Genomic DNA, 288,358 nt, shown 5'->3' with positions numbered 1-288,358 from the left:
AGTTGATCATATGACTACCCCCAAAGCAGTATCAGTCCAAGAGGAAGTCAATTTCCACTTTTGGCTTAGACCAACCATGACTCATTCTGAGGAGATGGTGGTGAAGCTTCCTACCTGGTGCCTGCACAAAATTGGATTCTATTAGTCAAGAAGGACTTGGAGTGCAGGAGGAATGGACGTTCCAGGTAACTAGTAGGATATGTCACAAAGACCTCAGAACGTTCAGGCATGCTCAGCAGTGAGGTGTAAGACCTATGCCTTCAGAGGCATGCAGTATGGAGGAAGAAGACTCTAGGAAGGGCCAAGTGAATTGTCCAAACCCACAAAGCCCCTAAGTGGTGAAGCTGTAATTCAAACTTGGGTTGTTTTGGCCCAATCTCTACTCTTCTAAGCTTTGAACCTCAATTACTTTGTGTCTGTGAATTTCAGCTTCCTGAATGTGTAAAAGGGAATGTCATTAGCTACTGAGGAAAATAAGATAACTTCATAGCAGAAAGGACAAAGACACAATATATAAATCTTAGAACTATTCTGGTTGTGATTTATTGAACACAGAATTTTGTCAGGCAGGGCTTTCTCATTCTTTGAAGGGAGAAACTGACCCCCTCCACATACAAGCCATTTGTCTTTCTTGAAACATCTATGAAGTATGTAAAAATATAAAATTCCTGGAATTGGAATCTAGGCATTTTAGTTTGAATCCTAACTCTACCTAGACAGCTTTGGGTAAATCACTTAAACCTTCTGAACCTAAGTGCTCTTTTCTGAAAATGGTTATATGTATACTTTTTTCATGAGATTGTTGCAATTACTAAGAAACATATATATGTATAGAGTATGTTGTAAAATAGGTGAGCAATAGTTGTAATAATAGAGCAATTAATCTTCAATGCCCACAATATCCTATCACAATTTTTGGAGGAAAGAAGGGGCTAATTAACTCCTAGTTTCTCTTAACCATGTTATATTCTCTGCAATGAGGAGTCAAATCTCACCAAATGCTCTTCTTTCTAGAGATGAGAATAAGGCATTTCTCCAGGAGAATTGATCTCTCTCATTAGAAGGGGTAGGAGAAGCCTCATTCAAAACGCTGAGTGTACTTCAAGTAGGGAAGGAAGAAGCTAGGGCAGAAACATGAGCTGAAAGCTCCCAGCTTCCCTAAATAAACTGAATTCCTCGCCTAGCAGTCACGAATCCATATTGGGCCCTGTGTGTGGGCATCAGGTTGGAGGCCTCCTTATCTGCCTTCCCCAGCTCCTGGCACAGAGTCAGGACAGGACCCAACTCCATTTTAAATAGCAGGGAGAGTTTAGTTGCTCCATCTCGGGGGACATCAACAAATTCATATCCAAAAATGTTTAGTGAACATTTTTGTGTGAGACACTGTTCTAAGCTCTGGGGATAAAACCATGAAAAAGTTAGACAAAATATCTATTTTGATGGAGCTTATGTGGTAATAAATTTCAGAACAATTAAACTAATAAAATAGCTTCAGCTAGATGTGAGTGCTGTGAGGAAAATGAAATAGGGTAATGTGAGAGGGTGGCAGGGCATGAGGACAGAACTCTATTAAATAAGGCAGTTGTGGGAAAACTTTTCTAAGAAGGCAGGTTTGAACAGAGACAGGAGAAATTACGGGGTAGGTCTTATTCCTATTCTGAATACAGGCCGTCCTCATTATACACAGCAGTGCAGGGCCATGACCACACACGCTGAAGAAAGCAGTCTTAACCCTGGAAAAAAATACGATTTCATGACCTTTAAAAATGTTTGTCAAAGCATTTCTGTCATTCATAAATGTAAAGAGAGATAAAATAAAACTAATAGTCCAATTTCCCTCCTATGTATATCTTCTCTGTGTGACAGAATTCTGTTTCTGTCCCATTCACATTAGATTTGCTGAAGACAATTGAATATGAGCAGAAATGACGATGTAACTTCTCAGCCAAGTTTTAAGAACTAGCCCTGGGTTTGCCATGTCTTTATTTTCTGTCCTAATTAGGGACTGCTCCATATGCTGGTAAAGTAAGGATAATGTAGACCGCCACATAGTGCTCTTGAAAGGTGAATGAGAAATACACCTTTATCATCCGAGGTGATGAAATTAGTGCATATCAGAAACACCCAGAAGGCTTGGTAAAGCAGATTGATGGGCCCCATCCTTAGAGTTTCTCATCAGTAAGTCTGGGGTGGAGACCAAGACCCTGCATTTCTGACAGGTCCCCAGGTGATACTGTTGCTGCTGTAAGAATTGCTGTTCTAAGCCATGAAAATCTGGGGATTCAGTTGTTAGCGCAGTGTAACTTAGCTACACTGACTGCTACAGAGGGGAAATAAAGCAGTTATGCACAGATTAAAAAAAAAAAGAGTAATTCAGGCAGAAGGTACTTCAGGGTTTTGGAATCAGATTTAAGTTAAAATCCAACTACTTACTGTGTGCCAGGCAGTACGCCAAGATACATGACGCTGAATGAGAATTCCTGCTCTCAGGAAGCTTATACCTTTTGGAATATTTATTCAAGTTAAAAAATGATACCTTAACTACTTCTGTCGCCCAAGAGAGTGACACTTTTGATTCTGCTAAATGACTTTATATTGAATCAAGATGAGTTAATTTGAGTATTTCTTCCAGAGATTTCAAATTTGGTTAAAGATATTCTGGTTACACCTGATCTATTATTGTAGAAAATGTTAACTGAAGATTCTATTGGACGGACATCAACAACTTCGAATGTGTAATGAGTAGAAAGAAAAAAATAGCCTTCAGTAGAATAGGGAGGAATTCTTCAAAGAAAACTAACATATGAGCTAGGGAGATTGTCCTCATGTCTTTCCAGATTCTGGCTCCAATTCTGTCCTAAGGCCCAGCTGTTTTCTTCTTCTTGGGTAGCTTACATGAGATACTTATGTATTTTTATAATGAAATCCCCCAATCCCTGTATCTTTTTTTTTTGCTTTAGCAGACCCCAGAGGATATTTATAACTTACGTCCAAAGAATCATAAGAATGAAATTTTAAAACAAATAAATGCAATACACCGTGATAAGCGCAGCGCTACTGGTCTATTGAATGCACTGTGAATGACTGATGAGCTGATCATGCTAACAACTCAAGCACATTGTCCTTATGCTCTAAAATTGCAAGATAGATGTAATGACATACTTCTTTGGCAGCACTTCAATATATAATAACTCACTAAGATATTATTTTCAACTGACCAGACACTGCTTTTAGACAGGATATCCTATAGGGAATTGTAGGAGGTGGAGTATTCTGTTTGTACTCAGAGCCAATGAGGGGGAAGACTTGAAAGGAAGAGGATTTATGTTAAGGCTTTACTAGGTTTTATTCACTGTCTAGCCCAATGCTCACCCTAGGCCTCAGAGGAGCCCCCTGCTTGGTTCCAGAAACCAACTTCAGCCCTGCTTCCTGCACCAAAGCACTCAAATTCCCATCTTGGTCACTGATGTGTAACATTACCTGCTGATGGAAATGTTTCTCTTTTTTTTTTTTTTTTCCTTGAGACGGAGTCTCACTCTGTCACCCAGGCTGGAGTGCAGTGGCATGATCTTGGCTCATTGCAACCTCTGCCTCCCGGGTTCAAGCGATTCTCCTACCTCAGCCTCCCGAGAACCTGGGACTACAGGCACCTGCCACCATGTCCGGCTAATTTTTATATTTTTAGTAGAGATGGGGTTTCACCATGTTGGCCAGGCTGGTCTCGAACTCCTGACCTCATGATCCACCCGCCCCAGCCTCCCCAAGTGCCAGGATTACAGGCACGAGCCAATGCGCCTGGCCTGTTGTCATTTTCTAACTGGTCTGTTCAGTGCACACACTACAAGGGGGATGATGAGGCATTACTGCCTCTTAAGGTGCATTCATTCCTTCATTTATTCATCCACCCATCCAATCATGCATTTACTTATTCTTTTTAAATGTAATTATCACCCATGTATCATGAGTCAGACCTCATGCTGTAGATATACAAATGCAATAGATATAAACAAAAGTAAAATATTATTTCTACCTTCCAAGAATCTGCAGTCTTATCTAGTAGATAAGAGCATTGACTTTGAAGTTTCTTCTTCTTTAAAATGACTTGTTTATTATAAATTGGTTTAAATATTCACTGAGATATCGCATGTAACTAAAGGATAAAGAACACTCTGGTACTTCGATAAGTGTTCCGATAGTATGTATTCTATCCTTTTACTTTTGGCTTATCTGCGTCTTTATATCTAAGGGATTTATTACAAAAAACAGAGTCAGGTCTTGCTTTTTCATCCAATCTGACCATCTCTGGAGTGTTATAACATTTTGATACAATGTAATTATCAATGTGGTTGGGATTTAAACCACTATATTGAATATTTGTTTTCTTTTTATTCTATCTTATTATTTTTTCCTCTTTTACTACCTTATTTTGAATTAATTAAGTATACTTTAGTATTTCATTTTGTTTCCAATATTGGCTTAATCACTATACTTTTGTTTTTGTTTTGTTTCTGTTTAGCTGTGGCTCTCAAGTTTACAATATACAACTTTAATCACAGTCTTCCTTCAAACGACATTATACAACTTCATGAATAGCATAAGCATTATATATCATTGCAATTTCTTTTCCCTCTTCGCATCCCTTGTCCTAGTATTGTTTTATCATTTTCTTCTAATGTGATAAACCCCATAATATGTTGTAAACATCTTTGCTTGAAACAGTCAATTAAGTTTTAAAGTGATTACAAAAATGAGGAAAAAAGTATTTCACATTTATTCCAATAGTCACCACTTCTGGTGGTATTTATTCCTTTTTGTAGACTGCAAATCCTATCTGATATCATTTTTCTTATGCCTAAAGAGCCTAAAGTTTCCTGTAATGCAACTTTTTGTAAATTGTCCCAGCTTGTACTTTTCCAAACAGTTTTCTTTTTAATTTTTGAAAAATATTTTCACTGTAGAAACCATATTTTCTGTTCAATCCTTTAAGTATATCACCTCAATGTCCTCTAGTCTGCATACACTTTGAGAAGAAGTCTGCTGGGATTGTTAAATTTGTTCCCCTGTATGCGATGTGTCCCCTCCCCAGCTGCTTTCATTTTGTCTTTATCTTCAGATCAGTTTTTTCAGATATTTAACTCTGATGTGTATTTACATGATTTTCTTCAAATTTCTCTACTCACTACTCATGATTCATTGAGTTTTTTGATTCTGTATCATTCTCATCAAATGTGAAAAATTTTTAACCATGACTCCTTCAAACGCTTTTCTAGTTTCCCTCCTTCTGAAATTCTACACATACATCATTTAGATTGTTTTACGCTGTCTCACAGAAGATTTTCTTGCACATGTTATAAAAGATTTGAGTTCCTCAAGCTTGCAGTTCCTAATCTGTGACCCCTCCATGCTGCCCCTGTGCAACTGTGGAGGCAGGGGTAGCTAATGCAGACCTGCAGCTCAGGCTGCCCGCTGTACTGGGAGCAATTGGGTCGCTTTGTCTCTGATTCAGGAGGCTCATGTCACCTGCCAGAATCTGGGAAACTATAGCAGTAAGGTGAAATCTCAGATACTTCATGGTTCTCAACAGTGGACACCACATCATCCTTTACACCACACAGCATAGGCCAATCGTGATAATTCTATCCCCCCGTGACAGAGATCCACTAGGGTATGAACATTAGGTCTGATTCTAGCCAATGGTATAAGAGAGGAATATTGTGGTGCTTCTGGACAAACTTTCTGTTTTCGAAGAAAGAGAAGAAAGAGGAGGAAGAGGAGGAAGGCAGGGACAGAGGCAGGAGCAGGAGGTGGAGAAGAAAATGGCAGCACAGGCTCTAGCCCTGTTTTTCTCCTGAGTGGCTATTTTTAATCAGTCCAAATCAGTCAAAAGATCCTGAAAATAGAAGAGCACAGAAGAACCTGGGTCCTAGATCATATGGTTGACTTAATGAATCAACTAACCCTGGAAGCTTCCTATATGTGAACTTTTCTTTGCCTGAAATAAATTTTCTTATTGTTTGTACCAGTTTGAGTCAGAGTCTCTGTTATTTTAAGCCATTATAACAGATAGAGACAGAGACAGAGAGACACAGAAACCATGAGAGAAACAGGAAAAAAAAGAGAGAGAGAAGAAAAAAGGAGAGAATAAGAAAGAAAGATATATTCAGAAGATCAATCCTGAGAGCCTGATATAGACCAAAAACTTCTTCCACACTCAAAGGCAGTAAAAACCAACCAGACAGAGAAGGAGACACCCCTTGAGATGGAGGACTGGGGACAATGAGAAAATTGGTCATCAAAAGACAGTTTTGGGGAGGTATTTTCTTTGGAGACAGGGGCCTGCTCTGTCACCCAGGCTAAAGCTCAGTGGCACAATCACTGCTCACTACAGCCTTGATCTCCTGGGCTCAAGTGATCCTCCTACCTCAGCCTCCAGTGTAGCTAAGACCACAAGCATGTACCACCATGCCCAGAGAAAAGTTTATTTTTTATGTTTTGTAGAGACAAATTCTATGTTGCCCAGGTTGGTCTTGAACCCTTGGACTCAAGCAATCCACTTGCCTCAGCCTCCCAAACTGCTAGCATTATAGGCATGAGCCACTGAGTTTGGAAAAAGACATGAGCTTTGTGGGAAGCTGGAATACCTTACCCTACATCTGCAGCCTCTTAGAGTCCTTTTGCTTGCAGTTATACAGTCCGTTCATGATTATTAATTTTACTGTTGTTGTTGCTGTTACTGTAACAAAAGAGCATGAGGGAGAGAGACCAAAGGTGAGAAAACATTGGTCCCACATCAAATAGAGCATGTTCTCAGTTCCAGTCTTCTAAGAGACCTATGAAGGCTGCTGATGAAGATCTCCGGAGAGCACAAAGAGGGGACCAGCAACACCTATGGCCTTCCTCTCCATTTACTGTCTTCTCAGCCCTCTACCACCACTCACTCATCACCCCATCCCAATCTTAGTCCCCACTCTGCCAGGGCTGGCTCTGGATGTAACTATCTCTGTGACGTTTCAGGGAATATAGGTTAGGCCTTCTGATTCTCAGTTATCATGGGTGTCACAGTGCTTGGCATGTATAGAACTCTCTATTGGATGGATGGATGGATGGATGGATGGATGGATGGATGGATGGATGGATGGATAAATGGGTAAGTGGATGGATGGTAGAATAATAATTAAATATCTGAGTTTCGGAATCAGGCAGAATTGGTTTAGAATCCAATTTCCTTTACTTACGACCTCAGTAATCATGGGCAGATGATAAAGTTTTTCCACAGTACGATTTTCTCATTGGAAAAATATTACCTAAATCATGGAGTAGAATATTCAGTAAATATTAGCTTTTCAGAAGTCACTACAGGAGCTAGCTTATTGGATGTTGAAGAACCTTCCTTGAAGATTATTTTGATAATGATGAACAGGATGAGGTAGATGTTGAGATAGGGAAAGAGAAGGAAAAGTATAAAAGATCATGTAAAATTCAAGAATGAATTAAATGATTCTTGGCATCTGAAGAGCAATGCTGAGATAAGTAGATTAAGCAACCAGCTACAGGGATCTCAATGTACATCCAAAAGTAATTTAGAGAGAAGGAAAAGGGAGAGGTATATACTCCACTTTCTCCTTCTGTAAACTTGAGAAGGTGAGTTTGGAAGTGGTTTCAGTTTTCATTGCTGATGTTCTAACTTGGAAAGCCATTGGAAAGTAGTTAACCTTAAAGGCTCTGATTCAAAATTCTTTGTAATTTCTCTCCCCATGGCCATAACAGGTAGGAGTCAGTGTCCAGGCCGGATGTGGTGGCTGAGGCCTGTAATCCCAGCACTTTGGGAGGCCGAGGCAGGCGGATCATGAGGTCAAGAGTTCAAGACCAGCCTGACCAATATGGTGAAACCCTGTCTCTATAAGAATACAAAAGTTAGCTGAGCTGAGCCTGTAATCCTAGCTAGTAGGGAGGCTGAGGCAGGAGAATCACTTGAACCCGGGGGGCAGAGGTTGCAGTGAGCCAAAATCACGCCACTGCATTCTAGCCTGGGTGAGAGGGCAAGGCTCCGTTTCAGAAAAAAAAAAAAAAAAAAAGAGTCAGTGTCCATACAGGAAGTCAGGAGCCACATTAGGTATTTCAAAAAGAAAAGAGGAAGTATAAAAAACTAGTTTTCAACATGCTGCCAAGGCCTAAATACAAAAAGAAGGTGTGATAACATGGTAACACAGAGATGATTAACTGCAGGGAGTAGCAACCACCCCAGGGCTGGAGGAACATGGGATGAGAGATGGCATTAGCAGAGCCCAGGAGTGTACCTGCTACAGCAGGGCTGGGATGCTGCGGGTCAGAGCTGGAGCTGCCCAGGAGAGATGGTCCTAGTCAGTGCTAGAGCCATGCAGGAGGGTGCTACTGAAAGAACTGAAGAGGGGACACCCTGCTGAGGCTATGGTCACCAAAAAGAGAGAAGCTGTGGCTAAAGCTTAGATTATGTAAAAGGATGCAACCCTTTCTGAAGACACAGCCAAAAGCAGGAAAATGGAACAAATTCAAGACTTTCCTCTCCCTAACAGTGTCTCCTTGTTGGCAAAAGCAAACAAGAAGCCAGATGGTAGGAGAGTTCAGGAAGTGTAATTCACACCGGCTCCCAGCTTTGACATTATAGGAAAAGGTACAGGAAGATCACCTCTACTGGAGAAAGGAGAATAAGCTGCAAGGAAGGAGATGATTACACTGATGATGGCCATGACAACGATGATGACTACTACAGTAAAAATAACAACGGCAACAAATAGCATTTACGACCAGGCACTGTTCTCTAAGCACTTTGCATTTATTGGGAGGGAGAAAGAGGAAAAAGGAGAGGAAACCAGGGGTAAAGAGAGTGAAGAAGGAGGAAACCACAGTGCCATGAGATTTAGCATTTCATCCCTGAGAAATTTCATTTTGTCCTTCCTCTCAATCACATCCCTCCTCTGTACAGACAAAGGAGGAAAAATTAACATTTATTGGATGACAGCTAGGGGCTAGGCACTGTGCTGAGAAATTTTACTACATTACCATATTCAATTTTCACAAGAATCCTGTTAAAAAGGAAAACAGGCTAAAGAGGTTAAATAACTTGCTCACAACCTGCGAATAGTTCACTGACAGTAAAATTTAGTTCTGATTCTATCTGTCTGAAGCTCATGCTGCTAGAAATTAAGTGGAAAAAGTAAAAGCTGTTCTCACTCAGACACCCAACCAACGCTCATCCCTACTTCTTCTCAGAATACTGCTTGGATCTACCAGGAGGCTCTGTGGCCCTGGTGCTGCCTTTTAACTAGGAATGTATGTAGCGAGTTGGAAGCCTCTAGCCTGGAGCAAGCCACGCTGCCCTAAATGGGATGTGCTTTGAGAGAGGGGTTTTGAAGTTGATAATGAAAGTAATTCTTCCCCTAATGGAGCCGAAATAGCAGACCTTGAAAGCCTGTCAAGCAAAGAATAGTTTAAAAGAAAAAGAAAAAAAAGACAGAAAAATTAGAAGTGCCACCATAATCCACTCCCTAAAAAGAGGAATATAATTCAAGAAACAGTAAGTTATCTAAACTGAATAGCAGGAAGAGACCCATCAACTGTCTTGCAAGGAGCTGCAGCTGTGAAGGCTCCCTGGTGTACAGGTGCCTCTGTTGGGAGAGTAGCAACCTGAACTGTAGTCGGTCAAGTACATGTCAATGTGAACAGGTTTAGTGTCCTTTACTGGAGAGACCACCTTGATAATGGAAGGAGATAGAAGCATTCATGCCCTAGTGCTCAAAGCAGGAAGCAAAAGGGACCACAGTATTAGTTTTCTATCATTGTTGGTTTCTATCACTACAGAACAAATTATGACACACTTAGTGGCTTAGAACAACCCACTTATTATTATCTCACAGTTTCTGTGCATCAGGAGTCTAGGCATGACTTAGGGTCCTCTGATCAGAGTCTCAAAAGGTGGCTATCAAGTTGTCGGTCAGAGCTGGGTTCTTGTACGAGGTCTCCTTTCAACCTCATGTGGTTGTCAGACAACACTCAATTCCTTGTAGTCGCAGGATTTGTGGACTTGCTTCTTCAAAGCCAGCCACAGAGAAAGAACAGCAGGGAAGATTGAGAAAGTCAGTCTCGTGTGAGTACACCAGTGGAACATGCCCTTATGCAACATAACGTATCACAGGAGTGAAGTCCGTTCACCTTTGATATACTTATTGGTTAGAAGCAAGTGATAAGTCCCATTCATAGTGAAGGAGAGGGAATACTAGAAGGACATGAACCCCAAAAGCCCCAGAGGCAGGAGTCAAGAGTCTGTCTTCCACAGTCACTGAGGCTGCAGACCAGAGTAGTGATAAGATGCTGATAAGAACCTCCCTGGCTTTCTTACCTTCTCTCTCTCTTCATCTTATCCTATACACCCACTCTTTTCTTACCTTGCACTCCCACCAACCCCGTAACACCATGCAGCAGCTTCTGATCTTTCCACATTTCCCAGGGATCCATTTGCCAGGAAACAACACCAGAAGACTTTGCTGCTCACGGCTTTCCTGGAAGTCCGGGAGAAGGAAAGAAGGCCTTTGGAGGGCTCTGTGTGCATCAGCAGATACATTTCTAGGGCCTCTGCCCCAGGGCCTAGTGTGGGAATGGATTAGCAGGTGATGAGAAGAGGCATGGCTATGTTTAAACCTTCTCACCTATCTAATCTCTTATTGACTGAGAAACATCACAGGGAGGTGTCTGGTAGGAATTAACACTAATTCCTTCCCAACTCTTCAGTGTCCTGGCTCACCCACTGTCTCCTCTGCTGGATGCTCCACGTGGGGTATGTCAGTGAGAGAGGATCCTGGGTAATTGATTAAAAGACTAACACCCCCCTTTGGAAATACATTATCCCTGATCCCACCAATGCTTCCTTAAATAAAACACAGTAAAAGTAAGATCTGGGGCATCCCAAATGAATTAAGAAAGAAAAATGAGAGTGGGGGTGAACACAGAAACAGCATGGGTTTTATTTAAAGAAGAAAGGAGAAGAGATCAAAGAAAAGAAAAATGAAAGAAAAGGAGAGAAGAGAAAAATAAAAGGACTAATTTTTCTCTTAAAGCTTAATTCTGCTGCTAACTGGATCAGACGAGGCCCCCAGGAACCTGTTCATTCACAGTGCATAGTTAGGCTTGCTAAAGGGTGGGATTCAAGGTAGTGAGGCTTCCAACAGGAGCCACATGGTCAGGGACAGGGTCCTGCTGATTACGAAGGTCCTGGCTCTTGTCTCCCAGGTCCAGATTTCCCAGTACATAGCCTGAGACAGAGGAGATATTCTGGAAATGTTTGTCAAATGCACCGGTATTTTGTTTCTTATGCCAATCTTGATTAAGTCATTCTCCTCCAAGGCTATGGTGACCCCATTTTTATGCACATATTATCTATTCATCCATTTATCAGATATTTATTAAGTGCTATGCTACCTACTCAATGTCAGTCACTGTGATGATAAATAGTGCTCTAATAGTGAATCAGCTGACATGGTTACTTTCCTAATGAGCCCCTGCTGTTGGGCAGAAATCCATACAACCTAAACAGTGTTGAAAGTAATACGTTTTAAGTTAGGCACTTAACCCCAATTTTATGGGATACAGAAAACATTTTGGAGCAAGGTACTTCTAAGACCTAGTTGGTGAAAACAGGCAAGATGGCTTAGCACAGGTGTATTTCATTTAAAGGGAAGAGCATGGTAAAAGGCCCAGATGTCAGAGCAGCTCAGTAGAGAAGATGAACATTATTTAGAAGGATGAGAGCAGGGACAAGTGCAAGCTTCCAAGTACAGGAAGGTGATATAATTTGGCTGTGTCCCCACCTAAATCTCATCTTGAATTGCCGTTCCCATAATCCCCATGAGTCGTGGGAGGGACTTGGTGGGAGGTAATTGAATCATGGGGGCAGTTACCTCTATGCTGCTCTCATGATAGTGAGTTCTCCTGACGGTTTTATAAGGTGCTTTTCCCCTTTTTGCTGGGTACTTCTGCTTGCTGCTGCCATGTGAGGAAGGACATGTTTACTTTCCTTTCTGCCATGATTGAAAGTTTCCTGAAGCCTTCCCAGCCCTGTAGAACTGTGAGTCAATTAAACCTCTTTTCTTTATAAATTACCCAGTCTTGGGTATGTCTTTATTAGCAGTGTGAGAACAGACTAATACAGAAGGACGGGGGTCCTGAGACACAAGCCTAGAGGAATGAGCAGCATTAGTCTATGTTTGGTATTTTCTTCTGAGAGAAATGGAGAATGTCCAGAGGACTTTAAGCAGAAAGAACTACATGATCAGACTTGTGTTTAAAAAGCTTTACCCCTGGCATGGGGAATAGATTAAAGGAGATAAAACTGAAGGTAGTCAAACTAGTTAGGAGGCTAAAAGAGAACAGTCCAGATCAGAGATAAAGGTGACCTGAATATAGGTAGAAGTGGAAGAGATGGGGAGAAATGAAGAGATTTGGTGGGGAGAGCGGGGGGGCGGGGGGGGGGAACTGCTAGAATTGAATGGCTAACTGGACTTAGGGGAAGTGTCAGGAATGACTTTCCTCCTGGTATTGGTCTTGTGTAACTGGGTGGAGGGTGGTGCCATTTACTGGAGGGAAGACAGATGATGGGCTCAAATACAGAGGAGCTCAGTTATCTATGGAATGTCCAAGTGGAGACACCCAGTAGGTTTCGGGAGGGAAGCCTGGACTAGAGACCAATATTTGGGCAGCATCAGCATGGGGTGGTAATGAAGGCCACAGCCCAAGTGAGTCTGGGCCAGGAGACATGGATCCTGCAGCCACGCCCCCACCTCTCTGCTCATGCATCCCCCCTGGGTCAGATTCTTGACTCCCAGCCCAAACAAGAAGTGTAGATATGGCTGAGCTCCATTAAAACAAATCTTGCAGCAGTGTTTTGGTCGGGGGACTTCCTTAGCATCAGGTTTGGGCAACAGAAAAGCTTTCTGCTGTTTCTACTGTGATTCCTAGAGCCAGAAATGTGTATTTGGAAAGTTGGCTATTTTTATACTGCCTATATTTGCTGCAATTATTTCCTTTCAGTTTCCCTTAGTGTTTAGTAAAAATCTTTCCAAAAATATAAGCCTGTCTCAGTTGTGTGAAAGGCACAGAAGTAAAGAAAATTTTGTCAAGCTTGGAGCCAACTATTTAAAAGGTGGCTGTGGCTTTAGGAGGCTTGGCTTGGTGTCACAGGAGGAACAAGCTGGAAGGAGACCCACAAGGAAAGTAAAACCCTGAAGAACAGAGTTGGGGGTCACTTGTGCAGCCACCCCTTGCCACCTGAAATTAATCTTCCAATCTGGTTCTCTACTACCACTTGTAGTGGAGTGTTGTGGAAAGATAAAAGACACTGGTGTCAGAAATGAATTTGAACCCTAACACAACCACTTAGCAAACTGAGAAACTTTGGGCAAATTACTTAATTATTCTGGGCCTCCATCTTCTCATAGGCAAAATAAAAATAATAACGAACTTGGAGTGTTTTTAGAATAATGCCTGCAAAACTCAAGGCTTAGAGCAAGCGCTCAGTATATGGTGCCTGTTGCAATTATTACCCTGTGGGTGGCCGTAAGTAATGAAAATGGCCAAGGACTAGAATTCAGAAATCAAAGATGGTCCTTAAGTAACAGAATCAAGTGGACCAAATGGCAAACATAATGTAGGTTAGCATCTGGTCAAAGCCAGGCAATGAGTTCAAACCCAAGAGGTCTGCAGGAAGCAGAAGGACAGAACAAAGTACATAAGCGTCCCCAACCTTGAAAAGATGGCAGCCTGAGATCATGTCCTGCTCTAGCTTCTCGCATTTCTCTTGCTGGAACAGAGGTCTACTCCTGGGCTTGGTTTCCCTGTGATCTGAGGCTGGTCCAATAGCCAGAGAGAGCAGGTGGCTGGAACATTATGGTTTTTCTGATATGCTGAGGTGCTCTCTCAAATCATTCATGCTGAGTCCTTGCTGCTTGCCAGTGGCTCTGAGTATAGCCCACAAGCTCTATTTTTCCTATCCACTCTTTCCCACAATCCCTAAGAAATTGAGCAGGATAAAACCTCAACTGCATTTCTACCTGAGCACCTTCCAAAGACTGGGTGAGTGACTACACAGAGAGCAACTCATGGCCTCCAGCCCATTTCCTCCCCCTTGCCAGTTGTCTCTGTTCCTCTTCCCACCTGCCTCCAGTGGGGGTGGATGGATTATAGTCACTTCCTAGGAATTAGAGCTGGAGAGATGACAAAATTGCTAGGGAGCAGGTGTATCTGGCATGGATTCACTCTTTTTGGTGGGGGGTAGATATTTACATCACTGGAGCTGAAAGAAATCATGAAAATCACAGAATCCAGGGGCTGCAAACTCAAATGTAGTCGCCTCAATTCCTCACTCCTTTGTCCTTGGGTCAGAAAAGTGCCCTTCCTGAGAGGCCAGCACATGGTGCTCTCCTGGGGGCACAGGTCTTAAGTTGTCAAAAGAGAATGAGCTTCAAGACTTTTATTCAGAGGAGGGGGATGGAAAGTCATGCCCCTGCTCCTGAATGTGAACGGGGAACCAAGTGGCCCCAGGAGCTGTCAGCATCTAGATCATTAACATAAGAAGTCAGCCTGAGATCAAAGGAAACCACAAAGGAGGGTAGAACCAAGAGATCTGGGGGCAAAGCACAGGAGGACAGGGTAGATTGGAGTTGAAGCCACAGATGTATTGTGAGCCCCTAAATGAAGGAAACTCTGAAACCTGCAGTGCTTTGGGAGTTCCTAGCTGGTGTGCCAGCAAGCCAGTTTGAGTCAGATTTTCCATTCCTTGAAATGTGGGAGCTTCTTCCTGATTTACTGAGGAATCCCTACCCTACTGTTCTCCTCCCACTTTAGATCAACATGGGCCCAGAGTCAAGGAAGCCCTTCTTGCCTTACTCCTTTCTGCACTCTATTTAGAATGCTGGCTGCCCTTTGACTTTGGGAAAATTACTTAAGCTTTTAGGGTTTCAGGTTATCAGTGAGGTGGGACAGTAATAGGCCCACCTCATATAATGTACTTAGCCCAGCACATAAGTGCTCAATGGATACTGGTAGTGGTGGTCATCATTGTAAGTAGTAGTAGTAGTAGTAGTAATAGTAGTATTGGTGTTGATATTAGTGATGCTTAATTTTATGTGGTAACTTGACTGGCCACAGGGTGCCTCAATTTAACACTTTCTGGGGGTGTCTGTAAAGGCATCGCTACATAAAATTGGCATTTGAATCAGGATTTGGGCTCAGAAAAGCAGATGGCCCTCCCCAGAATGGGTGGGCATCACCCAATCCACTGAGGGCCCGGATAGAACAAAAAGGTAGAGGAAGGAGGAATTTGCCTCCCTTTTTTTTTTCCTGCCTCATTGCTTGAGCTGGGACATGTCATCTCATCTTCTCCAGCAATCATGCTGGAATTTACACTGTCATTTCTTCTGGATCTCAGGCCTTCAGACCCAGACTGAATTATACCACTGACTTTCCTGGGACTCCAGCCTACAGAGATCAAGCAGGCTGCAGATTGGGGGACTTGTCAGCACTCATAAACATGTAACACAATTTATATATATATATATATATATATATATATATATATTATATATATTTTATATATATTATATATATTTTATATATATATTATATATATTTTATATATATATTATATATATTTTATATATATATTATATATATTATATATATTTTATATATATTATATATTATATATATTATATATATATGTTTTATATATATTATATATATAAAATATATATATTTTATATTTATATTTTATATATATATGTGTCTGTATCTCAGCACAGAAATAGAATATACTTATTTCATCCCTTTCCATTGAATATATACATACATTTTATATCTATTATATATATATAGAGAGAGAGACAATACATATATGTAGGTATATGGAGAGAGCAAGGGTATATAGTATATAAATTAATCTGTAAATATACGTTTTATAAATGTATATCTATATGTTCATATATACATATATAAACCCTCTCTCTCCATATACCTACATATATATGTATGTATATATTCAATGGAAAAGGATGAAATAAATATGTGTATATATATATATGTATTCTATTGGTTCTGTTTCTTTGAGGAACCCTAATACAGCATTATTACCCAAACCCTAATCCTGAGAAAGTTCTTCCAAATCTGCCATGTGCCCTCCCCCAACTTCCCACCCAATACAGGTCCATTATCATCCCTGCTCTACAGTCTGGGGTAAGTTACTGGGGTAAGATCAGTTAACTTCATATCTGTTCTTGCACAATCTAGGAAAAAGCACAAGGTTTAAGAAGGCCTGGAAGGGGAGACCTAGCAAGTTGCCAGTTGAGAAGAGTAATGGTGTGACCTGGGTGACAGCCAGATCAAGTTGTCTTATCAGAGCAGCTGACAGAGAAAACAGCTGAACAGACTAATCCAAAGCAAAGCCCTTACTGTTGCACTGCTAGCCAACCCAGGCATACCCAAGTCAATTAATAAGCCTAAAGATAAGGAGCAGGGTGAAAATTTGGGCGCAAATTGGAAGACAACTGGAGCAGGGCAGGAGGAAGAACAGATTCCATAGTGATGGTTATTCTGACCTGTGATCTTTGTTGAACTGAACTGCTTTCTCTAGACACCATTGTTACCAAAGGAAATAACACGTTCTCAGTCTACCTTACTGCTTATCGGTTGTGTGGGTCACAGGAATTGGGGGTGAGGGACTGCTTTAAAGGATCAGGATCAGGGTGAACAAAAACTACTGAGGCTTCAGTGTCAGTTATCCCAAAGCCCACATCGATTGTGTGATTCTGTAAATCCTAAACTAAATAGGAGCAACCGTCTCTGATATTTATTTTGTGCGACTGTCAACCTCAAATGCCATCCTGAATTCTGTATATGACAGTCACCAGCCTGCCTGATACCTCGTTGATCGACTTTTCCCCATGCTACCAAGCCATGCCAGGTGGACAGAACAATTCTCCAGGGAAGCCAAGAGCTATCACTTCCTTTTTCTACCTAATATATTTTGTCCCTGATAATCCATTTGTCATATCTGACTTTCTCCTTCCTGCTGGCAGCAACCAGAGACCCTCTCATTACACGACTGCCAGGTTTGCTTCAGCCTGAACTGCTGCAGAATTAACTTGTCATGTCCGCTCCACCATGGGAACCTGTGGGGAGTCAGAGCCTCAAACAGCTGAAACACCGGAGGGAAAGATTTCCTGCCTGTCTCACTTCCATCTACAGCACCATGGTGCACTCATTAAGGCGTGGGTTGGAAGGTGCTATAGACAGATACGCGCACTGGGAGGATGGAACCTGCTTTTGAACTTAAAACCATGAAGACACGTGTTTGTAAGACATTTTGCACCTTTCAAAAACATTCTCAGATGTGAACAGGCCATAGGGAGGTGATTATTTCTCTTTTCACAGAGTTAGTTGCCATGTTGCAGAGAAATCTCTGAACTCTAAATCAGGAGCATCAGTTTAAGTAATGTCTCTGCTACTAACCAATTTATCAATCTATGCAAAGTTACTTAACTTTTCCAATCCGCAGCTTTTTCAGCTCCAAAATGAAGGCAATAAAACCAATGTTAAAGGCACTTGATTAAATGAAGATATTAAATGCTTTATAAATTTTGAAGTACTATACACATCGATCCATTAGGATGATTATACTATGAAAGCGCAGCTCAAGCTGCAATGAAGCATCAGAGAAGGCAGGTAGGGCAGTGGGTGCCCCGGAGTTCTGGTCTCTACTCCTTTTTCTCACTCTGTGGCCTGGGGTGAGTCATTTAACTTTCTTGTGGATCCATTATTTCATTTATAAAACGGAAAATAATAAAAACTATTTTGAGATTAATTTTGAGGATTACATTAGATAGTGCAGGTAAAGTATTCTAGCACACAGGCTAGCATACCATAAACCTTCAACGAACAGTTCGCATCATCATCAGTATTAACTTCTGGTTAACTAAACATCTGGACCAGAGTCCATGATTTCTGGTTTAGTGCTGCAGAAGTTTCTGTTAATTTGATGAACCTGACTTCAAACCACAGAATATTAGAACTAGGAGCACACGATACCATAGCTACCTTTCTGTTTCTACAGACAAGAGATCTGGAGCTTACATAAGAAAGCGAATTGTTCAAGGTCATAGATGGAATAGGAAAAGAGCTCAGACTTCAGCCCAGTTCTGGGCTCTCAGTCCAGTATGCCTTCCACCATCCCATGGAGACAGAGACTCACAGATCTTGGAACCGCAAAGACTGTGAGAGATCATCTAGCTCATTCCATCGCCCATGGTGGAAGGAAGTCACAATGCAGAGAAAGAAAATGGCATGGCATGGTTACATAGGGGCTGGAAGTCATTTCAGTGTATACATATCTTAACACACCATACTGTACACCATGAATATACCCAATTTTTATATGTCAATTATGCTTTAAAGCTGGAAGAAAGGAGAAAAAATATATATATGATACACTTTGTCCGTCTGATTCCAGAGCTTAAGGACATATTTACTCAGTTTCTATTTTTCTCACTTGTGGAAACTCAGGCTTAGAGAGGCAAGTGATTTTCCCATGGTTTAACAGTGATGAAGAGAAGAGCTGGCAGGACTGCCTAGTCCTCCCACTCCAAGTTCACAGCAATTTCCATCAGGTAGTATTTCTCTTATGCAACCTTCACGTGTATACTTTCTGGCCAAGTCTTCCTTGGATTTAACATTCTGGGATTCACATACAAAGTGTTTGGAACATTGGGACCAGGTCATGGTGGACAGGGATTATGCTATTCTGCCTACATGAGAAGTAAGAGAAATGGGGAATAGGATTTGGCAGGTGTCAGGCAACTAGACTGTCAAGGGAATGAAAACTACTTCCTTTAAAACTGGTGTAAGGGGCTAGCTATGCTTAGCTTGAAGAGTAGAGTCCTACCTTTGTGTGGCAAGGTAGGTTTCCATGAAGTTTCCATGAAACTTCTTTACAAATTTTCTGAAAAATGCCAGGTAGAAGAGGAAATAGGTTAACAAACGTGTTATTTGGATTCTGGAGTCAGAGAGCCCTGGTTTTGAATTCTGACTTTACTGCTTCATAACCATGAAAGCTTCCTCAAGTCAGCTGGCCTCAGATTACCTACATCTGTCGCACATAATCCAGTATGAATAATGATGCCCTTGTCCACCTGACTCCAGAGTCCATGTGACTGCACTGAGGATTAAAATGAGCTAAATCCCAATCCAAGGTTCTTTCCACCTCAATGTTCAAAGACCTTACAAGGCCCTAGTCAATTTCCGAAGTAGGAGGTAGGATTACAAAGAATTTCCAAAGCCCTAAATTGTGTGATTATATGTGCCACTTCAATAGACTCAGATATAGACATCATCTATGTCACGTCTGTAATATTTGAGGGGGGAATTATGTCATTTAATGTGTATCAGCATCTGTAAATGATACAGGTGCATTTAATTATGTGGGTTCTCCGTAGAATTACTTTGCCCAAGAAGGTCGTCAGCAGTAGTTTTCATAAAACAACTCTAAAGTTCCTTTGAGACTTCCTGGTATGCAGAGATAAAAAGGCTAATTTCATTATTTTTCAAAAGGAAAAAAAAAAAAGTCTTACTCAGTAGTGGGAGATCTCCCAGTATTCACAACCTGGCACTCCACTCTAAAACAGGCTCCACTCAGGTGGGTGCGGTGGCGCACGCCTTTAGTCCCAGCACTTTGGGAAGCTGAGGTGGGCACATCATCTGAGGTCAGGAGTTCGATATCAGCCTGGTCAACATGATGAGACCTCCACCTCTACTAAAAATATAAAAATTAGCTGGGTGTGGTGATGTGTACCTGTAGTCTCAACTAGTTTGAGGCTGAGGCAGAAGAATTGCTTGCAGCCAAGAGGTGAAGGTTGCAGTGAGCCAAGATCATGCCACTGCACTCCAGCCCGGGTAACAGAGTGAGACTCCATCTCAAAAATTAAAAAAATAAAAAGGCCCCATTCCTTTCTTGGATTCCCCATTCCTTTGCTTCTGGTTTCTTCTCTGGGTTGGCCTATTCAGATTGATGTTTGGGTTCGTTGAACTTCATGATTAGTTTTCAATTTATTCTTCCTTGATCTGGCCCACCCCTGTGCCAAGCTCAGGTTTTCCCAAATCGTCTTCTTCTTGCTGCTGCTGCTGCTACTACTATCACTCATTCATAGAGAAGTTGCAACTCATTGAGATGGAAATAAAAAATGATTGTATTTTTTCAGGACCTCTCCCCAAACTCTGTTATATATATTTTACTGAAATTTTATGGAAATACATATATACAGAAGCATGCACAAATTAAAATAAATTCCACAAAGCGAAAAACATTTGTAATTACGACACAGGTCAAAAAATAGAGCATTACCAGAAAAATAGGAGCTCCCTTTGAGCTCTCTCATGGGCGCTATTTCCTCCTCTTCTCCAAAGCTAACTATTATTTTTACTTCTAACATCAGAAACTATTTCTATATTTTATGAAGATTACTATAATGGAGTTATACAGTATGCATTATTTTGTGTCAAACATTGTTTACTCAACATTACCTAATATCCACTCACATTGTGAATAGCAGTATTTTGCTCATTTTCATGGCTTAATAGTACTCTATTTTTATGCATATGCCGTAAGAGATCAAATCAGTCTTCTGTTGGACATTTAGGTTTCCAGTTTAGAGCTATTATAAATAATGCTGCTATAAAACATCTCCACATTTAATTTAGTGCACATATGTATACTTTTCTGTAAGATATATATCTAGGGGTAGCATCGCTAGGTCATAATATCTGCATATATTCTGTTTTAGGAGTTATTGCTAAATAGTTCACCAAATTGGTTGTACTAATTTACACTCCCACCAGCAATGTTTGAGAATGCCGATTTCTCCAATTCCATGCTAAAATTTAGTATTGTCAGTCTCTTTAAGTCATGCTGGTGGCTGTGTAGGATTATATTATTTATCTCATTTTATTTAATTTACATTTTCCCAATGAATAAGGAGACCAAGCACATTTTCATATGCTTCTTGGAATAGTTGAATGTCTTAATTTTTGAGGTCTTTTGAAGTTGGTTTATTGAAATACAGTGACATACAGAAGCATTCGCTTATTTTTCTATTGGTTTTTTTTTTAATTGACTGATAGGAATATACACATATAACATATATATTCTTTTTTGGTTTTTTGAGACGAAGTTTCACTCTTGTTGCCCAGGCCGGAGTGCAATGGCTAAATCTCGGCTCACTGCAACCTCCAACTCCTGGTTCAAGCGAGTCTCCTGCCTCAGCCTCTTAAGTAGCTGGGATTACAGGTGCCTGCCACCACGTGCAGCTAATTTTTTGTATTTTTAGTAGAGTCAAGGTTTCACCATGTTGGCCAGGCTGGTCTTGAACTTTTGACCTCAGGTGATCCACCCACCTTGACCTCCCAAAGTGTGGGGATTACAGGTGTGAGCCACTGCACCCAACCTACATGTATTTTATATATATATATATTCTGAACTTGAATTTTTATGTATACAACATACATATAGCAAATATCTTCATCCACGTAATTCTTTCAATGAATATAAATTTCTCAATTTAACGTAATCCAGTCTAGCAAAATATTGGTGTATTTTGTGTCCTAAGTCTTTGCCTGTCTTTCACATTTAAATCTAAAATCTCATCAATGATTCTTGTGAACAGTGTGGCATATGTCATTAACTTTTTAAAATTTAGAAATTCAGTAGACTCAGAACCAATTATTAAACAGCCTTTTCTATGTTGTAGGCCAGCTTTATCAATACCACACAGTGGCCCTTTAAAATTCCCAGTCATGAGGCTAACACTAACCCTAACTCCTGCTACTCCCTAATCCTTCCCCTTCCTGTTACATCACTGCCTAGAGCTTTACCTCTTTCACTTTGTCCTACCAAAATTCAATCTCCCCAGCTCCACCCCTCTCAACTGCCCAAAACCATCTCCTCCCAACATCTCACTCCTGTAGCTTACGTTGGAGGAAAAGGAGAAAACAGTTTTCAAAGAATTCTGATATCTGGTGTATTAATCCAGTTGGGTTACAATAACAAAATACAGTAGTTTCCCCTCATCAGCAGGAAATGTTCCAAGAACCCCAGTGGACACCCTGAAACCTTGGACACCACAGAACTGTATATATACTATATGTTTTCCCATACATACATACCTAGGATTGGGTTACATTTATAAATTAGGCATGATACTCTGTTTTGTGGCTATTGAGTAAAATAACGGTTACTTGAATTCAAGCACCGCAATACTGACAGTCAATCTGGTAATGGATTTGGCTGCAAAGTGACTAACTCAGGTAGCATGTACAGCATGGATCTACGGGACAAATGGGATGATCCACATTCCAGGGTGGACAGAGTGGGACAGTGCAAGATTTCATTATGCTGCTCAGAACAGCACATAGTCTAAAACTTATGAATTGTTTATTTCTAGATTTTCTCTTTTAATCTTTTCAGACCCCAGTTGACTAAGGATAACTGAAACCATGGAACACAAAACCTGAAATAAGGGGTGACCACTGTACCATGGGGCGTGGCTTAAACAACAAAAATTTATTCTCTCATAGCTCTGAAGTCTGGGAGGTCCAAAAGCAAGCTGCCACCTGATTTGGTTTCTGGTGAAGAATATATATGTATATTCCTCGTAGATGGCTGCCTTTTCCTTGTATTCTCCCATGGTAGAGAGAAAAAGAGCGAGCTTTCTGGTGTCTCTTCTTATAAAGATACTAATCCTACTGTATCACCCCCCAATTATGATTGCAATTAACCTTAATTACCTCCTTACAGACCCTACTTTCAAGCACAGTCACATTAGCAGTTAGGGATTTAACATACAAATTTAGGGGGAAGACACAGTTTAGTCCATAATATTCTGCCCCAAACCCCTCAAATTCATGTCTTCATCACATGCAAAATACATTCCTTCCATCCCATCTGCCACAAAGATCTTAACTCATTCCAGCATCAACTCTGAAGTCTGAAGTCCAAAGTCTCATCTAAATATCATCTAAATCAGATATTAATGACACTTAAGGTATGGTTAAACCTGAGACAAAATTCTTTAGTTTTGAAACTGTGAAACCAGACAAGTGATGTCTTCTGAAGTACAATAGTGGGACAAGTGTTAAGATAGACATACCCATTCCAAAAAAACAAATAGGAAAGAAGGAAGGGGCGATGGGTCCCTGATATGGTTTGGCTGTGACCTCACCCAAATCTCATCTTGAATTCCTGTGTGTTGTGGGAGGGATGCAGTGGGATCTAATTGAATCATGGGGCAAGTGTTTCCACTGCTGTTCTTTCGATAGTGAATAAGTCTCATGAGATCTGGTGGTTTTAAAAAGAGGAATTCCCCTGCAAAACTTGCTCTCTTTGCCTGCTGCCATCCATGTACGATCAGACTTGCTCTTCTTTGCCTTCTGCCATGATTGTGAGGCTTCCCCAGCTACCTGGAATTCCAAATCCAATTAAACCACTTTTTGTAAATTGCCCAGTCTCTGGAATATCTATCAGCAGCATGAAAATGGACTAATACAGTACATTGGTACCAGCAGAGTGGGGCATTGCTGAAAAGATACCTGAAAATGTGGAAGCGACTTTGGGACTCGGTAACAGTAAGAGGTTGGAACAGTTTGGAGGGCTCAGAAGATGACAGGAAAATGTGGGAAAGTTTGGAACTTCCTAGAGACTTGTTGAATGTCTTTGACAAAAATGCTGATGGTGATGTGAACAATAAGGTCCAGGCTGAGGTGGTCTCAGATGGAGATGAGGAACCTGTTGGGAACTGGAGCAAATGTGACTCTTGTTATGTTTTAGTAAAGAAACTGGCAGCATTTTGCCCCTGCCCTAGAGATTTGTGCAACTTTAAACTTAAGAGAGATGATTTAGGGTATCTGGTGGAAGAAATTTCTAAGCAGCAAACTATTCAAGAGGTGACTTGGGTGCTGTTAAAAGCATTCAGTTTCATAAGGAAAGCAGAGTATAAAAGTTTGGGAAATTTGCAGCCTGACAATGCAATAAAAAAGAAAAATCCCATTTTCTGAGTAGAAATTAAAGCCAGTTGTAGAAATCTGCATAAGTAACAAGGAGCCAAATGTTAATCCCCAAGACAATGGGGAAAATGTCTCCAGGGCATGTCAGAGGTCTTCATGGCAGCGCTCCCATCACAGGCCCAGAGGCCTAGGAGGAAAAAGTGGTTTTGTGGGCCCAGTCCAGGGTCCCACTGCTGTGTGCAGTCTAGGGACTTGCTGCCCTGCATCCCAGCTGCTCCACATGTGGCTGAAAGGGGCCACTGTAGTGCTCAGGCCATGACTTCAGAGGATGCAAGCCTCAAGCCATAGGAACTTCCATGTGGTGTCGAGCCTGTGAGGGCACAGAAGTCAAGAACTGAGGTTTGGGAACCTCTCCCTAGATTTCAGAAGATGTATGGAAACACTTGGATGTCCAGGCAGAAGTTTGCTGCAGGGGCGGGGCCCTCATGAAGAAGCTCTGCTAGAGCAGTGCAGAAGGGAATTGTGGGGCCAGAGACCCCACACAGAGCCCCTACTGGGGCAATGCCTAGTGCAGCTGTGAGAAGAGCACCACCATCCTCCAGACCCCAGAACGGCGGATCCACCAACAGGTTGTATCATGCACCTGGAAAAGCTGCAGACACTCTACACCAGCCACTGAAAGCAACTATGAGGAAGTCTGTACCCTGCAAAGCCACAGGGGCAGAGCTACCCAAGATCATGGGAACCCACTTCTTGCATCAGCATGACCTGGATGTGAGACATGGAGTCAAAGGAGATCATTTTGGAGCTTTAAGATTAGACTGCCTCACTGGATTTTGGACTTGCATAGGGCCTGTAGCCCCTTTGTTTTGTTTTAGCCAATTCCTCCCTTTTGGAATGGCTGTATTTACCCAATGCCTGTACCCCCACTGTATCTAGGAAGTAACTAACCTGGTTTTGATTTCACAGGCTCATAGGTGGAAGAGACTTGCCTTGTCTCAGATGAGAGTTTGGACTGTGGACTTCTGAGTTAATGCTGAAATGAGTTAAGACTTTGGGGGACTGCTTGAAAGGTATGATTAGTTTTGAAATGTGAGGTTTGGGAGAGGCCAAGGGTGGAATGATATGGGTTGGCTGTGTCCCCACCCAAATCTCATTTTGAATTTGTGTGTGTGTCATGGGAAGAGCCTGGTGGGAGGTAATTGAATCACAGGGCAAGTCTTCCCCATGCTGTTCTCATGACAGTGAATATGTCTCATGAGATCTGATGATTTCAAAAGGAGGAGTTCCCCTGCAAAAGCTCTCTTTGTCTGCTGCCATCCATGTAAGACGTGACTTGTTCTTCCTTTCTTTCTGCCATGATTGTGAGGCATCCCCAGCCATGTAAGTCCAATTAAACCTGTTTTGTAAATTGCTCAGTCTCAGGTATGTCTTTATCAGCAATATGAAAATGGATTAATACAGTCCCAAACGAATCCAAAACCTAGCAAGGCAAATTCCATTAGATATTAAGCCTCATGAATAATCCTCAGTTAGCTTGATGTCCCACCTTCCAAACTCACTGGAATGGCAGCATCACCCTCCTGGCTCTGCTGGGCAGCCCTTGTCCTTTAGCTGGGCGCAGCAATCCCCCTGCCCCTTTGTCTTGGCAAGATTTGTCTCTCAGAAGTCACCATCCATAAGGGTTTCTTCAAGGGCTCCCCTCCCAAAACCGAGGAGAAAACATCCTTGTCTCCTGGGCCTGTGTGGGAGTGGCAGCTCTGAAGCCCTCTGAATCTCTTTCAGAGTGATTTTCTCTTTTCTTGAATAATAGTGTATGTTTGCAGTCAGATACCTCTATGGTTTAATCTTGTAGATTCCAGGAAGTCCAACAGCTGTCCTTCACTCCATATTCCACTTTCTCTGCCTGCTTTAGTTCAAACTGGCAGTGTCTGCTGGTATCATCCCATCTCTATTCCTGACTTCTATTGAGATGACTGATTCGGTCTACAAGTCATATTCATGATCTCCTTATCAAATGGTTGTTTAGTCTCATATTTAGTGTTCTCTTCAGAACAAGGTTTCTTGTTTTTGTTTTTTTTCAATATGGATACTCTGAGAATTTTTCAAGTCTTCAAGTTCTGACTTGGTTTTGCTTAACAATCTCTTATTTAATCCATCCTTCTTCTTTCACAATTTACTATAAGCATTCAGAAGAAACCAAGCCTCTCCTTCAACACTTAGCTTAGGAAACTCCTCAGACTGAGTCCTACAGAAATGAATCCCATGTTGTTGCCCAAAAGTTCCACCTTCTGCAAAACACTAGAACACATTTCAGTGAAGTTCTTTGCCATATTATAACAAGGATTATTTTTTTCCATTTACAATAACAAATTCCTTATTTCCACCTGAGACCTTACCAGTACCTCCCTTAACATCCACACTTTTATAGTATGCATCTCAGAACTCTTCCAGCCTGTACGTCTGAGTTCCAAAGCCACTTTCACATTTTTTAGGCATTTATTACAGCAGCACCACAGTTCTTAATACCAAAATATGTATTAGACTGCTTGGGCTGCTATAACAAATTATAGATTGGGTAGCTTAAATAACAAAAGATTCCAGCTGATTTAATTTCCATTCAGAGCTCTCTTCCTGGCTTGTAGATGGCCACCTTCTTGCTGTGTCCTCACATGGTGGGGAGGACAAGCTCTCTGGTATCTCTTCCTATAAGGACACTAATGCTCAGCATCAGGGCCCCAGCCTTATGACCTCATTTAATTTTAGTTACCTCCTTGTAGGCCTATCTCACACTAGGGGCTAGGGCTTCAACATATGAATTTTGGGAACACAGTTCAGTCCATAGCATCTGTTAATAGAAGTCTTACCATTTTATTCTGTTTTATCAAGATTGTCTGGGTGATTCTCAGTCTTTTCAATTATTATATAAATTTTAGAATCAACTTTTTGATTTTCACAAAAATATTCTAGTAGTATTATTATAATTAACCTGTAGATCAGACTGAAGAGAAGTGGTATCTCAAAAATAGTCTTCCAATTTATAAATATGGTATATCCTTCCAATTATGTTTGGTACATTTTATTTGTGAATTTCTGTTTGTATATTTTGATGTTGCACTGTCTGATACATATTCACAATTGTTGTATCCTATAGGTGTATTAACCTTTTATCATATCTATTTATCTCAAATAATTTTCTATTATAAATTCAACATTCTCTTATATTAATATAGCTTTGATAGACTGTTTCCACTCCTCTAAATACTTTTATTTAAGGAATATCTCAAACGCAGTTGTGGCACTTAATTCAATTTTAAAATCCTAGTCTTTAATTGGAATATTTAATCCATTTACATTTAATGTAACTATTAAATATAAACCCAAATTTGAGATTATAACTAAAATCTTACTATTTGGTTCTTTTTTTCCTCTATTTTCTTTTTCTCTGATCTCTTGACTTTGGATTTAAAAAAAAAAAATCATGTCTCCTACTAGCCTGCCAATTGTATTTTTTTGCTAGTCTTTTAATGGTTACAAAAGACATCAAAAATTTATCATTTGCTTATCACAATCTAATAGAAATTATTTTTAAGCCACTTCCCAGACAGTGCAAAGGTAGAAGTATTTTATATCTATTTAACTCACTTGCATTTTGTATTACTGTTGTCACATATTCTACATAGAGCTTAAGCCCTAAGTATTATTCTTTTATTTTATTGATTTATATGTTTAAATCTTCATTTTTTCATTTACATACATATTTACTTTTTCTGTTGCTTTTCATTTCTTCTTTAATTCTGTGCTATTCTGAGAATATTTTCTCCTACATGAAGACATTTGGTATTTCATTTAACATGGGTAAGATGGTAATAAATTCAGCTTTAATTGAAAATGTCTATTTCACTTTAATTTTTGCTCTGAGCAGAAATTTAAGTTGGCAGTTATTTTAGCACTTTGAAATTTGTCTTCCGAACTCTGTCATTTCTATTGAGACACAAGTTTTCTTACTGATGCTCTTTTGAATGTAATGTGTCTCTTTGGCTACCTTAAAAGTTTTCTATTTGTCTTTGGTTTTCAACTAACTTACTATAATGTACCTACATGTGTTTTCTTTATATTTATTAATCTAGAGATCTGTTAAACACCTATAATCTGTGACTTAAGTTTGTCATTCATCAGTTTAGAGAAATTCTCAGCTAATATCTATCTATATATGTATAATATATATCTATATATGTATATATGTATATATCTATATATGTATATATATCTATATATGTATATCTATCTATATATGGATATATGTATATCTATCTATATATGGATATATGTATATATATCTATATATGGATATATGTATATCCATATCCGTATATGTATATGTATATCCATATCCATATATACATATGTATATGTATATATCAATATATCTATATGTGTATATATCTATATATCTATATATGTATATATATCGATATCTATGTATATATATCTATATCTATATATATCTATATATATTTTTTTTTTTTGAGACAGAGTCTTGCTCTGTCGCCCAGGCTGGAGTGCAGTGATGCAATCTGGGCTCACTACAAGCTCTGCCTCCTGGTTTCACACCATTCTCCTGCCTCAGCCTCCAGAGTAGCTGGGACTACAGGTGCCTGCCACCATGCCCGGCTAATTTTTGTTGTATTTTTAGTACAGACAGGGTTTCACCATGTTAGCCAGGACGGTCTTGATCTCCTGACCTCGTGATCCACCCGCCTCAGCCTCCCAAAGTGCTGGGATTACAGGCATGAGCCACCATGCCCGGCCGCTAATATCTCTTCAAATATTGTTTCTGCTTTATTCTTTCTCACCTCTATTCTGTGATTTCCCTTATACATGTTAGCCTTTTTCACTCCTGTATTGTATATTTTGCATTTTTTTCTGCATACCCCCATTAATTTTTCTCTTCATGCTCGTCTGGATTTTTTTAAAATAGATCATCATTATAGTCTTTCTTTGCTCCCATCTAATCTACAGTTAAACCAAGTAATCAAATTCTAAACTTTAGTTACTGCATTTGTGTATTCTAAAATTTTAATTTGTTATTTTTCTGGTTCCCAGGTCTATGATGAAAATTTCCAATTTGCCTAAATCTTTGAGCATGTTAGTATTCTTAAAGTCCATTTTTAATAACTTTAGTATCTATATCTCCTGTGCGTATCTTTTCATTATTGGTTTTTCTCTTGTTTTGTCTTCTAGTACACTTGGTAATATTTTATCGAATGCTGTTTTCCATTATTTTTAATGGGGGCTCTGAAAAATATTTTTTCTAAAGAGAGGATGTTATTTTATTTGTAATTGGCAACAAGGGTAAAGAGAGATCATCTCTGTTCTTATTTTATAAAGGATTTTGTAAAGGCTAGTCTATTTCCAGTTTTCTTTCTAGCAGAAGGCAGCCCTTCAGGATTTTTTTTTTAAGTCTCACTCTGCCATGTAGGCTGGAGTGCAGTGGCGCAATCTTGGCTCACTGCAACCTCTGCCTCCTGGGTTCAAGCAATTCTCCTGCCTCAGCCTCCTGAGTAGCTGGGATTACAGGTGCACACCACCACGCCTGGCTAATTTTTTTGCATTTTTAGTAGAGACAGGGTTTCACCATGTTGACCAGGATGGTCTTGATCTCCTGACCTCATGATCCACCCACCTCGGCCTCCCGAAGTGCTGGGATTAGAGGCATGAGCTACCGTGCCTGGCCACGATTCTTAATTAAAATTTATTTGTCTGGTTTCCAGTTCTATGATGAAAATTTTCAATTCATCTAAATTTTTGAGCATGTTAATATTTTTAAAGTCCATTTTTAATAACTGTAGTCTCTTTTTTAAATTAAAAATCCTGAACGGCTGCCTACTACTAGTGTGGTTTCTCCCTGATGAATCCTAAAAGTCTAATTATTTTCCCCCTCTATGTCCATGAGATGGGTGGAAGCTTTGCCTGTCTATGCAGACTTCTAACCACCACTTTTTGCTCAGCCTCTCAAGTCCCTCTTTTGAATCAGCAAATGTTACAGGGAAAAGTAGCACCCAAAGTCAGGTTGACTTCTCTCTGGAATCTTGACCCCTCAAGTCTTAGCTGTCTTGATAGCTCTCCAGTTCCTTCTTATTTTTGTCCAGTTTTTCTTCTTGTTCTTGGAGGGTTCATCTGAACAAGCTAATTCATATTTGCCAAAAGTAGAAATTCCAACTGTTATCACAGGAAGTCCCCTCTCCCCTTAATAGTGTGTTTCTTAATGGCATAGTGGCACCAACCCACCACTCTTTCACCATTTTAATGTCTAACACTTTGTGTCTCATTCAAAGCTCTTCCCTGTTTCAGAGCAGCCTAAGCTACAAGTGGGGTGGTGGGGAGAAATCCTCTATTTTACCTTGCTTCTTCCCCGAGTATCCTCTGGTGTTAAGCTAGCAGGAGAAACAAGGAGACAGAAGTGTCATTACATGAAGGCATATACCATAGTGAGTTGGCAGGTCTTTTTCTGTCAATAGCCTCTGCTCCTTGACATTGATGGGCTTAAGGATTCTTTGTGTAACAGTCATCAAAATACTGACTCTTTCATGAAAAACACTTGTTGGTTAATCACCAGCCCTGTGGGTCTCCAAACCCTAAATACATACACCATCTTGGAGAATGAAAGACCTAGATCAAGTTTGTGCTTTCCACCTTCCCAATCCCTAATACCACTGATATACTACATAAACTTTTTGTTCGTTTGTTTGTTTGTTTTTTTGAGATGGAGTCTCGCTCTGTCACCCAGGCTGGAGTGCAGTGGTGTAATCTCGGCTCACTGCAACCTCCACATCCCAGGTTTAAGCAATTCTCCTGCCTCAGCTTCCCCAGTGGCTGGGACTACAGGCTAGATTCCCTTCATCTAGACCTCAGTCTTACTGAGCACGAATTTAGCAAAACAGCTCAAGCCCAGTTGGCTTCTGGGGTTTCTTTTCAATCCATACGAAACTTATATATCTTATCCATGCCAAATAGTAGACTATGGAACTGCCTTGTTGGAGGAGAGAATAAGGCTGATTTTAATCAGCTCTGCCATCTCTCTCCTGTTTCTTTCTCTTAATCCCAACATTAGTAAACATTCTACAGATCCAGCGGCACTATAAAATTTCTAGGAGAGTTGTACTAGACCCCAGGGCAGAGGACAGAGGTGTCAGTATGGATATATCGACACTCTCCTTTGTCCCTCTGGTTTGAATGGAGAAGTGAAGTAATGAGCAATGGGAGAAAGCCTCTCTTCATAAGCAGTTTTCTCCCCAGAGCAGCTTGTCTCATTTGCAGCCCTCATCTAATATTGACTGTCTGAGGACTCTAGTGGGTGAGAGCTACGGACAGTGTCTAAACTGGTGCCTTGTAGTTAGCCCTCTGATATGGGGGCTGATATCAACTGATGGCAGTTTTGTTAAGTTGCAATATGTGATACTTATCTTCTTTACTCAGTTTTGGACCTTAGCCAAAATTCTAGAAGAATAGGAAAAACCCTGCTTGACACCCTTAGAATAGCAATTGTTATTAATAACACATAGGAAAATACAATACATATTATATTAAGCATGCTTCAAATACTTTGCAGTTCAACCTCTACCTTAATTTAATCTTTATAACCACCCTATGAGGAAGATACTATAGTAGTCCTCCCTTATCCACAGTTTCACTTTCCATGGTTTGTTACCTCTGGTCAACCATACTCCAAAAATATTAAATGGAAAATTCCAGAAATAAACAATTCTTAAGTTTTAAATTGCATGCTGTTCTGGTAGTGTAATGAAATCATAGGCCATCCTGCTTGAGTCATGAATTATCTCAGTTTACAGCATATCTGTGTTGTATACACTACTTGAATTAGCCACTTAATAGCCATCTCAGTTATCAGATTGACTGCCAGGGTATCACACTGTTTGTACTTACGTAACCCTTATTTTACTTAATAATGGATATAAAGTGCAAGAGTACTGTGCTTAATTTATAATTTAAACTTTATCATGGATATGTATACACAAGAAAAAACATAGTAAATATAAGGTTCTAGACTATCCATCTTCAGTCATCCACTGGGAGTCATGGAACCTATTCCCTGCTGATAAGGCTATCCCCAAGTTACTGGTAAGGAAACAACAGGATAGAGAAGAAATTATCCCCAAGATCACACAATTTGTAAAAAGTAGGCTGCATTCAAATGCAGTCACCCAAGATCTTCAACTCAATGCAGAAAGTTTCCACCGTCTGAAAGAAGTAACAACCTCCCATGCCCAACGAGGTCACCAGCAAGTTGACCAGAGCAGGTGGGGAATGCAGGTGCAATGAACAAATACATCCAGCTCCTCCGAGGACAGTTCCCCTTTCCCTCCACTCCCTATGCCCACAGAGGACAGAAATACATAATGAAAGCTGAAAAACTACTTTTCAAACACCTTAAACTCAACTGATAATGATGAATTATCTGAGGTTCTGTCACTCAACTGCAGGAGCACATTCTTCCCTTCTTCTTGAAAACATTTCTTTAAAAAATCCTGCTACCCATAGATGTTTCAACTCCACCTACTGCAGGTTTCATTTGCATTTCAAAAAGGCAAGGAACCAAATATCCTGTCATCTCCTGAGCATAGAGAAGAAGAAAATCCCTCTGCTTCCCTCAGGAAAGCCCACTGTGACCTCAACAGCCCCCTCCCCCATGAGGGGCAGAGGATGTTGCCTAGAGACAAGCCAGAGGCTGGAGCTGGGGACAGAGCCTGTGGGGAGTCTTGATGTAGTCTTGTCCTTGAAATCCATTCACGGCTCTGCTGAGATCTCGGGAAAGAGTCTCTTTATAAATATGGGTTTTTGTTTTTTCAAATTTTGGAAAAGTCACCTCTGGTTTTAAAACAATTACTTCCCGCTCCAAACAGATTAGTCACTTCCCAAGAACCATGCTTCTCTCTTTTTCTTCTCCTGTCAGAGTCACCTGGACTCAGATCCCAAAGGATGCTTTTCAGGAGAGGCACACAACAGAGAAGTCAAATTTTTCCCTTAAGGACAAAAGATGTTACAGCTTTATTTCTGTGAAAGTATCTACAAAATCTTAAATTGCAATGCGCGTATTCTTTGACTGTGTTATTCTACTCTCTTTTAAATAAGAAATATATGAAATGATCTTCATTGCAATACTGTTTATAATAGCAAAAAAAGCTATGATCAACCAAATAATGTAGTAATTAAATTCTCTATGATACACCTAATATATGTAATAAAATATTGTGTAGTCATTAAAGACAATGATATGCAGTAATATAGAAAATGTTCCATGATATAATTTTGGAGGGAAAACAAGATACATAACAGTATGTAGGTCTTTCAGTTCTGGTACAATGTTGAATTGAGATAATGCAACCATTCCAACTACATTTCTACCACACTCCAGTAAAAGCCATTACAATTTTGGGTAAACTATAACCCACCTTTCCCTCATGCCCTCACAAAAATTAATAGCTAAGTTCAAAAGAAGAGATAGTCAGGTACCAAACACGAAGAAATTAGAGACAGTGAGTTAGGTTTCATGCTGTATGAAGGCAGCCTGAAAAGGAATCAGATTCAGACATGTGTCATGACAGCTGGGGGCTGGAATCTTCATGTGCACGCAGAGATTTAAGCTGGGACTGAGAACCACACAACTTGAAGAGCTAACCCTCAAAGAAGAACTTAAAAATGATGCCAATGAAAATAAGAAAATGAATCTTATTTCTGCTTTGATGCTAGAGTGGAAAAAGAAAATTTCCTATGAGAACATAAAATCCCAAATCTGAGCTATACGTAAATATGAAACCTGAATATATGCCTTTCCAATGGTATAAGGATCTTCAGTTCAAGAAACTGATCTGCAATTGGCCCTATGCTTGTAAATATTTTTGGAGATCACAGAAGAAACTAATGTAGACCCATACTCAAGAGAAACTTCTATAACCCAGGTGTCATCAGACTATCCAAAAAAAATAAAATCCCCAAAGATGATGAGCTCACAGAAAAATAACTACAAACCCCTTCAGGTAATAATCCACCATGGAGGTTATTCAGAAGACATAACAGCTTCAGCACCTACAAGAACTTGAGTTAAGAGAACAATCTGTATGAGACCCTAAACAGTTATGTTTAAAATGACTAGAGAGATAAAAGTATAGAAACCATATGAAAAGACAGAGCTCTATGAGAAAAAATAAATAAAATGTTTAAATGTATAAAATAAGACTTTCAGAAATTAGGACCCTAGTAATTAAAATTCAAATTACTCTAGTAATTAAGAATTTTAAGTAGCCTTCAGTTTAAATATAGTCCATCTCTATTCCTAAACTTTACCACAGCAATAGTAATGTCAGAGGCATTTGAACCAGAGCAACTCCATCTTGAATAGGGGCTGGGTAAAATGAGGCTGAGACCTACTGGGCTGCATTCCCAGGAAGGTTAGGCATTCTAAGTCACAGGATGAGATAGGAGGTCAGCACAAGACACAGGTCATAAAGACCTTGCTGATAAAACAGACTGTGGTAAAGAAGCCAGCCAAAACCAAGATGGTGACCAAAATGATCTCTGGTCATCCTCAATGCTCATTATAATGCATTAGCATGCTAAAAGACACTACCACAGCACCATGACAGTTTACAAATGCCATGGCAACATCAGGAAGTTACCCTATATGGTCGGTCTAAAAAGGGGAGGAACCCTTAATTCCAGGAATTGCCCACCTCTTTCCCAGAAAACTAATGAATAACCCACCCCATGTTTAGCATATAATCAAGTAATAACTGTAAGTATCCTTAGTCCAGAGCCCATGCTGCTGCTCTACTTATGGAGTAGCCATTCTTTATTTCTTTAAAAACTTGCTTTCACTTTACTCTGTGGATTCACCTAGAATTCTTTCTTGTGAAAGATCCAAGAACCCTTTCTTGGGGTCTGGATTGGGACCACTTTCCAGTGTTAGTAAAATATAAAAATGTATACACTCAGAAGGTAAAAACATCAGGAGAAAAGATAACTTCAGAGGAAAAATGACAGCACAGTTTTTCAAAATGGAATCAACTTAACAAACTAAAGAAAGCTGAGACCCAAGATCCTGTAGGAAGGAAAGCCAAATAGAAGCAAACTGAAAACACCACTATGCATTTGCATAACCCCAGGAGAGCTTTAAAAATTGAGGTCCCTGATACCTGGGAAGGTGGGTGGGAACAAAACCAGAATTCCTTGAAACTCTATTTCAAGGGCCTTTGACCCCCAAATTCCTCATTAACTTTACACAGCCAAGTGACTCCCTCTCCTCCATTTAAACAGGAGAATGTACTACCTATAAAATTGAACTAGAGAGATTCCACCCTGTTACACAGGGCACAGAGAAAGAGTAATATAAGTGTTGAAAGAGGGAAGGTTAAAATATAGTTAGATTGGATGGATGGATCAATGGATAGATGGAGAGATAGATACATACATACATACATAGAGATAGATAATGATCATGATAAGGTACCCCACTTGGCTCCCAAATGGTATTAGGAAATTAGAGAATTCCTATCTGGAGAAAGAATTGGCAAACCCAAGAGAAGAGACCTACAAATACTGACATTTGAAAGCAGTCCACTGAATTGTATAGTTCCCTACACAAACGCTGTTTGGCAAAGCTTATCAGTCAACAAGTATCACCCAGGAGAGAGAGAGCTCAATGTTAATCAATATTAATTACTTCACACTATTAAAGTGGTAACAGACAGCAAAGAATAATCAGAATCAAACGGACACTCAAGACCTGCACAAAACAAAATCTGTAATTCAGAACTAATTGGATGAGTATAACAGCAGACATAGCATGAGTAAACTCAAAGGCAAATCAATAGGAAATATCTAAATCAAACCACAGATTAGAAAATAATGCAAAACACAAAGCAGAGTATAAAAGAGTTTTAAGATGTGGTCAAAATGCCTAACATCAATGGAGCTGAAGAACCAGAAGGAAACAAGAGCATCGGGTAGAAGAAATATTGTAAGGAATGATTTCTTAAAGCTTTCCAAATCTGATAAAAGGCATCAATACACATAGTCAAGAAAAACAAAACTCAAAAATAATGTCACAGCCAAACTAAACACTAATGAAGAGAAAATCTTTAAAAATTCACCCTCCCCACCACAAAAAAGAAAGAAATTGCTTTTGGAGAAATAAAAATGAGAAATATAACTCAATTAACAGATACTATGTGTCTTAATCAATTTTCTATTGCTTACATCTGACACTGGGTACTTTTTAGAGAACAGGAATTTATTTCTTATAGTTATGGAGGCTGATAAGTCCAAGGTCAAGGGACTATATCTGGTGAGAGCCTTCTTACAGGAGAGACTCCACAGAGTCCCAGGGCAGTGCAGAGTATCACACGGTTGGGGACTGAGCATGCTAACATGCTATCTCAGGTCTGCCTTCCCTTCTTATAAAACCATCAGCTCACCTCTCATATAACTCATTTGTCCATGAAAAGATCAATCCATTCATGAGGGCAGAGCCCACGTGTTCCAATCACCTTCTAAACGCCCTACCTCTCAACACTGGCACATTGGGGATTAAGTTTCAACATGAGTTTTGGAAGGGACAAATATTCAAAGCATAGCATTGCAAAAGCCAGAAAACAAAGAAATTGCCTCTTTAAAACTGTGAAGGAAAATGATTGCCAGCCTGGAATTCCATTCCCACAAAAATATTCTTCAAATATGAAGGTAAAATAAAGACCTTCCTGGACAAACAGAAATTGAGAGAATTTGTGACCTGCAGACACACTACAATAGATGAAGCTTTTCAAAATAAAGTTATTCCAGATGGATTCATGAAAGTGCAAGAGGAATTAAAAAGCACTGGATGGGGTAAATATATGGATCACTTTTTAAAATGTATTGACTGTTCAAGGCAAAAACAATGGCAATACCTTGTGAAAACTATACAGTATGTTGAGGGAAATGTGTGGTAATAGCAAAAAAAAAAAAAAAAAAAAGTCGGGGGGAGAAGATGTGAGTGGAAATACTGAACAATATGACTGCAAAAATCTACAGGAGATAAAGTGGACTGATAAAAATACATAATAAATACCCAAAAAGTGGTAAAAGGGAGTGATTGAACAAAGAACAGAAAACACAAATAGTGAGATGACACATTTGGTAAACTTAACCAATTATAGTAGTTAACTACAGTAAATGAAAATAAACATTCCAATTAAAAGATTATCAGCCTGGAGAAAACAAGATCTACCTATGTGCTGATTATAAGAAATGCATTTTAAACATAAAAGACAGATTAAAAGTGAAATGATGGAAAATATCTATCCTCCAATATACAAACACTAGCAAAAAAAGCATATATGGCTAATATCAGAGAAAGGTGATTTTAAGAAAAGTTGAGAGAAAAGTGTGACATATAACAAAAGAGTCAATTCAACAAGAAGATATAGCCACCCTGAAGTTGAAAGTACTTAATAATATAGCTTTAAAATATGTAGATTTCAAGTAGACAAATGATGAAAGAGCTAGACAAAACTACAACAGTGTTGGAACTCTTAACACACATTTCTTGGTGATAAAAAAAATTTAATCAGAGGAAGTTATATGGCTATAGATTTGAGCAATATGATTAACCAATCTAACCAAACTGAATACATCCAACAATGCAAAATGCACATCTACCACAAGTACACGTGGAACATGTACCAAAACTGACAATACCATAAGCTAAAATTCAAGTCTCAAAAAATGTCCAAAGAAGGAAATTATTTAAAGTGCATACTCTAATAACTGGGAGATTAAATAAGAACTCAATAAAAGAAAGATAACTAGAAAATCTCCAGATGATTGAAAATTAAATAGCATACCTCTAACCCATATATTAAAGTGTAAATCAAAATGAATTTTAGAAAATTTTAGCTGAACATTTCAAATACTAAATGTCTAAATTTATGAGATAAAACAGGACTGGGAGGGAAAGTAAATATGTGCATCTATCGAAAAAGAAGAAAAGTTGAAATTTAATAAGTAGGTTGCCAATTCATAAACTTGAAAAAAAAAAAAAAACACCAAATTAAGCCCAAAGTTAAAGGAAACAAAAATAAAAGCAAAAAAAAAAATTAAAGGGGAAAATAGACATACAAGAGGAATTCAATAGAATGAAAAGCTGAATATTTGAAAATATTAATAAAATAGATGAAAATATAACAAGACAAAGAGTAAATACAAATTACAAATATCAGGGGAAAAAAGGACATTGTTACAGAAGTTGCTGACATTTAAAGGATAAAAGCACACTATGAACATCTTTATGCCAATAAAGTTTAAGTACATGAAGTAGACAAATTCTTTGAAAACACAATTTATCAAAACTCATACTAGAAGAAATAGAAAATATGAATAGTCCTGTAACAAACTGGCTTCTCAAGTAGATTTTATTAGACATTCAGGGAATAAATACAAATCTTTTTGAAATTCTCCCAGAAAACAGAAAAACAGGAAACACTACCTTCTACTATGAGTTTGCCAAAACCTTATCCTAAAATCTGATAAGAACATTATAAAAATAAGGTCAATATCCTTCATGAATACAGAAGCAACAATCCAAAACAAAATCTTAGCAAGTCTAATTCAGTAGCTGATTTTCTTTATTCCAGGAATGCATTAAACAAATAAACAGTACAAGAAACATTATAAATAATTGAAGCCAATCTGTTGTGAAATAATAATAGAAGTTGGGGCAGGGCCAAGAGTGCCAACTAGAAGCAGCAGTGGTCTTGGAGACTCCTATCGAAGAAAACCATAATAAGTGTGTGAATCCTTCACTGGTAACCAAGGTATCCAGGTTCTCTTATCAAAATTGACTAGAAGGCTGGCATGACCCATGGAGAGAAGGAAGAGCAGTGTGGTGCAACAGCCCACCTGAGAGCCACACAGGGAAGGGGAACCCCCTATCCCCAGCCAAGGGAGGCAGTGAGTGAGCACACTACCCAGCTGGGGAAACTGCTTTTTCCACAGAACTGTGAAACCCACAGATAGGAAGATCCCACTTGCGAACCCCTGCCACCAGGGCCTTGCATCCCAATCCTGGAAAGTGCAGATACTTACAGCCTCTCAGCTGGAATCTGCGTAAGCCTACCAAATTCTCAGAAGGGGTGGGGCGGGGGGCATCCAGCATCCAGCACTGGCCTGCTGTTTAAGCCATTTGAGTTCCTTGTGGGAGGAATAGCAACTAGCACTGGGACTCACAACAGCCTAACACACTAAGCTCCCTGGGTGAGGGAAGAGCAGCACCCATTTCTACAGCTGCAGGCTGCACTTTTCCCCTGCTGGAGCCAGGGAGACTGGATGGCTTGGTCCCAAGACTTGTCCCCTTGGCCCAACACACCAGCTGTGGCAGTCTGCCACCACAGTGCCTCTTCAGGTCTAACTAACCCTGACCCATATTTCCTCAGTGAGCAGGGTTTCCCTGCAGGATCTCCAATAACTCCAGTCAGAGGCTCAGGGACAGAATTCTGATCTCCTTAGGCCTGATCCCCTAGGTGGAGGCGTACCCACAGTCTCTGCAGACTAGCAGACTTAGCCTCTCTTCCCAGTAGTTCTGAGGAATCCAGCCCAGATGAGTGGGTTTCTCCCCAGCGAAACATACCCTCTCCACCAAGGGACAAAGTGCTTCATTAAATGGGTCCTGCTCCCCATGCCACCCAACTGGGTGAGACCCTCCAACAGGGGTTGTCAGACACCCAATACAGGAACAATCCTACTAGCATCAGGTTGGTGCCCCTCGAGGTCAGAGATCCCAGAAGAAGCAGGCACCCATCTTTGCTGCTCTCCAGCCTCCTTGAGTGACATCTCCAGGCACAGGAACAAATCAGATGAATAAGTCCTGAAGTGAAGCCCCAGCAAACTGCGGCAGCCCTGAAGAAGAGAGACCTGACTACTGAAAGAAAAACAAGCAGAAAGTGACAAGAACAGCATCAACAACAACAACAAAAAGGCCCCCACAAACACTCCATCCAAGGATCAGCAGCCTCAAAGACAAACTCACAAAGATGAGAAAGAATCAATGAAAAAAATGCTGAAAACCCAAAAGGTCAGAGTGTCTCTTCTCCTGCAAATGATCACAATATCTCTCCATCAAGGGCACAGAACTGGACGGAGGATCAGATAGACAAATTGATAAAAGTAGGCTTCAGAAGATGGGTAATAAAAAACTACGATGAGCTAAAGGAGCATGTTCTAACCCAATGCAAAGAAGCTAAGAACTTTGATAAAAAGTTAAAGGACTTGCTAACTAGAATAACCAGTTTAGAGAGGAATATAAACGACCTGATGGAGCTGAAAAACACAGCATGAGAACTTCGTGAAGCATACACAAGTATCAACAGCCAAATCGACCGAGTGGAAGAAAGGATATCAGAGTCTGAAGTCCACTTACTGAAATAAGACATGCAGATGACAATGGAGAAAAAACAACGAAAAGGAATGAACAAAGCCTTTAAGAAATATGGGACTTCATACAAAGACCAAGCCTACGATTCACTGGAGTACCAAAAGGAGATGGGGAGAATAGAAAAAAGCTGGAAAACACTTCAGGATACTATCCAGGAGAATTTCCCCAACATAGCAAGACAGGCCAACATGCAAATTCAGGAAATACGGAGGACACGATTAAGACACTGCATGAGAAGATCAACCCCAAGACACAAAATCAGATTCTCCAAGGTCAAAATGAAGGAAAATATGCTAAGGGCAGCCAGAGAGAAAGGCAAGGTCACCTACAAAGGGAATCCAATCAGACTAACAGCGGATCTCTCAACAGAAACTCTACAAGCCAGAAAAGACTGTGGGCTGAAATTTAATATTCTTAAAGAAAATAATTTTTAACTCAGAATTTCATATCCAGCTAAGCTTCATAAACGAAGGAGAAATAAAATCCTTTCCAGACAAGCAAATGCTGAGGGACTTTGTTACCAGGCCTGCCCTGCAAGAGCAAGAGCTCCTGAAAAAATACATATGGAAAGGAAAAACTGGTACCAGTCACTGCAAAAACACACCAAAATATAACGATCAATGACACTACAAAGAAAGTGCATCAACTAGTGTGCAAAAAACCCAAATAGCATCATGATGACAGGATCAGATCCACAGGTAATGATACTAACCTTAAATGTAAATGGGCTAAATCCCTCAATTAAAAGATATACACTGGCAAATTGGATAAGGAGTCAGGACCCACTGGTGTGCTATATTCAGGAGACCCATGTTATTTATGTGCAAAGACACATACAGGCTCAAAATAAAGGGAGGGAGGGAAATTTACAAAGCAAATGGAAAGCAAAAAAAAAAAAAAAAAAAGGCAGGGGTTGCAAAATCCTAGCCTCTGACAGAACAGACTTTAAACCAACAAAGATCATAAAAGACAAAGAAGGGCATTACATAATGGTAAAGGGAACAATTCAACAAGAAGCACTAACTATCCTGAATATGTACGTACCCAATACAGGAGCACCCAGATTCATAAAACAAGTTCTTAGACAACTATAAAGAGACTTAGGCTCCAACTGTCAGTATTAGACAGCTCAACAAGACAGAAAATTAACAAGGATATTCAGGACTTGAACTCAGCTCTGGATCAAGTGGACCTAGGAGACATCTACAGAACTCTCCACCCCAAATCAACAGAATATAAATTCTTCTCAGTACCACATGGCACTTATTCTAAAATCGACCACATAATTGGAAGCACTACTCAGCAAATGCAATAGAACTGAAACCATAAACAGTATCTCAGACCACAGTGCAATCACATGGGAACTAAGGATTAAGAAACTCACTCAAAGCCATACAATTTCATGGAAATTGAACAACCTGCTCCTGAATGACTCCTGGGTAAATAATGAAATTAAGACAGAAATCAAGGAGTTCTTTGAAACCGATGAGAACAAAGAGACAATGCACTAGAATCTTTGGGATGCAGCTAAAGCAATGCTGAGGGAAATTTATAGCACTAAATGCCCACATCAGAAAGCTAGAAAGATCTCAAACTGACACCCTAACATCACAATTAAAAGAGCTAGAGACACAAGAGCAAATGAATCCAAAAGCTAGCAGAAGACAAGACATGACTAAAGTCAGAGAAGAACTGAAGGAAAGAGAGACACGAAAAACCCTCCAAAAAAAAAAAAAAATCAGTGAAGCCAGGAGCTGGTTTTTTGAAAAAATTAACAAAATGGATAGACTGCTAGCTAAACAAAGAAGAGAGCGAAGAATCAAATAGACACAATAAAAAATGATAAGGGATGGATATCACCACTGACCCCACAAAAATACAAACTACCATCAGAGAATAGTACAAATACTTCTACACAAATAAAGTAGAAAATCTAGAAGAAATGGATAAATTCCTGGATGCCTACGCCCTCCCAGGACTAAACCAGGAAGAAGCTGAATCTGCGAATAGACCAATAACAAGCTCTGAAATTGAGGCAGTAATTAATAGCCTACCAACCAAAAAAAAGCCCAGGACCAGATGGATTCACAGCTGAATTCTACCAGAAATACAAAGAGGAGCTTGTGCCATTCCTTCTGAAGCTATTCCAAACAACTGAAAAGGAGGGACTCCTTCCTAACTTATTTTATGAAGCCAGTATCATCCTGATACCAACACTGGGAAGAGGCACAACAACAACAACAAAAACCTTCAGGCCAATATCACTGATGAACATTGATGTGAAAATCCTCAATAAAATACTGGCAAACTGAATCCAGCAGCACTTCAAAAAGTTTATCCACCACAATTAAGTCGGCTTCATCCCTGGGATGCAAGGTTGGTTCAACATACACAAATCCATAAATGTAATACATCACGCAAACAGAACCAAAGACAAAAAACACATGATTATCTCAATCGATGCAGAAAAGGTCTTTGATAAAATTCAACATCCCTTCATGTTAAAAACTCTCAATAGACTAGGTATTGATGGACCATATTTCAAAATAAGAGCTATTTATGACAAACCCACAGCCAGTATCATATTCAATGGGCAAAAGCTGGAAGCATTCCCTTTGAAAACTGGTACAAGACAAGGATGCCCTCTCTCACGAAAACCGGTACAAGACAAGGATGCCCTCTCTCACCACTCCTATTCAACATAGTATTGGAAGTTATGGCCAGGGCAATCAACCAAGAGAAATAAAAAGTGTTCAAACAGGAAGAGGGGAAGTCAAGTTGTCTGTTTGCAGATGACATGATTTTATATTTAGAACACCCCATCATCTCAGCCCCAAAACTTCTTGAACTAATAAGCAACTTCAATAAAGTCTCAGGATACAAAATCAATGTGTAAAAATCACAAGCATTCCTTTACACTAACAATAGGCAAGCAGAGTGAGTGTGTGTAAATTGACAAGGTAATTCTAAAATTTATATAAAAGTAGAAAGAACCTCAAGTAGTTAAAAACATCTTGAACAAAATTGAAGCATTTTGACTATCATATTCCTATAATACCTATGAAGTTACAGTAAACATGAGGGTGTGATATTGGTTCAATAGAGAAATAGAACAACGGAAGACAACAGTGATTCAGAAATAGAGACTCATATACACTGTTATTTGATTGATTGGGCAACTCTGGGGGGAGAATGGTATTTTTTAAATGTGATCTTTAATTTTTTTACATTTTGTTTTTAACTGACAAACAATAATTGTATATATAAAGTACAATGTGATGGTAGGATGTATGTATACACTGTAGAATGATTAAATTAGGCTAATTAACCTATACATCACCTCACATATTTAACATTTCTTTATGGTGTAAATATTCAGAATCTACTCTTTCAGTGATTTTGAAATACACATTATTGAGTGGTGTTTTCAGTATATGATTTTGAAGCATGTGATTTACTCATATGAAAAAATAATGGTATCTTGGCTTCTGTCTCACATCAAAGATTAACTTGAGGTGGAACGAACACATACCTAAATATAAAACAGAAAAATATAAAGTTTCTGGAAGAGAACGTAGGATATCTTTATAAACTTGGGGAATAAAAAAAATTCTTAAGTAGGACACAAAACACTATAAATAAGAAAGATAATTTGCATTTCATTAAAATTAAGAACTACTGTATATCAAGAGGAATGATAAGAAAGTGAATAGGGAAGTCTCACACTAGATGAAATTCTCCATGCACGTATTTGACAGGAACTCACATCCAGAAAACATTTTTTTTTAAACTTCAACAACCCAATTTTAAAAAAGTAGAGCACTTTACACAAGAGGATATCCAATATATCTGCAAATGGCCAATCAGCACATGTAAAGTTGCTCAACATTGGGAAATGCAAATTAAAATCACAAAATAATACTACCACATAATCACCAGAATAGTTAAAACTAATAAGACAATGCCAAATTTTGGCAAGGATGTGGAGCTACTGGGTCATAAGGGTCCAAGCAACTCCACTTCTGTGTGTGTATGTGTTAGGCTGTTCTTGCACCTCTATAAAGAAATACCTGAGACTGGGTAATTTATAAAGAACAGAGGATTAATTGGCTCACGTTCTGCAGGCTGTACAGAAAGCATGGTGCTGGCAACTGCTCAGCTTTTAGGGAGGCCTCAGGGAGCTCTTACTCATGGCAAAAGGGAAAGTGGGAACAGGAACTTCACATGGCAAAAGCAGGAGCAAGAGAGAGGGAGGTGCCACACACTTATAAACAGCCAGATTTTGTAAGAACTCATTATTGTGAGGATAGCACCAAGAGGATGGTGCTAAACCATTCATGAGAAATACACCCCCATGATCCAGTTGCCTCCTACAAAGCCCCACCTCCAATACTGGGGATTACAATGCAACATCAGATTTGGGCAGGGACAAATATATATATCAGCATATACAAGAAATGAATGCACATGTCCAACAAAAGGTGGGATTCTCATGGTAATTTATTCATAACAGCCAAATCCTAGAAATGACTCCAATGTCCAACAGAAAAAGAGAAGAAATGTGTATATTTCATATGGAAGACAACACAGAAATAAAAAAGAATGAACCACCAAAACATACAACACAAATGAATCTCACAGATATTAGGTTGAATGACAGAAGCCAGTAGTTTTCATCTTCTGTTTGGACCCTGATTGATACAAGTACATACTATATGATAGAAGTTCAAAAATAGACAAATTAACCTATGGTGATAGAAGTCAGAACAGAAATTACCTCTGGGGTTGTGATATTGACTAGAAAAGGATAGGAGGGAGTCTTTTGAGGTGCTGGTGGTATTCTACACATTGGTCAGCTACACAGTTGTACACATATGTAAACACTCATTGACCTCCTCTTCACTGTATCCAAGTTAGACTTCAGTAAAAAAGAGAGAAGTTTGAACTGCCCTTTCAAATCTATTTTCCTATTATCTTTTCCTTGTCAAATCATAAGTATATTTTAATGTTATAGTGTATTATTAGTCTGTTTTCACGATGCTGATAAAGACATACCTGAGACTGGGCAACTCACAAAAGAAAAAGGTTTAACTGGACTTACAGTTCCACATGGCTGCAGAGGCCTCAGAATCATGGCAGAAGGCAAGGAGGAGCAAGTCACATCTTACATGGATGGCGGCAAACAAAAAAGACTTGTGTGGGGCAACTCTCATTTTTAAAACCATCATACCTCATGAGACCCACTCACTATCATGAGAACAGCACAGGAAAGATCCATCCCCCAAAATTCAATCATCTCCCACCAGGTCCCTCCCACAACACATGGGAATTATGGGAGCCACAGATGAGATTTGGGTGGGAACACAGAGCCAAACCGTATCATATAGGTATTATTTCTTGATCTATTAGAAGTATTACATTTTTCACATCTATTATTTATTAATTTGGTCCACTGATTATGTTTATGATTTTTTGTCATAGACAGTTGTTATATTTTATACATACAAATGTGCCTGTATTTTTTTATAGCTTCTAGGAAGTAACTACATATATATGAAAGATTTAGGTATATAAAAATTAGTGAATAAAAATCTTACAAATGTCCAGGAAATTACACATATAGTCTGGGAGACCTTGTGACCTTGCTAACCATAGCTAACCAAAAGCTATAACAGAAAAGATAATATAATAGGAAAATGGCTTTGAAAGGGCAGTTTAAACTTCCCTCTATAGAAATAAAAGCACGAGTACATAAGGACGTGAGTACTAGGGTGTTTATTTCAGTATCATTTTAAGTGGCAATGAACTGGAAATAACGTTAATATCCATCAATAAAGAAATGGCTGAGTAAACTGTGAAGCATTTGCACCATGGAATATTATGTAGCCTATTATAGAAAATAAATTAGAGCTATCTGAGGATTTGGAAGGATTTCCAAAAAGGCATCACTGAGTGAGAAAAGCAAGATAGCTGAAAGGTTGTATATTTTGACTCCATTTGTCTAAGTCAAACAGCAACAAACTTTTAATATGTACAGGTACATAAATGTCTATATATGATCATATGGATACTAAGAGAAATTTGGAAAAATTCAACCTACATTACTAATATAAGAATATAGTGACAGCAAGTAGAGAAAAAGAGATTACGTGTTTGGGGGAAAAAAGACAAGCCTAAGACAAAGGAGGTATAGGGCTGGGCACGGCGGCTCACATCTGTAATCTCAGCACTTTGGGAAGCTGATGCAGGCGGATCACTTTAGGTCATGAGTTTGAGACCATACTGGCCAACAAAGTGACACCCTGTCTCTACTAAAAGTACAAAAATTAGCCAGGCATGGTGGCAGGCCTGTGATCCCAGCTACTAGGGAGGCTGAGGCAGGAGAATCGTTTGAATCCTGGAGGCAGAGGTTGCAAGGAGCTGAGATCGTGCCACTCCATGTGTAAAATCATGTGTGTACAAATTTTTAAAAGTATTTTGACTTAAAAGGAGAAATATTAAAAAATTAGTAAACTGAAGTTTAAGCACAAGAATTTACAGTAAAAATCTTAGAAAGGATCAAACAACAGATAAAACATCAGAGATTAAAGAAATAGGAAAAAGGGCCGGGCGCGGTGGCTCATGCCTGTAATCCTAGCACTTTGGGAGGCCGAGGAGGGTGGACCATGAGGTCAGGTGTTTGAGACCTGCCTGATCAACATGGTGAAACCCCATCTCTACTAAAAACACAAAGATTAACCAGGTGTGGTGGTGGGTGCCTGTAATCCCAGCTACTCAGGAGGCTGAGGCAGGAGAATTGCTTGAATCCGCGAGGTGGAGGTTGCAGTGAGCCAAGATTTTGTCACTGCACTCCAGCCTGGGCAACAGAGTAAGACTCTGCCTCAAAAAGAAAAAAAAAAAAAAAAGAAATAGGTAAAAGAAATGATAAACATGAGTAATAAAATCAAAAGCTAACTATTTTAAAAGACTATGCTCTGTCTTTAATAAATTCAACAAACCTCTGGGAAGACTGATCAAGGAGAAAGGAAGAGTGACTGCACACACCAGGACAAAGAAACAAAGACACATCCGCCAAATGATGTAACAGATTGTCCTAGGAATCTAAGCTTGGAAGAAGAATTAAACATCACTTGCTGCAACAATTTACACAGTCACTGAATTCTTGCTCTTCTTAGGAGTATCTATAATCAGATGTGTACCTACGTAACTATTGCAACACCACAGTGGTCTTGCAGTCAGAAGATCTGGATTAAAGCAGACATCTGCCACAGCAGGACAAGGAAAAACAAAATCCACTCTCCTAACATTTATTGAAGGTTTACTCTCTGCCAAGCCTTATACTAAAAGCTTTATATGCACGCTCATTTAATCCTCACAACTCTATAAAGTAAGAACTATCATCATTACCATTTTACCCATTTTTGCAGATGAGGAAATTTCAGCACGAAGAAGTTAAATTGTTTGTTGAGGGTCACGTGGCTAATAAGTCAAAGAGCTGGAATCATCCCAGGTCCTCTGGGCCTTGGTTTCCCATTTATAGAAGGTGGCTCTATCTCAGAGAGGAGGACCTCAAAACAAAGACATAAGGAAGCTGAACGTAAATTGAAGACTATAAAGGGTAGATAAATATTACTTATAGCATAGTAGCTAAGAATGTGATTTTCAGAGTCAAGCAGACCCGGGTTCAAGTCAGTCTTTGCAATTAAAAAGTATCCTTGAGAAAGTGATTCTCTCAACCTAACTTTAAGGGTTGCCAGAGTTAGCAAAATACAAATACAGGAAGATGAGTTAAATTTGAATTTCAGATAAACAATGAATTTTTAGCATAAGTATGTTCCATATAATATCTGGAATGTAATTATACTAAAAAAAATTGTTCCTCTGCAATTTAAATTTAACTGGGCAGCTTCTGTTTTATCTAGCAACCCCTAACCTTGGTTTTCTCATCTGAAAAGATAAAAATAAATAACTGGTAATGTATCAGTGTCACCAAGTCTTCTACTTGTCTTTAAATATCCATCCTTGTCTTCTCCCTTAGTAACAGAACACTAAATTTTTAGCTGGGCTTGAAGCTACCCAACTAAATGATTACATTTCCTAGCCTCCCTTGCAGAAAGAAATGGCCATGTGACTAAGTTCTGCCCAAAGATGTGATGGAGAATATAGAGTAGAGAGATTTCTAGGAACTTGCCTTGAAAATAAAAGATTACATCCAGTTTTTGACTTCTTTTCCTTACATGGATGTAATGGCTGAAATTCTAACAAATTCCGTTCTAGGCCATAAGGATTTGCTGCATGCCCTGAGGGTTGGCAGACACAAGAGCTGAAAACATTAGGCAGTAATGACCATTGGCCACAGTCCTTACCTTGGCTGCATGTTAGAATTTTCTGGGCACTGTTGAAAACTCCCCATGCCCCAAACAATTAAATGAAAACTTCTGTGGACATCTGTACTTTTTAAATTTTAAAATTAATTGTTTCATTGATATAATTGTACATATTATTGCAGTACAATTTGATGTTTTGAGACTTATCTATTTTGGATAATGATCTAGTCAAGGTAGTTGGTGTATCCATCGCCCAGTGCATTTATTATTTCTTTGTGGTGAGAACATTCAAAAGCCTCTCTTCTAGCTATTTTGTAATATAGAATATCTTATTGTTAAACATTTAAAGCTTCCTAGGGTCACACTGTATGGCAAAGGAGAAAACAACTGCTTTAAGTTTTCTTCACTGATTTCCAAATAATACCCTACGAATAACAAGAATTGCTATGGCCATCCAATGGACATTACAATAGGGTAGTTTTCGACTGGGGTCCAGGATTCATGGATTGTTTTTTTAACCAAGCACTCCAGGTGGTGCTTATCTTCAGTCAGGTTTGGGAAGTGCTGTGTCAAGGTCAATGAGCATAAGAATCAGAATCACTTGGAGAGCTCATTTTTTTTTAATGAGATAGAGTATACATATCACAGAATTCACCAATTTCAAGTGTGTACTTAAAATTCAATGACTTTTAGTAAATGTACTGAGTGGCACCATAAATCATTTTATTTTTATATTTTGTAGCAACAGCCTCTCACTATGTTGCCCAGGTTGGTCTCGAACTCCTGGGCTCAAATGCTCCTCCCACCTCAGCCTCTCAAAGGGCTGGGATTACAGGCCCAAGCCTTTGCACTCGCCCTATAAATCAGTTTCAGAATATTTTCATCCCCCCAGTAAGATCCCTCCTGCCCATTTACAGTGAATTCTCATTCCCGCCTCTAGCCCCGGGAAACCACTAATCTATGTTCTGTCTTTATAAATTTGCCTTTTCTGGACATTGCATACAAATGGAATCATATAACATGTGGTCTCATGCCTGGCTTCTTTCACTTAGTGATGTTTTCATTTCACTTAGTAATGTTTTTGAAGTTCATTCATGACACAGCATATGCCAGGAGTTTGTTCTTTTTTTTGCTAAGTAGTATTTGATAATACCATGCAGCAAAAGTTTGCTGAAACCCAGACCCAGTCCTGGACTCCACCCACTTAGATATTCTTTCTCAGTTGAATTTGCATTTCTAACAAGCTCTCAGCTGGTCCTGATCCATAGACCACACCTTGAGTTGCACTGGTCCAGAAAATGCCAAACCGCAACTGACTCATTTAACACATCAGTCTACTAAGTACAATTTCCCAACTAGTGACAGAACTTCATCATGAAGTTCATATGAGTTCATCCTAAAGAGACTTATCGCCAGACTTTGCCTTTTATTTTTACATTGTCATCTACTGACAAAGGTGTCACTACACACAGATCCCTGCCAAAAGTTCAAAAGCCGTTTAGAAAATTAAAGGAAAATAAGATCATCAACACTCAGGATCATTACATTTGCCCAACAACTGCAAAGAAAATGTTTTGCTTCATTAACAATTAGTAAAGATAATTTGAAAAGACAAAAATTAAAATTATGCTAATACAGCAAACTGTCAATCATATACTTAAATATCAAATATTCATTGTTAATGAGAGTGCAGAAAAATAAGTGTTCCCATTTACAGCTGGCAGAAGATTAATTAGTAAAACTATCTTGGAGGATAACATCACAGTATTGTCCATATCAAGGTCTTTAAAATACTCGTGCCCCTTTCTCAGAGTCACAGAACTTGTGGTTGTAGCAATGATAGTTGAACCCAGATAGTCTCCAACGTCTGAGTTATTAACCACTACAGGACATTTCCTCTTAAAGGAGTTCACAGTCTACTTAGAGAACAGAGATTTCCACAGAGTAAATAAAGGAGCAAACTTTTATTTTTATGGAGGAAAGGCATGATAAAAATATAGTATGAATGGCTGGGCACAGTGGCTCATGCCTGTAATCCCAGCATGTTGGGAGGCCAAGGCAGGAGGATCACCTGAGGTCAGGAGTTCGAGACCAGACTGGCCAACAAAGTGGAAACCCGTTTCTACTAAAAATACAAAAATTAGCCAGCTGTGGTGGCACACACCTGTAATCCCAGCTACTCAGGAGGCTCAGATGGGAGAATTGCTTGAACCTGGAAGGTGGAGGTTGCAGTGAGCCAAGATTGTGCCACTGTACTCCAATCTGAGTGACAGAGCGAGACTCCTTCTCAAAAATAAAAAAAAATTAAAAATATCGTATGAATGGAACATGTAACAAGTCTTAAAATTTTCATATTAGAAAATGGATACTTGATTCCAATGGCTTTATGTTACCTTTCTGATAAGGTGGTTAATAGATCACAGATATTTAGAGTTGTATTAGGGAGTTTTCACTCCCATTTCAAAATGGGTAGATCTTCTGGACTGGCTGGACTCAGTGCCTCTCAGGTAGGCTTGCTTGTGTGTTTGTGTTCTGTTCTAAGGTTGTTGAGCACGGGTAGCTTGGCTGGACAGTAGCTAGTGTCAGCTGCCCTCATTCACATGTCTGGAGTTTGCTGGCTAGGAACAATAGGAGTGCCACATGCCTGTCACCATCCAGCAGGCTGCCTCAGGCTTCTTCACATGGCAGGCTAGCCCAGGCTTATTCCAACAGTGGCAGGTTTCAAGAGAAGCAAGAAAAGGCAAACCCCAGCGTGAAAGTCTTTTGAAGAAGAATCTGTGGCCACCTTTGTAATCTACCACAGTCCACCCTCTGCAAAATTTACATTCTACTCACAGACAAAATATGCTTGTCCCATCTCCAGACCCTCCAAAATATCATCCAATTATAGCATCAGGATTAAGCTCTAGGATTCTATTTTTAAAGATTTCTCCTAATGAAATAATTAAAAATGCACATACATATACAACACTGTTTGAAGCAGTGCTGTTGTTCATGTAGAAAAGCCAACTGAAACTTAAATGTTCAACACAGTAGAAAAGGGACTACACATACTTTAATATTTTCAATATGTTACAGATTCCAAGAGCCCTGATATTTGGTAAAAGTGATGAGTTCAAATCCCAGTTCTGCCAATTGTGGGCTGCACAACTCTTAATCTTTAAGAGATTAAGGAAATCACTTAATCGCTCTCTGCCTCAGTTTCCTTATATGTAAAATGGAAATAACAACACAACCTACCTCACAATATGGTGATTCCTAAAAATATTAACATAAAATTACCATATGGTTCGGCACATTTCTGAAAGCAAGAACTCAAACAGATATTTGTACACCCATCTTCATAGCAGCATTATTCACAATAGCCAAAAGGTTGAAGTAACCCAAGTGTCCAAGGATAAACAAAATATGGTTTATTTATACAATGCATTATTATTCAGCCTTGAAAAGGGAAGAAATTCCACATGTTACAACATGGATGAGCCCTGAGGACATTATGCTAAGTAAAATAAGCCAGTCACAAACATTGTATAATTCCATTTCATGAGGCAGCAAGAGCCAAATTCATAGAGGCAGAGAGTAGATTGGCAGTTTCCAGGGGCTGGGGGGACAGGAAATGGGGACTTGTTTAATGGGTACAGAGTTGCAGTTCAAGATGAAGAACTTCTGGAGATGTACGGTGGTGACTGTTGCACAACACTGTAACTGTACTTAATGCCACCGTATTGTACACTCAAAAAATAGTTAAATGGTAAATTTTAGGTTATGCATATTTTACCACAATAAAAAATGGAAAACATAACTGCCTCATAGAGTCTCTGTAAGAAATAAATGAGTTAATATATGCAAGCCATTAAAATAGTAGCTGGCACACAGTAAGCATGTGAGTGATACATGACAAATAAGATGCAATATACTTTCAAATATTAACATGTAAAAATACAAGAGAAGGTTAAACAGAAATGCAGAATACATTTTCAGATCATGCAGTGTCGGTAAAAATCTAATTTTGCTTCGAATATATATATTTTTTATTTTTTTGTGAGATGGAGTTTCACTCTTGTTGCCCAGGCTGGAGTACAATGGTACTATCTCGGCTCACTGTAACCTCCACCTCCCATGTTCAAGCGATTCTCCTGCCTCAGACTCCCAAGTAGCTGGGATTACAGGCATGAGTCACCACACCTGGATAATTTTTGTATTTTTAGCAGAGATGGGGTTTCACCATGTTGGGCAGGCTGGCCTTGAACTCCTGACCTCAAGTGATCCACCCACCTCGGCCTCCCAAAGTGCTGGGATTACAGGTGTGAGCCACTGCACCTGGCCTGCTTCAAATATTGTAAAGATCTATGTATATCTACACATAGGAAAGAAAGGATGCAAAATCAAGTGAAACAAAATGTTATCCTGGTTAGTTTTGGGTGATGAGATTATAAGTGATGTTTGTCTTGATATATTTCTGATTTTTTCTCCTTTGAGCAAGAATGTGTGTTATTTTTATAAGCACCACCCCTAATCATACTTTTTAGGAGTTTAAGGGAGCTTTTCTGGCCCAATATCCTGTTTATATGTCCTCAATAACTAGAATGTCTTTCTTTTTCCAGAAAAAGACACCAACCACATGCCCTCTCCATGTACTGTTTATATTCCCTCAAACTTCACCCATGTGCCCAGATCAGGGGTCCCTCTAATAAAACAGATCAGGGGTCCCTCTAATAAAGGCAGTTCTCAGAACATTCATTTCACGTCCTGTACTCAGAGGAATTCTGAGAAGCACCAGAGACAAGGAGACTAGAACTTCAAGGAGACTTTCTTGCCTGACTTTCCTGCCATGGATGCTGTGAACCTTTCACAGCTCGTGCTTTTATCACTGCCTAGAGTTATTCTCCCTATTCCACCTTTGTCAAAATACTTTCTATTTTTCAAGGCCCAACTGGATTTCCTATCTTTGTGCAGCCTTCCCCAATTCTCCAGGTTGAGAGGAGCTCCCCATCCTGAGTTGCAAAGGCAGTTAGCAACTACCCAATCAGTTCTCTTGATGTGTCTTCCTACACAACTAAAACTATGAGTTTCCTGAGAGCGGGGATGGTACTCACTCAGGTCTGCAGCAGGGATTCAATTAATACATATTAGATACAAAAAGTATTTTGTTTGGTTTTACCTTGGCTATGCCATATACCTAATGGTATCCACAAACTCATATGTTAAATGACAGACTATTCTTGTCAAGTTTGCATGATAAGAGAATGTAAAGATCCAGTAAATCATCTGAGGTGGCGGGGGTCAGACAACAATAAAACGTCTTATTCCAAAAGTGTCACAATTATCCCAAAGAATCATGATAATAAGAATGAGTCTGCCTGAATCCATCTCAGCAAGCTGAGCCCAAAACATTGTCCTGGTAAAGCTTTAATTTATACTGCAAGAAATGGAAATTTTTCAATGATATTCACCTGAATAATTGAATGGTTTATTGCTTTGGAGAGGAACAATTGAGTAGTGTACTTCATTGTTTGGAAGAGGACTGACTGAATGTTCCATAGCTTGAGAGGGGAACAATGGGGCATGAAACAATTTGGAAGAGAAATAATTAGCATTCCATTGTTTAGGAGAGGAAGAATATCCCATTCCTTAAGATAGGAACACTTAAGGACAGACTTCTACCAATTTAGGACACTATTCCACCTAAAAGTTATTTTTCAAGCCATTTATTTATTTGGAACAGAAAATATATTTACCTAAAGGAATCATGCTTGTAATTATGTGTGAGATCCAGAGTAGTACCTTCATCACCTCCAAAATCTATTAAGTTTCCATTATATTTGAAGTAGAGTGCCAGTTTCAATTTCATTTACATTATACCACCAATTCTAACATTGTACCAATAAACAAGTGTATTCCCAAATCTAGCTCTGGCTACCAAGAGGTTGCTTTACTGCCTTCACTGCAAACACATGTCCTCTTTCTCCACTGTCCCTGCTGGAAGTGCTTCCCAGGTGGACAGATTAGATACTTCAGTCAAGTCATTGTAACTCTCAAATATTCTGCATAAAGTAAAATTGACTTGTGTGTATTGGCATAAGAGAAAGTAACTCTCCAGGCTAGTCATTCCTTAGGGTGTCCCGAATGGAGCATTGACTCAAATGTTTTGGATCCAAAAGTCAGTGAGAAATTTAAGGCTAAATCTCAACGTTCTATCACTTTATCTTGTCTCCCAAAAGTACCATCTGCTCAGCCAATGGAACAAGATTTCAAAGCTCTCGTTGTCTTCAAGTTTTTTGCCACCATTTAGGAACTGAGATGAATTTCTGAAAGTGACAATATCTTTTGGATAGATTTCAAATAAACCCTTCCACTCTCTTCTATTTTAATGTCTGTGGTAGACTGTTTGCAAAACTGGCCACCATAGTTTCCCTCCCCTTAATCACACCCTTGCATAGCCCCCGCATAGCTCCCTACCCCACTGACTCTGAACTTGCCCATATAGCTTCATTAACTGACAGGACAGCAGAAAAGGCAATGCAAACAGAGACTTAAAAAGTGCTTATGCATTGCGGCTTGCTCTATTTTTTGTTGCTTTTTTCAACTTTTATTTTAAAATCAGAGGATACATGTGCAGGTTACAAAGGTATATTGCATGATGCCGAGGTTTGGAGTATGAATGAATCCATCACTCAGGTAGTACCCAGTAGTTTTTTTCAACCCTTACTTCTCTTCTTCCCCCTCCTCTCTTGCACTCCCATGTCTATTGTTTCCATTTTTATGACCATGTGTACTCAATGTTTAGCTCCCACATATAAGTGAGAACATCCAGTATTTTGTTTTCTGTTTCTGCATTTGTTTTCTTGGGATAATGGTTTCCAGCTGCATCCATGTTGCTGCAAAGAACGTAGTTTTTTCTTTTTAATGGCTACATAGTATTCCACAGTGTATTTATAGCACATTGTCTTTATACAGTCCACCATTGATGGGCACCTGAGTGATTCCATGGTTTTGCTATTTTGAATAACACTGCAATGAACATACGGGTGCATATGTCCTTTTTGGTAGAACAAATTGTTTTCCTTTGGGTATACACCCAGTAGTGGGATTGCTGAGTCAATGGTATTTAACTCTCAGCTCTTTGAGAATCTCCAAACTGCTCTCCAAAGTGGCTGAACTAATTTACATTTCCACCAACCGTGTTTAACTGTTCCCTTTTCTCCACATCCTATCCAACATCTGTTTTTTATTTTTTCATTTTTTTAACAAAAGCCAGTCTAACTGGTGTGAGATTGTATCTCATTGTGGTTTTGATTTGCATTTCTCTGAGGATTAGTGATATAGTTTGGATGTGTGTCTCTTCCAAATCTCATGTTGAAATGTGATCTCCGATGCTGGAGGTGGGGCCTAGCAGGTGGTGTTTGGGTCATGAGGCCAGATCCCTCATGAATGGCTTGGTGCTGTCCTCTTGGTTATGAGTGACTTCTCACTCTGAGTTCATGTGAAATCTGCTTATTTAAGAAGAGACTGGCACCTCTTCCCTCCTCCTCTTACTCTCGTCGTGTGATACACATGCCCCCTTTTTGCCTTCTATCATGGTTGTGAACTTCCTGAGGCCCCCACCAGAAGCCAAGCAGATACTGGTGCCAAGCCTGTACAGTCTGCAGAACTGTGAACCAAAATAAACATTTTCCTTATAAATTACCCTGTCTCCTTTATATTCATGCAAAATTGACTAACACGATGGTGCGCATTTTTTCATGTTTGTTGGCCACTTGTGTCTTCTTTTGAAAACTGTCTGATCATGTCCTTTGTCCATTTTTTAATGGGGTTATTTTTTGCTTAAGTTGTTTAAGTTACTTATGGACTCTGGATGTTAGAATCTTTGTCAGATGCATAGCTTGCAAATATCTTCTCCCATTCTGTAGGGTGTCCGTTTACTGTGTTGACAGATTTTGTTTTTGGTTTTCACTGTGTAGAAGCTCTTTTTAGGTCTCACTTGTCAATTTTAGTTTTTGTTGCAATTGCTTTTGAGGACTTAGTCATAAATTATTTCCCAAGGCCAATATCCAGAATGGTTTTTATGGTTTTCTTCTAGGATTCTTATAGTTCCAAGTCTTACATTTAAATCTTTAATCCATCTGGAGTTAATTTTTGTATATGGTGCAAGACAGAAGTCCAGTTTCATTTTTCTGCATATAGCTTACCAGCTATCCTGGCACTGTTTATTGAATAGGGAGTCCTTTCCCATTGCTTCTTTTTGTTGACTTTGTTGAAGATAAGATGGTTGTACACATGTGGCTTTATTTCTGGATTCTCTATTCTGTTCCACTGGTCTATGTGTCTGTTTTTGTACCAGTACCATGCTGTTTTGGTTACTGTACCCTTGCAGTATAGTTTGGAGTCAGATAATGTGATGCCTACAGTTTTGTTCTTTTTGCTTAGGATTGCTTTGGCTATCCCGGCTCTTGTTTGGTTCCATATGAATTTTAGAATAGTTTTTTTTCTAATTCTGTGAAAAATGGTGTTGGTAGTCTGATAGGCATAGCACTGAATCTGTATATTTCTTTGGGCATTATGGCCATTTTAATGATGTTGATTCTTCCAATCCATGAGCACAAGATTTTTTCCATTTATTTATGTCATCTCTGATTTCTTTCAGAAGTGGTTTTGCAATTCTCCTAATAGAGACCATTCATCTCTTGATTAGCAGTATTCCTAAGTATTTTACTCTTTTTGTGACTATTGTAAATATGATTCTGTTCTTGATTTGGCTCTCAAACATTATTGGTGTATATAAATGCTGCTAATTTTATATATTAATTTTGTATTCTGTAACATTGCTGAAGTTGTTTATCAGCTCTAAGAGCCTTTTGGTGGCATCTTTGGGGTTTTCTAAATATGATGATATGATGATACAAATCATATCATCAGTGAAGAGAGATGGCTAAACTTCTTGTTTTCCTATTTGGATGCCTTTTATTTCCTTCTCTTGCTTGGCTGCCCTGGCTAGGACTTCCCATGTCTATTTTAAAAACTCTACTATCATGTGACGAAGCCTGGTCTAGCTTGCTGGATGAGAGACACAGTTGCCTCAACTGACAGTCTGCCAACTGCCAGGTGTATGAGTGAGGTCATGACTATTCAGTCACTGGTTGGTCTGCCAGATGACAGCAGATTCATGTGCAAGCCCAGCAGAGGTCAGCCAAGCTGACTCAAACCAGAGGAACACGCTGATCACAGAATGAGGAGCAGAATGAACGCCAGTATATTTTGCAGTGGATCATTACACAGCAAAATCTAACTGGTACAGAAACTGCTACCTAAAATTGGGGTGCTACCACAACCAAAATCTAAAACATGTGCATTGTCTTTGGGACCAGCTGATGGAGCTTTGAAAAGAGGCAAGGAAAATGTTATGAGGACTAGACAAATGGTGAGCAAGCTGTTAGCAGAAATGGGAAAGTAGTGAGAAAACAGCAATGGAAATATGAAAATGTATTGACATGTGATATACAGGATGGAACAATTAGCAATGCTGCCATCTTCAGCAACTGGGGTGATAGCAAAGGTACTTAAACTTTTAGACACTGGCAAAATTATTTCCATGTATGAGGAAAGAGTTGACTGGCTTATTTAGGTGCCTATGATTAGATACAGGAAAAGAAAGAGTAGGTGAAGGAAGAATTGTTCAGTTGTAAGCAGAATTTAGAAGAAATAGAGTCAGGATTTGGTGGATGGTAACATAAGTCTGTTGTTCAATTCCAGGTTTTTGAGCCAGTCAAAGATTCTCATAGCAAGCAATGACCACCAGCAAAAGAAATCAAGGACGTGACTCTAAGACACTTTGTGAAGGCCTCTGAAAGATTTAATGAGCTGCCTATCAGAATTGTTGGCTAGAGAAAAGGGTATATAAGAACTTTAGGGTGATTTTCCCAGAGTAGAGACAGGCTTACGTGGAGTAGGGTATACTTATAATGGGATACACAAACCCACAAAGTGTTAAGGGACTTGTACCAATAAAACACTCATCAGTTTTAACTGGATGAGAGTGATATGTGCCTTTATATAGGCACAAATGGGCAAAAAAAGCTAGTCAACTACCAATATGTGTCCTTTCCAACAAAAAAAGGATGGGCTGGGTGCAGTGGCACATGTCTGTAATCTCAGCACTTTGGGAGGCCAAGGCAAGCAGATTGCTTGACATCAGGAGTTCGAGACCAGCCTGGCCAAGATGGCAAAACACTGTCTCTACTTAAATACAAAAATTAGCCAAGTGTGGTGGTGTGTGCCTGTGGTCCCAACTAATTGGGAGGCTGAGGCATGAGAATCGCTTGAACCAGGAGGCAGAGGTTGCAGTGAGCTGAGATCACACCACTACGCTCCAGCCTGGGCAACAGAGTGAGATTCTGTCTCAAAAAAAAAAGTCTCAAGAGGTAGGATCAAAAATCAAGATAATAGACCATTGAAACCAACAGACTTGGAGTCTCTCTCAAAGAATTAAACTGGGTCTTGATCAAGAAAAATCTCCTATCTCCAGAGTACAAGACAGAGCAATATTTGTCTGGCGAGATTTCAGAATTGCTATGGACCGCAACTACTACAAGCCTCCCATCATTTTCACTTTTATGGTTGTCTTTTCCTGTCTTACCATAGTCTGTTGGGTGTGTGGGGGTCAGATGTTTCTTTTAGGTTAAGGTCTCCAGATTACTGATACCCACATTCAAAGAACCATACCTAAGAAGGCTCTTCTATATCTGGATGTGATGTAGATCAGGAAGTCCTAGATAATCTTAAAATTAATACATAATATAGATGTACATATTTTAGAAATACATGAGATATTTTCATATATTCATATAATGGGTAAAGATTAAATAAAGGTAATTGGGATATCCATCATCTCGAATATTTATCTTATCCCTATGCTAGGAACATTCAAATTATTCTACCTATTTTGAACTGTACAACAGGTTGTTAACTATAGTCATCCTACTGCTTCTATCTAATTCTTCTATCTAACTGCATATTTGTACCCATTGATCAACCTCTCTTCATTCCCTCATCCACTTCCACCTTTCCCAGGCTCTGGTAATCACCAATCTACTATCTTCAACAGATTCACTTTTTCAGCTCACACATATGAATGAGAACACGCAGTATTTGTTTCTCTGTCTTTGGCTTATTTCACTTAACATAATGACCTCCAGCATGTTGCTGCAAATGACAGGATTTCATTCTGTTTCGTGGCTAAACAATATTCCATTTTGTATATATACCATATTTTTCTTTCTCCATTCATCCATTGAGGGGCACTAAGGTTGAGTTCATATTTTGGTTATTGTGAATAGTGCTTCAATAAACACGGGAGTACAGCTATCCCTTTAATACACTGATTTGCTTTCTTTTGGATATAAACCCAGTGGTGGAATTGTTAGATCATATGGTGGTTCTATTTTTAGGTTTTTGAGGAACCTAGATAGAGTTAGAGTTTTCTGTAGCGGCTGTACTAATTTACATTCTCACCAACAGTGTACAAGAGCTCTCTTTCTCCACATTTTTGCCAGCATCCATTATTCCCTTTTTAATAAAAGCCATTTTCACTGGGGTGAGATGATATCTCATTGTAGTTTTGGTTTACATTTCCCTGATGAGTGATGTTGAGCATTTTTTTCATATACCTATTTGCCATTTGTATGTCTTCTTTTGAGAAATGTCTATTCAGATATCTTGCCCACATTTTAACCGGATGCTTTGCTTTTTGTTATTGAGTTGTTTGAGCTTCTTATATATTCTGGTTATTAATCCCTTGTCAGATGGGTAATTTGCAACTATTTTCTCTCATTCTGTGGGTTGTCCCTTCACTTTGTTGATTGTTTCCTTTGCTGTACAGAAGCTTTTTAGCTTAGTGTAATCTGATTTGTCTTTCTGCTGTCATGTGCCAGGGGTACATGTGCAGGTTTGTTACATAAATTGCATGTTGCTACAGCTTGATGTACAAATAATCTCTTCACCCAGGTAGTGAGCATAGCCTTCCAATCCATATCCCCCTCTGCCCCTGCCCCTCAAGCAGTCCCCAGTGTCTGTTGTTTCCATCTTTGTGTCCATTATTTTTCCATGTTTAGCTTCCACTTATAAGTGAGAACAAGCAGTATTTGATTTTCTGTTCCTATGTTAGTTCACTTCGGAACAGCTACTATTAAAAAGTTAAAAAACAGATGCTGGCAAGATTGTAAAGAAAAGAACACTAATACACTGCTGGTGGGAACGTAAATTAATTCAGCCACTGTGCATAGAAGTTTGGCGATTTCTCAAAGGACTTAAAATAGAACTACCATTTGACCAGCAATCCCACTACTGGATATATACCCAAAAGAAAATAAATCATTCTACCAAAAAGACACATTCACTTGTGTGTTCATTGCAGCACTATTCACAACAGCAAAGACACGGAATCAACCTAGGTGCCCATCAGTGGTGGATTGGATAAAGTAACTCTGGTACATATACATCATGGAATACGATGCCGCCTTTAAAAATAATGAAATCATATTCTTTGCAGCAACATGGATACAGAACTAGAGGCCATTATCCTAAGGGTTCTTTACACCCTTTGCTTAAATTCTTTGTAGCTATTATAAATGGGATTTCTTGACATCTTTTTCAGATTGCTCACTGTTGGTGTATATAAATGCTACTGAGTTTTGTGTGTTGGGTTTTTTTTTTTTTTTACTGGGCAACTTTACTGAATTTATCAGTTCTAAGAGTTATTTGTAGAGTCTTAACAGTTTTCTTAATATAAGATCATGTCATCTGCAAACAAGGATAGTTTGACTTTTTTCTTTTCTAATTTGGATGACCTTTCTTTCTCTTGTGTGATTTATTGCTCTGACCAGGATTTTCAGCATTATGCTCAATAAGAGTAGTAAAAGTACGTGTCCTTATCTCGTTTTAGATCTTAGAGGAAAAGTTTTCCCTGGTCAGTACAATGTTAGCTGTGGATTTGTCAGATATTGCCTTTATTATTTTGAGGTATGCTACTTTTATACTCAGTTTGATGAGGTTTTTATCATAAAGGACTGTTGAATTTTATCACATTTTGTCACCATCTATTCAAATGATCACATGGTTATTTTTCTTGGTTCTGTTGATGTGATATATTTTATGTTGAATCATCCTTGTATCCCTGAGGTAAATTCCACTTGATCATGGTGAATGATCTTTTTAATGCGCTGTTGGTTTGCTAGACTTACGATTTTGTGTTTTACAGTGATACTGGCCTGTAGTTTTGTTGTTGTTGTTGTGTTCTTGTCTGGTTTTGGTAGTGATGCTGGCCTCATAGAATGAGTTTGGAAGTATTCCCTTCTCTTCAGTTGGTTTGAAGAGATTGAGTAGAATTGGAATCCATCAGGTCATGGACTTTTCTTTGATGGAAGACATTTTACTACAGCTTTGACTATTGGTTTCTTGAGGTTTTCTATTTCTTCATGGTTTAGCCTTTGTAGGTTGTATGTGCCCAGGAATTTATCCAATATGTTGGCATATAGTTGTTTATTTAATAGTCTCTAATAATTCTTTGTATTTCTGTGGTCTCAGTTATGTCTCATTTTCATTTATGATTTTTATATTTGGTTCTTTTCTTAGTCTAGCCAAAGGTTTGCCAATTTATCTTTAAAAAAATTTGTTTCATTGATCTGTATTTTTTAGTCTCAATTTTATTTCTCCTGTGATCTGTTTCTTTCCTATTACTAATTTTGTTTTTGCTTTGTTTTTCTAGTTCTTTGACGTGTAATATCAGATTGTTTATTTGAAGTCTCCCATTTTTTTGATGTAGGCATTTATTGCTACAAACCTCCCTCCTAGCACTGCTTGTGCTGCATCCCATAGATTTTGGTATACTGTATTTTCATGTTCATTTGTTTTAACATATGTTTCAATTTTATTCTTAATTTCTTCACTGACCCATTGGTTGTTTGGAAACAGGTTGTTTAATTTTCATGTGTTTGTGTAGTTTCTAAGGTTCTTTTTGATACTGATTTCTAGTTTTATTACATTGTGCTCAGAAAATATTTTATATAACATTATTATATATAATATTTTATATAATTTCTATCTTTTTGAGTTTGTTGAGACTTGTTTTCTGGTCTAAGAAATGGTCTATTCTGGAGAATGTTCCATGTGGTGAAGAAAATGTATATTCTGCAGCAGTTGGGTGAAATATTCTGCAAATGTCAGGTCTATTGGTCTAGTGTGTAGCACAACTCCAATGTTTGTCTATTTTCTGTCTGGATGATCTGTCCATTACTGAGACTGAGATGTTGAAGTCTCCTACTATCATTGTATTTCCGTCTATCTTTCCCTTTAAATCTATCAGTGTTTGCTTTATATTTTTAAATGCTCTAGTGTTGGGTGCATCGTAGACTTTAATCTTGATGCTGTAATTGGATAATATTTTGGAGAGTTTGGAGATGGGACAAGCATATTTTGCATGTGGGTGAAACGTAAACAATTTTGCAAAGGGAAAACTGTGGCAGATCACAAAGGTGGCCACAGATTCCTCTTCAAAAGACTTGTACACTGGGGTTTGCCCTTTCTCGCTTCTCTTGAAACCTGCCACCATTTGAATAAGCCTGGGCTAGCCTGCCATGTAAAGAACTCTGAGCTGGCCTGCTGGATGATGGCAGACATGTGGCACAGTCACCTTTATTGCTCTTAGCCAGCAAACTACCAGATACATGAAGCCAGCTGGCACTAGCCACCCTCCAGCCAACCTACCAATAACCAACAACCCTACAACTGAACGCAAACACATGAGCAAGCCCAGCTGAGATTCACTGAGTCCAACTAGTTCATATCCACCCAGCAGAAATGGGAGCAAAACTCCCTGATACATTCTAAATATCTATGATCTACTATTAACCATCTTGTCAGAAAGGTAACAATCCACTGGAATCAATTATACATGTTCTAATATAAAAACTTTAACAGTGGTTAGGTACATGCTCCATTAATACTTTATTTTGATGACTCCCCCTCATACATGAAAAAAAAAGTTTGCTCCTTTGTTTACCCTGCATAAAAATTCTATCGTCTTCTCTAACTAGACAGTAAACTCCATTAACAGGAAATGTGCTTAGTGGTTGATAGCTCAGACTTTGGAATATGACTATTTGGGTTCAAGTATCAATGCCACAAGTTCTATAAATTGGAGCAATTTACTTACCTCACTGTGTTTAATTTCCTCAGCACTGAAACAGGTTTTATAATGGTAATCACCTCTAGGACTGTGGAGGATTACAAGAGTCAATACATGTCATCTGCTTACATTGGTGTCTGGCATTATTTTAATAGAGAGTGATGTATATTACCATTATTTGATATCAAGATGAGTCTTAGCCAAGGCTGGGCACTCCTCACTGTGCTTTGAAGGTAACATATATCTATAAATAAATAATCAATAGAAGAGTTTGGGAATTCTAGGGCATTAATTAGACCATGAAGCATTGAAGCAAATGTAATATATTCATAAAGTTACCAGTATAAGGTATTTATATAATACTTTTGAGGATCTGAAGTATGCTCAGTCATTATCTTAACCAGTCCTGCCATCTGCCCTGCAAAGTTTTAAGCCTAAAATGGGTAGATAACTTTTTTCCAATATTGGTGCTTTGCTTTGATACCAGAATCTAATTCTCAGCGCAGGGGAAAAAAAAAAAACAGGAAAACAAATGCCCAAGGCTGACAAGAGCACCCCCGCCCCAAAGTTTACATCCCATCTTCCTCATAGAATCTGCCATGTGGTCTGTGGCTCTGCTTTTCACAAGACTTTTATCAAATCCTCAATCATTGGACAATCACGCAGTGCAAAATATTTGAAGGCAGAGCCACAATGGTGTTATTATGGAACAAAACTTGGGAATAAGTTCTTTATAAGCTAGTGCAAGTAAAATTTTCCTAATGAAAGAGGAAGAAATAACAAATTAGCAATTCCATGAAGAAAAGGAAGCTGCCTCAATGCAAAAAGTCATCTTCATCTCCTCAGATGTGACGTTTGTCAATCTCAAGTCACGTATGGATCCCAGTAGGAACGGGTAACATTGGAAAGTCAGGCATACCCATATAAATACCCATATTGATTTCATTGTTTCCTCTTGCAACCAGATATTTATAAAACGTGATTCTTGACTCTGCATCAGAATCTCCATGGAGTCAACTAAAAATTCTTATGCTGAGCCTCAATGCAGCCCTACCAAGTCAGTGTCCCTAAGGTGGAGAGGGCCTGGGAAGTGCCTCTCAACAATCTCCCCAGATGTACCCTGAGCACACTGATATGCAAGGTCAGGTGCTGGCTTGTGCTAGAATGGCAAGGAGCACCATTAAGAGATTTAAGTGAGGAGTCAGAGTGCCCCAAGTGTCCATTCTAAACAATGGCTTGCTGTGTTTCAGATGAGGGAGCTGGAAGAGGGAGAAGAGTGAGACAGAGAAACAGAGTCAGGGAGACAGAATGTCTATCTAGAACAGTTTTTTATTTCAAGACATAACACACCACATACTCAAACACATGCACTTACTTACCTGAAACAAAAGTTTCAGGAAAGAATACTTACTGAAACTACCTGACACAATTTGAGTATCTTCTATCCTTTATTATGTATTTTAAGAATCCTAGTAATATTCAAGGAAATTGTTTTATCCACCCACTAATGGATTTCAGAAAGCACTGGTGCAGAGAAATCAAGGGTGGTGGTGGTGGAAATAAAGACAGACAAGAATTATAAAAGCTTGAGCTTTTTCTACCACAAGAGCCAGTGATAGTTATGAATCAGAAAGAGGATATAATGGTATCTTTGCTCCCCCTGCCTCAGCAGTGACTGCTCTGTCCCTTTCATGAAATGGAAGTCAAGAATCCCCTAAGATAACTAATAGTCTTGGAAAAAACGAATTAAGAACAGGAATAGTAAGTAGTTAAGTAGACAAAAAACACACTAACCTAGGAGAAAATAGTAAAATAAAGGTAATTGTAGTTATTTGTAGAGATTCTTTGGTTTATACCAATGTTGCTCCTCATGTGGGGAAAAAACTATGCTTAAGTCAACATGAGTCTGCCAAAAGGAGAAAGGAAGTTGTGTACCTATAGCCAAAATACCTAGACTTCCCCAACATTCATTCAACAAATGTTTATTGAGTACCTAGTAGAGTTAGAGATACTGCAGTGGACAAAAGATACAAAATTCCCTGCCCTGCTGGAGCTCATATTCCAGTGGAATGAGACAGTTACCTTTTAATGAGTAAAATATATATGTTAGATGCTGGTCAGTGTTAAGGAAACAAGGAGGAAAGTGAGGTGAGGGTGTTAGGGGAGGCCCCACAATTTTAGATAGGGGTGACCAGAGAAGGTCTCACTTAAAAATGACTGTAGTGGATAAACGCCATCCCCCAAAAAGACACTGTTCTACTAGACCTAAGCCTAGGTAGCTGTGAATGTGACCTTATTTGGAAATAGTCTTTACAGTTGTAATCAAATGAAGATGCAGTCATTGGCCCCAAATCCAATGACTGGTGTTTTGTTTGTTTGTTTGTTTTGATGGATTCTCACTCTGTCACCCAGGCTGGAGTGTAGTGGCGCTATCTCAGCTCACTGCAACCTCTGCCTCCCAGGTTCAAGTGATTCTCCTGCCTCAACCTCCTAAATAGCTGGGATTACAGGCGCCTACCAACATGACTGGATAATTTTTGTATTTTTAGTAGAGACAGGGTTTCACCATGTTGGCCAGGCTGGTCTCAAATTCCTGACCTCAGGTGATCTGCCCACCTCAGCCTCCCAAAGTGCTGGGATCACAGGTATGAGCCACCAGGTGTAAGTTTATTAAGTCATACTTCGGGCACGTGGAGTCAGCAGATATGTTGGCGTGAGCCATCATGCCCAGCTTAGTGTTCTTATAAGAAGAAATTTGAATATAAACAGAGAGGAAAATGCCACCTGAAAACACAGAGAGACCCACAGAAAAAAAAAATGCCCATGTGGCAACAGAGGCTGAGATTGGAGTGATGGAGCTGCAGGCAGAGGAATGCCAAGGATTGCCAGCAAACCAGATGCTGGAAGAGGCCAAAAAGGATCCTCCCCTAAAGGTTTCCAAGAGAAACTGGTCCTCACAACAACTTGATTTCAGGTTTCTAAGCTCTGGAATTGTGAAATAACACATTTCCATTGTTTTAGGCCACTCAGTTTGTAGTACTCTGTTACAGAAACAAATACAGTGACATTTGAGATTATTTCCGAAGAGGGTATCCCATGTACCTACCTGGAGGGAAGCACATCTCAGGACAGGGGACAGCCAGTGCGAAGGCTGTGAGATAGGAGGGTGCCTGGCATGTCCAATGATGAGAATGAGGCCAGTGGGGCTAAACCAGAGTGAGCAAGGAATAGCAGAAGATGAGTTCAGAGAATGAATGGCGACCAATCAAGTTAGACCTTGGGGTTTGGTAAAAAGTTCGGTTTTTATTTTGAGTGAAAAGGGAAACTATTGCAGAGGTTTGGACAAAAGAGTGACTTGATCAAAAATAAAAATATTCTTTGGGCTTAAATATCATTATGAATACAGATTTAAATATATTCTGTAGTTATTCATTTTGCCAATAAATGCCTCATGAAGGTGGCTTCCATGTCTTCTTGACACATTGCCATAAAGTTATAATGGCTTCCTGGGTTCCAGGAAGATGATTTCAGGTACATCTTATTGTCTTTCCCAGACCTAGATACTTCTCTAGAGATTCCTAGTTGCTTTTATTGGGAAAGGTATTTAGAGACCACATTATGATTGCTAGGGGAGTTCACTGTTGCAGGGTACGTCACTGTATCTAGGCTCTATCAGTGGTTTGGGCTGGAACATAGGTGTGGTTGTCATTGTTGGTTTAAATGGAGAAATTCATTATGAATTGCTTAATGAATTCCAAGTCAAATTCGGGACTACAGAATTTTCACTTAATCTCTTCAATCTGACACTTTTATATCCTTTCCTCTACACTAATAATTCTGGTTCTCAATAAAGTAAGTACTTATCTCACAATGTTCACAAGTATCAGAATAATCAACAAGATCAGCACTACATCAACACTGACTACTGCAGATGCTTAAATTTATTTTATAGATATTTTTATCCACAGAGTATATCCCACTAGAGATGCAGTAAAATTACTGTGTTTCAAAATCACTTGAAATAATTCTCTATTTGGTTAGGCCATAATCCCAACACACACAGTTACGCTTATTTCTTTCACTTTGACTTCAATTTTTACAAATAGCTATTTTGTAAATTTGATTTTGCTTTGTGATTATGTAAAACATCTTCCTGGTTCCAGAGGTGAATCTATAAAGCCAGGCATATTCAGAGATATTTTGCTCCTTCCCCATCCTTCTTACCTTGTTTCTTCACTGACCTTATAGATATGTAATACCTTTTCTATTTGTTTTTGGTTTATCTCCCCATCATAAATATAAATATACATATATAATTTATTTATTCACCCCCACTTTAAGTCATGCATCTTTTTCTCCACTCTGTTTATTTGGTTTAATCCAGAATGTAATCTGAAGATCACTCCGCAGCTGTTTATAAGCACACTCCTTGTTACAGCTGTGAATATATCAAAGTTTAACTAGTGCCCTATTGATCTACATATACTTTTTTGCACTCTTTCATGCATCTTTTTGTCCAAGAGTATTTTTTGAGTCTCCTTTAAATTTTATGTAAATGTTAGATCTATAGACTACAGGAATCTCTAAAGACCAGTTTGGAGGCAACAGATGGAGAGAAATACACTTGGTTTATGTCTTATTTCAACTTAACAAGCGCTATCGATCCCATGCTACATCAAAAGCACTCTGCTACGTTATCATGGGAGACACCAAGATAAAGAGCACCATCCTGCCCTCAAGGGCCCCAAGTGGGTCAAAAAAAATAGACAAGTGTGTAATAAAGGGCAGAATGAGATCAGTGCTATAAAAGAAATAAAACGAGAAGATGAAGAAAATACAAGTAATGACTTACAGCTGGGAAGAATCAGATATTACTTCATAATGAAAGACCAATCCTTTTAAAAATTACAAAAAAATAATTGATCTAACATATGTAGAGAAGGATGAGCATTCCAGGAAGAATCAAGGGCACAAAGGAGAGGTCTGCTCAAGGGATATGCAAGCTCAAAAGTCAAGGGAGGCATTGAGAGGTGACATAAGGATAGAAACAGATAGAAATAATGTTAAGAACAGAGGCTTGAGAATTAAACACTGGAGTCCAAGCCCTGAACCTATCACTTACTCTGTGACCTTCAGCAAGTTCACACAACACGTGTTTATATGTGCTACCCTAGATCAGACATTGTGAGCTATCCCTTGTGCAGCTGAGTCCTAAAATAGAACTCTGCAGTGTCTGACATTGTTGATAACCTCATTTTTGAAACTCTCCACCTTGGACTTCTGAGTCAATCTCTCCAGTTCCAAAGATACCCTTCCTATTTTCTTCTCCTCTCACTGGCTGCCTTTCTCCTAAGGCCATAGAGAGACACAACCTCTGCAGAGGAGACCCAGCCTTTGTTCTCAGCACAGTATTCTTCTACCCCAGGTTCCCGCCTCCTCTGCTAGCGAACGTGTTGACTTCTATAGTAACCACCTCTGCTATATACACATCTCTTCCCCCAGACACCTCAAGATAACTTTCCCAAGCTTGGGATGCTGTTTTGCACCTGCAGCATCTCAGCCATCCTATAGATTATGTAAGTCACAGAAGTCTCCCCCATGCTTGTCTTGTCTTACTCCAGCACTACTTACTCTTTGTTGCCATGTCAAACGACTTCAGGCATTGTGATGTAAAGCTATGCTTCCTCTTTCCTCAGTAACAATAACAATAGCTGACATTTTAACACATATTCAGTACATATTTAATGAAGATCTATTTCGTGCCAGGCAATGTTCTGGGCACTGAGAATAAACAGTGAACAAAACAGACCAGGTGAGGCTGTTATAAATCGTGCAAAATATGCCAGGAATTCTGCTAAATATTTTATGTGGATCAGATAGTTGAAACCATTTTAACAACCTTCGCAGATAATTATTTTTGTTAGGCTTATTATGTAGGTAAATAAAATGAATGTTAAGTCAATTAACTAACTTGATAACTGAGTTTGTATCCTTCTTGTCCTCTGAGTAGTTGTCTAATTTTAGGCAAGTTTGTTATAACTGCTTTCTGACTCACTTTCCATATCTGGAAAACAGAGATTATAGTAACCACCTTATAGTGTTTCATGAGAAATAAATGAGCTCTTACCTGGAAAGAAAAGTAGAACAGTACCTGGCACATTCAATAAATGTTAGCAAGTATGACTGCATATTTCCACTCTTAGCATATGACATAACGTTCATCTGTTTAAGCATTTGGCCCATTAGATAGTGAGACTCTAAGGATCTGCATTTTAGTTTTTTCATCTCAAAATTCTCGTGTGGAAAACAGGGTTAATTGTACTTACTTTGCAGCTGAGTTACAGGATTAGCGACAGTGTTTATATAAAGTACTTAGTATAGTTCCTAAGATAGAGTAGGTACTCAGTAAATTTTCTACTCTTATTACTATCATCACTTAGTATTATTCTCTAGTGATTAGCACATTTCTAACAACAAAAAGATTGTTCAAAGAACATTTTGTGGATCACATAGAAATAAATGTGATAGAATTGCCTCAGAAGCACCCCCGTTGTCATTGGGACCTGAGGGATTACTATTGCCTCCCTCTGTTTCCTGAGTGGCAGGTCATCACTTGCTTTGGTTAACACTGAGTGGCAAGGGCTCATCCCTGCTAACTACTTAAAAGCTAATATTAGGTTTGCAAAAACTGCTTTTTAATAATCTTTAACGGCCCTCCAGGAAATCTCATTAGCAGACACCGAATCACTTGGGGCTGTGCAGAGGAAGGTTGGCACACATGGTCGGAGGTCGTCAGCTCCTATTCGGCTCTGATCAAAGGCAGAGCACGTACCATCTATGAGCTGCAAAGAGGCCCCTCCGCTAGATGTCTGAGAGCCATCTCTTCCCTTACCTTGTCCATCTTGTCTGGAGCCTCAGGCCTTCAGAGAAGAGTACTGCAGTCCCCTGCCAGCTGATCTAACAGATGCCAGTCTCGTCCTGCACAGCCAGATCCTCCCTGGTTTTAACAGGAGGCATCACTCCTCTGCTCAAACACCCACCATGGCTCCCTTTGCCTCTTCACAAACTCTGAGCTCTTAACCAGGAGCCACTTTCCACCTCCCTCACTTGCTCCTTGTGACTCCCCTACAATGAGTGACTATCCAAATCAAGAGAGTCAGGTTGCTTTGTCCCAGACAGAAACTTTGTACTGTTTCTTCCTGCTTCCGATCATTTTGCACATATAGTTCCCACTATCTGGATCACCACTACTCACTGCAGTTGTCCCTGTGGCAATGTAGGGGTGAAGAAACGGTTCAGGACATGGATGCTATAGATACGGATTCTTGTCCTAGCTTTACCCCTAAACAACTCTGAGAGAAGATAAATCACTCTCAGCCCCTATCTCTCCTCATTGTTCAAAATATTGCAGGGGTATTTCTAAACCTTGGTGATACTGACATTTAGGGCCAGATCATTCTTTCTTATTGGGATGAGAGTATTAGTCTGTTCTTGCATTGCTATAAACAAATACCTGAGACTGGGTAATTTTTAAGAAAACAGGTTTAATTGGCTCAGAGTTCTACAGGCTGTACAGGAAGCATGGCACCAGCATCTGCTTCTGGGGAGGCCTCAGGAAGCTTTTTCTCAGAGCAGAAGGCAAAGCAGGAGCCAGTACTTCACATGGTGAAAGCAGGAGCAAGAGAGAGGGTGGGAGGAGGTGCCACACACTTTTAAATGACCAGATCTCATGAGAACTCACTATCACAAAGACAGCACCAAGCTTGTCATGAGCTTATGATCTTATGAACCAACCTCCCACCAGGCCCCACCTCCAGCATGGGAATTACAATTTAACATGAGATTTGGGCAGGGATAAATATCCAAACTCTATCAAGGTGCTACCCTGTTCATTGTAGGATGTTGAGATGTACTTAGCTAATTCACCATCACATACCCAAAGAAGTGCTTCTATTGTCTCCATTTTAGAAATGAGGAAAATGAGTCACAGAAAAGTTAGATCACTTGCCCAAAGTCATAGGTCGGAATTCACTTCCAGGAAGCCTAGCTCCAGATTCCCTCTTCTGAATCCATAATGCCTCTTAGAATAAGCAGGTACTTTGAAATAAGAAAGACTGATATTTATATTCCAGCTTTAGCACCTATGAGCTTCAGCGTTTTGGACAAGCTGCAGCTCTGATTTCTTCAGTCAGTAAAATGGAGATAATAATACCTATGTCGTGAGACTGAAGTTTAAAAATAACACATATAAAGCTCCTAGGATAGAGTCGACCTATAGAAGATGCTTAATGCAAAGGACTGGTGGTGATGGTGATTGAGATAAAAAAGTGAGGGTAACCGGAGGGAAGAAACTATAAAATCCTTAAAAAAAATAGGTCAGCCCACGACTTTTTTCTTCTTTATATTTCCAGGGTTTGGACAGTGCCTTGCATAGAGGAGATAGTGTATCTCTGTCTTTTCAGGATCCTGTATTATGGCTTGGCAAACTACATCTCACAGACCAAGCTGGCCCACCATTTATTTTTGTTAATAAAGCTTTATTGGAACACAGCCATGCCTGTTCATTTATACATTATCTATGGCTGTTTTTGCACTACAGTGGCAGAGCCAAGCAGTTGTGACGGAGACTTATGGCCAACAAAGCCAAAACGATTGGCTATTGAGCCCTTCACAAAAAAGGTGTGTCTCCCTTTAAATTATAATTTGGATTGAAACACACCAAATGTGAAAATCTCCAATATCCCCTCCTGGATCAAAAACATTCTGTGATTTTTCTGAGTTCCCAACTCCAAGCTTACGTCTTGCATATTACCTTCTATAATTGACCTCACCCAGCTCAAGCTTCGCTGATTATTCTCTCTCATTGCCTCCCTTACACCCCAGATGAAGGCACTGCACTATTAATTTGCACCATCTCTCATGTTGTCAATTTGAAGGTGTCCCACAATTGCTTTCAGCAGTTGTTTCTGCAGACAAACCCCCAGTGCTTGCTCTAGGCTGGTGCCAAGGGCTGCCGCCTGAAGCTTGCTGACAGCCCAGCTGCTAACCTCCAGGTCAGAGAAATGATACCAACTTCACAATCAGAGGGAATAAGACAGAAGACTCAGGTGGGCCCACACTGGGCTCAACCTTTTGCTTCTTGATTTTTCCCCTGTCCTTCCTCATGGTTCCAGACCTGATTGTTAAGTACTACCATGCCTCTCAAAAGCTGTCTCTCTTAACCAGGTCTGATAGGACAAAGCTATCTTTCAAGAAGAACTCAAAAACTGTAGAGGGGAATAAAACAATTTTTAAAAATAAAGAAAAAAGTTGAGTCAAACTTTTGCTTCCTAGGGACTTTTACTTTATTTTATTTATTTTTGAGACAGGGTCTCACTCTGTCACCCAGGCTGGAGTGCAGTGGCACAGTCTTGGCTCCTTGGCCTCCTGGGCTCAAGCGATCCTACCTCACCCTCCTGAGTAACTGGGACTATAGGTGCACACCACCACTCCGGGGCTAATTTTTTTGTATTTTTGGTAGAGATGGGTTTCACCATGTTTCCCAGGCTGGTTTTGAACTCCTGGGCTCAAGCAGTCTCCCAACCTCCGCCTCCCAAAGTGTTGAGATTACAGGCAGGAGCCACCGCGCCCAGCTTAACTTCTAAATTAGCATTCAACTCAGAAATTCCAGTACTCCAAGCATTCACAAAGCAACGGTATTAGTCTATTTTCACGCTGCTGATACAGACATACCCGAGACTGGGCAATTTATAAAAGAAAGAAGTTTAATTGGACTTACAGTTCCATGTGGCTGGGGAAGCCTCATAATCATGGCAGCAGCCATAGAGAAGCAGGCAAAACGGAGGAGGCAAAGAGAGCTTGCGCGGGAAAACTCCACCTTATAAAGCCATCAGATCTCGTGAGACTTATTCACTGTCAGGAGAACAGCATGAGCGAGACCTGCCCCCAATTCAATTATCTCCTACCGGATCCCTCCCACAACACGTGGGAATTATAGGAGTATAATTCAAGATGAGATTTCGGTGGGGACACAGCCAAACCATATCAGTAACTGATAGTTACAGATACCAGTTTAACAAACCTAGGTCAGGACCACTTACCAGCTATGTGACAATGAGGCATCCTAAGTGCTTCTCTCTTCATTAGAGAAGAAATTCTTCCCAGAAACATCCTGAAACTTCTTCTTTAGCCCTACTGGCCTGTGCAGACTTATATGTTCTTGCCATATCTGCAAGGGGAGTCTGAGAAAGCGGGCAGTTATGTTCAGTTTCTGTTGTGAAAGGTGGTCTCTCCCAGAAGAGAGTGAGAGGAATGGAAACTGAGCAGGAGCCATCAGTGCTTGCAGTAGTGAGTTACTACCATCTGAAAATATGTGGCCGGGCGCGGGGACTCATGTCTGTAACCTCAGCATTTTGGGAGGCCGAGGTGGGTGGATCACCTGAGATCAGGAGTTCGAGACCAGCCTGGCCAACATGGTGAAACCCCGTCTCTACTAAAAATACAAAAATTAGCTGGGCATGGTGGCGGGCACCTGTAATCCCAGCTACTCAGGAGGCTGAGGCAGGAGAATCGTTTGAACCCAGGAGGCGGAGGTTGCAGCGAGCTGAGATCGCGCCATTGCATTCCAGCCTATGCAATAAGAGCGAAACTCCATCTAAAAATAAAAGTAATAAAACATCTTCTTTCTATATACAACAATGTATATCACTGTTTGCAAATGTCAGGTACCCAGAGGGCCCACCCTTTGAGCCCACTTTCATTTTTTGCTCCAAAAAGGACAGGGGTCTCTTCTTTCTAACGGGTGCTCTCTTACCCTTCAAAAGGCTTGAACTTTCTAACAGATTCCTCGGGTCGCCTCCCCATTGAGTGATGAGAGTAGCATATGCTGGGAATGGGTTAGGAAGGTAAGAAAGGAGGAGGGTACCTGAATACTCACAGTTCCCATGTATCACGCACTCTGTAATTAACTTTCCCTGTGAGATTTTATCTCATTCTCATCTCAACTCTATGAGGTAGACATAATCATCACCAGTCACTCCTCCACTAGAATGAGGCAGGTGTGATGCCCAAGGCTACACATTTAAGAAACCACTCTTTCTCAGGGTTATGCCTATGGTATCCCTGCACTGATATAACCTAGAGAGTTAGTGCCTCCTTAAATTTTGCTCACTAGGCTCCTCACTGGCCTGAACCTCATCTGGCTGTGATCATCACCCTTGTATAGTGAGAGGATCAGAGAGGTCGTAGCTTATCCAAAATTATATTTCTGAAAACCGACAGAGCTGTGATTGAAACCCAGTTTGCCTGACTCCAGAGAACTTGCCCTTTAACACTAGGTGATGCTGTTTTGAGTATGAGTGAGGCAGGTACCATGGAAACAGGGAGAGGGTATCACATGGAATCTGTTCAAAGAGCTGGGACCAACTGCTGGACAACATATCTCAGGAAACAGGACTCCACCCCATTGAGTACTCATCCTTCATGAGCCACATGTTGACCACAGCTGGTAGAAGGCAGCTGCCTTACTTCCCTGGCTCCCTGTCAGCCCCACCCATGCTCCATCCCCTTTTGCGCCATTCTTCTTGGGCAGCATTTACTGTCCCCCCCTGGTGGAATACGCCACAAGTCTCCCTTCACACTCCTGAATCCTGCTTTCAGATAATTAATTGAAAGTCTGAAATAGATCTTTACCCAACAACTCCCTAGTGTCACTCAGTAAGAGCTCTTCTACCAACTGGATACCTTGTTGTTTGGCACATCTTAGTTTAGATTTTCTGCATGGCAGGTATTGAGGAAACTGATATAGGGGCCAAGGGAAAACTTCCCCTTCACTCTCTGAAGGTTCACTGAAAATCACTGACAAAAGGCAGACTTATAGGAGAAAAGGCATGCATATTTATTTGATCATAGTTTTACATAACATGGGAGCCTTCAGAATGACGACCCAAAGATACAGGGAAAACTTTCCATTTTGTGCTTAGGTTCAACAAAGTATGGACAGCCATGCAGAAATATGACTGGACAAAAGGCAAATGATCGAATGCTAACAGAGTGGAGAAATCCAGCAAGGGCTGTCTGTCTAGATTCTTCTTAGATTCTCTGTGCAATAGTTCTTCCTTCTGGTTATAGGGTAGGGCCCTCTGGAATTAGGGTCTTATGACCTACAACCAAACAAGATAAGCCAGATAATTTCTTTACAGCCAATTTTTACACAGAAAGGTAGAGGGAAGTTATAATACTATTTTTAGGTTTTATGGCTGGCTTTGAGGAAAAAGTTCTGGTTTCTATGTCCTGCCTTGGGGAAGAGAGATTCTAGTTTCTATGGGTCATCTCAGGGAAGAATGAGGAGTCAGAGGCAGGAGGGTGGGAGAAAGTCACAGAAAAATGTTTGCTTCTGAGACTTTCATTGTGTGGTACTGCTTTTTGAGCCCTACCACTGAGTAGCAGAGTTCTTTATCACATTCAGGTGAATTTCACAGGACAGTTTATCTAGTTGTGCCTGTGTTCTAGTAAATCTTAAGCATACTGAGTATAGATAGAAATTCATCTGTCTCCTAGAAAAGAGGAAAAGATTCAAATTGTGTTTAATAAGAGTATTTGTCAATCAAATATTAAATAGAGATGAGGCACTGTGCTAGTCTCCACCAAGGACACAAGGACATAAGTACTGAGCTATTCAGGCTCTGCCCTCCCTCTAATTTGTGGTCAATTAATTTCTTCTGATAGGTCCATTCTATCAAACACCTGGAGACCAAATCTTTTTTTTCTTTGAGACTAACTCTCTCTTGTCGCCCAGGCTGGAGTGCAATGGCGCAATCTCAGCTCACTGCAACCTCCTGATCTCAGCTCACTGCAACCTCCTGATCTCAGCTCACTGCAACCTCTGCTTCCAAGGTTCAAGCAACTCTCCTGCCTTAGCCTCCTGGGTAGCTGGGATTACAAGTGCCTGCCACCACACCTGGCTAATTTTTGTATTTTTAGTAGAGACAGGGTTTCTCCATGTTGGCCAGGCTGGTCTGGAACTCCTGACCTCAGGCAATCTACCCACCTCAGCCCCCCAAAGTGCTGGGATTACAGGCGTGAGCCACCGCACCAGGCTGAGACCAATTTTTACTACCCTCCAAATCTATCCAGGCCCTGACTTCAGCTTTTATTCCCCTGGAATTGCAAGTATATTCTACCAGGGGGACACCAAATGCCACCCAAGATGAATGGAACAAAAGGGGAGGGAGCCATGGGTGGGGCTGACAGGGAACCAGCGAGGTAAGGCAGCTTCCTTCTACCACCTGTGGTTGACATGTGGCCCTTGATAGATGAGCATTCAATGCAGTGAAGTCTTGTTTCTTGAAGTGTGTTGTCCACCAGTTGGTCCCAGCTCTTTGAACAAATTCCATGTGATACTCTCACTCTGTTTTTATGGTACCTGCCTCAATCAGACTCAAAGCAGTTGCACCCAATGTTTAAGGGCAAGTTCTCTGGAGTCACGCAAACTGGATTTCAATCACAGTTCTGTCAGTTTTCAGAAATATAATTTTGGATAAGCTACGACCTCTCTGATCCTCTCACTATACAAGGGTGATGATCACGGTCAGATGAGGCTGAGGCCAGTGAGGAGCCTAGCAAGCAAAATTTAAGGAGGTACTAACTCTCTAGGTTATATCAGTGCAGGGATTCCATGGGCACAACCCTGTAAAACAGTGCTTCCTTAAATTTAGCCCTAGGCATCACACTTGGCTCATCATATGAAGTAGAATTTAGCCTTATCATTCAACAATCAAGCCTCTACCTTATGTCTCAAATTTAAGAAGCAGATCTCAGTCATACCCCACCAAAGCTCACACATTTCCTGACTTAACCCCTCTCCTATCCCTGGGTAGACCTCATGGTGTAATGGAAAGAACCTGGAGTTGGAGGGAGGGAGGTCCACCTGGGAAAGCCTGAGCTGAAACAGAAAGTTTCTTGGTCTAAATACACCCTGTTGATACTAGTTAATGCTCAGATCACACAGATCACATGCCAGGGACTACTCTAAGTGCTTTATGTGGATTGACTCATTGAATCCTCACAGAAGCTCTAAGAGGCAGGCATGGTTATTATGCCTGTCTGATCAATGAAGAGATGTAAGGCACATGGAGGTTAAATTTCTTGTCCAAGATGTTACAACTAGAGAGTTGTGGAGCCAGGACAGCCTGGAAGTCCAGCTTAAGAGACTGTCCTCATAATGATGATGCTTCACTGCTACTCAGATAGAAGTGTTAAGGGTAATGACAACAAAAATAAAAATGGGGACGTATTTTATTGCAATAAAAGATAATTCCAAGGTGCCACAAAGAGTGAATTTAAAGACAAAGAGGTGGCCAGGCGTGGTGGCTCATGCCTGTAATCCCAGCACTTTGGGAGGCCGAGGCAGGCAGATCATGAGGTCAAGAGATCAAGACTAACCTGGCCCACATGGTGAAGCCCCATCTCTACTAAAACTACAAAAATTAGCTGGGTGTGGCGGCGCACACCTGTAGTCCCAGCTACTTGGGAGGCCGAGGCAGGAGAATCGCTTGAACCCGGGAGGTAGAGGTTGCAGTGAGCCGAGATCATGCCAATGCACTCCAGCCATGGTGACAGAGACTCTGTCTCAAAAAAAAAAAAAAAAAAAGATGAAGAGGTGATCAGGCATTGAGATAAATATCCAAATTGGTATTAGAACAAAAATTGGGCCTTAGGGGCTGGGACCAGTGTTTTGATACCCACCCAGGAGCAGGAACTAAGATCTCAGGCCTGCTTAAGGCAGAACCCTGGAACTACTCTCACTCCATAAAGGGCATAGCCTGACTTGTTGTTCTGTCCATGAGACAGGTGTTAGAAAAACAGCCCTGACTTTTATCTCCAGATGAAATAGATGACCAAAGAAATCTTTCTGACACAGAATTCATTAAAATTCTGAATAAAATATAAAAACTAAGGAAATCTCCAGAGGTTTGAAAGGAGGGAAAATATAGTTCAGAATGAAAATTATTATTTTTTTCTAAGACTATCTACCAATTTCTGGGGACCTACAACTTAAGATTTAACAAACCATGCACCCGAAAGAATGGTAGACAAAACTTAGGACTTTCTCAGAGGGGACGTTGAATTAAGAACCCATAAGTTAAAACAAGATCGTCATAGTGATTTAGGAGAAATAAAATAGAACCATAAATCTGCTTTTCAGAAAGCAATGTGGGAATGTTTGCTTTTTTCTGGATAAAGTAGATTAAGACCTCCCAAAGAATTTCTACCCACAAGCCCAGCTGCACATAAGTTTGGGTTCAGAATTCACATGTGAATATAATCCAAAAAAAATTCCAAACCAAAAATGTAGTTGAAAGTAGTCCAGTGTTTTAGTAATGCAGAATATAAGTAAAATCCTCTTTTGAGGAGTGTACTTTAACTCAGGTCTGTGAGGAATAACATTCCATGAAATATGTACTCACAGTAACAAATTACATAATGTATAGAAGCAAGTCACCATGATTAAGACTAAAAACAAGAATAACAACAAAACCCAGATTGCAGAACTGACTCATAAAGATGATCAGTCTTGGAATTAACATAGGCAAGAAAAAAAATTAGGATAGATAACATATTTAAAGAAATAAGCATTGAAAGTATGAAAAAAGATATCCTCTTTCTTCCCAAAAGAAACTATCAAAATTCGTCAGAAAAAAATGGAAAAAAATCAAATGGAACTTTTAGAAATAATAAATGAATAAATGAGAATTACAAACTATGAACAAATTAGAGGGCATGTTATATAGAGATGATGACAATCTTGATGAACTGGAAGATAGGTTTAATTAATTACCAAGATAGCAGTCAAGAAAGACAGAAAACAACAAATGTGAAAAAGAATTCAGGAGTCATAAAGTGTAGAGCAAGATGGTCTAACAATAATTAATTGGTGTTCAAAAGGAGATAATGGAAAGACTAGAGAAAAGGAGGTCATATTTTAAAAGGTCATTATCTGAAAAATTTTCAAAATCACTGAAAGGTATTACTTGGTAGGTACAGAATATAATAAATCTCAGAAATCAAAAATTCATATTACTGTCAAAAGGCCTGTAGACTGCTGACTTCTCATCCCCAAAAATGGAGACAAGAAGACAATGGAATAGTAAGTACTAAAAAAAAAAATTATCAATCTAGAATATATGTATTCAAAGAAGCCATCTTTCAAGAACAAGGGTTAAATCATTTTTAAAGGAAAACAAAAAATAATAATATTTAGTGCCAAGAAACCAAAATTTTCACTTCAAAAAGAAGAAAAGCAAGCTTCAAAAGAGGCAGGAGATTAAAGGAAGGATAGCAAGGGGAAAAAAGTAAATATGGATAAATATAAACAATCTTAGAATGTGGAAAGGAATAAAATTATGCCTTATTTGTGATGTTAAACAAGAACTAAAATAAACATCATTTTTATCATTTGAGGGCAAGCAGCATAAAACATTCTATAGTTCTTTAATTGTGCAAGAAGATAAACTTTAGATTTGTTTAAAGTTAAATATACATGTGAAAACTTCCAGCGTAACTGCTAGAAGAAGAGAAAGTAATACCTTTAATATTAGTCACCAGAAAAATAGAATATGGTAAATCTCGATTCACAGATGGCACAAAAGGAGATAAATTATAGACACAGAAATTTCAAACAAAAATAAAACACATTACCTTTACTTTCTTCTACTACTTGGAGAAAGAACAAGGAAACTTGTTGATCACCTTAGCTAGAGGAAGAGAAAGTCATCACTGAGTAGTTAGTGCTCCAATTCTGTGCCATGAAGCATGGAATCCAAATTAACACTGTCCATGTTGTTCAGGAACTCCAAACTAGAAAATGTGTGAAGAAGTTGGTCCAGACAGGTGAATTCAATAAGTCCTCCATACAGGCAAATGCTAAACTACTCAATAGGACGTCTCCATAAATCAGGACATATATAATAGAATTTACAAAGGAAAATAAGTGCCACTACAGATGAGCTTGTAGTAAAAAATTACAAACTTCGAAATGACTAAATTTCAGTGAGTGCTGTCAGACACAGCAAATGTTGGAGTCACACCCTGGGAACCATGAATAATAATAATAATAACTAACAGCACTATTTTGTAGATATGGTAACTCAGTGTCAGGGAAATTTATCTGTCTTTCTAGCCATCGGTACGTTACATTTTACCCAGCATTCTGACAAGTTTGGAGCCAAGGATAGATTGGGATGGGCTTTCAAGTTAAGTATGTTTAAAATATTCAAAGAGATGAGGGAAGAAAGAGAGTCAGTAATTTAATGGCACAGTGAAAAAAAAAAATACCAGCAGATTTGAGGAAGAACCAAATACAAATTGTGGCACTGAAACATATAGTAATAGAATAAATAGATAGGCCAAATGGTAAATTTCTAACTAAATTTCAGTTATACCACCTATTAGCTATCCTTGGGTTGAGTAAGTTTATTTCTCTGGGCCTTAGTTTCCACATTTATAAAATGGTCTCATAATATATAGCTCATAAAGTTACTGTAGAATTTAAATGAATATGCAAAGACTGGCATATAGTTGGTCTTAACCTTGTTCCTTTTTCATACTTCTGCCTGGTGTTTTGTTTAATAATTGATACTTGAATTTTCCACTACTAGATTGTAAGTTTTTCACAAGCAAGGTCTAGTACAAAGTTTGCATATAGAAGGTTCCGGATAAATACAATTTTATATGATAAAATATTATTAAACACACATAATATAAGGAAAGTAAAATATATTTTAAAATAAAAATAAAGAGAAAATCCAGGTAGAAAATGAAATAAATCTAGGAGAAATGTCAGTATCCAAATACACTAACAAATTCTGAACAATTGTCCCAAATTTGGATTTACAGTTCCTGGAATTCAGCCATACCTAGGTAGATCCAGAGTCAACAAGCTTTTTCTGTCAAAGACCAGAGAGTAAATATTTTAGGCTTTGCAGGTAATATAGTCTCTGTTGCAACTACTCAATTCTGCCATTATAGTGCCAAAGCAGGCACAGACAATATGTAAATAAATAAGCATGGCTTTGTTCCAATAAAACTTTATTCATAAAAACAGGCTGCAGACTGGATTCAGCCCACAGGACTTAGTTCGTCCAATTCTAAGATAGGCTACATTTTCTCTATACTCTTTTGCCATTTAGTCCCCACTTTTATTAGTTCTTATCACATGATATGGACATTAAAAATATATAATGGCCTCCACAATTAGATCATGAATTTCTCCAGATTAGGAACATGAATGATTCATTTTTGCAACCTTAGTAGTAGCAAGCAAAGGCTTGGCATGGAATAGGAAATTTAGAAATATTTGTTGTGGAAATGGATGCTTGAGGGGAGGGTCTAATTGAATCTCTACTGGTCTTAGTGACTTACTTGACAAATAGAATTTGACAGAAATGACATTGGGGAAGTTCTGAAGCTAGGACATAAGAAATCTTATAGCTTCTGCTTGGGTTTCTTGGAAACCCTGAGCAGCTATGTAAGAAGTCAGACTGCTCTGTGGAGAGGCCCTGAGACTACATGGAAAAGGAGAGTGCCTGACTAAGTCAAACCTTCCAGCCATCCCCATCAAGGCACCAGGCACGTGAACAAGCCATCTTGTATCCTGCAGCCCAGACCAGCTACCATGTGAATACCATGAGTGACTCAAGTTGATGCAGTATGGAGTAGAAGAATCATCCAGCTGAGCCCTGTCTCAATCCCTGACCAATGAAGTCATGAGATATCGTAAAATGGTAGTTAGTCTAGGCTACTACATCTTGGGGTACTTATATAGAATCAGATTACTGGAACATTTGGAGATATAAGCACACCATTGAGGTAAGCTCCATTCATGTTTCTGAGTACCACTGTCTAAGGGCGTTCTTCAGGCAGTACTCAGAGTTGTCCTGCCCTGCCTTTGTCTTTCTCAGAGGACTTCTGGCTGCTGTTCACCTTTGAAATTTGGGCTTCAGGACCTACACTAATCCCTACTGCTTCCCAAAGGTTTTGTGGACTCTCCCCAGGCCATGGTCAGCACTTTCTCCTCTGCATAGCAATAGCATGTGTTTCCTGTACCATCCTTTGAAAATTCTGACATGACTGTTGCCTAAAATTGTGTTTAAATCTTACCTGGGCTTTTACATTTTTCTGTTCCTGTATTTGCAGGAGATTGGGCTGTATGACATCTGAGCTCTCTTCTAGCTCAGCAATTCCAGGATTACATCTAAGATATGTGAGCACTTACTCTAATCAGATCTGAACTTCTTCTTTTTGGAGATTTTTCAGGGATAAGGCCTGGGACAATCATCTTTTTAAGAGAGTCTTTCTCAGTCACCCAGGCTGGAGTGCAGTGGCATGATCTCAGCTCACTGCAACCTCTGCCTCCCGGGTTCAAGTGATTCTCATGCCCCAGCCTCCCAAGTAGCTGAGACTATAGGCATGCACCACCACCATGCATAGCTAAGTTTTGTATTTTTAGTAGAGACAGGGTTTTCTCATGTTGGCCAGGCTGGTCTCAAATTTCTGACCTCAACTGATCCACCCATCTTGGCCTCCCAAAGTGCTGGGATTACAGGTATAAGCCACTGCGCCTGGCCTGTTCTGCCTTTATATGGGATGAGCACGAAAGCGGCCTTGCAGAAAGAAATACACATCTCAGACTCTGGAACCAAGCAGACAAAGCCTAGGTATTTCAAGGTGCTCTGAGGATCACTAGGGATGATCACTTGGAGATCTCCAGCACCTGGAGACCTTGGGAAGTGGAGGTCGTGCATAGCCTCTCCTATCAGACGAGGGGCCCTCAGGCCCAGCTCGCAGGTTGCTAGGCAAACTGGAGAGAGCTCAGCAGGGTCACTGGGTCATTCTTGTCTGCACAGGGACGAGAAGGATACGCCTCCTTTCCCTCTCATGTCCACCAAACCTTGGTCTCTTCTATTTTGCCCTATAGTCTAAAACAATCCTAAACCCCCGCCTTTGTGTTGTCAGGCCCCATCCCCCACCAGCTTTGCCCAATGGAGAACAAACATGCTCTGTGCCTCATCCATGCTGTCAAGAATTTCTTTTTCTCACACTCTGCATCCTTGAGCAGTCCCTTCATGAAACCACAGCAGATGTTTCTCAGTCCTTTCATTTTCTTTTTTCAGAGGAATTGTAATCGGCTGCGCTTTAATTAGGATCTCCCCGAGGATACTTCGGCTTTCTTCCACACCCGGGAGTTTGCAGATTCCCTCTTAGTGCACCAGGCTGATTAGATTTCTTAATTCCCTAAAATATGCTGTCTCGAAGCCTAATACCCCTGTAGGGATGAGGTCTGTTTCTCTGCCTCTCCTCCCATTACAGTGCTAAATCCAGGCAGTGGTCTCCCTTACGGCACTTGCTTCTTCCCTGGCTCCGGACCCCTTTTTTGGATGGGTAAGTGGTCTCTTAAAAGCAACCTCTCTTTGCATGAACAGCCTCACGGAAGCTGAAAAGTGCCCTCTGCACAGATTTTTAAAGTCCTCTCCTGGGCACTAGGTTGGCACCAGTCTCCTGAGTTGGATCTAAATTGGGGTGGATACCTAGCATAAGCCTTGTTCAGGTTTAGTTGTAGCTTCTCATTTATTCACAGTGAATTATTGCATGAATTTTTATTGTGCTACTGACATGTGCCGTGGCGATATAATGGCTAACATCGTTCCTAATTTCATGGAAATGACAGAGATCAATAAGTGAAAAGATAATTGAATCCCATGTGATGCTGTGAAAAGTGCTTTGCACAAAGCACGACTCCTTGGCAGGTGTTTAAGTCTTTGAGGTACAGAGAAAGATTTATGGGAAAAGCAACGTCTAAATTGAGACTTGAATAGTAAGTAAGAGTTTTTGGAAGACTGAGAATGGGATGAGAAGGTATGGTAGAAGAGAGGAGAGCATTCTAGGCAAAGGGAGGACCCTAAGGTAAGAGACAGTGAGGCTTGTCCTGGGACCTGCAAAAAACTCTTTGTTGCTGGAGTGCAGTGCAATGAGCAGGGAACTAGGGCTAGAGGGAGCGGAATGAGGAGTGTTGAGAGATGAAGATGGAAAGGTAGGCAGGTGCCAGAGCATGCAGGAACTTGTGAGTCTTGTGAAGTCATTTGTGCTGCATCAGGTAGAGGTGGGTACCCTCCCTTATTTCTTTAATAGTGTGGAGATTAGCACCTGGCACATCCCAGGAATTGGGAAAGCCGCTGAGTACTCACACTGTAGTTAAGGCTGGTCCTGGCAGCAGATGCCACTGAAACCTAAAACATACACCATCTCTGCTCTTTGAAGCCTGCAAACCTTCTGACAAAGAAGCAGCCTTGAAAAGACAAAATGGATCCAGCAGGGAATTAGACAGAAAATATTTACAGACTCGGTGAACCAAGAGCTGGGTGTTCCGGGCTGTTGAAGAAAATGGAGTAATGGGATAGAAGCTGCTTTCAACTTCCTGCTGTAAGTATCACCACCACCACTTCCAAGCATGGTCCAATATCCACCCTAGGTGGATGCTATTGTTTTTTTGTTGTTGTTGTTGTTTGTTTTTGCTTTTTGTGTTTTGTGTTTTTTGAGATGGAGTCTCACCCTGTCGCCCAGGCTGGAGTGCAATGGCGCAATCTCGGCTCACTGAAACTTCCGCCTCCCGGATTCACATGATTCTCCTGCCTCAGCCTTCCGAGTAGCTGGGATTACAGGCACCCGCCACCACACCCAGCTAATTTTTGTATTTTTAGTGGAGATGGGGTTTCACCATGTTGGCCAGGCTGGTCTTGAACTCCTGACCTCATGATCTGCCCACCTCGGCCTCCCAAAGTGCTGGGATTACAGGCGTGAGCCAATGCACCCAGCCAGATGCTATTATTAATACGTGCCACAGATATATGGGTTGCCTTTTTTATTTTAGGAAGTTTTAAAAATCCACAGTTTGTCTCAAAATCTTTTTGGGCTAGAAACCAGAAGAATGGAAGAAGGAGGCAGAAAGGGCAGTTGTGTTTGTTATTTTTTGTGTGTCCATATTCAGGGTAAAGCAGAGGAATCAAGCTCTCCATTCCTTTCTAGGAGGACCCAAGGCCAGGAAAAAAGAAAATTTTTGGATATCAGAAATCAGAACAGGCCTGGAGTTGGGGAATAAATTAGGAAAGACACGGACTCAAGCAAAGGAAGACATCAGAAGTAGAGGTTGGCCAAAGGACAAAACTACAAAGCAGCAATTGCAGATTGAATCAAATCATCAGCTACTGGACATTACAACATTCACCATGGAGAGTAACAATAATATGCATTTATCAGAACTTCACTATGTGCCAGGCACAACATTTTATGGAAGATGAACAGGTAGATAGACAAACAGATATGAGTACATAGCTAGGTAAGTTGGTAGATAGGTAGCAGGATTCTCTGTCTCCCTATTCCTTCTGGTAAGAAGATAAAAGCTAATGACTTCAAAAGCATAACTGTGCATTCAATATTCATAGAAAGGGTCTGTGTGTGGTAGGAAAGAGACACAGGACAGGCATGCTTGTCAATTAAAAGATTACGGTAGTGTGGTAAACTAGCCTTATAAGCCTGGGTGAGGATTATTGGTGCAGTATTAACCCTCACAGGAATAGATACCCAGTTACGTTTTACTACTCCAGGCTGTTGAAGACAACTGGAATAAAAAGTCAAGGCAGTGGCCAGATGCAGTGGCTTAAGCCTGTTATCCCAGCACTTGGGGAGGCCGAGGTGGGCAGATCACCAGAGATCAGGAGTTTGAGACTAGCCTGGCCAACGTGGTGAAACCCCACCTCTACTAAGAATACAAAAAATTAGCCAGACATTGTGGTGAGTGCCTGTAGTCCCAGCTACTCAGGAGGCTGAGGCAGGAGAATCACTTGAACCTGGGAGGCAGAGGTTGCAGTGAGCCGAGATCGCACCATTGCACTCCAGCCTGGGCAACAGAGCGAGACTCTGTCTCAAAAAAAAAAAAAAAAAAAAAAAAAAATCAAGAAGGAACCCAAGGCAGATGGTTCTCAAGTCTTCCCCCTATGCCACTTCGCCTTTGCAGTTTTCCATCTCCTCCACCCAGCAACAGAAGCAGATGCAGGAATCCTGAGATACAAAAGGAGGCTGAAAACTCGATAATTGCTAGGGAATAATGATAGTCTAAGAAAGAAGGAGAGTAGGAGGGAAGGGGGCTTGGTGAGAAAGATGGGAGTCTGCTCCACATTCTTCCCTGGCTGGGAGATTGTCTGCAAGGGCACCTGGAGGCTGGCAGCTGGTACTATGAGCTGCTATTAAAGCCCTGTTATCCAGAATGATTAGAAACAGCTAGTTGAAAAGATGGTTAGAGAAATCTTTTAAAAATGAAATATACATACCCTAAAGCTTTTGTTTCAACCTAAAACATATGACTGCATATTTGTTTGCCTTTTACCATAGGGCCCACACCGTTCTTTGAGCCAGGGCCTGCAAATTGGATATCCCGATCTTCTTTTATGAACCTCCTTTACATTTCAATTCTAGTTTAAAATCTTTCAAAATGGGATGAGGATGTCAAGAAACACATGAAGCAATCTGAGTGAACAATCACTTCCCATTTTACCATTGTTTTCCAACTGCTTAGTATTACCTCACATACATCTGATGGCACAGCATTTTTAAATAACTTAGCTTTTTCAAGCTTCTCCAACTAATTTCACTTAGTTTCTTGGAGACACTGCTCTATTTCCTCGTACATGCACATTTTATCAACTTATATAATATCTAATTAGGTTAAAGTAACAAGAGTAGCAGGATATCAAATAGGACTTTCACTGTTAACCCAGAATTAGCTACTAAAACTCAAAGCAAATGGCAAAGTAGCCTCTAGTCACCCACATTCTAAAGGAAAATGAGAGTATTAGGAGGCCACACACACCCCCTTCAGGGTATCAAGGGGAGGCTAAAACCCCCAAACCTTCATTCTATATAAGTAGATGAATGACTGGAGGAAGAGATGGAATTCTAGGATATCAGCAGGACAATGACATGTGTGGGGGTCTATTTATTCCCTTCCTCCCCACAATGGGAGCAGAAGAGTCACTCCTCATTTCACAACATGAAAGGAAGACTCTTAGGCATCCCCAGTAGAGACTGGGGGTACGTGCAATGATGATAGTCTAGCACTTTGTTCTTTGGTTGGAGGATGGCTGGACATCATACTTTCTGATCTGCCCCTGCTCCATGCCTATTTGAGCAGAGGGAGAACAACATTTGGAGAAATACCAGGGCAACGAGGAGGAACCAGCAGGAAAAGGTGCACTCCCACAGTTGAGGATGATGAGCCTCTGTGGGTTTGTGGACACTAAAGACTGCAGCCAGGAGCTTGGGACCAGAGCTGGTTACTGGTGAGGGGTCATCCTTAGCAAAAGTCTACAAGCTGGAATATAGGCCATGAGCTGAGGGACGCCTATCTTGGACCTATGCATGTACCTCTGTAGCGAGTCCACATGGAAGTGCCTACCACACAAAGGGCATCTCTGGGAATCAGTGATGGACACTTGGCCTGTAGCATGATTCATTTTCCCCTTTTCCAGCTTGTACCCCTAGAGTTAAAAAGAACAGATGTTGTAATCATTGTGAAGAGGAAAGGAAGTACTTTTAGAAACTGTCTGTAAAACACATATAAATATATAGACACCTAACAGTAAAAATAATGATAGCAAATCTTTCTATGGCACCTAATAGGCACTATTCTAAACACTTAACCTATGTTAATTCATTTCTAAATATTGATGCTTATATTGATATTTAGGAATATATATAAGAACATACATAGACATATGTATGCCTTTTAGCCTGTAAAAATGAAACTTATTTATTCAAAAGTGGGCACACAAAGCACTGTTAGTTGCTTACTCAGCAGCCCCCTCCACCATTCCTTTTTTTCTAACAGAACTCAATTTTATTCTGGGTAGCCACATGCCCATCCCCAAGTGATGAATCATGATTGTTCTTCTCTTTGCCATATGACCCTGCTTTTTTGAAATAGGTGAAAAGTTTTCAGAAAAGTTTTGCTTTCCTGATTAAAGGGACGGATTGCTGGAGCTCTTCCTTCCTCCTTCTTACCCCTTGGACACAGATGTGGCATCTGGAGCTTCAGCAACCATTTTGCATTTATTAGGTAATAAGTATGAATAGGCAAAGCAAGCCTGCTAAGGATAGTAGAACAGAAAGATTAAAAGACACATAGTCTTTGACTGTATTACACAGCAGCTGAACCAACAACACACTTCTAAATGGGAGGGGCAGAAAGTGGGTATTGTTTAAACCTGGGTTACGTTTCATGTTATTCACAAATAAAACATTCATAATTAATAATATTCATCCCCAAATAGACATATACCTAAATTACAATATAAAATAGATTTAATAGATTTTAAAGCCCCTCTATTTTATTTAGTTGTATATTTAAGTGTATTATATCAGTGATCCAATGTAAGTGGACAGAACTGTGTCAATTGCGGTGGCCGGCACCTGTAAGTCCCAGCTACTTGGGAGGCTGAGGCAGGAGACTGGCGTGAACCCGGGAGGCGGACTCGTAGTGAGCCAAGATTGTACCACTGCACCCCAGCCTGGGCAACAGAGCGAGACCCCATCTCAAAAAAAAAAAAAAAAAGAAGGCCTTTTCAGAATAGTTGAAATGAATTCTTAAGAGTAATATATAAGTAGCACTCTAACCATGAACACTAACTAATATATAACTACTATATATATATATATATATATATATATATATATATGAAATCACAGGGCTTTACCACAACAAATAAAATTGTATCTCATTTCTCTAAGCACCTCTGTTCTAATTAGAAGAAGACAAGATTAAAAATGACACAGATTTAATTATTGTAGCTTTGTGAAACATTTTGAAATTAGGAAGTATAATGCCTCTAACTTAGTTTTTCTTTCTCAAGATTGTTTTGGCTATGCGGGGTCTTTTGTGACTCCCTTTGAACTTTAGAATTGTTTTTCCTATTTATGTAAAATATGCCATTGGCATTTCTATAAGTATTGCATTGAATCTGTAGATTGCTTTGGGTAGTATGGACACTGTAATAATATTAAGTCTTCCAATCCATTAACCCAGAATATCTTTCCATTCATTTGTGTCTTCTTTAAGTTCTTTCATCAATGTTCTATTGTTTTCCATGTACAAATCTTTCACTTCCTTAGTTAAGTTTATTCCTAAGTATTTTATTCTTTTTGATGCTATCATAAGTGGAATTATTTTCTTAATTTCCTTTTTAGGTAGTTTATTGTTAGTGTATAGAAATACAGCTGATTTTTTATGTTGATTCAGTGTCCTGCAATTTTACTGAATTTTTTTATTAGTTCTGTTTTGTTTATGTGTATGTGTGAAGTCTTTAGGGCTTTCTAATTATAAGATCATGTCATCTGTAAACAAAAAATTTTACTTCTCCCTTTCCAATTTAGATGCCTTCATTTCTATTTCTTGTCAAATTGCTCTGGCTAGGACTCCCAGTTCTATGTTGAATAGAAATGACTAGAGCGGGCATCCTTGCCTTCTTCCCTATCCTACAGGGAAAGTTTTCAGCTTTTCATCATTGAGTATGATGTTAGCCATGGGCTTTTCACATACGGCCTTCAAATTGGTGAGTTAAAATCCTTCTTAGTCCTAGTTTGTTGAGAGAATTTTTATCATGAAGCAGTGTTGAATTCAGCCAAATGATTTTTCTGTATCAATTAAGATGATCATATGATTTCTTTCCTTCATTCTATTAATGTGCTGTATCGTTGTATCACATTAATTAATTTTTGTATGTTAGACAATTCATACATTTCAAGGATAAACCCAACTTGGTTATGGTGTATGATCCTAAAACTACTCGGGAAGCTGAGGCGGGAGGATCACTTGAGCCTAGGAGGTAGAGACTGCAGTGAGTTGTAATTGCACCACTGCACTCCAGCCTGGGCAACAGAGCAAGACCTTGTCCAAAAGAGAGAGAGAAAAAAAAAGAAAACAGAAAAAGAGAGAGAGAGAGATGACCAATGGAACAGAATGGATAACCCAGGAATAAAGCCATGTGTATACGGTTAACTGATCTTTGACAAATGCGCTAAGAATACACAATGGGGAAAGAAAAGATAGTCTCTTCAACAAATGCTGTTGAAAAAACCCTGCTTTTTTCTTACTCCACACACAGGAGTCAACTTAAAATGAATTAAAGACTTAAAGATAAGACCTGAAAGTTCAAAACTCCTGCAAGAAAACATAGGGGAAAAGCTTTATGGCATTGGTCTTCGCAGTGATTTCTTAAATATGATACCAAAAGCACTGGCAACAAAAGCAAAAGTTAACAAGTTGTACTACATCAAACTAAAAAGCTTCTACACAGGAAAGCAAACAATTAATAGAGTGAAAGGCAACCTAAGGGATGGAAGAAAATATTTGCAATGCAAACCATATATCTGCTAAGAAGTTAATTTCCAAACTATGTAAGGAACTTCTATAAGTCAATAACAAAAGCAAACAAATAACCCAATTAAAAATGAGCAAAGAGGCTGGGCACAGTGGCTCATGCCTGTAATCTCAGCACTTTGGGAGGCCAAGGCGGGTGGATTACCTGAGGTCAGGAGTTTGAGACCAGCCTGGCCAACATGGCGAAACCCCATCTCTACTAAAAATACAAAAAATTAGCCAGGCATGGTTGCAGGCACCTCTAATCCCAGCTACTCAGGAGGCTGAGGCAGGAGAATCGCTTGAACCCAGGAAGTGGAGGCTGTAGTGAACTGAGATTGAGCCACTGCACACCAGCCTGGGTGACAGAGTGAGACTTCGTCTCAAAAACCAACCAACGAACAAAAAAAAGAACAAAGAACTTCAATAGACATTTGTCCAATGACATACAGATGACCAAGAGGTATATGAAAAGATGTTTATCATCACTAACCATCAAGGAAATACAAATCAAAACCATATAAGATATCAACTTACACTTGTTACAATGGCCGTTTTCAAAAAAACAAACAAACAAAAGGTAAAAGGTAGCAAGTGTTGGCAAAGACATGGAGAAATGAGACTTTTGTATATTGTTAGTGGGAATGCAAAATGTTTCAGCTGCTATGGAAAACAGCATGAAGGTTTCTCAAAAAGCTAAACATAGAATACCATATTCCAGCAATTCCATTTCTAGGTATTCATCCAAAAGAATTGAAATCAGGTTCTCAAAGAGATGTTTACACTCCCACATTCATTGCAGCATTATTTGCAAGAGCCAAGATGTGGAAACAACCTAAATGTTCATTGATGGATAAAAGATGGATAAAGAAAATGTAATAAATGTGTGTGTGTGTGTGTGTGTGTGTGTGTGTGGTTTATTTACATATACATATAATGGAATATTGTTCAGCCTTGAAAAAGAAGAAACCCTGCAATATTCATCAATGTGGATGAACCTGGAAGACATTATGCTAAGTGAAATAAGCCAGTCACAGAAGAGCAAATATTGCATTTTTCCACTTATATGAAATATCCAAAATAGTCAAATTTATAGTACCATAAAGTAGAATTTTGGTTTCCAGAGTCTAGAAGAAAAAGGAAATAGGTAATTGCTATTCAACAGATTCAGTTTCAGTTTTGCAAGATGACTATGTTCCAGAGATCTGCTGTACAACATCATGCCTGTAGGTAATGATATGATCTTGTCCATTTAAAAATTTGTTAAAAGGCTAGATTTCATGTTAAATGTCCTTACCACAATAATAAAAAGAGTGAAACAGAAGAGGTGTGCATAGTAGCTGGGTTTCCTTAAAGCAAAAGAGAGAGAAAGGGAAAGATTTAGAATTGAAAAAGAATACGTGATTTAAAAAAATAAAAAGATTCCTTCAATACTAGTTAGGAATAAATAGTAAGAGAAGTCAAACTACATGTTGGTCTTCATTAACTTTTGCTACCTCAGCCTTCAGATCAAGCCGTACAGGGTGGCTGATGTTAATTCACATTGTGCTTTTTCAAGCACCCTGTGTGTCTGTCTCCATTTTGGTGAAGATTTGCATCCAGCCCCAGGCTGGAAGGTACTCTCAGTAAATATTAACCGCTTGGCCCTAATGCACCTGAATGGACCATTCTTGACACAAATTAATGTGCTCTGAGGAAGGATTCATAGAACCTTCAAATTTTGAAAAGTAGAAGCCAGAAAAGTGTCTTGATCAAATCTCTTTTGATTGCAAATAATACAGCCCAACTCAAGCCAGCATTTAAAAAGGGGTCGAGGAGTGGCTGTTTGTGGTTCATTCAAAGGAAAAGATTTGTATTTAGTTTTAAGTAAGGCTAGATCCAGTTAGTCAGACAATGTTGACAGGATCAGTTTCTATGCCTTAACTCTGGTCTTTATTGCATTTGCTTAATTATCAGCCATGTCCTCACCACACTGGTAGAAGCAGCAGGGCCAGAGTGCAGAAGCTCCTGGAAGCTCCATGCTTACATGATCCAAGCTTCTAGGCAAATAGAAAGAGAAATTCTCTGTTCCAGAAGTCATACAGAAGTTCTATAACTGTATCTCACTGATTTTCAGATTGGGTTACAGGCCCATCCTGAACCAATCGTGGTAAAAGAGAGATCATGTTATCAGTGACTGAGCTGGGAGTAGGTACCTTTCCCTGGGGCTAGGGGTTATATCAGCTACCTATGACACAATGACTGAGTAGGCTGGGAGTGCTTTCCTAAAATATTGGACACTGTAATAAAGAGAAGGGGAATGGGTCCATCGTAGGAAAACTCAGATGTCTTATACAGATAAAGAAAGTTATTGAATCACCATTAACTGAGTGTGTACTATGTGGCTGAGGAAGCTATGAGCATTGAGTCTTTTAATCTACACCACACTTGCAGAGGTTGATGTAATTATCCCTATTTTACAATAGAAGAAACTGAGATGTGGAATATTTAGAAAACGTTTTCCAGCATCACGAAACTAGTAAGTCAAGTTGCAGAGACTCTAACACAACATACACATTTCATCCTAATGTGTCCACTCTCTGGTGTTTTGCCTTCCATTGCCCCATATATAAACCCACCAATGAGTCAAGCAAGTTCCCGTTCAGTCTGAGGTGGGACAAGCCTAGTGCTTATCTTCTGTTCTGCTTGGGGTCAGCAGGTTATTTCAAAGGCGAGTTGAGAATGAACAGTACCTTGAAGTGGGAACAGAGTTAGTAAATTGAGAAGAAAAGATACAAACAATATTGTGAATATTGAATATTCTAAATCTGTAAAAAATGTACCAAAAGAAAAAAGACTGGAATCATAAATCCAAAAAGGATGAGAATAAGGGCTTCAGGGAGTTAAGATTTGAGGAATTATTTTCTTCTTTAGATTTTCCTGATCTTTCCAAACATTCTACCATGAGAGTGATTTATTTTTAATCAGAGAAAAATCTATTTAAAACAATCTTGCAAGTATAGGGTGAAGAAAGGTAAAATAACCTCTATGATATTTGAATCGGGTTGATAAGCTGGAGAAAGCTGTAAAGATCTTGTCAGGTTTCTGTGAATAAATTTTTTTTAAAAAGGAAGCATTGGAGTTAATAGCAAATTCTCTGCATGAACAGAAGTTAATATTTTCATGCCCTCCAGCACTCAGGGACCAGCAGCACACAGTGCATGTATATATATTAACAACCTGGACATGGGTACAAATAGCAAGGTTGAAAAACTCGCTGACTCAGGTTGGTGGAGATGAAGCAAGGACAAACTTGGAGAATTCTTCCTGGAAGATTTTGAACTTCTAGGATTGTAGGCAGAAGAAAAGGTGAGCAGTGGATCCAGGGGAAAGAAAGGAAATAGGTTCTTCCTCTGGGGTGCAGGGCCCTGAACAATTCTTAGTGGGGAAGGGATCCTAGTTATCACCTACATTAGTCTGTGTTCTCTAGAAAAGCAGGATAGATAGATAGATAGATAGATAGATAGATAGATAGATAGATAGATAATAAATAGATGATAGATGGATGGATGGATAGATAGACAGACAGATAGATATTCTGTCTCTCAAAAACATCAAACTCAAATTGAGATATATTCTATAAACAACTGCCCTGTAAGAGAGGGAGAGGGAGAGACAGAGAGAAAGAGAGAGAGAGATTTAGGTATGGTCTGAGACAGATTTAGGTAAAGTCTGAGAGCTGGAGAGCTTGCAGATTTAGGTATAGATTCCAGTCCAAGTCCGAAGGTCTGAGAACCAGGAGGAGCACCAAGGGTAGATCAATGTTCTAGCCAAGCAGTCAGGCAGAAAGAGAAAGAGAGAGACTCCTGCCTTTCATCCTCCTTTTGGTTCTATTCATCCTTTTTCATTCTTTATTTTCTATTCAGGCCCTCAGTGGATTGGATAATACCCACCCACACTGGGGAGAGCCATTCCCTTTACTCAGTCTAACGATTTGAATGCTAATTTCTTCTGGAAACAGCCTCACGGACACACTCATAAATAGCATGTAACCAGATACCTGAGCATCCCATGATGCAATCAAGTTGAAACACACAATCAGTTATCATTCTCCCTGAAACCCCTTTACCCTGTGAAATCGAAGAATATAATCTTCATCACAATCAGAGCCCCTTGGATTTCCATTACACATCACAGTTTGCAAGCCACTTTCTCATTTGCTATCTCATCTGATTCCTGCCATCTCTTCATTGGGCTAGAATAGCAAGAGGAGCAAATCTCTTAAAAGTTTGGTTGTGACTGTCTCACATCAGAAGATAAAGAAAACAGAAAGCTTCAAGCTATGTTTTATGTTCATGTTCTGAACTGAAAGTAGTGTTTTAAGAAAGTCAAAGTGGTCTTGGAATTTCTAGCAATGGCTAAACTAAGTGTGTGCCTTTGTGCTATTGGTGCTTGTTGTACTAAGAAAAAAAAATGAAGTTGAGTCATTAAGAAAGAAGTCTCCCTCCACTAATGAATAAACCGGTGATCATATGCTGCCCAACAGACAAACTGGGAAGGACACAGCATCATTTTTGTGGTATTCCTGCTGAAAAAAAATCATAACCTCATGAATCTAGTCATCAGGCAAACTCAAATTGAAATGTACTCTATTATAAGCAACTGGCCTATATATACTCTTCAATAATAATTCATGAATGATAAACTGTGAATAACTGTTTCAGATTAAAAGACACTAAAAAGATAGCAACAATTTAATGTGCCACATGATTCTAGGTGGAATTCTAGACCAGAAATTGCTTTGGCTATAAAGTACATTATTAGGATAATTGGTGAAATTTGAATAAGATCTGTAGGTTAGATAAGTATCATTAAATCAATGTTAACTTTCTGATTTTGGTCATTGTACTCGATTATGTAAGATAATGTCTTTCTTTTAAGGAAATACTTAAGTATTTGGGGTAAAGAGACCTCACGCCTGTAACTTGATCTCAAATAATTCAGAAATAAATACATAGATAGATAGATACATACTTACAGAGTAACGGATATGGAATGGCAAAGCTAATGGGTAAAGAGACAAAGAGACAAAGCTAACGGGTACAGATACATAGATATAGATATAGATATAGATATAGATATAGATATAGATACAGATATAGATACAGATATAGATATATAGATATAGAATGATAAAGAATATTCATAATTGGGGAACTGTGAATACAAATGGTAGAAGAATTATTTATACTATTTTCTTGCAATTTTATGTAAGTTTTAAAGTATTTCTTTTTAAGTTTAAAAAGAAGGGAAAACAAAACAAACAAGCCCTCATTTCTGTGAGGGCAAATTTGGGATGGATGGGAGGTAAAAAGCAAGTCGCCTTCTCTTTCTGATTAAAGACGCAGGAAGAAGACAGGTGGTTGAATGTGGTCACATGCAGCACTGATGAGGTGTACATTCTGCTTGTTTGCTTGACTTGACTCTGTTCTTTTCCCCTCACAAAAACCACTGTCTGAGAGCACTCACTATAGTCACATGAGCCTCCAGTCACACCTGCTCCTGGAGAGACACCCTCTAGCCCATGAGACTATCATACCCCAGAACCAAGGATTGGAGAAGAGGAGGAATGAGCTACATATGATTCTCTAATAAACGGACATCAGTCTTAAGAGTATGAATGTTAAAAGCACTTATTTCAACTTGTCCGTGCGGATGGGTTGCTAAGGATGGTAACAAGCTGCTTTTGTAACTGAAACAATGGAACTTGCCAGTGAGCTGGCTGTGATGTCTAACACTTGAGCTATAGCAAAATGGCCCGACAGAGCCTGAATGATCCTGTCTTCAGCCTAAACAAAATGGATAGACCACAGAAACCCTGCCTCTGATAAGAGGCCAGTGTGGTGCGCAGACTAGGACAACATCTGAGGAAACTGGCACACAGAGACTTGTTGAATGACTTGTGAAACTTGTTCAGATGGGTGTAGTGGCTCATGCCTGTAATCCCAGCACTTTGGGAGGCCGAGGCGGGTGGATCACCTGAGGTCAGAAGTTCAAGACCACCCTGGCCAACATGGTGAAACCCCATCTTTACTAAAAAACACACAAAAATTAGCTGGGTGTGATGGTGGGTGCCTGTAATCCCAGCTACTCAGGAGGCTGAGGCAGGAGAACTGCTTGAACCCGAGAGGCAGAGGTTGCAGTGAGCTGAGATCACGCCATTGCACTCCAGCCTGGGTGACAAGAGCAAAACTCCGTCTAAAAAAAAATGAAAGGGAATAGAACGAGCTGCAATGTAATACACTGCGATACAACATGATGTGATGGAATTATACAACAGGACAGACACTGTCAAGCAGATAATAGAACATAGGTGACAACTCCTAACATTCATGGCATGAAACAACCTTGACCTGGATGGTGTTCTGCATACTCAAAACTGTAAGTGATTTAGTTCCATGTTCTTCTTCCATATTTTCTTCTCAGCTGAGAAGAGAAATTTATAATATAAATATTTGAGTTTCCAGTCAGAAAGATCTAGATTTTTCTATCCTGGCTTTACCCTTTGCCAGCTTGAAAACTTTGGGAAATTCATTCATGTCTTTAAATTCCAAACCCCTCAATGGGGAAAATATGCTTGGGTCACAGAGCTTTAAAGAGAAAATCTGAGACATATAGTAAACATCAAAGTGCCCAGAAGACACGTTGGCACACAGAGGTACAAAATACTTTTTATTCTGACTGTCCATCTTTACTTTCTCAGCATTTGTCTACAGCACACATTGTGTCCCAGAGGGACTAGAGAGTTGGGCCCTCTGGAAGGCCCTCATTTCACCTTTAATCACTAGGTAACTGACCACATGTGGCTTGAGTCTGGGATCATGAATGGATGGGGCTCCTTCTGGAACGTTATCCTCTTACACACCAAGTGAACATTTTGGAAATATTTTTATCCAAATGGATGACAAAAACAGTAGTGAATATAATGGAAAATATCCTGATATGAACCCCTTCCTTTCTTAACTAGGCCACAAAAATGAGGCACCCTTATTCATAATGGGAAGTGATGCTTTGTTGCATTTGACAATTTTTGATTTTATATTTATTCTTTTTTTATAGTGTCTGTCTCCCCTTTAGACTGTAGTCACCATGAGGCAGGAATGATACCTCATTCATCAATTCCATAGTGCCTACCACAGTGTTGCCAGTGCATGGTAAATGCTAAATAAATGTGTGAATAAATGAATGAATGAATATAATTTTCTAGGTTTGGAGGGGCTTCTTAGAAGTCACTTGGAGCACTCTGTGTCTATTGTCTGGATTATACCCATAGAAATTCCACCTGTCCCTTCAATTCTAAAATATTATCCATGAAAAATTTCTAATCTTGCCCAACCTTAGTTCCCTAGGACTAATCATGGAAGGATTTGCCTCCAACCTCCTAGGGTGCAGCCAAGTTGGAAGACATTCTCTGTGTCCCGATTCTCAAAAGAGGAAGATGAGGCTCCATTGGATTGGACCAGGAATTATGTGCTGGGGTGAGGCTGTCATCTCCAGCCTTTTACCTGTGCAATAAAGTGACCAAGTAGGAGAGGAACTTGGAAGCCAGAGAAGACCTGAACAGGAAGAGTGAGATGTCAAAATCCACCTGGAGAAGAGAGTAACATGAGTTCCTACATCCTGACTAAGATAGCTCCAGGGAGGTGAAATTGTGGGTTCTAGAGTCAGATAGACTGGGTCTGAATCCCAGATCCACCAAGTAAGTGCTCTGGGACCTCAGAAACACTCCATAAATCACGTGTGCCTCAGTTTCCTTCTCCTTCAAATGGAACAGGACAATATAGTACACAGGATTACCATAAATGAAGTAATATGGTAAATAAATTCAAACAGAACCAGATTCATAATAAGCATTCAATCTTTGCTCTTTTTATGGCTATCCAGGGTAAAGAACAAGCCTGTGTCAACAAGAGACTGAATAAGAAACCCTCAAGGAGGAGACGTGGGAGTTGCCTTCATTCATTGGATAGAGTGCCGCAGGACAGGATGCTCTGAGAGGCCAGCACCACACCCTCTTGACCATGCTGTAGCCATAAATGTTCCAGAGGCATCTGAGAAAACCACTGCAGAATACACAGAGCACAGCTGCATTTTGTCTGCTCCACCTACAACAGGGTTTGCTCTACCCTGCCATATCAGAGGCTCCTGAAAAGACCAACTCACAGCACCACAGGATGTGATTAAGCCTTGGAGAAGATTAATTACCCACTTTCTTAGGAGTCGGTCTCTCCTCCCCACTCACTCAAGTTCCTTTACCCCCCACTAAGCCTCTGAAAGAATCTAACATCATAAACAAGGATCTCATTAGCAACTTGAATTCGGGCTGCAGATCTTTTGTGAAGATTTGGTTACAGATGCTGCTTTAACTTCTGAGGATTATTCTTCAGCATCCAGAGAGACTCCAGTTGCTCCCCTGGGAAATGTTCCCTCACTTGAATAACTCATCTGTTCACCCATTGGCATAACTGCTGCCAGTTCTAAGCACCTGCTGAGGAGTGGACCCAGATTAGGCCTCTGGCAGGGCTACAAAGAAGGCATTTCAGTGTTGGACTTCCCATTCCATTTGCATCTTCAGGGGAAGTTAATGTCCCACTCAAGTTTCTCTCAGTTAGGGTGACAGGGAGATGCAGTTCTTCAAATGCTGTCCTCAAGTAGAGAGGGAGACCACAGAGCTCCGACTGGCTTGCCAGCCCATGGAGCCATTTTTTCTTTGGTGGTGGATGCTCTCGGTGTGGCCTCTAGAGCTCCTTTCATGATCCTTTTCTCTCTGCATTCCCACTGCTCTCCCCTCGGGTGGGTCCACATCACCTCTCGCCTGGACCTCAGTCTGTCTCTTCTCTGCTAACCAGGGTGTCTTCACTTCTCTGCAGCTTTCACACGGCAGCCAGATTAATGTTCCTCAGTGCAGCTTTGATCACACCACTGTGCCCAAACAAAATCTTTCATGGCCCCCAGCTACCCAGTGATCAAAGTCCAGGGTCCTCACTCCAGCATTAAAGAGCCTCTGTATTGTGGATCCCAAATCATCACATGCCCCACCTCCATCACCCATCTGTTCCACTCCCACCTACCTCAACCTCAGTTCTAGTCCTTCAAGCTGCAGGCAGCAGCTCATTGAGAAGGTCATGAAATCAATGAAGTATGTGACGAAAGCATTTTAAAATGAAATTTATAGCAAAAGAACAAATATGTATATGGCTTTCTATATAGCAGGCTCCATTCCAAATACTTTGCATAGACTCACATACTTCTCACACTGTCCCTAGGGAAATAAGCACTCTTGCTATCCCTGTTTTACAGATAAGGACACAGACCCAGGGAGGTTAAATAAGTTGTCCAAAGTGATTAATTCTGGCTTGAACCCAGAGAGCCTTGTATCAGAAGCCACACTCTGCTATACTCCCCATGATGTACTATATGGAATAAAACTATATTCTAGATTTTGTAAAACCATATGGAACAGAATAGAAAATTTAGGGCATTCTGTATATACAATGGTAAATGTTCCATGAAGGTCTGTTGGAGATAAATATAAATGTATACACACAAGACTACAGTAGAAAATGTGTATTGTGCTGAGTACACAAGGTCAAGTGTTTGTCTTACTGTGGCTTGTGGGCAAAAACATGTGAAACCTGTTGTTCTGGCTAAAACCAAGGAACTGCCAATGATCTCTCATGCTTCTTTGCCTCTACATCTTCACCCACACTGATCCCAGCACTGGAAACATCTTTCCCCGTCGTTTCTCACCTGTATCTCTGGTCCAAACATGTCTTGTCCATGGAGTCTTTCTTAATTCTTCTCTTTATTCTGTCTTCTAAATTATAAGCTTCTTGAGGGCTTAGGTACATACATTTCACAATCAGTTCTTGCTTCCTGACAAAGAAGGAAGCATCTTCCAGGAGGCTTTTACTCCCAACCTACTTTCAACCCCCATTGGTGTGATGAGATTTCTGATATTCGTCTTCTTTCTGTGATAGTTTGGGACAATGGTTCTCAAAGTGTGGTCCCCAGACCAGCAACATCAGCATCGCCTGGGACTTGTTAGAGATGCGTATTCTCAGGCCCCATCCCAGACCTACTGAATCGGATTATCTGAGGGTGAACAACAGCAGCGTGTGCTACAACCAGCCTTCCAAGTGATTCTGATGCTTGTGCAAGTTCGAGAACCACTGGCTTAAGAAAAAGCCATTCTTATTCAATATGAGAGAAGGGTTTGTTTCATGACTCTGGGCCAGTTGGCTGCATTGTATTGCTTATGAGGACAAGGTCAGGGGATCAACTTTGTGTATCCAAGTCAGCAACATGTCACACCACACATTGAATCCCCCAACCCTAGCTTTTGTGCAATTGCAAGCTATTTAGTCCCAAAAGAACTATGGATGTCTCAGTGCCAAAGCTAACTCACCTAAATTACTACTGTCATCGCATTAATGGAGCCAGACTCACAGCCACGAGCCATCAAGCACCCTGCAGGGGACAGTAAAAGCAGAACCAGGAATGGACAAAGACATTGTTAGAAGTCAAGAGAACATGGACTTTCTAAATACCAAAGCATTTTAGAAGGTATGGCTAAAACAGATTGCAAATGATGAAAGGCAGTAAAAATCCAAGTGGGTTTAGGATGGGAAATTTCAAATTTCATAGGAAATCCAAGGTCACAGAAATAATAAACCAGAATGACCTAGGAGCTAGCACTTGATAGATTCAGGAGCATTTCCATGGACAGACATTTTATATTTGAAGAAACTCGAATCTATATTCCAAGAAGTTAAGAAACAAGATCATGCAATGAGGAAATAGCAGAATAGAATGCAAACCAACTTTTTTTACCCAGGAGTCTCAACTAAAGGTCTGCCTGCCCTGCCGAGGGCACTCCCCTCTCTGCGGTTTCTCTTCTACACTCCTGCCACACTGGCCCCAGTGCTGCCATGTCCACTCCCAGGGCTCTGCACTTACTCTTCCTTCTCTTTTAAGTATTTTTTCGCTAGCTGTTCCCAGAGCTGCACCCTCCTCATCCTTTAGGCCTCAACCCAAATGTTACTTACTCAGAGAGTTCTTCCCTGACCACCCAGCCCACACTTCTGTGACTGTACAAGTTTCCTGGGGCTGCTGAAACAAATGACTGCAAAGTTGGTGACTTAAACCACCACAACATAAGTTGGCTGGTTGTGGTGGCTCACGCCTGTAATCCCAGCACTTTGGGAGGCCCAGGCGGGCGGATCATGAGGTCAGGAGATTGAGACCATCCTGGCCAACGTGATGAAACCTCATCTCAACTAAAATACAAAAAAATTAGCCGGGTATGGTGGTGTGTGCCTATAGTCCCAGCTGCTCAGGAGGCTGAGGCAGGAGAATTGCTTGAACCCAGGAGGCAGAGATTGAAGTGAGCCAAGATCACACCACTGCATTCCAGCCTGGACAACAGAACGAGACTCCATCACAAAAACAAAACAAAACAAAACAAAACAAAAACATAAGTTTTTTCACTTACAGTTCTGGAGGCCAAAAATCCAAACTCAAGGTGTCGGCAGGGCCATGTGTCTCTGAAGGCACTAGGAGAAAACCTGCCCCATGCTCCTCTCCTAGTTTCTGGAGAGGAGCCACTCATGACATTTCTTGACTTGCGGCTGCATGACTTCCAGTGGCACCGTCCTCTCTGTGTCTGTGTTAAATATCCTTCATAAGAACACCATTCATCGGATTAGGGCACACCTTAACACCATATGGCCTCATCTTAACTTCATTACATCTGCAAAGACCTTATTTCCAAGTAAATCCACATTCATATGCATTGGGCATTAGAACTTTGACACATCCTTTTTGGGGGAGGTGGGGAACAACTCAACCCACACACAGCCACAGACATTTCCTACAATACCCTATTCTATCGTCTCCATACTGCTTCTCAGTATGTGACATTATCCTATTTATTTATAAGTGTATGTGCTCATTGCCTGCCCAACCCTTCCCCAACTAGAATAAAAGCTTCTTATAGCCGTGCACCTCTCTGTCTTGTTCACAGATGAATCTCCAGCACGTAGAAGGGGGGCCTGGAACAAAGCACTGTTTTACAAAGATTTACTAACTGCCTGAACTGTCTCTCCCACTGGGGTCTTTCATTACATGGTCCCACCTCACCAACCACAGGGATGAATACGTGACCTAAGCTGACTTATCAGAACCATTGTGAGGACAGACCCTGTGAGAGAGGGAACCATGATGTCTCCTCTGAAGTCATTGCTGTGAGGATGATGTCATAGTGTTGCCAGATAAAATACAGAATGTCCAATACTCTTTTAGCATAAATAAAGATCCCATGCGATATTTAGGACAGTGCAAATACTACTTGGGACCTCCTTCTTCTGAAAAAAGGTATTTGTTGTTTATCTGAAATTCAACTCAACAGAGCCTCCTTTACTTTTATTTGCTAAATCTGGAAACTCTATGGTGTCAGTCTCAAACTGCCAGAACCTTGTTGTCCACACAAGGAAGGAACAAAACCTCCCTGAGAATGAAGCCTTTGTAGAGGGAAGCAGAGTCAAGAGATAAAGACTAATTCCTGGTCATATTTCCTAAGCCCCTGCATCCAGCCATGCCTAAATGCTTCCTTTACCTCTGAGGCTTCTCAGTAATCTGTGTCAGTAAATCCCTCATCCATCTTATATTTTTCTCTCCTAAGCTATTTGAAACTAAGTTTTTGCTACTTGCAAATGAAGTTCTGGTGAATGTAAATCACCTTCCAATCAGTGCCAATTCTTGCCTTCATGATCTCCTAAAATCCATAATCCCTTAGTTTCCCTCCTAGTTTTTCCACTACTTTCCCCAATGATGCCCATTCCACTCTTAGTTAAGAGTAGTCTGATGTAGTCCTTTGTGTTCAGGCCAGAAAGGTCCATCTCAGCTGTCTCCCTCCAATCTGTATCATCAAGTCCATGAAGATGCAGAGGAGAGCCCCAACAAGACACAAACCCTCTCTCTTACTGATGCTGACCACCCTATAAAGCATAAATGCAATGTCTTATTATGCTAAGAGGTCCCCTTTTGATCAGGTGTGAAGAATAAAAGCAAGAAAAAAAGGGGAGAAAAAGGCAGGAAACCCTATCCTACTCTAGCCAAAATGTTTCTCCTGAGCCTCCAAAGAAACGGGGCCCATTGCAAGGTCTGGGTGCTGTGGGTTTCTTGAGCAGCAGAATCCCAACCTTTCATCCTCTTCTCCAGCTTTACTGCAGAGTCTTAAGAGCAGACCCAGTTGGTCATACAAAAGTGACAGCAAACGAGAAGGTCCACAGAGGTGAGACAGCACCCCAGATGGTATTGCCTGCAGATGACTTGTGCAGTGTTCCTGCTGTCACACATATCCCTTTGGTCCTACATAATAAATCTCCTCTTGTTGATGGGACAGACAGCTAGGATTGCTACTTTTACTTTTGGCAGATCCTGATTTGCTAAAGATTGGCCCCTCCATTCCAAGCAGAAAAGAAGGAACAGGCCAAGTACCAGGGTGCCAATCCCTTAGCATCTAGGCAGGAGAAAAGAGAGAAAACTCATATCCTTGCCAAGAGATCTGTCAAATGGCCATAGGCAGGGACATGAACCTCCATCCAAATTAAACACTCAGCCTTCTGAGCCCGGTAGTTGCCAAGCATACACTTTGTAAATCAAGACAGCATGTATTCATCCAGCAAATATTTATCAAGATCAGGCAATATGCAAACACTGTGCTAGGCACTTGGGAAAAAAATAATGAGAAAATGTAAACGTGGTTTGCTGTGGTTTGAGGGCTTATGGCCCCTCAAACATTTATGTTGAAACTTTTTTTTTTTTTGAGATGGAGTTTCGCTCTTGTTGCCCAGGACTGAGTGCAATGATGCCATCTCAGCTCATTGCAACCTCCGCCTCCTGGGTTCAAGCGATTCTCCTACCTCAGCTTCCCGAGTAGCTGGGATTACAGGCACGCACCACCACACCCAGCTAATTTTTGTATTTTTAGTAAAGACAGGGTTTCACTATGTTGGCCAGATGGTCTCAGTCTCTTGACCTTGTGATCCACCCTCCTCTGCCTCCCAAAGTGCTGGGATTACAAGTGTGAGCCACCGCACCTGGCCTATGTTGAAACTTAATTCCCAGTATGAAAGTATTAAGAGGTGAGGCTTTTAAGAAGTGAATAGGTCATGAGCACATCACAGTCATGGATTGATTAGTCACCTTATGAAAAGGCTGGAGACAGCTAGCTAGACCCCTTTTGCCCTCCTGCTCTTCTGCCATGGAAGGACATGATGTTCATCCTCTTCAGAGGACACAGCCACAGGAGTTACCTTGGGAGCAGAGAACAGCCTCTCTCCAGGCACCAAACCTGATGGCACCTTGACCTTAGATTTCCCAGCCACCAGTACTGAGAGAAATGAGTTTCTATCATTCATAAACTATCCAGTCTCCAGTATTTTGTTACTGCAACAGGAATGGAATAGACACTGTCCCTCAACCTAGCAACTTCTCTAGTTGGAAAACTAGGCATCAGCCACATAAATGCTTAAGTAAATGAAGATGTTACTGTGGTAACAGAGAGAAACAGAAAATATGAGAAAAATTACAAAGATTCAACGGACTTCATTCAATGTTCAACAAATATCTGTTGCACCTCTGCTGGGTGCCAGACATTGGTGTGGGTGCTGGGGTGACAACCTCACTTTATTCAACAAAAGTTTGGATTGAATTATTAACTGGAATTATTTACCCACCTGATGTAGAAGCTCATTTCACTCTCAGCTTGTGCAATGAATGTTCCTCCCATCAGGTTGCTGGCTTTCTGGTTATCTTCAGCCCAGAATGTATGCCTGCAATACCTATTAGTCTAAGCTCACAGAAATCAAGGGTCTGCAATCAGTCACTAGGCTCTTGGGAAAGCAGGGCACAGGCAAATGAGAACTTGAATCAGAATGGAGCAGGCCGTTATTTTGTTTTTGGACTCCATCTGTGACACTGGTAGAATTTAGAGAATTACAGAGTAGAATTGATGTAGTATCCAACTGGTTAGCATTCAGGAGCTCTACACTTTGCTGATGATTCATGAGGTGGGAAGTTGGGGTTTTAACTGTTTCATATTAGCATTTGCATCTTAAAAAATATTCCGGGCCGGGCGCGGTGGCTCACGCCTGTAATCCCAGCACTTTGGGAGGCCGAGACGGGCGGATCACGATGTCAGGAGATCGAGACCATCCTGGCTAACACGGTGAAACCCCGTCTCTACTAAAAATACAAAAAAATTAGCCGGGCATGGTGGCGCGCGCCTGTAGTCCCAGCTACACGGGAGGCTGAGGCAGGAGAATGGCGTGAACCCGGGAGGCGGAGCTTGCAGTGAGTCGAGATCGCGCCAGAGCCAAACTCCATCTCAAAAAAAAAAAAAAAAAAAAAAAAAAAATTCCTAGATTCTACAGCTTCTCTCCAAGTTTAATGGTCCTGTGAGAGTTTGACTTCAGACTCACCAACTACAGTCAGCTGAGGAAAACCCAGTGGTTATTTATTTGCCATGAAAGTGCCCTTGCTCTGCCTACAGAGCATTCTGGCTATTTGCCCCGACTCAAAATTCTCAAAAGTGTGTAAACTTAGAAAGCATTCTCCAGCTGCTCTGGACTTCAGCATCTCAGGTTTTAGTTAAGAGTCTTTCAACTGCATGTGAAACAATCCACTTTAAATTAGCTTAAAGGAAAAATGTAAAGGGGGAAGGGAAGGGGTTTATTAGGAGTATACAAGGACATCTCACAGAAGCCAAGGGAGCAGAGCCCAGAAGAGTCCCCTGAGGGTCTGGAACCGGAAATTGGAAAAGCCCACAAGAAATAAGATAACCACAACTCGATCTCCCCTGTGACCCCAACAACTCTCATCCCGGCTGAACTCTGCAGCATCTGGTTCATTCTTTTGTCTCTGAAAAAAAGCATGTCTCTTTGCTCTGTGTGCAAGATGGAAAATGGCTACTTTATAGTTCCTGCATTTCCATCCTTTCACCTTCAAGCCACATCAGAGACCAACTAGCTGCCATTTTCCTCTAAAATTCTAAAATTCTGTCACTTAGTAATTCAACCACAATTTATGAAGTGCCTACAATGTGCCAGACTCTGTCCTAAGACAGTAGAAATAACCACTCATTGAATTGGCCCCTCAAAAACCTCAACGCATCAATGTTATTAGGATCTTATGATTGGGTCCAAGACATAATATCTTTCCACACCTGTGTACTAAATAAGTTGAGAGACAAGAAGAAGAATATCAGGCCAAAATATAATGTTCATTATTAATAAAGACTAGGTTGGAAGACAAGAGTTCCATTCACAGACAGATGAGACCTCTAAGAGTTCTAATCCTAGACAGGTGAGCCCTCTAATTCTGAAATCCAGAATTTAAGCGATGTACCCTCTCAGACACCTATCCCAGCAGGGGAGAGGTTTCAAGCCCTATGCAGACTTAAGACTCACTGCCCCAAGCAGCTGCTTAGAACTCATTTACCCTAAGGGCAGTTCATGTTCAAGGAGAAACAGAAAGAGCTGAGCTGAGCATGATAACTTCACTTTTCCTATTTACCAAATAGAGAAATCACTTCACCTTTCCTAGGGCAAAGTACCTAAAGAGGCAGAGAGAGGCCAAATGTGGTAAAACTGACTGAGCTGCTTCCACATGGAAGAAAACATTAAGAATGGGAAAAGCATTTCCCATCTCCAAACAACCATATTTAATATGATTCTTTGCTTTTATCACTTAAGCTTCTTAAATCTGTCATTCAAAAGTCTGAGTTCCTTTTCTTTCTTTAATTGAGTGGACATGTTTTTCTGCTGATATTTTCAAAGGTTTGATTTTTTGGTTGTTATTATTCTAGTGGTTGTCTTTATAACTATTATTCCTTCAATACTTATTCTTCTATTCTCTAGTCCATGCCTGGCAACTCCCCACCATATTCCCTTCTTTTTCCTTACCACCATATTTTAGTGGATTATTATATGTTTAAATATTACATCTGTGACATGGTATCTTTTAACCTCTGGCTATGAAGGATTAGAAAGGCAGTGTACATAGCGACATCTTTTACCATTCTTTTCCCCCTTCTCCTTTCAGCTTTTCTTAATAAAATCATTTCTACACTGGGAGAGCTTATAAGGTTTTGTTCTGCAATCATAATCTTCAAATTTACTTTAGTCTTGGTCCCACTGTTACATGGAATTTCACACTCACCGTAAGTCTTATTTCCATACTTCCAGCTTTCATTCTGAAGTTCATCCTCTAGTGGCTTCTCAGGAAATACATTCTCTAAGCTATTGCATGCTCAAGAATATCAGTCTTCTGCCCTTATACACAAGCAACAGTTCTGCTGTGTTTTTAAAAAAGTATCATTTTTTTCTTACAGATTTTATAAGCATTGCTTCCTTGCTCTCCAGATCTGAATTGCCATGGAGAAGACTGAGAACTTTAAGTGACTTGATACTTTCCTTGGTTGCCTAAAGTATTGATCCTTACCTTTGAAGTCTAGTAAACCTAACCAATACATGTCTCAAGGTTTATCATTGTAGGCCAATGTCTCCAGGGTATGTCTGTCACTTCATATATAAATATGCATATATATATGTGTGTGTGTGTGTTTATATATAATTATTTTTCTGTTTTATTTTAAGGATATATTTTATCACCATGTTAAAACAAACTTCAAAAACAAAATAGAAATGTCCACTACATGTATGTTGTATCTTCTTTATTCATCTTCCATTGCCATCATTTTTTTTCTAATCCATTTTAATGCTCTGTCCTTGTACATTTTACTTAAATCACTTTTCTTAATCCTCTCCTCGCGGTCACTTATTATGTTTTTAGCCAAGCATTGTCTTTATTTATGTGTCTCTTCCAATAGGAAACCTCATTTTTGTGAGGGTTTTAGTTTTATTCCTTTCCTGAGTTCTGCCAGTACATATTTAAACTTTTGTTTTATTTTACCTTATTTTCTATGAACTATTGTACAGCCATTTTACACTCTGATTTTATGAAGGCAATTGTTTCATTGGGGTGTTTTTTAAAACCTAGTAATAAAATGTCTTTTAAAGTTTACTACTTTTATGATAGAATTATAAAGCCATCGAACTTTGCTTGATCTTGAAAAGATCAACGGTTCAACCACCGCCCCCTCAACACACACTCACTTACATGCAAAGAAAACATTTCCAACCTCACCACCACAAACTTCCTTGGAAATCCACATCATCCCTATATTCCTATTTATGTTAGATACCACCAGAATTCTAAGATTCTCTGCATATCATCGCTTATCATTTGGGCTCTCAATTCCACATGGCAAAATATGTTCTTTAACCACTCACCTATCTTCTTTTCTGGAAAATGTCCTCTGGAACTCATAGTCCATTATCAGCAAAATCTCTTATATTCTCAACATCTCTGAATTATCCCTTCATCTTCCTCCTCTAAGTGAAACCTGGCTACATCTAAGGACAGTTTATCTCCTACAAAGCTTTCCAAAAGTGGCTGATCTTCACCATATTCCTCTATATCATTGAACATGAAGGTATGATGTTTGTCCCTTTTGTTTATTGTTGCTTTTTTTAGACAATTTACACCCCTTCCCCCTTAAAAAAAAAACTTGGATTTGAAGATTATACTCTCAGATTGTATCACTCACTACCTCTCCTTTTTGTAGTCATCTATACAAACCTAGGCCAATCCCCTTCATCCCTCAAGGATTTTAGCCTCAAGACCATTGCAACTCCCTGCAGTAGTATTCTGAGTGATTTCAATATTCTTTTTTTTTTTTTTTTTAAGACGGAGTCTCACTTTCTCGCCCAGGCTGGAGTACAATGGCATGATCTTGACTCACTGCAACCTCTGCCTCCTGGGTTCAAGTGATTCTCTTGTCTCAGCCTCCAGAGTAGCTGGGATTACAGGCGTGTGCCAATACAACCAGCTAATTTTTGTACTTTTAGTAGAGATGGGGTTTCACTATGTTGGCTAGGCTGGTCTCAAACTCCTGACCTCAGGCAATCCACCCACCTCAGCCTCCCAAAGTGCTGGGATTACAGGCGCAAGCCACCACACCCAGCCATAATTTCAATATTCTTATGTGTGATCTTCCCAGTACCATGGTCTCCAAGGTTCTCTGTCTATTCTATTTCAGTAGTTTAATTCTCCACTTAACTTAGTTGCTCATTCTTATAATCACAGGTAGATCTTATCATCAATATTAATTGCACCCACCCCACGTTCTTGAACCCAGTTTCAGGCATCTTTAGTCTTACTTTCTTTGAGCTTTCCTGCTCATTCATTCTATTATCTCAACATCACTAATTACTTAATTTAATGAGGACTTTCAATGTACTGATTCAACCACCATTTGACTCCCACTTCACACACACACACACACGCACACACACACACACACACACACATGCTGCCTGGGTTCACCTTAAGCTTATCACCCCTAAATTCACATCAGCCCTTTAAAAGCACTCAGTAATCATAATTTCATTAGCTCTTTCATTCTCCTGCCCTCCTAGACAATAATTTTGCCTCTTCTTATTTCTCTGCAAATCTCCCACAACTCTTTCATTACCTTACTCTCAGTTTATAATGATGCTTTCTTTATTTGAAAAAATAAAAGCAATGAGAACTCCAACATACTCCTTTCACCACATACATGAAACTATCAGGTTCATTCTCATATACTGTGTTTCCTTCTGTTGCCAAAGATGAACTGCACATGTTCCCATCAAAAGCCAAATCCTTCTCCTGTACAAGGGATCCCATCTTGTCTCACCTCCACGGCACCATGGCGCATGCCTGTAATCCCAACACTTTGGAAGGCCAAGGCGGGCAGATCACTTGAGGTCAGGAGTTCAAGAACAGCCTAACCAACATGGTGAAACCCCGTCTCTATTAAAAATACAAAAATTAACTGGGCGTGGTAGCGTGCCTGTAGTCCCAGCTACTCGGGAGGCTGAAACAGGAGAATCACTTGAACCTGGGAGGCAGAGGTTGCAGTGAACCTTAATATCACCATTGCACTCCAGTTTGGGCAACAAGAGTGAAACTCCATGTTAAAAAATAGAAATTTAAAAAAAGAAAATAGTTTTCATATTTGTCTTCCCTAATTCCTACATTATCAAAATCTCTCCTATAGATAATTACTGTCAGCACACTAACCTGCTTATGCTCCTCAGTCACATCTTCCTGCAGCCACTACCCTATTACTCTGTTCCCCTTTGTAGCAAAACTCATGGTCATCAATCTTGGTTAGGCTCAGCTAACTAGTTCTTCTACTGCACTTAGTTGGGCTCACTCATGTGTCTAAGGTCTGCTGCTGGCCAGTTTGGCAGCTCTGCTTTTTGAGACCGTGAAACTCATGGGGGCACTTCTTCACCTCTCATTCTCTTTTGACCTCATCCAGCTGGTTTCCATCTCCACCAGTTTTCCACATCCCAGTAAATGTCATTTCATCCTTCAACTTGCTCGGTCAAAAAAAAAAAAAAGGATGGGGGATGGCTATGTTTTGTCTGCCTTGCCTTACATGCAGACTGTCTTCTGAATTTACGATTCGTCTATGTGAATTTTTTTATTCAGTCCTGTCTTCTCTTTAGGCCAAACTGGGCCACCAAAGCTCCTGACATCAACCACACTACCATTTCCATTGCACCATATAAGGGCTTGCTGGGTTTGCCCTCTGGGTGTGCCGGGTATTTAGAGAAATGTGTTTGGCAATATTCTCCTGATATCTGCAGCTCTGAGCATCTTTTCCCTGTGCTTCCTCATCTTATTTGATCTTCACTGCATGTGGCAGCTATTCTCTATATATTGTGGTTTAGGGTTATGGATGTCCCTTGGTTTCATCAGAAGTGGACAGCTCCTTTCTTTCCAGGTGGTCTTTGTTGCTGTGAGGGTGATCTCCAAGAGGACAAAGAAGAAATACTCTCTATATTCACTATTTTAAAACTAGAAATCACAAGAAATATGATTAGTAATTTACTTTTAAGAAGATAAATCTGACCACAGTATGTAGCAAGAGGCAGGGTATATTAGTTTATCAGGGTTCTCCAGATAAACAGAACCAATAGAACAGATGAAAGAAGAGAGAGGGGGATGTTAAAGTATTGGTTCATGTGATTACAGAGGCTGAAAAGCTCCACAATCTGCCCTCTGAAAGCAGGAGACCCACCAGTGATGTAGTTCAAAGGCCTAAGAGCTGGAGAACCAGTGGCATAGATTTCAATCCAGTGCTGGAGGCCTGAGAATAGGAGTGCTGAGAGCAAGAGAAGATTGATGTTCCAACTCAAGCAGTGAGGCAGGTGAGAATTCAGTCTTCCTCCACCTTTTAAAAAATCTATTCAGAGTTCGAGACCAGGCTGGCCAACATGGTGAAACCCTGTCTCTACTAAAAATACAAAAATTAGCTGGGCATGGTGGCAGATGGCTGTAATCCCAGCTACTCGGGTGGCTGAGGCAGGAGAATCACTTGAACCTGGGAGGTGGAGGTTGCAGTGAGCAAAGATCACGCCGTTGCACTCCAGCCTGGGCGACAGAGTGAGACTCCATCACACGCATACACACACACACACACACACACACACATACACAAATCTATTCAGGCCCTCAATGGACTGTTTCATGCCCACCCACCTTGCGGAGGGTAATCTTTACTCAGCCCACCAATTCATACGTTAATCTATCCATAAACTCCCTCACAGAAATAATGTTTTATCAACCATCTAAGCATTTCTTGGCCCAGTCAAATTGACAAATAAAATTAGCCATCACTAATTTTGGGAAAGCCATCTGGTAATAGCAGAAGATCTAAAGGAAGCTATTGGAAGTAGAGCCTGAAGAAGTCAGAGGAGAATTGAGCCAAATGGGAGCCTTCGATTCCTTTAGAGATGTGGCCACTCCAATATGCCAGTAAGGTTTCAAAGGTAGGTGACGAAAAAACTAATGCAGTTTAATTTTTTTTAAAGGCAGGGGGTGGGGGTGTATGTGAGACAGGAAATCAGAAGCTTATGAAATCATTAGAACGGCTGAAGAAATAAGTTCTAGGTAAGAAATGATTTGGAATGTCTCTAGAAGAGCATCCCAGAACTGACTCGCCAAGAGAAACTCTGCAACAGTGGGGCTGTTAGGGAGACAGAAAGCCAGTGTTCTAAGTACTGCTTCCAGGATCTCATCATGTGAGCCATAATCTAGGCATCTGGGGCCCAATGCCAAACTTATGGGTCCAGGAACGATTCTCCTTAAGGGAAGTTTGGGGTTCAGGATGCTGCCATCAGAATGTTGACCTCTAGAGCCAGAGTAAGTCCAGATCCTGGCAAAATAAACACTTGATTTATTTCCTCTGCCTCCTTCCACTTACATTGGTTGTGAACCCAAGCCTCACATGTATCTGGCTGGGATAATCTTACATCAAAAATTATACCTTCAATTGAGGAAGCAGTCTTTAGATGCCAAACTGTCAAATACAGAAAAGCACATAAGAAAAAATTTGGAGCGGGTGATGAACAAAACTACCCAAACTGCCCAGCTTTGGTCAAATTTTCTTCTCCTCCCTGCTGAGCTCACTTTATCAATCCTTTAGCTGCTATAAACACCGATTTCCTCAATCCTCTTTCCCTAACCCACAGTCCTCTCCCACAAATATCTCTGTTACTCCATATTACATATTGTCATGTTTGCTTATTATGATAGCTGTAAGTATTGTTAGCCCCCATTTTGTGAATGAGGGTACTGAGGTCCAAAAAAGTGAAATAATGTGTCCAAGGTCACCCCGCCAGTTAATGATGGAATTGAGACTTAACCTCATGATCTGACTCTAAATCTCATTTTCTTTCTTCTACCTTTTAAGTCAATGAACGTCTATGACTATGTCTCCTTCTAAACTGAGAAGAAAACCCAAAACCAGCCTCTCCTGGGCAAGCAAAATAAATGGGTTTCTTCATCATTCTTTCTTTCTGAGGCCTCTTTAGGCTGAACCCCTCAGTGCTCATGCCCAGATGGTTAATGTTGCTGCCAGCCAGGCTGAGGGCTATACATAACATTACTCTCTTCTTAAGGGGCTGCCATCTTACATTGTATTTTGCCTGTATGGACCATCAATCAAGTTTTCCCTCACTAGAAAAAGTTATTGATGACCACTTGCTCCTGAATATCTAAAAAGAACCTTCTGGTCTTTCCAAGCCACAGGCCTTATTCAGTCAGTAAGCACTGATTAGAGCCTTTCCTGGTCCCAACCTTTCCTGATAACCGTAACTTTCTTCTATGAACCTCATCAAGTTAAACTTCTCGTTATTCCTGAACATACCCCTGGTTTCATGCCTTTGCTGATACTAGTCTCTCAGCCTGGATTTTTATTTTCCTTTTCAATGGCTAAGAATCTAGTTCTTAATCCATCTTGCAAGATTTAATCCCTCCCTTTTCCACAATATTTCCCTGGAACTCTATAACAGTTAGAATTGAATTCTTCTACTTTTGAACTATTTTGACATTTCTATGTATGTCTCTCTTACAATACCCCTGAATTTCTACTTGTTATTAAATAAACAGGATGTAAGTTGAATTGCCGGCTGCAAATGTTTTATCTCCCTTTGGTAATTAATGTTATATAACCACACTTTTGGCATAGCCAGGAGAACTCCACTTTGGGCTTGAATAGGTGACTTGCTTTGGCCAATAGGATTGTTAGAGAATGTATGATAACAAGAGGCTTGAAGTGCACTTGCATAGTTGGGCCTGGCCTTTTGCATTTCTGCTCTTTGCCAGGAGAATGTCCTGAGGACAGATGTTGGTCCAAGGAAGACAAGAGGCACATGAGAGTATCTGCATCCAAACTATAGCATAGAACCAAGCCTAGCCTAATCTAGATTAGCCAAACCCCACCCAATTCAACATATATGTGAGCAAAATACGCAGCAGTAACTGACTGAAATACCCATCAGTGCAATTTTATCTCTTTTACTAGATTGTGTATTCCAAGAAGGCAAGTTTCTATCTTACTCTTTCTACAGCTTTGTAACAACATCTAAACATTATAGGAAGCTTACTATCCATCATGTGAAAAAACTGAGGGCCAGCAAGGTTTAATAAGTTATCTCAGGAAAATGCAAATCAAAACCACAATGGGATCACCTCACACCTGTTAGGATGACCAGTATTAAAAAAAAAAAAAAAAAAAAAAGATAACAAGCATTGGCAAGGGTGTGGAGAAAAGGGAACTCTTGTACACTGTTGTTGGAAATGCAGATTGGTGCAGCTATAATAAAAAACAATATAGAGGTTCCTAAAGACATATCATATGACCCATTAATCCTCCTTCTGGGTATAAAGCCCACAGAAATGAAATCGCCATCTTGTCAAGATGTCTGCACTCTAATGTTCATTGCAGCATTATTCACAATAGCCAAGATATGGAAACCATCTAAGTGTTAACAGATGAATGAATAAAGAAAATGTGGTATACACACACACACACACACACACACACACACACACACACACAATGGAATATTATTCAGCCTTTAAAAGGAAGGAAATCCTGCCACTTTAAACAACATGAATGAAACGATTATGCCTAGTAAAACAAGCTAGATAGAAAGAAAAATGTCACGATCTCAACTACTTGTGGAATCTTACCAAAAAAAAAAAAAAAGAAATAGATACACAGAAACAGAGTAGAGGTCAAGCATGGTGGCTCATGCCTGTAATTCCAACACCTTGGGAATCAGAGGTGGGAGGATCACTTGAAGCCAGTAGTTCAAAACCAGCCTGGGCAACACAGTGAGACTTCATCTCTACAGAGGAAGAAGGAGAAGGAGAAGGAGGAGGAGGAGGGAGGGGGAGGAGGAGGGAGGAGGGAGGAGAAGGAGGGAGGGGGATAAGGAGGAGGAAGGGGGAGAGGGAGAGGAAGGAAGGAAGGAAGGAAAGAAGGAAGGGAGGGAGGGAGGGAAGGAAGGGAAGCAGGGAAGGAGGTAAGGAGGAAAGGAAGGAAGGGTAGAAAAGTGGTTGCAGAGGCAGGGGAGATTGGGGATACCTAAGCCAAAGAGTGAAAAGTAGCAGTCACATAGGATGAATAAGTCTAGCGATCTAGTGAGGACTGTAGTTAATATTGTATTCTACACTGGATATTTGCAAAGAGAGGAGATTTTAGGTACTCTTAGCACAAAGAAAGTAACTATGTGAGATTATTTACATCTTAATTTACTCCACTGCAGTAATCACTTCACTATGTGTGTGTAGGTGTGTAAGTATGTGTGTGTGTGTCATTTTGTACAGCTTAAATATATACAATAAAAATTACAGTGGTTATCAAAACTGCAATTGTTGAAAATTTTAATCGTCATTAATAAAATAGTAAATTAAAAATAAAGCATGATGTTTGTAAATAATAAATTCTCATTATTTTTAAAATTTGGTTTTATAATTTGTCTGTTAAATTTAATAACTGAATCACAATTAAATTAATGTAAAAATTTAATATTTTTCCCAGATGCAAGCTCTAGGTATAAAAAATATTGCATTGTAATTTGAGTATATCAAGTTAAACTTAATTTTTAAATTTCAAGGTATGCAAACAAAAACATGAGGAATCTGGGGAGAAAATTATTTTAAAACAAAAAATAGATTAAGTAAATGAAGGAGGGAGGGAGAGGTGGAAGGAGGAGGGAGGAGAAGGAGGGAGGGGGATACCATAAAAAATAAGTTATCTAAAGTTACATAATGACGTCGTAACAGAGATGGGGTTCAAATTCAGGCAGCCTGACTCTAGAGGCTTGATGCAATACATCTATCTAAATAAAGGATGTTCAAGAAAATATTTGAGGATGGGAAGGAGAAAGGGACAGAGAAAGGAAGAGCGGAAATACAATAATTTTTTGTTGTATTTTTAAAGAATATTTCTATATTTGCTACTGAGTTTTTTAAAGCATAACTGTCATTATAATTTATACCCTTAAAGATGATGCTTATCATTAGACTGTCCAGGAATTTTTTTTTTTCTGTACCAGCTCCTGACTACCCTTTTTTTTTTTTGACGGAGTCTCGCTCTGTGGGCAGGTTGGAATGCAGTGGCGCGATCTCAGCTCACCACAACATCTGCCTCCTGGGTTCAAGCGATTCTCCTGCCTCAGCCTCCCAAGTAGCTGGGACTACAGGCACATGCCACCACACCCAGCTAATGCACCTGACTATCTTTTAGGGAGCACTTTGACCCACATACCTTGGAGAGGTATTCTCCTGGTAAGACCCTCCCACTGCAGAGCTTCTCTCTAGATACAGAGTCTCCTTCCTCCTACAATAGTATAGCCAAGGGCAGGGCTTGTGACCCGAGCTGACCAACTGGCTGCTCTCTCCAGGACTCAGGTGAGTGATGGAAAGAGGAGATACAATCAATCATCACAGAAATAGTGTGCATGCCAGACTCACTTCATGGGAACCATGGTTGGGGCTCCTGCTGTGAGCTCCCGAGCTCCCCCAGCTCCTCCCAATTTCCCTGCCCAGTCCCCCAGCCTCCCTTAGATCTGTGGATTCTCCATATTCTTCCAGTAAATACCCTTTCACTTTAGAAATCCAGCCTTGGCTTCTGTTGCTTGCAACCCACAACCCTGATTGGTTTCATTTCTTTTTCCCAAAACAATCTCTATAGTTTATGAAACTGGATGCTCCATTGGCCTGAACTCAAGAAAAGGCCATGAGAAAGGCTGAATGACCTAGGTTCTAAAAGAAGCAAGTTCATAGGCAAACTTGCTTGTGAGTTGCTCTTTTGCTACTGTGGTCAGCACGACATTAGCTCTGGGCCCAATACCCCAGGGTCTGAATACATCCCATGAATACATGAGATGACAATCAACATGATCTATTTAACATCTTCTGTCACTGATCACAGAATGTTAAAACTAGACAGAATCTTAAAGAACATCTAGTCCACCTCCCTTGTTGAACAAATGAAAATAAATGAGGACCTGTCCAGCATTGAAAACTAAGCGGCAGAGCTGAGACTATCTTGTGAGCCTCTTGATCCCCATCCGGGTCCCTTTTTGCCCCACCACCTGCTGTGCATCTGCCAGAATGTTTTGCTCTTGAATGTTTTGTTCAAATACTGAAAAAGTAGTGTTGTGACTAAGAGCACAGTTTGCGGGGACAGACCACTGGGCTCATATCTCAGGTACGCCATTTACCTACTCTCTGGAAGAATCACTTGCCTGTCTGCACCTCAGTTTACTAATCTGTCAAATCGGGATAATGAGAGTATGTACCCCATAAGATTGTTATGAGTAATAAGTACCATAAATAGCTGAGTACTGCACATATAGCAAGCACCCAATGAATATTAGAAATATTTGTGATTACTCATAAAATAATTGATCTGGAATATCAAGTATTCTTTATTTGGGCAAAGAGAAAATAAGGTGCAAAGATAAAGGGACCTGACCAAGGTCATATTGTTCCCACAAACCCTGACTAAAGATTGTGTGCCCCCCACAAATTCATAGGTTGAAATCTAACCCCAATTGTGATAGTATTTGGAGGTGGGGTCTTTGGGAAGTGAAAACAACTTTGGTATGTGATCAGGTCATGAGGATGGAGCCCTCACGAACGGGGTTAATGCTGTTATAGAAGAGACCCCATAGAGCTCCCTTGGCCCTTCCACCATGTGAGGACACAGTGAAAAGATAGCCATCTGTGAACCAAGAAGTGGACCATTACCAGACGCTGAATCTGCTGGTGACTTGGTTTTGGACTTCTCAGCCTCCAGAACTGTGAGAAAGAAGTGTTTGTTGTTCAAGCTGCTTAGTCTGTGGTATTTTTCTTATAGCAGCCCAAATGGACTAAGATACCATGCATGTCCCATCCAAGCCTAGAACACTTTCAGGAGCAATTGACAGAAAATCTCAGTCTAACAAAATAATTATTGACTTCTGTAACTGAAAAGGATGCTTGCTGATTTGAGTCATGTTGGGTCCAATTCCTTACATAATTACCTCTCTGTCTCTGTCTGTCTTTCTCTCTCCTTCTACCCCCTTCCCATTTCTTGGCTTTATTTCCCACTGAGCTGGCTTCACCCTTAAATCCTTCACTCATGGAGATTCTTGCATCCCCAAGCTTAAATTATCTTTATAGATAATGATCCCTGTGGAAAAAAAAAAGAGCTATGGTTTTTTATTATCCCTGAAAAGTTCTGGAATTCATGCCAATTGGGCTAATTAAAGTGAGGTGTTCAAGCATGAACCAATCATGCTGACCAGGGGCACTTCAGTGACTGGCCAAGCCTGACTCATGTGCTCATTGCTGGATCTGGGTAGGATGGGGCCACTCCCACTTACATCACATAGACAGGGTGTAGGAAATGGAGCCAATGCCAGAAGAAGAGAGGATGGAAGATGTGTACTGGCAAATGCAGCCACCATTGGAAGCCTTACCTTTTGAATCTTCTCCATTTTGGAAAGACCCCAAAGGTACCCTGTTTACCATCAATTCTCTTCCCCTTTTGCTTTCTCCTTTCTATTCCTCAGTCTGCTTACATTGCCTCCTTAGGACTTAAAACTCTTAACTCCTCTGTAGATTCCTACGGGATCTCTAGTCCCAAATATGAACTCCAGCCACTAAGTACAACTCCCTGCACCAAATACAAATGTGGTAACCAATAAGCACAGTTATGCTCAAAGCAGGTCTGGAGACTTAGCAAAGAGGGTAACTTACTTTTCTTTAGCACCTCAGGTCCCTTCTGGGTCAGAGACTGCTGGCTCCAGCACTGGCCTCACACCCCAGCAGCTGGGATCCTCTAAAGATGAAACAGTGGGGGCTCAGATGTTCTAAGAGCCAGCATAGCTTTGAACACTGCAGGGAAAAGACAGAGTCATGCTCTCCTACTGAGAATAGCATTTTTAGAGCAAGCACTGCTACTTGCTTATTCAGAAGGCTTAGGGCCATGGGAAGAGGCATATGCTTTGGAGGTGCACATTCTAATAACAGGTCTGCTGGTCTGTAGTCAGGTGACCTTAGGGAGGGCTCCTAGCCTCTAAGAAGTCCCAGTATTCTAGTCTGTAAAATAGGAGCATGATACCTACCTTCCAGGGGTAATGGTGATGTAAGCATTAAATGATAAAAATGCATGTGTTGACCTCTAGAGGTTACTCAACATGCTTTGGTTGCTACCTGCTTTCCTCCCCACCCCACTTTCCCCAGCATACATATGTATGCTCTTTAGGGGTGAGTCAGGATCTAGGAAAAATATCTCCACCCCCTTCAAAAGGAGAGGTGCCAAGCTGGTGAATTAGATTCCAATGCACAATTGGACTATGCATTCTAAGGTATAGATGAACCAGGTCTCTGCTCCTCTTTATATCTTTAGGGTAAGGGCTGGGACTGCCTCTGAATTCGAGGCTCTCAATCCAGTTCTCTCTCTCCTAATGTCTACGGGTCCCGGTTAGAAAGACTAAGTCTGGCAGTTCCAGGCATTGTAGCTGATGGTTTTCTTCTGTTCCCCAACTTTATATTCTCCACAGCTGGAGAGAAGCCTCATCTCATTGCAGTGGCATGTTCTGATGCTCTGGTCTGAGCTTAAGAGACATAGCATTTTGCTGCTCCAGTTTTGGTTGCTAAGCTGTCTTTACAGAAAGAAACAGAAGCTTCTGCTTCAAGGGTTGGCCCTTGGGTCAAACAGGGCCCAACATGGGTATTTGGAAATAAAGTTTCACTGGAACACTGCCATACCCATTCATTTACAAATTGTCTACTATGGATACTTCTCTGCTCCAGTGGCAGAGTCAAGTATAATATCTGCAGGAGACCATATGGCCTGCAAGACCACAAATATTTATTATATTTTCCTTTACTGAAAAATTTTGCTGGCCCCTGACTTATATAACCCAGCCCACCCTACTAGACTTCAACTTTAGGGTTTAGGACCAAGCCCCACCAACTAATAAACATCACTTTTCTTTCTTTCCTTGATCATATCACTCTCCTTATAAGATTATGTAATTGGCCTTAGACAGGATTTGGACATATCTAGGTCTCCAGGCTATAGGGTCTAAATTTATCATCACTTTCAATAATATTAAAATGCTTACTACTTTATTTTCACCAAAATTGACAGTTGTTATTATTTTATTCATTCACAGATTCATGGTAATGGGAGCGAGGGGCTTTCTAGCATGAATGTAGCCCGTTGTACGATCTGGAGAATCTCACGTGGCTGAGTTCAGTAGCAGCTCTTCTACTTGGTAGCTATGTGACATTGGGCAAAAACTTAGCCTTTCTTGGCCTCAGTGTTCTCTTCCATAACGTAGAGATGAATGGGAATGGACTTCCAAGTCATTATAAAGATATGTGATATGAAATTACAGATGCCATGCAATTAGCACAGTGCTTGGCATATTATAGATACTAATTATAAAATTATAAGTCATTTACCCTTTACTCTAATTACCCTTCTGGTAATATGATGACACCTATCTTTTTTGTTTGTTTGTTTGTTTGTTTTGAGACGGAATCCTGCTCTGTAGCCCAGGCTAGAGTGCAGTGGTACAATCTCAGCTCACTGCAACCTCCACCTCCCAGGTCCCGGTTCAAGCAATTCTCCTCCCTCAGCCTCCTGAGTAGCTGGGATTACAGGCATGCATCACCATGCCCAGCTAATTTTTGTATTTTTAGTAGAGATGGAGTTTCACCATGTTGGCCATGCTGGTCTTGAACTCCTGACCTCATGATCTGCCTACCCTGGCCTCCCAATTATGTGATTGAATCTTCAGCCCAGTTCCATGAAATGGCCACTGCTAAATGTATGTCCTGCCCAGACGGTGCCCAGGGCCCAGAGCCTTCCTTTTGCTCCACTATCACAACGTGTTTGCCAGTATCCTGTCTACTCAGGGCTGTGCTCTCTCATACCAGCCAATAGGATTTTCCGAGAGGCATTTTTTGTATCTCCATGATGACATTCATCCCATCCAGCTTTATGGTTAGGGGGAAAGAGTGCTAGACTTGCAGCCATGCAGTCTTGACTCTGCTAAGTACTGGCTGTGTGACTTTGAGCATCTCACTGCCTCTCTGCCTGTTTTCTTTAGTGAGATGGGGATAATAATACTTTCCTCGTTAAAGTATTGTGAGAATCCAGTGATGGTTATGGCATAAACCCGTATACATATGGGACATTATTTGATACATATTTATGAAAGTGTTTTCTACAAATTTCTCTACTTCTCCTACTACACATAGAATTCCTTAAAGGCAATATATCATTGCATCAATGTATCATTCATTTGAAGGCCCACAATTTCTAGCACAGAAAAGATATCTGATTCATCAAATGATTAAGGTGGATTGATGGGGATTCTCTTATAAAATATATTTTAATTTATTTTACTTACAGGGCGAGGAATTTTTCTAATTCATTTCTGCATCCTTATGTCTAGTAGCTATCCAGTAAATATTTTCTAGAAAATAAATGAATAATAGAAAAGTCATATCTTTCTTCTCTCTATTCTTTCTCTTCATTCTCTCTTCCTCGTACATGCATTGGTCATCTAAACTCCAAGCCCCTGGTCTACGCAACTTATTTCATACACTAAGAAAGTACGTAATATATACTGCATAATAAAGAGGCAGTACAGTGTAGTTGTTATGATCATGGGCCCTGAACTAAGACTACATGGGTTTAAATTCCAAAACACTGCTAATTAACTGTGTGACCTTGGACTGGTTAGTAAACATCTTTAAGATTCAATCTCTTCACCTATAAAGTAAAAATAAAAGGAATTATCTCACAGAGCTTTTGTGAGAAGTATATAAAGCACTTAGAACAGTGTCTGTATATAACATGTCATAAGTTAAATGGTATCCCTCCAAAAAGTTATATGAACCTAACCCCAAGTATCTGTGGATATGACTTTATTTGGAAATAAGGTCTTTGCAGATGTATTCAAATTAAAATGAAGTCATTGGGGTAGGCCCTAATCTAATATGACTGATGACCATATAAGAAAGAGAACTTTGGGAATATATACATACATAGGGAAGACAATATGAAGACACAGGAGAACACCGTGTGAGCCGATTGGGAGGGAAAGGTTGGAGCATCTGCAATGAACCAAGGAGTACCATGGATTGTTGTCAAACACCAGAAGCCAAGGAGCAAGGAAAGAGCCTTCTTCAGAGCCTCCAGAAAGAGAGCACAGTCCTGTTGACTCTTCGATTCAGACTTTTAGCTTCCAGAGTCATAAGACAATACGTTTCTGTTGTGTTAAGCCACCCAATTGTGGTACCTTGCTATAGCAACCTTAGGAAACTAAGACAATTACCTATCATTACTATTGTGTGGTTTAAATGCTCATTGAATACAAGAATAAATTCATGCATTTCTTATGGAAGGACACCCTCTTTCGGTTTCCAGCATTTTGGGGGAAACAATAATATAAAGAGAATTCAGAGAGTGAACCGGTTTGCAGAATCTTAGGAGATTTTATTGGAACCTTTCTTCTCATGACATCATGGAAACAAGGCCATGAATATCTCCAGCCTGATTCACTAGGTGAATTTTAACTGAGGCTTACACAAGTCACAAAAAAATTCTGCTTTTTCTCTGACACTTTAGAGTCCTCCTACAGTTTCACCCCCAACACCCATCACCGTAATAAGCTATATCCCATGACAAACAACAAGCACATCATACAGAGAGATGAGAAGAGCCAGCCAGGCAGTGCAGCCTCTGTCCCATTTCAGAAGTGCTTGTCATCAGAGGTCACATCCTACCTGGTTTACTCTCTGCATTTGGTTCTCTTTCCCAGGAGCTCTGAAAGGGTTTCACTTGGAATCAGACTTCAGTCAAAATCTTTTCATCAAGTATATGACCTAGAAACTTCCTTCTCATCTTAGGGTATTTTTCCGTCATACTTCCTCCACGAAGGTAAGTATCTTCGTGGACTGATGCATACGCATAGTGGATACACTTGGCTGCTTCCCTTTGCATCTCCTCCTCCCTAACTGAACAGTAGTTGTGTTCAGCGACCGGCCCCTCCTCTACAAGACAAGGGCAATGGGAAACCCAGCCCTCTGAGTTCAGAAATTGATCCTAATTGGTCTAAGTGTGGTCTCAGTTCCCTGGCCAGGGGTTGCTTCAGAAATGGGCACTACCCAATTCAGGCATATAAAACAGGAGGGGAATTCTGCAGGTGCGCTAGTGAAAAAAAAATCTTCATTTCCAATCAAAGATGGGGAATACCGGGAGGGGGAGTATAGAGACAGGATTTAAAAAAAAAAGAGCACATGAATGAGCAAAGAGGGCAAGTAGTCTCATTTCTCTAGACACCACTGGATCTGGATATGACACCTCCAGCCTAAAGATGAAGACAACCCTGGGGATGGCAGAGAGATTGAGAAGAAGCCTGGATCCTTGATGAAAATGCTGACCAATAAATCAACAAATTTTAGAGCCTGATGTGTTTGGTGTTATTGTCTACTATATGAGCTAATAAATCTTCTGTATTATTTAAGTCAGTTTGAATCAGGGTCTGTTACTAGCAAAATAAAAGCATATCAATACATAAAATATAATTTTAAAACAAAGCTACAATATAAAAAATAAAGCTTGTTAGCTCACCTTTTCACTTAGAAGAACATTTTCCTATGTCAGTAGATAATTTTATACATTTAATTTTATAGGTACATTATAATATTTTGAAAGTGCATCATAATTTACTTAACTTTTCACATATTTTGAGTAATTCAGTTATTTCCATTTTTCACTATTATAACTAACATTGAGGTCAACAACTATAAACAATTATATTTAGATCCTTAAGATAGATTAGAGAAATAGAATTACTTATTTGAAAAAAATCTTTTTGAAGGTTCTTGATATTGCTTTCTAAAAAACTAAATCAATTTATACCCCTATTAGCAGGTTATGAGAGAACCTATCTCACCACAACATAAATCATATGCAATTTAAGATAAAAGAATAGTGTTCTCATCTTCATTGAAATGTCTTGATTACTAGTGATGCTATGTTTCTTTTTGTTTCACTGGCTACATATATTTTTCTTCAACGAATTGCCCATTCATGGTTCTACTAATTTTTAAATTGAGGTTTTCTTTATATTTCCTGGCAGAGTTGTAGGATTCTAGGACTGAGATTTGCCTAATATACGCAATAAACTTTACATTTATAATTTACTTTAATCATCAAAATAATTTAGCTTGGTAGGTTTGATTAAGTTCATCTTACAGAAGAGAAGATGAGGCTGAGAGGCTAACTTCATAGTAGTCATCTATGTGTTTCAAGTTCCAGTACAGATGCACACACAAATATCAATTTGACATTTGACATTTGGAGTGACTTAGATATCCTCTAACCTCTGCTCTTTTTCCTGCAGGTGAGCCTTTATATGAAGTATCATCTGGTTCTCTATGCAAAAGAGATACTGGCAATTCATTTTAGAAAAATATAAGGATGTAATTTTTCCGCTAGATGTGTTTCCTATTCATTTGATGACACATATAACCTCAACTCCCTGAGAGTGCCCTATTTATCACCATCAGAATGCCCCCTGAAGTGGCAACTACAGCAGTAAATCCAGATGTTCCTAATGTATGAAATCCAGCCAATAACTGACTGTACCACCTGCTCCTTGCTTGTTAGCAATTGCAGGGATAATTGCATCCCAAGCTTGAATTGTCAGACAATACAAGCAGTAATGGGACACTTTGAGCTCCCATTTTGGTAGAAATTATACACGTAATCCAAAGGAAGAAATCAGTGGGGTTTCTAAAGTTTGGTAACTATAGAGCAGAAGTTTTGAAACTTTATGTAAGAACCGCCAGGGAAAATTTTTTAAACCTCAGACTCAGACCTTACCCAGTACCAACTAAATTAGACTCTCCAGGGGTGGGATCCAGGCATCAGTATTTTCAAAAACTCCCCAAGTGATTCCAATGTGCAACCAAGTTTGAGCACTAGCACTATAGAATCACATCTCTAATTTCCTGTCTTGAAAAGAAACCCCTTATACTTGAGCTCCTGGAAGGCTCCAGGAGAGAGACAGAAGAAAGGAAGTGTTCTGGGAGAGCCTGGTAAGTTGTTAAGACCACGCTGGGGCTGTATTCCCACTGCATGCCTCAGCTCGAGGATGTCTTCTCACTGAAGATGTCTCTGCACTGCCAAGTTCATTGCAGAATTTTCACAACAGCCAAGATATGAAAACAAACTGTCCACACATAAATGAATAAGGAAATTGTGGTGCGCATACATATATATTATATGTGTGTGTGTATTTCTATATACATATAACAAAATATTATTCAGCCTTATAGAAGAAGGAAATTCTGCCATTTGCAACAACATGGTGTAGGGTAAATGCCCCTGATAGCAATAACTTAAGCATAACCTTAGAATGACCGTGTATGGCAGACACACCTGAGTGTGTATTTTGAGCTAGGGAATCCAGAAGGGCCAACCGGGAGATTCATTCCTTGTCCTGAGAAACATCTAAGTCCCCATCCCATCCTGTAGAACACGGGGTGTACAGGGGATTAAGGCCCTAAGTTTTGAGTTAAGTGAAAGTTGCCAACTGGAGGTTGTTAAGAGAAGGTTGTTAAGTGAAAATGCTCTGTAAACTGCATGCTATTAGCAAGCGGTTGCAGGTTTCCTGCACAGCCCACCACCACTGAGTCCTGCGGTTGTCTTCTCCTGCCCACCTCAAAGGGACTGTGGGAAGTTGGCTATGTTGTCCAGCCCATCACTACTGGACTGTAGGAAGGTGGATATGTGGTTGTGTCTGCTGCCACTGGACTGTACATAAGGCAGATACATTGTCCAGCCCGCCACCACTGGACCATAGATAAGAGGATTATGTTGTCCAACCTGCTGCCACTGAACCATAGGAAGGCAGATATGTTGCCCAGCCCACTGCCACTGGACTGTAGGAAGGCTAATGTGTTGTCCAGTCTGTTCCCACTGGACTGTATTTAAGGCAGATATGTTGTCCAGCCTGCCACCACTGGACCATAGGTAAGGTGATTATGTTGTCCAGCCCACTGCCACTGGACTGTAGGAAGGCAAATACGTTGTCCAGCGTGCCACCGCTGGACTATTTTTGTATGAAGGCAGTTCTCCTGTCCAGCCTGCCACCACTGGACTCTCTCCTGCAGGAGGAGTAAGCTCCTGATAAAACTCCACGTCTAGTTTGCTATAATAGCTCTGGGTCTCTTCTTTGACCTCTTGAACCTGGCTCCTTCCCTGTGCAGGCTCATAGCAGTTTTGCACAATGCATGGATGAAACTGGAGATTATGCAAAGTGAAATGAGCCAGACACAGAAAAACAAATACTGCATGATCTCACTTTTATGTGGAATATTTAAAAAAAGAAAGTCAAACTCATAAAGCATGGAGTAGAATGGTAGTTACCAGGGGCTGGAGTGGGGGATAATGAAAAGGAGAGATATTGGTCAAAGGGTACAAATCTTCAGTTATGCAAGGAATAAGTTCTAGAGACTTAATGTACAGCATGGAATCTATAGATAATAATACCGATTTTATACTTAAAATTTGCTAAAAGAGTAGATCTCAAGTGTTGTCACTGTCACAGAAACAAATAGTAACTACACGAGGTGATGGATATGCTAATTTGCTTGATTGGGGTAATCATTTCACAATGTATACATACATCAAGACATCACTATGTGCTCCATAAATATATGCAATTTTTATTTGTCAATCTTACCTCAATAAAGCTGGAGGGAACTAAAACAAAAATAAAGGCATATGCAGTTTTTTAAACAAAGTAAGATACATCCTCTTTCTTAGGTAACAAATGTTGAGATTTTCCCATCAAGCCTTTGGACAAACTCATGCATTGAAAAAGTCAGCCCATCATCTCAAGAGAAGGTTATGGGTCAAATGTTGAAGTAGGTTCTTGGCTTCCGACCAAGTCATAGTTAGGAGATGAGGCTTATTTTCTTTCTTTAAAATCTGTCTTGGGACCATGAAATGGAAACCAAGCTTGAAGGTGAGGAGGGCCCAGGGTCCCTCCTCCATGAGCTTGAGAATGCTATGAGCACTCCCCAAACTCAGTGCTTGTGTCTAGTCCTTCTGAGGGATACGGTCTCCCCGGGATTGAGGAAAACCACGGGAAAGTGTGCCCTCCCTCCATCAAACCAACCAAAGAGAAAAGAGCAAACACACTGAAGTAGCTACCACCTGCCTCCAAACATGGTGAACTCCCATTCATTCTTGCCCCCCTTGGCTCCCATCCTCCTCCACACTGAGCTTTTCCTGCTGCTAGTTAAATGGAAGCCATTTAGGCACAAATGTGCTTCCACGTTACTGTTGTCCCAGAAAAATCTTTCTCTCACATGATCACAAATCAAACTATTACTTTATCTTCCAGTAAACTCTGTATCTATGGCCATGTGATTCCTAGTCTCTTTTTCTTATCACTGAATGCAACTAGGCTCCAAAAGCTCTCTGGTGCAGAGCAGGCACTACAGTTCCCAATTTACACGTGGAAGAGTCCAGAGGCACGCCTGGGGTCCCAAAGCTACTCAGTGGATGAGCTGAGACATATTGAGATACAGCTGTGGCCAAAAAGCTAGACAGTAGCTCAAGGACAGGCAGAAAGCAGATAGATGTTCAGAGATTCAAAGAAAGAGAAAGGCATGGAGATTCTGAGGGACACAGAGACAGACACAGGAGAGAAAGATTCAGCGTAAAGACTAGAATGGCCTTTATTCAGAGTAAAGAACCTGAAGGCAGGTCTGAGCATCAAAACCCATTGATAGCATGCTGTTGGGCCATTTCCACCTCTCAGTTTCCCCCTGTGCAACTGCTGGGACTAGATCAAGGATGATGAATAAGTTTCATTTTGTGTGCCAACTCCAATCTGTCAGTAGTCACTTAAGCACTGTATTGAAAGGATCTGAGGCTACACCTGGGCTTATAGAGAAAGACTATAGTGATGGATTAGCAATGTCTGCCATTGATGTGGGCGAGGAGAATTACAACACACATGCCAGGTGTTGTCTGTCTCTGAAGTAGATTGCCTCTAAATTCAAATTTCAGCTCTGACATTCAATGATTCCATGCCACCATGACAAAAATGCAAGATCTTTTCACTAGACCAAGTTTTTCTCTAAAATTGCGGCTATTACCTGTCATCACTGGGTATGAAGAAAAAATATATACTACAAGGAATATTTAAAGAGGGAACATTTGTGGTTTTTCTTCTTTTCTCCCAGAGCTTCTAGAAATATGAACATTTTAGAGAGCTGGAGGCTGTTTTTTGCATCCCTTGGAGAGATGGAAGAAGGCAGACAGCTGGAAAAATTTAGGACAGTTGTAAATTATTTAGGACCCTTTGCTTTACTTGTATTTTCCAAAAGAACACAGGCACCAAGCTTTCAGCTGCATTCACCCTGCTCACTCAATAAGAAATATGGAAGCTTAGGCTGTGAAAATGAAATAACCACAGCGTGTGCTCGGAAACATCTGAAAGCTGGAGTTTCATGATTTGTGTTTTACAGTACAGGTAATCTGTCCTCCAGGAGCTGAAATCTATGAAGGAAGAGGGATGGTTGGCGAGGAGTTCAGACTCATGTTGTTTAGAGGATGGTGGTCTTTGGAAACAGAATTCTCCAGCCTGGAGTTTGGTACAAGTTTGCCTCTAGGGCTCTCACTCTCCTACAGTTTATAACAGAGGCAACTCTACAATGAGATGCTCTGGGCTGAAATATTTAGATTTTAAATATTTCAGAAATCTGCTCATTTCTTTCTGCCTCTTTCTGTTCTGGATGAAGTCCTCATCATTTTTCACCCAGATTCCTCCTAAGGTCTCTTATCTCCTTTCTTTATCTTTTCTTTGACTTTCTGTCCTATCAGCATCACTGCAGTCAGAGTGATCTTTTCAAAATGTACACCTAAGTGTTGCTCCTGCTTAAAATTTCTCAAGGACTCCTTCTACCTCCAGATAAAATCCAAGGTGCTGAAAACATCCTGAGAGATCTGACCCCTACCTATGACTTTAGACCCACACTTAATATGCTGCTAACACCAGCCCAGTTCAGCTTCCTACACACTGTGCTCTTTCTTGTCTTCATTCCTTTGCTCCTGTTGCTTCTCCTGAAATGGCTGATCCATGGCTGTCTGCCTGGCTAACTCTTTAGCTCTCCATTTTGCTGCCTTTTGCATACTTCTGCTGTTCCATATATACCTTATTTTGCTATAATCATGGATTTGTCTCTCTACTCTTCCATATAGGAGCTCCTTGGGTATGGGAGCCACATTCTAGTGATCTGTAATTTCTGCCATATGATTATGTGCCAGGAATCCTCCAAATCTTTGTTGAATAAAATGAGTGGATAAATGAATGAATACAATGAAAGTGCCTACCTCATACAAGGTTCTTATTCTTTAGCAAATTTACCCAGAGGAAGTTCTAGTGTATCTTTAAAGGATTAAAACAAAGTCAACTTGAAATTGAAAATGGGTTATACTGATAGCCTACCTATTCCTTCTCTAATCTTCCCATTTTGAGTTATTAGAAGATTTAAAATGTTAGCACTCATTAATAATGATGATTTTTGTGGCAGAGAGAGGAGAAAATCTGGAAGCAGAAGCATAGTTTGATTCACCAATAATTGATGATAATTTTTAAATGCCGGCCTAACACATTTATTTATTATTATTTAAATTGCCTGCATATCTAAATTTATTTTAAGTTATGGGATCTCAGTCTTTGTCCAGATTTTTTCATTTTGTTATTCCTTGAATATTGTTTAACTACTCTATGTGTGTGTGGCAGATGAGAGATATTCCCTTGTGTCCCTTTTTGCAAAGGAAATATTGATATTTCATTTTGTAGAAGAAATTATATGATTATACAAAGACAATAAATGGATTTATCTGGTTTCAAATGCTACTGGAAAAAAATTGTTTCTGCCAGATTCTTGACATTTTCCTGTTCCAGAAGAAATTCCCACTTAGTCTAATTAGGTTTTCTCTTCTTTACTGGGTCTCCATCACTCAGTTTCCAGCTGGGTGATACATTAGACAGGGTTTTCTAATTACCTCTGTTTTGTAGCCTCCTTACCTGCAAGTGGCCGATGAATGCTTGCCCAAGCCGGGTTGCTGATCTCCACTGACCAGTGACCTAAACCTCCAATCTGTTTGTTCTCTCTCTTACCATTAGGGAATAAAGCACAGAGACCCACACCGTACATTGCAAAGAATATCACCAAATATAGGCTGCTCAAAGAATCAACATTCCGGAGGTAGGGTTTCATTTTTGAACTTTCTCTTCTCAAAGCCTCTTTGGCACAAGATTTCTCAATCAGGTCATCCCAGCCCACCAGCAGTTCTTCATGCTCCACCTTATAGAACCACTAGCTGACAGCTACTAACTGCTCCTCTCTTGAACACATCAGCAGCTCACAGGAATTTTCAACAACTAGAATAAGTGTATAATTTATCATCCAAATTAGGGCACTTTTGGAAGTTGAAGTGGACACTATTACAATTACAGCAGGAAACCAAGTATAAACCAGGACAGCCCCCATCAATAACCCTATCAATAACTGACCTAAGCAATTTTATATTCCTCTTGTTAACCCCTGTTCTTGCTGCTCAAGTCCAGTTGGTAGGCTTTGTGGTCACGTCCCATGAAACATGACCCAGTTCTTGCTATGACTCTCACTATTTGCTTCTATAGCATCCCAGATCCTCTAATCACAGAGGTCTCCTTCATCACAAATTCAGTGTTTTGTGTTCTCCCCTAGACTAAATGTTAGATGACAGCAGAAAGTGGGTCTTTCTTATGTCCCTAAAACCTAGCACAGTTCCTAGAATACAGTAGGCCTTTAATAAATACTTGTTTTGCTCTTGAATAGAAAGTACCTACCATGTAACATGGCTCACTCTTGGCTCAGTGAAGACCTCTAGATCATGGTGATAAAGATGATGACAATGTACCCATTCATTCATCAATTTATTTTTCCAGCCATTTAAATAAATATTTATTGAGCACCTATTATATACCAGCCACTATATCTTCATGTGTGTGTAAACTAAGGGGTATTTGGTGTCTGTAACCTTGTTTTACATTCTCTTCTAAAGTGAATCAGCTGATATCCTGTCTATCTTCTCCCTTTCCATTTCTAAGTTTTCATTTTCCCTTTGCTGTTTTTGCTACCCAAAACACTATGCCTGTTTTCTAGTTATAAAGGTTATGTATATATTTTAACTCGGTCAGCAGATTTTGATCCTGATAAACCACAATGGGATAATATGATAGACTAAACCTAGACAGTCACAATTAATTCATAAACAGACTTAATTTAATTTCCCTTCTCCAATAAACCCAATTTACCTCAGTGGAGGTGTGACACGTTTGATTAGACACAGTGATGCTGAGAGCAGCTAGCCTTACAGAGAAAGGGCTGTGTGTGCAGAGCGATAAGAGATCAAAGCTGAGTAGATTCCTCGGCTGCGTGCTTAGTTGTAATTCTGCAGAACCTCCAGTTCAGTTGTCCCTTGGTTGCTCTTTAATTGGAGAGATAATTACGCTGGGAGGGGGTGGAGAAGAGGAGCCAGGGTCAATCCTTACTTAGCATCGGAATTACAGAGAGAGAAAAGACTAGTTCAAGGAAATAATCTTCCTAATTCTTGAATGCTAAACTCCAAGTCAAAGCGGTCAGAATTCAGTTCCCTTGGAGTCCTGCTGCGGAGAAAAGGATGGTGCTTCAAAGAGACATTTTTCTCAAGAGCGTTTAGACACTGAGCATTGTTAATGCAATTTCAATTTGTAATTGTACTATGCAAATTATTTTTTTAATTGAACAAGTGTTGATTAGGTACCTATATAATACATGGGGCACAGAGGGTTTGACCACAGTTTGGACCTACTCTGGATGTTGAGAGAAGAAAAATTAATAAGACACACCAGTTATTTGATTCATTCTCAAAAATTTAGGAGGTTGAGGGTCGCAGCTGGATTTCTTCTCTCCAATCATCATTGGTGAATTTCTTCCAAAAACCTTTAGATATTTGAGCACTTATTCTCTGTGGGGGTGTTTTAATCTTTAGTATTAATCCCATGACATGATCAAGATAGCTGACTCTGTATTTTAATTTCTTGCTTCTGCCCTGAGCTATGCAAACTTAGGCAAGCTACTGAACCTCTCTGAGCCTCAGTTATCTGCTCCAGACAAATGAGGATAATGACCTGCCAAAAGCAGATCAAATGACACAAGTAACAAAAAGTACCACTTCATATGTACTCAATAGAACGTAGTGCCTTTCTTTTCCAGGCATTGCTACAATGCTAACTTGCCAGGCCCTCATGTACTGCCCATGGAAATATTTCAGACAATTTCCAGATTAAGCAAGGAAGCATCACAATCAGGGGTCTGAAAATGATAGCAGGAAAAAGAAAGAAAAAAAAAACACCTCTTAATTGTGACTTTGTTGAACAGAACTGAATTTTAATTAAGCAACATGACGGGAGACACCATGCATTTCCGAGCAATTATGGAGGACCACAGGGGTGCTGTAAAATCCCAGCCTGAAGATTGAGTGGCTTTAGAAGTTTACCAACTCCCACTGAAACACAGAGCCCAGGATGTCTTGTTCCCAACAGGGAGTGTTATTTGTCAATGAAAATAAGAGAGAACCCTGGCAGCAAGACCAAGAGGGTCATCAGGGGGAAAAGTTGAATTCTTTTGTCTGAACAGAATGATCCAGAGCTTTTTCCATCTGGTGCTGAGAAAAAGCTCCTGATCCTGATGGATGGGTTTTAATATCTTGTCTGCAGTCAGCTCCACCCATGTCAGCACCAAGACCAGCAGCAAAAACAGAGCAGGTCGCGTGCAAGGAGGGATGGAAGAGCTGGAAAGCTAAGGCTGTCAGTGGCATAGTCAGTTTGCTAGCCTATTCTAAAAGTAACTCCTCCTGCACTTTGTTTCTTGCTACACTTACATCTAACTGCCTGTTTGCTAGAAAATTCCAAAGCCTGGCCAGGCACAGTGGCTCATGCCTATAATCCCAGCACTTTGGGAGGCTGAGGCAGGTGGATCACCTGAGGTCAGGAGTTCGAGACCAGCCTGGCCAACACGGTGAAACCCTGTCTCTACTAAAAATACAGAAAATTAGCTGGGTGTGGTGTCAGGCACCTGTAATCCCAGCTATTTGGGAGGTTGAGGCAGGAGAATCACTTGAACCTGGCAGGCAGAGGTTGCAGTGAGCTTTTGCAAGCCATTGCACTCCACCCTGAGCAACAAAAGTGAAAGTCCATTTCAAAAATAATAAATAAATAAAAGGAAAATTCCAAAGACCAATCTTAAAACAATCCAGGCATGAAGCAGAGATGACAGTTGCAATTTTCTCCCTTCTGAGAAGAAATCTGTGTGCCGTTAATCCATAACCCAATCCCTGCCGAGATGATGTCAACCGAGCCTCTGGATGGTCTATTACTCAAGGGAGACATCAGGCCAGGCGTGATGGCTCACGCCTGTAATCCCAGCATTTTGGGAGGCCAAGGTGGATGAATCACTTGAGATCAGGAGTTTGATACCACCCTGGCCAACATGGCGAAACTCTGTCTCTACTAAAACTACAAAAATAAGCCGGTCATGGCGGCACATGCCTGTAATCCCAGCTACTCAGGAGGCTGAGGTAGAAGAATCGCTTGAACCTGGGAGGCAGAGGTTGCAGTGAGCTGAGATTACACCACCGCACTCTAGCCTGGACGACAGAGCGAGACTCCGTCTAAAAAAAAAAAAAAAGAGCCCTCAGAAAATGACAAGCAAACCTACACCCCATGCCACTCCTGCTGAGAGTTTTCCTGCCACATATCCCCTTAACACCTCTATAGCCAGCCTGAGAATTTGAGACTTAAGTCTGGCCATCTCCCAACCTGCTAACACTTGAATAGTCCAAACTGCTTTCCTTCCACCAAACCCCGTTTCCTGTGTGTCTGCCTGTTCGAGTAGAGAGCAGCCCAATCTGAGTTCAGTCACAAGGCTGTCTGGGAGTCTAGGATAGTGAATCAGTAGAGGATATGGATGGAGCAGAGGAATGGGCAAACCCAGAACGGGTCCAGAATCTGGCAACGGAGGCAAAGTTAGGAACCAGGCATAAGTTCGCGAGTGGGAATGCAGATGATATTTCACTGTCCATTCATCTCCTCAGAATGATGCCTGCCTATGTGCCACGCATTGTGCTGAGTTCTTTATATAAATAAAATGAAGTGAGGCTCATTATACCCATTTAACAGAAATAGAAACTGAGGCTCAGAGAGAGGAAATATATCAATTTGTGAATTTCTCCAAAGTTATACAGCTAGTAACTGAAGAGTGAGGATTTCCACCCAAGCGTTTGATTCAAAACCTACAACCATGATCATTGTTATTATGAAATATAATCCATGCCTTCAGTGAAATCCAAAATTCAGAGGAGACTGTTTCAAAAGGAAGGCAAACTGAGGTCAGAGTGTATACAAAGAGTGAGGATGAAGTTGCCACTTCGATCAGGATCCAAAAAGTATGGCTAAATTTTTAAAGAGTGTTTAAATAGCCATGTAAGGCTAAAGATGGCATTCCGGACCATTCAGATGGTCCAGAATGCTCGAGTGTTGTCTGAGTAGGAGGAGTTAGGATCAGGCAAGGAGACCAACCAGCCAGGAGAAGCTTCACATTGTGTCTACTCTTTGCCTCAGCCTGGGAGTGCTGTATTCTCCCTGCTGAGAAGGAGCCTATCCTCGGGGTTTTTTTTCTCTTTTTTTTTTTTTGAGACGGAGTCTCGCTCTATCGCCCAAGCTGGAGTGCAGCGGCTCCATCTCGGCTCACTGCAAACTCCGCCTCCCGGGTTCACACCCTTCTCCTGCCTCAGCCTCCCGAGTAGCTGGGACTACAGACACCTGCCACCACGCCCGGCTAATTTTTTGTATTTTTAGCAGAGACGGGGTTTCACCGTGTTAGCCAGGATGGTCTCGATCTCTTGACCTCTTGATCTGCCCACTTCAGCCTCCTAAAGTGCTGGGATTACAGGCGTGAGCCACCACACCCGGCCTCCTCAGGGTTTTTTAACTACTCCCTGGAGTGCTTCTTTGCCTTGTCTATCCAGATAATTCTTCCTGATTCAAAAGCAGAGATGGAAAACCAGCAACCCACAGCACCTTGCAGCTGGAATTATTTAGCCAGTACACTGTTCTTTTTTTTTTTTCTTGAGACAGAGTCTCTCTCTGTCGCCCAGGCTGGAGTGCAGTGGAGCAACCTCGGTTTACTGCAACCTCCGCCTCCCAGGTTCAAGCGATTCTCCTGCCTCAGCGTCCCAAGTAGCTGGGATTACAGGCTCCTGCCACCGCACTGAGCTAATTTTTTGGATTTTTAGTAGAGACAGAGTTTCACCGTGTTAACCAGGATGGTCTCGATCTCCTGACCTCGTGATCCACCCACCTCGGCCTCCCAAAGTGCTGGGATTACAGGCATGAGCCACCACGCCCAGGCCCAATGTTCTTTAAAGCTTTAATCTGCATGCCCTTTGGAAAATACAGGTGTTCTCCAGTTGCATGAGGCATTCCCACTCCCTATTATCCTGTATCTGATCACTTTAAGTATTCATTTTTCCATCTTGGTTCCTGGAAACATCTAAGTTAGTAAGTCCAGTTTAAGGTACCCCCACCTCCATGAAGGTGCCTGTGATCACCCAATCAGAACCACATGCTGGCCTCCGCGTGCCCCCAGCACTTTGTACCGCACTCTGTCATAGAGTTCATCCCACCGCCCTTAAGCTTGTAGGTTTGTCTCCCGTATTAGACTGTGAGTGTGCGGGACAAGCTCCTAGCCTAGTTTATGTCTCCAGAACTCAGCGTAATTTGTGGAACTCAGAAGTGGCTCACTAAATGTCTGGTCAATGGATGAGTATATGGGCCTTGGAGAATTTCCCTGCCTAAGTGCAAAATTGTGAGACCCAGAGACAGGACGATTTTGGAGATGGCAACTCATTGGCTGTTCTCATAGAAATCTATACAGCCAGTGCTATTTTCAGCCCAAGACTAAGAGTTTGGACCTCAGATAATTGCCCTCTTGCTGTAAATATGCTGCTGATTACGGTAGAGAGTCCATCATTTAGCACAGGGGCTCATGGCTGGAGCCATTGACAATGGCGGACAAGCTGATGGGAGCCAATCTGGAACTTTCTCTATTCCCAGCTTCTTCTTGCAGACTGTGTAAGAGTCCACTAGAGGGGCCAGAATAAAATACCGCAGACTGGGTGGCTAAAGCAACAAAAATTTATTTTCTAACAAATCTGGAAGTTAGATATTTGAGCCCCAGGTGTTAGCAAGTTTGGTTTCTTCAGAGGCCCCTCTCCTTGGCCTGTAGATGTTCACCTTCTCATTGTGTCTTCATATGGGCTTTCTTCTGTGTGTGCACGTGTCTGTGTCCAAATTATCCCTTCTAATGAAGACAACAGTTTTTTTGTGTTTTTCCTTCCCAGTACTACCTTCTTTGAGACATCAGTTGTATTGTATTAGGGCTCACTTTAAAGACCTCACTTTAACTTAATTATCTCTTTAAAGAACTTATCTTCAAACACAGTCACATTCTGAGGTACTGGAAATTAGGACTTGAACATATGAATTTTAAGGGTACAAAACTGAGCCCCTAACACAGTGAGTATTGTTGCTGGCATTCAGCTTACATAAGCCCAGGAGGAAGATCCAGTTATATCACTTGCGTGCACACGGCCATCAGAAAATCATATAAATTAGATTAATATAGAAGTTGTATATAGATTAAGTCATCTAAATTAGATTAATATAGAAACTGTATATAGATTAAATCATCTAAATTAGATTAACATAGAAAGTGTGGGCCAAGCATGATGGCTCACACCTATGATCCCAGCAGTTTGGGAGGCTGAGTCGGGCAGATCCCTTGAGGTCAGGAGTTCGAGACCAGCTTGGAAAATATGGTGAAATCCCGTCTCTACTAAAAATACAAAAATTAGCTGGGTATGGTGGCACATGCCTGTAATCCCAGCTACTCGGGAGGCTGAGGTGAGAGAATTGCTTGAGCCCAGGAGGCGGAGGTTGCAGTGAGCTGAGACTGGGCCACTGCACTCCTGCCTAGGTGACAGAGTGAGACTCTGTGTTGAAAGAAGGAAGGAAGGAAGGAAAGGAAGGAAGGAAGGAAGAAGGAAGGAGAAGGAAGGAGGGGACAGAGAGAAAGAGAGAGAGAAAGAGAGAGAAAGAAAGAAAGAAAGAAAAGAAAGAAAAGAAAAGAAAAGAAAAGAAAAGAAAAGAAAGAAAATGTGGAAGTTATACACACGGCAGTAAGTGATACAGGTAGGAAGATGTAGTGAAAAGTAACCTTGGGCCAGGCGCAGTGGCTCATGCCTGTAACCCCAGTACTTTGGGAGGCCGAGGTGGATTGCCTGAGGTTGGGAGTTCAAGACCAGCCTGAACAACATGGAGAAACTCCACCTCTACTAAAAATACAAAAATTAGCCAGGCATGGTAGTGCATGCCTGTAATCCCAACTACTCAGGAGGCTGAGGCAGGAGAATCCCTTGAACCCAGGAGGCGGAGGTTGCAGTGAGCCAAGATCATGCCATTGCACTCCAGCTTGGGCAACAGAGCAAGACTCCATCTCAAAAAAAAAAAAAAAAAAAAAAAAGTAACCTTGGACGACCAACCAGAACACTTGAGATTGAGCCCAGGGGTACACAATAACTGTGTGAACTTTGACATGTTGATTAGCCTGTATGGGATATGTAGTGGGATGGTGAGGGAGAGCCACCAAAGACATAAAGTCCAATTCAAAATAGCAGAAAAAGGGATCTTGCTGACCTATGTCACAGAAAAGAAAAACAGGGGTAAATTGAGCTTCAGATATGCCTTGATCCAAGTTCTTGGGTGGCATCAATAGAAATGTTTCTTTTCATCTGTTGGCTCTGCTTTTCTTGGTGTTGACTTCATTCTCCGATGGGTTCTCTTCAATTGATTGCCCCTAGAAACCCCAGGCTTACATATCCCTGAACTCAATCCAGCCAAGAAGAGAAGTCCTTCCTCCTCATAGCCCCAGAAGTCATGAGATTACCTCTGATGCATATTTTGGATTACAAAGTTACATCTGGAGCTGGAGGTTAAGTCAGCTCACCTTGAACTTCACAGAGAAACTCTAGGCTTTGTCTTTGGTTCTCTTTGCTCTGTCTACAATTCTTCCTTAGGTGATTTCATCTAGTCCCACAGCTTTAAATAGCATCGATATCTGGAAGACTCTCAGTATATACCTGTAGCTCTGACCTGTCTCCTGAACTCCAGACTTGTGTATGGAACTGTCTCCTACACAAATTTGTGCTTACATGTCTATTATTCATCTCAAATTTTAATTTTTTAAAATGGTATATTTGGGTTGCAGCCCCATTCTTCTCTGAGTCTTCCCCATTTCATTAAATGGCACCACCATCCACCTAATTGTTCAAGGCAAAATCTGAGAGATCACCTTGATGTCTTTCTACCTCTACATTCCAAGTCCAATCCACCAGCAAGTTCTTTTAGCTCCTCCTTCAAAATACCTCTTACATCTCACTTTGCAGTATCCTCCCAACTGAACTCCTGGCAAAAAACTCCTCTTTTGCTTCCTATAGTTTCTTCTCCACATAGTAGCTTGAGTAATCTTTAAAAAATATAAATCTCCCTGCTACCCAAAACCCTCCAATGGCATACATGCCATTCAGAATAAGATCCAAATTCCAGCTGGGCACGGTGGCTCACGCCTATAAACCCAGCAATTTGGGAGGCTGAGGTGGGTGGGTCACTTGAGGCCAGGAGTTCAAGACCAACCCAGCCAATACAGTGAAACCCAGTCTCTACTAAAAATACTAAAAATTAGCCAGGTGTGGTGGTGCACACCTGTAATCCTAGCTACTTGGGAGGCTGAGGCATGAGAATCTCTTGAACCTGGGAGGCAGAGGTTACAGTGAGCCGAGATTGAGATCAAACCACTGCACTCCAGCCTTGGTGACAGAGGTAGACTCTGTCCCAAAAGATAAATAAATAAATAAGATCTAAATTCCTTTCTGAGACCCACAAGATCCTACATGATACAGATCCTTTTTTTTTTTTTTTTTTTTTTTTTTTTTTTTTTTTTTTTTTTTTGAGATAGAGTCTTGCTCTGTGGCCCAGGCTGGAGTGCAGTGGCGCAATCTCCACTCACTGCAAGCTCCGCCTCCCAGGTTCACACCATTCTCCTGCCTCAGCCTCCTCAGTAGCTGGGATTACAGGTGCCCACCACCACGCCCGGCTAATATTTTTTGTATTTTTTAGTACAGACGGGGTTTCACCGTGTTAGCCAGGATGGTCTCGATCTCCCGACCTCGTGATCCGCCCACCTTGGCCTCCCAAAGTGCTGGGATTACAGACGTGAGCCACTGTGCCCGGCCCAGATCCCACTTTTATCTCTCTGCTCTCATCTTATTCCACTCACCCTTCTTCATTCTTGCTCAGCAACACTGAACATCTTACAATTTCTTGAAAATGCCGAGCTTGCTGCCACCACAGGGATCCACACTTGCTTTGCTCTCTACCTGGAATGTTCATCCCTAGAACTATCCCTTACTTTATTCAGTTTTCCAAATCAGTGAATTTCCTCAGTGAAAATTCCCCAACACATATTCCTTTTCTCCAGTCTTCCCCAGTCAAATTCTACGCTTTACCTACTTTAATGTTCTTGATAAGATTGATCACTTCCATAAATTATATATTTATTTCCTGTCTTCCCCACCATCATAGATTCCATGGGGACAGGGATCTTATCTGTCTGGCTCACACTATATCCCTAATACTGATGATAGTACCAAGCATATCACAGGGCCTCAGCAAACATTTGTTGAAGGAAAGACTGAGGATGGGTAGTTATCTTTTGAAAAAAAAATTATGGTGATTATATTGGAAGAAGGAGAAATGAATGTTAGGGAGATACTGGCCACACTCTATCCCTACATAAAAATATCTAATAATCAGGTCAACCCAGTTCCTGAGAATTCCCATAACTAAGAGGTACCATATATAATAACACACATAAAAGTTCAGGCTTTTCCTCACTGATCCAAAATACTGGGTTTATTCAATAACTTAAGTTCAGGAAAAACTACTGAGGTTGATTGAGGCTGAGGCTTGGGGTTATACAGACTCTTGGCTAAGAAGTTCAAAAGTGAACTAGGAATTTGTGAAGGAGAAAATGGGAGACACCAGGGGTGAATCTGCTTGCACCACCCTCCATCATGCGTTTCGTGTTAGCATCAGAACATTTTGATTGGACATTTTGATTTTTTCTTTTCTACACAAGCAGAATGATAGGATGGGTATTTAAGACAGTAAAGAGTCTATCATTCTGAATGGGGCTGATTTGATTTCGTATATACAAGTTGAACTACTTAGAATACATGAACTAGATCATTCTCTTCCTATAAATACAACAGAGCAGCCTAACCTATTTTCAGATTATGTGACACCCTTTTTTTCCTCCTGAAGCTTGCATTGAGTCTGACTTTAGGAGCAGGTGATCAACAATGTGGCCTCATTTGCAATGATAAAAGGCTGACATTTTTTTTTTTTTGCCTGTTTTCCTTACTCTCTTTCAATCAATTGCCTTGAAATTTTAGAGATAGTTTCATTGATTTCCCAGATCTCTCCATCAACCCTTCTATCAATACTGAGTTCAAAGTTACCGGAGGTACCATTTGTCTTATTGATGTAATTCCTCCTACTTTTACTAGAGTAGCTTTAATCAATTTTCTTAATAATACTACTGGAATCTTTCCACATCCTTCCCCTCCCTCGATTCCCAACTACACTTCAACTTTAACTCACCTTAAAATCATTCACTCTTTCTCAGAACATTCTGAAAACCTGCACTCTCAAGAATGAACTGTCTCTTGATTATCTCTGAGCTGAGAGTATTCAATGTTCAATGAGTATTTTTTTTACACTATTTAAGAAGGTACGAGCTTAGGGAGTCTTTATTTCCAGTGTTTACATGTTCTTTTCATTGCATTGGTCCTAAAGTCCAATCTCACTTTATTTATCTTTCTACTATGAACAACCATTATTTTTACATATTTTAAATCCCTTTCTCTATTATAAGCTTTTTGACAGTAGATATTATGTTTAGCCACACTGCAAGACAGTGGTAATAAGGAAGTGGTTCTGAGACAGTGGACACTGGCTTACCTGCTTTGAGGATGGATGAGGCATCAACACACCCCATCTCCAACAACTGGCCAAAGCCCTCCACTAGAAGATAAGATAAATACAAAGAGCACAGTTCTGCAGAAAGGAGCCATTTTATTTTTTATTTATTTTATTATTATTATTATTAGTATTATTAGTATTATTATTTTGAGACGGAGTCGTGCTCTGTCACCCAGGCTGGAGTGCAGTGGTGCGATCTCGGCTTACTGCAAGCTCCGCCTCCCGGGTTCCCACCATTCTCCTGCCTCAGCCTCTCGAGTAGCTGGGACTACAGGCGCCTGCCACCGCACCCGGCTAATTTTTTATATTTTTAGTAGAGACGGGGTTTCACCGCGTTAGCCATGATGGTCTTGATCTCCTGACCTTGTGATCCGCCCACCTCAGCCTCCCAAAGTCCTGGGATTACAGGCATGAGCCACCGCGTCCAGCCCCTTTTTTTTTTTTTTTTTTGAGACAGGGTCTCACTGTGTTGCCCAGACTGGACTGCAGTGGCGTGATCTTGGCTCACTGCAACCTCTACCTCCCAGCTTCAAGTGATTCTCCTGACTCAGCCTCCTGAGTAGCTGGGATGACAGCCATACACCACCATGCTCAGCTAATTTTTGTATTTTTAGTAGAGAAGGGGTTTCACCATGTTGGCCAGACTGATCCTGAACTCCTGGCCTCAAGTGATCCACTCGCCTCAGCCTCCCAAAGTGCTGGGACTACAGGCAAGCCACCGTGCCTGGCCAGAAAGGAGCCATCTTCTTGTTGAACAGCCCTGGACTGTAGAGAAGGCAGACTCAATTGAGATCTGCCTCCCTCTGACTTTCATCACTGAACCCATTTTGCCCTCTGGAGTGATAGGGAATTTTTTTTTTTAAGTTTCTGACTTCCCTAGGGAGTGCTTCAGACATTTTAAAACCATGATTATATCCTACCTATGTATACTCTTTTTCAAGTTAAATCTATCATGTGTGCACTGCTTTATAGATTATAAAACACTTTCGACATATATTAATGTGCTTAACCCTTCCCACAGTCAAATGAGATGAGAATATTTTCTCACTTCGTAGGAGAGGAAACAGTTTCATGGAGGTTAGGTGGTTTTCTAGGACAGAGTTTAAATTCAAAGCCAAGAATTTGGAATGCATTTCTACCCCAGCTGAAGGAAGCACATGAAAAATTAGGGGCAGAGACACTTTGTATCAGGAACTGGTGGTTCCCAAGAATCCATTCTCCCCTTCTTCTATAACACCAAACCCTCCAAATTTTAGCTAGGCACATGGCCACCCAAAATAAAAACATTTTCTGGCCTCCTTGGCAACCAATTATAGTGTGTGACTAAGTTCTAGCAAAGAGACATAAGAAAGTAGTGTCTGATTTCTAGAATAAATCCATTCATAAAAAACCGTGCCCTTCTCTTCTGTCTATCCTTCCTTCTCCTGGTTGAAATGCTGATGGGTTGGCAGGACCTGAACAGCCATCATGGAGGCTGTTATTCTAAGTGAAGTAATTCAGGAATGGAAAAACCAAATATTGTATGTTCTCACTTATAAGTGGGAGCTAAGCTATGAGGCTGCAAAGGCATAAGAATGATATCATGGATTTGGGGGACTAGGGGGGAAAGGATGGGAGTGGGGAGAGGGATAAAAGCCTATTGGGTATACTGGGTACAGTGTACACTGCTTGGGTAATAGGTAAACACTGTTTTGAAATGGTAGATTAACTAGCTAGACAGGAACAGGTCCCCAGTGATCATACAACTGCCTTGTCCTCTTTGGATTAAATATGTTTATGTGAGGGAGAAATAAACTTTTATCTATTATCTTTAATTTAATATTATGTCTCAAGGTATCTGTCATTTTCAGCCAAATTGATTTTAACTGATATTGTTTCTAAACTTACAAGGAGACCAAACAGTTCAAAATCTTTAGTTTGAAAGGTGCAGGTGGTTTGCCAGAGTCTTGCAAATTGCCACAAACTGCTTTTGCTGCTTGAAAACTGTAAAAATGAGAGGATGTTAAAATCAGAGCTCTACTATGCTATGGAATAGTTATGAAAAGTTGAGGTTGTGTTATTAAAGAATTGCTTACATTAATGCTGCAGCATTCTATTTAAGTTTTTCAAAGGTCGAATCATTGCTTATTATAGAGGTTGATTAGATAATTGGGCTTTGTGTAGTCAGTTTATTTGGTAACAGTTTTATTGAGATACAAATCACATGCCATTCAATTCACCCATTTAAAGTGCACAATTCAATGGTTTTCAGTATTGCCACTGAGTTGTGCAACTATCACCATAATCAATTTTATAACATTGTTTTAACCCCAAAAAGAAACCCCATGTCACTCCCCACTCTTCCATACCCCTCTGCCAGAAGCAATCACTAATTTACTTTTTATTCTCCATGGATTTGCATATTCTGGACATTTAATATAAATGGAATCATACAATGTGAACTTTTGTGGCTGACTTCTTTCACTTATCATAATAATTCCAAGGTTCATGTATGCTATAGCTTGTATCACTCCTTCCTTTTATGACCTAATAATATTTCATTGTATGAAGACACCACATTTTATTTATCCAACCATCAGCTGATGGACATGTGGGTTGGTTCCAATTTAAGGGCATGATAAGTAACTTTCTGTTATGAAGATTCATATATTATTTCATCTTTGAAGATGTGTATTAATATTACAAAGTTCTTATTTATAGTAAACCACAGTTTAGCACTAAGTTACAACTATTGGTTTAATGTCATTTCTTGGTAATTATTTTAGGGGACAAAATATGTTCTTATTAGTAAACTGGAGTTGCAGTCATAGTGCCATGGGAAAAAAACAACATGTATGTAGGGTCAAAGAATAAAAACAGCAACAAAGATACTAATAACAATAATAATAGCAGCAACCCATTACTGAGATTCTTCTATTCATTCAGTTGATGGACCTTAATTTATTTAATAATTCTCCCATTGCTGGTAGATTTTGTTTCCATTTTTATTACATGAAGCTAAATATTTCAACAACCATATTCATGCAAGGTTTTTCTCTCTTCCAGAAATACTTTCTCAGGATAAATTCCCACTACTGGTAAAAACAAAAACAAACAAACAAAAAAACGAAGAAAAGGGTAAATCCTCTTTGAACCTTGATGCTAAACTGCCATATTGATTTTTTTTCTTTTTTTTTTTTTTTGAGATGGAGTCTCATTCTGTTGCCCAGGCCAGAGTGCAATGGTGTAATCTCGGCTCACAGCAACCTCCGCCTTCTGGGTTCAAGCAATTCTCCTGTCTCAGCCTCCAGAGTAGCTGGGACTACAGGTGTGTGCCACCATGCCCGGCTAATTTTTGTATTTTTAATAGAGACAGGGTTTCATCATATTGGTCAGGCCAGTTTTGAACTCCTGACCTCAGGTGATCCGCCCACCTCAGCCTCCCAAAATGCTGGGATTATAGGTGTAAGGCACCAAGCCAGGCCTGCCATATTGATTTCTAAAAGCATTTGGAAATGTTAATTTCAACACACTTCACCAGCAGTGGGTGCTAACTTTTAAAATGTTTACAAATACTGTCAGTAAAAAACACAAACCCTTCAATAATGTCCTAATTTGCATATCTTTGATTACTAGTGAGATTAAACCTTTTTTATTGTTTTGTTGAAGACTAAAGCTGGATTACCTAATAGAATCTTAAAAAAAAATGAATTTAAATGAGTACAAACTTGAACTCAATAGCCTCATGAACAACTGACCAAAGGGTGATAACATGTTTGATTTCAAGATGATTACCTGAAACAAGAGCAAGCCTCGGTGGAATTTCCCAGAAAGGGGTGCAAAGCTCAATTCCATTGAATGTTTCATCTTCATTAGTGATTTAGGAGGAAAGAGTAAACAGTGCTGAAATTAACTTCACAGATGGCTCTCAACTGAGAGGATTGTAAAAAGCAATGAATAATGAGAATTACACAGGGACCAGAAAGGTGAGAACTAGCAATATATAAAAACCAATCTATCCTGGAAAACAAGGTTGCTGGGGCAGGGAAACAGAGGCTTACATTCAGAGAGGTACCACACTTCCACGCCCAACAGACACTCATTCAGCATCTGCTAGGACCTTTGATTCCCCACTCACAACATGCCATCTCATGGACCTGACCACTCACAAATGCTGTTACCTTTGCCTTCATAGCTTGCTCCCTTTTTCATATTCAAATGACTCCTTCTGAGGCTCAGTTCAGACAGAATTTACTTCCTGTAGGTACCTTTCTTGACCTCCAAGCCAAACCCTCCCTGCACCCACTTCTGCACTGACTTTCTCTGCACTTCAACAGCAGCCTGTGTCGAAGCCATTTTAGGACTTCTAAAACCACATTTTGCAGTCCTGGAAAGACAGCTACTGATATATGGTAGTTTTTGAATCCCCTCCCATAAAAAAAATATATGGAGCAACTAAGAAAGCAAAGCCAAAATTCCACAGACAATATCTACAGCAAAACCAGGTGACAAGAAGTCCACACAAACACCAAAATAAGACCCAGAAATGACAAACCATTGCTATTCCTGCTGCATGGCATCAGCACCTGTGTGTAAGGCAGAAGGAAGCAACAGAGTAGCTGACAGACTGAGACCAGAACTACTCCCAAAATAGCATTACATATTCATTAATAAGTGCAATATATCAACTTGACAATAGCAATCGCTATGTGTTTCAATCCATTTTTATGCTGCTGATAAAGACATACTTCAGACTGGGAAGAAAAGGAGGTTTAATTTGACTTACAGTTCTACATGGCTGGGGAGGCCTCATAATCATGGCAGAGGACAAAAGGCACCTCGGCACCTCTTACATTGTGGCAGCAAGAGAGAGCGAAGAAGGAGCAAAAGCAGATATCCCTGATAAACCCATCAGATCTTGTGAGACTTATCCACTATCACGAGAATATCATGAGAAAGACTGGACCCCATGATTCAATTACCTCCCCTTGGGTCTCTCCCACAACACGTGGGAATTCTGGGAGATACAATTCAAGTTGAGATTTGGTAGGGACATAGCCAAACCATATCATTATGGAAGAATTGTTCCTCTATAATATCCGAGTGAATACAAAGGGGCTCACACAAGATCCAAAGGGGATGAAGTAGTGTGCTTTATGAATGCCCAAAACTAACTGGTCAACATATGATAAATACCCTTTCAACATCAAGTCTCACAATGGGGAGACATACTAGGAATAGAGTTGAAGTTGAGCAGGACAGAAACAACAAAGACAAAAGGCAACAAAGTCCAGACTAAAGTAGAAGAAAAAGAAGCCATGAGATCTCAGAATTAGTTAAGTCCTTGAATTTCTAACATTTTACAAAAACAGCAGAAAAGAGAACTCTAAAGCTCTAATACTATAAAATCCATCCTGACCTACCTCTTCCTCCAAAAATTGCAGAAAAATAACTTTCATATAAAAATGAGCATCAGAAAATGTTATGCTTAATTCCCATGCATAATTATAAAAACAGCGAATTAAGAGCAAAATAATGTCCTTACATATCATGAAAGCAAGACAAAAATTTTTGGAAGGAACAGATGAAACTGTTTATAACCTAATATTTAAAAATAAACAAAAATGAATTGGAAGCAATAATAGAAGCTATTAAGAAATAACATCACTTATCAGAATAAAATACACTAAAATGTAGAATGATAAAACTCAGGAAAAAATTAGAAACAACAACAAAAAAAGCTCAGAAATGGCCAGGCGCAGTGGCTCACACCTGTAATCCCAGCACTTTGTGAGGCCAAGGCAGGTGATCACAAGGTCAGGAGTTCAAGACCAAGACCAGCCTGGCCAACATGGTGAAACCCCATCTGTACTAAAAATACAAAAATTAGCTGGGCGTGGTTGTGGGCACCTGTAATCCCAGCTACTTAGGAGGCTGAGGCAGGAGAATCATTTGGACCCAGGAGGCAGAGGTTGCAGTGAGCCAAGAGTGCACCACTGCACTCCAGCCTGGGCAACTGGGCAAGACTATGTCTCAAAAAAAAAAGCTCAGAAATGAAGACTAAAATAGAAGACACTGAACAGAACAGTAAATAATAGTACTTTTTTTTTTTTGAGACACAGTCTTGCTTTGTCACCCAGGCATGCAGTGGCATGATTCCAGCTCACTACAACCTCCACCTCCTGGGTTCAAGCAATTCTCATGCCTCAGCTTCCTGAGAAGCTGGGACTACAAGTGAGCACCACCATGCCCAACTAAGCTAACTTTTGTATTTTGGGTAGAAACAGGGTTTTACCATGTTGACCAGGCTGGTCTCCAACTCCTGGCCTCAAGTGAGCTGCTGAACTCAGCCTCCCAAAGTGCTGGGATTACAGACATGAGTCACTGCACCTGGCCCAGATAGTACCATAAAAGAGACAGAAGATGAACAGAAGAAATTTTTAATTAAAAGAAATAAATAAGAATTCACAAGAGACAGTGACAAATATAGAAGATAATCAGATAACCCAACATGCGCATAGAGTGCTAGAAGAAAAAAGCCAAAGAAAATAAACAAAATAAATCCTAAAACTATAACTCAAAAAACAATTACTTTAAAATGCTGTTTTAAGCTCATTCAAGTAGCACATCAAAAACTTTTCCACCATGATCAAATAGGCTTTATCTCTGGAATGCAAGGTTGGTTCAACGGACACAAATCAATTAACATGATGCATCACACAAACAGAACTAAAGACAAAAACCACATGATTATCTCAATAGATGTAGAAAAGGCTTTCAATAAAATTCAGCACCTCTTCATGTCAAAAACTCTCAATAAACTAGGTATTGAATGAATATACCTCAAAATAATAAGAACCATCTATAACAAACCCATAGCCAACATCATATGGAATGAGTGAAAGCTGGACACATTCCCCTTGAAAGCCAGCACAAGGCAAGAATGCCCTCCATCACCAATCCTCATAGTATTGGATGTCCTGGCCTGCGCAATCAGGCAAGAGAAAAAAAAAAAAGGGCATCCGAATAGGATGAAAGGAAGTCAAACTATCCCTGTTTGCAGACAATATGATCTTGTATCTAGAAAACCCCATAGTCTCAGCCTAAAAGCTTCTTAAGCTGATAAACAACTTCAATAAAATCTCAGGATAAAAAATCAATGTGCAAAAACCACTAGCATTCCATTCCAACAACAGTCAAGCTGAGGGCCAAATCAGGAAAGCAATCCCGTTCACAACTGCCACAAAAAGAATAAAATACTTAGAAATACAATTAATCAGGGAGGTGAAATATCTCTACAAGGAGAAGTACAAAACACTGCTCAAATAAATCAGAGATGACACAAACAAACGGAAAAACATTCTGTGCTCACAGACAGGAAAAATCAATATCGAAAAAATGGCCATACTGCCCAAAGCAATTTATAGATTCAGTGCTATTCCTATTAAACTATCATTGAAATCATTCACAGAACTAGAAAAAATTATTTTAAAATTCAAATGGAACCAAAAAACAGGCTAAATAGCCAAGGCAATCCTAAGCAAAAAGAACAAAGCTGGAGGCATCACACTACCCAACTTTAAACCATTCTACAGGGCTACAGTAACCAAAACAGCATAGTAGTGGTACAAAAACAGACCCATAGACCAATGGAACAGAATAGAAAACCCAGAAATAAGGTCACACACCAACAACTATCACATCTTCAACAAATCTGACAAAAACAAGCAATAGAGAAAGGATTCCCTATTCAATAAATGGTGCTGGGATAACTGGCTAGACATATGTAGAAGATTGAAAGTGGACCCCTTCCTTATACCATATACGAAAGTCAACTCAAGACAGATTAAAGACTTAAATGTAAAACTTAAAACTACAAAAACCCTGGAAGACAACCTAGGCAATACCATTCAGGACATAGGAATGGGCAAAGATTTCATGATGAAGACACCAACGCAATTACAACAAAACCAAAAATTGACAAATGGGATCTAATTAACTAAAGAGCTTCTACACAGCAAAGGAAGCTATCAATAGAGTGAACAGACAACCTACAGAATGGGAAAAAATATTTGCAAACTATGCATCCAACAAAGATCTAATATCCAGCATCTATAAGAAACTTAAATTTACAAAGAAAAAGCAAACAACTCTATTAAAAGATGGGCAAAGGACACGAACAAACACTTTTCAAAAGAAGACATGCATGCAGCCAACAATCGTATAAAGAAAAGTTCAGCATGACTGATCATTAGAGAAATGCAAATCAAAACCACAATGAGATACTACCTTACACCAGTCAGAATGGCTATTATTAAAAAGTCAAAAATAACAGATGCTGGTGAGGTTATAGAGAAAAAGGAATGCTTACACACTGTTTTTAGGAGTGTACATTAGTCAACCATTGTGGAAGACAGTGTGGCGATTCCTCAAAGACCTAAAACCAGAAATACCATTTGACACAGCAATCCCATTACTGAGTATATACCCAAAGGTATATGAATTGCTATATTATAAAGACATATGTATGCGTATGTTCATTGCAGCACTAGTCACAAGAGCAAAGACATGGAATCAACCTAAATACCCACCAATGACAGACTGGAGAGAGAAAATGTGGTACATATACACCATGGAATACTATGCAGCCACAAAAAGGAACAAGATTATGTCCTTTGCAGGGACATGGATGGAGCTGGAGGTCATTATCCTTATCAAACTAACACAGGAACAGAAAATCAAATACTGCATGTTCTCACTTATAAGTGGGAGGTAAATGATAAGAATACATGAACACCCAGAGGGGAAAAACACACACTGGGGCCTTCCAGCAGGTGGAGAGTGGGAGGAGGAAGAAGATCAGGAAAAATAACTAATGAGTACTAGGCTTAATACCTGGGTGATGAAATACTCTGTAAAACAAACCCCGATGACAATTTACCTATGTATATATGATAGCAAACCTGCACATGTACCCCTGAACTTAAAAGTATAAAGAAAGATAAATAAAATGAAATGTTGTTTTAAGTTTAAGACTGCATTTCAAAGGGCACATCTTATATCTAGGTACAGTCAAACCAGGCCAAGCAATATAGAGAAATATTCTAACAAAATTCCTTTACTTACATAAAAAACAAAAAGTACTGAAGCATCCAAGTGCAAAGAGTAAGTCACATATAAGGGAAAGAATATCAGATGACCATCAAATTTTTTGATAGCAGTACATTATGTCAGAAGACCATAGATAACATATTTAATACATCAAAAGAAAGAAAAGAAGTGAGCCAAGGATTTTGTATATAGCCAAGCTAACCTTCAGGTATAAAAGCTGACAAATGGGCCAGGCACAGGAGCTCACATTAGTAATCCCAGCACTTTGGGAAGCCAAGGCGAGAGGACTGCTTGAGGCCAGGAGTTTGAAACCACCCTGAGCAACACAATGAGACTCAGTCTCTACAAAATACAATTTAAAAATATTAGCTGGGTACAGTGGCATATTTCTGCAGCTCTAGCTACTCAGGAGGCTGAGGTAGGAGGGTCACTTAAGCCTACGAGTTTAAGGGCAGTGAGCTTTGATCGTGCCACTGCACTCCAGCCTCGCTGACAGAGCTAGACCCTGCCAAAAACAAAAAGGCAGCTAAACAAATGGCTGTCATCAAAAAAGGACTAAGAGAATATTGTTCTCATGAGCCCTTCTTGGGTTCCCACCACGTGAGTGTGAGCTTCAGTTAGCCAAAATCGCTGTAGCAAAAGCAACACAAGGACTACATGTGAACGTTAAACACACATACACGTAGAGTAGAATATATCAGGACTCCTTGGAGAAACAACTGATTCCATGTCTGGAGCAGGAAATGGACAGAGAGCCTAACATTTTGCCATACGAGATTCCTAGGAAACCATCAAAGACTACCAAGACTAATGCTGAAAAAATCAGAAGCCAACTTGAAGAGACTCCCATGGGCCAAAAATGAACACTTTGAACAGGAACGAAAAATAACTTCAATGGATTAAAATACATCAAATGTGTTTTCACTCATGAGTACATAATGATGCCTAAAATTTTAAAAGTAATTGGTCATTACTGGAAAATACTAGAGAATTCAATTTACTATTTAAATACCTGCCTTCTTGGTAACCAAATAGTAGAGGCGATAAGTTGATTACTGGAATCAGTAATTTTATATTGAATCAGAAAGGAGCAATAGAATTAGAATGTTGCCATTTTGTAACCCCTGATTAATCAACATTGACAAGGAACACCAATGTCACAAAAAAGAGAGACAGCCAGACTTTACATGCCTCCTTTGGAAGAGTCTTGCCAAAAAATATTGAAGCTGAATCTGACCACATCTTGAGATCCAACTGCCAATGTACAGGAAATAAAGAGGACAGGGAAACATTTTTAAATATAACGTGGATATAATCACTCATGGGAAACTATAAAGGACAAAAGAGATAGTTGCGAGGGGAAAAGAGAGAGGAAGAGGAAGGAGGAAAGTATACATTAGATTTTAAGAGCCTTAAAATACATGTCAACCAGTCACAAGGTGTGGACCTTATTCAAACAAACTGTTAAAAAGTGACATTTATGGAAAATGGAAATTTGAATACTACCTTAATATTTGATGACATTAAAGAATTAGGAGTAACTTTTTAAGGTATGGTAATGATAATATTTTTTAAGGAGTCCTTATTTTGTAAACATATATACTATACCAATTTGGGGGCAATTGTATAATGTCTCAGATTTGCTTCAAAATAACATGGACAAAATACATCCACACACAAATGAATATAAGAATATAAGTAAAACTGAGAATATATGAATAAAATTGATAGATTGTATCAATGTCAATATTCTAGTTGTGATATTGTACTGCATATAGTTTTGCAAGAAGCTTGTGTTGGGGAAAACTGCATGAAGGATACACAGATCTCTGTGTTATTTCCTAAAACTTCATGTGAATTTACAATGATCTCAATAAAAATTCCAATTAAAAAACAATAATATGGGGGATACTGGTGGGGATAGAGACAAAGATGATGGCAATGAATTGATAATTGCTGAAGCTGGATGCCGGTCCAAGGGAGTTCATGATACTAGGTTATTCATACTTGAATATGTTCATAATTTTCTATAATCAAGCTTTTAGTGCACTTGTTTGTATATCTCTCCATTTATGAAATTTTCAGGACAGGTTTTGTGTCTTATTTATCCCTGTATGCCCAATTACTTACACAAGAATTGGCTGAAAATATGTCGGTTAGATAAACTCGTGGAGAGATGGTTAGAAAAATGGAGCTGTGAATGAGTGCCTAGATCCTAATGGAAAAGTACATACAAATGCTGAAGGATTTCATCCCAGATGTGACGCAAAACCCCAGTGGATATCAATTGTTGCCAAGCTAAGGACTTTATATAATAGGAGTATGGCAGACTATCTAAGTGCTTACCAACATCTGATTAAAATTATAATTCCAAATTCCATTGAAATCAGGTTTAAGACTTGTTTTGGCCAACTAAATATGACAAAAAGTCATTTGTGTTACTTCCAGGAAAATGTTTTAGAAACAATTCACCATGTTCCCTTTTTTTTTTTTTTCGTAACCTGTGACATAGAAGGAATGTTCCCTCTCTTTGTTTTTTGTTTTGTTCTGTTTTTTTGTTTGTTTGTTGTTGAGACAGAATCTTGCTTTGCTGCTCAAGCTGGAGTGCAGTAGCTTGGTCATGGCTCACTGCAGCCTTCACCTCCCAGGCTCAAGTGATCCTGTTGCCTTAGCACCCCTGACCCCCACCCCCTGAGTAGTTGGAACTACAGGCATGAGCCACCACATCCAGCTATCTTTTTTCATGTTTAGCAGAGATGAGGTCTCACTATATGTCCAGGCTGGTCTCAAACTACTGAGCTCAAGTGATCCTCCTTCTCAGCCTCCCAAAGTGCTAGGATTACAGGTGTGAGCCACCATGCCCGGCCCCTTCTCCTTGTCTCAGACAGAAACACCATCATTATTCCATAAGGTAGCTGCTCCATTCCAGAGTATGGCCTGGAGTAACGTGGAACAGAGAAATACAGCCAACTAGTGAGAAGTGTGTAGTGTGTGTGTGAGAAATAAGCCTTTGTTGCTGAATGCCCTGGGGATTTTGGAGTTCATTGTTTCGTTACACATATAAGATAGCATAACCTGACTGATGAGGGAGTCACTTAGGTTTTGCCTTGTTTTATTATAGCAGGAGTGAGACTAGCAAAAGCTGGGCCAGTAAAGAGCTGATGAGAGCATAAAGGAAGCCAGAGGCAGTGGAGAGGGATGGAGCTGAGAGATACTGTAGAAGTAGAATCTATGGGACGGAAAAAGTGACTGGATCAGGGAGAAAACTATTCAGGGAGGCTTCAGGGGATGGCTGTGTGAATGGTGCTGCTCTTCCTGAGAAAGGGAACCCTGGAAGAGGAGGAGCCTGTGTTAAGAGGAAGATGACAACTTTGGTTCTAACTTAAAAGAGATCATGCAAGAGACTAAAAATACACCTTGTTTACATCATCCAGCTGCACAGTAAGCAAGCCAGAATCTCAAATCAGACTGTGGGTATCAGAATAGTGAAGATGTGAGCAAAAGCCCATCCCAAGGTCATGTACATGGCCCTGCTTTTCAAGCTGGGCTGGGCCTGCAAAATCTCTGACAGATGGGTGAATTTCTGTCTCTCAACCTCAGCCAGGAAACCTCTCCAGGAACCTAGCAAGGTTCTGTCTAACAAGGCCAGTGGTCAGCAGGTTTTCTTCTTAGTAAGCAGGCAACCTTCACCCCTGGGGTAGATCAACCGCAGACACTTAATCAATAATCACTCCTACCAAGGCTTTCAAGAATTGCTTCAGAGGTAGGGGTTCCTTGTTTCCTGAAGTCTTTCTGAGCTTCATCCTTGAACAGGACTCTTTCTAGAAGTCTCTTTTCTTGTCAAAGGTAAAACAAGCCACGAAAGATCTAAGTAATACATCTTTATTTGGTAGCTTCCTACATTAGCCATCTCTTACCAGGAGTAGTTATAATAAAATAACAATAATAAAAATTACAATTTATTTAGTACTTTGTTATATGCCAGCTATTGTGTAAAAGGCTTCATATACATTACCTCATTCATTCAGGTAGCCCTCACATCAACAGTAGGAAGTTATAAAAAATAATGTGATAGAAAACATAGGCATTACTTACTGAGAAAGACAAAATCTGGTGAATACAGGGTTCTCTGTTTGCTGAGCAGGGTGATGGTTGTGGAAGGTAAGCTTGGAGGAATCAGAGCTAAATTATTCTAGATCATCAGGAGACAGGGAATGAGAGAGAGTAATGGAAAGGAGGAGAGGAAGAAGGTCTGGGAGTTGGAAGGCACCACCTAGATGTTGGAGCCCTGAGTGGGGTAAAAGAGAAAGAAGAGGCTGGACACAGTGGCTCACGCCTGTAATCCCGGCACTTTAGGAGGCTAAGGCAGGTGGATCAGGAGGTCAAGAGATCGAGACCATCCTGGCCAACATGGTGAAACCGTGTCTCTACTAAAATACAAAAAATTAGCTGGGAGTGGCAGTGCGCACCTGTAGTCCCAGCTACTCAGGAGGCTGAGTCAGGGGAATCACTTGACCCTGGGAGGCGGGGGTTGCAGTGAGCCGAGATGGTGCCACTGCACTCCAGTCTAGGTGACACAGCTAGACTCTGTCTCAAAAAAAAAAAAAACAAAAAGGAGGAGGAGAAAGAAGAAGACACACACACACACACACACACACACACACACACACACACGATGGGGTATCTGGAAATACCATACAATTTGGTGTTTGTTGCAGAGTGTACCATGTAAAGCCCTTCTGAATTCCCTCTACAAAATCTTGAGCAAAATTTTCATTGCTCACTAATACTTTGAAAAGAGGATTCTTTCCAGGAGTGATTATAAAGAGGTACTGAGTCCCACTTCAAGGTTAGGGCAAGGCAAAAACAGGATGTTCATGAGGTCTTTACAATAATAATGACAGAAATGTTTTTATCGGGCAGGAAAAAATATGCAAAGTTCTAAATGGATCAACAAACTGTGGCACATCCATACAATAGAACACTACTCAGCTCTAAAAAAAAAAAATTAACAAGCTGCTGATTCAACAGCAACATAGATACATCTTAAATGTATTTTGTCAGTTGAAAGAAGTCCAGAACCAAAATACTTCATAGCATTCATATCATATGATTCTATGTATACGATATGATAGGAAAGGCGAAGCTTTAGGAACAGAACACAGATCAGCGGTTGCCAAGGGTTGGGAGAAGGGAAGGGGGTGACTACATGGAGTCCATATAAGGGATTTTTCAGGGTTGTGGAACGATTCTCTGTGGCCCTGAAGTGGTGGTTACATGAATCTATGTATTTGTCAGAATTCTTACAGAGTCAATTGTACTGTACACAGTTTTTATAAAAAGCGACTAGGATGCCCAGGGAAACCAGGATGGAATCCAGGACATGAAAAATAAATCTAGGCCAGGCGCAGTGATTCATGCCTGTAATCTCAGCACTTTGGGAGGCTGAGGCAGGCGGATCACCTGAGGTCCAGAGTTCAAGACCAGCCTGGCCAACATGGCAAGACCCTGTCTCTACTAAAAATGCAAAATTAGCCAGGCATGGTGGCAGGTGCCTCTAATCCCAGCTACTACTACAGAGGTTGAGGCATGAGAATCGCTTGAACCCGGGAGGCAGAGGTTGCAGTGAGCTGAGATCATGCCACTGCACTCCAGCCTGGGGGACAGAGTGAGACTCTGTCAAAAAACAAAAAAAAAAGAAAAAGAAAAGAAATCTAACTGTATTACAAATATACAAATATATCATATAACCTCACCGATGGGAGTAGAAAAAAAGGGAGTTGACCTAATTAACCTTGAAAAATGGTGTGTTAATTGTATACTGGGATTAACAAATAACTAAATAAATTGTAGATAATGGAAACTACATTTTTTACTGTCACAGAAAAGAAGTTAAAAATAAGCAAAGAGGGGAAGCTAGAATAAACCCTTGAGAGTAGGCTGGACTTACTGACTCATCTCCAAGGATTAAATTATGGAGATGAGAAACATCTCTGACTTATGATATTTTGACTTTAGGATGGTGCAAAAGCAATATGAATTCAGTAGAAACTGTATTTCGAGTACCCATACAGCCATTCTGTTTTTCACTTTCACTATTCAATAAATTACACGATTTCATGAGATATTTAATTCTTTGTTATAAAGCTGGCTTTGTGTTAGATGATTTTGTCCAACTGTGGGCTAACATAAGTGTTTTGTGCATGTTTGAAGCAGGTTAGGCTAAGCTATGATCTTTGGTAAGTTTGGTGTATTAAACACATTTTCAATTTATAGCATTTTTCATTTACAATGGGTTTATTAGGATGTAACCCCTCATAAGTCAAGGAGTATCTGTACTACCCTTAAAGTAGATAAAACTGGCAGATACCACCTTAACCAAGTGATTAAGGTTAACACCAGCAGTGCTAAGTCATGTGGAGTTCATGGACCCTCTACATGAAGCAATAAGAAACACACTTTACATCAGTAGTTTTCTTCCTTATAGGATTATATCTTATACTCCCAGTTTCATAATGAGAAAAACATCAGAAAAACTAAAACTGAGGAATATTTTATAAAATATCTGATCAGTTCTCCTTAAAACTGTCAAAGTCATGAAAGAAGAAATGAATGAGAAACTGTCACAGATTGGAGAAGATTAAGGAAACATGATAACTGAATGCAATATGATATCCTGGATTGGATTCTGGAACATACAAAAGTATATCAGTGGAAAAACAAGGGCAATCTGAAGTCTGTTGTTTAACAGCAAAGTACCAACGTTAGTATCTTAGGTTTAACCAATGTGCCGTGATTACGCAAGACGCTAACATCCGGGGAAGCTGGGTGAAGGTTACATGGGAACTTTCTACACTATCCTTATAACTTTTCTGTTAGTAAAAATTATCCAAAATATTGGCATGGCCTGGGAGTAGATTATGTAATCTCTGCCCACATGCTGTTGGCGAGAACCCAGTCATGTATCTCTAACCTACCTGCAGGATAGCTGGGAACTATACTCTGCCTGCATGCACGAGAAGATGAATATTAAACAAGATTTTGTGAATAGTTAGCATTGTCTCTACCATCATAGAAGTACAAGCCAGAGAGAGTGGGCAAGAAAATGTTCACCACCACAAATTCAAGCAGCATTTTTTCCCCAAATGAAATGCGTTTGACCCTAGCCTTTAGCCATCCACAGAACAGCCAGAAACATTTTGGGAATACAATCGGGACTTAGCCACAGCTATGGTGTTGGGAAAAGAGTCTGTACAGCAGTGACGGGAACTAATGCTTTGAGAACCTAAACAGCTTTGTACTTTAAATATATTGTCCCATTTTATTCTCACAACTACCTGCCAGTTTCAGAAATGTGGAACCTGACAATTAGAGAGATTTCGGGGTTTTTGCCATATGGACTTACTGAAAATCAAGTTATGGATGTTTGATTAAAAAAAAAAAACTCTACTGGGTCTCCGCCATGGCCTAAATTGTATGTTGAAGCCCTAACTCCCAATACCTCAGCATGTGACTATATTTGGAGACAGAGTCTTTAAAGAGATAATTAAGTAAAGTGAGGTCATGAGAGTGGGCCCTTATCTAATACTACTGCTGTCTTTGTAAGATGAAGAAATTTGAACACAGACATGCACAGAGAAAAGACAAGGTGAAGATTCAGACAGAAGACAGCCATCTGCAAGCTAGGAAGAGACAGGTCTTGAAAGAAACCAACCCTACTGACACCTTGATCTCACACTTCCAGCCTCCAGAACTATGAGAAAATAAATTTTTGTTGTTTAGGCTCCCTAGGCTATGGTACTTTATTATAGAAGTGCTCGCAAACTAATATAGTCTCTCTGAAGTTGTTCCCTGGGCCATTGAGCTCCATGGGAAAGAGTGGAGAGTGAGTTTCTATTCTCAGCTGGCCTTCTCCAAATGGAGAATGCAACTTCAGTGAAGCAAGGTGCTACTCTCACCCACTTCACCCCATAAAAGAGCAGAAGCTTCATCCTGCCCATCCCCACTGCTGACCCCAATCGCCATACCAGAGAGGCAGTGTGATCAACTAGGACAAGCCCAGGCTGTTCCACTTAGGAGCTGGGCCACCACAATGAAAAACATTGGCAATACCTACCCAAGAAGGTGCTTGTTAGGCTAAGGTGGCTTAATGTTTGTGAAAGCGCTAAATACCATTCCGGGACACACTCAGTCAAAACATGCTCATAGTATTCCCATCACCACAGCTGGGGGACTCAGGGTTATTCTCTCGTGAGTTTGTAGTCAAAAGTCAAAGTTTGCCAATCAGTTACACTTGGGTGGAGATTTTTAGGCCATCATTAGGTGATCTTGGCTAAATCAGCTCTCTGAACTCTGCTCATCTGTTAAACGGGAACAATGGCAGTGGCTCCCTTCCGAGGACTCTTCCCAGGTCCCAAAGAAATCAGAAGTATAAAGATCTCAGCACAGAGGTTGGCCTAGCATAAGCGTTCATCAACAAGGGTGCTAGAATTTTTGGTTTGGTTTTCAAATGTCTCTTCCTCCACTCCCCCATAATGCATTGGCACAAGCACCAGCTCACCTGGACTCATCCATAGAGGTGACATCTTAATCACCAGACGCGTGGGTCTGAGGAAGCGGAGCTTGCAGCCTCATCACGTTATGACAACTCATGGAGAACATGATGTGACCCTGGACTGTGGTTTTAAAATGGTGTTTTCATGTCTTCTGGGGAACGGCTACCTCCTTACAATCTATTTTTTTCCCCCCAGGCTGGAGTGCAATGGTATGATCTCGGCTCACTGCAACCTGCGCCTCCTGGGTTCAAGCGATTCTCCTGCCTCAGCCTCCCGAGTAGCTGGGATTACAGGCACCCGCCTGGCTAATTTTTTTGTACTTTTAATAGAGACGGGGTTTCACTATGTTGGCCAGGCTAGTCTCGAACGCCTGACCTCAGGTGATCCACCTGCCTCAGCCTCCCAAAGTGCTACGATTACAGGCGTGAGCCACCACACCTGGCCCACAAATCTTTATTTTAGAGATGACTCTACTTAAAAGGGCAAAAAATGTTTGGGGAAGGAAGATTATATCCTTGTTCTCAGACATCACTCTGGAAAAGGAACAGAAAGTGCTCCCAGCAGGTCAGCATCAATACAATTCTATATTTAATACTGTGGTTTGCTTTTGTGAATTCCTTTTTAGCTGGTCATTAAGAGCATAATTGCTGATTGGAATCGGTGCACAGGGAGAGATTTACTTGCCGTCTGCTTTTGAATCTTAATTGTAAGGCAGATGGAATGAGTTTGTGTACTGACCTGGGAATGGGCCGGGAGACATCTTCTCAATGGAGTCAAAAACAAACAAACCCAACCCATATGCAGTCAGGCTCAGAACCTGAACAACATGGAAGGCTGCAGGGCAGAAAAACTGGACCAACTCCCCTGGGGCTGAACTCTGGCTCCAGCAACCAAGGCAATTGGAAGTCTGCATTGGTCACCAGAAAGGACAAAGACTGAACAGGCTCCTCAAATAGATTCGACAAACTTGTACTGAGCCCCTTGTAAGCATCCCAGCCTGGATGCGCCACCACCCATCAACCACATAAGCCTGGAAAAGTTCCTTACTCTCCCTGAGGCTCAGTTTCCTTAGTTGTAGAATGAAAATAATAATGCCTACCTAATAGAATTCCTGTGAGATTTGATGAACTAAACTGGTACGTGGTAATTGTTCAGTGTGAATAATAATACTCACAGGTAATATTTAAGTGTTTACTATGTGGCAAGAGTTGTATATGGGATAAATCGTTTAATACTAACAATCTTATAAATAAGCACTATTATTCTTATTTTTAAAAAGAAAGCCGAAAAAGTGGCTCATGCCTGCAATCCCAGCACTTTGGGAGACTGATAGGAGGATCACTTGAGGCCGGGAGTTCAAGACCAGCCTGGGCAACATAGTGAGACCCCCCCACCAATCTCTATAAAAAAAAAAAAAATTAGCCGAGTATGATGGCATACACCTGTAGTCTCAGCTACTTGAAAGGATGAGGCAGAAGAATTGCTTGAGTTTAAGAGTTCAAGGCTGCAGTGAGCTAGGATCCCATCATCAGACTTAAGCTTGGGTGACAGAGCAAGACCATATCTCTAAAAAAAAAAAAAAGAGAGAGAGAGAAGAAAAAAATAGAAGGAAGGAAGGAAAAGAAAAAAGAAAAGAAAATGATGTAAAATTGAGGCTTAAAGAAGTTAAGTAAATTTCTTTGGTCTCAGAGCCAGTAAGTATAGGCTAGAACCGGGTTTTCAGCTCAGGTAATTTGATTCCAAAGTTTTAACTCTTAATTACTATGAAATTATGGTTCATAGCAGAAGCAGGATCATCCAGCTTCGTTAATAACAAAACCCCAATCTTGGCCCTCAAACAGCTTGCACACTAATGGGGGCATAAGACATGTAAACAAACACACAAGTGACTAAACAATATGCTAAGTACTAGAAAAGAGTCATGAACAAAATGCTGCGAATATACAGAGTGGAGAAGAGCTTACCTGCCTGGTGGAGTTAGGCATCACAATAGAGGTAACATTTAAGCTGAGGAACTCACCAGGCAGAGAAGAAAGGATGAGAACGTTACAGCAAGAACAAAGTCATAAAATCACGGAGGGTCAGGTTTTTGTCAGGGCCATGATGAGAAGCCCTGTGTGCCCTTGACTCCAGAGAGCATTAGAGGGTTCATGAAGGATCTTATGTGTGCTGTGATGGTTAATATTGGGTCTCAACTTGATTGGATTGAAGGATGCAAAGTATTTTTCCTGGGTGTGTATGTGAGGGTGTTGCCAAAGGAGATTAACATAAGAATCAGTGGACTGGGAGAGGCAGACCCACCCTTAATCTGGGTTGGCACCATCTAATCAGCAGCCAGTGGGGCTAGAATAAAGCAGGAAGAAGAAAGAGGAAAGAGCAGACTTGCTGAGTCTTCCAGCCTTCATCTTTCTCCCGTGCTGGATGCTTCCTGCCCTCGAACATCAGACTCCAAGTTCTTCAGCTTTTGGACTCTTGGACTTACACCAGTGGTTTGCCGGGGACTCTTGAGCCTTTGGCCACAGACTGAAGGCTGCACTGTCAGCTTCCCTACTTTTGAGGTTTTGAGACTCAGACTGATCCACCACTGGTTTCCTTGCTCCTCAGCTTGCAGATGGCCTATTGTGGGACTTTACCTTGTGATCCTGTCAGTCAATTCTCCTTAATAAACTCCCTTTCATATATACATATATCCTATTAGTTCTGTCCCTCTAGAGAATCCTAATACATGTGGCAAGTGATGGGTGTATCTTGCAGAAACTAACGGGCTATGGCAGATTAAGCAGGACAATACACTTATCAAATGAGTGTTTTTTAGGAAAACTCCTCTAGCAGCAGTTTGGTATAGTGGAGACAGTCATTGAAAAGGTGAAAAAGACTAAAAATTAGATTCAAAGCTGGTGAGTGACGGATACTTTGGGACTATGGAGTCAGCAAACTGTAGCTTATACACCAGGCAGGATGGGCTCTCTGGCCCAAGAATGAAGCACATGTCCCCAGCATGGGAAATTCTGTCTGCCTAGAGGTCAGATACAATGATGGAGGAGGCCTTCAGATGATAAATGAAAGAAGGAAAGAATGCCAAAATCAAACCTTTTACCTGATGAAAACAAACATGCATTCAGACATTCTGCAGATTGTTTTTTTTTGTTTTTTTTTTGAGATGAAGTTTCACTCTTGTTGCCCAGGCTGGAGTGCAATGGCACCATCTCGGCTCACTGCAAGCTCCACCTCCCAGGTCCAAGCGATTCTTCTCTCAGCCTCCCGAATAGCTGGGATTACAGGCATGCGCCACCAAGCCCGGCTAATTTTTGTATGTTTTAATAGAGATGGGGTTTCACCATGTTGGTCAGGCTGGTCTCAAACTCCCGACCTCAGGTGATCCACCCACCTTGACCTCCCAAAGTGCTGGGATTACAGGCATGAGCCACCGTGCCCGGCCCATTCTGTAGATTCTTGTTAAGCAGTTAGTGAAACTGTAGGCACTAGGTGGAGGTATAGAACAAATTGTCATAGCTTCTGCCCTCAAGGAGCACACCATCAGTGTGTATAAAGAACATTGAGAGCCTGAGGTTCTGAGGGGCCACTTGGGAAAGCAGAGATGCCCAGTGGGATAACACACTCCAAGAGCATCACACAGCGACTTGATGAAACAGGATTCAATAAACGACAGCCAGGACATCAGAAAGTATTCCTTTCCCTTCAAAATGAAAAGGATACAGACTCTACAGACCAAAACCTGGTGAGCAAGTCACAATGGAGAATAGCACTTCTTATAACAATATTATAAGAAGATAAAATGGCTTTGCACCATATGAGGAACACAGGATTTGGAGTTTTGCCAACCTAGGTTACACCTCAGACTCTTTCACTGACTCTCAGACTGACCTTGGATTGGTTACTTCATCTTTCACCTGCCTCCATAATCTCTTGGCTTGGGAGATGTGGACAATAATACCTCCCACCTGGGTTTGTGGTGAGGGATACGTGAGGAGACATTGTAAAATCTCCATTAGAGGGACTGGAATGCAGCAGGTGAATGTTGGCATCTTTGAGGCCACCCAATAAATCTGCTTTTCCTCCCTGCCCAGATTTCTAAACAAGGAGGGAAATAAAACACAAGAATAGAAATAGAGGTCAAATATTAACTTTATTGCTGACTATCTGGTTATCTATTGCTATATGACAAACCACTATAAACTTGAGTGGCTTTTAAAAATATATATTTATTTTGCCCATAAAGCTGCCATTTGTACGGGCCCAGATGGTGGCTGGGGACAGGTTAGTGCTGCTCTACTCTGCATCATTTACAGCAGCTCAAAGTTTGAGAGCTAGAATCATCTGTTCACATACCTGGCAGTTGATGCTGTTGTCAGCTGGGACCTATGGCCAGGACACTGATACCTGTTGTCTCCATATGCTGGCTGGGGTCAAAAGCAAGCAGCCTCAGAGGACAAAGTAGAAGGCATATTGTCTTTTATGACTTAGCCTTGGAAGTCACGTGGCATCGTTTCTGCTATTTTCATAGTCCTACCCAGATTTAATGGAAAGGAACACAGACTTCCCACCTCTTGTTGGAGGAGTCTCAAGATCACATTTTAGGGGCACATGTGGGATGAGATATAGATGGGTGTAGCTATATTGGGAAAATGCCATCTGTCCCACTGATGGAAGCTAACCAGTCAGGCTAAGTTACAGAGGAGAGTTTAATGACGTGACTATTTCCAAGGGTGTGGGAAAGGTTTAGGAAAAGCAACCAGACCCAGTTACATTAGAAGCTGTTACTATGCCTGGGAGGGAAAGGACCAGGGGAGGGAGTGGTTACCTGATAGAGCCACAGACTCCAGTTAAGAGACTCAGCCGACCAACGGTGACAGGCAGAGAGAGAGAGAGCTGAGGGAATAAATACCCTGACCTTACTCTCCTCCTGCCTTTTAATCTCCTTCCAGAATTCCCCAGTCTGAAACCAGAGGGCAAAGTAGTCTGTTGATGCAGGATGTAGTTTGGAATGCAACAAGAATAGAAAAGGGTAGGAAATGAACCTGAAGGGGCAAACAAAAGTCATCTGGCACAAAACCCACGTTGGGAGATCTGGGTTCAGGCGGGATTGTTACATGGATCAATTATCTTCTAACCTCCCAATCCAGAACTAGGACCAGCACATCAGCAGGATGTTTGCGTCTGAGGAGCAGAGGCATTTACCCAGGCATTTGTCTTCTATTGATCATGTGGAGGAGGAAGGAGAGAGAGATCAAATTAGTCCCCGTTGCTACATTCATCTAAGCAGAAATGTGGTCCCCAACCGGATCATTCACTCCATCACTCTGGAGGTAGGAGGTGTAAAAGGTCTGGAGGTGCTGTTGAAAGTCCCCATCAAGAAAATAGTGGTAGAAAAAGGACTCCCCTGAGCAGGGTTCAGTCACCTCTTGCTTTTGTCTACCTGCCCCCTGCCTTTCATGGAAAAGGAAACAGTGACACCAAGGCCCTGTGAGAGGAGTACAGAGACAGATTTTTTTCTGTATTAAGCCAGCAGCATAATCTATCCATTTCAGATACAGCAAACGACCAATTTAAAACAAAAGACTTTTCATTAGATTTCCGCATTTCCCATGTACACAAATAACCAAAAGGGGCCAAGCAACGCCTGGGCATCTCAGTCTTACTCATTCCACAACCTGACATTCTTTGGGGCAACTTTTCAAATAAATAGCAAGGATGAACAAGAGGCAAATGCTTTGTGCAAACACCAGTAATTCTCATTTTAAGCTCTTACGTATTGACATGTTCAGGCTATAATCTCTCTCTCTCTCTACCTGTCCTTCTTTGGGGGAAGGCGAAGAGGTTAAGAGAGCAATTTCAATAACAGAGAGCTGATGAGGAAGAAGGGTGGCATTGGAGATACCAGCATGATGGTGGCCTCCTCTGGAACCCACCCCAGACCTCCCAGGCATGGTCGACTTCCTCCTGCTGTGCTCTCCCCACACGATGACCTCCACAACTTAAACACAGCTTTTCTCTGTGCATGTGTTCACCCTTCCACCCTTCTTAAGGGTAGAGGCAGCTCCTTATTGGTAGAGGTAATGTCCTCCTCACTTCTACATAGCTCAGTATACAGCTCATTCAGTGTGAGGCATTTAACAATATGGAGTGGGGTCAAGTGGAGTGAACATACCAGCTATGGAAAAAGCTATTTTTTGTACATATCTTCCATAGGAGATATTGTAACACTCTTCCCTTTCCCCACTTGTAATGCTCAAAGAAATGATACATGTAAAATTGCTGTACAAACTGTAGTTCCTGTAATGCACCACACTAGTCTAAGTGCTGAGAGGAACAGCAGTCAACTCTCAGAAAGACGGCACAATATTAAGAGAAACACTGCCTCACTTCAATCCTAGCTCCACCTATTACTAGCTGTGTGATTTTGATCAAGTCACTTACCCTCTCTGTGCCTTGGTTTTATCATTTGTAAAATTGGAAGTACTGTATACTGTGCTCTATCTCATACAGTAGCTTGAGAATTAAATTAGAATCAAATATATATCTTGGAACAGTGCCTGGCATTACCAAGCACTATATTAACATTAGCTACTACAGATAAGCATTCTTATTTTCATTATTGTTAATAACCTGTACCTGGCTACCATCACAATCTCCTACAGTACTGCAAGTGAAATAAATCTTAGATGTCCTGCATTCCAACCTCCTGCCACTGCACCCTTGATGAGTAAGTGGCCGGACACAGAAGGAATTAACCTTTCTCAAGTACCTATTATATGCTAAGACACATGCTAGGTGCTTTCTATACATCCTTACACTTTTGGCTCAATGAAGTGGATATTACTATTCTTCTATTTTACGGATGTGGGAAGCAAAGTGTAAAGGGAAACTTGCCCCCAGCCACAAAGCTAAGAAATGGTGGAGTTTGGATTCCAACTGAGACCTCCATAGCCTCAAATCTTAATGAACATTTTGTTAGCTGCCATCTTGCTTGGTGCTCGACTGGTTGCATGCAAGCTAGCCTTCTCTCTCCACCCAGACTTGCACATCTGCCACTCACTCCTGCTCATTCCTGTCTACCGACTCTCATTTAATAAGTCTAAAAATACTTTAACTGTTTCATATCTTCGTAATTTTCTGAACACCACTACACGTCAGCCACTAGCATGTGTGCAGTGAGTACAAAAATGAATAATACTTAATCCCTGCCCACCAAGTCTAAGGAACTCTGTGTTTCTCATGCTAGGTAACTATTAGGATGTTTCACTGATTGAGATAGAGGAAGAGATTGAGAACCACAGCAAATGCCTTAGACTGAGTTCCCCTTGGAAAGCAAACCCTGAGTCAAGGACTTGTGTGCAGGCAGTTTGTTTTGGAAAGTGATCCCGGGAGCAGAATGGGAGGCTGTAGATAATGAAACACAGAACAAGGGCATGATGTGTGATATCAAGTTGGTTGCCACAGCGGACAACTGGGGCACAATTCCCCTGGGACCTTCAGAGGAGAACTGGAGAATGCATCTCAGAATTGTCCACCAACATTTGTTCACCAGCTCATATCCCCTAGGGTTCAAAAGTCTGCCATGCCATGGGGGTACTAATTGCCTTGCACTTCCAGGTAGCACATGTTTGAATGCCAGGCACATTTGCCACAAGCATCCTACAATCCCATGCCACAAATCTAGAGATGCCCCAGGGCAGAAAACATGGTACGGTGCATTCACTGGGCAGTCAGTGCAGGAATGGGGACCAGCAACATCAGTGTCACCTGAGAACTTGTGAGAAATGCAAATTCTCATGCCTCACCCAAGACCTACTGAGTCAGACACCCTAGGGCTCAGCAGTCTGTCTTTTTGTTTTGCTTTGTTTTTGTTTTTGTTTTGAGTCTCACTCTGTGGCCCAGGCTGGAGCGTAGTGGCGTGATCTCGGCTCACTGCAACCTCCACCTCCTAGGTTCAAGTGATTCTCCTGCCTCAGCCTCCCAAGCAGGTGGGACTATAGGTGCCCACCACCAAGCCTGGATAATGTTTTTGTATTTTTAGTAGAGACGGGGTTTCACTGCATTAGCCAGGATGGTCTCCATCTCCTGACCTCATGATCTGCCTGCCTCGGCCTCCCAAAGTGATTGGATTACAGGCGTGAGCCACCGTGCCAGGCCAGCAGTCTGTTTTAACAAGCCCTCCAGGTGATTCTCATACATACTCAAATTTGAGAACCCTAGCCTATGTATTGTGGAAGAGGACACATAGGTGGCTGATATGGTTAACTACTCTTTATCCAGAATTCCAGCAACAGAAAGCTCAAATAACTTTAAGTTAAAAGGTAATCTCAGGGTTGCCTTCAACTCTTCCCTTTTTCTCAATTCCCATGTTCAACACAGCCCCTCCCATTCCTAAATCTATTGTCTGTTTCTACTTTCACACAACAGAGACTTCATGGCCCACACACCTAAAATATTTACTATGTAGCCATTTAAGAACTTTGCCAACCCCTAAAATAAGAGTCCAGAAATTGATGTGCACAAATACGGTCATCTGGTTTTTGACAAAATGTGAGTAGATTTATGCGGATTTCTTCAATTCCAGTTTCAAGGACAATGCAAATAATAGTCTTTTCAACAAATGGAACTGGAACAATTAAGTATCCATATGTAAGAAAATAAACATTGAACTATATCTTTTACCTTATAAAAGGTTAACTCAGAGTAGATTATATACATAAATATATATATATGAAAAACATAATCATATAAAGCCCCAAAGAAACACTGTAGCAAACCATCTTGGACTTTGGTTAGGCAAAACATTTTTAGACACGATAGCAAAAGCATGATCCATAAAATAATAAATTGAAAAATTATACTACATTAAAACTAAAAATTTTTGATCCATTGAAGGCAGTGTTAAGAAATGAAATAATAAGCTGGAGACCAGGAGAAAATATTTGCAAATCACGTATCATACAAAAAAATGTATTTAGAATATATTAAAAAACTCTTAAAAACTCACCAAGAGGAAAAAACCCAATTTATGAAAATGAGCAAAAGATTTGAACAAACACTTTGTCAAAGAAGATATTTAGATGGCAAATAAGCACATGAAAAAATGCTTAACAGCATTGGTCATTAGCAAAATGCAAATTAAAATCATGAGACACACCTACACATTTTGTAGTTTACTTTTGTAAGACCATGAGATTATCCCTACTTATTAACCTGTCGCCCAGGTTTTGAAGATTTTTCACATTCATTTGTTTATACTAGTTTAAGAGACAAAGTCAATGTCCACGAGAACGGCTAACATAAAACATTTTTTAAAAATTTGACACTACTAAGTGCTGGTGGGGATGTGAGACAATTGGATATTTTGTGCATCGCTCATAGGAATGAAAAATAATATAACCACTCAGGAAAACATTTTGGCAATTTCTTATAAAGTTCTAAACATATACCACCTCACCAAGAAATCACGCTCTTAATATTTACCCTAGGGAAATGAAAATATGTTCAGCCAAAAACCTGTACATGCATATTTATCACAGCTTCCTTCAAAATTGCCCAAAACTGGAGACAACAAAAATGTCCTTCACAAAAGAATGAATGAACAAACTGTGGTCCATCCACACAACAGAACACCAACCAGAACTTAAAAAAAAAAAAAAAACAGTTGCAGTCACAATATTAGATGAATCTCAAGGCGTTATACTAAGTGAAATAAGCCAATCTGAAAAGGTTCCACATTATAAGATTCCATTTATACAACTTTCTGGAAAAAAACAACTTAAAGTGGTAATCAAAAACAAGGGGTCAGGGAAGGGTGGGACTGTGAAGGAACACCATAAGAGAGAATGTTGAGATGATGAGGCAGTTCTGTGTCACAATTGTGAAGGTGGCTATACAAATCTATATATGTGTTAAAACTCATCAACTGAACAGCAAAATAAAATGAGTTTTACTGTATACATATTAATATTTAAAACCAGGAAAAAAAAGAGTAGAAAGCCTAGGAGAAATACTTAATGTAGATGATGGGTTGATGGGTACAGCAAACCACCATGCCACATGTATACCTATGTAACAAACCTCACATTCTGCACATGTATCCCAGAACTTAAAGTATAATTAAAAAAAAAAAATGAAGACCCAAAGATATGGAAGAAATTGTCCATTTTTATGCTTAGCTTCAATAACGAATGAATAGCCCTGTAGAAATATGACTGGACAAAAAGGCTATGATCTAATGCAGTAGACTGGGTTGGGGAACCCAGAAAGGCCTGTCTGTCTAGATTCTCCTTGGCTTTGCTGACCATGCATTGCATCTTTCTGGCTATAGGGCAGGGCCTTCCCTGGAATGGGGGTCTTATGTCCTACAATCAAACAAGTAGATCAGATAATTTATGAATAGTTTTTGCATAGAAAGGAGGAGGAAAAATTAGAGTAATAATTTTCTATTATATGGCTGGCTTTGGAGAAAAGGGGTTCTGGTTTCTATGACCTGCCTTGGGAAAGAGAGATTCTACTTTCTATGACTAGCCTCAGGGGAAAATGAGATTGAGAACTGGAGAACAGGAGAAGGTCAGAGAAGAATTTTGCTTCTCATGCCTTCATTTTGGGGGTGCCTTCATTTCTGAGCCCCAACATCCCAATCTTACAGATGAGGAGACTGAGGCATAGAAAGGTCATAAAATTCACCCAAGGTCACCAGAGGTAGTAGATGGCAGGGTTGGGCATTGAACCCAAAGGGTTTGACTCCAGAGTCTGTTCTTAATCATGTACTAGATTTCAGTGCCAAACATATATCATAAAATTGCAATTCTGAAGTTTATTCTTTAAAAAACCTTAACTTTATTCTCATTTCATAAGGGTAATATCCAAAGACAGCACAAATCACTATTTTTAACCTTCGGATTTAAAATAAAAGTCTTCATCATGTTTCTTAGTGATTTGGTTGTTCTGTGAGATAAGCAAGTAGATCCTTACTTCCATTGGCTGTATGCAATATCTCAATAAATGAAGTCAAATTGAAAAAAGAAAGAGTAGAATGTAGGCTCTGGGATCTCTTTGCCTATATTTTGTTCCCCGGTAACATTAACTGGCCGTGTGATCTTGAGCAAGTCACTCAAACCCCTCTTTGCCTCGCTTCCCCAATTTGTAAAATAGGGATAATATTTTCAACCTCATAGAGTTTTTGTGAGGATTCATTGAGAAAATCCACATAAAGCACCCAGACAGAGCTTGGCATTTAAAATAAATGTAATAATAATAAATGTTTACTGTCATTATTTAATCCAGCTGCTACATTGAATGGATTTGATTTTGTTGTCCAAAAACTTACCTCTTCAGTGAGTTTCCAAGATAATTTTCACTTAATTCTGAATATCCTATTTCTCATAGCAACTTTTTCATCTGAACCAGATTCAGAAGGATTTTATATATTTTGTAGTTTACCCTTGTAAGACCATGAGATTATCCCTACATATTAACCTGTCACCCAGGTTTTGAAGATTTTTCAGATTCATTTGTTTAAAATAGTTTAAAAGACAAAGTCAATGCCCAAAATTGGAGTCCAGAAATGGAGTGGTTTCATCTGTTCCAACACTGCACAGTTTGAATTCTTTCCATCTAGTCTTGAATGCCATCACTTTGATGGAGTGAATTGTAATTCTTGACACACAACAACCAATGCCTCACATGCTATTCCTTAACCATGGAATTTACTCAGTTATTCTTTTCTTTCCTGTCCTGTGGTTCTTGAAATAATTCCTCTTTTATATTGCTATTATCCCTCTGTCCACGGCCTCCCACCACACCTATCACTCTCAAGTAACAAGATCATGGCCTTTGATATGCCATCAAAGTCTTCAAAAGACCCAGCATCTTCATTGCCCTTCACAAATCATCATTAGCTTTCTTGAGCACATTTTTTCACAGGAGATAATTGTCATGACATGTCCTCAATTCCTTTCTAATGAAAATAGAGCGTAACCCAAGGCTTTTCCAAATCTGAACAAAAGAATTTCATCCCAGTCACACATAACACAGTCATAGCCAGCTGTCAGTTCAATGGCTTAACAAATGCAGATTGAACATCATTTGTGTCATGCATGATAGGTACAAACATGGCTAAGACACAGCCCCAGTGGAGCCACAGGGATTCTCATCTACTGGTAAGAGTGTAAATTGGAACAAAACTTGAGAAAACAGCTTGCCACTATTATTGATGCTGAAGATGTATGCTTTGACCCAGCAACTCCACTGGGTCAGTATTTATTCCAGGGAAATCCAGCTCATGCACTCCCAGAGAAATGTATAAAAATGTCACAGAAGCATTGTTCATAACAGCCCCAAACTAGAAACAACCCAAATGCCCATCAACATGTGAATGCATAAATCCATTGTTATATATTTTTTTCAGTGGAATACAAAGGTGATTATCAATTAATGGCAGCTGCAGACAACACTGGTGAATCTCATGAACAATGATGAAAAGAGGCCAGACACAAAAGATTACATAAAGTATGATTTAATTTATATAAAGTTCAAAAAGATATAACTAAATCACACTATGGTATGGTACAGGCAGTAAATAAAAGGTAAGTCAGGAAATAGTTACCATAAAATCAGAAGATAATGGTTACTTCTAGCAGAAAGGGAGTGAGTTGTCATGGAGGCTTCAGGACTACCATTCATATTTTCTTTCTTAACCTGCGGGGTTGCTTCGCAGTTATCAATTTATACTCATGCAACAATATATTTACACTGTGTGTACTTTTCTTATATGTATTATATATAATAATTAAAATGTTTTTAAAGAGGTAAATTTGTAAGAAAAAAAAGATGAAAACAACACACTCCCCCTTTACTTCAACTGAACGCAGAATTCATGGAGCACCTAAAGATTCTGAAAAGTAAATCACAGCAGGTGGATTGGAGAAGATGGGAATTTATGCCACCAAACCAAGGTGAGTCTACCATTGCTTTTCCTCCAGTATCCCCCCACCTGAATGCAATACAGGTTGAAATTGAGAAGTGAGCATGTGTGTGAACAGACTGAGCTCCAAAAGAGACCTTCTAGTTCCGGCTCCAAGCACAGGAAACAGAACTGCTCACACTCAGAGGGAGTGTGGAGATCTCCATTTCTTCCTTCTCTCTGTTTGCTCATACCCAGTCCACAAACCATCCTGTAATGTTGGTAACAGAGGCCTCTACAGAAGGTCACAGGAGCCAACATTCTGAGGGAGGGGACCTATGACTCAAGAGATGAGGCAAACACTGATTGCTTTTAAAAAATTAGAATCCTTCTAGAGTTACAGAAAAGTTGTAGTTTCTAAATATTCCACATCCAGTGTCCCTACTATTAAGAGTCTTACATTAGTCTCCTTTCCTTTGTCTTCCTGCAGCTCAACCCTGGATACAGGCACAGCTAAGTGCATGACAGAGTAAGGTAACTAAAGCCCCAAACTTTCCAGCTAGAGGAAGAAAAAGAGAGTCTGAGGCAAATGTAAAGTGCCAGAGACATAAAACAGAGGAGCTCAAGGAAGTGACTGCATAAAGTGGTTCATGAATTTCTGTACTCTTATCCAAGCCGTGCCTGCGTGGATTTCATCCTAATCAGCATACTTAATGAACTCAGAACTGAACTAACATACCACACGCCAGGTTCTTAGACTGACCACTGGGTGGTACAGACATCTGGTGTATTTAAGTATCACTACCAAAGTTTGAAAACTGAACTGATATTGGAACCACAGTCCACAGAAGAGGGTTTGAAACTTGCTACCTGAAGCTAACCAGATTGATTTCCTGCTGGAAAAAAAAAATTTCTATAGGAGTTAAATAAGGCCCAAAGTTGCATAATATCCTGTTCAAAATGTTCAGATCCAGTCCAAAATTATTCAGCATACCAAGAACCAGAAAATGCTTAACTCCCATGGGGAAAACAATCAACAGATGTCAATGCCCAGATGTCACAGATGTTGGAATTACCTGACAAAGACGTTAATGTAGTCATTACACAAACGTTCTAACAATTGTAAAAAAGTTTGAAATTAATTTAAAAAAGAAAGCCTTATTAAGAAATAGAAGATATATTAAAAAATCACATAGAAATTGAAAAATATAATAATCGAATTTTTTAAGAAAAACTCACTGGACGGACTCCACTGCAGATTGGAGATGACAGAGGGAGTATTCAGTGAATGTGAAGGCACATCAGTAGAAATTATCCAATACAAAAAACAGAGAGAGAAAAAGATTGAAAAAAAAATAACAAACAGACCCTCAGATACATGTGGCACTATAGCAAAACAGAATGTATAATATTCATATCATCAGAGTCCAAACAGGAGAAGAGAAAGCATGATGGTAACAAAATACTTGAAAAAATAAAGGCTTAAAATTTCCCCAAGTGTGGCAAAAGCTAAACCTACCGATTGAAGATGCTCACTAAATCCTAAACAGGATCCATGCAAAGAAATCCACATACAAAGATATATCACACTCAAACTGCTGAAACTGGGCTGGGCACAGTGACTCACACCTATAATCCCAGCACTTTGGGAGGCCAAGGCGGGCAGATCACGAGGTCAGGATTTCAAGAACAGCCTCACCAACATGGTGAAAACCTGTCTCTACTAAAAATACAAAAATTACCTGGATGTGGTGGCATGCGCCTGTAATCCTAGTTACTCAGGAGGCTGAGGCAGGAGAATCGCTTGAACCTGGGAAGTGGAGGTTGCAGTTAGCTGAGATCACACCACTGCACTCCAGCCTGGGCAACAGAGCAAGACTCTATCTCAAAAAAAAAAAAAAAAAACAAAACCACAAACAAACAAGAACTGCTGAAACTGGAGGCAAAGATAAAGATATTGAAAGAAGCCAGAGAAAAACAACATGTTACCTAAAGGGAAACAATAATTCAGATGACTACGTTTCTTATCAGAAATCATGGAGACCAGAACTATAATAGCACTATTAATGTTGGTACTATAATATTTAGTATTATAATATTAGTACTATAATATTACTACTTATGTAATACTACTAATAGTAGTAGTATGTGGTACTACTAATACAGTAGTAACATATATTTCTGTAGCATTAGTTCTCTAATATTTTTGAAATGCTGAAAGAGAAGAATTACCAATCTAGAATTCTATAGCTTGTGATCTATATAAAAAATGAAGTGAAAATAAAGGCATTCCCAGATGAAGACAAACCAAATTCCTTTATAACACTTCTTGAAAGCAACCTGCTTTAAAGGAATTGTTAATTGGGTTTTTTTACTTTTATTTTAGGTTCAGGAGTACATGTGAAGGTTTGTTATTTAGGTAAACTTGTGTCATGGAGGTTTGTAGTACAGATTATTTGTTAAAGGAAATTTGTCAGACAGAAGGGACATGAACCCAGAGTATCTTGGAATATTAAGAATGAAGATGGTAACTTGGTAAGGTGATGGATATGTTAATTAGCTTGATTTAAGCTTTCTACAATGTATAAATATATCAAAACTTCTCACCATAGCCTATAAATACAATTATTGTATTTATAAATATAATATTTATAAATATTTAATAAATACATAAATAATAAATAAATAAATACAATATTTATAAATACAATTATTGACAAAGAATACAATTATTCTTTGTCAATTAAAAAGGATGGAGGAAGGGCAAAATAAATAGGAAATATCAGGGTAATATAATAGACAATTCTCTCCTTTTGCATTTTAAAAAATACATTTCACAGTTGAAAGTAAAACTATATGATTTTTCTGACGAAAATTTTAATAAACTTAGATGTAATATATGAGATAAAATAAAGGTGGGAGGGTAAAGGGACCTATATGATGATAAGGTTCCTATGGTCTGCTTGGAGTGAGGAAACTTGATTATAAGTACATTGTGATAGGTTAAGTATGTATATTGTTATCCTTTTTTGAACATTAACATTGCTATAAAAAGTGATATAGTCAAAATCTACACATATAAATTAAAATAGAATATTTCAAAGTGTTCGAATAACCCAAAAGAGGGCAGGAAAGGGGAAATAGAGGAATAAAAACAAAGGAAAAAAAATAAAAAATAAAATGACACATCTAAACCAAAACATATCAATTATTACATTCAATGTAAATGGTCTAAATACACTAAATAAAACACAAGGATTTTCAGGATTTATAAAAACACATGACCCAAGTATATGCTGTATATAAGAAACTCACTTTTTATATAATGATATAGGTAGGTTAAAAGTAAAAAAAAAAAAAAACTAAAAATGACATATCATGCAAACATTAATAAAAAGAAAACTGGCGTGGCTATACTAAATGGACTTCAGAGCAAAGAAAATTATCAGGAGTAAACAGGGGCAAAACCTGATGTAAGGGTCAATTCAACACAAAAAATAATAATCCGAAATGTATATGTAAGCCAAAAAGTTTCAAAATACATGAAGTACAACTGACAGAATTGGAGATAGAAATAGACAAATGTACAATTGTTTGATATTTTAAAACTTCTCTTTGATATTTTAAAACTTCTAGTGATAGAGCTAATAGACAACAACTCAGCAAGAATGTCAACTGAACAACAATGTTAACAACTGGATGTAATTGACATTTATAGAGCATTCCACCCAACAACAGTAGAATAAGCATTCTATCCAGGTGCACATGGAATATTCACCAAGATAGACTACTTTCTAAGCCATAAGACAAACCTTAACAAATTAAAAAGAATTGAAATCATATGGGTTATGTTCTTTGACTATAATGGAATTAAACAATAACAGAAAGTCTGGAAAATTCCAACTCACCTGCATATTATCAGTACACTTCTTAATAATCAGTAGATCAAAGAGAAAGTGTCAAGAAAAATAGTAAAATAATTTGAACTGAATAAAAATATACTATACCAAATCTGTGAGCTGCAGTTAAAGCATTGCTTAGAGAAAAATTATAGTATTAAATATTAACATTAGAAAAGAAGAAAAGACTCAGATGAATAATTTTCACCTTAAAACCTAAAAAAAAAAAGAAAAGCAAAATGAACCCAAGGTAAGCAAAAGAGAAAAAACAAAGGGCAGACTCAATAAAATTGAAAAAAAAAATCAGTGAAACCAAAAACTGTTTCTGAAAGATTAAAAAACTGATAAGCCTCTAGTGAGACTGATTTTAAGAAAACAAGCCACTGTAATCCAAGCACTTTGGGAGGCTGAGGCGGGCGGATCACGAGGTCAGGAGATCAAGACCATCCTGGCTAACATGGTGAAACCCCGTGTCTACTAAAAATACAAAAAATTAGCCAGGCATGGTGGTGGGCACCTGTAGTCCCAGCTACTCGGGAGGCTGAGGCAGGAGAATGGCATGAACCCGGGAGGTGGAGCTTGCAGTGAGCCGAGATTGTGCCACTGCACTCCAGCCTGGGCGACAGAGCGAGACTCTGTCTCAAAAAAAAGAAAACAAGCCACAAATTATCAATATCAGAAATAAAAAACAGAATATCATTGCAGACCCTACAGACATTGAAAGGATTAAAAGGGATTATTATGAACAATTCTACTAAACAACTCACATAAATCTGACTAATCGTCAAAAATGGACCAATTCCTTGGAAAACCACAGACTACTATAACTCACTCAAGAGGAAATAACCCAAATAGAATTATAACTATTAAAGACATTGAATTCAGAGTTTAAAAAACCTTCCAAAAAAGAAATCTCTATGCCCAGATAGTTTCACTTGCAAATTCTCCCAAGCATTTAAGGGATAAATAATACCAATTCTACACAGTCTCTTATGGAAAATATAAGCAAAGGGAACACTTTTCTGACTCATTTTATGAGACCAGGATTACCCTGATACCAGGAAGAGTTCAGGGCTGGCAATACAGAATTGACAGTCAGCAGTGTAGTTAATAGCAAGGTAATGTAAAATGCATGCAATTAGCTGGGATTGCCCAAGAAGCCCATGTCTAGTGAAAGTAACTGAAGGCTATAAGAGAACACTGGGAAACTACCAGGGGCTGTGGCTGGCAACTGGAAGGAGGTAAATGAAAGAGACCCAGAAGTGGTCACAGTTGAGGCCAAAATAAGCAACAGCTTCAAGAAAAAACAAGAGGTCAGTACCATTAAATGAAGCAGCATGATTCAAGACAATAAGAAACATATCTGCAATTGTTACCCAGTTAGGCCTGTAGGCTTCCAAGCCTGTCATTGGGCTCAAATCTTTGCTTCACTATCTAACTCAGTTAACCTTGTTGTGCCTCAATTCCTTCCTCTATAAAATGAGACTGATAACATTCCCTAGTTCAAAGGTTGCTATGAAAGAGAAATGAGCTAATGGGAGCAAAGGTACTTGGCATAGTTGTCAGGAACAGCAAAAGTGCTCAATGACTATTAGCTGCAAATGTTACCGTGACCTTCCCAACAACTTTTCTGGCAAGCATCAGACCTAACAAGTGAAGGCAAAATGAAGTCAGCAACCAACCCCTCACCTCATGTGTTCTCAATGAGACCAGCAGGGGCCGGTCTCATTGAAAACATATCACTCTTGCCCTTGGAGTGAACTCTTCCAAATATAATAAAAAGGCAGTATGGTATTTAATATTTGTACAGGAATGGTAACCTACCTCTCCAAATATAATGGTCCTAGCCCTTGATTCTGCCACCAACGATCTGTGTGAACCTGGGCAACTCCATTGACTTTCTGAGCCTAGAGTCCTTCATGGATACTTACACTTATCCTTCCCATCTCATATAGTAGCTGTGAGGGATTCATCAGCAAGTAGTGCAGCCTCTTCCCCTCACTGGATATTCCTGAGAATCACAACGATGTGGTTGTGTCTGAAGTTGCCAGCCTGAGTCTGACCTGGGAGATTTTGAAGATCAGCAGGCCAGTTATAGATGACTAATGCAGTGACTGCGTTACTCCATGGAATTTCAAATCCCCCTGTAACATGCCTTCCAAGAGGTCAAGAGGCCATTTAGTCTCTCTGCTTCCATGCTATTCAGCAAGACTAAAACCCAAAAACCCGCTCCACATTGAAACAACTCTCATCCTCCAAAAGTCCTCCTTTAAGAAATGGAAGAAGAATCACCAACACCAGAGTCAGAAGACCTAGGTGCCAGGCCAAGTCTTAAAAACTAACGATTTGTGGGATCTTGGACAAGACATTATCTCTCCATGGAACTCTGTTTTCTCATCTGTAAAATAAGTGTATTGTCCTGCCTTCTTACAAGTTCAGTTCTGGCTATTGGATTCTTCATCCTAAGATGAAAGGAAGAGAGAAGTCCTCCTGAACTTTAATAAGAGACTCTTGTTGGATGAACCATCTAAAAATGAAACAGCTACAATGTTAACCATCAGTTTTTCAGGGTCTCTGGGAGCCACATAGGGAGCTAAATAAAAGCAAGGAAGTTTCCACTTAAAATACTTCATTGATTTTTAACAAGGAATTTTCCTCTCCCTTTCTCTCTCTCTCCCTCTCTCTCTTTCTCTCTGGTTAGCTTTTAACGTTCATGGAAGCATAGGTTTTAAACGTACCATGGCACAAATGCAAGATGACAGTGATGCAAAATGGTACAAGAGGAACTTATTTTCATAACTGCCTCTCATTCAGGGGCACAGAATGAATCAACACAGCATCATTGCCCAATTATTTCTCCTCCTGAAACTCATTAAGGCTTTCTCAATTCATAATCAATACATTAAAGTCTCTCTGTTTTATAAAACAGTTCATCAATATTTTATGGCTTTAATAATTTATGTTTTATTACAGAAGCAGATGGAAGCCTACAGCACACTTAATCTCTAGAGACAACAGGGAAGAAAGAAAACTTGAGTTGCAGATTCCAGACTTAAATAACCAGCTTTGCTGGGTCCCTGCCTCCAGTGTGAAGCTTTGTGGGGAGGGCTGGTAGCTGGGGGATAGCCCACCTGACCATAAACTTCATGAAGGGAGGGACAAGTTCCAATTATTTTTTGACCCTCTACCTAGTGTCAAATACAGGCTAAGTACTCAACAGGCATTATGTCGTTTAATCTCTCCAAGAGCCATACAAAAACAATAGTATCGTCCCCACAGCACAGATGAAGAAACTGAGACTCAGAGTTAGCAAGTATCTTAGCCAAGTCTACACGGCCAGGATATGGTAGAGCTGGGATTCAGGTTAGGTCATCTCCAGCATCCATGCAGTTAACATCTCTGCTATAACTATGATCAACATCCCCTCTTTTGGAACTATGTATTTATTGAGCACCAACTTTTGTAAGCACTGGGGACGCACAGATGAACTACATGGGCAGGGAGCTCTGACCTCATGGAGCTAACATATGAGTGGGGTTAGACCATAAGCAAGTAATGGTTTTTAAAAATTAAGAGAACTCAGAACTTCCACCAGATCTCATCCAATTCCCCCCTTGCAACAAGGCTCCTGCAGCCCATTTCACTACTCAAGCCATTGCATTCCTTGGCCATCTCAGTTGAGCTCATGTGGCCAAGAGCAAAGACCTGGACCGGAAAGAGGAGAGAAGACTTTCTACCGGACTAGGTTTCAAATAAGTATCCCATCAGGTACATGTTTTGATGAACACTTTCTCCTGGGATTATGTTTCCCAATGCACTCATGAGGGTTCTCCTGAGTGTTTATGTTTTCCCAGAGGCTGTTATTCCCAGGGGAGCTGTGGTTTGCCGCAGACCCAGGACAGCAGCTTCTTTCATAAACGCACAAAGAAACTTCAGTCTGGTGGGAGCATTTTGCTTCAGTTACCAATGTGAAGGCGAATGTACAAAGGCTCATTTCCCTATAGTTTCATAGTCTGCTTATGAATCTGTCTCCCACGTTAATTTCTTAAAACTGAGGCTTATGTTTCAGCCAGTGTTAGACCTCATTCCCTAACACAGTGCTTGACACACAGTAGGTGCTTCATAAATGTTGCATGAATGAATCATTGTTTGAGTTCAAAGTCAGGACTGCCCTTTACTTCATGTGCAAACTTGGGCAAGTTACCCAACCGCTGCGCATCAGCTTCTTCATATGTAAATTGGAGCATAGATAGTGCCTACCTCATAAAGCTCTCATGAGGAATAAATAAATTAATAGGTGGGAAACTCTGAGAAGAATGCATGACACGTGGTGTATACAAAATAAATGATAGTTTCCTCATTTTTACAGGTACATAGTCAAAGGCTGTTTTCATGATGAACATAATTTTTCTATGCATATTTTCCCAGTGGGTATTTGTTCCATTCAGGATATGTTTCTATAGGTATTTTTCATACTAAGTTTTTTTTTTTTTCTGGTAGACGTTTTCCTCTGCGCATCTTTTTTTTCTTTTTTCTTTTTTTTTTTTTTGAGACAAAGTCTCGCTCTGTTGCCCAGGCTGCAGTGCAGTGGCGCGATCTTGGCTCACTGCAACCTTTGCCTCCCGGGTTCACACCATTCTCCTGCCTCAGCCTGCTGAGTAGCTGGGACTACAGGCGCCCGCCACCATGCCTGGCTAATTTTGTTGTATTTTTAGTAGAAACGAGGATTCACCATGTTAGCCAGGATGGTCTCGATCTGACCTCACGATCCGCCCACCTCATGCATCTTTTTTGAGTCGTCATTTCTCCTAGTAAAATTTTTCCTGAAAGGCATTTTTCCTAGAAAGAATATTTCTCCAGTATGTCATCACCCTCCCTCGCTTTTTTGGCAATGATTTTTCCAATGGATACTTTTCCTATTAAATATTTTCACAGTGAACATTTTCATAACGAAAATTCTCCCTAGAGAATATTTTTTTCTTGGGAGGGGGGATTTTTAATAAAAATAATTTCCGATGTATATGTTTTCCAGTGTTTTTTTGCTGGAAAGTATATGTTTCCATGGGATATTTTTTCCAGAATGAAATTTGTCTTCAGTAGCTGTTTTTTTTTCCCCCGAATAGACATTTGTCCTACAAGTTATATGTATTTTCCCCAAGAAATACCATCCATGTTATTAGATTGAATTGTGTATCCTCCTCAGAATTGATGTTTTTCACATTGGACTTCTAACTCCAATGTGACTGTATTTGGAAATAAGGTCTTTAGGAGGTAGTTAGGGTTAAATTAGGTCGTAAGAGTGAGGCTCTGATTCAGTAGGACTGGTGTCCTTATAAGAAAAGAGAAAGAGACACCAGGAATGCCTGCACAGAGAGGAAAGGCCATGTGAGGACACAGTGAGAAGGTGACCATCTGCAAGGCATGGGAAAAGGCCTCAGGAGAAACCCACGCTGCCACGCCTTGAACTTGGACTCCCAGCCTCCAGAACTTGGACAAAATTAATTTCTGTTGCTTAAGCCTCCCAGTCTAGTATTGTGTTATGGCAGCCTGAGCCATCTAATACAACTTCCTGATGTCATATTTTGCAGTCTGGAGCTGAATCAGTGATAACCTCTCTTTTTTAGGCCGCTTTCTGCTGGTCACCCAAAGGCATGCCCTGCTCACCCCACATGGAACACTAAAGGGCTAACTCCACAGAAGCAGAAAGTCTATATTGACCTATGGCTCCTTTTTGTGCTGATGAAAAACTATGCTGTCCTTAATCCAATGTATTTTCCAGCTTGCAGCTCTCCATTACACAAGCCCTGCAAAACCAGCTCAATAATAAGTGTCCTGTTTCCATTAATGCAACCCTGGGGTTGTGCCAAAAAGGATGGCAGAATCGTGGAGATCTCCGGAGTGCAGAGAGGTGGCTTGGGTCCCTTTGCCTGGGTAATCATATTAGGGGAAGGGGTCACACCCGAGGGTTCTCCCCTCCAGGTCCCTTTCAACCAGAGTATGGCTCCCGAGACACGGGTGCATGTTTAGATCCTGTCCACTAGAGGGCTTCCAATGGTGACGGTCATAGCAGCGGAGAAGAGGCACCTTACACATTCAAACAGCAGACTCTGGATAAACTTAATGATTCTAGGTGAGCTTACTGAGAAATGCCAGTCAAAACAGCCTGGAAAAGCCAGAGCCCAAGACTGGATGGTAGAGACCACATTTGAAAGAGCTACTTGATCTTTAGCCTCCAGCATCACATTCTCCAGCTCTTACCTCCACCCAAACCCACCCCTAACACATTGTCTGATGGATTCCATTCCTTCTACACAACTAAACACTAAAAGTCCTTTTATTCTCTTCTTATCTCCATTAAATTTGTTCTCAACAACAAAAATAATCAAAAATTAATTCATACTGAAATTCAAACAACTGATAACAACAAATAATGTTACTCTCTTTCTCCCTCCTCCATTTCCTTTTTTTTTTCTCACACATTTGTTTGAAAGAATCAAAGGCTTATATTAAAGAAATAAATATCTACAGTGTGGGATTTCCAGGATTAGCTAATTGGGGGAGGGATGATTAGCAGGTGGCGAGACATCAGCTGTATGCCTCTCTCTCCCCATCCTGCATCTAGGAAATTAGAGGAGTAAACTTGTATTGTGTGGCATTGAAGTGGTACCCAGTACAGATTCTTCAGTACTGAAGAAGGCATGAAATACTCTTCCCAGTACCCAAGTCAGCACAAGGCATTTAATAGAGTGAAAACTCTGTGAAATCAGATTCGCCATGTGTAGTAGAAGGAATAACACCGCCCTCCCATACCCGACCAGAAGTCCACGTTCTGATCCCCAGAACCTGTAAATATGCTACCTTACATCACAGAGATGAGATGACTCTGGGTGATCCAGGTAGGCCCAACACAATCACAAGGGTCCTTGTAAGAGGAAGACAGGAGGGTCAGAGTCAGACAGAATTGCAAGGCCATGCTGCTGGTTTTGAGGCTGGATTAGGAGCCAAGAAATTCAGGTGGCTTCCAGAAGCTGGAAAGGGCAAGGGACTGGATTGTCCTCCAGAGTGTCCAGAAGGAACACAGTCCTGCTAATACCTTGACTTTAGCTCAGCAAAACCCATTTCAGACTTCTGACCCCCAGAATTGAAAGAGAATCCATTTGTACTATTTAAGCCACTAAATTCACGGCAACTTATTACAGCGGCAATAGGAAATTAACATGCCATGGTCCAAGCCACTGTCATGTGGATGCAGAATTTTTCAATCAGCCCAGAGCTGACCCTTAGATATCCCAGTACAGTGAAGAGTTGATCTTTCAAGATCCAGCTCAGATGCCACCTGCATCATCAGCCTTCTCTGCTGCAATGGGAGGAAGTTAACTCCCCCTCCTCCTGGCCAAAGAAAAGAGGACCAACATGCATGGAGCATAACAACACACTGTAGCAGCATCTTCAGAAATCCTCATTCCATCCCACCACTGCCTGAAGGATATCGCTGTCCTTCAGGTGTGCAGGTATTGCACAGGTGTGGAAATAAGCTCAGAGAGATTACGCAGGTCCAGAAGGCACAGTTAGGGAATGACGCCGTTGGAAGTCCACCCATTCTCTCCTGTTCCTCACCTCCGGCTGTCTCCAGAGCACCCTAGCCACCCTGTGGCATCTGTCACTTCCACCTCACCTCTAAGAACAGTCATGCATCCCTTAACAATGGGGATACACTCTGAGAAATGCATCATTAGGAGATTTCATCATTGTGCGAGCTTCATAAAGCACACTTCCATAAACCCTAAGTGGTCTGGCCTACTACACATCAAAGCTATATGTTGTAGCCTATTGCTGCTAGGCTACAAACCTGCAGAGCATGTGACTGCTCTGAATGCTGTAGGCAGTTGTAAGACGATGGTAAGTATTTGTGTATCTAGCTATATCTGAACATAGAAAGGGGATAGTAAAAACACACTATTATGATCTTATGGGATCAAGATACACAGCCTGTCATTGATGAAATATTATTATGCTGTGCATACCTGTATTTGTATCTATTTCTTGCCTTGAAATGGTAGGTCCTTGAGGGTTCATGCTTGCTTCAACTTGACTCTCCCCAACCCTGGCATCTAGCAGATGCTCACCAGATATCTGTGAAAAGAAAGGGGGTGATAAGCAGAAGGAGTGGGGAAGAAGGAAAGGATAGATGGAGACAGACAGGAAGGAAGGAGAGAGGGAGGGAGGGAGGGGGAAAGGGAAAAGGGAAGAAAGGACAGAATCAAAAGAAGCTTTGGGCATATCCCCTCTTGTCCGTTGTGGCATTTCTCTGGCCTGGCACCATCACTTAGTGCTTGGTACCCACTAATTCTGGTGGGTATGGCCAGTGCTCACCAATATCCATGTGCTCTTCAGGGACACACAGCTAGACTATATTTTCCTTTTGTGGCCACGACACTGAGTTCTGCCAGCAGCATGTGAGCAGAAATGATATGTGCCACTTCTCTTTTTTTTTTTTTTTTTTTTGTGACACGGAGTGTTGCTCTTGTCTACCAGGCTAGAGTGCAATGGTGTGATCTTGGCTCACTGCAACCTCTGCCTCCCGGGTTCAAGCGATTCTCCTGCCTCAGCCTCCTGAGTAGCTGGGATTACAGGCACCTGCCACCATGCCTGGCTAATTTTTTTGTATTTTTAGTAGAGACAGGGTTTCACTATGTTGGCCAGGCTGGTCTTGAACTCCTGACCTCAGGTGATCCACCCACCCCGGCCTCCCAAAGTGCTGGAATTACAGGCATGAGTCACCATGCTTGGCCGATACATGCCACTTCTATGTCTGACCCACACAAACCTCTCATGATCCTTACACTTTTTCTCCAGCTAAACTGAGATGTCTCTGAGGACTTGCAGATGGGAGGAGCCAGGAGGTATAGTAGAAGGAGCCTGGGTTCCTGAGGGACTCTGTGGAACAGAGCCCCTGCCTAGACACACTGGTCTGTGATGAGAGCAAGAAATAACACTTTATTTCAGGAAGCCACCAAAATCTGGAGGGGGTTCACCACAGCAATTTACTGGCCCTCTCTGAGCCTCAATTTTAGGATTAGTAAATGAAGTGATCACGTGATACCTAGGATGCCTTGTCAGTAAAAATTCTGCAGGTCTCTGACTTTCTCCAGAATTTAATCCCAGGTCTCAGGCAATAAAGAAAAACCAAGTGCATTCATCCACCAAGCGGGCTCTTAGTGTTACGTATGTTACTCTCTGAACAGATCCATTTCTTTTAATAATAGAACAGCAGATCCATCCATAACTGGCTCATTTTCGAAACAGGGTTTCGATTGACTGGGCCTCAGAGCATTTGAGTTCCGTAACATAAAATCAGTCAGCAATTGACTGAATTTAACTAATTTCCACTTGTGAGATGGCTCCTGATTTAAGTGCCCTTTCTTATCATTTTCCCCATCACCCAGCCTCTTGCCAGCTGTATACCTACATGAATATTCTACATCTTCCAACACAGCGGGCTCTCCAGGGGACCGTCCACCTGGAAGGAACAAACGCACACGTCTTGATTTCCTCTGTATGGGAAGTTTGGGGCATACCCAGAGGGAACGGCAACTCTTTCCCCAGGCTAAACTTATTCATCCACAGTAATGAAATCTTTCTGAGTTCCCAGGATATTGACTACAAGGGAGACCCACCAGAGCAGGAAAGAGAATAAAGGTGGGTTTTGCTTGTTTGATGATGATTGATCTTCCTAATGATCTCCCTGTTTCCCTGCTTGCTCTCTACAGTTTACTCTCAACACATCAGCCAGGGTGCTGCTGTCAAAACACAAGTCAGAACATGTTGTGCCTCTGCTCATAGAAGTCCAAAGAATTCTCTTACTCCAAGTAAAACTAAAGTCCTGGCCAGGCGCGGTGGCTCACGCCTGTAATCCCAGCACTTTGGAAGGCTGAGGCGGGCGGATCATGAGGCCAGGGGTTCAAGACCAGCCTGACCAATATGGTGAAACCCCATCTCTAGTAGAAATACAAAAACTAGCCAGGCGTGGTGGCGCGTGCCTGTAGTCCCAACTACTCTGGAGACTGAGGGAGGAGAAATGCTTGAACCCAGGAGGCAAAAGTTGCAGTGAGCCAAGATCGCGCCATTGCACTCCAGCCTGGGCGACAGAACGAAATTCCATCTAAAAAAAAAACAAACAGAAACAAACAAACAAATAAAAAACCTAAAGTCCTTGCAAAGGCACCCAAAGCCATACATTTTCTTGTCCGACCATATTTCCTTCTCGTCTCCCACTGCTCCCTCCATCCCTGCCACAGGTACCTCCTAGTTATGGTGGATCTGACTCCCACCTCAGGGCCTTTGCATTTGTTCTTTCTTCTTCCTGGAATGCTTTTCTCAAGATTATCTTCACATCCTCCCACACTTCCTTCAACCCTTTGTTCTAGTAGCAAGGTCTTCCCTAAAATCCTTATTTAGGGAATAAGGATTCTCCATCAATGACATTGCCGGTTCCCCTTTCCTGATTTTATTTTTCTCTCTTGTCTTGGTCACCTTATTATTTATGCTCCAGCAGACCTATAACCAATTCTATTGCATTGTCTGCCCACTCCCTCCTGAATGTAAGCCCCCTGAGTAAGTGCTACTGTTCTTTGCTGCCATTCTCCCGGCACCTAGCAGATGGGCTGACACACGGTGAGTGCTCGGTAAATATTTGTTGAATTGAATTGAAATTTTGTCCTGTCCTTGTATTTAGCAAATGATATTCTAGGCTCCTTGTAATTAACATACTGTATTATGTGCCTTGGACAGGTGTTAATTTTTGTTATTTTTATTGGGTTGGTGCAAAAGTAATTGTGGTTTTGCCATCGATTTTAAAGGCAAAATCTACTATTACTTTTGCACCAACCTCATATGGTAATTCCTCTGTAATTCCAGTTGTGTCACTGTCACTCAAGGGTAGAAAATGGAATGGCTCTTTGAAAAGCCAGCTTGGGGAGGAAGAAGAGTGTGGTGGGAGTTCCTGAATCACTGGGACCCCTTTCGCTCAGCACTGGAGATACTTGGATCATAGCAGAGGTTTCTAACCTAAGATGCAGGGACCCCCAAGCTTCAGAGGACCTGGAAACACCCAGCCAGGACTTTAGTTTTACTTGGAGTAAGATAATTATTTGGACCACCTGAAATCATAGGAAAAAAGATCTGTGTGTGTGTGTGTGTGTGTGCGCGTGTGTGTGTTAAACATAGATGTATGCTCACTCATTCTTCTCACAATATCTACTAGTGCCAACTCCTTCCTGGGCTCTTGAGCTACAAAGGAAACCCTGTGTAGCTTACATTCTAATGAGAAAAGAAACACTGAACGAATATATATTTCTGTAAATAATAAAGCTAAGAGGCTAAAGAATGTCCAGGCTGGCAGGCAGCTTTTTCAGGCAACATGAAATGGAAGCTCTCTTTGAGAAGATGGAATAGGAACGGAAATTCGAATTAAGTAAGGGAATAAACAGTGCAACTAGGAGGCAGAAAAGAGCAAATACAAAGACCCTGAGATGAGAACATTTTGGCAGGTGCAGGAAATGGGAAGAAGTCCAGTGGGGCTGGAGTACAGACAGCCACGGAGAGAACGGCAGGAGAGGAGGGCAGAGAGATTAAGCAAAAGGCAGGTAGCTCCTTGCAGAGCAATGTGTGGACTTTGCATTTGGATTTAATTGCCAGGATGATAGAAGTCCTGCGGAGGGGTTGTGAGTAAAGGTGTAACTTGATCTGACTTGTGCTTTAAAGGGCTCTCTCAAACTGTTGTGTGCAGAACAGACTGCAGGGGGCAACGTGGAGCAGGCAGATAACTGGGAGCAAGGCGGTGATCCACGGGAGACGGCTAGCCTGGACCAAGCAGTTGGCAATGGATAAGGTGAGACATAGGGCTGCTTGCTAATTGAATGTGGATGTATGGGCATTTAGCTGGAGAAATTCTTCATCAGACACCTGTTTCTCCTGACAGTCTGGCGTGCATTCCTGCTTCTTCTGGTGAAAGCATCTCTGCTTCACGTTTAGAACTATGCCGCCGCAATGGACGCAGTATACCCTGAACTGTTCTTCAGAGTTCCCAAACTTCCCCTGGCTGAGGAGTCAGCCCTGGACCTCAGCTAGGTCAGTGAGGCTCTCTTTCCCGGAAAACTGTCTCTTCAGTAGAGCGACATAGGTCTTAAAATGGAAACGTTCGCCCTGACAGTTGTCCCCTGAAGGGGCTGCCCATGAGTTCTGCTAGCCAGACCCTGAGGCTGCTTTGATCCTTTCCTTTCCACAAGGAGTCAGTCCATAGCCCCAGGTCAACCCTGTGGCCATTGATGTATCAGAAGCACTGTTTTAAAGTCCATGTGATGTAGGAAAACGCTATCAGACTGGGATTCAGGAAACCTGGGTCGTAGACTTGGTTCTGACACTGACTAGCCACAAGATCTTGACAAATATCTTCTCTTCTAATCCTCCACTTTTTTTTTTTTTTTTTTGATGGAGTCTCGCTCTGTCACCCAGGCTGGAGTGCAGTGGTGCAATCTCGGCTCACTGCAACCTCGGCCCCCCAGGTTCAAGTGATTCCTCCACCTCAGCCTCCCAAGTAGCTGGGACTACAGGAGCCCACCACCATGCCTGGCTAATTTTTTTTTTTTTTTTGTATTTTTGTAGAGATGGGGTTTCACCATGTTGGCCAGGCTAGTCTTGAACTCCTGACCTCAGGTGATCTGCCCACATCAGCCTCCCAAAGTGCTGGGATTACAGGCTTGAGCCACCGTGCCCAACCCATCCTTGCAAAAAAACAGAGGAGTCAGAGATGTGACCTATTGTATGCTCCTATGCCATATCCATGCACATGGCGTAGAACATTATAACCTGTAAAATGTCCATCTCTCCCACCGGCCTGGAGGAGGGGGCAGCTTTATTCATTCACAGAGAAATAGTTGCTGAGTCTCTTTCATGTGACAGGCACAATGCAATGTTCCAGGATGATTACCTGTGTCTACTCTAGCTCAGTACTAATGCTCAATAAATGTTTTCAAACAAATGATTTGATTTCAGAGTTCCTTTAGAAACTAATTAACACATTGAATGCATCTATAAGGTGATTCCAAATTGTTGTTATGAGAATTATCTCTTTAGAGATTCCTCTCCAGTTCCTACAGTCTATGAATCTATGAGTCGCTTATATGAAAGGTTAGCAATAATGGATTTTGTCTTCTGAAAATCACAGCTGCTCACTGGATGCTTCTCTTGAAGCGACACCATCAGCAGGTTATTCTGACCCGCTCATTAAGACTTCCTTAAAAGACAAGGATTAGTAGATAATTCACCTGTCTAGAAAAACAGGTGCTAACTTCCACTTTATGGCTAGGCTGGGGAGGGGGGTGGGTGGGGGGTGGAAATAAAAGCAACCGTTTCCATAGCAACAAAAATGCACACTTTAAAGAACATAGTGTCTTGCTTAAATCTATTTATAAAGAATGTGTAGGAAATACAATTAAGGAAACTAACAGCAGATGAAGTACTTGGGCTCTGGCTTAATTGTCTGTCTTCCATCATTTAGTACTTAAGAAAAATGGCTTGCTAAAAGATGGAGGGGTCAGCGGCACAGGAGGCGGCACAAAGAGGAGGATGTGACTTTCCTGCATCTCTCAGAGAGCCAAGCCCCTTCACAGCCCCTACATTCCCAACCCCAAAGTAGCAGCTCCCATTGCCCCAGTCTAGCCCTGTTCAGACAGTTTTCAAGGCCGGCATGAGGTGTGGGTTAGTAGGTCACCACCTTAGAGACCTGATTTAATTGTCCCCTGTGGCTCACTAGACTGCAAAAACCTTTACTGTTGACCTGAAATTTTCACCAGGAGATTCCTAAAGGTGCATTTGTAAGCCCTGCTTCATTTCCAGAATTCATCATGTTACCTGGATGCTTTGCCAGGACTCGAAACTGAAATCCAAAGTCAGCTCCTCTTCCTGAACAGCTGACTTCTGTCCCTTTACCCTTTCTGGCATTCAGGACCGATACCGCTCACATTCTTCAATCTTGCCCACTTTTTCTTCTCAATTGTCTCTGCAACCTTTCAACTGTCATGACCCAGGACTACACAAAATGCAGTAGAGATGGTCTCATTCAGGTCTTCCGAAGGATTTTTTTTTTTTTTTTTTTTTTTGAGACAGAGTCTCGCTCTTGTTGCTCAGGCTGGAGTGCAATGGTGCGATTTCGGCTCACCACAACCTCCACCTCCTGAGTTCAAGTGATTCTCCTGCCTCAGCCTCCCGAGTAGCTGGGATTATAGGCATGCGCCACCATGCCCACCAAATTTTTTGTATTTTTAGTAGAGACGGGGTTTCACAATGTTGGCCAGGCTGGTCTCAACCTCCTGACCTCAGGTGATCCATCTGCCTTGGCCTCCCAAAGTGCTGGGATTACAGGCGTGAGCCACCGCGCCCGGCCCTGAGGGACATTTTTTGGCTCCCTTCCTGGGCCTCACTGCTCTCCCACCAGACACTCTTGTCCTGGGCTCCAGACTCTGGGGGATTCCCAAGGGTCTAAGGCCAGTCTGCTAAGCAAAACCTTGACCCTGTGTTTCTTGAACTTCAGAGCCTACTCCTCAAGGATAAGATGCTGAAGCAGCCACGTGCTGGTGTTGTACCTTGGACAGTTCCATATGATGAGCTCAGCTTTCACCCATTCTGCAGGAGCTGTGGTTCTGCAGCTCCCTGACCAGGGACAGCTTCATCCTGCACAGGACCATGCATGCAGGGTGTGCTCAATCATCAGTGGTGACTGCCGAACTCCTTCCATCATTCTCACATGCTCCACAGCAACCACAAACACTTGTTTAACCTGGAAAGAGGAAAAGGCCACCCCGGAATAGTCATGCTTCCCTCTCACTGAAGTGAACCAGATGGGGCCACATGCAATCAGATGGACTCCTAAACAGAACAAAATGTCACTCTCCTTGTATCATGGTTGTCTCATGGGTTGACATACCCAACACTAAAAAATAAAGAAAAAAATTGTAAATACAGCAGTCTCCCCTTATCCATCCGTGGTTTTGATTTTTGAGGTTTTTAGTTACCCCCAGTCAACTGAAAATATTAAACGGGAAATTCCAGAAATATACAATTTGTTTTTTCTTTTTTGTTGTTTTTGTTTTTTCCGAGACAGAGTCTTGCTCTGTCGCTCAGGCTCCAGTGCAGTGGCGCAATCTCGGCACCTGCCACCATGCCCGGCTACTTTTTATTTTTTTTTTAAGTAGAGATGGGGTTTCACCATGTTGGTCAGGCTGGTCTCAAACTTCTGACCTCATGATCCACTCACCTTGGCCTCCCAAAGTGCTGGGATTACAGGTGTGAGCCACCGTGCCTGGCCGAAATATACAGTTTGTACGTTTTAAATTGTACATTGCTCTGAGTAGCATGAAGAAATCGCCACTCCGTCCCAACCTGATGTGGATCCTCCGTTTGTCCAGCGTATCCACGCTGCAGGTGTTACCAGCCCCAGAGTCACTTAGTAGTCATCTCAGTCATCAATTCAACTCTTGAGGTTTTAGAGTGCTTGTGTTCAAGTAATCCTATTTTACTTAATTTTTGCTTCACTACTAATAATTATTAGTTATTTCTGTTAATGTCTTACTGTGCCTAGTTTATATATAAAACTTTGTCAAAAGTATGAATATACAGGGAAAACATAGCACAGTATGTATAGGGCTCAGTATTATCAGCAGTTTCAGGCATCTGCTGAGGGTCTTAGAATGCATTCGCCACAGATAAGGGAGAATACTCTAAAAACACGAGAGAAAAACAGTGCCTTGTCCTTTTCTCCAGCACCCTCTTTCCAGAAAGAATCTAATTAGAAGAGTCTTGAATCTTTCTTTCTGCAATGGCTAAGGCTCTGCCATCACAGGTGCTCCTTCTCCTGCCCCAGGCCCAGCTGTCTTCCTTTCCTTCCTCAAACAAGCCAGGTACATTCCTTTGGGACACGCCACTCCCTCTATCTGAATCTCCCTGACCTAAATCATTACTTGTTTGGTTCTTTTTTCTTTTCTTTTCTTTTTTTTTTTTTAGAGGGAATTTCGCTCTGTCACCCAGGCTGCAGTGCAGTGGCATGATCTTGGCTCACTGCAACCTCAGCCTCCCAGGTTCAGACGATTTTCCTGCTTCACCCTCCCGAGTAGCTGGGATTACAGGCACCCACCACCACACTCGGCTAATTTTTTTTTTTTTTTTTTCATAGAGACGGGTTTCACCATGTTGACCAGGCTGGTCTTGAACTCCTGACCTCAGGTGATCCGCCTGCCTTGGCTTCCCAAAGTGCTGGGATTACAGGCGTGAGCCACTGTGCCTGGCCACTTGTTTGGTTCTTACCATCCAGTCCCCAGCTCAGAGAAGTCTTCCTGGACCCTGTTGAAAGTAGCCTCTTCCACCAGCCAAGTCTTTTATTTGTTCTATTTCCTCCATGACATCTATCAGTGTCTGCAATTATTTTGTTCACTTAGGGTTCTACTTACTTATTTCTACTTACTTATTTCCACCACCAGCATATAAATTTGTTGAAACAGACACACTGTCTGTATTGTACCCCTCTGTATCCCCAGGCTCCAAACAATGCCTGGCATAGAGTAGAAATTCAACAAATATGCATTGCATGAATGAATGCTTGCAGGAATTAATGAATGGTGGTGGTAATACAGCCTCATGGTTAGAACTACAGGCTTCAAAACCTGACATCTTTGAGTATGAATTCTGGATTGAACATTTAGTAGTTACCTGAACACAGGCAAGTCAGTGAACTGCTCAAAGCCTCATTTTCTTCCTTTGTAAAACAGGGTCAAATATAGTATTTATCTCGTAAGGTGGTTATGAGAATTCAATGAGAACAACACTGGCCAAGTACTAAGCACAGTGGCTGGCACATAACCTCAGCAAATGGGCATTACAATTATCCTCCTATTTTCCCCTATTCTGTAATACTCTTCCTACTATTGCCAATTAATGGAAACTACAATTCTTTTTTCTATCTTACCTATAGAAAGTCTTCCTGAGGAGACTCTGGTCTAATTGATTCTTTCTCTATTGCCATATTGAAGTTCCATCTGCTTGCAAATTACTGTAGAATAAGAATAGAATGACAATTTAGTTAGCATCTACTATGCTCAGGCATTTGATATATACTGGATTATCTCTTTCACCCACATGGAACTCTGCCAGGGGGAAGAGCAGACAGTGGCAATTGTGCCGTGATATCTGTTTGAAACGCTTGTTCTTCAGTGCTGTAAAGAAATAGCACTTGAACATAAATCTCAGCAAAGCTATTTTTATACTTTCTGCAGAAAGGGTACACTCACCAGCAGTTTTGCCATGAGAGTACACTGAACAAAGGAGACAGGGTCATTTATAACCTGACGCTTCCACCTTACTGCTGTGTCCGGTTTCTACTGGCTGGAATGGGACCTCACATTCTGTATTTGCCTTGATTGGCTAGCAACTTAGAACTTTTTAAAAGAGGCAAAGGCAGGGGAGAACAAAGGAAGGAGGAAGTAACTTGTGGAATGCTGAGAAAGGTAAAAACACCTTCAGATAAGGAAGAGGAACAGGCTATGACTTAATGCTTGCTTGGACTAGTATAAGCATGCCAGGGCAAATATTTAGGCTAAATTGTGGGAGCTAAGAACATAAAGCACATCGATTTCTTTATTATGGCTAGCAGATATTTAAGAATATTAGCACAGGTCTTTGAATAAATTTTGCTTTTAAGAGAAGTTGCTATTTATTCCTAATTAGACTGGGAGGAAAGTCTTTGAAGAGGAACCTCTACTTTATTTTTCATGTATCCATTCTACCTTCTTTTTTAGTGATAGAGTCATAATTGCTTGGGGAAGGAGGAGCAAAGAGAACATTTCTCGGACTCCCTGGCAGTCAGTTGTGGCCATGAGACTAAGCTGTGGCCAATTAGATAAAAGCAGAAGGAAACTGGTTCAGCAGGAAAACTAGCCTATATTTGTCCTTTCCCCCACCCCACCCACACAGTTCCTGCAACCTAGAATGTGGAGGTGGGGGTAGGGATGGTCCTTAAAGGTAGCTTGAATCTTGAGGTGAACATGAGGATGGATGAACATGAGGATGGTGGGGCAGAAAAATAAAAGAAACTTGCACACTAGCCCTAGAATCCCTACCTACACACTACATTTCTGGGAGAAATAAAAACCGCATTTCTATTTCATTCAAGTCAGTGGTATCTGAGCTTTTCTATGATAAGTAGCAAACCCTAATCCTAACCTTTACTATAGGCATCATAAGCCCATGGTATTAATGAAGACTTGGAACTCAGGAAGAGTGAATAATTTGTCCAAGATTACACAGCTAAAAAGCCACCAACCTGGTATTTGAATGTTGATGAACTTCATTCTAATAAACAAGTTTTTTCCATTAATCCTGCAAGTTAGGTCTCAATTCAGGGCAGAAAGGATCTCAGAGGGGTTTACCTCCAACCCTCAGGCAATAGGGAATCCTTTCTCCAGCATCCCTGAAGACCACCCCAGCCTCAGGCTTAATGGCCTCTGGGGACATAAAACTCATGACTCACTGTTCAATCCTTTATTTATTTATTTATTTATTTATTTATTTATTTATTTATTTTTGAGATGAAGTGTCTCTTTGTTGCCCAGGCTGGAGTGCAGTGGCACGACTCCAGCTCACTGCAACCTCTGCCTCTCAGGTTCAAGCAATTCTCCTGCCTCAGCCTCCTGAATAGCTGGGACTGCAGGCACATGCCACCACACCTGGCTAATTTTTGTATTTTTAGTAGAGACTGGGTTTCACCATATTGGTCAGGCTGCTCTCAAACTCCTGACCTCAGGCAATCCACCCACCTCGGCCTCCCAAAGTGCTGGGATTACAGGTGTGAGCCACCGCGCCCGGTCCTCAATCCTTCATTTTTCAGAAAGCTCTTCTTTGATGTAACAGCTGAAATTGACTTTTTTTATAATGTCCACGCCATAATTGTGAACTTTCAAACCAGTGAGACCTTGTGGTGTCCACTTGGCTCTTCAAACCTTTCAGGACAGCCTTCAGGTGTCTCTTGGTCTTCTGTATGCCAACTACAATGAATCCTCATTCATTCATAACACAGAGGAGGGATGCTTATGTGCCAAACACTGGGCTATGCACTGAGGCAGATGTGCTGGCTGACCTCAAGGAGTTTGTAGTCTAACGGGACTCCCTAAAAGGGCGTGGTCTCTTTTGGTCCCATTTAACTGTGCCAATTTCTTTCGGAAGAATGGTTCTTATGAGTAGTGTTTCCAATTATGGGGAGATAGACTCATAAACTTAGATTCTTTGTGTCCACCTATCTTAGCCCCTTTATATTTTCTTTTCTTTTATTCTCATCATACTCCCCCTGGAGAACTCAATCGTGCCTGGAATTTCAGTGGTAACCTAAACGCCAACCAATCCCAGGCCTTTATCTCTAAACTCTCTCTTAGGCTCCAGACTCAAATGTAAAGGTCTAATTGTCAACTCCACCTTGATATACTGCAAACCCCTCAAATGCAGTAAGTCCAAAGCTGAATCCATCGTCTCTCTCCCTGCCTCCCTTCTGCCTCCAATGCAGCCTCTCCTCCTGCACTCTCTGCTCTGGTTAATGTTACTGTGATCTATGCCATTTTCTAACCTCGCATGATCCCTTCCTCTAGCTTACACTCCACTTTCTTCCCTGCCATTCTCTTATAAATTCCCCACATCCCTCCCCACCTCCACGGCCACTGTTGAGTCCTGCATCATCATTTATCCAAACAATTCCAATAAACCCCCTGGCTAACCTTCCTGTTCCTGATGAAAACCCTGTACATTTCAATCTAACCTACACACTATCAGCATTGACCTCTTTAAATCAAACACTGGCTATAGCACCTATTACTTAAAAGCCTTCCATGCAACATGCCTGCTTATCAACTGCGAATGCTGTGGCCATAAAATGACCTCACCAATCAGGCTTCAATTTATGTTTCCAGCTTCATCTCTTCCCACTTCCCTGATCCAATTTTTGTTTGTTTGTTTGTTTCTGAGACGGAGTCTCGTGATCTTGGCTCACTGCAACCTCTGCCTCCTGGGTTCAAGTGATTCTCCTGCCTCAGCCTCCCAAGTAGCTGGGATTACATGCACCTCCCATGCCCGGCTAATTTTGTGTTTTTAGTAGAGACGGGGGTTTTGCCATGTTGGTCAGGCTGGTCTTGAACTCATGACCTCAGGTGACCTACCTGCCTCGGCCTCCCAAAGTGCTGGGATTACAGGCATGAGCCACCGCGCCTGGCCCCCAGTCCAAATTCTATACACTGAACCCCAGCTACAGGAAACGGCTCCCTGCTTTCCAACATGTCACATGCTTTTCTGACCCTGTGTCTTCCCTCTTCCTCTTCCTGCTGGTCCCTCTTTGGTAAAATGAAGTCTTCCCCAGTCACCAGGCTGAGCTTTGTCACTGCCTGTGTACTCCCTAGCTGATTGCACAACCTCTTCTAAAATCTTGCCACATGATCATAGAATGCTTGTTATATGACAGACTTTGTGACTATAAGGTCATGGGGGGGGCAATGATTACTTCTTACACACCTCTACATGCTCATGATTTACACACATCCTGCACACAATAATGGAGAAATCAGAGGTGATTAACCATTAATGAGCCCTAACTTGGTGTCAGGCCCTACCTTGGTCATGTCACACACCGTTCACCGGAAGACCATAAGGGGTTCTTGAGGTCAGAAAGCGCAGCATAATAATAGACTTACTGCATAATATTTATTGAACACTTACTGTATACCTGGTGTCAAAATTTAAAAGTGCACTGAGTAAAGTTCAACAGCAAGGCAGTAACTAGAAATGGAAAACCAAAAATCGTATGTCCTCACTGATATGTAGGAGCTAATCTTTGAGGACACAAAGGCATAAAAATGATACACTGGACTTTGGGGACTTGAGGGAAAGAGTGGGAGGGGAGTGAGAGATAAAAGACAATAAATATGGGGCAGTGTATATTACTCGGATGATGGGTGCACCAGGTTCTCACAAATCTCCACTAAAGAACTTACTCATGTAACGAATACCACCTGTACCCCAATAAATTGTGGAAAAATAAATTTAAAATAATAATAATAAAATAAATAAAATGTGGATGGGGAAACACCTGGCATTTCAGAAGCATCTGCACTGTTATTGACATGCAACATGGCTTCTATGGTCAATGTTAACTGTGTGATATTTTCCAAGTAATTCATTTGCAGTGCCTGTTCCAGAAAACTGGAACAAAACAGAAAAGAAGAAATTCAACTAGGTATATCAATATTTTGAAAAAAACAAAAACAAAAAAAAACAGCAAGGCAGGCTTTAGTCAAGGGTATTGCAATTGGGAAGAGAGGCCAGAACTCAATCTGAAGTCAACTGCACTGAACCAAAAGGGTAGAAGAGGTTGTTTTGCTTTGTTTTGTTCTAGGTTCTGGGGTACATGGGCAGGATGTACCAGTTTGTTACATATGTAAACATGTGCCATAGTGGCTTGCTGCACCTATCAACCCATCACCTAGGTATTAAGCCCTGCATGCATTAGCAATTTTTCCTAATGCTCTCTCTCCCCCTACCCCACCCCCCAACAGGCCCCAGTGTGTGTTGTTCCCCTCCCTGTGTCCGTATGTTCTCATTTTTCAACCCCAACTTACAAGTGAGAACATGCAGTGTTGTTTCTGTTGCTGCATTAGTTTGCTGAGGATAATGGTTTCCAGCTCCAACCATGTCCCTGCAAAGGGCATGATCTCGTTCTTTTTTATGGCTGCATAGTATTCCATGGTATATATGTACCACATTTTTTTTATCTGATCTATTGTTGATGGGCAACTGGGTTGATTCCATGTCTTTATTATTGTGAATAGTGCTGCAATGAACATACGCATGCGTGTATTTTGTAATAGAACGATTTATATTCCTTTGGGTATATACCCAAGTAATGGAATTGTTGGGTCAGATGGTATTTCTGGTTCAAGATCTTTGAGGAATCACCATACCATCTTCCACAGTGGTTGAACTAATTTACATTCCCACCAACAGTGTAAAAGTGTTCCTATTTCTCTGCAACCATCTGTTGTTTCTTGACTTTTTAATAATGGCCATTCTAACTGGCATGAGATGGTATCTTATTGTGGTTTTGATTTGCATTTCTCTAATGATCATTAATAATGAGCTTTTTTTTTTCCATGTTTGTTGGCTGCATGAATGTCTTCTTTTGAAGGTGGGGGAGTTTTTAAGAGCCAGGGTGAGTTGGACCATAGGTGACCTGTGCTTGCTAATTGGCCTTACCCAAAGGAAAATAAGCTTTCTTGCATCTTCTTGACAGGAAGAAATTTTACAACACAGAGCAAGGTGCCCACTGAAAGTTAGGCTCCTACCCTCCCATAGGTAGAGGGATTCTCTTCCATGATGATTACATTTCAAAAGGATGGTTACCAGGTCCTAGAGAAAGACATTCTTGGGTTGTCCACTGGCAAGAGAATTTTTTTTATTTGAAATTCAATTGTTATTAATATAATTGAGCCACATAACACAAATTCATTAACAATATGAGAATTTTTTTTTTTCTTTTGAGATGGTGTCCTGCTCTGTCACCCAGGCTGGAGTGCAGCGGTGCGATCTAAAAGATTTATGGTCGGGCACAGTGGCTCATGCCTCTAATCCCAGCACTTTGGGAGGCCAAGGTGGGTGGATCACCTGAGGTCAGAGGTTCAAGACCAGCCTGGCCAACATGATGAAACCCTGTGTCTACTAAAAATACAAAAAATTAGCCGGGTGTGGTGGTGGGTACCTGCAATCCCAGCTACCCGGGAAGCTGAGGCAGAAGAATCTCTTGAACCCAGGAGGCAGAGGTTGTGATGAGCCAAGATCACACCACTGCACTCCAGCGTGGGCGACAAGAGGGAAACCTCATCTCAAAAATAAAAATAAAAAGATTTACATCTCAAAGGGGCAGAGAAAGAATTCACAATTATGATTTTCTAAAGTAAATGCTCTAAAAAGGGAAGAGAAGGACCCCAAGTGAGAAAGAAGTCTGTCTAAAGTCAAGTCAAGCCTAGAGGAAAGTTAAGGCCATCTCCGTCACTAGCATTGTGTTGAGCACTTTGCATAAACCATCTTATTTAATAATCCTCACAACGGCCCTCTGTAGAAGAATATCAACTTCATTTCACAGCAAGAAGATGGCAGAGCTGCATGCCATAGCTGACAGATAATTCACTTCTCCAGCCTCAGTGTGTGATCAGTCTGGCAGATAAAAAGAACTGAGCAAGTCAGTCTGTTGAATGAATAAACGATCTTTGCTTTACACTTCTCTGGTATTTAGTTGACCAAATGATCGTATTATATGGAAAAGGATGGTAGATCCCATGAGATTCTATGAGATCTCAGTTAGCAACCTGTGGGTCTCTTCCCAAGTACCACAGACCAAGGGCAAGCACACCGCACCTGGGTAAAACAAGCAAGACATAGAAGAATAAGTAATAAAAGTGGGAACAAAATGCTGAAGGAAACTGACAAAGGCATGAGGCACTACAGAAGGTTTCATTTTAGGCAGCCACCTTGCTACTGAGCAGCTATTGGCAAGTGGCCAATAACGTTAGCCATTGTTGTGTGCAAGCCAGTGTAACACAGTGGTTAGGAGTATGAACCCTGAAGTCAGACTACCTGGTTATTACAAGAGTAATGGATTAGTTTGTTAAGGTTGCCATAACATAGTGCCATAAACTGAGTAACTTTTTTTTTTTTTTTTTTTTTTTTTTTTTTTTGAGACAGAGTCTCACTCTGTTTCCCAGGCTGGAGTGCAGTGGTGCAATCTTGGCTCACTGCAACCTCCACTTCCCAGGTTCAAGAGATTCTCCTGCCTCAGCCTCCCTAGCAGCAGGAATTATAGGTGCATGCCACCACATTAGGCTAATTTTTGTTTTTTTTAGTAGAGACAGGGTTTTACCATGTTGGCCAAGCTGGTCTCGACCTCCTGACCTCAAGTGATCTACCCACCTTGGCCTCCCAAAGTGCTAGGATTACAAGTGTGAGCCACCACACGTGGCCTAGACTGAGTGACTTACAAAACAGAAATTTATTTCCTTATAATTCTGGAGGCTGGAAGTCTTAGATCAAAGTGTCAGCAAAATTGGTTTCTTCTAAGGCCTTTCTCCTTGGCTTAAGGATAGCCATCTTCTCCCTGCGTTCCCATATAGCCATCCTTCTGTGTGTGTCTGAGTCCTAATCATCTCTTGCTTCTTTTCTTTGACAGAATCACTCTGTCATCCAGGCTGGGGTGCAGTGGCGATCATGGCTCACTGCAGCCTCAAACTCCTAGGCTCAAGCAATATTCCCACTTCAGCCTCCTGAGTAGCTGGGACTAGAGGTGCATACAGCCACACATGGCTAACTTTTTAAAAATGTTTTTTGTAGACACAGGCATCTTTCTATGTTGCCCTGGCTGGTCTCAAATTCCTGACCTCAAGGGATCCTCCTGCCTCAGCCTCCTGCAGTGCTGGGATTACAGGCATGAGCCACTATGCCCAGACCTCATCTCTTCTTCTTATAAGGATACTAGTCATAGATTAGAGCCTGCCCTAATGACCTCATTTTAACTTAATCACCTCTTTAAAGGCCCTATCTAGCTCCAAATATAGTTACGTTCTAAGATACTGAGGGTTCAGGTTTCAACATATGATTTTTTTTGAGGGAGATCCAATTCAGTCTGTAGTATTTAATGAAGTTAATAGATGTAATATATGTAAAATACTTTAAATTGATTCCTGCCACACAGTTTGTTCTGTAAGTGTTGTTATTATAATCATTATCTGTAATTTTAATAAATTTTATTTCCATGTCTTTCTCTGGCACATAGTGTTCAATAAATACGAGCCTTGTTGTTCATTTATTCGAGAAATATGTATTGATCACCTATTGTGTGTTAGCCACTGTTCTAGGTGAAGGGACGGAGCTATGAATAAGATGCATAAGGGGCCTGTCTTCAGGAAGTGTCATTATTATCATTATTATCATTATTATAGTTATTATATCTTAGGCATTTCATTATCTGCCAATCACAAAACTTTACTTTTAAAGCAAAGTTGTGAGTTTAGCAAGTGAGTATATATGTTAGCTGCAAGTGATTTGTTTTTCTCAAATGTCCATAAACCATCTCTTTGCTGTGTTGGAACTCCATGGAATTAAAGTTCAGTTCAGTGTGTTATAGTGTTCAGGTTACACTTTATTATAAATGGGGGCACGGCTGGGTGGGGCGGCTCACGCTGTAACCCCAGCACTTTGGGAGGCTGAGGCGGGTGGATCACCTGAGGTCAGGAGTTCAAGACCAGCCTGGCCAACATGGAGAAACCCCATCTCTACTAAAAATACAAAATTAGCTGGGCGTGGTGGTGCATGCCTGTAATTCCAGCTACTGGGAAGGCTGAGGCAGGAGAACTGCTTGAACCTGGGAGGTGGAAGTTGCAGTGAGGGAGATCGCACCACTACACTCCAGCCTGGGCAACAAGACCGAAACTCCGTCTGAAACCTGTCTCTACTAAAATTACAAAAAGTTAGCCGGATGTGGTAGTGTGCGCCTGTAGTCCCAGCGACTCAGGAGGCTGAGGCAGGAGAATCGCGTGAACCTGGGAGGCGGACGTTGCAGCGAGCCGAGATGGCGCCATCTCACTTCCTCCCCAGTGACAGTGCGAGACTCCATCTCAAAAAACAAACAAAACAAAACAAAACAAAACAAAAAACGGGGACAAAACATGCCGATGTTTGTTCTTACATTCCTTGACGTCTTGATTTCTAGGATCACTGACTTTGGCTCTGAGACCATCTGACATTCCTTCTAGCACCCTGGGATGCAATCTTTGAGGACTCGGGTTGTCACCTCATTTGGAGCAACCGTCTTCCCCCTTCCTCTCCGATGCCACCTGTGATCTCACCTGTACGGGGCTGCATTCTACCTCCACGCTGCTTATTCACCTTTGTCCGTTCATATCTTGAATTAGGCAGAACCCCTTTCATTTAAAAGCTAAAGAAACCCAGTTTCAAACCCCAACTAGAAAACAAAAGGATTTTATGGACTAATGTAAATAAAAGCCTAAGGTACTCCAGGAGAACTGTCCAACATCTGTCTCCATCTTTTGGTTCTGTTTTCCTCTCTACTGGCTTCAGTCTCACATGGGCTTGCCTTTGATGGTTACAAGATGGTCCCCAGCACGCCGTCTTCATTCTATGAGCTTGAAGCTCCAGCAGAAAGAGGACTTCTTTTTCCCAATGTTCCAGCAGAACTACAGGGCGTATTCTCATCAGCTTTGTCCGCATCATAAATCTGATCTCAGACTATTCACTTGATTCTGATGGGTCAGATCTGAGCATGAGCTGAAGTCACCTGTAGAGCCTCATGACTGAAGAGGAGAGAATGAGTGGTCCCCTGAAGATTCTGTTGTTAACACCAAAGGAAGGAGGAATGGATACAAAATTAGAGGAGCAAAAATTAGATGTCCATAATAAATCATATTTCCCACGTGGATATGGATGGAGACAATTCAGAATTGCATCGTCCTGAAGTTTATTTCTAACATGTGAGATGACATCATTTTTTTATTCCTCAAATAGTGGGCTTCTCTTTTTCCTTTGCCTTGCTTCATGTAATGCTGGCAGCATCATTTTTGTATGGTTCAGGATATGTAAGGATACGCTTGTTGTGAACTTTTCTCTCACATTGAAAACTCCACTTTTGAATCTGGCCACCATCTTCCAAAAACCTGAGCTTACTGGAGATTTTCCAATGGGTCTCTTAACATATCTATAAATTTTCTCCTTGTATTCATTCAATTTTTTTGAAGAAATTATATACATTCTTTCTTTCGACAATTATTAACTGAGCACTTACCCAGGAAATACTATCGAGGAAAGTACTATTCTAGGTCCTAACACTACACCAATGAACTGGAGAGAAACCATCACTACCCTGCCAGAGTCCATACTTCAGAGGAGTGGGGAATTAGGTAGGAATAATGTAGTGTTAAAATGCTGCCTTGATCTACTTTTGAGGCCCTAGCTGGAGGCCAGTCAGTTCCTCCTTCTTGAGTAGCTGCTTTAGTCCACACCCCAACCATCTCCCTTTTAGAGGTCACATTCTGGGCCACTATACACCCACCCTAATCATCCTAGGGTCAGGGATCAGACAACCAAGGACAGCCTCTATGCCCCAGAACCCACTGGAATTATTTAAATTAGTCAGCCCTAGCCTACTTGCCCTGCCCTGCTCATTCCTTCCCACGGAAGCCACGAGAAAGGCTCTTGCCTGGGATTTCCCTCCCTCCCTCTGCCTCAGGACCACCCCATTGCTTCCCCTGCATGGGTGCTGTCTCTGCAGGGAACTTCGCATGACAAAACTGTAAAACCCTTTCCAGTTTATCTCTCCTCATCTGTGTCTGGCCTCCTCAAGCCTCACCCAATATTATATGGTTAAAACTCCGGGGAAGTTAAATCTCTAGTATTTGATATCTAGGTATGATTGCCCCAACTTCCCACTTTTGGGGCCTAGAGAAGCCCTAAAACACCATGAACTTTCTGCAAACTCTTTGTGGTTGGGATTCCTGCATCCCCACGAAGAACTTCTTTTCAAGCGCAAATCTCCTTGGTCAAAAACTCACATTCTTTATCTACATCCAAAAAAAAAAAAAAAAAAAAAATCCACTCACAACTAGTTTTTGTAAACTTGTATTGAAGGCCAGGCATGATGGCTCATGCCTGTAATCCCAGCACTTTGGGAGGCCGAGGTGGGCGGATCATGAGGTTAGGAGATTGAGACCATCCTGGCTAACACGGTGAAACCCCATCTCTACTAAAAATACAAAAAATTAGCAGGGCATGGTGGCGGGTGCCTGTAGTCCCAGCTACTCGGGAGGCTGAGGCAGGAGAATGGCGTGAACCCGGGAGGCGGAGCTTGCAGTGAGCCGAGATCGCGCCACTGCACCCCAGCCTGGGCAACAGAGCAAGACTCCGTCTCAAAAAAAAAAAACAAAGAATAATGACAACTGCTACAAGATCAAGCAAAATCAATGTGGAAAAGCGTCCACTGAATTTAGTAATGTCCCCATCTTAAGAGATCTTCTCATGAGATATTTTAGTAGAGTGGTAAAGACAGATAAGAGTGAGATGCAGATTGACCAGGTGCAGTGGCTCACGCCTGTAATCCCAGCACTTTGGGAGGCTGAGGCGAGTGGATCACTTGACGTCAGGAGTTCAAGACCAGCCTGGCCAACATGGTGAAACCCCATCTGTATCAAAAAATACCAAAAAAAAAAAAAAATTAGCCAGGCATGGTGGTGCGCACCTGTAATCCTAGCTACTCAGGAGGCTGAGGTAGGAGAATCACTTGAACCCAAGAGATGGAGGTTGCAGTGAGCCAAGATGGCACCACTGCACTCCAGCCTGGGCAACAGAGTAAGACACTGTCTAAAAAAAATAATAATAATAAATAAAATAATAATAATAAAAAAAGATGCAGACTATGTGGGAGGTGAGAAAACAAATGTCTTCTCTAATGAAGAGTGGAAGGAAAATGTGGTGGGAGATGCATCAGCTGCCCCAGATTTTAGCCTTAGGGTCATGCCTAAGTGGCACAGAGAGAGACAAAGGTGCCAACCTTGCTATGGGAGTGTATCAATGGATGAGCTGGAGGTAGCGCTCTGGGCTCCTGTGGGCTGCATCTGTGGCCAAGGGACCATTAATACCTACATGCTCCAGTAAGAGGACTCAGAGTTTCCAAGGGAAACTTCTGCAGAGAAGCAGAAGTCTAAGGATGGAGCAAAGCAAATACAGAAGCAAATAACCAAGATCACAGACTCCAGCACACATATCCACTCATAAAAAACGGAGGCAGCTGAGTGCCAGGGCTCACGCCTGTAATCCCAGGACTTTGGGAGGCCAAGGTGGGCAGATCACAAGGTCAGGAGTTCGAGACCAGCCTGACCAACATGGTGAAATCCCGTCTCTACAAAAAATACAAAAATTAGCTGAGCATGATGGTGTGTGCCTGTAATTCCAGCTACTCGGGAGGCTGAGGAAGGAAAATTGCTTGAACCTGGGAGGCGGAGGTTGCAGTGAGCCCAGATCATGCCACTGCACTCCAGCCTGGGGGACAGAGAAAGACACTGTCTCAAAAAAAAAAAAAGAAAGAAAGAAAGAGAAAAAAATCTTTGCAAATTCAAACTAATGTTGTGTGATGTAACAGATTTGAATAAGCAAGTATACAATAGCAGACTATGGTAGTAGAGCCTGCAAGAAGGGAACCAAGGATTGCTAGGGAATACTAGATAAGAAAATACAGCCAGTGGCAGGAAAACCACCACTATAGCCAATGGAGAACTTAAAGAAACACACACACATACTCTGGCCAGGCACAGTGGCTCATGCCTGTAATCACAGCACTTTTGGAGGCTGAGGCAGGCAGATAATTTGAGGCCAGGAGTTCGAGACCGGCCTGAACAACATGGCGAAACCTCATCTCTATTAAAAATACAAAAATTAGGCTGGGCGCAGTGGCTCACACCTGTAATCTCAGCACTTTGGGAGGCCTAGGCGGGCAGATCATGAGGTCAGAAGATCGAGACCATCCTGGCTAACACGGTGAAACCCCATCTCTACGAAAAATACAAAAAAATTAGCTGGGCATGGTGGCATGCACCTGCAGTCCTGGCTACTCGGGAGGCTGAGGCAGGGGAATCGCTTGAGTCAGGGAGGCAGAGGTTGCAGTGAGCCGAGATCACGCCACTGGAATAGCTTGAACCAGGGAGGTGGAGGTTGCAGTGAGCCGAGATCACGCCACTGCACTCCAGCCTGGGTCAGAGTGAGACTCTGTCTCAAAAAGAAAAAAAAGAAAAGAAAAAAGAAATACAAAAATTAGCCAGGCATGGTGGCATGTGCCTATAATCTCAGCTACTTGGGAGGCTGAAGCATGAGAATCGTTTGAATCTGGGAGGCAGAGATTTCAGTGAGCCAAGATTGTGCTGCCACACTCCAGCCTGGGCAACAGAGTGGGACTCTGCCTGAGGAAAAAAAAGAAAGAAAGAAAAGAAACACACACACATGCTTATACACACACATATTGACACAGATAGAGAAAGAGGCACAGGAGGAGTAGGATGAGGTCTGAGCAGGCAAGGGTTAAAAACAGCCATCCAAGGAGAAATCAAGCACTACTTCTTCCATCGCCCTTGGAGACTAGGAGAACAGTAAAGACCCTAGGAAGTTGGAGCGTAGCGATCAGGGTATGTGGCTTACAATGTAGAATGGGAGAAACAGAAACAGATGGGCAGCTCCAAATGAAGGAGGTGAGCACTCACCAGGTGTCTAGACTCACATACTAACCACACTTAGTGAAAGTGCCATCCACAAAGAAAATTGCTTCCAGGCTTAAAAACCATGGTTCAGTAACCTGCCTGAACCACCATCCTATATTTGGTCTAGGCTAATGGGGATTCCTAGACAAACCTTAATATTCTTGAGGAAGGGAGAAACACAAAATTTTGCCAAAGAAAGAAGTGTAAGGAGAAAATGTTTAGTCACTCAACCACTCAACAAATATTTCCTGAGCAGCTACTATATGCCAGAATAAAGCTGTGAACAGAGCACAAGCATTTGATCTTGTGTTTTTCTTCTCTTCATCTCAATGTGAGTTTCCTCCCTGTCCACCAGAAGCATGCATATTGCCCAGAGATCTAAGATTGTTAGAAAACGTGAAAAAAAACAAGAAGTTGCAAACAGTAGGAGACTGATGAATAAAAGGATTTCTCCCATCCTGCCCAATGAATAGTCACTCTTAGAGAGTCTGTCCCAAGAATCTGCTTTCCTGAACTCAGAAATATACTTTGACTTAAACTGATGACTCTTTTTGGGTAATCAAACAAGGACTGAATTGAACACATTGGCTGAAAATTCGAGGTCCCACTGAACAGATGTCGGAGCTATTTTCCTTCCCCTACCCTAGTTAGGAGGTTGGTTAACTAGGAAGCCCAAATGAAAGCTGCTTTCATGGTATCTGGAATATAAATTGACATTCATGATCTGTTCTGCTAACGGCATTAACTTTATAATAGCTCTGAAGTGATTCTAACGTATAAGTAGGATTGAGAACCACTGCTATATAGCCCATGGAGAACTTACAGAAACACACACACATACTTACACATACACATATTGACACAGATGGAACAAGAGGCACAGGGTGAGTTGGATAAGGTCTGACCAGGAAAGGGTTAGAAACAGCCATCCAAGGAGGAATCAAGCATCACTAATTCTATCTCCCTAGGAAACTAGGAAAACAGTAAAAGCCCTACAAAGAGTGTAGTGATTGGGGATGTTACCAAGAGTGGACAATAAGTTCATCCATTATGCATTTCTTCTAAAAGTAATTGCTCCTACTTTCATTAAATCGTTATTTGAACACTTCCTACCTCCTACATACACTGCATACTCAAAAAACGAAGGACAAGCCTCCACCCTCAAATGGCTCACAATCTAGTGAGGAAGAGAGGCAAATAAATGGTCTGCAGTGGCACAGCTCAATTGAGCTGTGATAAGAGGAATTTGCAGAGAGGGAATGCAGCCAATGTCGAGGGAATTAGGTAAGGCTTTCCAGAAGAACTGACACCTGAACTGAATCTCTTGTCACCTTAATCTTGAAATTTCTCTTCTGTAGAAATGTGAAAAATAAACGTCTGTTGTTTAGGCCACCCTGTCTACGGCATTTTGTTGTAGCAACCCAGACAGATGACTACAGTCTAGCAGCAAAGAGAGGGAATGAGCATTCCAAGTAGCAGGAGCAGCACTCAGGGATGAGAGGGTGCAGGCGCAGTAGCAGAGTCCCAGAGGGATGAGAGAGTGTGGCATGTTCTGGAGCTATAAGCACTATTGATGCCTATAGCAATGATGATGACAATTAGAGAGAACTTCAAGACAGCTGATATCCAAGAACTAAACTGCCTAGTACCAACTCTAATTGATATGTGCATTCAAGGAAGGGCAAGGTCAGTGAACACCAAGGGCCAGGGCAGGGGGTGTTTCTTGGAGGGGGTATGGCAGCAGAGAGGCCCACTGTCCAAGGCTCAGAATGGAATCCAATACATTTCCATTTGCCTTCAACTGTAAAGTAAGCATGACCCTCCTCTCACTTCCCCTTGGGAAGTTTGCTTTCCAGAGGAAGCTGTTTAAGGACATGTATTTGCTTGAGGCAGATTGAAAAGGTGATGGCTGTGGTGAATGTGCATGGAGCTCATTCAAATGGGATGGATTCAAGTACATTTTGGAAAAAGGATTTTCAAACGCCTTTGCCAGGCCGGTTATACAGAGGCAGCTTGACTGATCATCTGACACTCTTTCATGTGTTGGGTATACATCTATAGCAACCTTTTAGGGCACTTACCCAGCAAAAAAGTAAAATTATACATTGAAGTGGAGGCGTGATATGCAAGAGAGAGACAACAGCATCTCTATTAAACCACTTAGCACCACCATCCTCAGCCACTTGGGGCCGGAAAGATGGTCTGTTGAAGGGTGGTGTTTAAAAAAACTCATTCCAGGCATGTACAGAAATAGTTTTTTTCTAACAATTAAGAAACATTTTCAGATATTTTGCTGTGGTGGGGTATTTCAGAAACATTTATGTCTTTAAATGCCAGATTCCTCAGACTGGTTAATGCAGAAGTATTAAAAAGAAATGTATTTTTTAAAAATTTGTTTCAGAATGCACTCAGCAGAAGTGGTTCAGCATGGGGAATTTTTCATTTTTATTCAACCTCTTAATACAACCAGGAGCATCTTGGGACCCTCAAGGACCTTAATGATTAATTCTCTACTTACTTCTATATTCTCTTCTCTAGAAACTCTTCAGGTGACCTGCTAAATTCAAATACTGTCAAAATGTCAATAATCAACCAAATATTTCATGGTGTTGTGTGCATTTGTTCTATGCTGTTCCCTCTACCTAGGATGAATTTTTATTACTGTTTGCCTGGTGAATCCTTTTCTAAACCCTTTGAAATAAACAGAAACATGGCTTCCTCCAGACTCCCAAGATAAAAGGTATTAATTTCCTCTCTTCTGCAGCAACAGCTTCGAGTTCAGCCCCCACTCTTGGCCATTTGGGCAGAATGCGTGAGCTTCTGCTCCTTTCCTTCCTACCTCATAAAGATGGAGTCAGAAACAGCTTCAGAACATGACCCTTCATTCCCACCTACTCCAGACATACACCCTCCTTAGCTCTGCCCAATGCTTATTCCAAAGCTCCATGACCCTTCATTCCCACCTACTCCAGACACACACCCTCCTTAGCTCTGCCCCATGCTCATTCCAAAGCCCCTTCAATCTCAGGTGGGTGTGTTCCTTACCTGGCAAGTGTCACTTCTGTGTATGTTCTCTTGATGGACACATCAGCACAAAGATATTCCTATAAAGATATCTGACAGTTATTGAACAGTTCATGCAAAGAGCTTTTCCAAGTTTTCCCTATGTCTTAAAAATTCCACAATGTGGAATTTTTCTGATTTCCAATATTTATAGGTCTGGAACCACATGGGCAGGGCAAACCAAAGGATCAGCCTCCTATGGGCCAACTGGCCAAGAGTAAGGACTGAGCTATAGGCATTCTGATGAGCACTTACTAGAGCTTGCCACAAAGTATGTGAAAGCACAGAGGATGGTATTGCTGATCTTGCCTGGAGGACAAAGAGGGCTTCAGAGAGGAAGTGCCCTGTGCCATCATTAGATTTATGACAATGTATCCCGCCTGGCAAAATGAGGCTTAGTTGTGATGTTTGGTAGTACATAGATAAACATTTAAGTTTTAAAATGTGTCCGTTTAGAGATAATAGATAGTATAGGCGGAATGTGGATCTCACAAAAGTAGAACAATTCAGGTTTATTACATGCCATTCCACTTGCTTCATTGACAAATGGCATTTTGCCTTCACTATGAGAAGGTCATTAATCTAAGTATTTTCAAATACTAATTTATTTGATCCTCATAACAACTCTAGGAGGTAGGTATTATACTGTTTTTGGGTCCATAAGACATCAGAGAAAACTAAGTCACAGAAATGTTAAATAACTTACCCAAGGTCATAGAGCTAGCAAGTGGGAGGACTTGAACCCAGGCAGTTTGGGGCTAGTACCTATGCACCTGGACAACATAATATGCTACCTCCTATGCAGATATGTGTGGAAAAACCATAAGCTCAAGAGAACGAGGGCATATATCTTTTTCTCTTCACTGTGTATCCAGCCTTTACATTAGAGCATGGCTCATAGTTGGAGCTAAATATTAAATGCCTTTGAATAAATGGATGATAGACAATAGAAGAACATTTATTTGGTTATATTGATCACACTATTGTATCTGTGTGTTTACATATCTGTCTTCCCTTCAGACCTTCATTCTTGTCACATAGTATTTGCTCACTAAATTCACTCATTCAAAAGACATTTATTTGCTGCCTTTGTGCTTCAAAAGTACGTATCATGTAATAGAAGATCATAAATGGTACTATAATGCTGCTCTAATAAATCGGGAGAATTTTTAAAATCAAAGATGGTTTAGAACTATAGTTGTGTACAGTCATACATCATCACAACAGGGGTACCTCCCTTTAAGAAAACCAGATTTTGGCTGGGCGTGGTAGTGTATGCCTATAATCCTAGCACTTTGGAGGCCGAGGCGGGCAGATCACCTGAGGTCAGGAGTTCAAGACTAGCTTGACCAACATGGTGAAACCCTGTCTATACTAAAAATACAAAAATTAGCCGGGCATAGTGGCACGTGCCTGTAATCCCAGCTACCTGGGAGGCTGAGGCAGGAGAATCGCTGGAACCCAGGAGGCAGAGGGTGCAGTGAGCCGAGATCATGCCACTGCACTCCAGCCTGGGTGACAGAGCGAGACCCTGTCTCAAAAAAAAAAAAAAAGAAAAGTAAAGAAAATCAGATTTTTTGTGAAAGAGAGGTTGACAGAGCAGTTATATTCCATGTTGATAGAGTTTGGGTGTTCTGTCCCTTCCAAATCTCATGTTGAAATGTGACTTCCAATGTTGGAGGTGCGGCCTGGTGGGAGATGTTTGGGTCATGGGAGCAGATCTCTCATGAAAGTTTTGGTGTTTTCCTCATGGTAATGAGTGAGTTATTGTTCTGTGAGCTCATATGAGATATGGTTGTTTAAAAGAGCCTGGAACTGCCTCCTCTCTCTTGCTCCCTTTATCACAGCATGAGAGAAGCTTACACTGAGGCCTGTAAGCTTTGTGAGGCCCTCGCCAGAAGCATGCTTCCTGTACCATGCTTCCTGTACAGCCAGAGAATTGTGAGCCAAAGTAAACCTCTTTTCTTTATATTATCCAATCTCAGATATTCCCTCATAGCAACACAAAACAAACTAATACACATACAGTTCCCCCTTTATATTGATTTACAATACATTAGGGTTCCATCTTTATATTGAGTGCACAAAAAAGCCCTTTCAAGTGATTCTACATTCAAAACTTTAACTTACACCAGCTTTATGAAGGTCAGCTCAGTGACATAAAGTGAGTGTATCCATAAATCAATCAACTTACAAGATGACACATATCTCCCAGTGATGCCCGTAAGAAAGGACAGAGAACATTCTCAACAGATTATTCATAATTCTTCTGACAAAATTATGTGATGGCTATGTTTTCAATTATAATTAGTGACATTATCTAATACAGCATGTTACAGAAGAGTTGAAAAAAAAATGAACTCTAAAGTTAGCTCCACATGGATTCGAATTCCAGTCCGCTGCTTCTGGTTGTGTGCCCTTGAACATGTGACTCTGTATTTCTTTCCTCACCAAAAAAAAAAAAAAAAAAAAGAAGGAAATTAACAATGCCCATTTGCACAGGGCATTGTGAGATCATGAAAGTCAAGTGCGAGACACACAATAGCTCTGAAATAAAAGTTCATTTCCTTTGCTTCTTTCCCCTGACCCTATACCATCTGACCCAGCAATCCCACTACTGGGTGTATACCCAAAGGATTATAAATCATTCTACTATAAAGACACATGCACACGTATGTTTATTGTGGTACAGTTCACAATAGCAAAGACTTGGAACCAACCCAAATGCTCATCAATGATAGACTGGATAAAGAAAATGTGGCACATATACACCATGGAATACTACACAGCCATAAAAAAGGATGAGTTTATGTCCTTTGCAGGGACATGGGATGAAGCTGGAAACCATCATTCTCAGCAAACTAGCACAAGAACAGAAAACCAAACACTGCATGTTCTCACTCATAAGTGGGAGCTGAACAATGAGAACACATGGGCACAGGGAGGGGAACATCACACACTGGGGCCTGACAGGGGGTGGGGGGCCAGGGGAGGGATAGCATTAGGACAAATACCCAATGTAGATGACAGGTTTATGGGTGCAGCAAACCACCACGGCACATGTATACCTATGTAACAAACCTGCACGTTCAGCACATGAATCCTAGAACTTAAAGTACAATAAAAAAAATTCAAAAAGTATCAGCTTCACATTATTAATAAGCAACACCAAATGTAGAAAGACATGCCTTGCCAATGTCTTGACCCCTTGAGTCAACCAGACAAGGATTCTGGTTGCCTAGGAGGAAGCTAAGAGGGAATAGCAATTGAAACAGAAAAATAAGGGGAACTACTCCCAAATACTAGGGCTTACTTGGGTCATTTCAGTGAGTTCCTTAAAAACTCAGCAGGGGATTTTCATTGCACTATTTCCCAGAGTGGTTGATGCAATCTCCAGTAAACTATAAATGAAATAGGCATGCACGCACATACCGAGTAGTGTGGTGTCATTTACAAGAATGTGCATCCTAGAGCCAGACTGCTTGATTTAAAGCAAGACTTCAACATGTATTAGTTGTGTGTCCTTAGTTGTGTGTATTAAACTTCTTTATGACTCAACTTTGTCATTTGTGAAAGGAAGATAAGAATAATATCTACCTCGTAAGGATGTTTGGAGAATCGAATAAAATAATGTATGTACAGCACTTAAAATAGAGCTTAACATATTGTAAGTGCCCAATAAATCCAGTATGTTATTAATATACACATTCATAAGTATTAATAGGCTTATATGAGTGGTGAAATAATGATTGATTCTCATTGCTTTACATTATTCTGTATTTTCCAAATCTATTACAACATTAGTATATTAATTTATAGTCTCATGCACGCAAAACCTTAATAGTGCCTCACATTTTGAAGTGGGATGTTTAAAACATCAGTTCAAAGAGTGGGACAGTTGGAGATTCCTACAGAGCCAATGGGTGGAATCCACAAAGAACCAACAATTGATGATTTGGTGATGTAGTCTAGAGCAATCCAGGGAGTGAGTAGCTAACAAAGCTTTTGCCCGGATGGCCTTAAACCACAGACCAAAGGAGTGAAAGTCCTTTAAAGTAGGGGTTCAGACTCAATTACCTACAGGGATGTTTTAGGTAACATGAATGAGTAAAGCCGATCTGATGTAACCAGTAAGGAGTGGTGGAACCCGGGACAACTGGACCACACTCATTCTATTTAAAGAGGGCAACCACCACCAGTTTCTGCTCACTGTGGCTATGCCGTGTTTCCAGATTTTGTAATTTTTAAAGTGAATTCAAAATTCTGGAGTTTCATGTAAAACATCCCATATTTTTTAAAATGTTGTATTTGTATGCATTCATGAGGTACAAGTGGAAATGTGTAACATGGATAGATTACATAATGGTGAAGCCAAGGCTTTTAGTATATCCATCACCTGAAAAACCAACATTGTACCCATGAAGGAATGTCTCATTACCCACCCTCCTCCTGCACCCCTACCCTTCCAAGTCTCCACTATCTGTCATTCTACACTCGATATCCATGTGTTACATGTTTAACTCCTACTTATCACTGAGAATATGCAGTATTTGTTTTTCTGGTGTCTGAATTCTTTTACTTAAGATAATGACCTCCAGTTTCATCTATGTTCCTGCAAAAGACATGATTTTATTCTTTTTCATGGCTGACTAATATTCTATTATGTATATGTGCCACATCTGCTTTATCCAAGCATCCATTAATGGACACTTAGGCTGATTTTATATCTTTGCTATTGTGAATAGTGCTGCAATAAACATACAAGTGTAGGCATACTTTTGATACAAGCATTTCTTTTCCTTTGGTAGATACTAAGTAGAGGGATTAATGGGTCGAATGGTAGTTTTATTTTCAGTTTTTTGAGGAATCTCCATGCTGTTTTCCATGGAGGTTGTACTAATTTACACTTCCACCAACACTGTATAAACGTTCCCTTTTCTCTGCATCTTTGCCAACATCTGTTATTTTTTGTCTTTCTAATAATAGCCATTCTGGCTGGTGCAAAATTATATCTCATTGTGGTTTTAATTTGCATCTCTCTGATGATTAGTGATGTTGAGCAGTTTTTCATATGCTTTTTAGCCATTTGTATGTCTTCTTTTGAAAAATATCTATTCATATCCTTTGCTCACTTTTTAATGAGATTGATTTTGTTGTTGTTGTTGAGTTGTCTGAATTCCTTATAAATTCCCAGTATTAGTCCCCTGCTGGTTACATAGTTTGCAAATATTTTTTCCCATTCTGCAGGTTTTCTGTTCACTCTGTTGATTTTTTCATTTGCTGTGCGGAAGCTTTTTAGGTTAATGTTGGAAGCTAACCGAAATTTTTTTTTAAATATTGAAAGCTAAACACAAATGTCATGAAGCCATCAGTTTACAACCAGTGCACTAAAGGCTTATCTTCAACCTAAAAAAATCTGTATGGAAAAAGAGAAGGTTCACATAAATCAACAGGATTCATGGGAAGTGTCCAGCGGACAGCGAAATAGGAAGTGGCAGAAGGACCTGGGTTCCTGATGACATTGTTGAGACAATGAACTAAACTTGGGACTGCCTACCTCCTGTCTTGTTAAGAAAACAACAAATGCTTAATGGTGTCATCCACGATCATCCAGGTTTTCTTTTATTTGCAGCCATATGCACGTTTACATATTCATACTTACATGAAGCAAAAGAAGATCAGGAACAATCTGGAGAAATAAGATGGTAGTAAGAACAGGCAATTGCCTTTGGGAAAAAAATTGTTCACTCATTCATTTTACAATTACTTATTCTGTAACCACATCTGCTGAGCTAGACCCAGAGGGTTTCAAAGATAAATCGGACTCAACCTCATGGAGCCCACAATCCAGTTGGCTTTTGCAGCTTGTCTAAGTCTACTCAGGCTGCTAGAGCAGAATACCACACATTGGATAACGTAAGTGATACTTTTATTTCTCATAGTTCTGGAGGCTAAGAAGTACAAGATCACAGTGCCAGCAGACTCAGTGTCTGGTGAGGGTCCTCTTTTTGGCTTACATATGGCCACCTTCTTGCTGTATCCTCATTTGGTGGGGAGACAGTGGGCTGCAGTCTCTTCCTCTTTATATAAGGACACTAATCCCATCATTGGGGCTCTATGGTCATGACCTAATCTAAAACTAATTACCTCCCAAAGGCCCCACCTCCAAATACCATTACACTGGAGATTAGGGCTTTGATATATGAATTCAGGGTTTGTTAGGGGTGTGGGGTGAACACAAATATTCAGTTCGTCACATGGCTCATCCTTTTAGACAAAAAGGAAAAAGAGAACTGGGTCAAAAACCAGGCAATGTGAATGGGCTGCTCACAGGTGCAATCCAGAGTACAATTTCATGCCAGGCGAGGTAAGGAAATAAATCTGTAGACCGGCCTTTGGCTGGCTGCCAAGAACATGGAGCCTGCGTACAGAAGTCAAGGACAGAGTGTGTAGACGGTGGCCCCCCATGCCTTATTTATAACCTGTTTTCATCTGGTTGCTATCTGGAAAGGCCCTGCCTCTCATCTCCTTGCCACCTTCTTGTACCATCCAATTTGACAGCATAATTTATAGTTCTCCCTTCTCAGATACTCCCTGGGCCTGAGGAAATGCAGATAAGAGCAGTGGATGACCAGGGAGAGAACTTAGGGAGGCTGGGGTGTCTGGGAGGAAGAAAAACCTGGCTGAAAATCACTCTGCCTTGTAGAGATGAGCAGGAAGCTGTTGTTTCTGCCCTCCTGTCAGTATCTCCTCCCTCTAATCTCTCCAACCATGCTCTCTGCATAGACACAAATGCCAACTGTAGGGGAAGATTGAAGCATGTTCAGCAGTCTCAGAAAGCCAAGTGAATTAATAGAAGAGGGTCAAGTGTGTCCAATAGGAAGGAACCTCCCCTCTCCCTGTCTCAGAGTCCTGATCCTCAGAAGTGGGGGTGGGCAGGTGGCACAAAGGGCAGAAAAGGTCATTTCTTCCATAAACAGCCCTATTTCCTTCTCCGAACACCCTCTCCAGGTAACCCAAAGGAAGAGATGGTCTTTGTCTTTCTCCCTCAGACCAGCATTTGCCTGAGATGGCTAAGGCTGGGCAGTGGTTAATTCATGAAAGCATAGAGAATACTGTTGTTAAGGCCCCCTCTAAAGTTCAAACATTCATAAAGTCTCTGAACTGGAAGCAAGTTTAAACACTCTCCAGCCTAACCCTGCACCCCATCCACTGCGTCAATTCATTCTGTCAAATCATTCGTTCATCCAGGCATTTCTTGAGCACCTATTTTGTGCTGTGCCAGGTGCTGAAATATAAGCAACACAGAGCCATGAACAAAACAGATGAAGAAACTTACCCAAGTGCCAAGTGGCTGTCCTACCTTAGTCTGACCAAGTAAATGAGATCTCATGACCTTCAGAGCCAGAAGACCCCTTCCTGGGACAGGTATGACTCCTCAAAGAGTCTTCCTCATTGGGCCCAAATATCCCTCTACTTTCATTCATTCTTCACATGCATTGAGCACTTACATGGGTCCAGGGCGCTTTGGGTGAAGCTTTCACCTGCTCATTGTTTCATGTTTCTCACTATTACTCTGTAAGGAAAATATTATTTCCATCTTCCAGATGGGACCTGAGCCACAGAGAGACAATGTGACTTGGCCAAGACCACCACACTGGCCGTGAAAGAGTCAAAACTGGAATTCAGGTCCTCCAACCTGAGGTCAGATACCTCGTCTGAGGCAGCTCAGACATCCTTGTTGGGTTTTGTCTGTGCAGAGGGGAGAACAACCTCCCTCACTGCGATGGATTCTGGGGGTGAAGGAGGGCTGACCCCTGTCAAGTGCAATTAATTTAAGAAGGGGCAAAGGATCTTTCTCCCATAAATATCCCGGCTTCACTGCTGCCTGGAAGCAATCTCAGCTGTTCACTAGAATCACAGAGCTATGCTTCCACTCTGCCTAAACTTGTCCTGAGGACCCCTTGGAGCCCAGGGTCACGCACTTTGCCAGATAATCCTGTAGGAATGAATTTCAAACAAGGGTGCCAGCGGGAGGAGAGGAGAGCCAGAAGACAGTGCTCTCCCTGAAACAAGCAGTGACTCACAAAGTGAGGTCAGGAGCTCCCTCCAAAATGCTCAGGCTCTCAGGGAGGGCCCAGAGGCCTTCTTTTTGCTGCTCAGTTCATCCCAACAGCCTCTCCTGCAATGTAGGGATTCAGAATCTCAGGAGTGCTTGGGTACAACTCCCTCATTTGACAGATACAGAAACTGAGGGTCAGAAGGCAAACTGCAGGCCTACAGTAACAGTCAGTGGGCTGAAGGGTCAGAAGAAGAGGTCAGGAGTTCTGAAGAAAGTCTCAGACATTGTTTGGGCAGATGTCACATCGGGTGAGTCTTTGGTAGCTGCCCAGACCTGGCCCAGGGGAGCAGCAGGGTCTCTGTGGCCATCAGGAGAAAAGGTACTGCCCAGAGTGTTCTGAAGTTACCCACTGCTGGAGTGACCTACTAGCTGTATCACCTTGTGAAATTTACTTAATGCCTTTGTTCAGCATCTTTGGCTATAAAAGGTAGATAATAATAATAATGATAATAATACCTCTGTCATTGAGTTGTGCAGATTCACTCATACAATGGTCTGAATGCTTGTATCCACCCAGTATTCACATGTTGCAACATAATCACCAATGTGATTATATTAGGAGGTGGGGCCTTTGGGAAGTGCTTAGGTAATAAAGATGGAACCCTCATGAATAGGATTAATGCCCCTATTAAAAGAGACCCAGAGATCTCCCTTCCCCCTTCTGCCATGTGAGGATACAGTGAGAAGACAGCCATCTAGGAACCAGGAAACGGGCCCTTACCAGACACCAAGTCTGCCAGCATCTTGATCTTAAACTTCTAAGCCTCCAGAACTATGAGAAAAAAAATTCTGTGGTTTATAAGCCACCCAGCTGACAGTATTTTGTCAACAGCCTGAACAGACTAAGACAACTGGAAAACTCCAAGTAAAGCACTTAGCACACAGCCTGGCCCATAGTAAGGGCTCTACTAACAGGGGCCATGATGGTAACAACAGCTGCGTGCACTGAGCACCTGTGATATGCTAGACATCACTAGTCATTTTACATGCATTATTTCAGTTCATCCCCTTGCTTCAGTGAAACCAGATGATCTGCTTTATTTCACTACCTGAGAGAAAACTGAGACCCACAGCTTCTCCAGAGGAAACTCTGATTCCAACATCAGACATCCAGTTAATGTCAGAGGCCAGATTAGAACCTGGGTATGATCAGATTCCAGAGCCTGTGCGTGTAACCACCATACCCTTCCTGCCAATGCTGCAAGGACTCAGTTTCCCAGATAAAACGCTGAGCAGATGGACCACATCCACACTAGGCTTTCTGTCCACAAATCTGTCCTTTTCTGGACTACGAACTGCCCAAGAGCATGTTATCACCCGTCTTGTTCACTACTGTATCCCCAGCACCTGGGCGCACCTGACACTGGAGTGCTCAGTGTTTGTGGGATAACTAATTGAAGGAATATAGCATCACAATCACTTGGAAGAAAAGACTGAAGGTAAAGAATGGCTGTTCACATCCACTTCTCCTCTCTCCCTGGAACACCCTCTCTCTCCCTCTTCTTTCTTTTCATTGCTGGAAATAACATAGAATCAAAGCTTTATGGAAATCTATCTCCTTCTTAATCTTCCCACATTATTTCTACTTCTGCTATATTTAGTTTTGACCAGTCATTAGATCCCTTCCATCCCTTTTCACAGCAATCTCCTAATCATCCTATGAAACCCAACTCAAATGCTGCCTCCTCTAGGAAGTCTTCTCCACTCTATTGAAGGATATCAGTTCTAGCCTTGGGTGATCCTGCAAGATTTTTATTGTTGTTGTTGTTGTTGTCCACGGCTCTGTGAACTTGCACTTACCAGGCTGAAACCTCTGCCTGCCACCAGTGGTACATCAGTTGTCCACCCCATAGAAAAAGTTACCTAGGGGCGGCACTGTGTCTTCTTATTTCTGCCTACAGAATTTATCTAGCACAGTTGCTGGCAGCAAGAAGGCACTCAGGAAATGTACTGAATGAATGAATGATCAGTTCTTCAATAAGGGACTCACTACTTTTAGGTAAGTAGCATTCAGACCTGCAATAGCTATTTCTTAAGTGCCTATTCTGCATTGGGCACACAAGCGTTATGCCCAGTGTTGGGCTGAAGCATTAAGCAAAGCAAGAGAGATAAGAAGCAAGTACAGAAATAAAGAAACAGGAGTTTGACGCCAGCCTGGCCAATGTGATGAGGCCCTGTCTCTACCAAAACTACAAAAATTAGCCAGCCATGGTGGTACATGCCTGTAAGCCCAGCTACTTGGGAGCCTGAGGCAGGAGAATCACTTGAACCTGGGAGGCAGAGTTGCAGTGAAACGAGATCACGCCACTGCACTCCAGCCTGGGTGACGGAGTGAGACTCCGTCTCAAAAAAAAAAAAAAAAAAGAAAGAAAGAAACAGGATATTTTAGAGAGGGATGAGTGCGATGAAGACAATAATGCAGAGATATGAGAGAAAGTCACTGAAGAGCTCTTATAGACAAGAGGTCAGAGCAGCCTCCCTGAGGAGGTGACATTTGAGCTGAGATCCGTATGACCAGAAGCAGCCGACGGGAAAATCAGCAACACTGGGCTAGGAAGAATGAGCATCCTGGGGAAGGGCTTTCGGGAGGAGCAAGCTTAGGGTGTTGGGGGTACGGCAAGGGGACCAAGGATGGGAGTGAAGAAAGGGCGGAGGAGATGAGCTCAAAGACTATGCAACAGCAGGACTGTTTGGCCTCCTGGGCCATGGTGAGCACATCAAGAGGGTTTTAAGCAGAACAGATGGCCTTATGTTTTGGTGAGATCACTCTGGCTGAGCTGACAAGAATGAGTTTTTGAAGCTATAGCAGGAGTAGATGCAGGAAAACCAGTTAGGAGGCCACTGCATTAGTCCAAGTGTGAGCTGACAGTGGCTGACCAAGATGTACTAATGGTGATAATGGGGCAGAAAATATTTCAGAAGTGGCACCTACAGAATTTACTGGTGTACTGGGTGCAGACAGTAAGGAAAAGACAGGAGTCAAGAGTGGTTATTGTATGCTCAGGGTTTCTAAAATAACACATCCCCATTACTCAGACGCCTATAGAGAGGACATGCTTCCATCTCTCCTCCACATCCAGCAGATGGTGCCTGAGTGTGAAATCTACCCAGCACGGCCCGGCTGCCTCTTCCTACTCCCCAACCCACCTTCACTTGAACGAGCATCTTTTCCTCCTCAAAAGTACTTCCTGAGCCTGAAAGTCATTGCTATTGATTTATCCAGCAAAATGTAATTTGGGAAAAGCTGGTGTCCTTCTCTTTCTGTAAAGAATCATTTGTACCCAAGAAAGCACTATGTAAAGGATGATGGCTTCCATCAATTACAGCCCCATTGTGGGGGTGGTAAAGCCATTTTTGTGAGTCAACAAAGCCAGGGGAGTGTTAGGAACCAAAATATTTTAATAATGTGCTGATTTTGAAGGAGGTTTGGTGTCTTGGAGGGAAGTGGCCTGAGCCAGCTGCATGCATTTTTGCCACGTGGTTGCAGGAGCCCTTTGAGAAGGTTGGGAGCCTCATTACCTCAATAGCCTATTGTAGATAGCGCACCATTAAATCCTAAGCTGGGCTGTGAAATTGATTTTTTGCATTTTATTTTCATGCTTTGCTGTGGTTTGAATGCATCCCCCCCCAAAAAAAAAAAGTTAAAAACTTAATCTCCAATGCAATAGTGTTGACAAGTGGGGCTTCATGAGAGGCGATTAGGCCATGAGGCAGAAGTGAGTAAATTAATGCATTATCATGGAAGTGAGTTCCTTGTAAAAGCATGAGTTTGGTCTCTCTCTCTCTTTCTCCCCCCACTTCATTCTCTCTGTCTGTCTTCCTCCTCTCTCTCTCTCTCTGCCTCTCTCCCTCTCCCTCACTTTTCTCTTCCATTCTTGCATCATGTGAGGAACAGTTTCCCGCAGTGTTCAAGGTACCATCTTGGGAAAAGAGAACAAGCCCTCACCAGACTCCAAAGCTGCTGACACCTTGATCTTGGACTCCCCTGCCTCCAGAACTATAAGAAATAAATCTTTCTTCTTTATAAACTACCCAGTCTCAGGTGTTCTGCTATAGCAGCACGAAACAAAACAAACTAAGACACATTTTAAATGACAGATATGGGAAGGTGGGTGGCTACTTACTTTGAGAAACCAAAATCCAAAGATGGAAAATACACTCCACCTCCTGATCCCATTCTTTCCTCCCCCACCTGGTACATATGTGGCAGGTTGAGCCCCTTAGCAGGTTGTCAGACCAACTTTGCTCACAACATATACCCAGCATGTATTAATTTAGTCCTGCAAACAAAATATGTTATTGAATGTCTTCAGATGCTCTGGGATTATAGCCATGAGCAAACAGAGGCAAGGTCCCTACTCTCATAAAATTCACATTCCAGTAGAGAAGAAGAGAATGAAATAACACATAAGATAATTTCATAGAGTAATGTAATAAAGATCATATAGCTGATTGCTATATAATAACTCCAGGGCATGGTCTGGCAAACCTGTCTTGTGAAGAGCCAGAGAGTAAATATTTTTGGCTTTGGGGCCACACAGTCTGTTGCAACTACTCAACTCTCCTGTTGTACTATGAAAGCAGCCTTAGACAACAGGAAAAGAATAATAGACAATAGTAAAGGAATAAGGAATGAAACAGAACAGGTGGCAAGCCAATCGCCTTCTCTAGGGGAAAGTGGAAGAAATATTTAGTAGGATGGAGTGAAAAGATGATGATATTTAAGGTGAAGTCAGAATGAGAAGAAACCAGCTACATATAGAAGGGAGGCATTTAAGACAAGGGAATAGCATGTGCAAAGCCTGAGTCAGGACTATTTCAAGAACAGAAATGTCTACTGGTAAGGTAGGGCAAAGGGAAGAGGAAGGAGACACAGCAGTGCAAATTCAGGTCAAGAGGTGGGCAGGAATTAGGTTGCAAAGGGCCTCCTAGTCCATGGTGAGGCCTGGCACATAATAGACCATCCTGCTGTTGCATAACCTCTGAGCTCGTCTTCTCCACTGTTTTTCAAACCCTGCTGAAAGAGACAATAAGAAACTAGAGAATTTTCGAGAAAGAAAGTACAAGACCACGATCCTTTATCCACTCTCTTGAAATTTTAAAAACTGACAACTGAAGGTTTTTTCCTAAGTTTGGCACAAAATCACTTGGCAGCAAACACTGTCTGAATGTACAGGAGGCTATTTATGGTCTTTATTTATCCCTCTTCATGTGAATATTCATGTATTTCACTCTTACATGTTTGGGTGTGGGGTACTGCCCATAGTACAATGCCAGACCTACATAATACACTACATCTGGCTATTCCTCCATCCAAAAGATTCTGAATTTCTGGAAGTCTCAAAGTTTTAGATAAAAGATTATGGACTTCTACCATGATCAGATTCATAGTCTTTAGGAGGAAAACTCTATTTGCAGTTTTAAAGATAAACTGGAGGAAGCAGAGAAGGAAGCTAGTTAAGAAACTACCGGAAAACCGGTGGTGAGAAATATGGAGAGTTGTACCAAGCTGGAGATGCTGGGGATGGAGGAGTTTGGGAGATATGTCCCAGGAGGATCAACATAACTCAGTGCCTGATTGGAGGTGGGAGGTAAGAGAGGAAGGAATCCAGGATGAGCCTCATGCTCCTCGCTTGTAAGAGTGGACAGATGGTGAGCCATCCCCCACAAGAGAAAGCCGAGGATGATTAGAATTAAGAAGAAAAAATGCTAAATGCCAGGTTGGACATGTGTATGTGAGGTTCTTCTGCATCCTGTGCTTGCAGACATGTGGTAGGGAATTGGAAATGTGGGTCTGGAGCCCGGGAGAGAAGCTGGTGTCAGAGGTACAGATTTAGGAGGTGTCGTGAGTTAATAGTGTTCCCCAAAATGACATGGCCAAATCCTAACCCCAGTGTCTGTGAATGTGACCTTATGTAAAATTAAAGTCTTTGCAGATGTAATTAAGTTAAAGATTCTTAAAGTGAGATCATTCCGGGCTTACAGTGGGCTCTAAATCCAATTATTGTTATCCTTCTAAGAGAAAGAAGAGAGGTTTGAGACAACACAGAGGGAACGCTACGTGAAGACAGAGGTAGAGATTAGAGTGACGCAGTGCAAGCCAAGAAATGTCAAGAATTGCCCAAGCTACCAGGAGCTAGGTGGGAGGCATGGAATGGATTGTCCCTCAGAGCCTCCAGAAGGAACCAACCCTGCTGACATCTTGCTGTTGAACCTCTGGCCTCTAGAACTGTGGGAGCATACATTTCTGTTGTTTTCAGCCGCTCAGTGTGTGGTCATCTGTTATGGCAGCCTCAGGAAACTAACACAAAAAGTTCCAGTCATGCAAGGCACTTTCAGTCTCAGAATATGGTGAGAAACAGCCAGGCACCATGGCTCACGTCTGTAATCCCCACATTTTGGGAGGCCGAGGCGGGTGGATCACCTGAGGTCAGGAGTTCAAGACCAGCCTGGCCAACATGGCAAAACCCCGCTCTACTAAAAAATACAAAAATTAGCCAGCCATGATGGTATGCACCTGTAATCCCAGCTACTCGGGAGACTGGGGCAGGGAGAATTGCTTGAACCCAGGAGGTGGAGGTTGCAGTGAGCAGAGATCGTGCCACTGCACTTCCAGCCTGGACAACAGAGAAAGAGTCCATCTCAAAAGAAAAAAAAATATGTATACATATATATGATGAGAGAGGAGAGAGGGACCTAAGGGCAGAAGTCAGACGACCCCAACATTGAGTAAACAACAGAATGGGGACTGAGAAAGGGCAGTGGGAGAGGTAAGATGAGAACTGTGAGAGTGGATGCTCAGAAAGTCATACACTCCAGGCAGGAAGATGTGCTCTACGGTGTAAAATTTTGCAGGGGAGACACACAGAATTAAGGCTGAGGAGGAATGCCAGATTTAGGATGCAGGTCATTAGTGACTTTGAGTTGGAGCAATTTCAGTAAGCTAAGGAATAAATAATATGTATGAAAAGTGAAATCAGTAAAGGATTCTTTCAAGAAGTTCATCAATAATGAAGGGAAGACAGTAGCTTGAAAGGGCTTAGGGTCCGGAGAAATGGTTTTAGGGTGGGAAACATGAGTGTGTTTACAGGCTGTTTGTAGGAACTAGTGCTTGGGCAAGATTGTCAAGGTAGAACAGAGGAAAGGAAATGAAGGAGCTAGGACTATGTAATAGATATAGTCAACTATCTGTCAACATTTGGGGTGCCTAGTACAGAGTGTTTCTTAGTATGAAGCTATTCTTGGGAAGCAGTTACCCAGTGAGAGGCAACTTTCCTCAGCACCCCCTTGTAGCTAGGTAGGTACATGTGATCATTTCTCACCAAAGGAATGGAGTGGAAGTGGTGAAGGTCTCCTCTGAGCCAAGGTGGGTGAGAAGCGGGTATACCTTCTCCACTCTTTCTTCTCCTATTCGCCAACTGGAGGCAGAGAAATTCACGGTCCTTGGGGATGGCAGCACCGCAAAACAAAAGAAGCCTAGGTTCTTAAATCACCACCTAGGGAAAAGTCTCCCATTAATAGGAAAATCAGTGTTATGTGGGTGAGAAATAAACATTGTCTTAAGTCACTGAAATATGGGAGTTTATTTGTTTTAACAGCTGGTGTTACTCTAATACAGTCTGCATATTATGTATACCCTGATCTCATACTGCTGGGCTCCTGCCACCTGCTAGAGAGCTCAACTCCTGCCAGACTAACTCCTTAATGACCATCTGCCTGGCATCTGTCCCTTTCCAACTAAAGGTCTTTCATTCATTGAACACAAATGTATTAATCGCCTACAATGTGTAATGCACTTGGAAGGAGGTAGGAATGCAGCCATGTACACGATGAATCTCTACCATCATGTGACTTATATTCTAATGGAACAGACAGACAGACAGTAAACACATAAACATAGAATATAATATCAGGTAGGACTATGATATGCTATAAGTAAATAAATAAAGCAGAATGAAAGGATAGAAAGCGGTGGGGAGGATGTGGTGCAATTGAAAATAAGTTGGTCACAAAGGCCACTTTGAGGACGTAATGTGGATGAAGAGACTTACATTAAGTCACCAGACAGACAAAGAAAGAGGTAGAGGAAATGTAACTCAGACAGAGGGAGCAGCTCACACAACAGCCCAGGGAAGAGAATATGCTTGGCATCTTTGGAGAGCACCATGGCCAGCACAAGGGGAGTAACTGATAGGAGGTGAGGCAGAAAAATGATTAAGAGCCAGATTGTAGGGGGCCATGGAAGCACTCTCAATCCTGTCCTAAGAAATAGGGAGCCCCTGACTCTGTTTAGCCTCAGCGGCAGGGAAGGCTTCACTAAGCATTTTCCAAGAGCCTGGTCCTTTCTTGCAGACATGTCCAGTTTCTAGGACTCAGCTCCTGTCCATCTTGTTCCCTGCCCTGTTATGTGTTCTGAACCCCCACCTCTCCCCAACCTCCAGCACTGACCAGCCAGACTGCTGGGTGCATTTGCCAAGGATAAGCAAGGTAAAGGTGTTTTTCATAGAGAGGTGACTCTTCTGCAAAGAAAATAAAGCTCATACATAGGCTTACGAGCAAAGCAGCAGCACCCACGAGGCAGTGAGCACTAAGTCTATATTTGATCTGAAAAGCATGCAGACAGGCGGGCGGGAGCCCAAACACAACTGCTTATGCCTTATGCGATTGCAAGTGAGTAATTTTGCCTCCTGGAGTTCCAGGAAGTTCCTCCAGCTCTGAAACAGAGCCATCCCTCATACTAGAAGGCTGCAAAAATACATGGAAGGGCTTTGGGGCCTCCACAGGTGGAAACACTTTCAACCGTCACAATAACTCGCTTTTGCAAACTGCACTTCACTCATTACATCTATGTCAACCTCCTGACATCAATCTAAGTGGGTAACTAGCCAATTTTATTTTTTAAATGAGGAAAATCTGACCTAGAAAGGGAAAATAATATGCCTAAGATCACAAAGCCAGGGACTGGGTTATTCTTGTGAACCTTAGTTTTAAAATGTAATTATTCTTCCCTGCTTGAAATTGTCCATGGGTACTTAAAATAAAATTTGAACCCTTTCCCGTGTCCTTCAAAGTCTTATACCAGAAATTAGCAAGCTACAGCCCATAACCTTATCTTTTTTTTTTTTCTTGAAACAGAATCTCACTCCGTCACCCAGGCTGGAGTGCAGTGCCATAATCTCGGCTCACTGCAACCTCCGCCTCCCAGGTTCAAGTGACCCTCCTGTCTCAGCATCCCAAGAAGCTGAGACTACAGGTGAGTGCCACCATACCCAGCTAATTTTTGTATTTTTAGTGGAGACAGAGTTTCGCCACATTGGCCAGGCTAGTCTCGAACTCCTGACCTCAGGCGATCCACCCGCCTCGGCCTCCCAAAGTGCTGGGATGACAGGCGTGAGCCGCTGCGCCTGGCCAATGTGATCTTATAAATAAAGTTTTATTGGAACACTGCCATGCCCATGTATTTACATATTGTCTGTGGCTGCTTTGTACCATGGCAGAAGTGCTGAGTAGTTGTGACAGAGGCAGCATGGCCCACAAAGCTGAAAACATTTATGATCTGTCCCTTTACAGAACAAGTTTGCAAACCTCTGATCCCCATGGTCTATCCAAGCCAATCTTTCCTTTCTGATCTCTTTCATTCTCCCTTCTACTCAAGAATTTCTAGTCACATTGGTTTTCCTTCTCTTCCCCAAACAAACCCGGATTTTTCTACCTTGGGGCCTTTGCACTTGCCATTCTCCCTGCCTGAAATGAATTCCCTCGCCCTGTGCTGGCTGCCTTTCCAACTCTCACACTGCTGACTCTCAGGGAGGCTTCCCATGATCTCCCCATCTAACATGGCCTGGTCCGACGTCAAACTCGCTCTGCTTTTATTTATGTATGTATGTACGTACGTACGTACGTACGTACGTACGTATGTATGTATGTATGTATGTATTTATGGCATATATCACCTTTTAAGTTATCTTATTTGTTTATCTACTTATTGCCAGAGTGTCGCACTAAAATAACATCTCCATGGGAACAGGCACTCTGTCTCAGTCACAAGGAAATCCATGATATTACAATAATGCCTGACACATAGAGGGTATTTCATAGCCAGGTGCTCAATGAATTTCATAGCCAGGTGCTCATAATTCATAAAGAATTAATGAATGCATCATAACTAATCCTTATTCTACACATCAGGCTTTCTCAACCTTGGCACTGTTGACATTGGGACTGGGTAAGTCTTTGTTGTGGGGTTGTCTTCTGCATTCAAGAATGTTGAGGGGGCATCCCTGGCACCTGCCTATTCGATGCCAGTAGCATCCTTGCAACCCCTCCCCCCTGGAATTGTGACAATGAAAAATGTCTCCTGACATTGCCAAATGTTCCCTGGGGGACTAGGGAGCCAGGAACTGAGCCCTAATTGAGAAACACTGGGCTACATGGTTTAAAATTTCCCTTGGAGCTTAAAATATAATGGCAAGCTTTTACCCAGGTCCATAATCATTCCAGATTTCTAATTAATTATAGCCTCGCCTATGGGTGACCTCTGCTTTAGGGCCAGCTCCTTGACAAGTTGATGAAATTGCTTCTTTAAGGAAGTATCAGCATTGTTTTGGAAACAAAAGTCCAAGTCAGAAACTACTTTAATGTTTTCAGTAAGGAATGATTAATAATGAGGGAGCCGGAATGTATAGAGCTACAAGTTATTACCCCATTCTTGACTGACATAAACGTAAAGAGATGTTGTTTTATTGCAGTGAGGATGGTAGAGGGGAGGAGGCAATGTGGACAGAGAGGCCAAGGTCCTCTCTTGAGGATTTGGCCATTTACAGGGGATCAGAATTATTAATGTGAGTGTTTTGTTAAGTCTTTTTCCACGACAAGAAGAAAAATGGATGAGCACAGAGATAAAGCAAATGCACGGACTGGCAAGGGCTGCCTGCAATCTCTGGGGTACACAGGCAAAGGGAGGATGTGGAGTCATTTAGTGGTCTTGTTTTCTGCGAGGAAAATGCTGAGTGCGGGGAGTCTGCTGGTGCTGCAACCTGGCTCCTGCCGCTGCTTTGATGAAGGGCTGGTCAATGCATTTTGCTCAGTTCCTGGGGATGGATTCTATTTTAATAGCTCTGGCCCCCCTGGGGAGTGGCTTAATGTGCCACCCAATGGATACGGCCATGTCTCCGAAAAGGATGGTTGCCCTTCAGCTGGTGACCCATGAGGAGGAACTCAGGCCAGGAAAGGCTGCCTTGACCCATAAGCAGCATTTTCTGATAAGAGTGAGAGTTGGAGGGGAGACATTGGGTAGCTCGGTCGGTGTCTAAGAACCAGGCCATTGAAGTAAGTAAATTTCTCCCAGACTGACTCCCCCTGGATCCTTTTTTCCCTTCTGACAGCCTCCGGGGACTAATCCTGCTTCCTGGTCCTCATCATAGCTGCCAGAACTTCCTGTATTTTTCACACTTTGTCTCTCACCAAAGACTAGTTTCAGATCAAGATACAGTCCTGACTCCCGATTTTCATTGAAGAAAACAAGCACACTGCCTTTTTATTCTTGGGGTTTCAGGGCTGAGAAGTAGACAGGGGTGAATGACAATAGTACAAAAAAGAAATGTCTTTGTGGAATATGTTGTTTTTAATTTTCTAGCACTCATTCCCCCTTCTAATTGTAACACTCACATTTGGGGGGAATCCACTGCTCCCTAACTCTGAGTCTTTAGGATCTGGGTCTGGCTAGCCTCAGCCACACTAGATTCAGGGGTAGGCACGAGACCCAGGCCTGCGCCAATCATGCTATTCCATCCTTCTGTTCATAGTCATAGGCTCACAGGTGGACAAATGGCCCAGGTCAATCCAATCATCATTAATTTGAGGGCTTATCCTGAAGGTGGGGAAGAGCAATGTTCCTTCTGCCTAATTTGGGGAGAGAACAGGATGAAGGCCAGGAGTTGACAGAAACCATTTTGCCACCACCACTGGGGAGCCAGCCAATGGCTTCAACAGTGGAAAGCAGAAGATGAGGTGGGACACCATGACTGCATCACAATGACCATGTGGGCCTCTGGGTACAGCCATGCCTGAAGCTATCCCTAGTCCTGAACTTGTCAATTACATAAGATATCAGTTATGTAAAAGGTCTAATTTTTTAATCAATCATATTAGGGTTAGATTTTGTATCTCTTACAAAAAAGAACCTTGTATTTTAACTGACAAGTTCCCAGATTCTCATAAATTTCTCAGATACATGGTCTTTAGTTAATGTTTGTTTACTTTATTCTCTGTGACTCCTGAGCCCCTTTCTTGAATAGTAGGTAGATAATCCTTCCTGAGAGGATTCCTTCTTTAATCTCAATACTGGAAGCTTCTAAATGTGTGTTTTTTGAGTACTTCATATGTTCAAGACACTATACTTGGTTCTTTACCTAGGTTTTTTTTCCCCATTTAACTCAGGTTATAAGAATATGTGGTAGATCTTCTTACCCCATTTAAAGATGAACAAACTGAGATTCAAAACACAAAGTATGTGGTGAATGTCAGACAGCTAATAAGTGGCAAGGTGAGCATTTAAACCCAGATCCCCTCTCTTTAGTCATATAAGCTCCTCTCCCACTGAAGCCTGGAGTTACAATCAGGCAGGGCAACAGTGATGTACGGCTTGATGATTCAGTAACGACAACACAATTCACCATTTGAGGACTCAGCATAAGTTAAAGCCTTGGGCTAAGTACATTAACTATAATATCTCTAGTACTCACACAATATTGTAAGATAGAAATTATTTTCTTGTCTTCATCCCCATGTTATGGACTGGAGATACTAAGCCTCAAAAAACTTAAAACAACTTGCCCGAAGTTATACAGTTATTTCAAGAAGAGATGGAATACCAAACCACAGAGACACCAAAGCCAGGGTTCTTCCCAGTAGGCCAAATTTCCTCCCAAGCCTCAAGTGAGAAATTAACCTCTTAAGAGCGTTGCTTTCTCCCTTCCCTATAAATCTCTGCTCCATAAAAGAAAGCTCTTCTTAGGAAATCCCATCATATGCCATCCACTTAAATGCTTGATACTGAAAAGCTCAACTTCCCAGTTAAAATGAAATGCTTGAAATCTGAGTCCATGACTTACACATCCTCCACACACCCAGAGGCATAGCCGGTGCATCACAAATACTTACTGAACAAATGAGGAAATCCTACACTGTTTCCTTAAAACCCTAAGTCTAGGTCTTTTGCCCAAGTGAAGGCCATGGAGATTTCCCTGGAAATCCTGCTGAAAATGCAGATACCCAGATATAAGCCCGGGCCTGCCGGATCAGAACATAAGGAGACAGTGCCCAGGAACCTGTGTATTAGCAGGCACCCAAGTGAGAGTTCTGTGCATCAAAGTGTCTCCTAAACAGCAGCCAATCTAAGGGATGAACCTGTGCCTTATTCTTTCATGTAACACATTTCTTGAGTGTCTCCTTTCCAATTTGTACCTTGCTGACTATTAAGAATAAACTGTAACCAAGGTCCCTGCCCTCAAGGAACTTGGAAGAGGAAAAAGAAAGCATAGAAACAATGACAAAAGCTATTATTTACTTTCAATTGTGTCAAGTTTCACTGGAACACACGATGGGAGGGTTTGACCTTGTCTCCGTTTATACGTTTGTGTAGAGGGAGCACTGTAGGCCTTGTGGGCCAAATTACTTACATTCTAGGCTCTGAAGATTGGGTATTAACTAACCAGATAAAGAGAGAGAAAAGTATTGCAGGCATAAGTAATAGCATGTGCAAAGGCCTTGAGATGGAAAGATTAAAAAGAAAAAGGTTATAGAAACTAAAGGAAAGGGAGAGGGTTTAGCTTGGAAAGACAAGGTAAAAATGCTGCATTGTAATGCTAGTGAAGAGCATCATGGAAGGGTTTGTAGACCACAATCAGATTTCCATTTTTAAAATATCCACCCAGCTGCTTTGTAGAGAAGAGCTAGGAACAGGACAGGAATGGAAGCAGGAAAACCAATGGGGAGGCTATTGTTACCCAAGCAAGAAATAAAAGTGATGTGGATAAGGGTGGTTGTGGACAAGGGAGAGACACAATATATATTTGGGAAATAAAAATGGCAAATCTTGGTGATGGATCAGATACCAATGTTAAAGGAGAAGAAAGAGTTGCAAATGACTCGATGCAAACACACCAGAAGGGAACCAGGGTTCAGTCAGGGAATATGGATGAGCTTGATTTTGGAAATGCTGAATTTAAGTGTATCATAGGCAAGGCTCAATTGCAGGCAACAGAAACCACTCTAGCTATTTTAAGCAGTAATGGATGTAATTCCCAGAATTATGTGTTCTCTCAGTTATCTTTTACCACATAACAATCCACTCCAAAACTTTGTGGCCTATAGTAAGAGCCATTTACTTAGCTCACAGTTCTACAGGCTGTTGATCTGAACTGGGCTTAAATGGTCAGTTCTTCTTGTCTTGGCTGGCCTCACTCTTGTCTATGGTCACTTGTAAATGAGCTAAAGCAGCTCTGCTTCTGGGCATTGACTGTCTACTGGTTGAGGGTGATGAGGATCACTAGGCCGCATCTTTCTCATCACTTGGCAGGGTAGCTTGGGCAATGCACATGACTCCTGGAAGAGCTGCAAAAGAGAAAATGCACACAAGGCCTCTTAAGGTGTAAGCTCAAATGGGCACAATGTCACTTAGTCTCATTCTGTTGGCTAAAGCAAGTTACAAAGCCAGCCCAAATTCTTCTTTTTTTTTTTTTTTTTTTTTTGGGAAAGAGTCTTGCTCTGTCACCCAGGCTGGAGTGCAATGGCACAATCCTGGCTCATTGCAACCTCTGTCTTCTGGGTTCAAGCGATTCTCCTGTCTCAGCCTCCTGAGTAGCTGGGACTACAGGCGCCCGCCACCATGCCTGGCTAATTTTTGTATTTTTAGTAGAGATAGGATTTTGCCATGTGGGCCAGGCTGGTCTCGAACTCCTGACCTCAGGTGATCGGCCCACCTCGGCCTCCCAAAGTGCTGGGATTACAAGCGTGAACCACCGTGCCTGCTCATCCAGCCCAAATTCTAAGAGTGGGAAAATAGACTACCTCTTGATGGAATGAGCTGCAAAGCCTCATTGCAAAGAGGCATAGACATGAAGAGGAAGAAGGGATTGTGGCCATTTTTGCAAACAATATACCCCAGGTACTTAGAAAATTACTGGAAGGACTGAGGAAACAAGCCCCATGCTCAGCCTCTAGCAATGAGTGAGAATTTGCCTGCTGGGGGAAATTCTGCCTCTGCCACAATCAGGAACCTGGAAAATCCAGAGGCCACAACCAGGACCACTGACTTTAACAATATGCCATTGTCATTGTGACCCAAGAATCGAGAAGCCACTCTTGCTGCCACTTCAGCAGCAACAGCTTTTCCACATCCTGGAAGGCGGTGATAGGAGCCTGGAACCCCTAAGAAGAAAAATCTAACGTCTCAGCTACTGAAGCAGGAAGATGGCCTTTACCTTCCAAATATCATGAAAGTGTCTATAATTGGAGGAACCTGATTTTTAACCTGATTTCACTGCAATGCCAGCTGCAAGGGAGTCTGGGAAGTATAATTAATATAATATATTGCTAGCTTTCCAGCCTCACTAGTATAGGAAGTTACTCTAGAAGGACTTTGGAATGAATGCTGGGTGCCAGACCACCACAAATAGCTCAAGGCAATTGTGAAAAAGCCACACAGAAATGATACAGAAGCAACTGGATAGACGTAACTATGACTCAGGTAGGAAGTCCAGGCTGATTTGATCTGGAACAAAGATCTGAGGAATTTATCATTGCCTGCCTAGGACTCATACCAAGACCAAACATCCTAACCATTCTGGAATATAGTTAGCATCCTATCCCATCCTCATTTCACAATGCTTCTTGCTTTCCTTAAATTACACTAAGGAGGCAGGAGTCTAAGCTTGCTACTCGATAGCTCTGTGAATTTGACAGTCCTCCTCCCTCCCACAGCCTTGGTTTTTTCCAAGTACAGCAAGATGAGGAGCATTTATCTGGATAGATGAATCTTAAAAGTCCCTTTTAACAATAGATTATATGAGCATTCCTTGCCTCCATTGCACAGGTACCATTTATCCTCCCGCTCCTGAGTCTCTTTGTCAAATGTATGCTTCCCAGCAGATGGAAGGGCTTATTCACTTGATACTTGGCAATTACAGCGAGGGAGGTGCCCTGGCTGCCTGCCAGGCTGTCCTGCTCCTCACCCCTGCTGAGCAGCAGCCATGACCCCAGGCCTGGGCTCCCTCCTTTCTCTTGCCTCATTTCACCCCTCCCACCTACACATACTGGTACCCACCCAGGACCAGACCTGGCCTCAACCTGGGGGGCAATTATAGGACATAATTCAATTGTCATACAGAGGCAGCTTAGTGGCTGGAATGTCAGTAAACCCCTTATTACTCAGAGGTTACTCAGAGAACAGCCTGGTGACTGGTAAAAATGGGAACCAAAGAGCTTCTTTCTGTTGGAAGTAAAGCTCAGAGTCTCAAAGAAAATGAGCACTCAAACAAAAGATTTCTCAGCAAGGCAAATTTACTTCTGTAGAAGGGTGCTTCTCGCAGGGCTGATTGCCATGAGAGCACTCCAAACAAAGGAGGGAAAGGGTTTTTTTTATTCCTAACGCAGCTTGTCCCTACTACTGTGTCCTGTCTCCACTGGCTGGAGTTGGACCACACAATCTAAACTGAACCCGATTGGCTAACCTGAAAGACAGCTTTGGTGGAAAAAGCCATTACAGTGGGAGAGGTAAATTATAGAGTGAGTAGCAGATGTGGGCTCTATAGATAAGGAACATTTGGAGAGTTGCTTACTGGAACCAGGAGCAGAGAGGCACAAAGGATAAGGAAGTTGGATCTTGAAAGCAGAGAACAAGAAACTAAACAAACTAAACCTTTGAAGAGGAACTTCTCTTGGAACTGATACTCCTATTGGACTATGCAATGGAACTAAAGGATCAACTGAGAGAGGTAACCAAAGACAGAAAAATCTAAACATTTAAAAGTTCTCTTTGTCTAATAATAGAATATGAGAAATAATTTGGCCAGGGTAATGCCCCAGACATAAAAATGAGTCACACATATCTCTATATTTGGAGACTACTCTTAGTGCACTTAGCAGAATGGTGGGCATCCAATGTTTTACTGTCCTTATTACGGGTTCCAAATTGCTTATTCCAGGAACTGACATAAAGAGTCCCCTCTCCCACCTCTTGTCTCAAATTTTAGTCCTGAACAGATAACTCCCCTATTTTCAGTCAGGGAAGAATCAGTCAGGAGTCTATTGCAGAAATTCAGGTAAGAGGTGATATTAGGGATGGTGGAGGCTCAGCAGAGGTAGTGGCAGTGGAGATGCTAAACAGTGGTCAGGTTCTGGAGGGAGGGTTAGCCATCAGAATTTGCATTTGTTGGGGGTTAAGTTCCCTTAAACTGAGAATAAAGGAATTTGGAATGTCTTCCAATTGTTTTGGCTTGAGCTACTGTATGGATAATGTTGACATCTGTTGAAATTGAGATGTCTAGAAGAACAACAAAGCTGGAGAGTAAAGGTGATAACTTTGCTGATGTTACACTTGAGATGTTCATAGGCTGCTGAATTGGACATGTGAAATAAGACAAATGGGTATGGGAATCTGGAACACAGGAAGGTCAGGATCAGAGATAATTTCTGCATTATCACCAAATACATAGTTTACAAAGGCTTGGACTGGATCACTCAAGGAAAGGATACAAACAAGACAGGAAGCCTAACCTAAGCCCAGGGGCAGTCTATTATTTTGAAACCAGTCAGAGGATAATAAGTCAGCAGAGGACAATTAAAAAGCTAGTGAGGTAGGAGTCTACGCAGGACAGGATGGTATCCTGAAGCCAAGAGCTTCAGCAGCCGAATAGAAGAGGACATAGAAGTCCAAATCACCCCTCCTGGAAGGACATTCGATCAGTGACGTCATCTTCACAGAGCAAGGGAAGCACTTGCAGAGGAAATGATGTTGAGTAAATAACTATATGATAATCAATAACCATATCAGGCAGAAGAACAATTTGGTTCAACAATAATTGTAAGCTAAAATTACAGATCACAGTTTGCATTCATTTTGAGAGCTTAAGCTGGAAAGCCTCAGTCCCTAAAATAGGTAGAAAACAAATGGACAGAAAAACTCACTGTGTACTCAACTTCATTCTTTGGCTAATATCTCCAAAGTTTCCACTAATTTTTCTAAAAGTCTTAATGTGCAACTTATAATTGTTTTGCGATGCTTTCAACTGTAGCTAATCAGTGGTAATTTAAAGTGAAATGAGATGCTTCTGTTACACAAGGCAGAAGAACACCAGAGAAAGGAGAGGGCTGATTCAGATTGTTCTAGATCCAGCGGTTCTTAACCTAAAAACCTTGGGGAGCTGTGGATAGAACTCGGGGGTCTATGAATTTGGATGGCAAAACATTTGTTCATCATTATTCACTAACCTCTGATATTTGGCATTTCCTTCAGTATCTTTGACTCTGTCACCAAAATCAATCACAAATATCTTTATATCATATTATAGTTGTTGCAGATACCTGGAAATACCATCTATACTCATCTACTTCAAAGAAGACCTGCATCTAGGTTTTTATTATTTAATGCATTAATAAAGAAACACATGCATTATTATATCATAATTTTGGTTTGTTTTCTTTTATAGCTATCTTAGTAACTGAATTTGAATATAATTATTTGGTACTCCTTTGTATTTTATCTTTCTTTTTGAGATGGAGTCTCACTCTGTCACCCAGGCTGGAGTGCAGTGGTGCCATCTCAGCTCACTGCAACCTCCACCTCCCGGGTTCAAGCGATTCTCCTGCCTAAGCCTCCTGAGTAGCTGGATTACAGGCATGCGCCACAACGCCCGGCTAATTTTTATATTTTTAGTAGAGATGGGGTTTCACCATGTTGGCCAGGCTGGTCTTGAACTCCTGACCTCAGGTGATCTGCCCACCTTGGCCTCCCAAAGTTCTGGGATTATAGGCGTGAGCCACTGCGCCCAGCCACGTTTTATCTTATGCATCTAAAATAATTATTCTGAGAAGGAGTCCATAAGCTTCACTAGACTGCCAAAGGAATCTATAATATAAAACAGATAAAGAGACAGTGTCTAGAAGAAAGTATGGCCCCAGCAGAAGAGAATTGCTTCAGGAAGACTAGAGATGATAGTGACAGCAGGAGCAAACTTGATCTCAAGGAGAAGAGATGCAAGAGGTGAGATACCACACGTAAGAAAAGAGAGACTGTGCCTCAGAAAATCTAGAAAACATCAAGTAGGAGAACTCAAAACATTATACTTCTTCATACACCTGGGTAACAAAAAAAAGGGGGGGGTGGTGTTCCTTTTTTTGGAATAGACTGAGGCAGAAAAGTCCAAATCAGCAATTTCATACTAAAGGTTAAAAAAGACAATAGTGTAAGTGAGGGATTATTATATGAACATTTCCCAATATAGGGATGCCAGACTTAGCAAATAAAAATATAAGATGACTAGTTGAATTTTGATTCCAGATAAACAAAGGATAATTTTTAGTATAAGTATGTCCCAAATATTGCCCAGGACATATTTATACTACAAAAATTAACAATTTTTAGCATGTGTATTTAAAATGTTGCATGGGGCATACTTATACTAAAAATATATATTCTTCACTTACCTGAAGTTCAAATTCAACTGGTTATCTTGTATTTTCTCTGGCAACTCTACCAATGAATCATGTCTCCCACTAGTCACACTTTTTCATAGTCCCCGCCCATATTACCTCTGACCATGTGACATGCTTTGGCCAATGAGATATCAGCAAATACGACACAGGGAGAGGCTTGATAAATGCTTGTGCAAAGAAACTAGTCCTCTTGGAATGCTGCTGCCACCGTGTGAGGAAACTGGGTGTTGCCTCTTAGAGGATGAAAGACCCCATAGAGAGAGAAGTTCAGCTGGCCCAGCTGATCCAGCCCCAGCTGACCTTCCAGCTGAATGTAGCCACAGGAGCCCAGCCCAGCCACAGAAATACTCAAGACAGGAAACCCACAGAACCATGAGGAATCATATCATAAAGCATTGTTGTTTTAGGCCACCTCTGCTGCAACTACCTCAGCTGAGGCTCCATCAGCTCTTGCATCACCTCTCACCTGGATTGCTGCAATATCCTGCTGATTGATTCCTCTCTTTCTCCTCTTGTTTCCATTACCTACACTTTATATAGCAGCTAGAGTGAACTTTCAATAAGATTATACCATTCCCATGCTTAAAATCCTCCAACTGAGTTTTAGAGGTAATTTATTATGTAGCAATAGATAAATGATATAGTACACCTTATTATAATTCACTTAATGAAGATTTCCGGAGAACCCAGTATATGCTAAAATAGGTAGATGAGCTATAATTCCCCAAGTGCTGTGATTCACCTACATCAGAATCACCCACACTTTATTTGTTAAAAATCCACATTCATGGACCAGTCCTATTGAATCAGCGCTTTAGAGGTAGGACTGAGTAATTTGCATTTTTAACAAACCTCCCTGGGAATTTTTCATCTTCTTTGGAGTTTGAGGATTACTGTGTTAAAGAGACACAAAAATCTATAGACACTACTGTGCCCTCAAGCTATGCAATCTAGGGAAGGAGACGGAAGGGTACACAGGTACTTATAATACAAGGCAGAAGAAAATGACTGCCAAAAAAAAAAGAGGTAAAAGGAAAACCCCATAAGCCAAAAAGAAAGGTGAGATTAACTCTGAGGGGGAAATACTAGAAGCCTTTGCAGAAAAAAGACCTCAGAGCTAAACCTTATAGTCTGAGTATGCATCAGCTCAGGGTAATGGAAAAGTGCTGGACTAAGAGCTTGGCTTTCTGGGTTTGGGTCTCAGCTAATGATAGCCATCATTTAGAGTGCAACTACTCTTTGTAAGGTAATGCACTAGGCTCTCTAGAACCACTCTTTAGAATAACTCTTTACAACAACTCTGCAAGATAAGTACTATTGTCTTGCGTTTCAATAAGAAAAGAGGTTCAGAAAGGCTGGGTGTGGTGGTTCATGCCTGTAATCCCAGCACTTTGGGAGGCCAAGGTGGGTGGATCACAAGGCCAGGAGATCCAGACCATCCTGGCCAACATGGTGAAACCTCATCTCTACTAAAATACAAAAAAATTAGCCAGGCATGGTGGTACACACCTGTAGTCCCAGCTACTCAGGAGGCTGAGGCAAGGGAATCGCTTGAACCCGGGAGGCAGAGGTTGCAGTGAGCAGAGATCGTGCCACTGCACTCCAGCCTGGTGGCAGAGCAAGACTCCACCAAAAAAAAAAAGAGAAAGAAAAAGAAAAGAAAAGAAAAGAGGTTCAGAGAGAGGGTGTCACTTGCCAAAGGACACATAGCTAGGAGTTGCTTGAGCAAGGGTGTAGTGCCTATCTGTCTGACTCTATAGCCCAGGTACTTTCACTATGTCACACTGCTGACCTCAAGGAGCCAGCTCAGCCTTCTGGGCCTCCATTTTTTCATTTCTGGGATGGGACACAGTGCACAAGATGATTTCTGAGGCCCCATTATTGGAGCCAAATCAACTCTACTCTAGATAATAATTGTACTTGCTGGTGAAGGGTAAGTGGGTTCAGTAACTAGAAGAATGAACCTCAACCTTAAGGATTTGTTGGTATGTATCCAACCCAGAAAATGCCAGTCGAGAGCTACCTGTCTGTCACTTTCAAAAACTGTAGCTCTAAAGACCCTGCCTACCTCTTGTGAGAGAATGAGAATGAGGGGGAAAGGTATGATGGTGGGAGAGAGGCAGGCTACTGAATATTTGAGTAACTGAAGGAATGATTGAAAGGATAAAGAAGGTAATGAATGAATGACAGGGAAACAGAGGGTTGGGGAGCTCTGATAAAATGACCTCCAATTCCTCAGTCAAATTAAGAGGAAGGTCATCTGCTTGAGAGTTGGGGAAATACACACTCCAAAGACAAGCAGAGTTTTGCGAGTGTCCATGAAGGCAGGCAGTATGACAAGGTGTGCGCATCTACCTGTGCAGCAAGACCTACCTGTGCAGCTTTGGCTTTTGATGGTCCAGAAGGAAAGGTGGAGAAAATTAGAGGGACAGAGGAATCCCAGGAGAAGGTGAAGGGGTCACCTGAGCCCTAGCACAGTGATGGCAACCCCAGACCAGCTGCCTCGTAATAAAGGCTGAGTGTAGGGCATGTGACACTCCCTGCCCTATGTTCTGTCCAAAGTGGGTGAGAAGCCACTAATTGATGATGAGATAAACAGAGAGTTCAATGCAAAAGGTCAGTGAGGACATTAAGATGCCTGGGTAGTGAAGCATTGGGATCATGAGATTCTGAGTCTATGCAGGTTAATGTGATGGTCAAGGATATCAGCCCATGCTGAGAGCCCTCAATTCCATACCAAATTAAGTCAATTCAGATCACTTAATTATGTTCTGAAGTTTTCTCTCACTTTGAAGAGAATAAAAATACTTCAATTTTATTCTGATTTCTGAGAAAATTAGACTGTACATGTAAGCACTGCAAAAATTAAAAAGTGTTTTTAAAACGCAAGAGGTTGCTGTTGTTAACCAAGGAAATCTTCCAGAGGGGGAGTAAAGAAACAAGATTTACATGCCAAGCACCAGGCACTTTATAAACTATGTCACATCATGTAATTGGCACACTCTGAAAGATGTGTTCTTGTCTCCACTTTGCAGGTAAGGAAATTGAGCCCAAAGATCTCTAGCCAATAAGAAGCAGAGCCCTGTACAACGTCTGGCTGGGTGCTTCCCGGGCTGTGATTTGTGTGTCATTGCTTGATTTCCCTTTTCAGGGTGCAATCCAGAGAGTTCATCTCTTCAAATATTTGCTGTACTACAGCACATTTTCCATTGCGAAAAGCCATCCTATTGATTGAACCCAATTAATAGAATCCAATTAACAAGAATCCAATCTAGCATTTGACTTTTCAATAATGTTTAATACTACTACTTCCTTCTAGTTAAAAGGATATGAGTTGGAAAGAAGTATTAAATCTGAACAGGCCCCTAATTGAGGCTCTCTTCCAGTAGTAATAATGATCAATTTTATTTACATAGAATGTTATCTAAAAAATTCAAGGCATCACACATTGACTTGCATGTTTGAAACTGAACCTTTTATTTTCTCCCTACACCTCTCCCACCCTTGGCTCCCCTTACCAGTCTTCCTCGTCTCAGCTAACATCACTAGCATTTGTTCTACTGCCAGTTCCATGTTTAGGGGGCATCATTTTCTTTTCCCTCACTCTTTCCTTGTTTCCCATCCAACCCTGGGTCCCATACCCATTCATTTCTCCCATCCTCGCTGCCAGTGCCACACCCCACATCTTTCACTTATTCCTCTGCCCAGGCCTTCTTTCTAACTGGTCCTCCATTGCCAGTCTTAGCCTACTCTGATCATTCTCACACAGTAGCCTAAGCTATCTCCTTAAAACATAAACCAAAGTAAGTCAACTCCCTGCTTAGAATCCTCCAGTGATCTGGAGTTACGAGTCTTGTGCCAGTGTTAATTTGTAGGTTCTGATCAATGTGCCATGGTTAAGTAAGATATGAACATTAGTGGAAACTGGGGAAAGAGTATCGGAGAAATCGCTGTAGTATCTTTGCAACTCATCTGTAAATATAAAACTATTTCAAAAGAAAATTTTTTTTTGAGATGGAATCTCGCCCTGTCACCCAGGCTAGAGTACAATGGCTCAATCTCAACTCACTGCAACCTCCACCGACCAGGTTCAAGTGATTCTCCTGCCTCAGCCTCCCATGTAGCTGGGACTACAGGCACGTGCCACCATGCCCAGCTAATTTTTTGTATCTTTAGTAGAGACAGTTGGCCAGGCTGGTCTCGAATTCCTGACCTTGTGATCCACCCGCCAAAATTTTTAAAAATGTTTTTAGTCCTCCAATGCTCCAAAGATGTTCCTTTGACTTGGACTAGGACTGACTCCCTCCCACAGCCTGCCTTATCCATTGATATGAGTTCTTACCACCTTCTCCTTGCTCCCCAAACTCCATTCACTGTGGCTTCCTCTCAGTTCCTAGAAAACACCAGGCTTCAAAGTCCTTCCTTACCTAGAGGTTTATTCACATGCTATCTTTTTGTCTTAGTAACTTCTTTCTCTGTTTTTCATGTTCCTTCTTTTTGGTTCTCAGGTCTCAGTTTAAAAAGCCCCTGGTCAGAGAGGTCTCTCTGAGCCCCACTCCCCCATCTAAAGTGGTGGTTTCCTCTTGATCCCTGCAGACACAATTTGTAACTAGTTAGTGTGCTTACCTCTGTCTTGTGTCTTGCACCTCACTATGGGTTCCATGAAGGCAGAGACCTTACCTATCTCTCATCACCCTCTTATCCCTAATCTCTAGCACAGTGTCTGGACTGTGGAACATCCCTGAAATGATTCTCCTGTCTCCTCCCCACTGACCTGCAATGCGGTTTCTAGATGGGCATTTGGTGTCTTTAGTGTTCTCTATGTCTGACACTAGGATTTTCTTCATACGAGCCCAGCCCTTAGGGACCTGGAGAAACATGTCTTCATCAGGGTTATCATAGATATAGATACATTGTAGAATTTACCACCTATATTTTAGAAAATTGACTTCTTGAGCAAGGTTGATTTTTTTTTTTTTTTAATGAGAAAAAACCCTTCCTGCATACTGTCTGATTCTTGTCCTATTTTATGCCCTTCCTCAACACAGCCCATTAAAAGGAGCTGGAAAACACAATATTAAGAGATGAAAGAAATCAGCCTGCCACTGAGACCTTCGTCCCTAATTTAGGAAGCCGTGTCTCAGGGGACAGCCTTCCATCATCCCCTGAAAGCTTTTGATATCTTGTGACCTTTAGCTCAGCATTTTGGTGCTTGGATTTCTTCCCTTCCCCCGTATTCTAGTTCTATGGATCAGGCAATTATTGAAATTACAAGGATCCTGCATATCATGCATGGGAAGGGGACAGCCTTCAAAATACATCGTGGTTCAGTTTAGTGAATAAGAAAATGTGATACAAATAGCTGCCATTTATTGCACACTTTATTGAATGCAAGCACTGGGCAAAGTGTTTGCCTTATATTAGCTCATTTGATTCTTCACAATGATGTTGTCCCAACATCTAGGACGGGCATATCATAGGTGCTTGATAAATATTTACCTAATAACAAATGAATAATCCTCCAACTTAGGTATTGTGAATATTCTCATTTTATAAATGAGGATCCTGAGCCTTAGAAGTACCAAGTAATTTGTGAAACATGACACAAGCACAAACTAGGAAATCCAGATTGAATCTATCTCGAGTCTTTCCAGTTTTAACAGCTCATCATCACAGCCCTCCAAATTCAATTCCAAAACTCACTTTGGATACAGCCTCATAATATTGCCTGCTCCTAAAGGACTTAATACTCCCTCAAATCTAAGGACTATCATCCTCATACCCAGGACTTCTCTACTGATGTTCCAGGTGATTGCATCCACATTCTGTTTTAAATGAAAGAACAACCTCATCAAGAGACCTTTCTTCAAAGTAGCATTTGCCCTTTAAATTTGAAAGCCATCTGACACTGTATTTCTTTCATTAGTTCAGGGTTGCTAGATTTCCAGTCGCTTTTACAGCCAGTAGCTGTATAGGGAATACTCAGAGGTTAGGAAGTCCAGATCAGTTTAGCTGAGTAGCCCAATGGTAAAAACACTGGTTTGACTGGTGTTTTCACCAGACTGCTGGTCAGAAACCAGGAGAGCAGAGTCAGCTAGCCCTCCTACCTCACAAGGCATCCAGCCTTCACATAGGGAACAAGAAGCCACAGTGGGGGAAAACCTAGGCAAGGAGGTACATAAGAGAAGCATCTCTTAGAAAATAAAAAAACAATGATTGAAGTACTATTTATTGAGCAGGACAATCATGTAGGAATCCAATGGGAATGGTGCCCCTGGAGTTGTACAGTGCAGCAGACCACTGCACTAAACACCTTATGCAGTTTCTCTCAATTAATTATCACAACAAACTTTTGTATAAACAATATCATGAGGAGCAATTTCAATGAGGAAAGTGAGTCTCAGAGAGATCAAGCATCTTGCCCAAGGTTACACAGCTACTCTATGAGAGAATTTTACCAACTATTATGAAAATCAGCAAGAATATGGAAAAGGCCTGTGTAGTGGTGAAATGGACTAGTAACATGGTTTGGATCTGTGTCCCCATCCAATCTCATGTTGAATTGTAATCCCCAGTGTTAGAGGTGGGGCCTGGCGGAGGTGACTGAATTATGGAGGTAGATTTCTCATGGATGGTTTAGGACTATCCTTCTGGTACTGCCTTAAAATAATGAGTGAGTTCTTGCAAGATCTAATCATTTTAAAGTGTGTGGCACCTCCCACATCTCTGTCTCGCTCCTGCTCCTGCCACGTGAGATGCTTGCTCTCCCTTCACCTTCCATCATGACTGGAAGCTTCCTGAGTAGTCCTCAGAAGGAGATGCCTGTGTTTTGCTTCCTGTACAGCCACAGAACCGTGAGCCAATTAAACCTCTTTTCTTTTAAAATTAACTGGTCTCAGGTATTTCTTTATAGCAATGCAAGAATGGCCTAACACAACTGGGCTTTGGGAAACCTGGATTTTAGTTCGAGTTTGCGTCTCACTTGGAACTTGTTCATGGGCTGGTCTCTTCCCTGCTCTGAGCCTCAGTCTCCTCATCTGTAAAAGTAGGAGACTGAATCATACTGGGCAATTTTATGGGGGTTTACAGACTGTGGATAGCTGGTGCTTGAAAAACAGAAGAGGGGAACCTAGAACAAACAGAAAAAGAGGGAAGACATACAAGGATCACAGGAGGTAATATTTGACCTAGGGTTTAAAAGACAAGTAAAAAGCTGGGCACTGGCCAGGCATGGTGGTTCACGCCTGTAATCCCAGCACTTTGGGAGGCAGAGGTGGGTGGATCATGAGGTCAAGAGATACAGACCATGCTGGCTAACATGGTGAAACCCTGCCTGTATTAAAATTCAAAAATTAGCTGGGCATGGTGGCACACACCTGTAGTCCCAGCTACTCAGGAGGCTGAGGCAGGAGAATCGCTTGAACCCAAGAGGTGGAGGTTGCAGTGAGCCGAGATCACGCCACTGCACTCCAGACTGGTGACAGAGTGAGACTCCATCTGAAAAAAAAAAAAAAAAATGCTGGGCACCGTGGCTCATGCCTATAATCCCAAAACTTTGGGAAGCTGAGGCAGGAAAATCTCTTGAGCCCAGGTTTTCAAGACCAGTCTGGGTAACATTGGGTGACCCTGTCTCTACAAAAAATTTAAAAATAACATAAAATAATAAAAGACAAAACAAGAGTTTGTTGAATCAGATAAAAAGGGAGATTGGGATTTCAAGCACTGAGGAAAGAATATTCTAAGGGATAGAAGTAGTAAAGTGGTAAGCATAATGATGATGAATACTGGTGGCTCTGAGGTCAGAAAGGCTGAGACACAAATCCAGCTTCACATTTCCCAGCTGGAGAGTTATCTAGTTACCTGGTTATCTCAGTTCTCTCATCTGTAAAAACAGGGAAACAGTAGAAACTACTTTATGGGTATTGAGAATATCAAATGAGATTATCTACATAGTTCCTGGTCTAACATAAGCACCCAATATTAGTAGCCGCTTTTACTATTACTTCAATTGTTGTCATTAAAGCCTTGAGCAAATGGCACATTCAGGGAAGGGCAAGTGGGTTGTTGTAGCTGTCCATTCACCAATTCAGCAAACATTTATTGACAGCACATGTGTATCAGATATGTTCTGAATTAACAGGTGGTGGTAGGGATGGGAGGTAGGGACAGTGAAAGGAAATAAAGTTGGTGGAAGAGGTCATAGAGAGCCTACTATGCTAAAAATAGGAAATTACCATTATCTTGCAACTATGGTGAAGCCTAGAAGGATTTTAATCTAGGGAATGACATTGCAGAAGAGCAGGTTGACTCTTCTGCAGGTTTGACTATTGCAGTATAGTCAAACTGGAGTCAGGGCAATTAGTTAGAATGCAGTGTATGGTCAGGGGAACTGAGATGCTGCCCTGACTTGGGGTAAATTTGGGAGCTGTAGGTGGGGGCAGTGGTGATTGAGATGAGACGGTAGATGCAAAATATATTAAAGAGGTGGGAACTACAATATCAAACATATTAATTGATAGGATGTTGGAGACGGAAAGAAAAGAATTTAGGATGTGAATGTATAGATGAATGAATGGATGGATGAATGGTAGGTTTAGATGTGAAGCATCTCCGTTGCTTCAAAGTATTTTTCATATCCCATGAAGAGGCATTTTTCAACCCCTCAATATTCTCCCAAGTAAGTGACCCCAATTTTACAACCAAGGATATTTGTAGTACACATAATCTAAAATACTTTGCGTTTCAAAATTATGCTTCCATTATTTCATATGTCAGCATCTGAAAAGCCCTGTGGGTTGCATTTTGAGAAAAGGATGGTCCACTGCAATGGAAGATGAAAAACCTCCACCTCTGCAGCCTATTAACTGGGAGGGCCTTGGGTGGATTGCTTCTCTTCTCTGCCTCTCTGATGGTGTTTGTTTGTTTGTTTTGTTTGTTTGTTTTTAATCTATGAAATGAAGTAATTTAGTTAGATGTTCTGGGAATTTCTACCCAGCCCTAACATTTCCTATGTAGAATTAGATGTCTTTATGGTATCTGGAACACCAGAAAGTGTGTTTTATTAAATTTATTTACATTAATAAATATGTCAAACATTTAGCTAGGTGTATCTTCTAATTAGGATAACTTTCTCTTTAAATGCAATACCTTATTTCAGTTGCTAGATTGCCCAGATTTGAACTTGCCCTGGAAATCACTAGCTGTAGAACCTTAAGCCAGTAACGTAGCCTTACTCCATGAATCTATTATTTTTCAGAAGATATTTGCAAGAATAAAGAAATGTGTCTCTATTAAAGGTTATAAAACAGGAAAGCTACTGGGTTAGGCTTCAGTTCAATTCTCTCTCTTCAACCTGCTCTTCTGCTCCTATAGCTAGAAAGACTTTGTCTTCAGTTATATTACTAAAATTAGATAAAAAGAATGCCTACATTTTCCCAGCATTACATTCCACCTGGAAACCTGAGGTTGGTTTGGTAGGTACACCAAACCTAGCAGGCACTGTCCCTTAGTATTTCACTCTACCCACAGCTGGACTCCAGAAAGCTTGGAACTTTATCCTACCATAACCTGAAATAATGATCACTGCATACTTTACAAACATATTTGCATGGCAAATTTGATTCATTAGAAAAACTTTCAATCACCATAGATGGCAGAGTGGCAGAGCCCAATCTTCAACATATTTTCTTTTTCACAAATCATTCTTCCTCACCTGTCATGTCACCTGAAAGTCCACTATAAACATCTGTTTTAAACAAGTCCTACTATAAACCTTAACTTTTTGCCAGCTAATGCCTGATTACTTTCCAAATCCACAAGAATGATAAACAGACACAAAAATGAATCTTGCTGTGAATTGATCAATTATAGGGAAAGGAGCCAATCAAAGGCAATTCCTACTATGGCACAGTTTTCCCAGGGGTTCAGACCAGGCTGAGAAGTGCAGAGAATTGTGCGCACAAACTTGAACTTCACTCTAGAGGTTTTGCTCATCAGAACTTAAATGACTGCAGAAACACAATGCCAAACGAACTCAATAATTAATGTATAAAAATGTCCAAAGACTAAGAATCTGGAATCAGCCATGTGAATCAAAGTCCTTTTTTGTTTCCTTCCAGTTGCCAAGCAATTTCCATGATAATAATGGCAGCCAAAATATAGCACCAACATGGTGTCAGGTATTAAATGTCTCTTCAGGTGCTGAACATTTGCACTGAATACACTGAGATAAAGCAGCAAATAGATCTTCCTCATCACCTTCTCCAAACTTTAACAGACTGAAAAAGAAAGAATATTTTCTATAAAAACTCACTCAGGCTATGGCTTATTAGCCCTTTGTGTCCTGGAAGCTAGAGAGGCACACAACAGTCTTTCAAAGCACAGTGAGGGTGGGTTGGCTGGAAACACTAGCTTGATTAGGGTTAAACTTCAACATAAGAAATAATATTTATCTCCAAGTGTGGGGCAAAATACATCTGAGATGGGTTTGGGAGGCCGCCTTTCTTCAAAAATCACCAGTACATACTTCCTACAAAAAGGAATTATCTGCCTCATATCTTAAGGAGTTTCATCTGAATGTTCATTACTTTGGAATTTGGGAAGATGAGAAGGGTTTTAAAGACACAGGATCTAATTCTGTTGGCGAGGAATTTTGACTACATTTCTGTGACTGCAAACTATGAGTCATTCGGATGAATGCTTTCTTCTGACTCAGATATCTCCTCAACCTTCACACCTTCTTCACAAACCTGGTTCCATGTGATGTGAAACCCAATAGCAAATCTACCAGGAGCTACTGCTGAAGAGGTTAATGAAAATGCCTATTCCAATAGACATGAACTGAAACTTCAGAGAGAAAATCGTGTCACCATTAATAGTTTCTGCTTTGGGTTCTCAGTTAGTAGTTCTATGAATTTGGGCAAATGAGTTGGCCTTTCAGAGGCTTATTTTTCTCATCTGAATAATGGAAATCAGAATATTCTCCCTGAAGGGCAAACATAAGTCTCAAATACCCTGATGTCTAGAAAGCACTCAGCGTGGTGCCTCGCATCTTATTAAGTGCACAATGTGCATAAAGTACTGTTGTGAGTGAACAGTGAAGAACAGAAAGAATAAAGTAGAATTCAGAAAATGGGCATGGCACCAGCTCTGCAGTCCTCTAGACTAGATACAGCCCGAGGCTGTGAACACCCCACCCAAAGTGAAAGAGAGAAAAGGAGAGTAGTTTTCTTTCTTCTTTTTTTTTGAGACGGAGTCTTGCTCTGTCACCAGGCTGGAGTGCAGTGGCGCAATCTCTCCTCACTGCAACCTCTGCCTCCCGGGATTCAAGCGATTCTCCTCCCTCAGCCTCCTGAGTAGCTGGGACTACAGGCGCGTGCCACCACACTCAGCTAACTTTTGTATTTTTAGTAGAGACAGTGTTTCATCATGTTGGCCATGATGGTCTCAATCTCTTGACCTCGTGATCCATCCACCTCAGCCTCCCAAAGTGCTGGGATTACAGGCGTGAATCACCACACCTGGCCAGGAGAGTGGTTTTCTATTGGAACTTCATGAGCTTGAGAACAAGACCCCCACTTTCCTATCTCTGTACCGTTAATGCCTTGTGCAGGGCTTGGCACATGGCAAATGCTGAATGAATGAATGAATGAATGAATTGAATTGAATGAATAAATGAATGAATGAGCCAGTCAAAAAATCAATGGCATTAAAACCGTGGTGATGATGATGATATTATTTAGTAAACACTATACATTTATTTAGTAAACACATACATAGTGTTGACTATATATGTGTCTAAAACATATATAGTGTTTACCAAATGCCAGATACCCATAGCAAGCACTTTAAATAGATCAGCTCATTTAATCTTCACATCAGCTCTGTGAAAAATATCTTACTATTATTCTTATCTTAGAGAAGATGAAACTGAGACACAGAGGTGGATATTAATCTTTCCAAGATCACAAAGCTAATAAGTAGCAGAGCTAGGATTTAAATCCAGGCAGCCTGGCTCTTGATTCCATGCGCTTAAATCTAAATGTTCCCAACCTTGAAAAAGAAATTTACTAATTTTTTTAAAAATCACTTAATTCTGACTTTGGAAAAATGGTAATGTTCAGAATGTTAATCTTTTGGTTTACTTCCTTCTAGGCTTTTTTCTGTCCTTATTTAAGCAGGTGCGAGGATGGCTTACAAATTCATATCCTGCTTTTAAATGGATTGGTTACATAATTAACTCTGCCACAAATCTCTTTGTAAAGAATTCGTACAGAGTAAAGACTAAAAGTACATTTATTACTGCTAGCAGTAGTGCCCAACCCAAAAGCTGGAGTTCTTCTCGGACCTTTTGTAAAAGGGTCTGTGATAGCACTTTTCTCTCAGAATTTGAATCTGGACTATGGAAGCTGATGATGTTTAATTGGTACCTACACCCTGATTTTATATGCTCAAGACCATTCCACTGCTCCCATCTCTGCACGACTGCCCTCCACAATCTGCTCAATGCCTCCTTCTCCCACTCCCCTCCCCATCTCCCAGGCAGGGGTCTATGTGGACAACTGCTACTGAGCATAGCAGGGTATAGTAAATAGTTGTTTTTTTCTTTGAGTTCTTGTTAGTTTATTCCTCTGGGGCCTGTGAGTTACAATTTACAGAAAGTGAGTCTGTACTTCTCAATAGCTGTTCATAAAGTATTACAGCTGAATCCGTGCATCCTTTGCCCATTGCTTCTATCCAAACGCAGCATTTCTTAAGCCTACAAAACATAGTGAAAGTAATATATCAAGGTACACAAGTTGGAGGCCTTTATTTTCTTCCTGATATTGGCCTGCAATACACAAGAAAGTCCCCTCATTCTAAACATTACTTCACCTAGGAATATATGGGCCAAGACAGTGATTCCAAACTTAGCTGATTGGTAGTATCACCTTGGTACTTTAATTTAAACACAAATTCCTGAATTTTCCCCTTCCCTACTGGATTACTGAATTGGACTTTCCAAAGATGGGACCCAAGATGTTATGTTTTGTTTGTGTTTTTGTTTTGAGAAAGAGTCTCACTCCATCACACAGGCTGGAATGCAGTGGTGCAATCTTGGCTCACTGCAACCTCTGCCTCCCAGGTTCAAGCGATTCTCGTACCTCAGCCGAGTAGCTGGAATTACAGGTATGTGCCACCACACATGGCTAATTTTTGTATTTTTAGTAGAAACGGAGTATCACCGTGTTGGCCAGGCTGGTCTCGAACTCCTGACCTCAAGTGATCCACCTGCCTTGGCAACCCAAAGTGCTGGGATTACAGGCATGAACCACCACACCCCACTCAAGATGTTATGTTTTCAAAACGGTTTTATATCTGACGGTCAGTCATGATGGGAACCACTGACCTAAAGCAAAGTTTAGTAAAAAATATTGGGGAACTGAATTTCAACTGAAATGTTAGCGTTAGACACAGCAACTAGCAATCAAGATATAATTCAACAATGAAAAGAGAAAAAACCCAGTTAAAAATTGGCAAAGGACCTGAATAAACATGTCTCCAAAGAAAATATACAAATGGTGACAATAAATCCATGAAAAGATCTCAACGTCATTAGCAACCAAGGAATTGCAAATTAAAACATAACAAGATAGCCATTAGGATGGCTATAATCAAGAATACAAATAATAACAAGTATTGGTGAGGATGTGAATAAATTAGAACCTTCATATACTGCTGGTTGGAATGAACTATGGTACAGCCACTCTGGAATATAATGTGACTGTTCTTCAAAAGATTAAACATGGAGTTACAATATGACTGAACAATTCCACTCCTAGGTACATATACGAGAGAAATGAAAATGTATGTTCACAAAAAAACTTGTACACAAATGATCACGGCAGCATTAATCATAATAGCCAAAAAGTGAAAGCAACACAAATATTCAAGTGAATAGTGAAAAAATAAAACATGCTATATCCACATTATGAAATAGTATTCAGTAATGAAAATAAGTGAGTACTGATAGATGCCACAACATGGATGAACATAGCTAAGTATAAGAAGCCAATCACAAAAGATGACATATTGCATGATTCCATTTATATGCTATTTCCATGTAGGCAAATCTATAGAGAAGAAAATAGATTAGTGTTTGCCTAGGGCTGAGGGAGAAGGTTATGAGAAGTGGGGAGTGATTGCTAATGGGTATGGGGTTTTGTGGGGGAGGGCTATAAAATGGCCTAAAATTGATTGTGATGATGGTTGCACAACTGTGAATATGCTAAAAACTATTGAATTATACGCTTAAAATAGATGAATTGTATGGCATGTGAATTATATTTCAATAAAGCTGTTAAAAAAACAGTCAAGACAACAGCTGGCTCAATCAGACAGTTGTTATGATTTCATCATTAAGATGGTCAGACACACCAATCAGACAATTTTGATTCAGCCTTTTCTATTGTCTAGATATGCTAATCATCCTAAAATACAATGTCCTAAAATGCTCAGCATTTATTTAGCTCATAAATTTGTGGGTTTACAGAGTGGTGTTCCTGGGCTGGGCTGGGCTGGGCTGGACTGAACTGGGCTGATCTTGGCTAGGCTGGCTCATGTATCTGCAGTCAGCTGGCCAGTGGCTGAGTGTTGGCTGGTCTAGGATGGTATGATTTGAAGTGATTCACCTTCACCTCACATGATTTTTCCTTTAATGCATTACTCTGATTTTGCTCACTTAGAGATGATGGGGTTCTAAGAAAACAAATGGAAGCCTGCCAGACTGCTTCAGCCCTAAGCTGAAACTGGAAATTGGCACGCAGTCACTTCTACCCATTCAACAGGCCAAAGCAGGTCATAAAGCCAGCCAAGGTTCAAGGGCAGGGGTGAGAAGCCTGCTGAATGAAATCACATTGCAAACGGCAAGGATAGAGGAAGGTATAAAGAATTAAAGCGATTTTTACAATCAGCCAGCCTATCACATAGTCTTGAGGGCAGTAAGTCTAGCTTTTAATTTCACATTAACCACTCATCTTGCAGGTAGCTTTGGGCACATTTATTGCTTCTTCTTGCAAAAGAGATAAGGCACACTTGACCTTCAATCAGATATCTTAGTTGAAATTCGATTTAAAACTTCTTTAGGCTACTTATTTCAAAAAAATGTGAGGTTAAATACAAAGAGAGCATTCCATACTTATTAGCAGGAAGTGTTTTATGATCCATGGGTATAAATAAGGTGGAGTTCAAACTATCACATACTAAAGAGACCAGACATTTCTCAGAATTAAAAATCTATTTAGGTAATACCTGACTTGGAATGAAAGCAGAATACAGGAAATTTTTATATATCCAGTGTGATTCACCCATTCAATTCATTACAATCCTGTATAAGACACTAGGGGTACAGGATAAAAAAGACCCTACTCATTACTTCTAGGAGCAGGTTGAGATAAGAATAGAGAAAAAGAGCTATAGCCTAGAATCCAGATTATGAGAATTTCAAGAAGGATGGAGAGTCAGCAGCAGCAAATGCATCTGAGAAGACCATCAGAGTGACAATGCAAAGGATGCATTGAATTTTGCAGAGCTCCTTCATTCTATGAATGTTAGCTAAATTATGGACATGGTTAGGCTTTGTGTCCCCATCCAAATCTCATCTTGAATTGTAGTTCCCATAAGCCCCACGTGTTATGGGAGGGACCCAGTGGGAGATAATTAATCATGGGCGCGGGGTACTCTCATGCTGTTCTCGTGATAGTGAGTTCTCACGAGATCTGATGGTTTTACAAGGGGCTTTTCCCTCTTCTGCTTGGCACTGCCAGAAGGACATGTTTGCTTCCCCTTATGCCATGATTGTAAGTTTCCTGAGGCTTCCACAGCCATGGTGAACTGTGAGGCAGTTAAACTTCTTTCCTTTATAAATTATCCAGTCTTGGGCATGTCTTTATTAGCAGCATGAGAACAGATTGATATGGTTACAATATGCTACAACCTGTGTGGAATTCTGATACACAGAATTAATAAGGCTCCCTGGCCTCACAGAGCAGAAAGTCTAGTGGGAGAGAACCGACATCAAAGACAATATCATGTGAAAAATGTTTACATGTACGTGATTGGTCTCCTTGCAAAGTACACGTTCAGTGAAAAGATAAAACAAAAGAAAGACCACTGCAGGTTGGGTAATGAGTGAGAGATAAAGACAAATCATAGCAATCAAAGAGAAGAAAAAAATCACCTTCCTCAAGGAGCAGCTTGAGGAAAATGCTGAGTTCCAGAAAAATTTTTGCTTTCTTTTAATCTTTGTAAGGAGTTTTTGCTTTCTTTTTATTTTCGTAAGGCGATCACCAAAGTACTTTTGGAGGCTAACCAAAGGAGCCACTAGAAATGAAGAGCTTGAAAATAGAAGAAAACAAGAAATATCATTGTCTCCTGAAAGGAAATCGGAACCAGGACACAGAGGATGGTTTATTTTGGAAAGGAGCGGGGACTACCTCTTCCTCAGAAGTGGTACGGAAAGCAGTAGACTTGGGCAAGTGCCCACATTTTTCCACTAAATATCTGAACACAAAGCAGTTTGTGTCATTTGGGGTCCAAGATAGGCAATCTAGGGACATTTGTATTCAGTTCAAAAATATTAGCATTTCGAAGGATTTCTAAGGTTTACTGGGAAAATAGGAAAGAATAATTAAAAATGAGAGTTTCCAGGAAAGCTGTGACACGTGCTTACTTAGAAATCTTCTTTGGAGATGGATGTGAGAGAAATTGAACAAAATTATGCTGGCATGTCTTCGTTTTCTTAGTGGGGTTGGAGTGAGGTCATCCACTGAGAGTGAGCAGGGTAGGCTGAAGCACAGGACATTATGGAGAGAGGCAATAAGTCTGAGCAATTGACACAAAGATGGGAAAGGGCACTAACCAGGAGTCAGCTCCCAAATAATTGGAAACTACTGCCAAGGGATTTATGTATTTTGGGAGAGACGCTGAAGAGGTCATGCTGGTTTATGGGAAGCCTAATTAGGAAAGTTAATCAAATGCAAAATTATCCCAATGAATTCTATGCATTGCAAAGCCAAAAAGTGATGATTCGAGGGTTGCCTGCTGTTTTAGATTTGTATGCTGCCAACTCTCCTCTGTTACTGCAGATAATTGTGCTGGCTCCATAAAGTGTCTTTCTATAAACACGTGCAGGGCGTGTCACACTTTTATGGGTGCTGGTTTTCTCTAAGCAAGCTCATTGCTTTTAAAACAGTAGTAGTATTTGCGGTGGCGCTTGGAAAAAGGACAGAACAGCCAGACACGAAGCCATCACAGCCTTCAACAGTGCGTGAGTGATAAAGGGTGACATCCTAATTCCTGAAAGTATGTACCATCTATCCCCAAAATATCAGCTCTGACGCCTCTTATTAAAATGTACCTTCTTGTTTGCTAGAAGCACAAATGGGTGAGGGAGAGAGCTGACATTTTTATATTTTTCTTTCATACCAGTGCAATTGAAAATAACTGCGCTGAGAAAGAATTACAACTACATTTAGTCATAATCTTGATGTAGTGAAAAAATCATTCCAGCACAGGTTTTGGAGTCAAACAGCTCTAGACTAGAAAACTGGCTCTGTTATCTGGGATCTGTTGAGTTCTCTAAGCTTCAGTTTTGTTTTCTGTATTATTGGGCTAACTATATGTACATAAATATGTGTAAATAGAAAGATAGATGGTTGATAGAGATACGTAGACAGGTAAATAATAGAGAGTAATGATAATGATTGTGATGATGATGATGGTGAAGATGAAGGGATGGAGAGAGGGAGAGGCAGTGAGAAGGAGGCAGGAGGAAAAAAGGGAGAGAGGAAGGAAAGAAGGAAAATGGACATGTTATTCATGATATGCGGGTTAAGAGCACAGGCTCTGGAGTTTGACTGCCTAAATTAAATTCAGGCAAGATGTTTCAGTTACTAGCTGTAGGACCCTGGGCAAGGTGTTCCTTATAGGAATGACTGTGGGGATTAAATTTAATAATCCTATAAAATCGCTGGCACATAACTGTATTAATAACCAATAGTTATTACACAACTACTCCATGTCGGTTACCCAACTAAGCAATCTATGTGCATTAACCTACCTAACTCTCCCATCGTTGCCATGAGGAAGATGTTATCCCTATTTTCAGATGAGATCATGAGGTTTCCAGCAGCCATATACAGCCAGGAGATCCATGCATTGCACAACTCCAGGACTGCCATTCACAAGGACTATATAGGGCTGGGATTTTATGGAAATTTAATAACTTGCTCAAGGTTACATGTAAATCAAAAAGTAGATGAATTACTTAAATTTAGGTGATGTGTATATCTGACACCTAAATATGGGCTTTTAACCCCAGACACATTCTCCCATAAGTATTTATTGTGTTACCCAAATTAGGCTGGTTGAAAAATCAATTAAGTGTTCAGAGAGTTAGAGAAGGAAAAGAAAAACTCTTGAAAAGATTAACTTGACATGTCTCCATCTCTTCTCTGTCCCCTCAGTATCAGGCACTGCACAAATTCCATTAGCAAGCCTATGAAGCCAGTTTACATGGGATTTAAAATTCTTTTGCACATAAACTCTGGTTATTCCCTAATCTTGATTAACTGGGTGTGACATGTTCTTTCCTAATCCATCTGCAAATGCCCCTTATTTTCCAACCAGTGTGCCATCAGCCACTCTTGACTCTTTGTCCATTAGTGTTTACAGAGGAAACAATAGCCAATTCAACCTAGCCCTAGGAAATCTTAATTAGGAAGTCAGTATGCTGTGCTCTTCCTCCCTGCTCTGAAAAATTTCATTGCTGAAGGCCTGGCCTCAGCACAAAGTCAAGAGAATGAAGACACCCATCAACATTTAGATAACCAGACCTGGAATTGACACCGACAGCACCACGTGCAGGTTCTGCCTCACCAGAAGTTGTCAGCATCCTACCTTTGCCTGCTCTTCTTTCATGATTTTAGCCCACTCTTCTCCTCATCTCCAGATTGGGCTCAAATCTAGCAAGTAAGAACACCATGAGCAAAACAGTTGAGGAACCCCTCTGTCCATGGTTCTGAAAAATTAATGCCTTGAAAGTGTCTTCCTTCCTTTCTTTTAATACAGTGACTTTTGTCCAGTGACTGGGAGGAATGAAGAACCAAGTGAGAGAAGAAGTGAATGGAGGGTGGGGGCATGAGAGACAGAGACAGACAGAGAGATAGAGACAGAGACAGAAGCTGTTAGGTGGTAGGGAGGAAGCAGACTATAACAACTAAAGAACACAAATTGTCAGGGAGAAAAACAGAATTCTAACATCACTTAAAAATAACTAAGTTCCTAAGAAATATTCTTCATTCTCAGAAGTTAGGGGACAATATAGAGCATATAATTTATAATCAGATACATACACAAATATATGAGGCACCCTTCTCACTACTCTGAGTGAGGCCATAAATCCTTTGAGGGTACCCAGTATCAGCATATGCACACCCAATGCCTACCGTTGAAGTCTCAAAGCATCTTCACAACGTCCAAAGCACCTAGGTTAGATCTATTCATTTACTTGCAGACCTTCTCTGTATACTAAGCCTCTTTTAATACAGTGACTCCTGTCCAGTTGCTGGGAGGAATGCAGAATCAAGTGAGAGAAGAAGTGAATGGATAAGGGGGGTATTCAAGAGACATACGCTTCTTGAAGTGAGTGCTCTCTTTGTCTTTCTTCTCTCATGACCTAACAGATTACCAATTACATATTAGAAATTCAATATATTTGTGCCAAATGAATGAATTCAAATTAGGACAAGCAAATAAGGAACTACAAAACAAAAAGACAACTGTCTTAATTGTGTATACAGGACAGAGTACAGTGGGGACATAAGAGGAAGAGTCTGCCTGGGACAATAGGGTAAGCATCATCAGTTAGGTCATGGTTAGGCTAGTACTTGAGGGATGAGTTGGACAGGCTGACTAATGTGTGTGGATGTTCCAGGAAAGCATGCACAAAAAGACAGTGATGCGGAAAAGCATGATTCCCTAAGGAAACTATAAGTGGTTTGATATTGGTGGAGGATTAAACATGAGGGAAGGAGAAGAGAGTGATAGTGGACAGAATGGCAGTGGCATGTGGAATAGCAGAGTGGAAATTTATCTTAAATAATTTGGCTACATGGATCCAGAGCTCAGAAGAGAGGTCTGATCTGAAGATATAGACTTGAGATTTATCAGCAAATATAGGGTATGGATGAGTTTATCAAAGGAAATTATGTACTAAGAAGAGATGTCTACCATGAACAGAGCCTGTGAAGCATGCCAGCTTTTAGGAACAAGGCATATGACCATAATGCCAGAATGAGGATGAAAAACATAGCCAGAGGTGGGAAGAATCCCAGGAGAGAGCACTTTCAGGGAAATATGTGGCCTTCAAAGGTGGGTGCACATGCCCCTGGGGATGAAGTCTTTTCAAGAAACGTTTGGACAGGCATAGTTTTCAAGAAATCAATGTCCTGACATTCAACTTCCAAATGTATTCTTTCCTAAAACTGATGTGCCTGAACAGGCTCCTGCAGAGGCCCTCTGTTTCCATGTTCTCTTTCAATCACCTTCTTTGACTTTAAAAGAAAGACATGCCCTTTATTCATCTTGAATTGTACCATGGTGTCTTGTCTAGAGATATGAAAACTTACCAGGCACTAATGGGCCTGGATGAAATACTGGAGTCTGGAAAGCCACACTAAATCACAGGGCTCCACAGGACTGCCTTGCTTTGCCTGTCCTGTAAACATTTCCGACAAGGGCAAAGCTTAATGTTAGAAATCAATACTTTGACCTATGCCTAACAATATTTACCTAAGAATGTGAAATATCCTGTTAACCAAAAATAAATTACTCTTGCATATTTTTAATATATGATGGTGAGTTTCTAATTGCTTATAGATACATTTAAGCACAATATGGCAGTTTTATTTTAAAATGTTACTATTTATAATTCACAGAAAATTTCTTCCTTGGCAACTATTTAAACTTAAGATACACATTGTAGGTGTCAATTCAAAACCTTTTGGGGGACATATTATTGTCCGCAATTATTTTTAGGTTTCATAAGTAAAAATATTCAAAGACTACTACTAAACCAAAAAAAAGGAGATACAATAAAGGAAAAAGCTGAAGGTGCAAAACTTTTATTTTTTTTAGGTTTAGTTTTAAGTAACTGCCACTCTCCAGCTGTGACAGCAAGCTTGTTCCTGGTCTGGAGATAACCCACAGGAAAGCACCAGAGGTGGACAATGCTGCATAGAAGCCCAACATGGAGGATAGGCACAAAGCATGGGCCTCTTCATGTGGATGTAACTTCTTCTTAAAGCACAGAATTTACACTCTTCACCTTCACCTCCTCCCTCTAGCCCTCTCTTCCAGGTTCTAGACTGTTGGATGCTGCTCTATAAGGCAGGAAAATATCAAGAAGGAGGAGATTATTTAAAAAGTTTCCTTCACTTACACACTAACTAACACGTAATTAGCAATAGCCTCTACTCCAGGCATGTTTTGAGTGGTGAGGAAGGCTTCTGTGTAAAAGTTCCATTTGAACTGAGACCTAAATGAAACCAAGGAACTAGTGATTGGAAGATCCAGGAAAGAGCATTTCAGACAGGGTGGACAGCAGGAACAAAGGTCCCAAAGGTGGAATTAACTTTAACATCTTTGATGAAGAGAAAGAGGACCAGCATGGCCAAAATAGAGTGAGTATTAAATAAGGTATGAAAATAAGTTAGAAAGGTAGAAAGGCACCAGACCATGCAGTGTCATGACAAGGAATTTGCATTAATTCTAAGTGTTAAAAGAAGTCATTTGAGATTTTCATCTAGGGGACATAATCTTTTGGGTCACATTTTTAAAAGACCATTCTGATGCCAATGTGAAGATTATAAAAACTCTGGGTAATCACAATGGGTTACACCCATGAGCAGAAGAAAGAGAGAGATGCATGCACACACAATTATTTTCTCTCCCTTGTAACTCCATTAAAAATATAATTAACATGGTTCCTGACTTTTTAATGATCACCATTCTAACTGGCATGAGAAGGTATCTCATTGTGGATTTTATTTGCATTTCTCTAACGACCAGTGATGATGAGCTTTTTTTCATATGTTTGTTGGCTGCATAAATGTCTTCTTTTGAGAAGTGTCTGTTCATATCCTTCGCCTACTTTTGATGGGGTGGTTTTTTTTTTTCTTGTAAGTCAGTTTAAGTTATTTGTAGATTCTGAATATTAGCACTTTGTCAGATGGATAGATTGTAAAATTTTTTCCCATTCTGTAGGTTGCCTGTTCATTCTGATGATAGTTTCTTTTGCTGTGCAGAAGCTCTTTAGTTTAAGTTTTAAGGTATACACCCAAAATAATGAAAATAAGGGCACAAAAAAATTCTCAAAGTTGGAAGTCATATGAACAAGTGGTAAATGACTTAGCAGATTCTTCTGCTGGAAGTATGGAAAACAGCAACCAACTTGACTTAGATAATAGAATACTCAGAAAGCTCAGAAATCGGTGCCATTAGATACTTTACAAGCAGGAGAAAAGAATATCAAAGTAAGAAAGATTGTGAAAAATTGTCTTAAGTTCACAGATATACAGATCACCTTTCTCTTGACACAAAGTTAAGTAATTGGTCTCCACTTTGAACAAGATTTGTTTTTGAAAAGGTTTGTTTCTCTGGAGAGGGTAAAATGAAGGAAGATCTTTGATAACCAACGAGTCAGTGAAGAAATTAAAAGGGAAATTTAAAAATATCTTGAGACAAATTAAAATGGAAACACAACATAATAAAACCTTTGGGAAGCAGCAAAAGAAGTTGTAAGAGAAAAGTTTTGGGTAATATATGGCAATATTATGAAAAAAAAGAAGAAAAATCTCGACAATCTGAAATTACTTCTCAAGGAACTAGGAAAAGAACAAAATAAACCCAAAGTTAGCAGAATAAATGAAATGAAAAAGATCAAAGCAGAAATAAATAAACTAGAGAATAGAAAAACTATAGCAAAAAAATCAACAACATTAAGAGTTATTTTTTAAACAAATTAAACAAAATCAACAAGCTCTTAAATGAATTAACTAGGAAAAAAGAGAAATGATTCAAAAAATAAAATCAGAGATGAAAGTGGGGACATTACAATAGACACATCAAAAAACAAAAAGGATAATAAGAGACTATTATGAACAACTATATGCCAAAAACTGGATAACCTAGAAGAAATAAATTCCTAGAAAGAAACAATCTACCAAGACTGAATAAGAAGAAATAAAAAGCCTGAACAGATTAATAACAAATGAAAAATTGAAGTAGTAATTTAAAACCTTTCAACAAAAAAAAGGTCAGACCAGACAATTTCACAGCTGAGTTCTACCATTTAAAGAAGAATTGATATGAATTCTTCTTAAACTATTCCAAAAATAGAACTAGAGAGAATACTTCCAAACTGATACCAAAGCCAGACAAAGATACTACAACAAAAGAAAACTGTAGGCCAATATCTGTAATGAACATACATGCAAAAATCCTCAATAAAATACTAGCAACTGAACTTAACAACGCATCAAAAAAAATATACATCATGACCCAGTGGGTTTTATCCCTGGAATGCAAGGTTAATTTAACATACATGAATCAATTAATATGATACACCACATTAACAGAATAAAAAATTTAAAAACACATGATCATTTAAATAGATGCATAAAAACACTTGAGAGAGTTCCACATCCTTTCCAAGATAACAATTCTCAACAAATAAGGTATAGAAGGAAATTTTCTCAACAAATTAAAAGCTATTATGAAAAGCCCACAGCTAACATCAAAATCAATGGGGGAAAATTAAAAGCTCTTCCTCTAAGATCTGGTGCAAAGACAAGGAGGCCCACTATCTCTGCTTTTATTCTACACAATCCTGTAATTACTAACAAGAGCAATCAAACAAAGAAAAGAAAGACATCAAAATCAGAAAGGAAGAGGTAAAACTATCCATATTTGCAGATGACTTGATCCTATATGTAGAAAAACCCTAAAGACTACACACATACACACATATACACACAACACACATACAACTGTTAGAACTAATAAACAAATTCAATAAAGTTGCAGGATAAAAAATCAACATACAAAAATCAGTTGCATTTCTGTGTATCAGTGTCCTGTCTGAAAAAATTTTTAAAAATCCCATTAATGATAGCATCAAAAATGAAATACTTAGTAATAAATTCAGTGAAGCTAAAAGATCTGTACACTACATAACTAAGATACTGATGAAAGAAATTGAAGAAGACACAAATAAATTAAAAGATAACCGATGTTCATGGATTGGAAGAATCAATCTTGTTAAAAATATTTAAAATTCCAAAGTGATGTACAGATTCAACTCGGTCCCTATCAAAATTCCAGTGGCATTTTTCATAGAAATAGAAAAAAATTCTAAGATGTTAAGGAACCACAAAAGATCCTGAATAGCCAAAGCAGTTCTGAGAAAGAAAATCAAAATTGGAGGCATCACACTACCTGATTTCAAATTATATTACAAAATTATCATAATCGAAACAGTATGGTACTGGCATAAAAACTGACACATAGACTAATGGAAAAGAATAAAGAGTCCAAAAATAAATCCATAAATTTATGGTGAATTGATTTTAGACAAAGATATCAAGAACACACAATGAGGAAAAGAATGTCTCTTTAATAAGTAGTTTCGGGGAAACTGGATATCCACAAATAAAAGAATAAATTTGGACTCTTATCTTAAACCATATACAAAAATCAACTCACAATGGATTAAAGACCTAAATATAGGACCTAATATTATAAAATTCCTAGAAGACAACATAGGGAGGAATCTCCTTGACATTGGTCTTAGCAATGATTCTTTGGATAGGACACAAAAAGTACAGGCAGCAAAAGCAAAAGATAAACAGATGGGACTACAACAAACTAAAAAGCTTCTATACAACAAAAGAAGCAATCAACAAAGTGAAAAGGCAAAATGAGTTGGGAGAAAGTATCTGTAAACCACGCTTCTGACAAAGGGTTAATTTCTCAAATATATGAGGAACTCACACAATTCAATAGCAAACAAAATAAAACTAAACAACAAAAAACCAATAACTTATTAAAAATTGGCAAAGAACCTGAATAGACATTTCTCCAGAAAATATGAGTAGCCAACATATAAGGAAATGCTGGACATCCCTAATAAGCAGAGAAATGCAAAAGAAAACCAAACTGAGATATCACCTCACCCCTATTCAAATTGTTATTATATAAAAGACAAGAGGTAAGTGTGAGTGAGAGTGTAGATGACATGATCCTATATGTAGAAAATAAAAACGGGAATTTTTGTACACTGTTGGTTAAGAATGTAAATTGGTACCACCATTATGGAAAACAGTGTGGATCATCTCTTAAATATTAAAACTAGAACTACTGGCCAGGCACGGTAGCTCATGCCTGTAATCCCAGCACTTTGGGAGGCCAAGGAGGGCAGATCACCTGAGGTCAGGAGTTCAAGACCAGCCTGGCCAACATGGTGAATCCCTGTCTCTACAAAAATACAAAATTAGGTGTGGTGGTGTGCACCTGCAGATCCAGCTATTCCGGAGGCTGAGGCAGGAGAATCACTTGAACTCAGGAGGCACAGGTTGCAGTGAGCCGAGATTGTGCCACTGCACTTTAGCCTGGGTAACAGAGCAAGACTCCATCAGAAAGAAAGGAGAGGGGAGGAGAGGAGAGGGAAGGGGAGGGGAGGAAAAAAAGGAAGGAAAGGAAAGGAGAGGAGAGGGGAGGGGAGGGGAGTGGAGGGGGAAAAGAAAGGAAGGGAAGGGAAGGGCTACCATACGAGCCAGCAATGCCTCTTAAGAGTATATATCCAAGTTAATGAAATCAATATACCAAAGAGATATCTGCACTCCCATCTTCACTGCAGCATTATTCACAATAGCCAAGATACGAAAACAACCTAAATGTTCTTATGGATGAAAACATTGGGGTGTATATGTATACAATGGAATATAATTCAGCTTTAAAAGAAGGATATCCTACTATTTGGGACAACATGGATGAAACTGGAAGAGATTATGTTAAGTGAAATAAGCCAGACACAGAAAGAAAAATACTGCATAATATCTCTTATACGTGATTTTTTTTTTTTTTTTTTTTTAGAAAAAAGGAAGACACTCTCCAATACACAGAAAAAAGAAGGTAGATGGTGATTATCAAAGGCAGCTAGGGGTGAAGGGGATAGGGAGTTGCAGGTCTAAGAGTAAAAAGTTGCAGTTATGTAGAATGAGTAAATACAGAGGTCTACAGTATTGCATGAGGACTATACTAAAAGAGTAGAATTTAGGTGGCCTTACCACCAAAGAATAAGGTAACTATGTCAGATAATGGATATGTTAAATTGCTCACCTATAGCAATTATTCCACTATACATATGTATATCAAAAAATCATGTTGTACACCTTAAATTTATACAACAAAAATTTTTTTAATTGCCAATGTCATCGAAGTATATGACAAAGTCATAATTATACCACCATATGTACACATTACATGGTGATGACATGTAATCTTTTAAAAGTCCTGGAAAAGGAGAACAAAAAAAAATTAAAGAGAGGCATCTAAAAATAATTCAAGAATATATAGAAATAGCATATTTTTTCAGATTTGAAAATTTATTGAATGCCCACACAAATGGATGAAAATAAACCCAAATCAAATGACATAATCATGAAATTTTAGAACACCAGAGATAAAGAGATCCTTTAAGTTCTCAAGACAGAATGGGCAAAAAAGAACACATACGAAAGACAAATAATCAAAAAGTCTTCAGGCCAAGCACAGTGGTTCACCTCTGTAATCCCAGCACTTTGGAAGGCTAAGGCGGGTGGATCATGAGGTCAGGAGTTCAAGATCAGCTGAAACCCTGTCTGTACTAAAAACACAAAAAAATTAGCCAGGCGTGGTGGTGGGTACCTGTAATCCTAGCTACTCAGGAGGCTGAGGCAGAGAATTGCTTGAACCTGGTGGGGCAGAGGTTGCAGTGGGCCGAGATCACACCACTGCTCTCCAGCCTAGGCAACAAGAGCAAGACTCCATCTCAAAAAAAAAAAAAAATCTTCAGGCTTCTTAATAACAACACCAGATACTAGAAGGCAGTGGCAATTTAGGGGAACAGAATGTCTTTAAAACTCATTAGAAAATTTATTTTCAAGGTAGCATTCTATACCTAGCTAACATATCAATCAAGAGTCAATAAAGTTAATTATTTTTCAGACATGCGAATCCTTTTTTAAAATTCTAACTCCTTTCCCAAGAAACTACTAGAAAATATGAACCACAAAGTAGAAAGTGTAACCCACAGAGAAGATACAGGATATTAGAAATAAGAGATAGTCCGCAGGAGACAGGTGAAAAGAATCCCCAGAATGACTGATAAGGAATATTACAAGATGAGATCTGTGCTCTAAGAATAAAAGGGCTAGTAATCTATGGTGGAACAGGCCTAGAGGCTCAGTGTATATTACTCACAAATATTAAATAGGTAGAAAATAACCAAAACATCTTTATGTCTTGAGAAAAGAAGAAATTTAGACAAACGGAAAAGACTAGATTCAATTACTGATGAGAACAAAGAAATTTAAAAGAAAAACAAGACAATCAATAGCTCCAGGGAAAACCAAGTTTACAGGAAAGGAAAAGTAATCATAATGTACCACATTGCTCAGCTGTGAATAGCATTTACACAGTCATGATAATATAAACAAACAATATTGATCTAATCAAAATCATGATGTTGATTAGGAGGATGAAAGTATGGCAAGGATATGCACATCTTGGCCAGGCTCAGTGGCTCATGCCTATAATCCCAGCACTATGAGAGGCCGAGGCAAGAGAATCACTTGAGCCGGAGAGTTCAAAACCAGCCTGGGCAACGGAGCAAGACCCTGTCTCTACAATAAATAAATAAATATTCCAGGCATGCTGGCATGTGCCTATAGTCCCAGGCACTCAGAAGACTGAGGCAGGAAGATCGCTGGACCCCAGAAGGTTGAGGCTGCAGTGAGCCATGATTACAGCATAGCACTCCAGCATGAGAAACAGAGTGAAACTCTGTCTCAAAAAAAAAAAAAATGCACGTCTGGTGGAACCAATTCTTAGATAATGTCTAAAACTGAAAAATCAACAAGTAGCTATACAAGGTAGTTTCTTAGTTACGGAAAAGTAAACATCAAAATTGTCAATTAAAAAATTGTAAGTATTTTTTCTGGGGAAAGGAAAGCTGGACAAAAGGGGCAGAGAATTGGTGTTTTATGCAAGAAAGCTTGTACAACTATTCAACCCTTTAAACAATATGCATGAAGAATAATATTTTACTAGAGCTAAAGATACGAAAGATATGGACACTTGTGTTGAGCCATGTACTGTGTTAAGCAGTCTGCACACATTATACTCATTTAGTTTTACAGCAATTCTACAAGTTTTTCCCTATTATTATTTCTATTTTCCAGATGAGACAACTGAGGCTCAGAGGGGTTAAGTAATTACTGTATGATTACAGGGCTCGTAAGCAGCAGAGCTGGAGTATAATCCAGCAGACTGGATCTAGTGTGACCACTCTCAATCACTCTACCAGGGGTTCTTAAAATTTTCTAAGCCTTTACCCCTTGGCATTCCGGTGAAGCCTAGGATCTCCTTTGTTTCAAATGTTGAACACATTAAAAGCCCATAGAGTTACAGTAGAAACTAATTGTATCTCCATAAGAGTTATCAAAATATTTTAAAATGCAATATGACAATATATGTGCTTCCTTGTTATCCCAGTAACAGCAAGTTTCAGTGATAGGTCTACTATCTACCACAATTCCAAAGTAGCCATGAGCAATAACACTAATGGAGTATAAAAATATCAGTTTCTATTCTTGACAAAGTCTCTCAGGTACTGCTAACACAACCATGTATTATTCGGCTGCCTGTATTCAAGAGTAAATTGTGGGGAGACATTAGTGAAAAGAAAAATGCAGTATTTTCCCATCCTAGTTTATAGATCCTGCAAATGCTATTTGTGAACCCAAGAATATACACTATGCTATAGTCTCCCTCTCAACTTTGATAAAGGTATAACTTCAACTTTAAAAATTAAAACTTTAGGGAAAAAGGAAAATAGCACCTGCTATAGCAAGACAAGAAGGGAAGCAGAGAGACTCATTCAGGTGTGAGTGCCACAGCCATAGGGCATGAAACTCCTGGGTGTTTTCCCAACTCTGCAAATGTCCCTTTCCCACACCAACTATAGTCATTGGCTGTATCAGTTATCTATGGTCACAATAATGCCATGTAACACACAACCACAAAACCTCAGTAGCATACAATAATAGCATTTAGCATTTGCACATCTGTCATGTTCAGGTAGGCAGCTCTTCTGACTCTGTCTGGACTCAGCTGTGTGGACTTGCCCACATATGTAAGAGTTGTCTACTTGTCAGCTACTCTAGGATGGTTCTGGTTGGAGTAACTGAACAACCATATTTCTCTCATCTTCCCAAAGGTGAGCCCAAGAATGTTCTCATGGTGATAGCCAAGGCGCAAAAGCAGTTCCAATCACATAAAAGTTTTTTGAAATTTCAGCCTGAGTCACATTAGCTAACATCCCATTGGTCAAAGCATGTAACATGGCTAAACCCAGCATGAGATTCAGAGTGGGAGCGCGCTACGAAGTTACATGGTTACCGTGTGGATATAGGGAGGAGAAAGGAATACGAACCATTAATGTAATTAATCTATCACATTGGGTCTCCTCCCAAGTCTTCCTTCATTGCATTCTCCCTCTTGACTTCCACAGAGCTGCCTGCATCACTAATCTAGTAACATCAAAGGACTGGTGTGGTCTTCAGAGCCCATGACGACTTCACCTCAAGGTCATTTTATAACAACTTGAAGTGCAGCTGTGAGTTGAGCATGGTTGAGGAAGTCAATTCCCAAGCTGTCGGAGCTGCTGCCGACCAACCAACAGTAAATTAGAGAAACTTTTCTAACTGGACCCCCCACTTGGTAGCTTATAGTATAAACCAGGAGAGTACAAACAAACTTCTCTTAACTTTTCTTCACCAACATTGGAGATTTACATTTGTTCATCACCAAATAAAAGAGTACTCTTTTCCCCAGGACACCCACAAAGAAGGGAAAGAGAGAGAGAGAGAAAAGAAGAAGAAGAAGGAGGAGGAGGAGGAGAAGGAGAAGGAGAAGAAGAAGGAGAAGAAGAAGGAGAAGGAGAAGGAGGGGAAGGGGAAGAGGAAGAGGAGGAAGAGGAAGAAGATGAGGAGGAGGAGGAGGAGAAGGAAGAGGAAGAGGAAGAAAAACTTGTCTATTTTGAATTACAGGAATTTCTCATGCATCTATTTCTCTACTACCCTCTCTACTTCTTTTTAAGTGAATGTGATTTGAAACAAATTATTAGCAATCCAAGGTGCTGTGCTGAGAAAAATCACATAGGGATGTAGCTAAAACTCATCTCAACAGGTGAAAAACTTGCCAATTGGCAAAACTAGACACTTTCTGCCTAAATGTCAGGAATATATTATTGATTGCACTAATCTGCTTGAATTCTTTAATGGCTCTTTACTGCCTACCAAATTATTTAGCCTGACGTTCAAAACCCTTCACAATCTAGCTTTAACCAACTTTTCTAACTTGATGTAACAAACTTCTCTTTGTATGGTCCGTGCTTTAGCCAAACCAACCACACTCAGTATGTATTTCTCATATCTGAATTTGCTCGAGAGATCCTCTCTGCCTAAAAAAATTCTTCAAGCCTCTTCTCTACTGTCCAAGCTTACTTGTCCGGATCTAACCCTTCGATCAAGGTCAAGGTCAAATACCACTTCCATGTGTTCAATAAGAAATTATTAAAGGGCTCTTAATTTCCAGACACTTCCTAGAGGGTCAACTAATAGTTCTCACTTAATTTTCAGGAGAGTGTTCTAAAGACTAAGTAGGAGTGGGTTAAACAAATGGGGATAGACAAGGAGTGGGCAGATGAGAGTGTTCCAGTCAGAAGCACCAGCATATTCAAACACACAGTGATATGAGACAAGCGGCAGAGTGTGTTCAGAGGACCATGAGTGTTCAATACTGATAGGGGGATACATCACCCCTTCTCCTGAAGTCTTTCAGATGGCATTTCTCCACCCTTTACTCACTCCATCCCAGGGGAGGTGGACTGACTTATCTGATTGGTAAATTTGGAAAGAATATAAAATAGATCTCCCTTATTTTCTTGGGAGCAAATTACATGCAAAGAGTGGAAGTTCTATGCATGTTCATGTCATGCATTTAATATTTACTGGTTGAAGATTCCCTGAGCCTGCACTGCCTGTGGCTGGATGGATAACTTGCCCAGTTCAAGGAATTCAGCTAGTGGGTCCATGCTACTCACACAAGTTGTGTCATCTAACTTAGCTCTTATCACCGTGAGAGGTGATATTTTGGTATTCTGATTCCTTTGGGTTGTTTCTCTCACGGTGTTCAAAACCCAGAAGAGGAAGGATAAACCTGTGCCTGGGCTCCCCAGAGACTCCAAAAGCCACAGCTAGATCTTAGGTAACAAGTGGGAGGCACAGGCAGATACATAACAGGTGGGAGACAGAGGAGAGATTGCCATAGAGAGTGTTATGTCCCATGCTATGAGTTCTGGCTTTGTTCTGAGAGCAATGGAAAGTCCACAATGGATTTGAAGTAGGAGAGCAACAGAACAAGATTTACATGTCAGAAAAAAGTTGTTCTGACAGGAGAATGGATTGGAGAGTGGGAGATGAGGAAGGGGGTAGGCGAGACTAGAAGAAGGAGATGAGAGGGAAGGTTGAGAAAGTGGAGAGATAATGATATGGATGAAATGTCTGTGCCCCCATCCCATATTAGGTTTCATACACTGAAACCTAATCACCAACGTGGTGGTATTAGGAGGTGAGGCCTTTGGTAGGTGATTAGAGTATGAGGGTGAAGCCTTCATGAATGGGATTAGTGCCCCTATAAAAACGACTCCAGAGAGCTCACTTGCCCCTTTCACCATGTGAGGACACAGCAAGAGGAAGTCCATTGGTGATCCAGGAAGAGGGCCCTCACTGGTCACACAACATGCTATGGATTTCCAGGCCTCTCGAGCTGTGAGACATAAATTTCTGTTGTTTACAAGCCACCCAGTCTATAGCATTTAGCTACAGCAGCCTGAGTGAACAAAGACAGATAGGTGTCTGTCTCAGTCTGTTCACGCTGCTATAACAAAATACCTGAGCCTGGGTCATTTATCTTGCTGTGTCTTCACATGGCAGAAGATGGAAGGGGCAAAAAGAATGGGCCAGCCCCTTCAAGCCCTTTTATAATGACAATAACTCCATCCATGAGGGCCTGTCTTCGTGACTTTATCATGTCCTAAAGCCCTCACCTTTTAACACTATCACATTGAAAATCAAATTCCAGCAAATGAATTTTGGAAAATACATTAAGACCATAGCAGTGACAATTCTAGAGATACTGAAGGAATTTCTTTATGTGGCTTCCACCAACCTTCCCACCAACCCTCCCTACGGCAACTTAGCAAGATCCCATCTCAAATAAGTAAGTAAATAAAAAGTAAACCTGAAAAGAGGGTGGTAGCAATTAGGTATTGCTGCATAAAAAAACACTCTCAAAACTTCTCAGTTCAAGACAGCCATCATTTTTTATTGCTCATGGATTTACAGGTAAAATGGGTGGCCCTGCTAATCTGGGCTGGGCACAGCCTGTATCAACCTTCTCACTCCTGTGTCTGCGGTCATCTTGCAGGTGGCTGAGGACTGATCAATCTAGGATGACTGTCAGCTGGGGTGCTGAGGACTGCTGGACCACACCTCTCTCATCATCAGAAGGTTAGCCTGGATCTGTTCTCATGATGGCAGGACAACTTTCCAGGAGAACAAATCAAAGCATGCAAGGCCACTTGAGGTCTAGACTTAGAACTGGAACAATGTCACTTCTTTTGTATTCTCATGGCCAAAGCAAGTCGCAAAATCCATCTTCAAGATGTAAGTAAGTAGAATCCACCCCATAGGAGGAACTGAAAAGTCACACTGTCAAGGGTATTGATATAGGGAGATGTGGCAAATTGCAGACATTTCTGTGATATCTATCATTGGGAGTTTTCAGACACAATTTTGGCTGGGGCAAAACAATCCCTTTGCCAACAGTGATCAAGACAGAAATCTGCTTGATGTTTATGGATGATGATGATGGTGATGATGATAATTCAGGTAACACATATTGCATCCCTACTGTGTGTTCTTCACTATAAATCTATGGGGTAGATACTGTTGTAATCCCCATTTTAAAGCTATGGAAATTTAGTGTTCACGTGGGGACGTACCTTACCCCAGGTTAGGTAGCTACTAGATAAACCTAGAAACACACATACAGAGTCACCACCTGGAATGCTGGATGGCTGGCTTGGTCCCAGGCTGAAGAGAAAATCTCCCAGAGGTTTCCATCCTTGGCGGGGAGCCACAGAAGGCTTTTCTTTTCATTCGGGTCTCCTTTTCCTATTGCGTCTTTCTCTTTTCATCCCCCTTAATTATCCTTATTCCTGTTAAGTCTGTTTTTCAGATTTAGTCCACAAAGTTTTATAATAAAAGACTTTTTTCACTGCTTTATATATACAGAGAGAGGATTAACAGTTAATTTAATGCTTGCAAAAATGCCTTGAGCACCTTGGAATTAAATATGTCATGTGCAAGTAAATAAATAAAGGCTTTAGAGTGTAGAGACATCAGTCTTCCCTGAATCACATGCTCAGAGCATCTAAATGCATGCATACACACAGCCAGCTGGAAATCTACTGGTTCCACTAGATGGGCACAAAGTGACCCTAGAATTTACACTTTCACATGTGGTATTAGAAGGAAGAGAGGAAAGACAAAATTCCATCACCCACTACATTTGCTACCTCTCTATGGATGAGATGAAAATCAATACAAATGCCTTCCTTAATGTTCAATAATTCAAGTCTTCCCCACCCTACTCCCCCTTTCACTTGCCCCTTTCCCATCCTTTCCATTCCCTTTTTTCCCTGATCCCACTGTCTTCCCCAAAACTACTCCACTTCTCCAGGATCCAACCAGCTGGCAGATGACTTGGCAATGAAGGGAGAAGAGAAGAATCTGCTTTTAAAAAGAGAGAGCAAGGCTGGGCACGGTGGCTCACACCGGTAATCCCAGCACTTTGGGAGGCCAAGGCAGGCAGATCACAAGGTCAGGAGTTCAAGACCAGCCTGGCCAACATGGTGAAATCCTGTCTCCACTAAAAATACAAAAAAAATTAGCTGGGCATGGTGGTCCATGCCTGCAGTCCCAGCTACTGGGGAGGCTGAGGCAGGAGACTAGCTTGAACCTGGGAGGCAGAGGTTGCAATGAGTGGAGATGGCACCACTGCCCTCCAGCCTGGGCAACAGAGCAAGACTCCATCTCAAAAAAAAAAAAAAAACAGAGAGAGAAAGCAAGAGGGAAAAGATAGCAAAACGTGTGAAGCTTACATAGAGACCATCTCTAATATATTACCATTACTAATTATCATTTTATATTGATAATGAGTTGATCAGCACTACCATCTCTGGCTGTTGCAGAGAGAGCTTCCACTCATGCTACCCAGGGCCAGGTTCTTGAATCTCAGCCTAGTGTCCCCTGATAACTCAATATTCATGGAAGCCTGGGGTTCAGGGAACCTCTAGAACTTATAAGTTAGATGAAATTGCATGTCAACTTCATGTGGGTCGCCCTCAAACCAATTAAAACATCCTCTTTGTGGAGAAACTATTTCAAGTCCTGAACAACTGAAATGTAAGTGGATTTTTAGGGTAAAATTTATGGTTGCCAAGGTAAGGTGGACTTAGAATCAGGTGAAGCAAATCACATGAGAAAGAGCCTCCAGACATCAGGCCAACTCCTCCAACCCCATGTTGCATTTTTGTGAGTTATTTTCCTCCTGAGGCTGCTCTTGATTTTTATTTTGACCAGATTAGAGGAGCAGGCAGAGAACACATCACGTGAGTGGCCCTAACCTCCAACAGCTATAAAGGAAACATGGAATGGAACATGGACAAAGAAACCAATGTACGTTGGGTGTCTCTAGGCACTAGTTTTGTTTTTTTGCATTGTCTCATCCAATCCCCCATGCCCTTAAATAGTATTATTAGAAGAATGCAGAAGGCAGCATTTGCACATCAGAAATGTTATTATACGCCAAGACGGGTGGATCACCTGAGGCCAGGAGTTCGAGACCAGCCTGGCCAACGAGGCAAAACCCCGTCTCTACAAAAAAACACAAAAATTAGTTGGGCATGGTGGCATGTGCCTGTAATCCCAGCTACTCGGGAAGCTGAGGCAGTAGAATCACTTGAACGCGGGAGGTGGAGGTTACAGTGAACCAAGATTGCACCACTGAACTCCAGCCTGAGTGACAGAGTAAGACCCCATCTCAAAAAAAAGTTATTATATGCATTTTACGCATTAAGTTGGTGAAGTTCACTATCTTGCCCTACACCTCTCACACAGCTCTTAAATAGACCATGAGCTCCCTAAAGAGAGGGCAGGATCTTACTCCCCTATGCTTCCCAGTACCTAGTATAGGACATGGCAGAAAATAGGCATTCAGTACACATTTGCTGAAGGAAAATTAAGAACGTGGCAGAAGTAGAATTCAAATCCATTCCTATCAGTCTTCAAAATCTTTGCATCTTTCTACAGAACCAACTTATCTCTGTGTGTAAGATCACAGAATTGTTTTTTTTTTTTTAATTTTAAGTTCCGGGATACATGTGCAAGATGTGCAGGTTTGTTATATAGGTAAAGGTGTGCCATGGTGGTTTGCTGCACCTATCAACCCATCATCTAGGTATTAAGCCCCACATGCATTAGCTAGACCACAGAGTTTTTGTCTTCGCATAGGAAATGCCCACAACTGAAAATATATTAAGTTATTTGTCTATTCATTCATTCCTTCCTGAAAATGAAATATCATTGGATGCATCTTCTTTGACAGAACAGGTATTCTTTATTCCTCTCCTACAGTTGTACTTTCATTTCCTTTTCTTCCTTCCAGAGATGGGTCTTGACCTAGAGCCTCTCTCAATACTGAATTCATTCATTTTTCTAATGGAAAGCTATTTGAATAAGACCCTTGAATTCTTGGCAAACTACCTATTTAGGTATAAAAACTGCATGCAGATGGGAAATTCTTATTACTAATTAGAGCTTTAGGCCCAATCCCACAAAACTCCGCATGAACTTTATCTCACTCTTCCCTTTACTTTCAGTGCCTAGAACAGTGCCTGAAACTTAATGGAAACTCAGTATTCTCTGAATGAATGAGTGAATGGAATCCCCACAACACAGATGGCAAACACATGTGCCTTCACTCCTCTCTTCCGTGTTCACTTCAAACCTCACTAGGGATCCTAGTAATCATCCTGTGAGGCCAACAGAGGGCCTCTGCATCCTTCTACACAGCACCCCGAGCAGCAACTACCAACCTACTGAAGGCAGCGTTTGCAAAGAAATTTATTTACACTTTTTTTTTTGTGGTTGTCTACCCTGGGAAACTGAGCTGAGTCACACATCAGTAAGGAAGACCCTCACCTGTCCCTCCGGCTTAAGGCCAAGGCTAGGTGACCTCAGTCACGTGGCCTGTTCCTTTGTGGCTTTATTTCTAATGGGTCCACAATCTAGTCATCTGATATGGCCCAGAGATGTACTGGAGCTGGCTTGGATTGGCTCAGGAGAACAGATTGTCCCTGTCTCTTCCGACATCTGTGTACAGTAACGTCATGGTTGTCAGCTTGAAATCAGCCGTAGGTTGGTGTATTTACACCATGGGAATCAGCAAGGGCTACAAATCAGGGCTTGTTTGTGTGTGTATATGTTTTTCTGAGACCCAGTTGTTAAGCCAGCACATCATTTCCTTGACTCTCTCAATTCCAGTAACTAAAGGAGATGAAGAAGAACAAGTCCAAAGGGGATGTTTTTTTCCTCACTGAGAATAGAAGTGGCTAAACCACTCATGGGGGGCTTCCTTCCCAGTGGTCACAGCCTGGTTCCTTTCGTCTTTTTTTTTTTTTTTTTTTTTTTGAGATGGAGCCTTGCTCTGCCTCCAGGCTGGAGTGCAGTGGTGTGATCTCGTCTCACTGCAACCTCTGCCTCCCGGGTTCAAGAGATTCTCCTGCCTCAGCCTCCCAAGTAGCTGGGATTACAGGCATGTGCCACCACACCCAGCTAATTTTTGTATTTTTAGTAGAGATAGTGTTTCACCATGTTGGCTGGGATGATCTCGATCTCTTGACTTTGTGATCTACCCGCCTCGGCCTCCCAAAGTGCTGAGATCACAGGCATAAGCCACCACGCCTGGCCTCCAGCCTGGTTTCTATTTGGCCTTATAAGGAAAGTAGAGGAAAGGAAGCAGCCTGGGTTACCAAAGAGATAGAGAGAACAGCTTTCTACATGTAAGAAAGAAGTTTTAGCCTCTTTGTTCTTCCTGTGAAAAACCATCCATACTCCTAAGCAGCTGTGAACATCATGAGAGCCTCTTTTTCCAAGTGGTAAAGTGAGGTTGAGTGGGAAAAGGACCTGGAGAGACTCTTTTTTATACTTTATACTTTTCGTACTACCTGCATCAGAATCACCTTAAAGGCCTGTTAAAATTTTCATTACCCAGGCAGCACCCCGCATGAGCTGACCAAACCCAGAAAATGGGATTTAGAAAAATGCGTTCCAATGGACACATTTTAACCAAATGACTCTTAGGAGACAAGGGATTCTTAGGCTGGCTAATTTGAAACAGACTTACTCAGGGAGGTCATTTAGAATGCACGTATCTGTGCCCCGTACCAAGAGATTCTCATCAGTAGGTCTGGAGTGGGCCCCTAAAACCTACGGTTTGATAAAGCTCTCTAGGTGATTTTGATGACAGTTGAAGTTAGACTTTGTAATCAACACATATTTTTCTCTCTTTTTCTTTTTTTAACAAGATGAGCTTTTTTTTTTTTTTTAATTCCTGACTTTGCAAAAACAGGCCTCATTTAATGTAGAAAATCTGGATACCTTCTTTAGATAAACACCACCAAACCCTTATAAAACACAGGCATTATGCTCTTTGTTTGGATTAGTTTCATTTAATCCACAAAATAAGCCTACAAGATATAGAAATAGATGGTATTATTATTCCCACTTTAAAATCAAGGAAGCCAAGGCTTAGAGGCATAGTTATTTGTACAAAACCGAAAAACTAAAAAGAGGTAAAGCTGGAATTCTTACTCAAACAATTTGATGCTAGAACTCACACCTTTAATTACATGTACTGCCGCCCAAATGTTTTCATAAATACAAAGATAATAACTGAAAAATGTCACTGAGTGAGCAAAAGGATTTAAAAAAAAAAAAAAAACTAATCCTGAAAATTTCTCCAAAATATAAAATTCTACTTTTCTGGATATTCTTCATACAGAAGTCTGAACTGGTTACAGTAGATTTATATGGGTGGAAATCAATCAGAATAATTGGGTTTGGGTAGAGCAAAATAACCAATAAATTAGCTTGAACATGACCTTTCAGAGGCAGCCTTGTATTTTGTTCCAATTCTCTGGCCCTGTTTCCTCGCTCGTTAATTGGTAGTTTGTTCTCTAGTCAGGCTGCCTGTTTCTGACACTGGGTAATGCATTATGAGATAATCTACTTTCCGTGACTTCACACAGTTCCCATGGCAACCATCAATGCCATTTCCCTGCAGGATGGCTGCTTCGTTTGTTTCAAATGTGTTGCAGAAATGTAAACATCTTTGATTAAAAAAATGTCCAGTGAAAGGACAGTCCACACAAAGAATAACATTTATATAATTACAAGAGGGAAACAATCTATAATTATTCCAACTCCTTTCCCCTGGATTAAAAAAAAAAAAAGTTGTAGAGTTTTTGGTTTTTGGGGTTTTTTTTCCTTTTCTTTTTTTTTTTACCTTTTTGTTTGGGGAAAGAAAATAAGGAAAAGGTTTGCTTAACAAGACATAATTGAAGAGACACAACACTTCTGTGGAAAGACCTTGTTCATTAAAGCTATAGTTCATTAGAGTTAAGGTGGCAACATTTCTGGAAGGAAATAACCATATCCATCAACCCAGCCACCACAAATACAAGAAACGTGCTTACCTAGAACATCCCTGGAGGTGACCCCGCCATGCTGACGTTCAGAGTTAATAATCCAAGATTCTCTTGGTCAATGGAGAGAGTTCTTTATATTTAATTCTTGCTGGTTAGCTATCTGTTTCTTCAAAGTGAGCTCCAGAGGAAATTTCTCATCTCAAGATGCGACCCCAAAGTAAAGGAAGTCAGCATATGGATCCTTTTTATAAGTTTTATTGAGGTATAATTGATAATAGTTTAAAAACTGAACATATTTAATGGACACAGTTGGATCTCTTTGGGCATAGCATCTGGATCTTGCTAACATCTATGCTGTGTTCTTTCTTATTTATTTGCACATGCTGTTCCTTCTGCTTTGCATGCTTTTCCCATCTTTTAGGTCAGCTCATTTCACTCATCCTTTGGAATTAAATTCAGGTATCACCTCCTCCAGCAAGCTGTGGTAGGCAGAATTCAAAGACAGTCTCTCAACATTGCAGCCCCAGTGCACACACCTTGTAGAACCCCCTCTTCTCAAGTGTGGGTGGTACCTATGACTACAGTGAAACATCTCTCCTGAGATTAGGTTTATCCAAAGGGAGCTTATCCAGAGAGGGCCTGACCCAATCAGGTAAACTCCTTCAAAGGAGTTTAATACTGGGCTACCAGTTTCAGCTTAGACACATAAAGAGCTTAGAAATTGTCCCACCCTTATACTATGAAACAAACTGGACAACCTAAAAATTAATAAAGTTATTGGATCCATAAGAGAACTGAAGAGGTGGGAAAAACTGCTGTTCTAAAATCTGGAGAGACAGTCTTGTCCAGAGAAACACAGATGAGATCTGCTTACCTAGAGCAGAAACCTCTGGAATCATAAACTGGTAGGAAGACTCAAGTGGGAGTTTTGGCAAATTGCTGGAGCTTGAGTGTAGACAGCCGTGAGTGAGAAACTCCTAGGAGCCACATTCTTACAGGGTCTGCCACATTTGTGAACTTTACCTCCAGGAACCTTCCCAAGTTTACGAGATTCAAGAAAGATCCTCTTTCTGGCTCTGGTAGGAGGAGAGGAAGAGTAATCCTTTAGAAATACAACTAGACTAATCTTTTCCATAACAAAGGCTACACTTCAGGAGAAGTTCCAGAGCCATCCAGCTGGAGGGAAAAGAATTCTTCCCATTCCAGTCCTCTTCAGCATCTCACCTAAGAAGAAAAGAAACAAAGTCAGCAGGTCCGGGGCTTGGTGGCTCACATCTGTAATCCTAGCACTTTGGGAGGCCAAGGCAGGTGGATTAACTGAGGTCAGGAGTTCAAGAGCAGCCTGGCCAACATGGTGAAACCCCATCTCTACTAAAAATACAAAAATTAGCCAGGCTTGGTGGCGCATCCCTGTAGTCCCAGCCACTCGGGAGGCTGAGGCAGGAGAATTGGCTTGAACCCGGGAGGCGGAGGTTGCAGTGAGTCGAGATTGTGCCACCTTCACTCCAGCCTGGGTGAAAGAGTGAAACTCCATCTCAAAAAAAAAAAAAAAAAAAAAGAAAAGAGAAAAGAAAGAAAGAAAGTCAGCAGAGGTCAGGGCTTCAAAGAAATAAGAACACTGGAGATGTGGCAAAAATAAAAAGCTATATGACTGGAGAAATACTTGTGAAGATCACAGCTCTAAGACACAAGCTCACTGGAAGACAGATTTAACTGGAAGGCTGTAGAATGTTCCCCTTTACTCATTCCTTACCACTATACTAACAGGGCTCCAGTAAAATGACAGCAGTTCATAGGTGAAAGACCTGCAACACAGATCCTCTCTGAAGAGAAAAATTCAGTCACAATTAAAGAAGGGAGACACTGGAGATTTTTGAAGCCTCTGGCAGTATAGTGACAACAAACATTAAACAGAGCTCAACTTCTAGCAAGATTATTTACCCCAAGTCCTGTTACCTCACTCAATATGTCTGGCCTTCAACAAAAAAATGACAAGGTATGCCAAAAAGCAAGAAAAAACAGTGAAGAGATAAAACAATCATCAGAATCAAATTCAGATATGATGTTAGAATGATCTGACAGAGAATTTAAAATAACCATGATTAATATATTATGGGAAAAGGAGACAACATTCAAGAATAGATGGGTAATATAAGCAGAGACTCTAAAATACAATCAATGAAATGAATGCTAAAACCAAAAAACACAGTACCAGAAATAAAGAATGACTTCAGTGGGTTCATCAGTAGACTCAACATAGCCAATAAAAGAATCAGGGAACTGGAAGATAAGTCAATAGAAACTTCCCAAAATAAAATACAAAGAGGAAAAACAAAAACAAAATATAGAAACAGAACACAGCATTCAAGAACTGTGGGACAACATCAAAAGGTGTAACATATGTATAATTGGAGTACTATTTCTATAAAAAGAATAGAGAAGAAAAAATATTTGAAGTAATAATGGCTAAGAATTTTCCATAATTAATGACAACATAAAACAATAGATCCAGAGAATAACAGTAATAGTAAAAACAAAAATATCTAGATGTATCATATTCAAACTGCAGAAAACCAAAGGAAAATAGAATAATCTTGATAGAAGACACAAGGAAAATACACTTTACTTACAGAAAAACAACAAAAAGAATTACAGGAGACTTTGCATCAGAAATTATGCAAGCAAAAAGAGAGTGAAGCAAAATATGTACAGTTGAAAGGAAACAAACTCACTAACATAGAAATCTATATCTATGAAAATAAAGAACTAAAGACTTTCGCAGACAAACGAATGGGAAAGATTTTTATCACTAACAGATGTCCCTACAAAAAATGGGAAAGATTTTTATCACTAACAGATGTCCCTACAATAAGTGTTAAAATAAGTTCTTCGGGCAGGAGGAAAATCATATAGGTCACAAACCTGGATGTGCATAAAGAACAAAGAACCAGAATAATATATATGATGATTATATCATATGAATAAGTGTAATAAATAACTGCTATATCATAAGAGATGGAAGGAGGGAATTGGGAATACTGTGTTAAGATACATGTACAACCTGTGAAGTGATGTAGTGTTATGTGAAAGAGGACTTCAATTATAATTGTCCCTCAGTATCCACAGGGTATTGGTTCCAGGACCCTGTATACCAAAATTCAGAGATGCTTGAGTTTCTTACATAAAATGGCATAGTACAGTCGGCCCTCTGTACCCATGGGTTTCACATCCATAAATTTAACCAACTGCAAACAGAAAATATTTGAAAAAAAATTATGTCTGTACTTAACATGCACAAACTTTTTTCTTGTCATTAGTCCATAAACAATAGAGTACAACTATTTACATAGCATTTAGATAGTATTAGGTATTATAAATAATCTAGAGATGACTTAAAGTATATAGGAGAATGTGCATAAGTTTACACATAAATACTATGCCATTTTATCTCAGGGATTTGAGTATCCCAGAATTTTGGTATCCCCGGGTGGTCCTGGAACCAAAATCCCTGCAAGGATCCTGAATGATAACTGTATTTACCTATAACCTATGGACATCCTCCCCATACATTAAATCATGTCTAAATTACTTATAATACCTAATATAATATAAATGGTATGTAAATAGTTGCTATACCATATTGTTTTTCTAATTTTTATTAACTTTATTGTTCTATTTCCAAATATTTTTGATCCAAGATTGATTGAATCTCAGGATGGGGAACGCATGGATACAGAGGGCTGACTGCATTTGTAAATATATATTATAAACTATAAATACAACGTGGCATCCTGGATATAAAAGTTTGCTGCATGAGCCAGGCACGGTGGCTCATGCCTATAATCCCAACACTTTGGGAGACTGAGGCGGGTGGATCATCTGAGGTCAGGAGTTCGAGACCAGCCTTGCCAACATGATGAAACTCCATCTCTACTAAAAATACAAAAATTAGCCAGGCGTGGCAGTGCACACCTGTAATTCCAGCTATTTGGGAGGCTGAGGCAAGAGAATCGCTTGAACCCAGGAGATGGAGTTTGCAGTGAGCTGAGATCCCACCACTACACTCCAGCCTGGGTGACAGATTGAGACTCTGTCTCTAAAAAAAGAAAAGCTTGCTGCATGAGCAAATGGAGTTATAATGTAAGAAAGATGTAACAATGCAAAAACAAGGAACAGGAAAGGATATTAGGAAAAAGCCTAAGGAAATCTGAATAAAGTATGGATTTTAGTTAATAATAATGCATTAATATTGGTTCACTAGTTTTGGAGAATGTACCATACTAATGTGAGACATTAATAATAGAGAAAAGTGGGTATGATATATATGGGAACTCTGTGTTATCTTTTAACTTTCTCATAAATCTCAAACAACTCTAAGTTAAAAGTTTATTTTAGGAAAAAAGCAATGCTCGGAGAGATTATCCTGCTAATATCAAAGAAGGAAGCAAACAGCTACATTGTAAGCTGCCTCTAAAGAAAGGCAGTATCAGGTAGCTGAGACCCTGTCCTACAACCACAGTAACTGATTACAATAATAACCACAGTGAACTTGGAAGAGGACTCTAAGCCCCAGATGAGAACCACAGTGTGGGCAACACCTTGATTGTAGCCTTTTGAGACCTGAGCAGGGAACTCATCTAAGCTGTGCCAGATTCCTGACCCACAAAAACTGTGAGAAAAGGTGCGTTGTTTAAAGCTGCTACATTTGTGGTAACTGCTATGCATGAATAGGAAACTAATACACAGACCTTCCCCGACTGTTCTAACCCAGATGTATGTGTTTCCCCTACGATTCTCCTTCCTTCTATCCATTCATCCAATTTGCACATATTGAGACCTACTATGTGCTGTGTACTGTGATAGACATTGAGTATAGAGTGATGAATGAGCCATAATCTTTGCCTCCTTGGAACTTAGAGTGTGGTAAAAGACACAAACAAACATGTAGATGCTTAATTTACCAATTATGATAAGTTCTGTAGGAGGAAAAATTACAATGTGCTAGGAGAAGAAATTTTTAAATAATGGAGGCTCAGAGAAGACTTCTCAGAGGAAAGTGTACTTAAGCTGAGACCTGAAAGTTGAGTGTAAATTGGCCAGACAGCAAGTGGGAGCAGAGTGGATAGCAGGTGCTAAGATATTGAGAAAGGAATGAGCTGGACGCTTTTGAGGGCTTAAAAACTGCCAGCATGATGACAAATCAAAGACAAAGAGAAAACCTGGAAGTAAGCATACTGCCTGGGTGACAGGATTATTGAAACCCCAAGCCTCAGCATCATGCAATTTACCCATGTAACAAACCTACACGTATACCCTTTAATCTGTAATAAAAGTTGAAATTACTTTATTTTTAAAAAGCACTTTGATGGTATCATTCCATTGCCTTTTGGCTTCCATTGTTTCTGTTTACATGCCAGCCATAATTTTAGGTCATCTGACAAATTTCTATATTCTTCGTATACATCCTTCTTGGGATTTTAAAGAATCTTTCAATCTGTGTTTTAATTTCTTTTATTAGTTTTAGACATTATCTCTGTATATTGCTTCTTCATATTATTTTCTTTTGTGAGACTTAAATTACACACATAACAAATAAATGTATAATGTCCCATTGAAAAGAGGAGAGAGAGAGAGAAAACCCAAAAGACACCAGAGAAAATGGCCAGCACAGCTGCTATGAAGAGCAAGAGGAGAGGCAGGAGGTGCTAGTGGAGGGTGGGTAGAGGTTGTCCATGAGGGTCCCAAAGCCTGCAGTACAGACGTTAGTAGGGTATGTTGAGGATTATAAGATGCCTTTGAAAGGTTTAAGCAGGGCCAGGCACGGTGGCTCACGCCTATAATTCCATCACTTTGGGAGGCCAAGGCAGGCGGATCATCTGAGGTTGGGAGTTTGAGACCAGCCTGACCAACATGGAGAAACCCTGCATCAACTAAAAATACAAAATTAGCTGAGCATGGTGGTGCACACCTGTAATCCCAGCTACTCGGAAGGCTGAGGCAGGAGAATTGCTTGAACCCAGGAGGTGGAAGTTGCAGTGAGCAGAGATCGTACCACTGCACTCCAGCCTGGGCAACAAGAGCGAAACTCCATCTCAAAAGAAAAGTAAAGTAAAAAAGAAAGATTTAAGCAAAAGAGTGCACAGATTACTGTTAGAAAGTTCACTCTGGCTGATGGAGAATAGATCGGATGGGGGCAAAGATGGATTTGAGCAGAGCAGTTAGGAGACTATCCCAGAAGGCTAAGCGGGAGCGTAGCTGGCAAGCATGGTTCCCATAGATATGGAAAGAAGGGGAAGTCCTGAGAGTCCCTTGGAAGATAGTGTGACTGCACATAAGATGTGTTGACAGGGAGTATGAGGGAAGCAACAATGCCCAGGAGGACTCCTCAGTGTCCAGCATCCTGGAAGAAAAAGCACCACTGGCCAAGGTGAGAAAGACTCAGGGAGGAACACGCTGTTCTCTTTGAGGAGTACATTTTTGCATTGCTATTTCTTCAGCTTCCCATGCCCATCCCCGCCATCTTGGCCTCGCCAACTCCTACTCTACCTTCAGAACCCAGCTCAGGTATCCCTTTTGGGAAACACTGCTTAACCACTCAGCTTTAGTCCTCTTCCCCTGTTGTCCCCAAGCACCTGAAGCATAATTGGCACATGCACAGAGTACACAGTGGCATAACTATCCATGTATGCCCTTGCCCCACAAAACCAGGAGCTCCTTGGGGGAAAAAACTGTACTTCAAAACTACTTCCAACTACAGTTGTCCTTTGGTATACATGGGGGCTTGGTTCCAGGATCCCTGTGTATACCACAGTTCCCGCTACTCAAGTCCTGAAGTAGGTCCTGAAGAACCATAGCTACAAAAAGTCAGCCCTCCCTATCAGGACTTTCCCATCCCAAGAATACTTGATTTTCAATCGTCATTTAGTTGGAAAAAAAATGTGCATATACTGGCCGGGCGCAGTGGCTCATGCCTGTAATCTCAGCAATTTGGGAGGCCAAGGCGGGCAGATCACGGGGTCAGGAGATGAAGACCATCCTGGCTAATATGGTGAAACCCCGTCTCTACTAAAAAAACAAAAAACAAAACCAAAAAAAAATTAGCCAGGCGTGGTGGTGGGTGCCTGTAGTACCCGTTACTCGGGAGGCTGAGGCAGGAGAATGACGTGAACCCTGGAGGCAGAGGTTGCAGTGAGCCGAGATCACGCCACTGCACACCAGCCTGAGTGACAGAGCGAGACTCCATCTCAAAAAAAAAAAAAAAGTGCATATAAGTGGACCCTTGCAGTTCGAGGGTCAACTGTAGAACATATTTGGCACACAATAAAGGTTTGCTGCATGAGAAAGTAGAGTAGCAACATAAGAAAGATTAAATATGGAGAGCCAGTCCTCCTCAGCACACAGCCCACATCTGAGGAATTAACAGAGGCCTCTGAACCATGGAGGCAAATGTCCCTAAGAGCAGATGATGAAGTTCATGCCATCTTCTCCAGCAGGACACCCTGGGCTAAAGGAGAGCCAGTTCACTTCAGACACAATTTTTAAAATTTTGACTTGATTTCTCAGTTCCCCAAAACAGATGAGATGGGACTTATAGGAGTTGCCACCCTGCAATGGGGCACACAGCAAGAAAATAAAATGCACTTGACTATTAAAATTGGGGTGTCTTGCTGCAAAAAAAGCAATGAGTGGGTGTCGAGTCTCCAGTCTGTAGCAAGATAATTATTACAGATTTAAAAACTGGCTTGGCCATCTGCATTGCACTGTCCATACACAAGGTTCATTCAGTCTTCTTAACAAATGTATGAGAGATTAAGAAGCTTACTTGCAGCCAGGAGCTGTGGCTCATGCCTGTAATCTCAGCACTTTGGAAGGCTGAAGTAGGCGGATCACGAGGTCAGGAGTTCAAGACCTGCCTGGCCAAGATGGTGAAACCCCGTCTCTACTAAAAATACAAAAATTAGCCAGACATGGTGGCAGGCACCTGTAATCCCAGCTACTCGGGAAGTTGAGGCAGAGAATTACTTGAACCCAGGAGGCAGAGGTTGCAGTGAGCCGAGATCACGCCACTGCACTCCAGCCTGCCGAGAGAGCGAGACTCCATCTCAAAAAAAAAAAAAAAAAAAAAAAGCTTACTTGCAAGGAATGATAAATTTAAACTTCAAGGGGGAGGAGGAGGATGGCACAGAGCAGACAGTGGGGAGGGATAAGAGGAGGAAAGGATTCACAGGTGTCTTTGGAGGTATTGGTGATGATGATCTGAGTGGTTGTACTCAGCTTATTGTCCTTTATACATTATTACTATATTCTAAATATTTATTTTCATGTATGAGTTTATATCAATTTTTAAGAGTCAGCTTGTTTGCCTAGGGTTACAAAATTAGTCTGTGGCAGAGCTGGCTGGCATTTCAATTCAGACCCTGTGATTCTGAATCTGGTGTCTCTTCCACTATTCGTTGTTGCCTTGCTGCACAGCAAATGCCACCATGAGTTACATCATGGGGCATCCAAACCAGCATCTATGTCTGACAGGGTGTCCAGGGAGGAGACATGAATATCTACCCTGGTTAATACCTCAACATTTAATAATAATAATGTTCCTGTTATTATTTCTCTTATAGTGTCTGCAATGCACATCTGTGCATTGCATAATGCTGTGTTTGATTTTATATACATATAACTACTCAATTGCATCACAACTGTCCTGCAAGACAAGTTCCATTATTTTCATTATACAGAGAAGGAGATTCAGATTAAGTAATTTACAGACTGCATGAGTGATATGGTTTGGCTCTGTGTCCCCACCTAAATCTTATCTTGTAGCTCCCATAATTCCCACATGTTGTGAGAAGGACCCGGTGGGAGATGATTGAATCATGGGGGGTGGGTCTTTCCCGTGCTGTTCTCGTGATAGTGGATGGGTCTCATGAGATTTGATGGTTTTAAAAAACGGGAGTTTCTCTGAACAAGCTCTCTTTGCCTGCTGCCATCCATGTATGATGTGACTTGTTCCTCCTTGCTGTCCACCATGATTATGAGGCCTCCCCAGCCATGTGGAACTGTAAGTCAAATTAAACCTCTTTCTTTTGTAAATTGCCCAGTCTCAGGTATGTCTTTATCAGCAGTGTGAAAATGGACCAATACGGTAAATTGCTACTAGTAGACTGGGGCACTGCTGAAAAGATATCCAAAAATGTGGAAGCAACTATGGAACTGGGTAACAAACAGAGGTTGGAACAGTTTGGAGGGCTCAGGAGAAGACAGGAAAATATGGGAAAGTTTGGGACTCCCTAGCGACTTGTTGAGTGGCTTTGACCAAAATGCTAATGATGATATGGACAATGAAATCCAGGCTGAGGTGGTCTCAGATGGAGATGAGGAACTTGTTGGGAACTAGAGCAAAGGTGACTCTTGTTATGTTTTAGAAAAGAGACAAGTGGCATTTTGTCTTGGCCCTAGAGATTTGTGGAATTTTGAACTTTAGAGTGGTGATTTAGGGTATCTGGCAGAAGAAATTTCTAAGCAGCAAAGCATTCAAGATATGACTTGGGTGCTGTTAAAGCATTCAGTTTTGGCCGGGTGTGGTGGCTCACGTCTGTAATCCCAGCAATTTGGGAGGCCGAGGCGGGCAGATCACAAGGTCAGGAGATCGAGACCATCCTGGTTAACATGGTGAAACCCCGTCTCTACTAAAAATACAAAAAATTAGCTGGGTGTGGTGGTGGGCGCCTGTAGTCCCAGCTACTCGGGAGGCTGAGGCAGGAGAATGGCATGAACCTGGGAAGCAGAGCTTGCAGTGAGCTGAGATAGCGCCACTGCACTCTAGCCTGGGCGACACAGTGAGACTTTGTCTCAAAAAAAAAAAAATGCATTCAGTTTTATAAGGGAAGCAGAGCATAAAAGATTGGAAAATTTGCAGCCTGACAATGGAGTAGAAAAGAAAAATCCCATTTTCTGAGGAGAAATTCAAGCTGGCTGCAGAAATTTGCATAAGTAATGAGGAGCCGAATGTTAATCTCCAAGACAATGGGGAAAATGTCTCCAGGGCATGTCAGAGACCTTCACAGCAGACCCTTCCATTACAGGCTCGGAGGCCTAGAAGGAAAAAGTGATTTTGTGGGCCCAGCCCAGGTTCCTGGTGCTATATGCAGCCTAGGGACTTGGTGCCCTACATCCCAGCAGCTCCAAGTGTGGCTAAAAGGGGCCAGTGTAGAGCTCAGACTGTGGCTTCAGAGGGTACTGTTGGGAGCAGGCCCCCAAAATCTGGCCATAAACTGGCCCCAAAACTGGCCATAAACAAAATCTCTGCAGCACTGTAACATGTTCATAATGGCCCTAACGCCCACGCTGGAAGGTTGTGGGTTTACAGGAATGAGGGCAAGGAACACCTGGCCCGCCCAGAGCGGAAAACCACTTAAAGGTATTCTTAAGCCACAAACAATAGCATGAGCGATCTGTGCCTTAAGGACATGCTCCTGCTGCAGTTACCTAGCCCAACCTATTCCTTTAATTTGGCCCATCCCTTCGTTTCCCATAAGGGATACTTTTAGTTAATTTAATATCTATAGAAACAATGCTAATGACTGGCTTGCTGTTAATAAATATGTGGGTAAA

General features: G+C 40.8%; 3 long non-coding RNA genes across 24 annotated transcripts, besides 3 other annotated features; 2 read left to right on the top strand and 1 right to left on the bottom strand.

The window, feature by feature from the left end:
* The first annotated feature begins 9,928 nt into the window (after nucleotides 1-9,928).
* On the top strand, nucleotides 9,929-19,212 carry LOC124905108 (uncharacterized). The gene is made up of 3 exons (XR_007068082.1): nucleotides 9,929-10,123; nucleotides 12,028-12,097; nucleotides 16,312-19,212. It is a non-coding gene; the product is annotated as an uncharacterized LOC124905108 (long non-coding RNA).
* Nucleotides 19,213-75,932: 56,720 nt separating this feature from the next.
* LINC01643 (long intergenic non-protein coding RNA 1643) lies at nucleotides 75,933-277,297 on the bottom strand. 22 transcript variants are annotated; one of them, NR_183600.1, is made up of 12 exons: nucleotides 277,202-277,297; nucleotides 210,702-210,760; nucleotides 194,288-194,371; nucleotides 186,740-186,790; nucleotides 185,295-185,403; nucleotides 146,597-146,733; nucleotides 144,710-144,805; nucleotides 132,938-133,133; nucleotides 122,951-123,016; nucleotides 120,282-120,419; nucleotides 88,535-88,647; nucleotides 75,933-76,221 (listed from the first exon to the last, which is right to left on the bottom strand). It is a non-coding gene; the product is annotated as a long intergenic non-protein coding RNA 1643 (long non-coding RNA). The 22 variants fall into 22 exon arrangements; NR_183601.1 differs by lacking the exons at nucleotides 144,710-144,805; nucleotides 146,597-146,733 and adding an exon at nucleotides 119,289-119,339; NR_183585.1 differs by lacking the exons at nucleotides 144,710-144,805; nucleotides 146,597-146,733 and adding an exon at nucleotides 80,759-80,917.
* LL22NC03-13G6.2 (uncharacterized) lies at nucleotides 84,171-87,065 on the top strand. Its single transcript, XR_938187.4, has 3 exons — nucleotides 84,171-84,499; nucleotides 85,376-85,537; nucleotides 86,141-87,065. It is a non-coding gene; the product is annotated as an uncharacterized LL22NC03-13G6.2 (long non-coding RNA).
* Nucleotides 99,550-100,124: an enhancer, noted in NCBI's record as "NANOG hESC enhancer chr22:34590594-34591168 (GRCh37/hg19 assembly coordinates)". NCBI's record gives its function as "activates a minimal SCP1, AML or CMV promoter by ChIP-STARR-seq in primed H9 embryonic stem cells {active_cell/tissue: H9 hESC(primed)}" and the evidence as "EXISTENCE:reporter gene assay evidence [ECO:0000049][PMID:30033119]".
* Nucleotides 133,726-134,483: an enhancer, noted in NCBI's record as "OCT4-NANOG hESC enhancer chr22:34556235-34556992 (GRCh37/hg19 assembly coordinates)". NCBI's record gives its function as "activates a minimal SCP1, AML or CMV promoter by ChIP-STARR-seq in naive and primed H9 embryonic stem cells {active_cell/tissue: H9 hESC(naive and primed)}" and the evidence as "EXISTENCE:reporter gene assay evidence [ECO:0000049][PMID:30033119]".
* Nucleotides 278,604-279,167: an enhancer, noted in NCBI's record as "OCT4-NANOG hESC enhancer chr22:34411551-34412114 (GRCh37/hg19 assembly coordinates)". NCBI's record gives its function as "activates a minimal SCP1, AML or CMV promoter by ChIP-STARR-seq in primed H9 embryonic stem cells {active_cell/tissue: H9 hESC(primed)}" and the evidence as "EXISTENCE:reporter gene assay evidence [ECO:0000049][PMID:30033119]".

The sequence above is a fragment of the Homo sapiens genome, chromosome 22 (genome assembly GCF_000001405.40).
Source record: "Homo sapiens chromosome 22, GRCh38.p14 Primary Assembly".
Lineage (NCBI taxonomy): Eukaryota > Metazoa > Chordata > Mammalia > Primates > Hominidae > Homo > Homo sapiens.
Note: the sequence above shows the minus strand (reverse complement) of the source record. Positions and strands in the feature narration are given on the sequence as shown.